This window comes from Pan troglodytes, chromosome 7 (genome assembly GCF_028858775.2).
Source record: "Pan troglodytes isolate AG18354 chromosome 7, NHGRI_mPanTro3-v2.0_pri, whole genome shotgun sequence".
NCBI lineage: Eukaryota > Metazoa > Chordata > Mammalia > Primates > Hominidae > Pan > Pan troglodytes.
This window is the reverse complement of record NC_072405.2, coordinates 53,601,537-53,889,894: the sequence shown is the minus strand read 5'-3', so window position 1 is coordinate 53,889,894 and position 288,358 is coordinate 53,601,537.

The window sequence follows — 288,358 nt, the reverse complement described above, 5'->3', positions numbered from 1 at the left end:
TTGAAATCTCCACTTGTAAAATCCACAAAAAGAGTGTTTCAAATCTACTCTGTCTAAAGAAAGGTTCTACTCTGTGAGTTGAATACACACAACACAAAGAAGTTACTGAGAATTCATCTGCTAGCTTTATATGAAGAAATCCCGTTTCAAACGAAGGCCTCTAGCAGGTCTAAATATCCGCTCGCAGACTTAAGAAACAGAGTGTTTCCAAACTGCTCTATGAAAAGAAAGGTTAAACTCTGTGAGTTGAACGCACACATCACAAAGTGGTTTCTGAGAATGATTCTGTCTAGTTTTTATACAAAGATATTTCGATTTCTAAGATTGGCCTCAAATCGCTTGAAATCTCCACTTGCAAATTCCACAAAAAGAGTGTTTCAAAACTGCTCTGTCTAAAGGAAGGTTCAACTCTGTGAGTTGAATACACACAACACAAAGAAGTTACTGGGAATTCATCTGTCTAGCATTTAACTGAGAAATCCCGTTTCCAACGAAGGCCTCAAAGGGGTCCAAATCTCCTCTTGCAAACATAACAAACAGAGTGTTTCCAAACTGCTCTATGAAAAGAAAGATGAAACTCTGTGAGTTGAACGCACACAGCACAAAGTAGTTTCTGAGAATGATTCTGTCTAGTTTTTAAACGAAGATATTTCCTTTAATACAATTGGCCTCAAATCGCTTGAAATCTCCACTTGTAAAATCCACAAAAAGAGTGTTTCAAATCTGCTCTGCCTAAAGAAAGGTTCAACTCTGTGAGTTGAATACACACAACAGAAAGAAGTTACTGAGAATTTATCTGTCTAGCTTTATATGAAGAAATCCCGTTTCCAACGAAGGCCTCAAAGAGGTCTAAATATCCCCTAGCAGAATTAAGAAACAGAGTGTTTCCAAACTGCTCTATGAAAAGAAAGGTTAAGCTCTTTGAGTTGAACACACACATCACAAAGTGGTTTCTGAGAATGATTCTGTCTAGTTTTTATACAAAGATATTTCGATTTCTAAGATTGGCCTAAAATCGCTTGAAATCTCCACTTGCAAATTCCACAAAAAGAGTGTTTCAAAACTGCTCTGTCTAAAGGAAAGTTCAACTCTGTGAGTTGAATACACACAACAGAAAGAAGTTAGTGGGAATTCATCTGTCTAGCATTTAACTGGGAAATCCCGTTTCCAACGAAGTCCTCTAAGGGGTCCAAATATCCTCTTGCAAACTTAACAAACAAAGTGTTTCCAAACTGCTCTATGAAAGGAAAGGTGAAACTCTGTGAGTTGAACGCACACATCACAAAGTAGTTTCTGAGAATGGTTCTGTCTAGTTTTTAAACGATGATATTTCCTTTAATACAATTGGCCCCAAATCGCTTGAAATTTCCACTTGTAAAATCCACAAAAAGAATGTTTCAAATCTGCTCTGTCTAAAGAAAGGTTCCACTCTGTGACTTGAATACACACAACACAAAGAAGTTACTGAGAATTCATCTGTCTAGCTTTATATGAAGAAATCCCGTTTCCAACGAAGGCCTCAAGGAGGTCAAAATATCCCCTTGCAGACTTAAGAAACAGAGTGTTTCCAAACTGCTCTATGAAAAGAAAGGTTCACCTCTGTGAGTTGAATACACACAACACAAAGCAGCTACTGAGAATTCATCTGCTAGCTTTATAGGAAGAAATCCCGTTTCCAACGAAGGCCTCTAGGAGGTCTAAATATCCGCTCGCAGACTTAAGAAACAGAGTGTTTCCAAACTGCTCTATGAAAAGAAAGGTTAAACTCTGTGAGTTGAACGCACACATCACAAGGTGGTTTCTGAGAATGATTCTGTCTAGTTTTTATACAAAGATATTTCGATTTCTAAGTTTGGCCTCAAATCGCTGGAAATCTCCATGTGTAAATTCCACAAAAAGAGTGTTTCAAAACTGCTCTGTCTAAAGAAAGGTTCAACTCTGTGAGTTGAATACACACAACACAAAGAAGTTACAGGGAATTCATCTGTCTAGCATTTAACTGAGAAAACCCGTTTCCAAGGAAGGCCTCAAAGTGGTCCAAATATCCTCTTGCAAACTTAACAAACAAAGTGTTTCCAAACTGCTCTATGAAAGGAAAGGTGAAACTCTCTTAGTTGAAAGCACACATCACAAAGTAGTTTCTGAGAATGCTTCTGTCTAGTTTTAAAACGAAGATATTTGCTTTAATACAATTGGCCTCAAATCGCTTGAAATCTCCACTTGTAAAATCCACAAAAAGAGTGTTTAAAATCTGCTCTGTCTAAAGAAAGGTTCAACTCTGTGAGTTGAATACACACAACGCAAAGAAGTTACTGAGAATTAATCTGCTAGCTTTATATGAAGAAATCCCGTTTCCAAGGAAGGCCTCTAGGAGGTCTAAATATCCCCTTGCAGAATTAAGAAACAGAGTGTTTCCAAACTGCTCTATGAAAAGAAAGGTTAATCTATTTGAGTTGAACACACACATCACAAAGTGGTTTCTGAGAATGATTCTGTCTGGTTTTTATACAAAGATATTTCGATTTCTAACATTGGCCTCAAATCGCTTGAAATCTCCACTTGCAAATTCCACAAAAAGAGTGTTTCTAAACTGCTGTGTCTAAAGGAAGGTTCAACTCTGTGAGTTGAATACACACAACACAAAGAAGTTACTGGGAATTCATCTGTCTAGCATTTAACTGAGAAATCCCGTTTCCAACGAAGGCCTCAAAGGGGTCCAAATATCCTCTTGCAAACTTAACAAACAGAGTGTTTCCAAACTGCTCTATGAAAGGAAAGGTGAAACTCTATGAGTTGAACGCACACATCACAATGTAGTTTCTGAGAATGATTCTGTCTAGTTTTAAAACGAAGATATTTGCTTTAATACAATTGGCCTCAAATCGCTTGAAATCTCCACTTGTAAAATCCACAAAAAGAGTGTTTCAAATCTGCTCTGTCTAAAGAAAGGTTCAACTCTGTGAGTTGAATACACACAACACAAAGAAGTTACTGAGAATTAATCTGCTAGCTTTATATGAAGAAATCCCGTTTCCAACGAAGGCCTCTAGGAGGTCTAAATATCCCCTTGCAGAATTAAGAAACAGAGTGTTTCCAAACTGCTCTATGAAGAGAAAGATTAAACTCTGTGAGTTGAACGCACACATCACAAAGTGGTTTCTGAGAATGATTCTGTCTAGTTTTCATACAAAGATATTTCGATTTCTAAGATTGGCCTCAAATCGCTTGAAATCTCCAATTGCAAATTCCACAAAAAGAGTGTTTCAAAACTGCTCTGTCTAAAGGAAGGTTCAACTCTGTGAGTTGAATACACACAACACAAAGAAGTTACTGGGAATTCATCTGTCTAGCGTTTAACTGAGAAATCCCGTTTCCAACGAAGGCCTCAAAGGGGTCCAAATATCCTCTTGCAAACATAACAAACAGAGTGTTTCCAAACTGCTCTATGAAAAGAAAGATGAAACTCTGTGAGTTGAACGCACACAGCACAAAGTAGTTTCTGAGAATGATTCTGTCTAGTTTTTAAACGAAGATATTTCCTTTAATACAATTGGCCTCAAATCGCTTGAAATCTCCACTTGTAAAATCCACAAAAAGAGTGTTTCAAATCTGCTCTGTCTAAAGAAAGGTTCCATTCTGTGCGATGAATACACACAACACAAAGAAGTTACTGAGAATTCATCTGTCTAGCTTTATATGAAGAAATCCCGTTTCCAACGAAGGCCTCAAGGAGGTCTAAATATCCCCTTGCAGACTTAAGAAACAGAGTGTTTCCAAACTGCTCTATGAAAAGAAAGGTTAAACTCTTTGAGTTAAACACACACATCACAAAGTGGTTTCTGAGAATGATTCTGTCTAGTTTTTATACAAAGATATTTCGATTTCTAAGATTGGCCTCAAATCGCTTGAAATCTCCACTTGCAAATTCCACAAAAAGAGTGTTTCAAAACTGCTCTGTCTAAAGGAAGGTTCAACTCTGTGAGTTGAATACACACAACACGAAGAAGTTACTGGGAATTCATCTGTCTAGCATTTAACTGAGAAATCCCGTTTCCAACGAAGGCCTCATAGGGGTCCAAATATACTCTTGCAAACTTAACAAACAGAGTGTTTCCAAACTGCTCTATGAAAGGAAAGGTGAAACTCTGTGAGTTGAACGCACACATCACAAAGTAGTTTCTGAGAATGGTTCTGTCTAGTTTTTAAACGAAGATATTTGCTTTAATACAATTGGCCTCAAATCGCTTGAAATCTCCACTTGTAAAATCCACAAAAAGAGTGTTTCAAATCTACTCTGTCTAAAGAAAGGTTCAACTCTGTGAGTTGAATACACACAACACAAAGAAGTTACTGAGAATTCATCTGCTAGCTTTATATGAAGAAATCCCGTTTCAAACGAAGGCCTCTAGCAGGTCTAAATATCCGCTCGCAGACTTAAGAAACAGAGTGTTTCCAAACTGCTCTATGAAAAGAAAGGTTAAACTCTGTGAGTTGAACGCACACATCACAAAGTGGTTTCTGAGAATGATTCTGTCTAGTTTTTATACAAAGATATTTCGATTTCTAAGATTGGCCTCAAATCGCTTGAAATCTCCACTTGCAAATTCCACAAAAAGAGTGTTTCAAAACTGCTCTGTCTAAAGGAAGGTTCAACTCTGTGAGTTGAATACACACAACACAAAGAAGTTACTGGGAATTCATCTGTCTAGCGTTTAACTGAGAAATCCCGTTTCCAACGAAGGCCTCAAAGGGGTCCAAATATCCTCTTGCAAACATAACAAACAGAGTGTTTACAAACTGCTCTATGAAAAGAAAGATGAAACTCTGTGAGTTGAACGCACACAGCACAAAGTAGTTTCTGAGAATGATTCTGTCTAGTTTTTAAACGAAGATATTTCCTTTAATACAATTGGCCTCAAATCGCTTGAAATCTCCACTTGTAAAATCCACAAAAAGAGTGTTTCAAATCTGCTCTGTCTAAAGAAAGGTTCCACTCTGTGAGATGAATACACACAACGCAAAGAAGTTACTGAGAATTCATCTGTCTAGCTTTATATGAAGAAATCCCGTTTCCAACGAAGGCCTCAAGGAGGTCTAAATATCCCCTTGCAGACTTATGAAACAGAGTGTTTCCAAACTGCTCTATGAAAAGAAAGGTTAATCTATTTGAGTTGAACACACACATCACAAAGTGGTTTCTGAGAATGATTCTGTCTGGTTTTTATACAAAGATATTTCGATTTCTAACATTGGCCTCAAATCGCTTGAAATCTCCACTTGCAAATTCCACAAAAAGAGTGTTTCAAATCTGCTGTGTCTAAAGGAAGGTTAAACTCTGTGAGATGAATACACGCAACACAAAGAAGTTACTGGGAATTCATCTGTCTAGCATTAAACTGAGAAATCCCATTTCCAACGAAGGCCTCAAAGGGGTCCAAATATCCTCTTGCAAACTTAACAGAGTGTTTCCAAACTTCTCTATGAAAAGAAAGATGAAACTCTGTGAGTTGAACGCACACATCACAAAGCAGTTTCTGAGAATGATTCTGTCTAGTTTTAAAACGAAAATATATCCTTTACTGCAATTGGCCTCAAATCGCTTGAAATCTCCACTTGTAAAATCCACAAAAAGAGTGTTTCAAATCTGCTCTGTCTAAAGAAAGGTTCAACTCTGTGAGTTGAATACACACAACACAAAGAAGTTACTGAGAATTCATCTGCTAGCTTTATATGAAGAAATCCCGTTTCCAACGAAGGCCTCTAGGAGGTCTAAATATCCCCTTGCAGAATTAAGAAACAGAGTGTTTCCAAACTGCTCTATGAAGAGAAAGATTAAACTCTGTGAGTTGAACGCACACATCACAAAGTGGTTTCTGGGAATGATTCTGTCTAGTTTTTATACAAAGATATTTCGATTTCTAAGATTGGCCTAAAATCGCTTGAAATCTCCACTTGCAAATTCCACAAAAAGAGTGTTTCAAAACTGCTCTCTCTAAAGGAAGGTTCAACTCTGTGAGTTGAATACACACAACAGAAAGAAGTTACTGGGAATTCATCTGTCTAGCATTTAACTGGGAAATCCCGTTTCCAACGAAGTCCTCTAAGGGGTCCAGATATCCTCTTGCAAACTTAACAAACAAAGTGTTTCCAAAATGCTCTATGAAAGGAAAGGTGAAACTCTCTTAGTTGAATGCACACATCACAAAGTAGTTTCTGAGAATGGTTCTGTCTAGTTTTTAAACGATGATATTTCCTTTAATACAATTGGCCCCAAATCGCTTGAAATTTCCACTTGTAAAATCCACAAAAAGAATGTTTCAAATCTCCTCTGTCTAAAGAAAGGTTCAACTCTGTGACTTGAATACACACAACACAAAGAAGTTACTGAGAATTCATCTGTCTAGCTTTATATGAAGAAATCCCGTTTCCAACGAAGTCCTCTAAGGGGTCCAAATATCCTCTTGCAAACTTAACAAACAAAGTGTTTCCAAACTGCTCTATGAAAGGAAAGGTGAAACTCTGTGAGTTGAACGCACACATCACAAAGTAGTTTCTGAGAATGGTTCTGTCTAGTTTTTAAACGATGATATTTCCTTTAATACAATTGGCCCCAAATCGCTTGAAATTTCCACTTGTAAAATCCACAAAAAGAATGTTTCAAATCTGCTCTGTCTAAAGAAAGGTTCCACTCTGTGACTTGAATACACACAACACAAAGAAGTTACTGAGAATTCATCTGTCTAGCTTTATATGAAGAAATCCCGTTTCCAACGAAGGCCTCAAGGAGGTCAAAATATCCCCTTGCAGACTTAAGAAACAGAGTGTTTCCAAACTGCTCTATGAAAAGAAAGGTTCACCTCTGTGAGTTGAATACACACAACACAAAGCAGCTACTGAGAATTCATCTGCTAGCTTTATAGGAAGAAATCCCGTTTCCAACGAAGGCCTCTAGGAGTTCTAAATATCCGCTCGCAGACTTAAGAAACAGAGTGTTTCCAAACTGCTCTATGAAAAGAAAGGTTAAACTCTGTGAGTTGAACGCACACATCACAAGGTGGTTTCTGAGAATGATTCTGTCTAGTTTTTATACAAAGATATTTCGATTTCTAAGTTTGGCCTCAAATCGCTGGAAATCTCCACGTGCAAATTCCACAAAAAGAGTGTTTCAAAACTGCTCTGTCTAAAGAAAGGTTCAACTCTGTGAGTTGAATACACACAACACAAAGAAGTTACAGGGAATTCATCTGTCTAGCATTTAACTGAGAAAACCCGTTTCCAAGGAAGGCCTCAAAGTGGTCCAAATATCCTCTTGCAAACTTAACAAACAAAGTGTTTCCAAACTGCTCTATGAAAGGAAAGGTGAAACTCTCTTAGTTGAAAGCACACATCACAAAGTAGTTTCTGAGAATGCTTCTGTCTAGTTTTAAAACGAAGATATTTGCTTTAATACAATTGGCCTCAAATCGCTTGAAATCTCCACTTGTAAAATCCACAAAAAGAGTGTTTAAAATCTGCTCTGTCTAAAGAAAGGTTCAACTCTGTGAATAGAATACACACAACGCAAAGAAGTTACTGAGAATTAATCTGCTAGCTTTATATGAAGAAATCCCGTTTCCAACGAAGGCCTCTAGGAGGTCTAAATATCCCCTTGCAGAATTAAGAAACAGAGTGTTTCCAAACTGCTCTATGAAAAGAAAGGTTAATCTATTTGAGTTGAACACACACATCACAAAGTGGTTTCTGAGAATGATTCTGTCTGGTTTTTATACAAAGATATTTCGATTTCTAACATTGGCCTCAAATCGCTTGAAATCTCCACTTGCAAATTCCACAAAAAGAGTGTTTCTAAACTGCTGTGTCTAAAGGAAGGTTCAACTCTGTGAGTTGAATACACACAACACAAAGAAGTTACTGGGAATTCATCTGTCTAGCATTTAACTGAGAAATCCCGTTTCCAACGAAGGCCTCAAAGGGGTCCAAATATCCTCTTGCAAACTTAACAAACAGAGTGTTTCCAAACTGCTCTATGAAAGGAAAGGTGAAACTCTCTTAGTTGAACGCACACATCACAATGTAGTTTCTGAGAATGGTTCTGTCTAGTTTTAAAACGAAGATATTTGCTTTAATACAATTGGCCTCAAATCGCTTGAAATCTCCACTTGTAAAATCCACAAAAAGAGTGTTTCAAATCTGCTCTGTCTAAAGAAAGGTTCAACTCTGTGAGTTGAATACACACAACACAAAGAAGTTACTGAGAATTAATCTGCTAGCTTTATATGAAGAAATCCCGTTTCCAACGAAGGCCTCTAGGAGGTCTAAATATCCCCTTGCAGAATTAAGAAACAGAGTGTTTCCAAACTGCTCTATGAAGAGAAAGATTAAACTCTGTGAGTTGAACGCACACATCACAAAGTGGTTTCTGAGAATGATTCTGTCTAGTTTTCATACAAAGATATTTCGATTTCTAAGATTGGCCTCAAATCGCTTGAAATCTCCAATTGCAAATTCCACAAAAAGAGTGTTTCAAAACTGCTCTGTCTAAAGGAAGGTTCAACTCTGTGAGTTGAATACACACAACACAAAGAAGTTACTGGGAATTCATCTGTCTAGCGTTTAACTGAGAAATCCCGTTTCCAACGAAGGCCTCAAAGGGGTCCAAATATCCTCTTGCAAACATAACAAACAGAGTGTTTCCAAACTGCTCTATGAAAAGAAAGATGAAACTCTGTGAGTTGAACGCACACAGCACAAAGTAGTTTCTGAGAATGATTCTGCCTAGTTTTTAAACGAAGATATTTCCTTTAATACAATTGGCCTCAAATCGCTTGAAATCTCCACTTGTAAAATCCACAAAAAGAGTGTTTCAAATCTGCTCTGTCTAAAGAAAGGTTCCACTCTGTGAGATGAATACACACAACACAAAGAAGTTACTGAGAATTCATCTGTCTAGCTTTATATGAAGAAATCCCGTTTCCAACGAAGGCCTCAAGGAGGTCTAAATATCCCCTTGCAGACTTAAGAAACAGAGTGTTTCCAAACTGCTCTATGAAAAGAAAGGTTAAACTCTTTGAGTTAAACACACACATCACAAAGTGGTTTCTGAGAATGATTCTGTCTAGTTTTTATACAAAGATATTTCGATTTCTAAGATTGGCCTCAAATCGCTTGAAATCTCCACTTGCAAATTCCACAAAAAGAGTGTTTCAAAACTGCTCTGTCTAAAGGAAGGTTCAACTCTGTGAGTTGAATACACACAACACGAAGAAGTTACTGGGAATTCATCTGTCTAGCATTTAACTGAGAAATCCCGTTTCCAACGAAGGCCTCATAGGGGTCCAAATATACTCTTGCAAACTTAACAAACAGAGTGTTTCCAAACTGCTCTTTGAAAGGAAAGGTGAAACTCTGTGAGTTGAACGCACACATCACAAAGTAGTTTCTCAGAATGGTTCTGTCTAGTTTTTAAACGAAGATATTTGCTTTAATACAATTGGCCTCAAATCGCTTGAAATCTCCACTTGTAAAATCCACAAAAAGAGTGTTTCAAATCTACTCTGTCTAAAGAAAGGTTCAACTCTGTGAGTTGAATACACACAACACAAAGAAGTTACTGAGAATTCATCTGCTAGCTTTATATGAAGAAATCCCGTTTCAAACGAAGGCCTCTAGCAGGTCTAAATATCCGCTCGCAGACTTAAGAAACAGAGTGTTTCCAAACTGCTCTATGAAAAGAAAGGTTAAACTCTGTGAGTTGAACGCACACATCACAAAGTGGTTTCTGAGAATGATTCTGTCTAGTTTTTATACAAAGATATTTCGATTTCTAAGATTGGCCTCAAATCGCTTGAAATCTCCACTTGCAAATTCCACAAAAAGAGTGTTTCAAAACTGCTCTGTCTAAAGGAAGGTTCAACTCTGTGAGTTGAATACACACAACACAAAGAAGTTACTGGGAATTCATCTGTCTAGCGTTTAACTGAGAAATCCCGTTTCCAACGAAGGCCTCAAAGGGGTCCAAATATCCTCTTGCAAACATAACAAACAGAGTGTTTACAAACTGCTCTATGAAAAGAAAGATGAAACTCTGTGAGTTGAACGCACACAGCACAAAGTAGTTTCTGAGAATGATTCTGTCTAGTTTTTAAACGAAGATATTTCCTTTAATACAATTGGCCTCAAATCGCTTGAAATCTCCACTTGTAAAATCCACAAAAAGAGTGTTTCAAATCTGCTCTGTCTAAAGAAAGGTTCCACTCTGTGAGATGAATACACACAACGCAAAGAAGTTACTGAGAATTCATCTGTCTAGCTTTATATGAAGAAATCCCGTTTCCAACGAAGGCCTCAAGGAGGTCTAAATATCCCCTTGCAGACTTATGAAACAGAGTGTTTCCAAACTGCTCTATGAAAAGAAAGGTTAATCTATTTGAGTTGAACACACACATCACAAAGTGGTTTCTGAGAATGATTCTGTCTGGTTTTTATACAAAGATATTTCGATTTCTAACATTGGCCTCAAATCGCTTGAAATCTCCACTTGCAAATTCCACAAAAAGAGTGTTTCAAATCTGCTGTGTCTAAAGGAAGGTTAAACTCTGTGAGATGAATACACGCAACACAAAGAAGTTACTGGGAATTCATCTGTCTAGCATTAAACTGAGAAATCCCATTTCCAACGAAGGCCTCAAAGGGGTCCAAATATCCTCCTGCAAACTTAACAGAGTGTTTCCAAACTGCTCTATGAAAGGAAAGGTGAAACTCTGTGAGTTGAACGCACACATCACAAAGTAGTTTCTGAGAATGGTTCTGTCTAGTTTTTAAACGATGATATTTCCTTTAATACAATTGGCCCCAAATCGCTTGAAATTTCCACTTGTAAAATCCACAAAAAGAATGTTTCAAATCTGCTCTGTCTAAAGAAAGGTTCCACTCTGTGACTTGAATACACACAACACAAAGAAGTTACTGAGAATTCATCTGTCTAGCTTTATATGAAGAAATCCCGTTTCCAACGAAGGCCTCAAGGAGGTCAAAATATCCCCTTGCAGACTTAAGAAACAGAGTGTTTCCAAACTGCTCTATGAATAGAAAGGTTAAACTCTTTGAGTTAAACACACACATCACAAAGTGGTTTCTGAGAATGATTCTGTCTAGTTTTTATACAAAGATATTTCGATTTCTAAGATTGGCCTCAAATCGCTTGAAATCTCCACTTGCAAATTCCACAAAAAGAGTGTTTCAAAACTGCTCTGTCTAAAGGAAGGTTCAACTCTGTGAGTTGAATACACACAACACGAAGAAGTTACTGGGAATTCATCTGTCTAGCATTTAACTGAGAAATCCTGTTTCCAACGAAGGCCTCAAAGGGGTCCAAATATACTCTTGCAAACTTAACAAACAGAGTGTTTCCAAACTGCTCTATGAAAGGAAAGGTGAAACTCTGTGAGTTGAACGCACACATCACAAAGTAGTTTCTGAGAATGGTTCTGTCTAGTTTTTAAACGAAGATATTTGCTTTAATACAATTGGCCTCAAATCGCTTGAAATCTCCACTTGTAAAATCCACAAAAAGAGTGTTTCAAATCTACTCTGTCTAAAGAAAGGTTCAACTCTGTGAGTTGAATACACACAACACAAAGAAGTTACTGAGAATTAATCTGCTAGCTTTATATGAAGAAATCCCGTTTCAAACGAAGGCCTCTAGCAGGTCTAAATATCCGCTCGCAGACTTAAGAAACAGAGTGTTTCCAAACTGCTCTATGAAAAGAAAGGTTAAACTCTGTGAGTTGAACGCACACATCACAAAGTGGTTTCTGAGAATGATTCTGTCTAGTTTTTATACAAAGATATTTCGATTTCTAAGATTGGCCTCAAATCGCTTGAAATCTCCACTTGCAAATTCCACAAAAAGAGTGTTTGAAAACTGCTCTGTCTAAAGGAAGGTTCAACTCTGTGAGTTGAATACACACAACACAAAGAAGTTACTGGGAATTCATCTGTCTAGCATTTAACTGAGAAATCCCGTTTCCAACGAAGGCCTCAAAGGGGTCCAAATATCCTCTTGCAAACATAACAAACAGAGTGTTTACAAACTGCTCTATGAAAAGAAAGATGAAACTCTGTGAGTTGAACGCACACAGCACAAAGTAGTTTCTGAGAATGATTCTGTCTAGTTTTTAAACGAAGATATTTCCTTTAATACAATTGGCCTCAAATCGTTTGAAATCTCCACTTGTAAAATCCACAAAAAGAGTGTTTCAAATCTGCTCTGCCTAAAGAAAGGTTCAACTCTGTGAGTTGAATACACACAACACAAAGAAGTTAGTGAGAATTTATCTGTCTAGCTTTATATGAAGAAATCCCGTTTCCAACGAAGGCCTTAAAGAGGTCTAAATATCCCCTAGCAGAATTAAGAAACAGAGTGGTTCCAAACTGCTCTATGAAAAGAAAGGTTAAGCTCTTTGAGTTGAACACACACATCACAAAGTGGTTGCTGAGAATGATTCTGTCTAGTTTTTATACAAAGATATTTCGATTTCTAAGATTGGCCTAAAATCGCTTGAAATCTCCACTTGCAAATTCCACAAAAAGAGTGTTTCAAAACTGCTCTGTCTAAAGGAAGGTTCAACTCTGTGAGGTGAATACACACAACAGAAAGAAGTTACTGGGAATTCATCTGTCTAGCATTTAACTGGGAAATCCCGTTTCCAACGAAGTCCTCTAAGGGGTCCAGATATCCTCTTGCAAACTTAACAAACAAAGTGTTTCCAAACTGCTCTATGAAAGGAAAGGTGAAACTCTCTTAGTTGAATGCACACATCACAAAGTAGTTTCTGAGAATGGTTCTGTCTAGTTTTTAAACGATGATATTTCCTTTAATACAATTGGCCCCAAATCGCTTGAAATTTCCACTTGTAAAATCCACAAAAAGAATGTTTCAAATCTGCTCTGTCTAAAGAAAGGTTCAACTCTGTGACTTGAATACACACAACACAAAGAAGTTACTGAGAATTCATCTGTCTAGCTTAATATGAAGAAATCCCGTTTCCAACGAAGTCCTCTAAGGGGTCCAAATATCCTCTTGCAAACTTAACAAACAAAGTGTTTCCAAACTGCTCTATGAAAGGAAAGGTGAAACTCTGTGAGTTGAACGGACACATCACAAAGTAGTTTCTGAGAATGGTTCTGTCTAGTTTTTAAACGATGATATTTCCTTTAATACAATTGGCCCCAAATCGCTTGAAATTTCCACTTGTAAAACCCACAAAAAGAATGTTTCAAATCTGCTCTGTCTAAAGAAAGGTTCCACTCTGTGACTTGAATACACACAACACAAAGAAGTTACTGAGAATTCATCTGTCTAGCTTTATATGAAGAAATCCCGTTTCCAACGAAGGCCTCAAGGAGGTCAAAATATCCCCTTGCAGACTTAAGAAACAGAGTGTTTCCAAACTGCTCTATGAAAAGAAAGGTTCACCTCTGTGAGTTGAATACACACAACACAAAGCAGCTACTGAGAATTCATCTGCTAGCTTTATAGGAAGAAATCCCGTTTCCAACGAAGGCCTCTAGGAGTTCTAAATATCCGCTCGCAGACTTAAGAAACAGAGTGTTTCCAAACTGCTCTATGAAAAGAAAGGTTAAACTCTGTGAGTTGAACGCACACATCACAAGGTGGTTTCTGAGAATGATTCTGTCTAGTTTTTATACAAAGATATTTCGATTTCTAAGTTTGGCCTCAAATCGCTGGAAATCTCCACGTGCAAATTCCACAAAAAGAGTGTTTCAAAACTGCTCTGTCTAAAGAAAGGTTCAACTCTGTGAGTTGAATACACACAACACAAAGAAGTTACAGGGAATTCATCTGTCTAGCATTTAACTGAGAAAACCCGTTTCCAAGGAAGGCCTCAAAGTGGTCCAAATATCCTCTTGCAAACTTAACAAACAAAGTGTTTCCAAACTGCTCTATGAAAGGAAAGGTGAAACTCTCTTAGTTGAAAGCACACATCACAAAGTAGTTTCTGAGAATGCTTCTGTCTAGTTTTAAAACGAAGATATTTGCTTTAATACAATTGGCCTCAAATCGCTTGAAATCTCCACTTGTAAAATCCACAAAAAGAGTGTTTAAAATCTGCTCTGTCTAAAGAAAGGTTCAACTCTGTGAATAGAATACACACAACGCAAAGAAGTTACTGAGAATTAATCTGCTAGCTTTATATGAAGAAATCCCGTTTCCAACGAAGGCCTCTAGGAGGTCTAAATATCCCCTTGCAGAATTAAGAAACAGAGTGTTTCCAAACTGCTCTATGAAAAGAAAGGTTAATCTATTTGAGTTGAACACACACATCACAAAGTGGTTTCTGAGAATGATTCTGTCTGGTTTTTATACAAAGATATTTCGATTTCTAACATTGGCCTCAAATCGCTTGAAATCTCCACTTGCAAATTCCACAAAAAGAGTGTTTCTAAACTGCTGTGTCTAAAGGAAGGTTCAACTCTGTGAGTTGAATACACACAACACAAAGAAGTTACTGGGAATTCATCTGTCTATCATTTAACTGAGAAATCCCGTTTCCAACGAAGGCCTCAAAGGGGTCCAAATATCCTCTTGCAAACTTAAAAAACAGAGTGTTTCCAAACTGCTCTATGAAAGGAAAGGTGAAACTCTCTTAGTTGAACGCACACATCACAATGTAGTTTCTGAGAATGGTTCTGTCTAGTTTTAAAACGAAGATATTTGCTTTAATACAATTGGCCTCAAATCGCTTGAAATCTCCACTTGTAAAATCCACAAAAAGAGTATTTCAAATCTGCTCTGTCTAAAGAAAGGTTCAACTCTGTGAGTTGAATACACACAACACAAAGAAGTTACTGAGAATTAATCTGCTAGCTTTATATGAAGAAATCCCGTTTCCAACGAAGGCCTCTAGGAGGTCTAAATATCCCCTTGCAGAATTAAGAAACAGAGTGTTTCCAAACTGCTCTATGAAGAGAAAGATTAAACTCTGTGAGTTGAACGCACACATCACAAAGTGGTTTCTGAGAATGATTCTGTCTAGTTTTCATACAAAGATATTTCGATTTCTAAGATTGGCCTCAAATCGCTTGAAATCTCCAATTGCAAATTCCACAAAAAGAGTGTTTCAAAACTGCTCTGTCTAAAGGAAGGTTCAACTCTGTGAGTTGAATACACACAACACAAAGAAGTTACTGGGAATTCATCTGTCTAGCGTTTAACTGAGAAATCCCGTTTCCAACGAAGGCCTCAAAGGGGTCCAAATATCCTCTTGCAAACATAACAAACAGAGTGTTTCCAAACTGCTCTATGAAAAGAAAGATGAAACTCTGTGAGTTGAACGCACACAGCACAAAGTAGTTTCTGAGAATGATTCTGCCTAGTTTTTAAACGAAGATATTTCCTTTAATACAATTGGCCTCAAATCGCTTGAAATCTCCACTTGTAAAATCCACAAAAAGAGTGTTTCAAATCTGCTCTGTCTAAAGAAAGGTTCCACTCTGTGAGATGAATACACACAACACAAAGAAGTTACTGAGAATTCATCTGTCTAGCTTTATATGAAGAAATCCCGTTTCCAACGAAGGCCTCAAGGAGGTCTAAATATCCCCTTGCAGACTTAAGAAACAGAGTGTTTCCAAACTGCTCTATGAAAAGAAAGGTTAAACTCTTTGAGTTAAACACACACATCACAAAGTGGTTTCTGAGAATGATTCTGTCTAGTTTTTATACAAAGATATTTCGATTTCTAAGATTGGCCTCAAATCGCTTGAAATCTCCACTTGCAAATTCCACAAAAAGAGTGTTTCAAAACTGCTCTGTCTAAAGGAAGGTTCAACTCTGTGAGTTGAATACACACAACACGAAGAAGTTACTGGGAATTCATCTGTCTAGCATTTAACTGAGAAATCCCGTTTCCAACGAAGGCCTCATAGGGGTCCAAATATACTCTTGCAAACTTAACAAACAGAGTGTTTCCAAACTGCTCTATGAAAGGAAAGGTGAAACTCTGTGAGTTGAACGCACACATCACAAAGTAGTTTCTGAGAATGGTTCTGTCTAGTTTTTAAACGAAGATATTTGCTTTAATACAATTGGCCTCAAATCGCTTGAAATCTCCACTTGTAAAATCCACAAAAAGAGTGTTTCAAATCTACTCTGTCTAAAGAAAGGTTCAACTCTGTGAGTTGAATACACACAACACAAAGAAGTTACTGAGAATTCATCTGCTAGCTTTATATGAAGAAATCCCGTTTCAAACGAAGGCCTCTAGCAGGTCTAAATATCCGCTCGCAGACTTAAGAAACAGAGTGTTTCCAAACTGCTCTATGAAAAGAAAGGTTAAACTCTGTGAGTTGAACGCACACATCACAAAGTGGTTTCTGAGAATGATTCTGTCTAGTTTTTATACAAAGATATTTCGATTTCTAAGATTGGCCTCAAATCGCTTGAAATCTCCACTTGCAAATTCCACAAAAAGAGTGTTTCAAAACTGCTCTGTCTAAAGGAAGGTTCAACTCTGTGAGTTGAATACACACAACACAAAGAAGTTACTGGGAATTCATCTGTCTAGCGTTTAACTGAGAAATCCCGTTTCCAACGAAGGCCTCAAAGGGGTCCAAATATCCTCTTGCAAACATAACAAACAGAGTGTTTACAAACTGCTCTATGAAAAGAAAGATGAAACTCTGTGAGTTGAACGCACACAGCACAAAGTAGTTTCTGAGAATGATTCTGTCTAGTTTTTAAACGAAGATATTTCCTTTAATACAATTGGCCTCAAATCGCTTGAAATCTCCACTTGTAAAATCCACAAAAAGAGTGTTTCAAATCTGCTCTGTCTAAAGAAAGGTTCCACTCTGTGAGATGAATACACACAACGCAAAGAAGTTACTGAGAATTCATCTGTCTAGCTTTATATGAAGAAATCCCGTTTCCAACGAAGGCCTCAAGGAGGTCTAAATATCCCCTTGCAGACTTATGAAACAGAGTGTTTCCAAACTGCTCTATGAAAAGAAAGGTTAATCTATTTGAGTTGAACACACACATCACAAAGTGGTTTCTGAGAATGATTCTGTCTGGTTTTTATACAAAGATATTTCGATTTCTAACATTGGCCTCAAATCGCTTGAAATCTCCACTTGCAAATTCCACAAAAAGAGTGTTTCAAATCTGCTGTGTCTAAAGGAAGGTTAAACTCTGTGAGATGAATACACGCAACACAAAGAAGTTACTGGGAATTCATCTGTCTAGCATTAAACTGAGAAATCCCATTTCCAACGAAGGCCTCAAAGGGGTCCAAATATCCTCCTGCAAACTTAACAGAGTGTTTCCAAACTGCTCTATGAAAGGAAAGGTGAAACTCTGTGAGTTGAACGCACACATCACAAAGTAGTTTCTGAGAATGGTTCTGTCTAGTTTTTAAACGATGATATTTCCTTTAATACAATTGGCCCCAAATCGCTTGAAATTTCCACTTGTAAAATCCACAAAAAGAATGTTTCAAATCTGCTCTGTCTAAAGAAAGGTTCCACTCTGTGACTTGAATACACACAACACAAAGAAGTTACTGAGAATTCATCTGTCTAGCTTTATATGAAGAAATCCCGTTTCCAACGAAGGCCTCAAGGAGGTCAAAATATCCCCTTGCAGACTTAAGAAACAGAGTGTTTCCAAACTGCTCTATGAATAGAAAGGTTAAACTCTTTGAGTTAAACACACACATCACAAAGTGGTTTCTGAGAATGATTCTGTCTAGTTTTTATACAAAGATATTTCGATTTCTAAGATTGGCCTCAAATCGCTTGAAATCTCCACTTGCAAATTCCACAAAAAGAGTGTTTCAAAACTCCTCTGTCTAAAGGAAGGTTCAACTCTGTGAGTTGAATACACACAACACGAAGAAGTTACTGGGAATTCATCTGTCTAGCATTTAACTGAGAAATCCCGTTTCCAACGAAGGCCTCAAAGGGGTCCAAATATACTCTTGCAAACTTAACAAACAGAGTGTTTCCAAACTGCTCTATGAAAGGAAAGGTGAAACTCTGTGAGTTGAACGCACACATCACAAAGTAGTTTCTGAGAATGGTTCTGTCTAGTTTTTAAACGAAGATATTTGCTTTAATACAATTGGCCTCAAATCGCTTGAAATCTCCACTTGTAAAATCCACAAAAAGAGTGTTTCAAATCTACTCTGTCTAAAGAAAGGTTCAACTCTGTGAGTTGAATACACACAACACAAAGAAGTTACTGAGAATTCATCTGCTAGCTTTATATGAAGAAATCCCGTTTCAAACGAAGGCCTCTAGCAGGTCTAAATATCCGCTCGCAGACTTAAGAAACAGAGTGTTTCCAAACTGCTCTATGAAAAGAAAGGTTAAACTCTGTGAGTTGAACGCACACATCACAAAGTGGTTTCTGAGAATGATTCTGTCTAGTTTTTATACAAAGATATTTCGATTTCTAAGATTGGCCTCAAATCGCTTGAAATCTCCACTTGCAAATTCCACAAAAAGAGTGTTTGAAAACTGCTCTGTCTAAAGGAAGGTTCAACTCTGTGAGTTGAATACACACAACACAAAGAAGTTACTGGGAATTCATCTGTCTAGCATTTAACTGAGAAATCCCGTTTCCAACGAAGGCCTCAAAGGGGTCCAAATATCCTCTTGCAAACATAACAAACAGAGTGTTTCCAAACTGCTCTATGAAAAGAAAGATGAAACTCTGTGAGTTGAACGCACACAGCACAAAGTAGTTTCTGAGAATGATTCTGTCTAGTTTTTAAACGAAGATATTTCCTTTAATACAATTGGCCTCAAATCGTTTGAAATCTCCACTTGTAAAATCCACAAAAAGAGTGTTTCAAATCTGCTCTGCCTAAAGAAAGGTTCAACTCTGTGAGTTGAATACACACAACACAAAGAAGTTAGTGAGAATTTATCTGTCTAGCTTTATATGAAGAAATCCCGTTTCCAACGAAGGCCTTAAAGAGGTCTAAATATCCCCTAGCAGAATTAAGAAACAGAGTGGTTCCAAACTGCTCTATGAAAAGAAAGGTTAAGCTCTTTGAGTTGAACACACACATCACAAAGTGGTTGCTGAGAATGATTCTGTCTAGTTTTTATACAAAGATATTTCGATTTCTAAGATTGGCCTCAAATCGCTTGAAATCTCCACTTGCAAATTCCACAAAAAGAGTGTTTCAAAACTGCTCTGTCTAAAGGAAGGTTCAACTCTGTGAGGTGAATACACACAACAGAAAGAAGTTACTGGGAATTCATCTGTCTAGCATTTAACTGGGAAATCCCGTTTCCAACGAAGTCCTCTAAGGGGTCCAGATATCCTCTTGCAAACTTAACAAACAAAGTGTTTCCAAACTGCTCTATGAAAGGAAAGGTGAAACTCTCTTAGTTGAATGCACACATCACAAAGTAGTTTCTGAGAATGGTTCTGTCTAGTTTTTAAACGATGATATTTCCTTTAATACAATTGGCCCCAAATCGCTTGAAATTTCCACTTGTAAAACCCACAAAAAGAATGTTTCAAATCTGCTCTGTCTAAAGAAAGGTTCCACTCTGTGACTTGAATACACACAACACAAAGAAGTTACTGAGAATTCATCTGTCTAGCTTTATATGAAGAAATCCCGTTTCCAACGAAGGCCTCAAGGAGGTCAAAATATCCCCTTGCAGACTTAAGAAACAGAGTGTTTCCAAACTGCTCTATGAAAAGAAAGGTTCACCTCTGTGAGTTGAATACACACAACACAAAGCAGCTACTGAGAATTCATCTGCTAGCTTTATAGGAAGAAATACCTTTTCCAACGAAGGCCTCTAGGAGTTCTAAATATCCGCTCGCAGACTTAAGAAACAGAGTGTTTCCAAACTGCTCTATGAAAAGAAAGGTTAAACTCTGTGAGTTGAACGCACACATCACAAGGTGGTTTCTGAGAATGATTCTGTATAGTTTTTATACAAAGATATTTCGATTTCTAAGTTTGGCCTCAAATCGCTGGAAATCTCCACGTGTAAATTCCACAAAAAGAGTGTTTCAAAACTGCTCTGTCTAAAGAAAGGTTCAACTCTGTGAGCTGAATACACACAACACAAAGAAGTTACAGGGAATTCATCTGTCTAGCATTTAACTGAGAAAACCCGTTTCCAAGGAAGGCCTCAAAGTGGTCCAAATATCCTCTTGCAAACTTAACAAACAAAGTGTTTCCAAACTGCTCTATGAAAGGAAAGGTGAAACTCTCTTAGTTGAAAGCACACATCACAAAGTAGTTTCTGAGAATGCTTCTGTCTAGTTTTAAAACGAAGATATTTGCTTTAATACAATTGGCCTCAAATCGCTTGAAATCTCCACTTCTAAAATTCACAAAAAGAGTGTTTCAAATCTGCTCTGTCTAAAGAAAGGTTCAACTCTGTGAGTTGAATACACACAACACAAAGAAGTTACTGAGAATTAATCTGCTAGCTTTATATGAAGAAATCCCGTTTCCAACGAAGGCCTCTAGGAGGTCTAAATATCCCCTTGCAGAATTAAGAAACAGAGTGTTTCCAAACTGCTCTATGAAGAGAAAGATTAAACTCTGTGAGTTGAACGCACACATCACAAAGTGGTTTCTGAGAATGATTCTGTCTAGTTTTCATACAAAGATATTTCGATTTCTAAGATTGGCCTCAAATCGCTTGAAATCTCCAATTGCAAATTCCACAAAAAGAGTGTTTCAAAACTGCTCTGTCTAAAGGAAGGTTCAACTCTGTGAGTTGAATACACACAACACAAAGAAGTTACTGGGAATTCATCTGTCTAGCGTTTAACTGAGAAATCCCGTTTCCAACGAAGGCCTCAAAGGGGTCCAAATATCCTCTTGCAAACATAACAAACAGAGTGTTTCCAAACTGCTCTATGAAAAGAAAGATGAAACTCTGTGAGTTGAACGCACACAGCACAAAGTAGTTTCTGAGAATGATTCTGTCTAGTTTTTAAACGAAGATATTTCCTTTAATACAATTGGCCTCAAATCGTTTGAAATCTCCACTTGTAAAATCCACAAAAAGAGTGTTTCAAATCTGCTCTGCCTAAAGAAAGGTTCAACTCTGTGAGTTGAATACACACAACACAAAGAAGTTAGTGAGAATTTATCTGTCTAGCTTTATATGAAGAAATCCCGTTTCCAACGAAGGCCTTAAAGAGGTCTAAATATCCCCTAGCAGAATTAAGAAACAGAGTGGTTCCAAACTGCTCTATGAAAAGAAAGGTTAAGCTCTTTGAGTTGAACACACACATCACAAAGTGGTTGCTGAGAATGATTCTGTCTAGTTTTTATACAAAGATATTTCGATTTCTAAGATTGGCCTCAAATCGCTTGAAATCTCCACTTGCAAATTCCACAAAAAGAGTGTTTCAAAACTGCTCTGTCTAAAGGAAGGTTCAACTCTGTGAGGTGAATACACACAACAGAAAGAAGTTACTGGGAATTCATCTGTCTAGCATTTAACTGGGAAATCCCGTTTCCAACGAAGTCCTCTAAGGGGTCCAGATATCCTCTTGCAAACTTAACAAACAAAGTGTTTCCAAACTGCTCTATGAAAGGAAAGGTGAAACTCTCTTAGTTGAATGCACACATCACAAAGTAGTTTCTGAGAATGGTTCTGTCTAGTTTTTAAACGATGATATTTCCTTTAATACAATTGGCCCCAAATCGCTTGAAATTTCCACTTGTAAAACCCACAAAAAGAATGTTTCAAATCTGCTCTGTCTAAAGAAAGGTTCCACTCTGTGACTTGAATACACACAACACAAAGAAGTTACTGAGAATTCATCTGTCTAGCTTTATATGAAGAAATCCCGTTTCCAACGAAGGCCTCAAGGAGGTCAAAATATCCCCTTGCAGACTTAAGAAACAGAGTGTTTCCAAACTGCTCTATGAAAAGAAAGGTTCACCTCTGTGAGTTGAATACACACAACACAAAGCAGCTACTGAGAATTCATCTGCTAGCTTTATAGGAAGAAATACCTTTTCCAACGAAGGCCTCTAGGAGTTCTAAATATCCGCTCGCAGACTTAAGAAACAGAGTGTTTCCAAACTGCTCTATGAAAAGAAAGGTTAAACTCTGTGAGTTGAACGCACACATCACAAGGTGGTTTCTGAGAATGATTCTGTATAGTTTTTATACAAAGATATTTCGATTTCTAAGTTTGGCCTCAAATCGCTGGAAATCTCCACGTGTAAATTCCACAAAAAGAGTGTTTCAAAACTGCTCTGTCTAAAGAAAGGTTCAACTCTGTGAGCTGAATACACACAACACAAAGAAGTTACAGGGAATTCATCTGTCTAGCATTTAACTGAGAAAACCCGTTTCCAAGGAAGGCCTCAAAGTGGTCCAAATATCCTCTTGCAAACTTAACAAACAAAGTGTTTCCAAACTGCTCTATGAAAGGAAAGGTGAAACTCTCTTAGTTGAAAGCACACATCACAAAGTAGTTTCTGAGAATGCTTCTGTCTAGTTTTAAAACGAAGATATTTGCTTTAATACAATTGGCCTCAAATCGCTTGAAATCTCCACTTCTAAAATTCACAAAAAGAGTGTTTCAAATCTGCTCTGTCTAAAGAAAGGTTCAACTCTGTGAGTTGAATACACACAACACAAAGAAGTTACTGAGAATTAATCTGCTAGCTTTATATGAAGAAATCCCGTTTCCAACGAAGGCCTCTAGGAGGTCTAAATATCCCCTTGCAGAATTAAGAAACAGAGTGTTTCCAAACTGCTCTATGAAGAGAAAGATTAAACTCTGTGAGTTGAACGCACACATCACAAAGTGGTTTCTGAGAATGATTCTGTCTAGTTTTCATACAAAGATATTTCGATTTCTAAGATTGGCCTCAAATCGCTTGAAATCTCCAATTGCAAATTCCACAAAAAGAGTGTTTCAAAACTGCTCTGTCTAAAGGAAGGTTCAACTCTGTGAGTTGAATACACACAACACAAAGAAGTTACTGGGAATTCATCTGTCTAGCGTTTAACTGAGAAATCCCGTTTCCAACGAAGGCCTCAAAGGGGTCCAAATATCCTCTTGCAAACATAACAAACAGAGTGTTTCCAAACTGCTCTATGAAAAGAAAGATGAAACTCTGTGAGTTGAACGCACACAGCACAAAGTAGTTTCTGAGAATGATTCTGTCTAGTTTTTAAACGAAGATATTTCCTTTAATACAATTGGCCTCAAATCGCTTGAAATCTCCACTTGTAAAATCCACAAAAAGAGTGTTTCAAATCTGCTCTGTCTAAAGAAAGGTTCCACTCTGTGAGATGAATACACACAACACAAAGAAGTTACTGAGAATTCATCTGTCTAGCTTTATATGAAGAAATCCCGTTTCCAACGAAGGCCTCAAGGAGGTCTAAATATCCCCTTGCAGACTTAAGAAACAGAGTGTTTCCAAACTGCTCTATGAAAAGAAAGGTTAAACTCTTTGAGTTAAACACACACATCACAAAGTGGTTTCTGAGAATGATTCTGTCTAGTTTTTATACAAAGATATTTCGATTTCTAAGATTGGCCTCAAATCGCTTGAAATCTCCACTTGCAAATTCCACAAAAAGAGTGTTTCAAAACTGCTCTGTCTAAAGGAAGGTTCAACTCTGTGAGTTGAATACACACAACACGAAGAAGTTACTGGGAATTCATCTGTCTAGCATTTAACTGAGAAATCCCGTTTCCAACGAAGGCCTCATAGGGGTCCAAATATACTCTTGCAAACTTAACAAACAGAGTGTTTCCAAACTGCTCTATGAAAGGAAAGGTGAAACTCTGTGAGTTGAACGCACACATCACAAAGTAGTTTCTGAGAATGGTTCTGTCTAGTTTTTAAACGAAGATATTTGCTTTAATACAATTGGCCTCAAATCGCTTGAAATCTCCACTTGTAAAATCCACAAAAAGAGTGTTTCAAATCTACTCTGTCTAAAGAAAGGTTCAACTCTGTGAGTTGAATACACACAACACAAAGAAGTTACTGAGAATTCATCTGCTAGCTTTATATGAAGAAATCCCGTTTCAAACGAAGGCCTCTAGCAGGTCTAAATATCCGCTCGCAGACTTAAGAAACAGAGTGTTTCCAAACTGCTCTATGAAAAGAAAGGTTAAACTCTGTGAGTTGAACGCACACATCACAAAGTGGTTTCTGAGAATGATTCTGTCTAGTTTTTATACAAAGATATTTCGATTTCTAAGATTGGCCTCAAATCGCTTGAAATCTCCACTTGCAAATTCCACAAAAAGAGTGTTTGAAAACTGCTCTGTCTAAAGGAAGGTTCAACTCTGTGAGTTGAATACACACAACACAAAGAAGTTACTGGGAATTCATCTGTCTAGCATTTAACTGAGAAATCCCGTTTCCAACGAAGGCCTCAAAGGGGTCCAAATATCCTCTTGCAAACATAACAAACAGAGTGTTTCCAAACTGCTCTATGAAAAGAAAGATGAAACTCTGTGAGTTGAACGCACACAGCACAAAGTAGTTTCTGAGAATGATTCTGTCTAGTTTTTAAACGAAGATATTTCCTTTAATACAATTGGCCTCAAATCGTTTGAAATCTCCACTTGTAAAATCCACAAAAAGAGTGTTTCAAATCTGCTCTGCCTAAAGAAAGGTTCAACTCTGTGAGTTGAATACACACAACAGAAAGAAGTTAGTGAGAATTTATCTGTCTAGCTTTATATGAAGAAATCCCGTTTCCAACGAAGGCCTTAAAGAGGTCTAAATATCCCCTAGCAGAATTAAGAAACAGAGTGGTTCCAAACTGCTCTATGAAAAGAAAGGTTAAGCTCTTTGAGTTGAACACACACATCACAAAGTGGTTGCTGAGAATGATTCTGTCTAGTTTTTATACAAAGATATTTCGATTTCTAAGATTGGCCTAAAATCGCTTGAAATCTCCACTTGCAAATTCCACAAAAAGAGTGTTTCAAAACTGCTCTGTCTAAAGGAAGGTTCAACTCTGTGAGTTGAATACACACAACAGAAAGAAGTTACTGGGAATTCATCTGTCTAGCATTTAACTGGGAAATCCCGTTTCCAACGAAGTCCTCTAAGGGGTCCAGATATCCTCTTGCAAACTTAACAAACAAAGTGTTTCCAAACTGCTCTATGAAAGGAAAGGTGAAACTCTCTTAGTTGAATGCACACATCACAAAGTAGTTTCTGAGAATGGTTCTGTCTAGTTTTTAAACGATGATATTTCCTTTAATACAATTGGCCCCAAATCGCTTGAAATTTCCACTTGTAAAATCCACAAAAAGAATGTTTCAAATCTGCTCTGTCTAAAGAAAGGTTCAACTCTGTGACTTGAATACACACAACACAAAGAAGTTACTGAGAATTCATCTGTCTAGCTTAATATGAAGAAATCCCGTTTCCAACGAAGTCCTCTAAGGGGTCCAAATATCCTCTTGCAAACTTAACAAACAAAGTGTTTCCAAACTGCTCTATGAAAGGAAAGGTGAAACTCTGTGAGTTGAACGCACACATCACAAAGTAGTTTCTGAGAATGGTTCTGTCTAGTTTTTAAACGATGATATTTCCTTTAATACAATTGGCCCCAAATCGCTTGAAATTTCCACTTGTAAAATCCACAAAAAGAATGTTTCAAATCTGCTCTGTCTAAAGAAAGGTTCCACTCTGTGACTTGAATACACACAACACAAAGAAGTTACTGAGAATTCATCTGTCTAGCTTTATATGAAGAAATCCCGTTTCCAACGAAGGCCTCAAGGAGGTCAAAATATCCCCTTGCAGACTTAAGAAACAGAGTGTTTCCAAACTGCTCTATGAAAAGAAAGGTTCACCTCTGTGAGTTGAATACACACAACACAAAGCAGCTACTGAGAATTCATCTGCTAGCTTTATAGGAAGAAATCCCGTTTCCAACGAAGGCCTCTAGGAGTTCTAAATATCCGCTCGCAGACTTAAGAAACAGAGTGTTTCCAAACTGCTCTATGAAAAGAAAAGTTAAACTCTGTGAGTTGAACGCACACATCACAAAGTGGTTTCTGAGAATGATTCTGTCTAGTTTTTATACAAAGATATTTCGATTTCTAAGATTGGCCTCAAATCGCTGGAAATCTCCACTTGCAAATTCCACAAAAAGAGTGTTTCTAAACTGCTGTGTCTAAAGGAAGGTTCAACTCTGTGAGTTGAATACACACAACACAAAGAAGTTACTGGGAATTCACCTGTCTAGCATTTAACTGAGAAATCCCGTTTCCAACGAAGGCCTCAAAGGGGTCCAAATATCCTCTTGCAAACATAACAAACAGAGTGTTTCCAAACTGCTCTATGAAAGGAAAGGTGAAACTCTATGAGTTGAACGCACACATCACAATGTAGTTTCTGAGAATGGTTCTGTCTAGTTTTAAAACGAAGATATTTGCTTTAATACAATTGGCCTCAAATCGCTTGAAATCTCCACTTGTAAAATCCACAAAAAGAGTGTTTCAAATCTGCTCTGTCTAAAGAAAGGTTCAACTCTGTGAGTTGAATACACACAACACAAAGAAGTTACTGAGAATTCATCTGCTAGCTTTATATGAAGAAATCCCGTTTCCAACGAAGGCCTCTAGGAGGTCTAAATATCCCCTTGCAGAATTAAGAAACAGAGTGTTTCCAAACTGCTCTATGAAAAGAAAGATTAAACTCTGTGAGTTGAACGCACACATCACAAAGTGGTTTCTGAGAATGATTCTGTCTAGTTTTCATACAAAGATATTTCGATTTCTAAGGTTGGCCTCAAATCGCTTGAAATCTCCAATTGCAAATTCCACAAAAAGAGTGTTTCAAAACTGCTCTGTCTAAAGGAAGGTTCAACTCTGTGAGTTGAATACACACAACACAAAGAAGTTACTGGGAATTCATCTGTCTAGCGTTTAACTGAGAAATCCCGTTTCCAACGAAGGCCTCAAAGGGGTCCAAATATCCTCTTGCAAACATAACAAACAGAGTGTTTACAAACTGCTCTATGAAAAGAAAGATGAAACTCTGTGAGTTGAACGCACACAGCACAAAGTAGTTTCTGAGAATGATTCTGTCTAGTTTTTAAACGAAGATATTTCCTTTAATACAATTGGCCTCAAATCGCTTGAAATCTCCACTTGTAAAATCCACAAAAAGAGTGTTTCAAATCTGCTCTGTCTAAAGAAAGGTTCCACTCTGTGAGATGAATACACACAACGCAAAGAAGTTACTGAGAATTCATCTGTCTAGCTTTATATGAAGAAATCCCGTTTCCAACGAAGGCCTCAAGGAGGTCTAAATATCCCCTTGCAGACTTATGAAACAGAGTGTTTCCAAACTGCTCTATGAAAAGAAAGGTTAATCTATTTGAGTTGAACACACACATCACAAAGTGGTTTCTGAGAATGATTCTGTCTGGTTTTTATACAAAGATATTTCGATTTCTAACATTGGCCTCAAATCGCTTGAAATCTCCACTTGCAAATTCCACAAAAAGAGTGTTTCAAATCTGCTGTGTCTAAAGGAAGGTTAAACTCTGTGAGATGAATACACGCAACACAAAGAAGTTACTGGGAATTCATCTGTCTAGCATTAAACTGAGAAATCCCATTTCCAACGAAGGCCTCAAAGGGGTCCAAATATCCTCTTGCAAACTTAACAAACAGAGTGTTTCCAAACTTCTCTATGAAAAGAAAGATGAAACTCTGTGAGTTGAACGCACACATCACAAAGCAGTTTCTGAGAATGATTCTGTCTAGTTTTAAAACGAAAATATATCCTTTACTGCAATTGGCCTCAAATCGCTTGAAATCTCCACTTGTAAAATCCACAAAAAGAGTGTTTCAAATCTGCTCTGTCTAAAGAAAGGTTCAACTCTGTGAGTTGAATACACACAACACAAAGAAGTTACTGAGAATTCATCTGCTAGCTTTATATGAAGAAATCCCGTTTCCAACGAAGGCCTCTAGGAGGTCTAAATATCCGCTCGCAGACTTAAGAAACAGAGTGTTTCCAAACTGCTCTATGAAAAGAAAAGTTAAACTCTGTGAGTTGAACGCACACATCACAAAGTGGTTTCTGAGAATGATTCTGTCTAGTTTTTATACAAAGATATTTCGATTTCTAAGTTTGGCCTCAAATCGCTGGAAATCTCCACGTGTAAATTCCACAAAAAGAGTGTTTCAAAACTCCTCTGTCTAAAGAAAGGTTCAACTCTGTGAGTTGAATACACACAACACAAAGAAGTTACAGGGAATTCATCTGTCTAGCATTTAACTGAGAAAACCCGTTTCCAAGGAAGGCCTCAAAGTGGTCCAAATATCCTCTTGCAAACTTAACAAACAAAGTGTTTCCAAACTGCTCTATGAAAGGAAAGGTGAAACTCTCTTAGTTGAAAGCACACATCACAAAGTAGTTTCTGAGAATGCTTCTGTCTAGTTTTAAAACGAAGATATCTGCTTTAATACAATTGGCCTCAAATCGCTTGAAATCTCCACTTGTAAAATCCACAAAAAGAGTGTTTCAAATCTGCTCTGTCTAAAGAAAGGTTCAACTCTGTGAGTTGAATACACACAACACAAAGAAGTTACTGAGAATTAATCTGCTAGCTTTATATGAAGAAATCCCGTTTCCAACGAAGGCCTCTAGGAGGTCTAAATATCCCCTTGCAGAATTAAGAAACAGAGTGTTTCCAAACTGCTCTATGAAAAGAAAGATTAAACTCTGTGAGTTGAACGCACACATCACAAAGTGGTTTCTGAGAATGATTCTGTCTAGTTTTCATACAAAGATATTTCGATTTCTAAGATTGGCCTCAAATCGCTTGAAATCTCCAATTGCAAATTCCACAAACAGAGTGTTTCAAAACTGCTCTGTCTAAAGGAAGGTTCAACTCTGTGAGTTGAATACACACAACACAAAGAAGTTACTGGGAATTCATCTGTCTAGCGTTTAACTGAGAAATCCCGTTTCCAACGAAGGCCTCAAAGGGGTCCAAATATCCTCTTGCAAACATAACAAACAGAGTGTTTACAAACTGCTCTATGAAAAGAAAGATGAAACTCTGTGAGTTGAACGCACACAGCACAAAGTAGTTTCTGAGAATGATTCTGTCTAGTTTTTAAACGAAGATATTTCCTTTAATACAATTGGCCTCAAATCGCTTGAAATCTCCACTTGTAAAATCCACAAAAAGAGTGTTTCAAATCTGCTCTGTCTAAAGAAAGGTTCCACTCTGTGAGATGAATACACACAACGCAAAGAAGTTACTGAGAATTCATCTGTCTAGCTTTATATGAAGAAATCCCGTTTCCAACGAAGGCCTCAAGGAGGTCTAAATATCCCCTTGCAGACTTATGAAACAGAGTGTTTCCAAACTGCTCTATGAAAAGAAAGGTTAATCTATTTGAGTTGAACACACACATCACAAAGTGGTTTCTGAGAATGATTCTGTCTGGTTTTTATACAAAGATATTTCGATTTCTAACATTGGCCTCAAATCGCTTGAAATCTCCACTTGCAAATTCCACAAAAAGAGTGTTTCAAATCTGCTGTGTCTAAAGGAAGGTTAAACTCTGTGAGATGAATACACGCAACACAAAGAAGTTACTGGGAATTCATCTGTCTAGCATTAAACTGAGAAATCCCATTTCCAACGAAGGCCTCAAAGGGGTCCAAATATCCTCTTGCAAACTTAACAAACAGAGTGTTTCCAAACTTCTCTATGAAAAGAAAGATGAAACTCTGTGAGTTGAACGCACACATCACAAAGCAGTTTCTGAGAATGATTCTGTCTAGTTTTAAAACGAAAATATATCCTTTACTGCAATTGGCCTCAAATCGCTTGAAGTCTCCACTTGTAAAATCCACAAAAAGAGTGTTTCAAATCTGCTCTGTCTAAAGAAAGGTTCAACTCTGTGAGTTGAATACACACAACACAAAGAAGTTACTGAGAATTCATCTGCTAGCTTTATATGAAGAAATCCCGTTTCCAACGAAGGCCTCAAGGAGGTCTAAATATCCGCTCGCAGACTTAAGAAACAGAGTGTTTCCAAACTGCTCTATGAAAAGAAAAGTTAAACTCTGTGAGTTGAACGCACACATCACAAAGTGGTTTCTGAGAATGATTCTGTCTAGTTTTTATACAAAGATATTTCGATTTCTAAGATTGGCCTCAAATCGCTGGAAATCTCCACTTGCAAATTCCACAAAAAGAGTGTTTCTAAACTGCTGTGTCTAAAGGAAGGTTCAACTCTGTGAGTTGAATACACACAACACAAAGAAGTTACTGGGAATTCACCTGTCTAGCATTTAACTGAGAAATCCCGTTTCCAACGAAGGCCTCAAAGGGGTCCAAATATCCTCTTGCAAACATAACAAACAGAGTGTTTCCAAACTGCTCTATGAAAGGAAAGGTGAAACTCTATGAGTTGAACGCACACATCACAATGTAGTTTCTGAGAATGGTTCTGTCTAGTTTTAAAACGAAGATATTTGCTTTAATACAATTGGCCTCAAATCGCTTGAAATCTCCACTTGTAAAATCCACAAAAAGAGTGTTTCAAATCTGCTCTGTCTAAAGAAAGGTTCAACTCTGTGAGTTGAATACACACAACACAAAGAAGTTACTGAGAATTCATCTGCTAGCTTTATATGAAGAAATCCCGTTTCCAACGAAGGCCTCTAGGAGGTCTAAATATCCCCTTGCAGAATTAAGAAACAGAGTGTTTCCAAACTGCTCTATGAAAAGAAAGATTAAACTCTGTGAGTTGAACGCACACATCACAAAGTGGTTTCTGAGAATGATTCTGTCTAGTTTTCATACAAAGATATTTCGATTTCTAAGGTTGGCCTCAAATCGCTTGAAATCTCCAATTGCAAATTCCACAAAAAGAGTGTTTCAAAACTGCTCTGTCTAAAGGAAGGTTCAACTCTGTGAGTTGAATACACACAACACAAAGAAGTTACTGGGAATTCATCTGTCTAGCGTTTAACTGAGAAATCCCGTTTCCAACGAAGGCCTCAAAGGGGTCCAAATATCCTCTTGCAAACATAACAAACAGAGTGTTTACAAACTGCTCTATGAAAAGAAAGATGAAACTCTGTGAGTTGAACGCACACAGCACAAAGTAGTTTCTGAGAATGATTCTGTCTAGTTTTTAAACGAAGATATTTCCTTTAATACAATTGGCCTCAAATCGCTTGAAATCTCCACTTGTAAAATCCACAAAAAGAGTGTTTCAAATCTGCTCTGTCTAAAGAAAGGTTCCACTCTGTGAGATGAATACACACAACGCAAAGAAGTTACTGAGAATTCATCTGTCTAGCTTTATATGAAGAAATCCCGTTTCCAACGAAGGCCTCAAGGAGGTCTAAATATCCCCTTGCAGACTTATGAAACAGAGTGTTTCCAAACTGCTCTATGAAAAGAAAGGTTAATCTATTTGAGTTGAACACACACATCACAAAGTGGTTTCTGAGAATGATTCTGTCTGGTTTTTATACAAAGATATTTCGATTTCTAACATTGGCCTCAAATCGCTTGAAATCTCCACTTGCAAATTCCACAAAAAGAGTGTTTCAAATCTGCTGTGTCTAAAGGAAGGTTAAACTCTGTGAGATGAATACACGCAACACAAAGAAGTTACTGGGAATTCATCTGTCTAGCATTAAACTGAGAAATCCCATTTCCAACGAAGGCCTCAAAGGGGTCCAAATATCCTCTTGCAAACTTAACAAACAGAGTGTTTCCAAACTTCTCTATGAAAAGAAAGATGAAACTCTGTGAGTTGAACGCACACATCACAAAGCAGTTTCTGAGAATGATTCTGTCTAGTTTTAAAACGAAAATATATCCTTTACTGCAATTGGCCTCAAATCGCTTGAAATCTCCACTTGTAAAATCCACAAAAAGAGTGTTTCAAATCTGCTCTGTCTAAAGAAAGGTTCAACTCTGTGAGTTGAATACACACAACACAAAGAAGTTACTGAGAATTCATCTGCTAGCTTTATATGAAGAAATCCCGTTTCCAACGAAGGCCTCTAGGAGGTCTAAATATCCGCTCGCAGACTTAAGAAACAGAGTGTTTCCAAACTGCTCTATGAAAAGAAAGGTTAAACTCTTTGAGTTAAACACACACATCACAAAGTGGTTTCTGAGAATGATTCTGTCTAGTTTTTATACAAAGATATTTCGATTTCTAAGATTGGCCTCAAATCGCTTGAAATCTCCACTTGCAAATTCCACAAAAAGAGTGTTTCAAAACTGCTCTGTCTAAAGGAAGGTTCAACTCTGTGAGTTGAATACACACAACACGAAGAAGTTACTGGGAATTCATCTGTCTAGCATTTAACTGAGAAATCCCGTTTCCAACGAAGGCCTCAAAGGGGTCCAAATATACTCTTGCAAACTTAACAAACAGAGTGTTTCCAAACTGCTCTATGAAAGGAAAGGTGAAACTCTGTGAGTTGAACGCACACATCACAAAGTAGTTTCTGAGAATGGTTCTGTCTAGTTTTTAAACGAAGATATTTGCTTTAATACAATTGGCCTCAAATCGCTTGAAATCTCCACTTGTAAAATCCACAAAAAGAGTGTTTCAAATCTACTCTGTCTAAAGAAAGGTTCAACTCTGTGAGTTGAATACACACAACACAAAGAAGTTACTGAGAATTAATCTGCTAGCTTTATATGAAGAAATCCCGTTTCAAACGAAGGCCTCTAGCAGGTCTAAATATCCGCTCGCAGACTTAAGAAACAGAGTGTTTCCAAACTGCTCTATGAAAAGAAAGGTTAAACTCTGTGAGTTGAACGCACACATCACAAAGTGGTTTCTGAGAATGATTCTGTCTAGTTTTTATACAAAGATATTTCGATTTCTAAGATTGGCCTCAAATCGCTTGAAATCTCCACTTGCAAATTCCACAAAAAGAGTGTTTGAAAACTGCTCTGTCTAAAGGAAGGTTCAACTCTGTGAGTTGAATACACACAACACAAAGAAGTTACTGGGAATTCATCTGTCTAGCATTTAACTGAGAAATCCCGTTTCCAACGAAGGCCTCAAAGGGGTCCAAATATCCTCTTGCAAACATAACAAACAGAGTGTTTCCAAACTGCTCTATGAAAAGAAAGATGAAACTCTGTGAGTTGAACGCACACAGCACAAAGTAGTTTCTGAGAATGATTCTGTCTAGTTTTTAAACGAAGATATTTCCTTTAATACAATTGGCCTCAAATCGTTTGAAATCTCCACTTGTAAAATCCACAAAAAGAGTGTTTCAAATCTGCTCTGCCTAAAGAAAGGTTCAACTCTGTGAGTTGAATACACACAACAGAAAGAAGTTAGTGAGAATTTATCTGTCTAGCTTTATATGAAGAAATCCCGTTTCCAACGAAGGCCTTAAAGAGGTCTAAATATCCCCTAGCAGAATTAAGAAACAGAGTGGTTCCAAACTGCTCTATGAAAAGAAAGGTTAAGCTCTTTGAGTTGAACACACACATCACAAAGTGGTTGCTGAGAATGATTCTGTCTAGTTTTTATACAAAGATATTTCGATTTCTAAGATTGGCCTAAAATCGCTTGAAATCTCCACTTGCAAATTCCACAAAAAGAGTGTTTCAAAACTGCTCTGTCTAAAGGAAGGTTCAACTCTGTGAGGTGAATACACACAACAGAAAGAAGTTACTGGGAATTCATCTGTCTAGCATTTAACTGGGAAATCCCGTTTCCAACGAAGTCCTCTAAGGGGTCCAGATATCCTCTTGCAAACTTAACAAACAAAGTGTTTCCAAACTGCTCTATGAAAGGAAAGGTGAAACTCTCTTAGTTGAATGCACACATCACAAAGTAGTTTCTGAGAATGGTTCTGTCTAGTTTTTAAACGATGATATTTCCTTTAATACAATTGGCCCCAAATCGCTTGAAATTTCCACTTGTAAAATCCACAAAAAGAATGTTTCAAATCTGCTCTGTCTAAAGAAAGGTTCAACTCTGTGACTTGAATACACACAACACAAAGAAGTTACTGAGAATTCATCTGTCTAGCTTAATATGAAGAAATCCCGTTTCCAACGAAGTCCTCTAAGGGGTCCAAATATCCTCTTGCAAACTTAACAAACAAAGTGTTTCCAAACTGCTCTATGAAAGGAAAGGTGAAACTCTGTGAGTTGAACGGACACATCACAAAGTAGTTTCTGAGAATGGTTCTGTCTAGTTTTTAAACGATGATATTTCCTTTAATACAATTGGCCCCAAATCGCTTGAAATTTCCACTTGTAAAACCCACAAAAAGAATGTTTCAAATCTGCTCTGTCTAAAGAAAGGTTCCACTCTGTGACTTGAATACACACAACACAAAGAAGTTACTGAGAATTCATCTGTCTAGCTTTATATGAAGAAATCCCGTTTCCAACGAAGGCCTCAAGGAGGTCAAAATATCCCCTTGCAGACTTAAGAAACAGAGTGTTTCCAAACTGCTCTATGAAAAGAAAGGTTCACCTCTGTGAGTTGAATACACACAACACAAAGCAGCTACTGAGAATTCATCTGCTAGCTTTATAGGAAGAAATCCCGTTTCCAACGAAGGCCTCTAGGAGTTCTAAATATCCGCTCGCAGACTTAAGAAACAGAGTGTTTCCAAACTGCTCTATGAAAAGAAAGGTTAAACTCTGTGAGTTGAACGCACACATCACAAGGTGGTTTCTGAGAATGATTCTGTCTAGTTTTTATACAAAGATATTTCGATTTCTAAGTTTGGCCTCAAATCGCTGGAAATCTCCACGTGCAAATTCCACAAAAAGAGTGTTTCAAAACTGCTCTGTCTAAAGAAAGGTTCAACTCTGTGAGTTGAATACACACAACACAAAGAAGTTACAGGGAATTCATCTGTCTAGCATTTAACTGAGAAAACCCGTTTCCAAGGAAGGCCTCAAAGTGGTCCAAATATCCTCTTGCAAACTTAACAAACAAAGTGTTTCCAAACTGCTCTATGAAAGGAAAGGTGAAACTCTCTTAGTTGAAAGCACACATCACAAAGTAGTTTCTGAGAATGCTTCTGTCTAGTTTTAAAACGAAGATATTTGCTTTAATACAATTGGCCTCAAATCGCTTGAAATCTCCACTTGTAAAATCCACAAAAAGAGTGTTTAAAATCTGCTCTGTCTAAAGAAAGGTTCAACTCTGTGAATAGAATACACACAACGCAAAGAAGTTACTGAGAATTAATCTGCTAGCTTTATATGAAGAAATCCCGTTTCCAACGAAGGCCTCTAGGAGGTCTAAATATCCCCTTGCAGAATTAAGAAACAGAGTGTTTCCAAACTGCTCTATGAAAAGAAAGGTTAATCTATTTGAGTTGAACACACACATCACAAAGTGGTTTCTGAGAATGATTCTGTCTGGTTTTTATACAAAGATATTTCGATTTCTAACATTGGCCTCAAATCGCTTGAAATCTCCACTTGCAAATTCCACAAAAAGAGTGTTTCTAAACTGCTGTGTCTAAAGGAAGGTTCAACTCTGTGAGTTGAATACACACAACACAAAGAAGTTACTGGGAATTCATCTGTCTATCATTTAACTGAGAAATCCCGTTTCCAACGAAGGCCTCAAAGGGGTCCAAATATCCTCTTGCAAACTTAAAAAACAGAGTGTTTCCAAACTGCTCTATGAAAGGAAAGGTGAAACTCTCTTAGTTGAACGCACACATCACAATGTAGTTTCTGAGAATGGTTCTGTCTAGTTTTAAAACGAAGATATTTGCTTTAATACAATTGGCCTCAAATCGCTTGAAATCTCCACTTGTAAAATCCACAAAAAGAGTATTTCAAATCTGCTCTGTCTAAAGAAAGGTTCAACTCTGTGAGTTGAATACACACAACACAAAGAAGTTACTGAGAATTAATCTGCTAGCTTTATATGAAGAAATCCCGTTTCCAACGAAGGCCTCTAGGAGGTCTAAATATCCCCTTGCAGAATTAAGAAACAGAGTGTTTCCAAACTGCTCTATGAAGAGAAAGATTAAACTCTGTGAGTTGAACGCACACATCACAAAGTGGTTTCTGAGAATGATTCTGTCTAGTTTTCATACAAAGATATTTCGATTTCTAAGATTGGCCTCAAATCGCTTGAAATCTCCAATTGCAAATTCCACAAAAAGAGTGTTTCAAAACTGCTCTGTCTAAAGGAAGGTTCAACTCTGTGAGTTGAATACACACAACACAAAGAAGTTACTGGGAATTCATCTGTCTAGCGTTTAACTGAGAAATCCCGTTTCCAACGAAGGCCTCAAAGGGGTCCAAATATCCTCTTGCAAACATAACAAACAGAGTGTTTCCAAACTGCTCTATGAAAAGAAAGATGAAACTCTGTGAGTTGAACGCACACAGCACAAAGTAGTTTCTGAGAATGATTCTGCCTAGTTTTTAAACGAAGATATTTCCTTTAATACAATTGGCCTCAAATCGCTTGAAATCTCCACTTGTAAAATCCACAAAAAGAGTGTTTCAAATCTGCTCTGTCTAAAGAAAGGTTCCACTCTGTGAGATGAATACACACAACACAAAGAAGTTACTGAGAATTCATCTGTCTAGCTTTATATGAAGAAATCCCGTTTCCAACGAAGGCCTCAAGGAGGTCTAAATATCCCCTTGCAGACTTAAGAAACAGAGTGTTTCCAAACTGCTCTATGAAAAGAAAGGTTAAACTCTTTGAGTTAAACACACACATCACAAAGTGGTTTCTGAGAATGATTCTGTCTAGTTTTTATACAAAGATATTTCGATTTCTAAGATTGGCCTCAAATCGCTTGAAATCTCCACTTGCAAATTCCACAAAAAGAGTGTTTCAAAACTGCTCTGTCTAAAGGAAGGTTCAACTCTGTGAGTTGAATACACACAACACGAAGAAGTTACTGGGAATTCATCTGTCTAGCATTTAACTGAGAAATCCCGTTTCCAACGAAGGCCTCATAGGGGTCCAAATATACTCTTGCAAACTTAACAAACAGAGTGTTTCCAAACTGCTCTATGAAAGGAAAGGTGAAACTCTGTGAGTTGAACGCACACATCACAAAGTAGTTTCTGAGAATGGTTCTGTCTAGTTTTTAAACGAAGATATTTGCTTTAATACAATTGGCCTCAAATCGCTTGAAATCTCCACTTGTAAAATCCACAAAAAGAGTGTTTCAAATCTACTCTGTCTAAAGAAAGGTTCAACTCTGTGAGTTGAATACACACAACACAAAGAAGTTACTGAGAATTCATCTGCTAGCTTTATATGAAGAAATCCCGTTTCAAACGAAGGCCTCTAGCAGGTCTAAATATCCGCTCGCAGACTTAAGAAACAGAGTGTTTCCAAACTGCTCTATGAAAAGAAAGGTTAAACTCTGTGAGTTGAACGCACACATCACAAAGTGGTTTCTGAGAATGATTCTGTCTAGTTTTTATACAAAGATATTTCGATTTCTAAGATTGGCCTCAAATCGCTTGAAATCTCCACTTGCAAATTCCACAAAAAGAGTGTTTCAAAACTGCTCTGTCTAAAGGAAGGTTCAACTCTGTGAGTTGAATACACACAACACAAAGAAGTTACTGGGAATTCATCTGTCTAGCGTTTAACTGAGAAATCCCGTTTCCAACGAAGGCCTCAAAGGGGTCCAAATATCCTCTTGCAAACATAACAAACAGAGTGTTTACAAACTGCTCTATGAAAAGAAAGATGAAACTCTGTGAGTTGAACGCACACAGCACAAAGTAGTTTCTGAGAATGATTCTGTCTAGTTTTTAAACGAAGATATTTCCTTTAATACAATTGGCCTCAAATCGCTTGAAATCTCCACTTGTAAAATCCACAAAAAGAGTGTTTCAAATCTGCTCTGTCTAAAGAAAGGTTCCACTCTGTGAGATGAATACACACAACGCAAAGAAGTTACTGAGAATTCATCTGTCTAGCTTTATATGAAGAAATCCCGTTTCCAACGAAGGCCTCAAGGAGGTCTAAATATCCCCTTGCAGACTTATGAAACAGAGTGTTTCCAAACTGCTCTATGAAAAGAAAGGTTAATCTATTTGAGTTGAACACACACATCACAAAGTGGTTTCTGAGAATGATTCTGTCTGGTTTTTATACAAAGATATTTCGATTTCTAACATTGGCCTCAAATCGCTTGAAATCTCCACTTGCAAATTCCACAAAAAGAGTGTTTCAAATCTGCTCTGTCTAAAGGAAGGTTAAACTCTGTGAGATGAATACACGCAACACAAAGAAGTTACTGGGAATTCATCTGTCTAGCATTAAACTGAGAAATCCCATTTCCAACGAAGGCCTCAAAGGGGTCCAAATATCCTCCTGCAAACTTAACAGAGTGTTTCCAAACTGCTCTATGAAAGGAAAGGTGAAACTCTGTGAGTTGAACGCACACATCACAAAGTAGTTTCTGAGAATGGTTCTGTCTAGTTTTTAAACGATGATATTTCCTTTAATACAATTGGCCCCAAATCGCTTGAAATTTCCACTTGTAAAATCCACAAAAAGAATGTTTCAAATCTGCTCTGTCTAAAGAAAGGTTCCACTCTGTGACTTGAATACACACAACACAAAGAAGTTACTGAGAATTCATCTGTCTAGCTTTATATGAAGAAATCCCGTTTCCAACGAAGGCCTCAAGGAGGTCAAAATATCCCCTTGCAGACTTAAGAAACAGAGTGTTTCCAAACTGCTCTATGAATAGAAAGGTTAAACTCTTTGAGTTAAACACACACATCACAAAGTGGTTTCTGAGAATGATTCTGTCTAGTTTTTATACAAAGATATTTCGATTTCTAAGATTGGCCTCAAATCGCTTGAAATCTCCACTTGCAAATTCCACAAAAAGAGTGTTTCAAAACTCCTCTGTCTAAAGGAAGGTTCAACTCTGTGAGTTGAATACACACAACACGAAGAAGTTACTGGGAATTCATCTGTCTAGCATTTAACTGAGAAATCCCGTTTCCAACGAAGGCCTCAAAGGGGTCCAAATATACTCTTGCAAACTTAACAAACAGAGTGTTTCCAAACTGCTCTATGAAAGGAAAGGTGAAACTCTGTGAGTTGAACGCACACATCACAAAGTAGTTTCTGAGAATGGTTCTGTCTAGTTTTTAAACGAAGATATTTGCTTTAATACAATTGGCCTCAAATCGCTTGAAATCTCCACTTGTAAAATCCACAAAAAGAGTGTTTCAAATCTACTCTGTCTAAAGAAAGGTTCAACTCTGTGAGTTGAATACACACAACACAAAGAAGTTACTGAGAATTCATCTGCTAGCTTTATATGAAGAAATCCCGTTTCAAACGAAGGCCTCTAGCAGGTCTAAATATCCGCTCGCAGACTTAAGAAACAGAGTGTTTCCAAACTGCTCTATGAAAAGAAAGGTTAAACTCTGTGAGTTGAACGCACACATCACAAAGTGGTTTCTGAGAATGATTCTGTCTAGTTTTTATACAAAGATATTTCGATTTCTAAGATTGGCCTCAAATCGCTTGAAATCTCCACTTGCAAATTCCACAAAAAGAGTGTTTGAAAACTGCTCTGTCTAAAGGAAGGTTCAACTCTGTGAGTTGAATACACACAACACAAAGAAGTTACTGGGAATTCATCTGTCTAGCATTTAACTGAGAAATCCCGTTTCCAACGAAGGCCTCAAAGGGGTCCAAATATCCTCTTGCAAACATAACAAACAGAGTGTTTCCAAACTGCTCTATGAAAAGAAAGATGAAACTCTGTGAGTTGAACGCACACAGCACAAAGTAGTTTCTGAGAATGATTCTGTCTAGTTTTTAAACGAAGATATTTCCTTTAATACAATTGGCCTCAAATCGTTTGAAATCTCCACTTGTAAAATCCACAAAAAGAGTGTTTCAAATCTGCTCTGCCTAAAGAAAGGTTCAACTCTGTGAGTTGAATACACACAACACAAAGAAGTTAGTGAGAATTTATCTGTCTAGCTTTATATGAAGAAATCCCGTTTCCAACGAAGGCCTTAAAGAGGTCTAAATATCCCCTAGCAGAATTAAGAAACAGAGTGGTTCCAAACTGCTCTATGAAAAGAAAGGTTAAGCTCTTTGAGTTGAACACACACATCACAAAGTGGTTGCTGAGAATGATTCTGTCTAGTTTTTATACAAAGATATTTCGATTTCTAAGATTGGCCTCAAATCGCTTGAAATCTCCACTTGCAAATTCCACAAAAAGAGTGTTTCAAAACTGCTCTGTCTAAAGGAAGGTTCAACTCTGTGAGGTGAATACACACAACAGAAAGAAGTTACTGGGAATTCATCTGTCTAGCATTTAACTGGGAAATCCCGTTTCCAACGAAGTCCTCTAAGGGGTCCAGATATCCTCTTGCAAACTTAACAAACAAAGTGTTTCCAAACTGCTCTATGAAAGGAAAGGTGAAACTCTCTTAGTTGAATGCACACATCACAAAGTAGTTTCTGAGAATGGTTCTGTCTAGTTTTTAAACGATGATATTTCCTTTAATACAATTGGCCCCAAATCGCTTGAAATTTCCACTTGTAAAACCCACAAAAAGAATGTTTCAAATCTGCTCTGTCTAAAGAAAGGTTCCACTCTGTGACTTGAATACACACAACACAAAGAAGTTACTGAGAATTCATCTGTCTAGCTTTATATGAAGAAATCCCGTTTCCAACGAAGGCCTCAAGGAGGTCAAAATATCCCCTTGCAGACTTAAGAAACAGAGTGTTTCCAAACTGCTCTATGAAAAGAAAGGTTCACCTCTGTGAGTTGAATACACACAACACAAAGCAGCTACTGAGAATTCATCTGCTAGCTTTATAGGAAGAAATACCTTTTCCAACGAAGGCCTCTAGGAGTTCTAAATATCCGCTCGCAGACTTAAGAAACAGAGTGTTTCCAAACTGCTCTATGAAAAGAAAGGTTAAACTCTGTGAGTTGAACGCACACATCACAAGGTGGTTTCTGAGAATGATTCTGTATAGTTTTTATACAAAGATATTTCGATTTCTAAGTTTGGCCTCAAATCGCTGGAAATCTCCACGTGTAAATTCCACAAAAAGAGTGTTTCAAAACTGCTCTGTCTAAAGAAAGGTTCAACTCTGTGAGCTGAATACACACAACACAAAGAAGTTACAGGGAATTCATCTGTCTAGCATTTAACTGAGAAAACCCGTTTCCAAGGAAGGCCTCAAAGTGGTCCAAATATCCTCTTGCAAACTTAACAAACAAAGTGTTTCCAAACTGCTCTATGAAAGGAAAGGTGAAACTCTCTTAGTTGAAAGCACACATCACAAAGTAGTTTCTGAGAATGCTTCTGTCTAGTTTTAAAACGAAGATATTTGCTTTAATACAATTGGCCTCAAATCGCTTGAAATCTCCACTTCTAAAATTCACAAAAAGAGTGTTTCAAATCTGCTCTGTCTAAAGAAAGGTTCAACTCTGTGAGTTGAATACACACAACACAAAGAAGTTACTGAGAATTAATCTGCTAGCTTTATATGAAGAAATCCCGTTTCCAACGAAGGCCTCTAGGAGGTCTAAATATCCCCTTGCAGAATTAAGAAACAGAGTGTTTCCAAACTGCTCTATGAAGAGAAAGATTAAACTCTGTGAGTTGAACGCACACATCACAAAGTGGTTTCTGAGAATGATTCTGTCTAGTTTTCATACAAAGATATTTCGATTTCTAAGATTGGCCTCAAATCGCTTGAAATCTCCAATTGCAAATTCCACAAAAAGAGTGTTTCAAAACTGCTCTGTCTAAAGGAAGGTTCAACTCTGTGAGTTGAATACACACAACACAAAGAAGTTACTGGGAATTCATCTGTCTAGCGTTTAACTGAGAAATCCCGTTTCCAACGAAGGCCTCAAAGGGGTCCAAATATCCTCTTGCAAACATAACAAACAGAGTGTTTCCAAACTGCTCTATGAAAAGAAAGATGAAACTCTGTGAGTTGAACGCACACAGCACAAAGTAGTTTCTGAGAATGATTCTGTCTAGTTTTTAAACGAAGATATTTCCTTTAATACAATTGGCCTCAAATCGCTTGAAATCTCCACTTGTAAAATCCACAAAAAGAGTGTTTCAAATCTGCTCTGTCTAAAGAAAGGTTCCACTCTGTGAGATGAATACACACAACACAAAGAAGTTACTGAGAATTCATCTGTCTAGCTTTATATGAAGAAATCCCGTTTCCAACGAAGGCCTCAAGGAGGTCTAAATATCCCCTTGCAGACTTAAGAAACAGAGTGTTTCCAAACTGCTCTATGAAAAGAAAGGTTAAACTCTTTGAGTTAAACACACACATCACAAAGTGGTTTCTGAGAATGATTCTGTCTAGTTTTTATACAAAGATATTTCGATTTCTAAGATTGGCCTCAAATCGCTTGAAATCTCCACTTGCAAATTCCACAAAAAGAGTGTTTCAAAACTGCTCTGTCTAAAGGAAGGTTCAACTCTGTGAGTTGAATACACACAACACGAAGAAGTTACTGGGAATTCATCTGTCTAGCATTTAACTGAGAAATCCCGTTTCCAACGAAGGCCTCATAGGGGTCCAAATATACTCTTGCAAACTTAACAAACAGAGTGTTTCCAAACTGCTCTATGAAAGGAAAGGTGAAACTCTGTGAGTTGAACGCACACATCACAAAGTAGTTTCTGAGAATGGTTCTGTCTAGTTTTTAAACGAAGATATTTGCTTTAATACAATTGGCCTCAAATCGCTTGAAATCTCCACTTGTAAAATCCACAAAAAGAGTGTTTCAAATCTACTCTGTCTAAAGAAAGGTTCAACTCTGTGAGTTGAATACACACAACACAAAGAAGTTACTGAGAATTCATCTGCTAGCTTTATATGAAGAAATCCCGTTTCAAACGAAGGCCTCTAGCAGGTCTAAATATCCGCTCGCAGACTTAAGAAACAGAGTGTTTCCAAACTGCTCTATGAAAAGAAAGGTTAAACTCTGTGAGTTGAACGCACACATCACAAAGTGGTTTCTGAGAATGATTCTGTCTAGTTTTTATACAAAGATATTTCGATTTCTAAGATTGGCCTCAAATCGCTTGAAATCTCCACTTGCAAATTCCACAAAAAGAGTGTTTGAAAACTGCTCTGTCTAAAGGAAGGTTCAACTCTGTGAGTTGAATACACACAACACAAAGAAGTTACTGGGAATTCATCTGTCTAGCATTTAACTGAGAAATCCCGTTTCCAACGAAGGCCTCAAAGGGGTCCAAATATCCTCTTGCAAACATAACAAACAGAGTGTTTCCAAACTGCTCTATGAAAAGAAAGATGAAACTCTGTGAGTTGAACGCACACAGCACAAAGTAGTTTCTGAGAATGATTCTGTCTAGTTTTTAAACGAAGATATTTCCTTTAATACAATTGGCCTCAAATCGTTTGAAATCTCCACTTGTAAAATCCACAAAAAGAGTGTTTCAAATCTGCTCTGCCTAAAGAAAGGTTCAACTCTGTGAGTTGAATACACACAACAGAAAGAAGTTAGTGAGAATTTATCTGTCTAGCTTTATATGAAGAAATCCCGTTTCCAACGAAGGCCTTAAAGAGGTCTAAATATCCCCTAGCAGAATTAAGAAACAGAGTGGTTCCAAACTGCTCTATGAAAAGAAAGGTTAAGCTCTTTGAGTTGAACACACACATCACAAAGTGGTTGCTGAGAATGATTCTGTCTAGTTTTTATACAAAGATATTTCGATTTCTAAGATTGGCCTAAAATCGCTTGAAATCTCCACTTGCAAATTCCACAAAAAGAGTGTTTCAAAACTGCTCTGTCTAAAGGAAGGTTCAACTCTGTGAGTTGAATACACACAACAGAAAGAAGTTACTGGGAATTCATCTGTCTAGCATTTAACTGGGAAATCCCGTTTCCAACGAAGTCCTCTAAGGGGTCCAGATATCCTCTTGCAAACTTAACAAACAAAGTGTTTCCAAACTGCTCTATGAAAGGAAAGGTGAAACTCTCTTAGTTGAATGCACACATCACAAAGTAGTTTCTGAGAATGGTTCTGTCTAGTTTTTAAACGATGATATTTCCTTTAATACAATTGGCCCCAAATCGCTTGAAATTTCCACTTGTAAAATCCACAAAAAGAATGTTTCAAATCTGCTCTGTCTAAAGAAAGGTTCAACTCTGTGACTTGAATACACACAACACAAAGAAGTTACTGAGAATTCATCTGTCTAGCTTAATATGAAGAAATCCCGTTTCCAACGAAGTCCTCTAAGGGGTCCAAATATCCTCTTGCAAACTTAACAAACAAAGTGTTTCCAAACTGCTCTATGAAAGGAAAGGTGAAACTCTGTGAGTTGAACGCACACATCACAAAGTAGTTTCTGAGAATGGTTCTGTCTAGTTTTTAAACGATGATATTTCCTTTAATACAATTGGCCCCAAATCGCTTGAAATTTCCACTTGTAAAATCCACAAAAAGAATGTTTCAAATCTGCTCTGTCTAAAGAAAGGTTCCACTCTGTGACTTGAATACACACAACACAAAGAAGTTACTGAGAATTCATCTGTCTAGCTTTATATGAAGAAATCCCGTTTCCAACGAAGGCCTCAAGGAGGTCAAAATATCCCCTTGCAGACTTAAGAAACAGAGTGTTTCCAAACTGCTCTATGAAAAGAAAGGTTCACCTCTGTGAGTTGAATACACACAACACAAAGCAGCTACTGAGAATTCATCTGCTAGCTTTATAGGAAGAAATCCCGTTTCCAACGAAGGCCTCTAGGAGTTCTAAATATCCGCTCGCAGACTTAAGAAACAGAGTGTTTCCAAACTGCTCTATGAAAAGAAAGGTTAAACTCTGTGAGTTGAACGCACACATCACAAGGTGGTTTCTGAGAATGATTCTGTATAGTTTTTATACAAAGATATTTCGATTTCTAAGTTTGGCCTCAAATCGCTGGAAATCTCCACGTGTAAATTCCACAAAAAGAGTGTTTCAAAACTGCTCTGTCTAAAGAAAGGTTCAACTCTGTGAGCTGAATACACACAACACAAAGAAGTTACTGGGAATTCATCTGTCTAGCATTTAACTGAGAAATCCCGTTTCCAACGAAGGCCTCAAAGGGGTCCAAATATCCTCTTGCAAACATAACAAACAGAGTGTTTCCAAACTGCTCTATGAAAAGAAAGATGAAACTCTGTGAGTTGAACGCACACAGCACAAAGTAGTTTCTGAGAATGATTCTGTCTAGTTTTTAAACGAAGATATTTCCTTTAATACAATTGGCCTCAAATCGTTTGAAATCTCCACTTGTAAAATCCACAAAAAGAGTGTTTCAAATCTGCTCTGCCTAAAGAAAGGTTCAACTCTGTGAGTTGAATACACACAACAGAAAGAAGTTAGTGAGAATTTATCTGTCTAGCTTTATATGAAGAAATCCCGTTTCCAACGAAGGCCTTAAAGAGGTCTAAATATCCCCTAGCAGAATTAAGAAACAGAGTGGTTCCAAACTGCTCTATGAAAAGAAAGGTTAAGCTCTTTGAGTTGAACACACACATCACAAAGTGGTTGCTGAGAATGATTCTGTCTAGTTTTTATACAAAGATATTTCGATTTCTAAGATTGGCCTAAAATCGCTTGAAATCTCCACTTGCAAATTCCACAAAAAGAGTGTTTCAAAACTGCTCTGTCTAAAGGAAGGTTCAACTCTGTGAGTTGAATACACACAACAGAAAGAAGTTACTGGGAATTCATCTGTCTAGCATTTAACTGGGAAATCCCGTTTCCAACGAAGTCCTCTAAGGGGTCCAGATATCCTCTTGCAAACTTAACAAACAAAGTGTTTCCAAACTGCTCTATGAAAGGAAAGGTGAAACTCTCTTAGTTGAATGCACACATCACAAAGTAGTTTCTGAGAATGGTTCTGTCTAGTTTTTAAACGATGATATTTCCTTTAATACAATTGGCCCCAAATCGCTTGAAATTTCCACTTGTAAAATCCACAAAAAGAATGTTTCAAATCTGCTCTGTCTAAAGAAAGGTTCAACTCTGTGACTTGAATACACACAACACAAAGAAGTTACTGAGAATTCATCTGTCTAGCTTAATATGAAGAAATCCCGTTTCCAACGAAGTCCTCTAAGGGGTCCAAATATCCTCTTGCAAACTTAACAAACAAAGTGTTTCCAAACTGCTCTATGAAAGGAAAGGTGAAACTCTGTGAGTTGAACGCACACATCACAAAGTAGTTTCTGAGAATGGTTCTGTCTAGTTTTTAAACGATGATATTTCCTTTAATACAATTGGCCCCAAATCGCTTGAAATTTCCACTTGTAAAATCCACAAAAAGAATGTTTCAAATCTGCTCTGTCTAAAGAAAGGTTCCACTCTGTGACTTGAATACACACAACACAAAGAAGTTACTGAGAATTCATCTGTCTAGCTTTATATGAAGAAATCCCGTTTCCAACGAAGGCCTCAAGGAGGTCAAAATATCCCCTTGCAGACTTAAGAAACAGAGTGTTTCCAAACTGCTCTATGAAAAGAAAGGTTCACCTCTGTGAGTTGAATACACACAACACAAAGCAGCTACTGAGAATTCATCTGCTAGCTTTATATGAAGAAATCCCGTTTCCAACGAAGGCCTCTAGGAGGTCTAAATATCCGCTCGCAGACTTAAGAAACAGAGTGTTTCCAAACTGCTCTATGAAAAGAAAAGTTAAACTCTGTGAGTTGAACGCACACATCACAAAGTGGTTTCTGAGAATGATTCTGTCTAGTTTTTATACAAAGATATTTCGATTTCTAAGATTGGCCTCAAATCGCTGGAAATCTCCACTTGCAAATTCCACAAAAAGAGTGTTTCTAAACTGCTGTGTCTAAAGGAAGGTTCAACTCTGTGAGTTGAATACACACAACACAAAGAAGTTACTGGGAATTCACCTGTCTAGCATTTAACTGAGAAATCCCGTTTCCAACGAAGGCCTCAAAGGGGTCCAAATATCCTCTTGCAAACATAACAAACAGAGTGTTTCCAAACTGCTCTATGAAAGGAAAGGTGAAACTCTATGAGTTGAACGCACACATCACAATGTAGTTTCTGAGAATGGTTCTGTCTAGTTTTAAAACGAAGATATTTGCTTTAATACAATTGGCCTCAAATCGCTTGAAATCTCCACTTGTAAAATCCACAAAAAGAGTGTTTCAAATCTGCTCTGTCTAAAGAAAGGTTCAACTCTGTGAGTTGAATACACACAACACAAAGAAGTTACTGAGAATTCATCTGCTAGCTTTATATGAAGAAATCCCGTTTCCAACGAAGGCCTCTAGGAGGTCTAAATATCCCCTTGCAGAATTAAGAAACAGAGTGTTTCCAAACTGCTCTATGAAAAGAAAGATTAAACTCTGTGAGTTGAACGCACACATCACAAAGTGGTTTCTGAGAATGATTCTGTCTAGTTTTCATACAAAGATATTTCGATTTCTAAGGTTGGCCTCAAATCGCTTGAAATCTCCAATTGCAAATTCCACAAAAAGAGTGTTTCAAAACTGCTCTGTCTAAAGGAAGGTTCAACTCTGTGAGTTGAATACACACAACACAAAGAAGTTACTGGGAATTCATCTGTCTAGCGTTTAACTGAGAAATCCCGTTTCCAACGAAGGCCTCAAAGGGGTCCAAATATCCTCTTGCAAACATAACAAACAGAGTGTTTACAAACTGCTCTATGAAAAGAAAGATGAAACTCTGTGAGTTGAACGCACACAGCACAAAGTAGTTTCTGAGAATGATTCTGTCTAGTTTTTAAACGAAGATATTTCCTTTAATACAATTGGCCTCAAATCGCTTGAAATCTCCACTTGTAAAATCCACAAAAAGAGTGTTTCAAATCTGCTCTGTCTAAAGAAAGGTTCCACTCTGTGAGATGAATACACACAACGCAAAGAAGTTACTGAGAATTCATCTGTCTAGCTTTATATGAAGAAATCCCGTTTCCAACGAAGGCCTCAAGGAGGTCTAAATATCCCCTTGCAGACTTATGAAACAGAGTGTTTCCAAACTGCTCTATGAAAAGAAAGGTTAATCTATTTGAGTTGAACACACACATCACAAAGTGGTTTCTGAGAATGATTCTGTCTGGTTTTTATACAAAGATATTTCGATTTCTAACATTGGCCTCAAATCGCTTGAAATCTCCACTTGCAAATTCCACAAAAAGAGTGTTTCAAATCTGCTGTGTCTAAAGGAAGGTTAAACTCTGTGAGATGAATACACGCAACACAAAGAAGTTACTGGGAATTCATCTGTCTAGCATTAAACTGAGAAATCCCATTTCCAACGAAGGCCTCAAAGGGGTCCAAATATCCTCTTGCAAACTTAACAAACAGAGTGTTTCCAAACTTCTCTATGAAAAGAAAGATGAAACTCTGTGAGTTGAACGCACACATCACAAAGCAGTTTCTGAGAATGATTCTGTCTAGTTTTAAAACGAAAATATATCCTTTACTGCAATTGGCCTCAAATCGCTTGAAATCTCCACTTGTAAAATCCACAAAAAGAGTGTTTCAAATCTGCTCTGTCTAAAGAAAGGTTCAACTCTGTGAGTTGAATACACACAACACAAAGAAGTTACTGAGAATTCATCTGCTAGCTTTATATGAAGAAATCCCGTTTCCAACGAAGGCCTCTAGGAGGTCTAAATATCCGCTCGCAGACTTAAGAAACAGAGTGTTTCCAAACTGCTCTATGAAAAGAAAAGTTAAACTCTGTGAGTTGAACGCACACATCACAAAGTGGTTTCTGAGAATGATTCTGTCTAGTTTTTATACAAAGATATTTCGATTTCTAAGTTTGGCCTCAAATCGCTGGAAATCTCCACGTGTAAATTCCACAAAAAGAGTGTTTCAAAACTGCTCTGTCTAAAGAAAGGTTCAACTCTGTGAGTTGAATACACACAACACAAAGAAGTTACAGGGAATTCATCTGTCTAGCATTTAACTGAGAAAACCCGTTTCCAAGGAAGGCCTCAAAGTGGTCCAAATATCCTCTTGCAAACTTAACAAACAAAGTGTTTCCAAACTGCTCTATGAAAGGAAAGGTGAAACTCTCTTAGTTGAAAGCACACATCACAAAGTAGTTTCTGAGAATGCTTCTGTCTAGTTTTAAAACGAAGATATCTGCTTTAATACAATTGGCCTCAAATCGCTTGAAATCTCCACTTGTAAAATCCACAAAAAGAGTGTTTCAAATCTGCTCTGTCTAAAGAAAGGTTCAACTCTGTGAGTTGAATACACACAACACAAAGAAGTTACTGAGAATTAATCTGCTAGCTTTATATGAAGAAATCCCGTTTCCAACGAAGGCCTCTAGGAGGTCTAAATATCCCCTTGCAGAATTAAGAAACAGAGTGTTTCCAAACTGCTCTATGAAAAGAAAGATTAAACTCTGTGAGTTGAACGCACACATCACAAAGTGGTTTCTGAGAATGATTCTGTCTAGTTTTCATACAAAGATATTTCGATTTCTAAGATTGGCCTCAAATCGCTTGAAATCTCCAATTGCAAATTCCACAAAAAGAGTGTTTCAAAACTGCTCTGTCTAAAGGAAGGTTCAACTCTGTGAGTTGAATACACACAACACAAAGAAGTTACTGGGAATTCATCTGTCTAGCGTTTAACTGAGAAATCCCGTTTCCAACGAAGGCCTCAAAGGGGTCCAAATATCCTCTTGCAAACATAACAAACAGAGTGTTTACAAACTGCTCTATGAAAAGAAAGATGAAACTCTGTGAGTTGAACGCACACAGCACAAAGTAGTTTCTGAGAATGATTCTGTCTAGTTTTTAAACGAAGATATTTCCTTTAATACAATTGGCCTCAAATCGCTTGAAATCTCCACTTGTAAAATCCACAAAAAGAGTGTTTCAAATCTGCTCTGTCTAAAGAAAGGTTCCACTCTGTGAGATGAATACACACAACGCAAAGAAGTTACTGAGAATTCATCTGTCTAGCTTTATATGAAGAAATCCCGTTTCCAACGAAGGCCTCAAGGAGGTCTAAATATCCCCTTGCAGACTTATGAAACAGAGTGTTTCCAAACTGCTCTATGAAAAGAAAGGTTAATCTATTTGAGTTGAACACACACATCACAAAGTGGTTTCTGAGAATGATTCTGTCTGGTTTTTATACAAAGATATTTCGATTTCTAACATTGGCCTCAAATCGCTTGAAATCTCCACTTGCAAATTCCACAAAAAGAGTGTTTCAAATCTGCTGTGTCTAAAGGAAGGTTAAACTCTGTGAGATGAATACACGCAACACAAAGAAGTTACTGGGAATTCATCTGTCTAGCATTAAACTGAGAAATCCCATTTCCAACGAAGGCCTCAAAGGGGTCCAAATATCCTCTTGCAAACTTAACAAACAGAGTGTTTCCAAACTTCTCTATGAAAAGAAAGATGAAACTCTGTGAGTTGAACGCACACATCACAAAGCAGTTTCTGAGAATGATTCTGTCTAGTTTTAAAACGAAAATATATCCTTTACTGCAATTGGCCTCAAATCGCTTGAAGTCTCCACTTGTAAAATCCACAAAAAGAGTGTTTCAAATCTGCTCTGTCTAAAGAAAGGTTCAACTCTGTGAGTTGAATACACACAACACAAAGAAGTTACTGAGAATTCATCTGCTAGCTTTATATGAAGAAATCCCGTTTCCAACGAAGGCCTCAAGGAGGACTAAATATCCGCTCGCAGACTTAAGAAACAGAGTGTTTCCAAACTGCTCTATGAAAAGAAAAGTTAAACTCTGTGAGTTGAACGCACACATCACAAAGTGGTTTCTGAGAATGATTCTGTCTAGTTTTTATACAAAGATATTTCGATTTCTAAGATTGGCCTCAAATCGCTGGAAATCTCCACTTGCAAATTCCACAAAAAGAGTGTTTCTAAACTGCTGTGTCTAAAGGAAGGTTCAACTCTGTGAGTTGAATACACACAACACAAAGAAGTTACTGGGAATTCACCTGTCTAGCATTTAACTGAGAAATCCCGTTTCCAACGAAGGCCTCAAAGGGGTCCAAATATCCTCTTGCAAACATAACAAACAGAGTGTTTCCAAACTGCTCTATGAAAGGAAAGGTGAAACTCTATGAGTTGAACGCACACATCACAATGTAGTTTCTGAGAATGGTTCTGTCTAGTTTTAAAACGAAGATATTTGCTTTAATACAATTGGCCTCAAATCGCTTGAAATCTCCACTTGTAAAATCCACAAAAAGAGTGTTTCAAATCTGCTCTGTCTAAAGAAAGGTTCAACTCTGTGAGTTGAATACACACAACACAAAGAAGTTACTGAGAATTCATCTGCTAGCTTTATATGAAGAAATCCCGTTTCCAACGAAGGCCTCTAGGAGGTCTAAATATCCCCTTGCAGAATTAAGAAACAGAGTGTTTCCAAACTGCTCTATGAAAAGAAAGATTAAACTCTGTGAGTTGAACGCACACATCACAAAGTGGTTTCTGAGAATGATTCTGTCTAGTTTTCATACAAAGATATTTCGATTTCTAAGGTTGGCCTCAAATCGCTTGAAATCTCCAATTGCAAATTCCACAAAAAGAGTGTTTCAAAACTGCTCTGTCTAAAGGAAGGTTCAACTCTGTGAGTTGAATACACACAACACAAAGAAGTTACTGGGAATTCATCTGTCTAGCGTTTAACTGAGAAATCCCGTTTCCAACGAAGGCCTCAAAGGGGTCCAAATATCCTCTTGCAAACATAACAAACAGAGTGTTTACAAACTGCTCTATGAAAAGAAAGATGAAACTCTGTGAGTTGAACGCACACAGCACAAAGTAGTTTCTGAGAATGATTCTGTCTAGTTTTTAAACGAAGATATTTCCTTTAATACAATTGGCCTCAAATCGCTTGAAATCTCCACTTGTAAAATCCACAAAAAGAGTGTTTCAAATCTGCTCTGTCTAAAGAAAGGTTCCACTCTGTGAGATGAATACACACAACGCAAAGAAGTTACTGAGAATTCATCTGTCTAGCTTTATATGAAGAAATCCCGTTTCCAACGAAGGCCTCAAGGAGGTCTAAATATCCCCTTGCAGACTTATGAAACAGAGTGTTTCCAAACTGCTCTATGAAAAGAAAGGTTAATCTATTTGAGTTGAACACACACATCACAAAGTGGTTTCTGAGAATGATTCTGTCTGGTTTTTATACAAAGATATTTCGATTTCTAACATTGGCCTCAAATCGCTTGAAATCTCCACTTGCAAATTCCACAAAAAGAGTGTTTCAAATCTGCTGTGTCTAAAGGAAGGTTAAACTCTGTGAGATGAATACACGCAACACAAAGAAGTTACTGGGAATTCATCTGTCTAGCATTAAACTGAGAAATCCCATTTCCAACGAAGGCCTCAAAGGGGTCCAAATATCCTCTTGCAAACTTAACAAACAGAGTGTTTCCAAACTTCTCTATGAAAAGAAAGATGAAACTCTGTGAGTTGAACGCACACATCACAAAGCAGTTTCTGAGAATGATTCTGTCTAGTTTTAAAACGAAAATATATCCTTTACTGCAATTGGCCTCAAATCGCTTGAAATCTCCACTTGTAAAATCCACAAAAAGAGTGTTTCAAATCTGCTCTGTCTAAAGAAAGGTTCAACTCTGTGAGTTGAATACACACAACACAAAGAAGTTACTGAGAATTCATCTGCTAGCTTTATATGAAGAAATCCCGTTTCCAACGAAGGCCTCTAGGAGGTCTAAATATCCGCTCGCAGACTTAAGAAACAGAGTGTTTCCAAACTGCTCTATGAAAAGAAAAGTTAAACTCTGTGAGTTGAACGCACACATCACAAAGTGGTTTCTGAGAATGATTCTGTCTAGTTTTTATACAAAGATATTTCGATTTCTAAGTTTGGCCTCAAATCGCTGGAAATCTCCACGTGTAAATTCCACAAAAAGAGTGTTTCAAAACTGCTCTGTCTAAAGAAAGGTTCAACTCTGTGAGTTGAATACACACAACACAAAGAAGTTACAGGGAATTCATCTGTCTAGCATTTAACTGAGAAAACCCGTTTCCAAGGAAGGCCTCAAAGTGGTCCAAATATCCTCTTGCAAACTTAACAAACAAAGTGTTTCCAAACTGCTCTATGAAAGGAAAGGTGAAACTCTCTTAGTTGAAAGCACACATCACAAAGTAGTTTCTGAGAATGCTTCTGTCTAGTTTTAAAACGAAGATATCTGCTTTAATACAATTGGCCTCAAATCGCTTGAAATCTCCACTTGTAAAATCCACAAAAAGAGTGTTTCAAATCTGCTCTGTCTAAAGAAAGGTTCAACTCTGTGAGTTGAATACACACAACACAAAGAAGTTACTGAGAATTAATCTGCTAGCTTTATATGAAGAAATCCCGTTTCCAACGAAGGCCTCTAGGAGGTCTAAATATCCCCTTGCAGAATTAAGAAACAGAGTGTTTCCAAACTGCTCTATGAAAAGAAAGATTAAACTCTGTGAGTTGAACGCACACATCACAAAGTGGTTTCTGAGAATGATTCTGTCTAGTTTTCATACAAAGATATTTCGATTTCTAAGATTGGCCTCAAATCGCTTGAAATCTCCAATTGCAAATTCCACAAAAAGAGTGTTTCAAAACTGCTCTGTCTAAAGGAAGGTTCAACTCTGTGAGTTGAATACACACAACACAAAGAAGTTACTGGGAATTCATCTGTCTAGCGTTTAACTGAGAAATCCCGTTTCCAACGAAGGCCTCAAAGGGGTCCAAATATCCTCTTGCAAACATAACAAACAGAGTGTTTACAAACTGCTCTATGAAAAGAAAGATGAAACTCTGTGAGTTGAACGCACACAGCACAAAGTAGTTTCTGAGAATGATTCTGTCTAGTTTTTAAACGAAGATATTTCCTTTAATACAATTGGCCTCAAATCGCTTGAAATCTCCACTTGTAAAATCCACAAAAAGAGTGTTTCAAATCTGCTCTGTCTAAAGAAAGGTTCCACTCTGTGAGATGAATACACACAACGCAAAGAAGTTACTGAGAATTCATCTGTCTAGCTTTATATGAAGAAATCCCGTTTCCAACGAAGGCCTCAAGGAGGTCTAAATATCCCCTTGCAGACTTATGAAACAGAGTGTTTCCAAACTGCTCTATGAAAAGAAAGGTTAATCTATTTGAGTTGAACACACACATCACAAAGTGGTTTCTGAGAATGATTCTGTCTGGTTTTTATACAAAGATATTTCGATTTCTAACATTGGCCTCAAATCGCTTGAAATCTCCACTTGCAAATTCCACAAAAAGAGTGTTTCAAATCTGCTGTGTCTAAAGGAAGGTTAAACTCTGTGAGATGAATACACGCAACACAAAGAAGTTACTGGGAATTCATCTGTCTAGCATTAAACTGAGAAATCCCATTTCCAACGAAGGCCTCAAAGGGGTCCAAATATCCTCTTGCAAACTTAACAAACAGAGTGTTTCCAAACTTCTCTATGAAAAGAAAGATGAAACTCTGTGAGTTGAACGCACACATCACAAAGCAGTTTCTGAGAATGATTCTGTCTAGTTTTAAAACGAAAATATATCCTTTACTGCAATTGGCCTCAAATCGCTTGAAATCTCCACTTGTAAAATCCACAAAAAGAGTGTTTCAAATCTGCTCTGTCTAAAGAAAGGTTCAACTCTGTGAGTTGAATACACACAACACAAAGAAGTTACTGAGAATTCATCTGCTAGCTTTATATGAAGAAATCCCGTTTCCAACGAAGGCCTCTAGGAGGTCTAAATATCCGCTCGCAGACTTAAGAAACAGAGTGTTTCCAAACTGCTCTATGAAAAGAAAAGTTAAACTCTGTGAGTTGAACGCACACATCACAAAGTGGTTTCTGAGAATGATTCTGTCTAGTTTTTATACAAAGATATTTCGATTTCTAAGATTGGCCTCAAATCGCTGGAAATCTCCACGTGTAAATTCCACAAAAAGAGTGTTTCAAAACTGCTCTGTCTAAAGAAAGGTTCAACTCTGTGAGTTGAATACACACAACACAAAGAAGTTACAGGGAATTCATCTGTCTAGCATTTAACTGAGAAAACCCGTTTCCAAGGAAGGCCTCAAAGTGGTCTAAATATCCTCTTGCAAACTTAACAAACAAAGTGTTTCCAAACTGCTCTATGAAAGGAAAGGTGAAACTCTCTTAGTTGAAAGCACACATCACAAAGTAGTTTCTGAGAATGCTTCTGTCTAGTTTTAAAACGAAGATATTTGCTTTAATACAATTGGCCTCAAATCGCTTGAAATCTCCACTTGTAAAATCCACAAAAAGAGTGTTTCAAATCTGCTCTGTCTAAAGAAAGGTTCAACTCTGTGAGTTGAATACACACAACACAAAGAAGTTACTGAGAATTCATCTGCTAGCTTTATATGAAGAAATCCCGTTTCCAACGAAGGCCTCTAGGAGGTCTAAATATCCCCTTGCAGAATTAAGAAACAGAGTGTTTCCAAACTGCTCTATGAAGAGAAAGATTAAACTCTGTGAGTTGAACGCACACATCACAAAGTGGTTTCTGAGAATGATTCTGTCTAGTTTTCATACAAAGATATTTCGATTTCTAAGATTGGCCTCAAATCGCTTGAAATCTCCAATTGCAAATTCCACAAAAAGAGTGTTTCAAAACTGCTCTGTCTAAAGGAAGGTTCAACTCTGTGAGTTGAATACACACAACACAAAGAAGTTACTGGGAATTCATCTGTCTAGCGTTTAACTGAGAAATCCCGTTTCCAACGAAGGCCTCAAAGGGGTCCAAATATCCTCTTGCAAACATAACAAACAGAGTGTTTCCAAACTGCTCTATGAAAAGAAAGATGAAACTCTGTGAGTTGAACGCACACAGCACAAAGTAGTTTCTGAGAATGATTCTGTCTAGTTTTTAAACGAAGATATTTCCTTTAATACAATTGGCCTCAAATCGCTTGAAATCTCCACTTGTAAAATCCACAAAAAGAGTGTTTCAAATCTGCTCTGTCTAAAGAAAGGTTCCACTCTGTGAGTTGAATACACACAACACAAAGCAGCTACTGAGAATTCATCTGTCTAGCTTTATATGAAGAAATCCCGTTTCCAACGAAGGCCTCAAGAGTTCTAAATATCCGCTCGCAGACTTAAGAAACAGAGTGTTTCCAAACTGCTCTATGAAAAGAAAGGTTAAACTCTGTGAGTTGAACGCACACATCACAAGGTGGTTTCTGAGAATGATTCTGTCTAGTTTTTATACAAAGATATTTCGATTTCTAAGTTTGGCCTCAAATCGCTGGAAATCTCCACGTGTAAATTCCACAAAAAGAGTGTTTCAAAACTGCTCTGTCTAAAGAAAGGTTCAACTCTGTGAGTTGAATACACACAACACAAAGAAGTTACAGGGAATTCATCTGTCTAGCATTTAACTGAGAAAACCCGTTTCCAAGGAAGGCCTCAAAGTGGTCCAAATATCCTCTTGCAAACTTAACAAACAAAGTGTTTCCAAACTGCTCTATGAAAGGAAAGGTGAAACTCTCTTAGTTGAAAGCACACATCACAAAGTAGTTTCTGAGAATGCTTCTGTCTAGTTTTAAAACGAAGATATTTGCTTTAATACAATTGGCCTCAAATCGCTTGAAATCTCCACTTGTAAAATCCACAAAAAGAGTGTTTCAAATCTGCTCTGTCTAAAGAAAGGTTCAACTCTGTGAGTTGAATACACACAACACAAAGAAGTTACTGAGAATTCATCTGCTAGCTTTATATGAAGAAATCCCGTTTCCAACGAAGGCCTCTAGGAGGTCTAAATATCCCCTTGCAGAATTAAGAAACAGAGTGTTTCCAAACTGCTCTATGAAGAGAAAGATTAAACTCTGTGAGTTGAACGCACACATCACAAAGTGGTTTCTGAGAATGATTCTGTCTAGTTTTCATACAAAGATATTTCGATTTCTAAGATTGGCCTCAAATCGCTTGAAATCTCCACTTGCAAATTCCACAAAAAGAGTGTTTCAAAACTGCTCTGTCTAAAGGAAGGTTCAACTCTGTGAGTTGAATACACACAACACAAAGAAGTTACTGAGAATTCATCTGTCTAGCTTTATATGAAGAAATCCCGTTTCCAACGAAGTCCTCTAAGGGGTCCAAATATCCTCTTGCAAACTTAACAAACAAAGTGTTTCCAAACTGCTCTATGAAAGGAAAGGTGAAACTCTGTGAGTTGAACGCACACATCACAAAGTAGTTTCTGAGAATGGTTCTGTCTAGTTTTTAAACGATGATATTTCCTTTAATACAATTGGCCCCAAATCGCTTGAAATTTCCCCTTGTAAAATCCACAAAAAGAATGTTTCAAATCTGCTCTGTCTAAAGAAAGGTTCCACTCTGTGACTTGAATACACACAACACAAAGAAGTTACTGAGAATTCATCTGTCTAGCTTTATATGAAGAAATCCCGTTTCCAACGAAGGCCTCAAGGAGGTCAAAATATCCCCTTGCAGACTTAAGAAACAGAGTGTTTCCAAACTGCTCTATGAAAAGAAAGGTTAAACTCTGTGAGTTGAACGCACACATCACAAGGTGGTTTCTGAGAATGATTCTGTCTAGTTTTTATACAAAGATATTTCGATTTCTAAGTTTGGCCTCAAATCGCTGGAAATCTCCACGTGTAAATTCCACAAAAAGAGTGTTTCAAAACTGCTCTGTCTAAAGAAAGGTTCAACTCTGTGAGTTGAATACACACAACACAAAGAAGTTACAGGGAATTCATCTGTCTAACATTTAACTGAGAAAACCCGTTTCCAAGGAAGGCCTCAAAGTGGTCCAAATATCCTCTTGCAAACTTAACAAACAAAGTGTTTCCAAACTGCTCTATGAAAGGAAAGGTGAAACTCTCTTAGTTGAAAGCACACATCACAAAGTAGTTTCTGAGAATGCTTCTGTCTAGTTTTAAAACGAAGATATTTGCTTTAATACAATTGGCCTCAAATCGCTTGAAATCTCCACTTGTAAAATCCACAAAAAGAGTGTTTCAAATCTGCTCTGTCTAAAGAAAGGTTCAACTCTGTGAGTTGAATACACACAACACAAAGAAGTTACTGAGAATTCATCTGCTAGCTTTATATGAAGAAATCCCGTTTCCAACGAAGGCCTCTAGGAGGTCTAAATATCCCCTTGCAGAATTAAGAAACAGAGTGTTTCCAAACTGCTCTATGAAAAGAAAGATTAAACTCTGTGAGTTGAACGCACACATCACAAAGTGGTTTCTGAGAATGATTCTGTCTGGTTTTTATACAAAGATATTTCGATTTCTAACATTGGCCTCAAATCGCTTGAAATCTCCACTTGCAAATTCCACAAAAAGAGTGTTTCAAATCTGCTGTGTCTAAAGGAAGGTTAAACTCTGTGAGATGAATACACGCAACACAAAGAAGTTACTGGGAATTCATCTGTCTAGCATTAAACTGAGAAATCCCATTTCCAACGAAGGCCTCAAAGGGGTCCAAATATCCTCTTGCAAACTTAACAAACAGAGTGTTTCCAAACTTCTCTATGAAAAGAAAGATGAAACTCTGTGAGTTGAACGCACACATCACAAAGCAGTTTCTGAGAATGATTCTGTCTAGTTTTAAAACGAAAATATATCCTTTACTGCAATTGGCCTCAAATCGCTTGAAATCTCCACTTGTAAAATCCACAAAAAGAGTGTTTCAAATCTGCTCTGTCTAAAGAAAGGTTCAACTCTGTGAGATGAATACACACAACACAAAGAAGTTACTGAGAATTCATCTGCTACCTTTATATGAAGAAATCCCGTTTCCAACGAAGGCCTCTAGGAGGTCTAAATATCCCCTTGCAGAATTAAGAAACAGAGTGTTTCCAAACTGCTCTATGAAGAGAAAGATTAAACTCTGTGAGTTGAACGCACACATCACAAAGTGGTTTCTGAGAATGATTCTGTCTAGTTTTCATACAAAGATATTTCGATTTCTAAGATTGGCCTCAAATCGCTTGAAATCTCCACTTGCAAATTCCACAAAAAGAGTGTTTCAAAACTGCTCTGTCTAAAGGAAGGTTCAACTCTGTGAGTTGAATACACACAACACAAAGAAGTTACTGAGAATTCATCTGTCTAGCTTTATATGAAGAAATCCCGTTTCCAACGAAGTCCTCTAAGGGGTCCAAATATCCTCTTGCAAACTTAACAAACAAAGTGTTTCCAAACTGCTCTATGAAAGGAAAGGTGAAACTCTGTGAGTTGAACGCACACATCACAAAGTAGTTTCTGAGAATGGTTCTGTCTAGTTTTTAAACGATGATATTTCCTTTAATACAATTGGCCCCAAATCGGTTGAAATTTCCACTTGTAAAATCCACAAAAAGAATGTTTCAAATCTGCTCTGTCTAAAGAAAGGTTCCACTCTGTGACTTGAATACACACAACACAAAGAAGTTACTGAGAATTCATCTGTCTAGCTTTATATGAAGAAATCCCGTTTCCAACGAAGGCCTCAAGGAGGTCAAAATATCCGCTCGCAGACTTAAGAAACAGAGTGTTTCCAAACTGCTCTATGAAAAGAAAGGTTAAACTCTGTGAGTTGAACGCACACATCACAAGGTGGTTTCTGAGAATGATTCTGTCTAGTTTTTATACAAAGATATTTCGATTTCTAAGTTTGGCCTCAAATCGCTGGAAATCTCCACGTGTAAATTCCACAAAAAGAGTGTTTCAAAACTGCTCTGTCTAAAGAAAGGTTCAACTCTGTGAGTTGAATACACACAACACAAAGAAGTTACAGGGAATTCATCTGTCTAGCATTTAACTGAGAAAACCCGTTTCCAAGGAAGGCCTCAAAGTGGTCCAAATATCCTCTTGCAAACTTAACAAACAAAGTGTTTCCAAACTGCTCTATGAAAGGAAAGGTGAAACTCTCTTAGTTGAAAGCACACATCAGAAAGTAGTTTCTGAGAATGCTTCTGTCTAGTTTTAAAACGAAGATATTTGCTTTAATACAATTGGCCTCAAATCGCTTGAAATCTCCACTTGTAAAATCCACAAAAAGAGTGTTTCAAATCTGCTCTGTCTAAAGAAAGGTTCAACTCTGTGAGTTGAATACACACAACACAAAGAAGTTACTGAGAATTAATCTGCTAGCTTTATATGAAGAAATCCCGTTTCCAACGAAGGCCTCTAGGAGGTCTAAATATCCCCTTGCAGAATTAAGAAACAGAGTGTTTCGAAACTCCTCTATGAAAAGAAAGATTAAACTCTGTGAGTTGAACGCACACATCACAAAGTGGTTTCTGAGAATGATTCTGTCTAGTTTTCATACAAAGATATTTCGATTTCTAAGATTGGCCTCAAATCGCTTGAAATCTCCAATTGCAAATTCCACAAAAAGAGTGTTTCAAAACTGCTCTGTCTAAAGGAAGGTTCAACTCTGTGAGTTGAATACACACAACACAAAGAAGTTACTGGGAATTCATCTGTCTAGCGTTTAACTGAGAAATCCCGTTTCCAACGAAGGCCTCAAAGGGGTCCAAATATCCTCTTGCAAACATAACAAACAGAGTGTTTCCAAACTGCTCTATGAAAAGAAAGATGAAACTCTGTGAGTTGAACGCACACAGCACAAAGTAGTTTCTGAGAATGATTCTGTCTAGTTTTTAAACGAAGATATTTCCTTTAATACAATTGGCCTCAAATCGCTTGAAATCTCCACTTGTAAAATCCACAAAAAGAGTGTTTCAAATCTGCTCTGTCTAAAGAAAGGTTCCACTCTGTGAGTTGAATACACACAACACAAAGCAGCTACTGAGAATTCATCTGCTAGCTTTATATGAAGAAATCCCTTTTCCAACGAAGGCCTCTAGGAGTTCTAAATATCCGCTCGCAGACTTAAGAAACAGAGTGTTTCCAAACTGCTCTATGAAAAGAAAGGTTAAACTCTGTGAGTTGAACGCACACATCACAAGGTGGTTTCTGAGAATGATTCTGTCTAGTTTTTATACAAAGATATTTCGATTTCTAAGTTTGGCCTCAAATCGCTGGAAATCTCCACGTGTAAATTCCACAAAAAGAGTGTTTCAAAACTGCTCTGTCTAAAGAAAGGTTCAACTCTGTGAGTTGAATACACACAACACAAAGAAGTTACAGGGAATTCATCTGTCTAGCATTTAACTGAGAAAACCCGTTTCCAAGGAAGGCCTCAAAGTGGTCCAAATATCCTCTTGCAAACTTAACAAACAAAGTGTTTCCAAACTGCTCTATGAAAGGAAAGGTGAAACTCTCTTAGTTGAAAGCACACATCACAAAGTAGTTTCTGAGAATGCTTCTGTCTAGTTTTAAAACGAAGATATTTGCTTTAATACAATTGGCCTCAAATCGCTTGAAATCTCCACTTGTAAAATCCACAAAAAGAGTGTTTCAAATCTGCTCTGTCTAAAGAAAGGTTCAACTCTGTGAGTTGAATACACACAACACAAAGAAGTTACTGAGAATTCATCTGCTAGCTTTATATGAAGAAATCCCGTTTCCAACGAAGGCCTCTAGGAGGTCTAAATATCCCCTTGCAGAATTAAGAAACAGAGTGTTTCCAAACTGCTCTATGAAGAGAAAGATTAAACTCTGTGAGTTGAACGCACACATCACAAAGTGGTTTCTGAGAATGATTCTGTCTAGTTTTCATACAAAGATATTTCGATTTCTAAGATTGGCCTCAAATCGCTTGAAATCTCCACTTGCAAATTCCACAAAAAGAGTGTTTCAAAACTGCTCTGTCTAAAGGAAGGTTCAACTCTGTGAGTTGAATACACACAACACAAAGAAGTTACTGAGAATTCATCTGTCTAGCTTTATATGAAGAAATCCCGTTTCCAACGAAGTCCTCTAAGGGGTCCAAATATCCTCTTGCAAACTTAACAAACAAAGTGTTTCCAAACTGCTCTATGAAAGGAAAGGTGAAACTCTGTGAGTTGAACGCACACATCACAAAGTAGTTTCTGAGAATGGTTCTGTCTAGTTTTTAAACGATGATATTTCCTTTAATACAATTGGCCCCAAATCGCTTGAAATTTCCACTTGTAAAATCCACAAAAAGAATGTTTCAAATCTGCTCTGTCTAAAGAAAGGTTCCACTCTGTGACTTGAATAAACACAACACAAAGAAGTTACTGAGAATTCATCTGTCTAGCTTTATATGAAGAAATCCCGTTTCCAACGAAGGCCTCAAGGAGGTCAAAATATCCCCTTGCAGACTTAAGAAACAGAGTGTTTCCAAACTGCTCTATGAAAAGAAAGGTTAAACTCTGTGAGTTGAACGCACACATCACAAGGTGGTTTCTGAGAATGATTCTGTCTAGTTTTTATACAAAGATATTTCGATTTCTAAGTTTGGCCTCAAATCGCTGGAAATCTCCACGTGTAAATTCCACAAAAAGAGTGTTTCAAAACTGCTCTGTCTAAAGAAAGGTTCAACTCTGTGAGTTGAATACACACAACACAAAGAAGTTACAGGGAATTCATCTGTCTAGCATTTAACTGAGAAAACCCGTTTCCAAGGAAGGCCTCAAAGTGGTCCAAATATCCTCTTGCAAACTTAACAAACAAAGTGTTTCCAAACTGCTCTATGAAAGGAAAGGTGAAACTCTCTTAGTTGAAAGCACACATCACAAAGTAGTTTCTGAGAATGCTTCTGTCTAGTTTTAAAACGAAGATATTTGCTTTAATACAATTGGCCTCAAATCGCTTGAAATCTCCACTTGTAAAATCCACAAAAAGAGTGTTTCAAATCTGCTCTGTCTAAAGAAAGGTTCAACTCTGTGAGTTGAATACACACAACACAAAGAAGTTACTGAGAATTAATCTGCTAGCTTTATATGAAGAAATCCCGTTTCCAACGAAGGCCTCTAGGAGGTCTAAATATCCCCTTGCAGAATTAAGAAACAGAGTGTTTCCAAACTGCTCTATGAAAAGAAAGATTAAACTCTGTGAGTTGAACGCACACATCACAAAGTGGTTTCTGAGAATGATTCTGTCTAGTTTTCATACAAAGATATTTCGATTTCTAAGATTGGCCTCAAATCGCTTGAAATCTCCAATTGCAAATTCCACAAAAAGAGTGTTTCAAAACTGCTCTGTCTAAAGGAAGGTTCAACTCTGTGAGTTGAATACACACAACACAAAGAAGTTACTGGGAATTCATCTGTCTAGCGTTTAACTGAGAAATCCCGTTTCCAACGAAGGCCTCAAAGGGGTCCAAATATCCTCTTGCAAACATAACAAACAGAGTGTTTACAAACTGCTCTATGAAAAGAAAGATGAAACTCTGTGAGTTGAACGCACACAGCACAAAGTAGTTTCTGAGAATGATTCTGTCTAGTTTTTAAACGAAGATATTTCCTTTAATACAATTGGCCTCAAATCGCTTGAAATCTCCACTTGTAAAATCCACAAAAAGAGTGTTTCAAATCTGCTCTGTCTAAAGAAAGGTTCCACTCTGTGAGATGAATACACACAACGCAAAGAAGTTACTGAGAATTCATCTGTCTAGCTTTATATGAAGAAATCCCGTTTCCAACGAAGGCCTCAAGGAGGTCTAAATATCCCCTTGCAGACTTATGAAACAGAGTGTTTCCAAACTGCTCTATGAAAAGAAAGGTTAATCTATTTGAGTTGAACACACACATCACAAAGTGGTTTCTGAGAATGATTCTGTCTGGTTTTTATACAAAGATATTTCGATTTCTAACATTGGCCTCAAATCGCTTGAAATCTCCACTTGCAAATTCCACAAAAAGAGTGTTTCAAATCTGCTGTGTCTAAAGGAAGGTTAAACTCTGTGAGATGAATACACGCAACACAAAGAAGTTACTGGGAATTCATCTGTCTAGCATTAAACTGAGAAATCCCGTTTCCAAGGAAGGCCTCAAAGGGGTCCAAATATCCTCTTGCAAACATAACAAACAGAGTGTTTACAAACTGCTCTATGAAAAGAAAGATGAAACTCTGTGAGTTGAACGCACACATCACAAAGCAGTTTCTGAGAATGATTCTGTCTAGTTTTTAAACGAAGATATTTCCTTTAATACAATTGGCCTCAAATCGCTTGAAATCTCCACTTGTAAAATCCACAAAAAGAGTGTTTCAAATCTGCTCTGTCTAAAGAAAGGTTCCACTCTGTGAGATGAATACACACAACGCAAAGAAGTTACTGAGAATTCATCTGTCTAGCTTTATATGAAGAAATCCCGTTTCCAACGAAGGCCTCAAGGAGGTCTAAATATCCCCTTGCAGACTTATGAAACAGAGTGTTTCCAAACTGCTCTATGAAAAGAAAGGTTAATCTATTTGAGTTGAACACACACATCACAAAGTGGTTTCTGAGAATGATTCTGTCTAGTTTTTATACAAAGATATTTCGATTTCTAAGATTGGCCTCAAATCGCTTGAAATCTCCACTTGCAAATTCCACAAAAAGAGTGTTTCAAAACTGCTCTGTCTAAAGGAAGGTTCAACTCTGTGAGTTGAATACACACAACACGAAGAAGTTACTGGGAATTCATCTGTCTAGAATTTAACTGAGAAATCCCGTTTCCAACGAAGGCCTCAAAGGGGTCCAAATATACTCTTGCAAACTTAACAAACAGAGTGTTTCCAAACTGCTCTATGAAAGGAAAGGTGAAACTCTGTGAGTTGAACGCACACATCACAAAGTAGTTTCTGAGAATGGTTCCGTATAGTTTTTAAACGAAGATATTTGCTTTAATACAATTGGCCTCAAATCGCTTGAAATCTCCACTTGTAAAATCCACAAAAAGAGTGTTTCAAATCTACTCTGTCTAAAGAAAGGTTCAACTCTGTGAGTTGAATACACACAACAGAAAGAAGTTACTGGGAATTCATCTGTCTAGCATTTAACTGGGAAATCCCGTTTCCAACGAAGTCCTCTAAGGGGTCCAGATATCCTCTTGCAAACTTAACAAACAAAGTGTTTCCAAACTGCTCTATGAAAGGAAAGGTGAAACTCTCTTAGTTGAATGCACACATCACAAAGTAGTTTCTGAGAATGGTTCTGTCTAGTTTTTAAACGATGATATTTCCTTTAATACAATTGGCCCCAAATCGCTTGAAATTTCCACTTGTAAAATCCACAAAAAGAATGTTTCAAATCTGCTCTGTCTAAAGAAAGGTTCAACTCTGTGACTTGAATACACACAACACAAAGAAGTTACTGAGAATTCATCTGTCTAGCTTTATATGAAGAAATCCCGTTTCCAAAGAAGTCCTCTAAGGGGTCCAAATATCCTCTTGCAAACTTAACAAACAAAGTGTTTCCAAACTGCTCTATGAAAGGAAAGGTGAAACTCTGTGACTTGAACGCACACATCACAAAGTAGTTTCTGAGAATGGTTCTGTCTAGTTTTTAAACGATGATATTTCCTTTAATACAATTGGCCCCAAATCGCTTGAAATTTCCACTTGTAAAATCCACAAAAAGAATGTTTCAAATCTGCTCTGTCTAAAGAAAGGTTCCACTCTGTGACTTGAATACACACAACACAAAGAAGTTACTGAGAATTCATCTGTCTAGCTTTATATGAAGAAATCCCGTTTCCAACGAAGGCCTCAAGGAGGTCAAAATATCCCCTTGCAGACTTAAGAAACAGAGTGTTTCCAAACTGCTCTATGAAAAGAAAGGTTCACCTCTGTGAGTTGAATACACACAACACAAAGCAGCTACTGAGAATTCATCTGCTAGCTTTATATGAAGAAATCCCGTTTCCAACGAAGGCCTCTAGGAGTTCTAAATATCCGCTCGCAGACTAAAGAAACAGAGTGTTTCCAAACTGCTCTATGAAAAGAAAGGTTAAACTCTGTGAGTTGAACGCACACATCACAAGGTGGTTTCTGAGAATGATTCTGTCTAGTTTTTATACAAAGATATTTCGATTTCTAAGTTTGGCCTCAAATCGATGGAAATCTCCACGTGTAAATTCCACAAAAAGAGTGTTTCAAAACTGCTCTGTCTAAAGAAAGGTTCAACTCTGTGAGTTGAATACACACAACACAAAGAAGTTACAGGGAATTCATCTGTCTAGCATTTAACTGAGAAAACCCGTTTCCAAGGAAGGCCTCAAAGTGGTCCAAATATCCTCTTGCAAACTTAACAAACAAAGTGTTTCCAAACTGCTCTATGAAAGGAAAGGTGAAACTCTCTTAGTTGAAAGCACACATCACAAAGTAGTTTCTGAGAATGCTTCTGTCTAGTTTTAAAACGAAGATATTTGCTTTAATACAATTGGCCTCAAATCGCTTGAAATCTCCACTTGTAAAATCCACAAAAAGAGTGTTTCAAATCTGCTCTGTCTAAAGAAAGGTTCAACTCTGTGAGTTGAATACACACAACACAAAGAAGTTACTGAGAATTCATCTGCTAGCTTTATATGAAGAAATCCCGTTTCCAACGAAGGCCTCTAGGAGGTCTAAATATCCCCTTGCAGAATTAAGAAACAGAGTGTTTCCAAACTGCTCTATGAAGAGATAGATTAAACTCTGTGAGTTGAACGCACACATCACAAAGTGGTTTCTGAGAATGATTCTGTCTAGTTTTCATACAAAGATATTTCGATTTCTAAGATTGGCCTCAAATCGCTTGAAATCTCCAATTGCAAATTCCACAAAAAGAGTGTTTCAAAACTGCTCTGTCTAAAGGAAGGTTCAACTCTGTGAGTTGAATACACACAACACAAAGAAGTTACTGGGAATTCATCTGTCTAGCGTTTAACTGAGAAATCCCGTTTCCAACGAAGGCCTCAAAGGGGTCCAAATATCCTCTTGCAAACATAACAAACAGAGTGTTTCCAAACTGCTCTATGAAAAGAAAGATGAAACTCTGTGAGTTGAACGCACACAGCACAAAGTAGTTTCTGAGAATGATTCTGTCTAGTTTTTAAACGAAGATATTTCCTTTAATACAATTGGCCTCAAATCGCTTGAAATCTCCACTTGTAAAATCCACAAAAAGAGTGTTTCAAATCTGCTCTGTCTAAAGAAAGGTTCCACTCTGTGAGATGAATACACACAACACAAAGAAGTTACTGAGAATTCATCTGTCTAGCTTTATATGAAGAAATCCCGTTTCCAACGAAGGCCTCAAGGAGGTCTAAATATCCCCTTGCAGACTTAAGAAACAGAGTGTTTCCAAACTGCTCTATGAAAGGAAAGGTGAAACTCTCTTAGTTGAATGCACACATCACAAAGTAGTTTCTGAGAATGGTTCTGTCTAGTTTTTAAACGAAGATATTTGCTTTAATACAATTGGCCTCAAATCGCTTGAAATCTCCACTTGTAAAATCCACAAAAAGAGTTTTTCAAATCTACTCTGTCTAAAGAAAGGTTCAACTCTGTGAGTTGAATACACACAACACAAAGAAGTTACTGAGAATTCATCTGCTAGCTTTATATGAAGAAATCCCGTTTCAAACGAAGGCCTCTAGCAGGTCTAAATATCCGCTCGCAGACTTCAGAAACAGAGTGTTTCCAAACTGCTCTATGAAAAGAAAGGTTAAACTCTGTGAGTTGAACGCACACATCACAAAGTGGTTTCTGAGAATGATTCTGTCTAGTTTTTATACAAAGATATTTCGATTTCTAAGATTGGCCTCAAATCGCTTGAAATCTCCACTTGCAAATTCCACAAAAAGAGTGTTTGAAAACTGCTCTGTCTAAAGGAAGGTTCAACTCTGTGAGTTGAATACACACAACACAAAGAAGTTACTGGGAATTCATCTGTCTAGCTTTATATGAAGAAATCCCGTTTCCAACGAAGGCCTCAAAGAGGTCTAAATATCCCCTAGCAGAAATAAGAAACAGAGTGTTTCCAAACTGCTCTATGAAAAGAAAGGTTAAGCTCTTTGAGTTGAACACACACATCACAAAGTGGTTTCTGAGAATGATTCTGTCTAGTTTTTATACAAAGATATTTCGATTTCTAAGATTGGCCTAAAATCGCTTGAAATCTCCACTTGCAAATTCCTCAAAAAGAGTGTTTCAAAACTGCTCTGCCTAAAGGAAGGTTCAACTCTGTGAGTTGAATACACACAACAGAAAGAAGTTACTGGGAATTCATCTGTCTTGCATTTAACTGGGAAATCCCGTTTCCAACGAAGTCCTCTAAGGGGTCCAGATATCCTCTTGCAAACTTAACAAACAAAGTGTTTCCAAACTGCTCTATGAAAGGAAAGGTGAAACTCTCTTAGTTGAATGCACACATCACAAAGTAGTTTCTGAGAATGGTTCTGTCTAGTTTTTAAACGATGATATTTCCTTTAATACAATTGGCCTCAAATCGCTTGAAATTTCCACTTGTAAAATCCACAAAAAGAATGTTTCAAATCTGCTCTGTCTAAAGAAAGGTTCAACTCTGTGACTTGAATACACACAACACAAAGAAGTTACTGAGAATTCATCTGTCTAGCTTTATATGAAGAAATCCCGTTTCCAACGAAGTCCTCTAAGGGGTCCAAATATCCTCTTGCAAACTTAACAAACAAAGTGTTTCCAAACTGCTCTATGAAAGGAAAGGTGAAACTCTGTGAGTTGAACGCACACATCACAAAGTAGTTTCTGAGAATGGTTCTGTCTAGTTTTTAAACGATGATATTTCCTTTAATACAATTGGCCCCAAATCGCTTGAAATTTCCACTTGTAAAATCCACAAAAAGAATGTTTCAAATCTGCTCTGTCTAAAGAAAGGTTCCACTCTGTGACTTGAATACATACAACACAAAGAAGTTACTGAGAATTCATCTGTCTAGCTTTATATGAAGAAATCCCGTTTCCAACGGAGGCCTCAAGGAGGTCAAAATATCCCCTTGCAGACTTAAGAAACAGAGTGTTTCCAAACTGCTCTATGAAAAGAAAGGTTCACCTCTGTGAGTTGAATACACACAACACAAAGCAGCTACTGAGAATTCATCTGCTAGCTTTATATGAAGAAATCCCGTTTCCAACGAAGGCCTCTAGGAGTTCTAAATATCCGCTCGCAGACTTAAGAAACAGAGTGTTTCCAAACTGCTCTATGAAAAGAAAGGTTAAACTCTGTGAGTTGAACGCACACATCACAAGGTGGTTTCTGAGAATGATTCTGTCTGGTTTTTATACAAAGATATTTCGATTTCTAAGTTTGGCCTCAAATCGCTGGAAATCTCCACGTGTAAATTCCACAAAAAGAGTGTTTCAAAACTGCTCTGTCTAAAGAAAGGTTCAACTCTGTGAGTTGAATACACACAACACAAAGAAGTTACAGGGAATTCATCTGTCTAGCATTTAACTGAGAAAACCCGTTTCCAAGGAAGGCCTCAAAGTGGTCCAAATATCCTCTTGCAAACTTAACAAACAAAGTGTTTCCAAACTGCTCTATGAAAGGAAAGGTGAAACTCTCTTAGTTGAAAGCACACATCACAAAGTAGTTTCTGAGAATGCTTCTGTCTAGTTTTAAAACGAAGATATTTGCTTTAATACAATTGGCCTCAAATCGCTTGAAATCTCCACTTGTAACATCCACAAAAAGAGTGTTTCAAATCTGCTCTGTCTAAAGAAAGGTTCAACTCTGTGAGTTGAATACACACAACACAAAGAAGTTACTGAGAATTCATCTGCTAGCTTTATATGAAGAAATCCCGTTTCCAACGAAGGCCTCTAGGAGGTCTAAATATCCCCTTGCAGAATTAAGAAACAGAGTGTTTCCAAACTGCTCTATGAAAAGAAAGATTAAACTCTGTGAGTTGAACGCACACATCACAAAGTGGTTTCTGAGAATGATTCTGTCTAGTTTTCATACAAAGATATTTCGATTTCTAAGATTGGCCTCAAATCGCTTGAAATCTCCAATTGCAAATTCCACAAAAAGAGTGTTTCAAAACTGCTCTGTCTAAAGGAAGGTTCAACTCTGTGAGTTGAATACACACAACACAAAGAAGTTACTGGGAATTCATCTGTCTAGCGTTTAACTGAGAAATCCCGTTTCCAACGAAGGCCTCAAAGGGGTCCAAATATCCTCTTGCAAACATAACAAACAGAGTGTTTACAAACTGCTCTATGAAAAGAAAGATGAAACTCTGTGAGTTGAACGCACACAGCACAAAGTAGTTTCTGAGAATGATTCTGTCTAGTTTTTAAACGAAGATATTTCCTTTAATACAATTGGCCTCAAATCGCTTGAAATCTCCACTTGTAAAATCCACAAAAAGAGTGTTTCAAATCTGCTCTGTCTAAAGAAAGGTTCCACTCTGTGAGATGAATACACACAACGCAAAGAAGTTACTGAGAATTCATCTGTCTAGCTTTATATGAAGAAATCCCGTTTCCAACGAAGGCCTCAAGGAGGTCTAAATATCCCCTTGCAGACTTATGAAACAGAGTGTTTCCAAACTGCTCTATGAAAAGAAAGGTTAATCTATTTGAGTTGAACACACACATCACAAAGTGGTTTCTGAGAATGATTCTGTCTGGTTTTTATACAAAGATATTTCGATTTCTAACATTGGCCTCAAATCGCTTGAAATCTCCACTTGCAAATTCCACAAAAAGAGTGTTTCAAATCTGCTGTGTCTAAAGGAAGGTTAAACTCTGTGAGATGAATACACGCAACACAAAGAAGTTACTGGGAATTCATCTGTCTAGCATTAAACTGAGAAATCCCATTTCCAACGAAGGCCTCAAAGGGGTCCAAATATCCTCTTGCAAACTTAACAAACAGAGTGTTTCCAAACTTCTCTATGAAAAGAAAGATGAAACTCTGTGAGTTGAACGCACACATCACAAAGCAGTTTCTGAGAATGATTCTGTCTAGTTTTAAAACGAAAATATATCCTTTACTGCAATTGGCCTCAAATCGCTTGAAATCTCCACTTGTAAAATCCACAAAAAGAGTGTTTCAAATCTGCTCTGTCTAAAGAAAGGTTCAACTCTGTGAGTTGAATACACACAACACAAAGAAGTTACTGAGAATTCATCTGCTAGCTTTATATGAAGAAATCCCGTTTCCAACGAAGGCCTCTAGGAGGTCTAAATATCCGCTCGCAGACTTAAGAAACAGAGTGTTTGCAAACGGCTCTATGAAAAGAAAAGTTAAACTCTGTGAGTTGAACGCACACATCACAAAGTGGTTTCTGAGAATGATTCTGTCTAGTTTTTATACAAAGATATTTCGATTTCTAAGATTGGCCTCAAATCGCTGGAAATCTCCACTTGCAAATTCCACAAAAAGAGTGTTTCTAAACTGCTGTGTCTAAAGGAAGGTTCAACTCTGTGAGTTGAATACACACAACACAAAGAAGTTACTGGGAATTCATCTGTCTAGCATTTAACTGAGAAATCCCGTTTCCAACGAAGGCCTCAAAGGGGTCCAAATATCCTCTTGCAAACTTAACAAACAGAGTGCTTCCAAACTGCTCTATGAAAGGAAAGGTGAAACTCTATGAGTTGAACGCACACATCACAATGTAGTTTCTGAGAATGGTTCTGTCTAGTTTTAAAACGAAGATATTTGCTTTAATACAATTGGCCTCAAATCGCTTGAAATCTCCACTTGTAAAATCCACAAAAAGAGTGTTTCAAATCTGCTCTGTCTAAAGAAAGGTTCAACTCTGTGAGTTGAATACACACAACACAAAGAAGTTACTGAGAATTCATCTGCTAGCTTTATATGAAGAAATCCCGTTTCCAACGAAGGCCTCTAGGAGGTCTAAATATCCCCTTGCAGAATTAAGAAACAGAGTGTTTCCAAACTGCTCTATTAAAAGAAAGATTAAACTCTGTGAGTTGAACGCACACATCACAAAGTGGTTTCTGAGAATGATTCTGTCTAGTTTTCATACAAAGATATTTCGATTTCTAAGATTGGCCTCAAATCGCTTGAAATCTCCAATTGCAAATTCCACAAAAAGAGTGTTTCAAAACTGCTCTGTCTAAAGGAAGGTTCAACTCTGTGAGTTGAATACACACAACACAAAGAAGTTACTGGGAATTCATCTGTCTAGCGTTTAACTGAGAAATCCCGTTTCCAACGAAGGCCTCAAAGGGGTCCAAATATCCTCTTGCAAACATAACAAACAGAGTGTTTACAAACTGCTCTATGAAAAGAAAGATGAAACTCTGTGAGTTGAACGCACACAGCACAAAGTAGTTTCTGAGAATGATTCTGTCTAGTTTTTAAACGAAGATATTTGCTTTAATACAATTGGCCTCAAATCGCTTGAAATCTCCACTTGTAAAATCCACAAAAAGAGTGTTTCAAATCTGCTCTGTCTAAAGAAAGGTTCCACTCTGTGAGATGAATACACACAACGCAAAGAAGTTACTGAGAATTCATCTGTCTAGCTTTATATGAAGAAATCCCGTTTCCAACGAAGGCCTCAAGGAGGTCTAAATATCCCCTTGCAGACTTATGAAACAGAGTGTTTCCAAACTGCTCTATGAAAAGAAAGGTTAATCTATTTGAGTTGAACACACACATCACAAAGTGGTTTCTGAGAATGATTCTGTCTGGTTTTTATACAAAGATATTTCGATTTCTAACATTGGCCTCAAATCGCTTGAAATCTCCACTTGCAAATTCCACAAAAAGAGTGTTTCAAATCTGCTGTGTCTAAAGGAAGGTTAAACTCTGTGAGATGAATACACGCAACACAAAGAAGTTACTGGGAATTCATCTGTCTAGCATTAAACTGAGAAATCCCATTTCCAACGAAGGCCTCAAAGGGGTCCAAATATCCTCTTGCAAACTTAACAAACAGAGTGTTTCCAAACTTCTCTATGAAAAGAAAGATGAAACTCTGTGAGTTGAATGCACACATCACAAAGCAGTTTCTGAGAATGATTCTGTCTAGTTTTAAAACGAAAATATATCCTTTACTGCAATTGGCCTCAAATCGCTTGAAATCTCCACTTGTAAAATCCACAAAAAGAGTGTTTCAAATCTGCTCTGTCTAAAGAAAGGTTCAACTCTGTGAGTTGAATACACACAACACAAAGAAGTTACTGAGAATTCATCTGCTAGCTTTATATGAAGAAATCCCGTTTCCAACGAAGGCCTCTAGGAGGTCTAAATATCCGCTCGCAGACTTAAGAAACAGAGTGTTTCCAAACTGCTCTATGAAAAGAAAAGTTAAACTCTGTGAGTTGAACGCACACATCACAAAGTGGTTTCTGAGAATGATTCTGTCTAGTTTTTATACAAAGATATTTCGATTTCTAAGATTGGCCTCAAATCGCTGGAAATCTCCACTTGCAAATTCCACAAAAAGAGTGTTTCTAAACTGCTGTGTCTAAAGGAAGGTTCAACTCTGTGAGTTGAATACACACAACACAAAGAAGTTACTGGGAATTCATCTGTCTAGCATTTAACTGAGAAATCCCGTTTCCAACGAAGGCCTCAAAGGGGTCCAAATATCCTCTTGCAAACTTAACAAACAGAGTGTTTCCAAACTGCTCTATGAAAGGAAAGGTGAAACTCTATGAGTTGAACGCACACATCACAATGTAGTTTCTGAGAATGGTTCTGTCTAGTTTTAAAACGAAGATATTTGCTTTAATACAATTGGCCTCAAATCGCTTGAAATCTCCACTTGTAAAATCCACAAAAAGAGTGTTTCAAATCTGCTCTGTCTAAAGAAAGGTTCAACTCTGTGAGTTGAATACACACAACACAAAGAAGTTACTGAGAATTCATCTGCTAGCTTTATATGAAGAAATCCCGTTTCCAACGAAGGCCTATAGGAGGTCTAAATATCCCCTTGCAGAATTAAGAAACAGAGTGTTTCCAAACTGCTCTATGAAAAGAAAGATTAAACTCTGTGAGTTGAACGCACACATCACAAAGTGGTTTCTGAGAATGATTCTGTCTAGTTTTCATACAAAGATATTTCGATTTCTAAGATTGGCCTCAAATCGCTTGAAATCTCCACTTGCAAATTCCACAAAAAGAGTGTTTCAAAACTGCTCTGTCTAAAGGAAGGTTCAACTCTGTGAGTTGAATACACACAACACAAAGAAGTTACTGGGAATTCATCTGTCTAGCGTTTAACTGAGAAATCCCGTTTCCAACGAAGGCCTCAAAGGGGTCCAAATATCCTCTTGCAAACATAACAAACAGAGTGTTTACAAACTGCTCTATGAAAAGAAAGATGAAAGTCTGTGAGTTGAACGCACACAGCACAAAGTAGTTTCTGAGAATGATTCTGTCTAGTTTTTAAACGAAGATATTTCCTTTAATACAATTGGCCTCAAATCGCTTGAAATCTCCACTTGTAAAATCCACAAAAAGAGTGTTTCAAATCTGCTCTGTCTAAAGAAAGGTTCCACTCTGTGAGATGAATACACACAACGCAAAGAAGTTACTGAGAATTCATCTGTCTAGCTTTATATGAAGAAATCCCGTTTCCAACGAAGGCCTCAAGGAGGTCTAAATATCCCCTTGCAGACTTATGAAACAGAGTGTTTCCAAACTGCTCTATGAAAAGAAAGGTTAATCTATTTGAGTTGAACACACACATCACAAAGTGGTTTCTGAGAATGATTCTGTCTGGTTTTTATACAAAGATATTTCGATTTCTAACATTGGCCTCAAATCGCTTGAAATCTCCACTTGCAAATTCCACAAAAAGAGTGTTTCAAATCTGCTGTGTCTAAAGGAAGGTTAAACTCTGTGAGATGAATACACGCAACACAAAGAAGTTACTGGGAATTCATCTGTCTAGCATTAAACTGAGAAATCCCATTTCCAACGAAGGCCTCAAAGGGGTCCAAATATCCTCTTGCAAACTTAACAAACAGAGTGTTTCCAAACTTCTCTATGAAAAGAAAGATGAAACTCTGTGAGTTGAACGCACACAGCACAAAGCAGTTTCTGAGAATGATTCTGTCTAGTTTTAAAACGAAAATATATCCTTTACTGCAATTGGCCTCAAATCGCTTGAAATCTCCACTTGTAAAATCCACAAAAAGAGTGTTTCAAATCTGCTCTGTCTAAAGAAAGGTTCAACTCTGTGAGTTGAATACACACAACACAAAGAAGTTACTGAGAATTCATCTGCTAGCTTTATATGAAGAAATCCCGTTTCCAACGAAGGCCTCTAGGAGGTCTAAATATCCGCTCGCAGACTTAAGAAACAGAGTGTTTCCAAACTGCTCTATGAAAAGAAAAGTTAAACTCTGTGAGTTGAACGCACACATCACAAAGTGGTTTCTGAGAATGATTCTGTCTAGTTTTTATACAAAGATATTTCGATTTCTAAGATTGGCCTCAAATCGCTGGAAATCTCCACTTGCAAATTCCACAAAAAGAGTGTTTCTAAACTGCTGTGTCTAAAGGAAGGTTCAACTCTGTGAGTTGAATACACACAACACAAAGAAGTTACTGGGAATTCATCTGTCTAGCATTTAACTGAGAAATCCCGTTTCCAACGAAGGCCTCAAAGGGGTCCAAATATCCTCTTGCAAACTTGACAAACAGAGTGTTTCCAAACTGCTCTATGAAAGGAAAGGTGAAACTCTATGAGTTGAACGCACACATCACAATGTAGTTTCTGAGAATGGTTCTGTCTAGTTTTAAAACGAAGATATTTGCTTTAATACAATTGGCCTCAAATCGCTTGAAATCTCCACTTGTAAAATCCACAAAAAGAGTGTTTCAAATCTGCTGTGTCTAAAGAAAGGTTCAACTCTGTGAGTTGAATACACACAACACAAAGAAGTTACTGAGAATTCATCTGCTAGCTTTATATGAAGAAATCCCGTTTCCAACGAAGGCCTCTAGGAGGTCTAAATATCCCCTTGCAGAATTAAGAAACAGAGTGTTTCCAAACTGCTCTATGAAGAGAAAGATTAAACTCTGTGAGTTGAACGCACACATCACAAAGTGGTTTCTGAGAATGATTCTGTCTAGTTTTCATACAAAGATATTTCGATTTCTAAGATTGGCCTCAAATCGCTTGAAATCTCCAATTGCAAATTCCACAAAAAGAGTGTTTCAAAACTGCTCTGTCTAAAGGAAGGTTCAACTCTGTGAGTTGAATACACACAACACAAAGAAGTTACTGGGAATTCATCTGTCTAGCGTTTAACTGAGAAATCCCGTTTCCAACGAAGGCCTCAAAGGGGTCCAAATATCCTCTTGCAAACTTAACAAACAGAGTGTTTCCAAACTGCTCTATGAAAGGAAAGGTGAAACTCTCTTAGTTGAATGCACACATCACAAAGTAGTTTCTGAGAATGGTTCTGTCTAGTTTTTAAACGAAGATATTTGCTTTAATACAATTGGCCTCAAATCGCTTGAAATCTCCACTTGTAAAATCCACAAAAAGAGTTTTTCAAATCTACTCTGTCTAAAGAAAGGTTCAACTCTGTGAGTTGAATACACACAACACAAAGAAGTTACTGAGAATTCATCTGCTAGCTTTATATGAAGAAATCCCGTTTCAAACGAAGGCCTCTAGCAGGTCTAAATATCCGCTCACAGACTTCAGAAACAGAGTGTTTCCAAACTGCTCTATGAAAAGAAAGGTTAAACTCTGTGAGTTGAACGCACACATCACAAAGTGGTTTCTGAGAATGATTCTGTCTAGTTTTTATACAAAGATATTTCTATTTCTAAGATTGGCCTCAAATCGCTTGAAATCTCCACTTGCAAATTCCACAAAAAGAGTGTTTGAAAACTGCTCTGTCTAAAGGAAGGTTCAACTCTGTGAGTTGAATACACACAACACAAAGAAGTTACTGGGAATTCATCTGTCTAGCTTTATATGAAGAAATCCCGTTTCCAACGAAGGCCTCAAAGAGGTCTAAATATCCCCTAGCAGAAATAAGAAACAGAGTGTTTCCAAACTGCTCTATGAAAAGAAAGGTTAAGCTCTTTGAGTTGAACACACACATCACAAAGTGGTTTCTGAGAATGATTCTGTCTAGTTTTTATACAAAGATATTTCGATTTCTAAGATTGGCCTAAAATCGCTTGAAATCTCCACTTGCAAATTCCTCAAAAAGAGTGTTTCAAAACTGCTCTACCTAAAGGAAGGTTCAACTCTGTGAGTTGAATACACACAACAGAAAGAAGTTACTGGGAATTCATCTGTCTTGCATTTAACTGGGAAATCCCGTTTCCAACGAAGTCCTCTAAGGGGTCCAGATATCCTCTTGCAAACTTAACAAACAAAGTGTTTCCAAACTGCTCTATGAAAGGAAAGGTGAAACTCTCTTAGTTGAATGCACACATCACAAAGTAGTTTCTGAGAATGGTTCTGTCTAGTTTTTAAACGATGATATTTCCTTTAATACAATTGGCCTCAAATCGCTTGAAATTTCCACTTGTAAAATCCAGAAAAAGAATGTTTCAAATCTGCTCTGTCTAAAGAAAGGTTCAACTCTGTGACTTGAATACACACAACACAAAGAAGTTACTGAGAATTCATCTGTCTAGCTTAATATGAAGAAATCCCGTTTCCAACGAAGTCCTCTAAGGGGTCCAAATATCCTCTTGCAAACTTAACAAACAAAGTGTTTCCAAACTGCTCTATGAAAGGAAAGGTGAAACTCTGTGAGTTGAACGCACACATCACAAAGTAGTTTCTGAGAATGGTTCTGTCTAGTTTTTAAACGATGATATTTCCTTTAATACAATTGGCCCCAAATCGCTTGAAATTTCCACTTGTAAAATCCACAAAAAGAATGTTTCAAATCTGCTCTGTCTAAAGAAAGGTTCCACTCTGTGACTTGAATACACACAACACAAAGAAGTTACTGAGAATTCATCTGTCTAGCTTTATATGAAGAAATCCCGTTTCCAACGAAGGCCTCAAGGAGGTCAAAATATCCCCTTGCAGACTTAAGAAACAGAGTGTTTCCAAACTGCTCTATGAAAAGAAAGGTTCACCTCTGTGAGTTGAATACACACAACACAAAGCAGCTACTGAGAATTCATCTGCTAGCTTTATAGGAAGAAATCCCGTTTCCAACGAAGGCCTCTAGGAGTTCTAAATATCCGCTCGCAGACTTAAGAAACAGAGTGTTTCCAAACTGCTCTATGAAAAGAAAGGTTAAACTCTGTGAGTTGAACGCACACATCACAAGGTGGTTTCTGAGAATGATTCTGTCTAGTTTTTATACAAAGATATTTCGATTTCTAAGTTTGGCCTCAAATCGCTGGAAATCTCCACGTGTAAATTCCACAAAAAGAGTGTTTCAAAACTGCTCTGTCTAAAGAAAGGTTCAACTCTGTGAGTTGAATACACACAACACAAAGAAGTTACAGGGAATTCATCTGTCTAGCATTTAACTGAGAAAACCCGTTTCCAAGGAAGGCCTCAAAGTGGTCCAAATATCCTCTTGCAAACTTAACAAACAAAGTGTCTCCAAACTGCTCTATGAAAGGAAAGGTGAAACTCTCTTAGTTGAAAGCACACATCACAAAGTAGTTTCTGAGAATGCTTCTGTCTAGTTTTAAAACGAAGATATTTGCTTTAATACAATTGGCCTCAAATCGCTTGAAATCTCCACTTGTAAAATCCACAAAAAGAGTGTTTCAAATCTGCTCTGTCTAAAGAAAGGTTCCACTCTGTGAGATGAATACACACAACGCAAAGAAGTTACTGAGAATTCATCTGTCTAGCTTTATATGAAGAAATCCCGTTTCCAACGAAGGCCTCAAGGAGGTCTAAATATCCCCTTGCAGACTTATGAAACAGAGTGTTTCCAAACTGCTCTATGAAAAGAAAGGTTAATCTATTTGAGTTGAACACACACATCACAAAGTGGTTTCTGAGAATGATTCTGTCTGGTTTTTATACAAAGATATTTCGATTTCTAACATTGGCCTCAAATCGCTTGAAATCTCCACTTGCAAATTCCACAAAAAGAGTGTTTCAAATCTGCTGTGTCTAAAGGAAGGTTAAACTCTGTGAGATGAATACACGCAACACAAAGAAGTTACTGGGAATTCATCTGTCTAGCATTAAACTGAGAAATCCCATTTCCAACGAAGGCCTCAAAGGGGTCCAAATATCCTCTTGCAAACTTAACAAACAGAGTGTTTCCAAACTTCTCTATGAAAAGAAAGATGAAACTCTGTGAGTTGAACGCACACATCACAAAGCAGTTTCTGAGAATGATTCTGTCTAGTTTTAAAACGAAAATATATCCTTTACTGCAATTGGCCTCAAATCGCTTGAAATCTCCACTTGTAAAATCCACAAAAAGAGTGTTTCAAATCTGCTCTGTCTAAAGAAAGGTTCAACTCTGTGAGTTGAATACACACAACACAAAGAAGTTACTGAGAATTCATCTGCTAGCTTTATATGAAGAAATCCCGTTTCCAACGAAGGCCTCTAGGAGGTCTAAATATCCGCTCGCAGACTTAAGAAACAGAGTGTTTCCAAACTGCTCTATGAAAAGAAAAGTTAAACTCTGTGAGTTGAACGCACACATCACAAAGTGGTTTCTGAGAATGATTCTGTCTAGTTTTTATACAAAGATATTTCGATTTCTAAGATTGGCCTCAAATCGCTGGAAATCTCCACTTGCAAATTCCACAAAAAGAGTGTTTCTAAACTGCTGTGTCTAAAGGAAGGTTCAACTCTGTGAGTTGAATACACACAACACAAAGAAGTTACTGGGAATTCATCTGTCTAGCATTTAACTGAGAAATCCCGTTTCCAACGAAGGCCTCAAAGGGGTCCAAATATCCTCTTGCAAACATAACAAACAGAGTGTTTCCAAACTGCTCTATGAAAGGAAAGGTGAAACTCTATGAGTTGAACGCACACATCACAATGTAGTTTCTGAGAATGGTTCTGTCTAGTTTTAAAACGAAGATATTTGCTTTAATACAATTGGCCTCAAATCGCTTGAAATCTCCACTTGTAAAATCCACAAAAAGAGTGTTTCAAATCTGCTCTGTCTAAAGAAAGGTTCAACTCTGTGAGTTGAATACACACAACACAAAGAAGTTACTGAGAATTCATCTGCTAGCTTTATATGAAGAAATCCCGTTTCCAACGAAGGCCTCTAGGAGGTCTAAATATCCCCTTGCAGAATTAAGAAACAGAGTGTTTCCAAACTGCTCTAGGAAAAGAAAGATTAAACTCTGTGAGTTGAACGCACACATCACAAAGTGGTTTCTGAGAATGATTCTGTCTAGTTTTCATACAAAGATATTTCGATTTCTAAGATTGGCCTCAAATCGCTTGAAATCTCCAATTGCAAATTCCACAAAAAGAGTGTTTCAAAACTGCTCTGTCTAAAGGAAGGTTCAACTCTGTGAGTTGAATACACACAACACAAAGAAGTTACTGGGAATTCATCTGTCTAGCGTTTAACTGAGAAATCCCGTTTCCAACGAAGGCCTCAAAGGGGTCCAAATATCCTCTTGCAAACATAACAAACAGAGTGTTTACAAACTGCTCTATGAAAAGAAAGATGAAACTCTGTGAGTTGAACGCACACAGCACAAAGTAGTTTCTGAGAATGATTCTGTCTAGTTTTTAAACGAAGATATTTCCTTTAATACAATTGGCCTCAAATCGCTTGAAATCTCCACTTGTAAAATCCACAAAAAGAGTGTTTCAAATCTGCTCTGTCTAAAGAAAGGTTCCACTCTGTGAGATGAATACACACAACGCAAAGAAGTTACTGAGAATTCATCTGTCTAGCTTTATATGAAGAAATCCCGTTTCCAACGAAGGCCTCAAGGAGGTCTAAATATCCCCTTGCAGACTTATGAAACAGAGTGTTTCCAAACTGCTCTATGAAAAGAAAGGTTAATCTATTTGAGTTGAACACACACATCACAAAGTGGTTTCTGAGAATGATTCTGTCTGGTTTTTATACAAAGATATTTCGATTTCTAACATTGGCCTCAAATCGCTTGAAATCTCCACTTGCAAATTCCACAAAAAGAGTGTTTCAAATCTGCTGTGTCTAAAGGAAGGTTAAACTCTGTGAGATGAATACACGCAACACAAAGAAGTTACTGGGAATTCATCTGTCTAGCATTAAACTGAGAAATCCCATTTCCAACGAAGGCCTCAAAGGGGTCCAAATATCCTCTTGCAAACTTAACAAACAGAGTGTTTCCAAACTTCTCTATGAAAAGAAAGATGAAACTCTGTGAGTTGAATGCACACATCGCAAAGCAGTTTCTGAGAATGATTCTGTCTAGTTTTAAAACGAAAATATATCCTTTACTGCAATTGGCCTCAAATCGCTTGAAATCTCCACTTGTAAAATCCACAAAAAGAGTGTTTCAAATCTGCTCTGTCTAAAGAAAGGTTCAACTCTGTGAGTTGAATACACACAACACAAAGAAGTTACTGAGAATTCATCTGCTAGCTTTATATGAAGAAATCCCGTTTCCAACGAAGGCCTCTAGGAGGTCTAAATATCCGCTCGCAGACTTAAGAAACAGAGTGTTTCCAAACTGCTCTATGAAAAGAAAAGTTAAACTCTGTGAGTTGAACGCACACATCACAAAGTGGTTTGTGAGAATGATTCTGTCTAGTTTTTATACAAAGATATTTCGATTTCTAAGATTGGCCTAAAATCGCTGGAAATCTCCACTTGCAAATTCCACAAAAAGAGTGTTTCTAAACTGCTGTGTCTAAAGGAAGGTTCAACTCTGTGAGTTGAATACACACAACACAAAGAAGTTACTGGGAATTCATCTGTCTAGCATTTAACTGAGAAATCCAGTTTCCAACGAAGGCCTCAAAGGGGTCCAAATATCCTCTTGCAAACTTAACAAACAGAGTGTTTCCAAACTGCTCTATGAAAGGAAAGGTGAAACTCTATGAGTTGAACGCACACATCACAATGTAGTTTCTGAGAATGGTTCTGTCTAGTTTTAAAACGAAGATATTTGCTTTAATACAATTGGCCTCAAATCGCTTGAAATCTCCACTTGTAAAATCCACAAAAAGAGTGTTTCAAATCTGCTCTGTCTAAAGAAAGGTTCAACTCTGTGAGTTGAATACACACAACACAAAGAAGTTACTGAGAATTAATCTGCTAGCTTTATATGAAGAAACCCCGTTTCCAACGAAGGCCTCTAGGAGGTCTAAATATCCCCTTGCAGAATTAAGAAACAGAGTGTTTCCAAACTGCTCTATGAAAAGAAAGATTAAACTCTGTGAGTTGAACGCACACATCACAAAGTGGTTTCTGAGAATGATTCTGTCTAGTTTTCATACAAAGATATTTCGATTTCTAAGATTGGCCTCAAATCGCTTGAAATCTCCAATTGCAAATTCCACAAAAAGAGTGTTTCAAAACTGCTCTGTCTAAAGGAAGGTTCAACTCTGTGAGTTGAATACACACAACACAAAGAAGTTACTGGGAATTCATCTGTCTAGCGTTTAACTGAGAAATCCCGTTTCCAACGAAGGCCTCAAAGGGGTCCAAATATCCTCTTGCAAACATAACAAACAGAGTGTTTCCAAACTGCTCTATGAAAAGAAAGATGAAACTCTGTGAGTTGAACGCACACAGCACAAAGTAGTTTCTGAGAATGATTCTGTCTAGTTTTTAAACGAAGATATTTCCTTTAATACAATTGGCCTCAAATCGCTTGAAATCTCCACTTGCAAAATCCACAAAAAGAGTGTTTCAAATCTGCTCTGTCTAAAGAAAGGTTCCACTCTGTGAGATGAATACACACAACGCAAAGAAGTTACTGAGAATTCATCTGTCTAGCTTTATATGAAGAAATCCCGTTTCCAACGAAGGCCTCAAGGAGGTCTAAATATCCCCTTGCAGACTTATGAAACAGAGTGTTTCCAAACTGCTCTATGAAAAGAAAGGTTAATCTATTTGAGTTGAAAACACACATCACAAAGTGGTTTCTGAGAATGATTCTGTCTAGTTTTTATACAAAGATATTTCGATTTCTAAGATTGGCCTCAAATCGCTTGAAATCTCCACTTGCAAATTCCACAAAAAGAGTGTTTCAAAACTGCTCTGTCTAAAGGAAGGTTCAACTCTGTGAGTTGAATACACACAACACGAAGAAGTTACTGGGAATTCATCTGTCTGGAATTTAACTGAGAAATCCCGTTTCCAACGAAGGCCTCAAAGGGGTCCAAATATACTCTTGCAAACTTAACAAACAGAGTGTTTCCAAACTGCTCTATGAAAGGAAAGGTGAAACTCTGTGAGTTGAACGCACACATCACAAAGTAGTTTCTGAGAATGGTTCCGTATAGTTTTTAAACGAAGATATTTGCTTTAATACAATTGGCCTCAAATCGCTTGAAATCTCCACTTGTAAAATCCACAAAAAGAGTGTTTCAAATCTACTCTGTCTAAAGAAAGGTTCAACTCTGTGAGTTGAATACACACAACAGAAAGAAGTTACTGGGAATTCATCTGTCTAGCATTTAACTGGGAAATCCCGTTTCCAACGAAGTCCTCTAAGGGGTCCAGATATCCTCTTGCAAACTTAACAAACAAAGTGTTTCCAAACTGCTCTATGAAAGGAAAGGTGAAACTCTCTTAGTTGAATGCACACATCACAAAGTAGTTTCTGAGAATGGTTCTGTCTAGTTTTTAAACGATGATATTTCCTTTAATACAATTGGCCCCAAATCGCATGAAATTTCCACTTGTAAAATCCACAAAAAGAATGTTTCAAATCTGCTCTGTCTAAAGAAAGGTTCAACTCTGTGACTTGAATACACACAACACAAAGAAGTTACTGAGAATTCATCTGTCTAGCTTTATATGAAGAAATCCCGTTTCCAACGAAGTCCTCTAAGGGGTCCAAATATCCTCTTGCAAACTTAACAAACAAAGTGTTTCCAAACTGCTCTATGAAAGGAAAGGTGAAACTCTGTGAGTTGAACGCACACATCACAAAGTAGTTTCTGAGAATGGTTCTGTCTAGTTTTTAAACGATGATATTTCCTTTAATACAATTGGCCCCAAATCGCTTGAAATTTCCACTTGTAAAATCCACAAAAAGAATGTTTCAAATCTGCTCTGTCTAAAGAAAGGTTCCACTCTGTGACTTGAATACACACAACACAAAGAAGTTACTGAGAATTCATCTGTCAGCTTTATATGAAGAAATCCCGTTTCCAACGAAGGCCTCAAGGAGGTCAAAATATCCCCTTGCAGACTTAAGAAACAGAGTGTTTCCAAACTGCTCTATGAAAAGAAAGGTTCACCTCGGTGAGTTGAATACACACAACACAAAGCAGCTACTGAGAATTCATCTGCTAGCTTTATAGGAAGAAATCCCTTTTCCAACGAAGGCCTCTAGGAGTTCTAAATATCCGCTCGCAGACTTAAGAAACAGAGTGTTTCCAAACTGCTCTATGAAAAGAAAGGTTAAACTCTGTGAGTTGAACGCACACATCACAAGGTGGTTTCTGAGAATGATTCTGTCTAGTTTTTATACAAAGATATTTCGATTTCTAAGTTTGGCCTCAAATCGATGGAAATCTCCACGTGTAAATTCCACAAAAAGAGTGTTTCAAAACTGCTCTGTCTAAAGAAAGGTTCAACTCTGTGAGTTGAATACACACAACACAAAGAAGTTACAGGGAATTCATCTGTCTAGCATTTAACTGAGAAAACCCGTTTCCAAGGAAGGCCTCAAAGTGGTCCAAATATCCTCTTGCAAACTTAACAAACAAAGTGTTTCCAAACTGCTCTATGAAAGGAAAGGTGAAACTCTCTTAGTTGAAAGCACACATCACAAAGTAGTTTCTGAGAATGCTTCTGTCTAGTTTTAAAACGAAGATATTTGCTTTAATACAATTGGCCTCAAATCGCTTGAAATCTCCACTTGTAAAATCCACAAAAAGAGTGTTTCAAATCTGCTCTGTCTAAAGAAAGGTTCAACTCTGTGAGTTGAATACACACAACACAAAGAAGTTACTGAGAATTCATCTGCTAGCTTTATATGAAGAAATCCCGTTTCCAACGAAGGCCTCTAGGAGGTCTAAATATCCGCTCGCAGACTTAAGAAACAGAGTGTTTCCAAACTGCTCTATGAAAAGAAAAGTTAAACTCTGTGAGTTGAACGCACACATCACAAAGTGGTTTCTGAGAATGATTCTGTCTAGTTTTTATACAAAGATATTTCGATTTCTAAGATTGGCCTCAAATCGCTGGAAATCTCCACTTGCAAATTCCACAAAAAGAGTGTTTCTAAACTGCTGTGTCTAAAGGAAGGTTCAACTCTGTGAGTTGAATACACACAACACAAAGAAGTTACTGGGAATTCATCTGTCTAGCATTTAACTGAGAAATCCCGTTTCCAACGAAGGCCTCAAAGGGGTCCAAATATCCTCTTGCAAACTTAACAAACAGAGTGTTTCCAAACTGCTCTATGAAAGGAAAGGTGAAACTCTATGAGTTGAACGCACACATCACAATGTAGTTTCTGAGAATGGTTCTGTCTAGTTTTAAAACGAAGATATTTGCTTTAATACAATTGGCCTCAAATCGCTTGAAATCTCCACTTGTAAAATCCACAAAAAGAGTGTTTCAAATCTGCTCTGTCTAAAGAAAGGTTCAACTCTGTGAGTTGAATACACACAACACAAAGAAGTTACTGAGAATTCATCTGCTAGCTTTATATGAAGAAATCCCGTTTCCAACGAAGGCCTCTAGGAGGTCTAAATATCCCCTTGCAGAATTAAGAAACAGAGTGTTTCCAAACTGCTCTAGGAAAAGAAAGATTAAACTCTGTGAGTTGAACGCACACATCACAAAGTGGTTTCTGAGAATGATTCTGTCTAGTTTTCATACAAAGATATTTCGATTTCTAAGATTGGCCTCAAATCGCTTGAAATCTCCAATTGCAAATTCCACAAAAAGAGTGTTTCAAAACTGCTCTGTCTAAAGGAAGGTTCAACTCTGTGAGTTGAATACACACAACACAAAGAAGTTACTGGGAATTCATCTGTCTAGCGTTTAACTGAGAAATCCCGTTTCCAACGAAGGCCTCAAAGGGGTCCAAATATCCTCTTGCAAACATAACAAACAGAGTGTTTCCAAACTGCTCTATGAAAAGAAAGATGAAACTCTGTGAGTTGAACGCACACAGCACAAAGTAGTTTCTGAGAATGATTCTGTCTAGTTTTTAAACGAAGATATTTCCTTTAATACAATTGGCCTCAAATCGCTTGAAATCTCCACTTGTAAAATCCACAAAAAGAGTGTTTCAAATCTGCTCTGTCTAAAGAAAGGTTCCACTCTGTGAGATGAATACACACAACGCAAAGAAGTTACTGAGAATTCATCTGTCTAGCTTTATATGAAGAAATCCCGTTTCCAACGAAGGCCTCAAGGAGGTCTAAATATCCCCTTGCAGACTTATGAAACAGAGTGTTTCCAAACTGCTCTATGAAAAGAAAGGTTAATCTATTTGAGTTGAACACACACATCACAAAGTGGTTTCTGAGAATGATTCTGTCTGGTTTTTATACAAAGATATTTCGATTTCTAACATTGGCCTCAAATCGCTTGAAATCTCCACTTGCAAATTCCACAAAAAGAGTGTTTCAAATCTGCTGTGTCTAAAGGAAGGTTAAACTCTGTGAGATGAATACACGCAACACAAAGAAGTTACTGGGAATTCATCTGTCTAGCATTAAACTGAGAAATCCCATTTCCAACGAAGGCCTCAAAGGGGTCCAAATATCCTCTTGCAAACTTAACAAACAGAGTGTTTCCAAACTTCTCTATGAAAAGAAAGATGAAACTCTGTGAGTTGAACGCACACATCACAAAGCAGTTTCTGAGAATGATTCTGTCTAGTTTTAAAACGAAAATATATCCTTTACTGCAATTGGCCTCAAATCGCTTGAAATCTCCACTTGTAAAATCCACAAAAAGAGTGTTTCAAATCTGCTCTGTCTAAAGAAAGGTTCAACTCTGTGAGTTGAATACACACAACAGAAAGAAGTTACTGAGAATTCATCTGCTAGCTTTATATGAAGAAATCCCGTTTCCAACGAAGGCCTCTAGGAGGTCTAAATATCCGCTCGCAGACTTAAGAAACAGAGTGTTTCCAAACTGCTCTATGAAAAGAAAAGTTAAACTCTGTGAGTTGAACGCACACATCACAAAGTGGTTTCTGAGAATGATTCTGTCTAGTTTTTATACAAAGATATTTCGATTTCTAAGATTGGCCTCAAATCGCTGGAAATCTCCACTTGCAAATTCCACAAAAAGAGTGTTTCTAAACTGCTGTGTCTAAAGGAAGGTTCAACTCTGTGAGTTGAATACACACAACACAAAGAAGTTACTGGGAATTCATCTGTCTAGCATTTAACTGAGAAATCCCGTTTCCAACGAAGGCCTCAAAGGGGTCCAAATATCCTCTTGCAAACTTAACAAACAGAGTGCTTCCAAACTGCTCTATGAAAGGAAAGGTGAAACTCTATGAGTTGAACGCACACATCACAATGTAGTTTCTGAGAATGGTTCTGTCTAGTTTTAAAACGACGATATTTGCTTTAATACAATTGGCCTCAAATCGCTTGAAATCTCCACTTGTAAAATCCACAAAAAGAGTGTTTCAAATCTGCTCTGTCTAAAGAAAGGTTCAACTCTGTGAGTTGAATACACACAACACAAAGAAGTTACTGAGAATTCATCTGCTAGCTTTATATGAAGAAATCCCGTTTCCAACGAAGTCCTCTAGGAGGTCTAAATATCCCCTTGCAGAATTAAGAAACAGAGTGTTTCCAAACTGCTCTATGAAGAGAAAGATTAAACTCTGTGAGTTGAACGCACACATCACAAAGTGGTTTCTGAGAATGATTCTGTCTAGTTTTCATACAAAGATATTTCGATTTCTAAGATTGGCCTCAAATCGCTTGAAATCTCCAATTGCAAATTCCACAAAAAGAGTGTTTCAAAACTGCTCTGTCTAAAGGAAGGTTCAACTCTGTGAGTTGAATACACACAACACAAAGAAGTTACTGGGAATTCATCTGTCTAGCGTTTAACTGAGAAATCCCGTTTCCAACGAAGGCCTCAAAGGGGTCCAAATATCCTCTTGCAAACATAACAAACAGAGTGTTTCCAACCTGCTCTATGAAAAGAAAGATGAAACTCTGTGAGTTGAACGCACACAGCACAAAGTAGTTTCTGAGAATGATTCTGTCTAGTTTTTAAACGAAGATATTTCCTTTAATACAATTGGCCTCAAATCGCTTGAAATCTCCACTTGTAAAATCCACAAAAAGAGTGTTTCAAATCTGCTCTGTCTAAAGAAAGGTTCCACTCTGTGAGATGAATACACACAACACAAAGAAGTTACTGAGAATTCATCTGCTAGCTTTATATGAAGAAATCCCGTTTCAAACGAAGGCCTCTAGCAGGTCTAAATATCCGCTCGCAGACTTAAGAAACAGAGTGTTTCCAAACTGCTCTATGAAAAGAAAGGTTAAACTCTGTGAGTTGAACGCACACATCACAAAGTGGTTTCTGAGAATGATTCTGTCTAGTTTTTATACAAAGATATTTCGATTTCTAAGATTGGCCTCAAATCGCTTGAAATCTCCACTTGCAAATTCCACAAAAAGAGTGTTTGAAAACTGCTCTGTCTAAAGGAAGGTTCAACTCTGTGAGTTGAATACACACAACACAAAGAAGTTACTGGGAATTCATCTGTCTAGCTTTATATGAAGAAATCCCGTTTCCAACGAAGGCCTCAAAGAGGTCTAAATATCCCCTAGCAGAATTAAGAAAGAGAGTGTTTCCAAACTGCTCTATGAAAAGAAAGGTTAAGCTCTTTGAGTTGAACACACACATCACAAAGTGGTTTCTGAGAATGATTCTGTCTAGTTTTTATACAAAGATATTTCGATTTCTAAGATTGGCCTAAAATCGCTTGAAATCTCCACTTGCAAATTCCTCAAAAAGAGTGTTTCAAAACTGCTCTGTCTAAAGGAAGGTTCAACTCTGTGAGTTGAATACACACAACAGAAAGAAGTTACTGGGAATTCATCTGTCTAGCATTTAACTGGGAAATCCCGTTTCCAACGAAGTCCTCTAAGGGGTCCAGATATCCTCTTGCAAACTTAACAAACAAAGTGTTTCCAAACTGCTCTATGAAAGGAAAGGTGAAACTCTCTTAGTTGAATGCACACATCACAAAGTAGTTTCTGAGAATGGTTCTGTCTAGTTTTTAAACGATGATATTTCCTTTAATACAATTGGCCCCAAATCGCATGAAATTTCCACTTGTAAAATCCACAAAAAGAATGTTTCAAATCTGCTCTGTCTAAAGAAAGGTTCAACTCTGTGACTTGAATACACACAACACAAAGAAGTTACTGAGAATTCATCTGTCTAGCTTTATATGAAGAAATCCCGTTTCCAACGAAGTCCTCTAAGGGGTCCAAATATCCTCTTGCAAACTTAACAAACAAAGTGTTTCCAAACTGCTCTATGAAAGGAAAGGTGAAACTCTGTGAGTTGAACGCACACATCACAAAGTAGTTTCTGAGAATGGTTCTGTCTAGTTTTTAAACGATGATATTTCCTTTAATACAATTGGCCCCAAATCGCTTGAAATTTCCACTTGTAAAATCCACAAAAAGAATGTTTCAAATCTGCTCTGTCTAAAGAAAGGTTCCACTCTGTGACTTGAATACACACAACACAAAGAAGTTACTGAGAATTCATCTGTCAGCTTTATATGAAGAAATCCCGTTTCCAACGAAGGCCTCAAGGAGGTCAAAATATCCCCTTGCAGACTTAAGAAACAGAGTGTTTCCAAACTGCTCTATGAAAAGAAAGGTTCACCTCGGTGAGTTGAATACACACAACACAAAGCAGCTACTGAGAATTCATCTGCTAGCTTTATAGGAAGAAATCCCTTTTCCAACGAAGGCCTCTAGGAGTTCTAAATATCCGCTCGCAGACTTAAGAAACAGAGTGTTTCCAAACTGCTCTATGAAAAGAAAGGTTAAACTCTGTGAGTTGAACGCACACATCACAAGGTGGTTTCTGAGAATGATTCTGTCTAGTTTTTATACAAAGATATTTCGATTTCTAAGTTTGGCCTCAAATCGCTGGAAATCTCCACGTGTAAATTCCACAAAAAGAGTGTTTCAAAACTGCTCTGTCTAAAGAAAGGTTCAACTCTGTGAGTTGAATACACACAACACAAAGAAGTTACAGGGAATTCATCTGTCTAGCATTTAACTGAGAAAACCCGTTTCCAAGGAAGGCCTCAAAGTGGTCCAAATATCCTCTTGCAAACTTAACAAACAAAGTGTTTCCAAACTGCTCTATGAAAGGAAAGGTGAAACTCTCTTAGTTGAAAGCACACATCACAAAGTAGTTTCTGAGAATGCTTCTGTCTAGTTTTAAAACGAAGATATTTGCTTTAATACAATTGGCCTCAAATCGCTTGAAATCTCCACTTGTAAAATCCACAAAAAGAGTGTTTCAAATCTGCTCTGTCTAAAGAAAGGTTCAACTCTGTGAGTTGAATACACACAACACAAAGAAGTTACTGAGAATTAATCTGCTAGCTTTATATGAAGAAATCCCGTTTCCAACGAAGGCCTCTAGGAGGTCTAAATATCCCCTTGCAGAATTAAGAAACAGAGTGTTTCCAAACTGCTCTATTAAAAGAAAGATTAAACTCTGTGAGTTGAACGCACACATCACAAAGTGGTTTCTGAGAATGATTCTGTCTAGTTTTCATACAAAGATATTTCGATTTCTAAGATTGGCCTCAAATCGCTTGAAATCTCCAATTGCAAATTCCACAAAAAGAGTGTTTCAAAACTGCTCTGTCTAAAGGAAGGTTCAACTCTGTGAGTTGAATACACACAACACAAAGAAGTTACTGGGAATTCATCTGTCTAGCGTTTAACTGAGAAATCCCGTTTCCAACGAAGGCCTCAAAGGGGTCCAAATATCCTCTTGCAAACATAACAAACAGAGTGTTTACAAACTGCTCTATGAAAAGAAAGATGAAACTCTGTGAGTTGAACGCACACAGCACAAAGTAGTTTCTGAGAATGATTCTGTCTAGTTTTTAAACGAAGATATTTCCTTTAATACAATTGGCCTCAAATCGCTTGAAATCTCCACTTGTAAAATCCACAAAAAGAGTGTTTCAAATCTGCTCTGTCTAAAGAAAGGTTCCACTCTGTGAGATGAATACACACAACGCAAAGAAGTTACTGAGAATTCATCTGTCTAGCTTTATATGAAGAAATCCCGTTTCCAACGAAGGCCTCAAGGAGGTCTAAATATCCCCTTGCAGACTTATGAAACAGAGTGTTTCCAAACTGCTCTATGAAAAGAAAGGTTAATCTATTTGAGTTGAACACACACATCACAAAGTGGTTTCTGAGAATGATTCTGTCTGGTTTTTATACAAAGATATTTCGATTTCTAACATTGGCCTCAAATCGCTTGAAATCTCCACTTGCAAATTCCACAAAAAGAGTGTTTCAAATCTGCTGTGTCTAAAGGAAGGTTAAACTCTGTGAGATGAATACACGCAACACAAAGAAGTTACTGGGAATTCATCTGTCTAGCATTAAACTGAGAAATCCCATTTCCAACGAAGGCCTCAAAGGGGTCCAAATATCCTCTTGCAAACTTAACAAACAGAGTGTTTCCAAACTTCTCTATGAAAAGAAAGATGAAACTCTGTGAGTTGAACGCACACATCACAAAGCAGTTTCTGAGAATGATTCTGTCTAGTTTTAAAACGAAAATATATCCTTTACTGCAATTGGCCTCAAATCGCTTGAAATCTCCACTTGTAAAATCCACAAAAAGAGTGTTTCAAATCTGCTCTGTCTAAAGAAAGGTTCAACTCTGTGAGTTGAATACACACAACAGAAAGAAGTTACTGAGAATTCATCTGCTAGCTTTATATGAAGAAATCCCGTTTCCAACGAAGGCCTCTAGGAGGTCTAAATATCCGCTCGCAGACTTAAGAAACAGAGTGTTTCCAAACTGCTCTATGAAAAGAAAAGTTAAACTCTGTGAGTTGAACGCACACATCACAAAGTGGTTTCTGAGAATGATTCTGTCTAGTTTTTATACAAAGATATTTCGATTTCTAAGATTGGCCTCAAATCGCTGGAAATCTCCACTTGCAAATTCCACAAAAAGAGTGTTTCTAAACTGCTGTGTCTAAAGGAAGGTTCAACTCTGTGAGTTGAATACACACAACACAAAGAAGTTACTGGGAATTCATCTGTCTAGCATTTAACTGAGAAATCCCGTTTCCAACGAAGGCCTCAAAGGGGTCCAAATATCCTCTTGCAAACTTAACAAACAGAGTGCTTCCAAACTGCTCTATGAAAGGAAAGGTGAAACTCTATGAGTTGAACGCACACATCACAATGTAGTTTCTGAGAATGGTTCTGTCTAGTTTTAAAACGACGATATTTGCTTTAATACAATTGGCCTCAAATCGCTTGAAATCTCCACTTGTAAAATCCACAAAAAGAGTGTTTCAAATCTGCTCTGTCTAAAGAAAGGTTCAACTCTGTGAGTTGAATACACACAACACAAAGAAGTTACTGAGAATTCATCTGCTAGCTTTATATGAAGAAATCCCGTTTCCAACGAAGTCCTCTAGGAGGTCTAAATATCCCCTTGCAGAATTAAGAAACAGAGTGTTTCCAAACTGCTCTATGAAGAGAAAGATTAAACTCTGTGAGTTGAACGCACACATCACAAAGTGGTTTCTGAGAATGATTCTGTCTAGTTTTCATACAAAGATATTTCGATTTCTAAGATTGGCCTCAAATCGCTTGAAATCTCCAATTGCAAATTCCACAAAAAGAGTGTTTCAAAACTGCTCTGTCTAAAGGAAGGTTCAACTCTGTGAGTTGAATACACACAACACAAAGAAGTTACTGGGAATTCATCTGTCTAGCGTTTAACTGAGAAATCCCGTTTCCAACGAAGGCCTCAAAGGGGTCCAAATATCCTCTTGCAAACATAACAAACAGAGTGTTTCCAACCTGCTCTATGAAAAGAAAGATGAAACTCTGTGAGTTGAACGCACACAGCACAAAGTAGTTTCTGAGAATGATTCTGTCTAGTTTTTAAACGAAGATATTTCCTTTAATACAATTGGCCTCAAATCGCTTGAAATCTCCACTTGTAAAATCCACAAAAAGAGTGTTTCAAATCTGCTCTGTCTAAAGAAAGGTTCCACTCTGTGAGATGAATACACACAACACAAAGAAGTTACTGAGAATTCATCTGCTAGCTTTATATGAAGAAATCCCGTTTCAAACGAAGGCCTCTAGCAGGTCTAAATATCCGCTCGCAGACTTAAGAAACAGAGTGTTTCCAAACTGCTCTATGAAAAGAAAGGTTAAACTCTGTGAGTTGAACGCACACATCACAAAGTGGTTTCTGAGAATGATTCTGTCTAGTTTTTATACAAAGATATTTCGATTTCTAAGATTGGCCTCAAATCGCTTGAAATCTCCACTTGCAAATTCCACAAAAAGAGTGTTTGAAAACTGCTCTGTCTAAAGGAAGGTTCAACTCTGTGAGTTGAATACACACAACACAAAGAAGTTACTGGGAATTCATCTGTCTAGCTTTATATGAAGAAATCCCGTTTCCAACGAAGGCCTCAAAGAGGTCTAAATATCCCCTAGCAGAATTAAGAAAGAGAGTGTTTCCAAACTGCTCTATGAAAAGAAAGGTTAAGCTCTTTGAGTTGAACACACACATCACAAAGTGGTTTCTGAGAATGATTCTGTCTAGTTTTTATACAAAGATATTTCGATTTCTAAGATTGGCCTAAAATCGCTTGAAATCTCCACTTGCAAATTCCTCAAAAAGAGTGTTTCAAAACTGCTCTGTCTAAAGGAAGGTTCAACTCTGTGAGTTGAATACACACAACAGAAAGAAGTTACTGGGAATTCATCTGTCTTGCATTTAACTGGGAAATCCCGTTTCCAACGAAGTCCTCTAAGGGGTCCAGATATCCTCTTGCAAACTTAACAAACAAAATGTTTCCAAACTGCTCTATGAAAGGAAAGGTGACACTCTCTTAGTTGAATGCACACATCACAAAGTAGTTTCTGAGAATGGTTCTGTCTAGTTTTTAAACGATGATATTTCCTTTAATACAATTGGCCCCAAATCGCTTGAAATTTCCACTTGTAAAATCCACAAAAAGAATGTTTCAAATCTGCTCTGTCTAAAGAAAGGTTCAACTCTGTGACTTGAATACACACAACACAAAGAAGTTACTGAGAATTCATCTGTCTAGCTTTATATGAAGAAATCCCGTTTCCAACGAAGTCCTCTAAGGGGTCCAAATATCCTCTTGCAAACTTAACAAACAAAGTGTTTCCAAACTGCCCTATGAAAGGAAAGGTGAAACTCTGTGAGTTGAACGCACACATCACAAAGTAGTTTCTGAGAATGGTTCTGTCTAGTTTTTAAACGATGATATTTCCTTTAATACAATTGGCCCCAAATCGCTTGAAATTTCCACTTGTAAAATCCACAAAAAGAATGTTTCAAATCTGCTCTGTCTAAAGAAAGGTTCCACTCTGTGACTTGAATACACACAACACAAAGAAGTTACTGAGAATTCATCTGTCTAGCTTTATATGAAGAAATCCCGTTTCCAACGAAGGCCTCAAGGAGGTCAAAATATCCCCTTGCAGACTTAAGAAACAGAGTGTTTCCAAACTGCTCTATGAAAAGAAAGGTTCACCTCGGTGAGTTGAATACACACAACACAAAGCAGCTACTGAGAATTCATCTGCTAGCTTTATAGGAAGAAATCCCGTTTCCAACGAAGGCCTCTAGGAGTTCTAAATATCCGCTCGCAGACTTAAGAAACAGAGTGTTTCCAAACTGCTCTATGAAAAGAAAGGTTAAACTCTGTGAGTTGAACGCACACATCACAAGGTGGTTTCTGAGAATGATTCTGTCTAGTTTTTATACAAAGATATTTCGATTTCTAAGTTTGGCCTCAAATCGCTGGAAATCTCCACGTGTAAATTCCACAAAAAGAGTGTTTCAAAACTGCTCTGTCTAAAGAAAGGTTCAACTCTGTGAGTTGAATACACACAACACAAAGAAGTTACAGGGAATTCATCTGTCTAGCATTTAACTGAGAAAACCCGTTTCCAAGGAAGGCCTCAAAGTGGTCCAAATATCCTCTTGCAAACTTAACAAACAAAGTGTTTCCAAACTGCTCTATGAAAGGAAAGGTGAAACTCTCTTAGTTGAAAGCACACATCACAAAGTAGTTTCTGAGAATGCTTCTGTCTAGTTTTAAAACGAAGATATTTGCTTTAATACAATTGGCCTCAAATCGCTTGAAATCTCCACTTGTAAAATCCACAAAAAGAGTGTTTCAAATCTGCTCTGTCTAAAGAAAGGTTCAACTCTGTGAGTTGAATACACACAACACAAAGAAGTTACTGAGAATTAATCTGCTAGCTTTATATGAAGAAATCCCGTTTCCAACGAAGGCCTCTAGGAGGTCTAAATATCCCCTTGCAGAATTAAGAAACAGAGTGTTTCCAAACTGCTCTATGAAAAGAAAGATTAAACTCTGTGAGTTGAACGCACACATCACAAAGTGGTTTCTGAGAATGATTCTGTCTAGTTTTCATACAAAGATATTTCGATTTCTAAGATTGGCCTCAAATCGCTTGAAATCTCCAATTGCAAATTCCACAAAAAGAGTGTTTCAAAACTGCTCTGTCTAAAGGAAGGTTCAACTCTGTGAGTTGAATACACACAACACAAAGAAGTTACTGGGAATTCATCTGTCTAGCGTTTAACTGAGAAATCCCGTTTCCAACGAAGGCCTCAAAGGGGTCCTAATATCCTCTTGCAAACATAACAAACAGAGTGTTTCCAAACTGCTCTATGAAAAGAAAGATGAAACTCTGTGAGTTGAACGCACACAGCACAAAGTAGTTTCTGAGAATGATTCTGTCTAGTTTTTAAACGAAGATATTTCCTTTAATACAATTGGCCTCAAATCGCTTGAAATCTCCACTTGTAAAATCCACAAAAAGAGTGTTTCAAATCTGCTCTGTCTAAAGAAAGGTTCCACTCTGTGAGATGAATACACACAACGCAAAGAAGTTACTGAGAATTCATCTGTCTAGCTTTATATGAAGAAATCCCGTTTCCAACGAAGGCCTCAAGGAGGTCTAAATATCCCCTTGCAGACTTATGAAACAGAGTGTTTCCAAACTGCTCTATGAAAAGAAAGGTTAATCTATTTGAGTTGAACACACACATCACAAAGTGGTTTCTGAGAATGATTCTGTCTGGTTTTTATACAAAGATATTTCGATTTCTAACATTGGCCTCAAATCGCTTGAAATCTCCACTTGCAAATTCCACAAAAAGAGTGTTTCAAATCTGCTGTGTCTAAAGGAAGGTTAAACTCTGTGAGATGAATACACGCAACACAAAGAAGTTACTGGGAATTCATCTGTCTAGCATTAAACTGAGAAATCCCATTTCCAACGAAGGCCTCAAAGGGGTCCAAATATCCTCTTGCAAACTTAACAAACAGAGTGTTTCCAAACTTCTCTATGAAAATAAAGATGAAACTCTGTGAGTTGAACGCACACATCACAAAGCAGTTTCTGAGAATGATTCTGTCTAGTTTTAAAACGAAAATATATCCTTTACTGCAATTGGCCTCAAATCGCTTGAAATCTCCACTTGTAAAATCCACAAAAAGAGTGTTTCAAATCTGCTCTGTCTAAAGAAAGGTTCAACTCTGTGAGTTGAATACACACAACAGAAAGAAGTTACTGAGAATTCATCTGCTAGCTTTATATGAAGAAATCCCGTTTCCAACGAAGGCCTCTAGGAGGTCTAAATATCCGCTCGCAGACTTAAGAAACAGAGTGTTTCCAAACTGCTCTATGAAAAGAAAAGTTAAACTCTGTGAGTTGAACGCACACATCACAAAGTGGTTTCTGAGAATGATTCTGTCTAGTTTTTATACAAAGATATTTCGATTTCTAAGATTGGCCTCAAATCGCTGGAAATCTCCACTTGCAAATTCCACAAAAAGAGTGTTTCTAAACTGCTGTGTCTAAAGGAAGGTTCAACTCTGTGAGTTGAATACACACAACACAAAGAAGTTACTGGGAATTCATCTGTCTAGCATTTAACTGAGAAATCCCGTTTCCAACGAAGGCCTCAAAGGGGTCCAAATATCCTCTTGCAAACTTAACAAACAGAGTGCTTCCAAACTGCTCTATGAAAGGAAAGGTGAAACTCTATGAGTTGAACGCACACATCACAATGTAGTTTCTGAGAATGGTTCTGTCTAGTTTTAAAACGACGATATTTGCTTTAATACAATTGGCCTCAAATCGCTTGAAATCTCCACTTGTAAAATCCACAAAAAGAGTGTTTCAAATCTGCTCTGTCTAAAGAAAGGTTCAACTCTGTGAGTTGAATACACACAACACAAAGAAGTTACTGAGAATTCATCTGCTAGCTTTATATGAAGAAATCCCGTTTCCAACGAAGTCCTCTAGGAGGTCTAAATATCCCCTTGCAGAATTAAGAAACAGAGTGTTTCCAAACTGCTCTATGAAGAGAAAGATTAAACTCTGTGAGTTGAACGCACACATCACAAAGTGGTTTCTGAGAATGATTCTGTCTAGTTTTCATACAAAGATATTTCGATTTCTAAGATTGGCCTCAAATCGCTTGAAATCTCCAATTGCAAATTCCACAAAAAGAGTGTTTCAAAACTGCTCTGTCTAAAGGAAGGTTCAACTCTGTGAGTTGAATACACACAACACAAAGAAGTTACTGGGAATTCATCTGTCTAGCGTTTAACTGAGAAATCCCGTTTCCAACGAAGGCCTCAAAGGGGTCCAAATATCCTCTTGCAAACATAACAAACAGAGTGTTTCCAACCTGCTCTATGAAAAGAAAGATGAAACTCTGTGAGTTGAACGCACACAGCACAAAGTAGTTTCTGAGAATGATTCTGTCTAGTTTTTAAACGAAGATATTTCCTTTAATACAATTGGCCTCAAATCGCTTGAAATCTCCACTTGTAAAATCCACAAAAAGAGTGTTTCAAATCTGCTCTGTCTAAAGAAAGGTTCCACTCTGTGAGATGAATACACACAACACAAAGAAGTTACTGAGAATTCATCTGCTAGCTTTATATGAAGAAATCCCGTTTCAAACGAAGGCCTCTAGCAGGTCTAAATATCCGCTCGCAGACTTAAGAAACAGAGTGTTTCCAAACTGCTCTATGAAAAGAAAGGTTAAACTCTGTGAGTTGAACGCACACATCACAAAGTGGTTTCTGAGAATGATTCTGTCTAGTTTTTATACAAAGATATTTCGATTTCTAAGATTGGCCTCAAATCGCTTGAAATCTCCACTTGCAAATTCCACAAAAAGAGTGTTTGAAAACTGCTCTGTCTAAAGGAAGGTTCAACTCTGTGAGTTGAATACACACAACACAAAGAAGTTACTGGGAATTCATCTGTCTAGCTTTATATGAAGAAATCCCGTTTCCAACGAAGGCCTCAAAGAGGTCTAAATATCCCCTAGCAGAATTAAGAAAGAGAGTGTTTCCAAACTGCTCTATGAAAAGAAAGGTTAAGCTCTTTGAGTTGAACACACACATCACAAAGTGGTTTCTGAGAATGATTCTGTCTAGTTTTTATACAAAGATATTTCGATTTCTAAGATTGGCCTAAAATCGCTTGAAATCTCCACTTGCAAATTCCTCAAAAAGAGTGTTTCAAAACTGCTCTGTCTAAAGGAAGGTTCAACTCTGTGAGTTGAATACACACAACAGAAAGAAGTTACTGGGAATTCATCTGTCTTGCATTTAACTGGGAAATCCCGTTTCCAACGAAGTCCTCTAAGGGGTCCAGATATCCTCTTGCAAACTTAACAAACAAAATGTTTCCAAACTGCTCTATGAAAGGAAAGGTGACACTCTCTTAGTTGAATGCACACATCACAAAGTAGTTTCTGAGAATGGTTCTGTCTAGTTTTTAAACGATGATATTTCCTTTAATACAATTGGCCCCAAATCGCTTGAAATTTCCACTTGTAAAATCCACAAAAAGAATGTTTCAAATCTGCTCTGTCTAAAGAAAGGTTCAACTCTGTGACTTGAATACACACAACACAAAGAAGTTACTGAGAATTCATCTGTCTAGCTTTATATGAAGAAATCCCGTTTCCAACGAAGTCCTCTAAGGGGTCCAAATATCCTCTTGCAAACTTAACAAACAAAGTGTTTCCAAACTGCCCTATGAAAGGAAAGGTGAAACTCTGTGAGTTGAACGCACACATCACAAAGTAGTTTCTGAGAATGGTTCTGTCTAGTTTTTAAACGATGATATTTCCTTTAATACAATTGGCCCCAAATCGCTTGAAATTTCCACTTGTAAAATCCACAAAAAGAATGTTTCAAATCTGCTCTGTCTAAAGAAAGGTTCCACTCTGTGACTTGAATACACACAACACAAAGAAGTTACTGAGAATTCATCTGTCTAGCTTTATATGAAGAAATCCCGTTTCCAACGAAGGCCTCAAGGAGGTCAAAATATCCCCTTGCAGACTTAAGAAACAGAGTGTTTCCAAACTGCTCTATGAAAAGAAAGGTTCACCTCGGTGAGTTGAATACACACAACACAAAGCAGCTACTGAGAATTCATCTGCTAGCTTTATAGGAAGAAATCCCGTTTCCAACGAAGGCCTCTAGGAGTTCTAAATATCCGCTCGCAGACTTAAGAAACAGAGTGTTTCCAAACTGCTCTATGAAAAGAAAGGTTAAACTCTGTGAGTTGAACGCACACATCACAAGGTGGTTTCTGAGAATGATTCTGTCTAGTTTTTATACAAAGATATTTCGATTTCTAAGTTTGGCCTCAAATCGCTGGAAATCTCCACGTGTAAATTCCACAAAAAGAGTGTTTCAAAACTGCTCTGTCTAAAGAAAGGTTCAACTCTGTGAGTTGAATACACACAACACAAAGAAGTTACAGGGAATTCATCTGTCTAGCATTTAACTGAGAAAACCCGTTTCCAAGGAAGGCCTCAAAGTGGTCCAAATATCCTCTTGCAAACTTAACAAACAAAGTGTTTCCAAACTGCTCTATGAAAGGAAAGGTGAAACTCTCTTAGTTGAAAGCACACATCACAAAGTAGTTTCTGAGAATGCTTCTGTCTAGTTTTAAAACGAAGATATTTGCTTTAATACAATTGGCCTCAAATCGCTTGAAATCTCCACTTGTAAAATCCACAAAAAGAGTGTTTCAAATCTGCTCTGTCTAAAGAAAGGTTCAACTCTGTGAGTTGAATACACACAACACAAAGAAGTTACTGAGAATTAATCTGCTAGCTTTATATGAAGAAATCCCGTTTCCAACGAAGGCCTCTAGGAGGTCTAAATATCCCCTTGCAGAATTAAGAAACAGAGTGTTTCCAAACTGCTCTATGAAAAGAAAGATTAAACTCTGTGAGTTGAACGCACACATCACAAAGTGGTTTCTGAGAATGATTCTGTCTAGTTTTCATACAAAGATATTTCGATTTCTAAGATTGGCCTCAAATCGCTTGAAATCTCCAATTGCAAATTCCACAAAAAGAGTGTTTCAAAACTGCTCTGTCTAAAGGAAGGTTCAACTCTGTGAGTTGAATACACACAACACAAAGAAGTTACTGGGAATTCATCTGTCTAGCGTTTAACTGAGAAATCCCGTTTCCAACGAAGGCCTCAAAGGGGTCCTAATATCCTCTTGCAAACATAACAAACAGAGTGTTTCCAAACTGCTCTATGAAAAGAAAGATGAAACTCTGTGAGTTGAACGCACACAGCACAAAGTAGTTTCTGAGAATGATTCTGTCTAGTTTTTAAACGAAGATATTTCCTTTAATACAATTGGCCTCAAATCGCTTGAAATCTCCACTTGTAAAATCCACAAAAAGAGTGTTTCAAATCTGCTCTGTCTAAAGAAAGGTTCCACTCTGTGAGATGAATACACACAACGCAAAGAAGTTACTGAGAATTCATCTGTCTAGCTTTATATGAAGAAATCCCGTTTCCAACGAAGGCCTCAAGGAGGTCTAAATATCCCCTTGCAGACTTATGAAACAGAGTGTTTCCAAACTGCTCTATGAAAAGAAAGGTTAATCTATTTGAGTTGAACACACACATCACAAAGTGGTTTCTGAGAATGATTCTGTCTGGTTTTTATACAAAGATATTTCGATTTCTAACATTGGCCTCAAATCGCTTGAAATCTCCACTTGCAAATTCCACAAAAAGAGTGTTTCAAATCTGCTGTGTCTAAAGGAAGGTTAAACTCTGTGAGATGAATACACGCAACACAAAGAAGTTACTGGGAATTCATCTGTCTAGCATTAAACTGAGAAATCCCATTTCCAACGAAGGCCTCAAAGGGGTCCAAATATCCTCTTGCAAACTTAACAAACAGAGTGTTTCCAAACTTCTCTATGAAAATAAAGATGAAACTCTGTGAGTTGAACGCACACATCACAAAGCAGTTTCTGAGAATGATTCTGTCTAGTTTTAAAACGAAAATATATCCTTTACTGCAATTGGCCTCAAATCGCTTGAAATCTCCACTTGTAAAATCCACAAAAAGAGTGTTTCAAATCTGCTCTGTCTAAAGAAAGGTTCAACTCTGTGAGTTGAATACACACAACACAAAGAAGTTACTGAGAATTCATCTGCTAGCTTTATATGAAGAAATCCCGTTTCCAACGAAGGCCTCTAGGAGGTCTAAATATCCGCTCGCAGACTTAAGAAACAGAGTGTTTCCAAACTGCTCTATGAAAAGAAAAGTTAAACTCTGTGAGTTGAACGCACACATCACAAAGTGGTTTCTGAGAATGATTCTGTCTAGTTTTTATACAAAGATATTTCGATTTCTAAGATTGGCCTCAAATCGCTGGAAATCTCCACTTGCAAATTCCACAAAAAGAGTGTTTCTAAACTGCTGTGTCTAAAGGAAGGTTCAACTCTGTGAGTTGAATACACACAACACAAAGAAGTTACTGGGAATTCATCTGTCTAGCATTTAACTGAGAAATCCCGTTTCCAACGAAGGCCTCAAAGGGGTCCAAATATCCTCTTGCAAACTTAACAAACAGAGTGTTTCCAAACTGCTCTATGAAAGGAAAGGTGAAACTCTATGAGTTGAACGCACACATCACAATGTAGTTTCTGAGAATGGTTCTGTCTAGTTTTAAAACGAAGATATTTGCTTTAATACAATTGGCCTCAAATCGCTTGAAATCTCCACTTGTAAAATCCACAAAAAGAGTGTTTCAAATCTGCTCTGTCTAAAGAAAGGTTCAACTCTGTGAGTTGAATACACACAACACAAAGAAGTTACTGAGAATTCATCTGCTAGCTTTATATGAAGAAATCCCGTTTCCAACGAAGTCCTCTAGGAGGTCTAAATATCCCCTTGCAGAATTAAGAAACAGAGTGTTTCCAAACTGCTCTAGGAAAAGAAAGATTAAACTCTGTGAGTTGAACGCACACATCACAAAGTGGTTTCTGAGAATGATTCTGTCTAGTTTTCATACAAAGATATTTCGATTTCTAAGATTGGCCTCAAATCGCTTGAAATCTCCAATTGCAAATTCCACAAAAAGAGTGTTTCAAAACTGCTCTGTCTAAAGGAAGGTTCAACTCTGTGAGTTGAATACACACAACACAAAGAAGTTACTGGGAATTCATCTGTCTAGCGTTTAACTGAGAAATCCCGTTTCCAACGAAGGCCTCAAAGGGGTCCAAATATCCTCTTGCAAACATAACAAACAGAGTGTTTACAAACTGCTCTATGAAAAGAAAGATGAAACTCTGTGAGTTGAACGCACACAGCACAAAGTAGTTTCTGAGAATGATTCTGTCTAGTTTTTAAACGAAGATATTTCCTTTAATACAATTGGCCTCAAATCGCTTGAAATCTCCACTTGTAAAATCCACAAAAAGAGTGTTTCAAATCTGCTCTGTCTAAAGAAAGGTTCCACTCTGTGAGATGAATACACACAACACAAAGAAGTTACTGAGAATTCATCTGTCTAGCTTTATATGAAGAAATCCCGTTTCCAACGAAGGCCTCAAGGAGGTCTAAATATCCCCTTGCAGACATAAGAAACAGAGTGTTTCCAAACTCCTCTATGAAAAGAAAGGTTAAACTCTTTGAGTTAAACACACACATCACAAAGTGGTTTCTGAGAATGATTCTGTCTAGTTTTTATACAAAGATATTTCGATTTCTAAGATTGGCCTCAAATCGCTTGAAATCTCCACTTGCAAATTCCACAAAAAGAGTGTTTCAAAACTGCTCTGTCTAAAGGAAGGTTCAACTCTGTGAGTTGAATACACACAACACGAAGAAGTTACTGGGAATTCATCTGTCTAGCATTTAACTGAGAAATCCCGTTTCCAACGAAGGCCTCAAAGGGGTCCAAATATACTCTTGCAAACTTAACAAACAGAGTGTTTCCAAACTGCTCTATGAAAGGAAAGGTGAAACTCTGTGAGTTGAACGCACACATCACAAAGTAGTTTCTGAGAATGGTTCTGTCTAGTTTTTAAACGAAGATATTTGCTTTAATACAATTGGCCTCAAATCGCTTGAAATCTCCACTTGTAAAATCCACAAAAAGAGTGTTTCAAATCTACTCTGTCTAAAGAAAGGTTCAACTCTGTGAGTTGAATACACACAACACAAAGAAGTTACTGAGAATTCATCTGCTAGCTTTATATGAAGAAATCCCGTTTCAAACGAAGGCCTCTAGCAGGTCTAAATATCCGCTCGCAGACTTAAGAAACAGAGTGTTTCCAAACTGCTCTATGAAAAGAAAGGTTAAACTCTGTGAGTTGAACGCACACATCACAAAGTGGTTTCTGAGAATGATTCTGTCTAGTTTTTATACAAAGATATTTCGATTTGTAAGATTGGCCTCAAATCGCTTGAAATCTCCACTTGCAAATTCCACAAAAAGAGTGTTTGAAAACTGCTCTGTCTAAAGGAAGGTTCAACTCTGTGAGTTGAATACACACAACACAAAGAAGTTACTGGGAATTCATCTGTCTAGCTTTATATGAAGAAATCCCGTTTCCAACGAAGGCCTCAAAGAGGTCTAAATATCCCCTAGCAGAATTAAGAAACAGAGTGTTTCCAAACTGCTCTATGAAAAGAAAGGTTAAGCTCTTTGAGTTGAACACACACATCACAAAGTGGTTTCTGAGAATGATTCTGTCTAGTTTTTATACAAAGATATTTCGATTTCTAAGATTGGCCTAAAATCGCTTGAAATCTCCACTTGCAAATTCCTCAAAAAGAGTGTTTCAAAACTGCTCTGTCTAAAGGAAGGTTCAACTCTGTGAGTTGAATACACACAACACAAAGAAGTTACTGGGAATTCATCTGTCTAGCGTTTAACTGAGAAATCCCGTTTCCAACGAAGGCCTCAAAGGGGTCCAAATATCCTCTTGCAAACATAACAAACAGAGTGTTTCCAAACTGCTCTATGAAAAGAAAGATGAAACTCTGTGAGTTGAACGCACACAGCACAAAGTAGTTTCTGAGAATGATTCTGTCTAGTTTTTAAACGAAGATATTTCCTTTAATACAATTGGCCTCAAATCGCTTGAAATCTCCACTTGTAAAATCCACAAAAAGAGTGTTTCAAATCTGCTCTGTCTAAAGAAAGGTTCCACTCTGTGAGATGAATACACACAACGCAAAGAAGTTACTGAGAATTCATCTGTCTAGCTTTATATGAAGAAATCCCGTTTCCAACGAAGGCCTCAAGGAGGTCTAAATATCCCCTTGCAGACTTATGAAACAGAGTGTTTCCAAACTGCTCTATGAAAAGAAAGGTTAATCTATTTGAGTTGAACACACACATCACAAAGTGGTTTCTGAGAATGATTCTGTCTGGTTTTTATACAAAGATATTTCGATTTCTAACATTGGCCTCAAATCGCTTGAAATCTCCACTTGCAAATTCCACAAAAAGAGTGTTTCAAATCTGCTGTGTCTAAAGGAAGGTTAAACTCTGTGAGATGAATACACGCAACACAAAGAAGTTACTGGGAATTCATCTGTCTAGCATTAAACTGAGAAATCCCATTTCCAACGAAGGCCTCAAAGGGGTCCAAATATCCTCTTGCAAACTTAACAAACAGAGTGTTTCCAAACTTCTCTATGAAAAGAAAGATGAAACTCTGTGAGTTGAACGCACACATCACAAAGCAGTTTCTGAGAATGATTCTGTCTAGTTTTAAAACGAAAATATATCCTTTACTGCAATTGGCCTCAAATCGCTTGAAATCTCCACTTGTAAAATCCACAAAAAGAGTGTTTCAAATCTGCTCTGTCTAAAGAAAGGTTCAACTCTGTGAGTTGAATACACACAACACAAAGAAGTTACTGAGAATTCATCTGCTAGCTTTATATGAAGAAATCCCGTTTCCAACGAAGGCCTCTAGGAGGTCTAAATATCCGCTCGCAGACTTAAGAAACAGAGTGTTTCCAAACTGCTCTATGAAAAGAAAAGTTAAACTCTGAGTTGAACGCACACATCACAAAGTGGTTTCTGAGAATGATTCTGTCTAGTTTTTATACAAAGATATTTCGATTTCTAAGATTGGCCTCAAATCGCTGGAAATCTCCACTTGCAAATTCCACAAAAAGAGTGTTTCTAAACTGCTGTGTCTAAAGGAAGGTTCAACTCTGTGAGTTGAATACACACAACACAAAGAAGTTACTGGGAATTCATCTGTCTAGCATTTAACTGAGAAATCCCGTTTCCAACGAAGGCCTCAAAGGGGTCCAAATATCCTCTTGCAAACTTAACAAACAGAGTGTTTCCAAACTGCTCTATGAAAGGAAAGGTGAAACTCTATGAGTTGAACGCACACATCACAATGTAGTTTCTGAGAATGGTTCTGTCTAGTTTTAAAACGAAGATATTTGCTTTAATACAATTGGCCTCAAATCGCTTGAAATCTCCACTTGTAAAATCCACAAAAAGAGTGTTTCAAATCTGCTCTGTCTAAAGAAAGGTTCAACTCTGTGAGTTGAATACACACAACACAAAGAAGTTACTGAGAATTCATCTGCTAGCTTTATATGAAGAAATCCCGTTTCCAACGAAGGCCTATAGGAGGTCTAAATATCCCCTTGCAGAATTAAGAAACAGAGTGTTTCCAAACTGCTCTATGAAAAGAAAGATTAAACTCTGTGAGTTGAACGCACACATCACAAAGTGGTTTCTGAGAATGATTCTGTCTAGTTTTCATACAAAGATATTTCGATTTCTAAGATTGGCCTCAAATCGCTTGAAATCTCCAATTGCAAATTCCACAAAAAGAGTGTTTCAAAACTGCTCTGTCTAAAGGAAGGTTCAACTCTGTGAGTTGAATACACACAACACAAAGAAGTTACTGGGAATTCATCTGTCTAGCGTTTAACTGAGAAATCCCGTTTCCAACGAAGGCCTCAAAGGGGTCCAAATATACTCTTGCAAACATAACAAACAGAGTGTTTACAAACTGCTCTATGAAAAGAAAGATGAAACTCTGTGAGTTGAACGCACACAGCACAAAGTAGTTTCTGAGAATGATTCTGTCTAGTTTTTAAACGAAGATATTTCCTTTAATACAATTGGCCTCAAATCGCTTGAAATCTCCACTTGTAAAATCCACAAAAAGAGTGTTTCAAATCTGCTCTGTCTAAAGAAAGGTTCCACTCTGTGAGATGAATACACACAACACAAAGAAGTTACTGAGAATTCATCTGTCTAGCTTTATATGAAGAAATCCCGTTTCCAACGAAGGCCTCAAGGAGGTCTAAATATCCCCTTGCAGACATAAGAAACAGAGTGTTTCCAAACTCCTCTATGAAAAGAAAGGTTAAACTCTTTGAGTTAAACACACACATCACAAAGTGGTTTCTGAGAATGATTCTGTCTAGTTTTTATACAAAGATATTTCGATTTCTAAGATTGGCCTCAAATCGCTTGAAATCTCCACTTGCAAATTCCACAAAAAGAGTGTTTCAAAACTGCTCTGTCTAAAGGAAGGTTCAACTCTGTGAGTTGAATACACACAACACGAAGAAGTTACTGGGAATTCATCTGTCTAGCATTTAACTGAGAAATACCGTTTCCAACGAAGGCCTCAAAGGGGTCCAAATATACTCTTGCAAACTTAACAAACAGAGTGTTTCCAAACTGCTCTATGAAAGGAAAGGTGAAACTCTGTGAGTTGAACGCACACATCACAAAGTAGTTTCTGAGAATGGTTCTGTCTAGTTTTTAAACGAAGATATTTGCTTTAATACAATTGGCCTCAAATCGCTTGAAATCTCCACTTGTAAAATCCACAAAAAGAGTGTTTCAAATCTACTCTGTCTAAAGAAAGGTTCAACTCTGTGAGTTGAATACACACAACACAAAGAAGTTACTGAGAATTCATCTGCTAGCTTTATATGAAGAAATCCCGTTTCAAACGAAGGCCTCTAGCAGGTCTAAATATCCGCTCGCAGACTTAAGAAACAGAGTGTTTCCAAACTGCTCTATGAAAAGAAAGGTTAAACTCTGTGAGTTGAACGCACACATCACAAAGTGGTTTCTGAGAATGATTCTGTCTAGTTTTTATACAAAGATATTTCGATTTCTAAGATTGGCCTCAAATCGCTTGAAATCTCCACTTGCAAATTCCACAAAAAGAGTGTTTGAAAACTGCTCTGTCTAAAGGAAGGTTCAACTCTGTGAGTTGAATACACACAACACAAAGAAGTTACTGGGAATTCATCTGTCTAGCTTTATATGAAGAAATCCCGTTTCCAACGAAGGCCTCAAAGAGGTCTAAATATCCCCTAGCAGAATTAAGAAACAGAGTGTTTCCAAACTGCTCTATGAAAAGAAAGGTTAAGCTCTTTGAGTTGAACACACACATCACAAAGTGGTTTCTGAGAATGATTCTGTCTAGTTTTTATACAAAGATATTTCGATTTCTAAGATTGGCCTAAAATCGCTTGAAATCTCCACTTGCAAATTCCTCAAAAAGAGTGTTTCAAAACTGCTCTGTCTAAAGGAAGGTTCAACTCTGTGAGTTGAATACACACAACACAAAGAAGTTACTGGGAATTCATCTGTCTAGCGTTTAACTGAGAAATCCCGTTTCCAACGAAGGCCTCAAAGGGGTCCAAATATCCTCTTGCAAACATAACAAACAGAGTGTTTACAAACTGCTCTATGAAAAGAAAGATGAAACTCTGTGAGTTGAACGCACACAGCACAAAGTAGTTTCTGAGAATGATTCTGTCTAGTTTTTAAACGAAGATATTTCCTTTAATACAATTGGCCTCAAATCGCTTGAAATCTCCACTTGTAAAATCCACAAAAAGAGTGTTTCAAATCTGCTCTGTCTAAAGAAAGGTTCCACTCTGTGAGATGAATACACACAACGCAAAGAAGTTACTGAGAATTCATCTGTCTAGCTTTATATGAAGAAATCCCGTTTCCAACGAAGGCCTCAAGGAGGGCTAAATATCCCCTTGCAGACTTAAGAAACAGAGTGTTTCCAAACTGCTCTATGAAAAGAAAGGTTAATCTATTTGAGTTGAACACACACATCACAAAGTGGTTTCTGAGAATGATTCTGTCTGGTTTTTATACAAAGATATTTCGATTTCTAACATTGGCCTCAAATCGCTTGAAATCTCCACTTGCAAATTCCACAAAAAGAGTGTTTCAAATCTGCTGTGTCTAAAGGAAGGTTAAACTCTGTGAGATGAATACACGCAACACAAAGAAGTTACTGGGAATTCATCTGTCTAGCATTAAACTGAGAAATCCCATTTCCAACGAAGGCCTCAAAGGGGTCCAAATATCCTCTTGCAAACTTAACAAACAGAGTGTTTCCAAACTTCTCTATGAAAATAAAGATGAAACTCTGTGAGTTGAACGCACACATCACAAAGCAGTTTCTGAGAATGATTCTGTCTAGTTTTAAAACGAAAATATATCCTTTACTGCAATTGGCCTCAAATCGCTTGAAATCTCCACTTGTAAAATCCACAAAAAGAGTGTTTCAAATCTGCTCTGTCTAAAGAAAGGTTCAACTCTGTGAGTTGAATACACACAACACAAAGAAGTTACTGAGAATTCATCTGCTAGCTTTATATGAAGAAATCCCGTTTCCAACGAAGGCCTCTAGGAGGTCTAAATATCCGCTCGCAGACTTAAGAAACAGAGTGTTTCCAAACTGCTCTATGAAAAGAAAAGTTAAACTCTGTGAGTTGAACGCACACATCACAAAGTGGTTTCTGAGAATGATTCTGTCTAGTTTTTATACAAAGATATTTCGATTTCTAAGATTGGCCTCAAATCGCTGGAAATCTCCACTTGCAAATTCCACAAAAAGAGTGTTTCTAAACTGCTGTGTCTAAAGGAAGGTTCAACTCTGTGAGTTGAATACACACAACACAAAGAAGTTACTGGGAATTCATCTGTCTAGCATTTAACTGAGAAATCCCGTTTCCAACGAAGGCCTCAAAGGGGTCCAAATATCCTCTTGCAAACTTAACAAACAGAGTGTTTCCAAACTGCTCTATGAAAGGAAAGGTGAAACTCTATGAGTTGAACGCACACATCACAATGTAGTTTCTGAGAATGGTTCTGTCTAGTTTTAAAACGAAGATATTTGCTTTAATACAATTGGCCTCAAATCGCTTGAAATCTCCACTTGTAAAATCCACAAAAAGAGTGTTTCAAATCTGCTCTGTCTAAAGAAAGGTTCCACTCTGTGAGTTGAATACACACAACACAAAGAAGTTACTGAGAATTAATCTGCTAGCTTTATATGAAGAAATCCCGTTTCCAACGAAGGCCTCTAGGAGGTCTAAATATCCCCTTGCAGAATGAAGAAACAGAGTGTTTCCAAACTGCTCTATGAAGAGAAAGATTAAACTCCGTGAGTTGAACGCACACATCACAAAGTGGTTTCTGAGAATGATTCTGTCTAGTTTTTATACAAAGATATTTCGATTTCTAAGATTGGCCTCAAATCGCTTGAAATCTCCAATTGCAAATTCCACAAAAAGAGTGTTTCAAAACTGCTCTGTCTAAAGGAAGGTTCAACTCTGTGAGTTGAATACACACAACACAAAGAAGTTACTGGGAATTCATCTGTCTAGCTTTATATGAAGAAATCCCGTTTCCAACGAAGGCCTCAAAGAGGTCTAAATATCCCCTAGCAGAATTAAGAAACAGAGTGTTTCCAAACTGCTCTATGAAAAGAAAGGTTAAGCTCTTTGAGTTGAACACACACATCACAAAGTGGTTTCTGAGAATGATTCTGTCTAGTTTTTATACAAAGATATTTCGATTTCTAAGATTGGCCTAAAATCGCTTGAAATCTCCACTTGCAAATTCCTCAAAAAGAGTGTTTCAAAACTGCTCTGTCTAAAGGAAGGTTCAACTCTGTGAGTTGAATACACACAACAGAAAGAAGTTACTGGGAATTCATCTGTCTTGCATTTAACTGGGAAATCCCGTTTCCAACGAAGTCCCCTAAGGGGTCCAGATATCCTCTTGCAAACTTAACAAACAAAGTGTTTCCAAACTGCTCTATGAAAGGAAAGGTGAAACTCTCTTAGTTGAATGCACACATCACAAAGTAGTTTCTGAGAATGGTTCTGTCTAGTTTTTAAACGATGACATTTCCTTTAATACAATTGGCCCCAAATCGCTTGAAATTTCCACTTGTAAAATCCACAAAAAGAATGTTTCAAATCTGCTCTGTCTAAAGAAAGGTTCAACTCTGTGACTTGAATACACACAACACAAAGAAGTTACTGAGAATTCATCTGTCTAGCTTTATATGAAGAAATCCCGTTTCCAACGAAGTCCTCTAAGGGGTCCAAATATCCTCTTGCAAACTTAACAAACAAAGTGTTTCCAAACTGCTCTATGAAAGGAAAGGTGAAACTCTGTGAGTTGAACGCACACATCACAAAGTAGTTTCTGAGAATGGTTCTGTCTAGTTTTTAAACGATGATATTTCCTTTAATACAATTGGCCCCAAATCGCTTGAAATTTCCACTTGTAAAATCCACAAAAAGAATGTTTCAAATCTGCTCTGTCTAAAGAAAGGTTCCACTCTGTGACTTGAATACACACAACACAAAGAAGTTACTGAGAATTCATCTGTCTAGCTTTATATGAAGAAATCCCGTTTCCAACGAAGGCCTCAAGGAGGTCAAAATATCCCCTTGCAGACTTAAGAAACAGAGTGTTTCCAAACTGCTCTATGAAAAGAAAGGTTCACCTCTGTGAGTTGAATACACACAACACAAAGCAGCTACTGAGAATTCATCTGCTAGCTTTATAGGAAGAAATCCCGTTTCCAACGAAGGCCTCTAGGAGTTCTAAATATCCGCTCGCAGACTTAAGAAACAGAGTGTTTTCAAACTGCTCTATGAAAAGAAAGGTTAAACTCTTTGAGTTAAACACACACATCACAAAGTGGTTTCTGAGAATGATTCTGTCTAGTTTTTATACAAAGATATTTCGTTTTCTAAGATTGGCCTCAAATCGCTTGAAATCTCCACTTGCAAATTCCACAAAAAGAGTGTTTCAAAACTGCTCTGTCTAAAGGAAGGTTCAACTCTGTGAGTTGAATACACACAACACGAAGAAGTTACTGGGAATTCATCTGTCTAGCATTTAACTGAGAAATCCCGTTTCCAACGAAGGCCTCAAAGGGGTCCAAATATACTCTTGCAAACTTAACAAACAGAGTGTTTCCAAACTGCTCTATGAAAGGAAAGGTGAAACTCTGTGAGTTGAACGCACACATCACAAAGTAGTTTCTGAGAATGGTTCCGTATAGTTTTTAAACGAAGATATTTGCTTTAATACAATTGGCCTCAAATCGCTTGAAATCTCCACTTGTAAAATCCACAAAAAGAGTGTTTCAAATCTACTCTGTCTAAAGAAAGGTTCAACTCTGTGAGTTGAATACACACAACACAAAGAAGTTACTGAGAATTCATCTGCTAGCTTTATATGAAGAAATCCCGTTTCAAACGAAGGCCTCTAGCAGGTCTAAATATCCGCTCGCAGACTTAAAAAACAGAGTGTTTCCAAACTGCTCTATGAAAAGAAAGGTTAAACTCTGTGAGTTGAACGCACACATCACAAAGTGGTTTCTGAGAATGATTCTGTCTAGTTTTTATACAAAGATATTTCGATTTCTAAGATTGGCCTCAAATCGCTTGAAATCTCCACTTGCAAATTCCACAAAAAGAGTGTTTCAAAACTGCTCTGTCTAAAGGAAGGTTCAACTCTGTGAGTTGAATACACACAACACAAAGAAGTTACTGGGAATTCATCTGTCTAGCATTTAACTGAGAAATCCCGTTTCCAACGAAGGCCTCAAAGGGGTCCAAATATCCTCTTGCAAACATAACAAACAGAGTGTTTCCAAACTGCTCTATGAAAAGAAAGATGAAACTCTGTGAGTTGAACGCACACAGCACAAAGTAGTTTCTGAGAATGATTCTGTCTAGTTTTTCAACGAAGATATTTCCTTTAATACAATTGGCCTCAAATCGCTTGAAATCTCCACTTGTAAAATCCACAAAAAGAGTGTTTCAAATCTGCTATGCCTAAAGAAAGGTTCAACTCTGTGAGTTGAATACACACAACAAAAAGAAGTTACTGAGAATTTATCTGTCTAGCAATGAAGAAATCCCGTTTCCAACGAAGGCCTCAAAGAGGTCTAAATATCCCCTAGCAGAATTAAGAAACAGAGTGTTTCCAAACTGCTCTATGAAAAGAAAGGTTAAGCTCTTTGAGTTGAACACACACATCACAAAGTGGTTTCTGAGAATGATTCTGTCTAGTTTTTATACAAAGATATTTCGATTTCTAAGATTGGCCTAAAATCGCTTGAAATCTCCACTTGCAAATTCCTCAAAAAGAGTGTTTCAAAACAGCTCTGTCTAAAGGAAGGTTCAACTCTGTGAGTTGAATACACACAACACAAAGCAGCTACTGAGAATTCATCTGCTAGCTTTATAGGAAGAAATCCCGTTTCCAACGAAGGCCTCTAGGAGTTCTAAATATCCGCTCGCAGACTTAAGAAACAGAGTGTTTCCAAACTGCTGTATGAAAAGAAAGGTTAAACTCTGTGAGTTAAACGCACACATCACAAGGTGGTTTCTGAGAATGATTCTGTCTAGTTTTTATACAAAGATATTTCGATTTCTAAGTTTGGCCTCAAATCGCTGGAAATCTCCACGTGCAAATTCCACAAAAAGAGTGTTTCAAAACTGCTCTGTCTAAAGAAAGGTTCAACTCTGTGAGTTGAATACACACAACACAAAGAAGTTACAGGGAATTCATCTGTCTAGCATTTAACTGAGAAAACCCGTTTCCAAGGAAGGCCTCAAAGTGGTCCAAATATCCTCTTGCAAACTTAACAAACAAAGTGTTTCCAAACTGCTCTATGAAAGGAAAGGTGAAACTCTCTTAGTTGAAAGCACACATCACAAAGTAGTTTCTGAGAATGCTTCTGTCTAGTTTTAAAACGAAGATATTTCGATTTCTAAGATTGGCCTCAAATCGCTTGAAATCTCCACTTGTAAAATCCACAAAAAGAGTGTTTCAAATCTGCTCTGTCTAAAGAAAGGTTCAACTCTGTGAGTTGAATACACACAACACAAAGAAGTTACTGAGAATTAATCTGCTAGCTTTATATGAAGAAATCCCGTTTCCAACGAAGGCCTCTAGGTGGTCTAAATATCCCCTTGCAGAATTAAGAAACAGAGTGTTTCCAAACTGCTCTATGAAAAGAAAGATTAAACTCTGTGAGTTGAACGCACACATCACAAAGTGGTTTCTGAGAATGATTCTGTCTAGTTTTCATACAAAGATATTTCGATTTCTAAGATTGGCCTCAAATCGCTTGAAATCTCCAATTGCAAATTCCACAAAAAGAGTGTTTCAAAACTGCTCTGTCTAAAGGAAGGTTCAACTCTGTGAGTTGAATACACACAACACAAAGAAGTTACTGGGAATTCATCTGTCTAGCGTTTAACTGAGAAATCCCGTTTCCAACGAAGGCCTCAAAGGGGTCCAAATATCCTCTTGCAAACATAACAAACAGAGTGTTTACAAACTGCTCTATGAAAAGAAAGATGAAACTCTGTGAGTTGAACGCACACAGCACAAAGTAGTTTCTGAGAATGATTCTGTCTAGTTTTTAAACGAAGATATTTCCTTTAATACAATTGGCCTCAAATCGCTTGAAATCTCCACTTGTAAAATCCACAAAAAGAGTGTTTCAAATCTGCTCTGTCTAAAGAAAGGTTCCACTCTGTGAGATGAATACACACAACGCAAAGAAGTTACTGAGAATTCATCTGTCTAGCTTTATATGAAGAAATCCCGTTTCCAACGAAGGCCTCAAGGAGGTCTAAATATCCCCTTGCAGACTTAAGAAACAGAGTGTTTCCAAACTGCTCTATGAAAAGAAAGGTTAATCTATTTGAGTTGAACACACACATCACAAAGTGGTTTCTGAGAATGATTCTGTCTGGTTTTTATACAAAGATATTTCGATTTCTAACATTGGCCTCAAATCGCTTGAAATCTCCACTTGCAAATTCCACAAAAAGAGTGTTTCAAATCTGCTGTGTCTAAAGGAAGGTTAAACTCTGTGAGATGAATACACGCAACACAAAGAAGTTACTGGGAATTCATCTGTCTAGCATTAAACTGAGAAATCCCATTTCCAACGAAGGCCTCAAAGGGGTCCAAATATCCTCTTGCAAACTTAACAAACAGAGTGTTTCCAAACTTCTCTATGAAAAGAAAGATGAAACTCTGTGAGTTGAACGCACACATCACAAAGCAGTTTCTGAGAATGATTCTGTCTAGTTTTAAAACGAAAATATATCCTTTACTGCAATTGGCCTCAAATCGCTTGAAATCTCCACTTGTAAAATCCACAAAAAGAGTGTTTCAAATCTGCTCTGTCTAAAGAAAGGTTCAACTCTGTGAGTTGAATACACACAACACAAAGAAGTTACTGAGAATTCATCTGCTAGCTTTATATGAAGAAATCCCGTTTCCAACGAAGGCCTCTAGGAGGTCTAAATATCCGCTCGCAGACTTAAGAAACAGAGTGTTTCCAAACTGCTCTATGAAAAGAAAAGTTAAACTCTGTGAGTTGAACGCACACATCACAAAGTGGTTTCTGAGAATGATTCTGTCTAGTTTTTATACAAAGATATTTCGATTTCTAAGATTGGCCTCAAATCGCTGGAAATCTCCACTTGCAAATTCCACAAAAAGAGTGTTTCTAAACTGCTGTGTCTAAAGGAAGGTTCAACTCTGTGAGTTGAATACACACAACACAAAGAAGTTACTGGGAATTCATCTGTCTAGCATTTAACTGAGAAATCCCGTTTCCAACGAAGGCCTCAAAGGGGTCCAAATATCCTCTTGCAAACTTAACAAACAGAGTGTTTCCAAACTGCTCTATGAAAGGAAAGGTGAAACTCTATGAGTTGAACGCACACATCACAATGTAGTTTCTGAGAATGGTTCTGTCTAGTTTTAAAACGAAGATATTTGCTTTAATACAATTGGCCTCAAATCGCTTGAAATCTCCACTTGTAAAATCCACAAAAAGAGTGTTTCAAATCTGCTCTGTCTAAAGAAAGGTTCAACTCTGTGAGTTGAATACACACAACACAAAGAAGTTACTGAGAATTCATCTGCTAGCTTTATATGAAGAAATCCCGTTTCCAACGAAGGCCTCTAGGAGGTCTAAATATCCCCTTGCAGAATTAAGAAACAGAGTGTTTCCAAACTGCTCTAGGAAAAGAAAGATTAAACTCTGTGAGTTGAACGCACACATCACAAAGTGGTCTCTGAGAATGATTCTGTCTAGTTTTCATACAAAGATATTTCGATTTCTAAGATTGGCCTCAAATCGCTTGAAATCTCCAATTGCAAATTCCACAAAAAGAGTGTTTCAAAACTGCTCTGTCTAAAGGAAGGTTCAACTCTGTGAGTTGAATACACACAACACAAAGAAGTTACTGGGAATTCATCTGTCTAGCGTTTAACTGAGAAATCCCGTTTCCAACGAAGGCCTCAAAGGGGTCCAAATATCCTCTTGCAAACATAACAAACAGAGTGTTTCCAAACTGCTCTATGAAAAGAAAGATGAAACTCTGTGAGTTGAACGCACACATCACAAAGTAGTTTCTGAGAATGATTCTGTCTAGTTTTTAAACGAAGATATTTCCTTTAATACAATTGGCCTCAAATCGCTTGAAATCTCCACTTGTAAAATCCACAAAAAGAGTGTTTCAAATCTGCTCTGTCTAAAGAAAGGTTCCACTCTGTGAGATGAATACACACAACGCAAAGAAGTTACTGAGAATTCATCTGTCTAGCTTTATATGAAGAAATCCCGTTTCCAACGAAGGCCTCAAGGAGGTCTAAATATCCCCTTGCAGACTTATGAAACAGAGTGTTTCCAAACTGCTCTATGAAAAGAAAGGTTAATCTATTTGAGTTGAACACACACATCACAAAGTGGTTTCTGAGAATGATTCTGTCTGGTTTTTATACAAAGATATTTCGATTTCTAACATTGGCCTCAAATCGCTTGAAATCTCCACTTGCAAATTCCACAAAAAGAGTGTTTCAAATCTGCTGTGTCTAAAGGAAGGTTAAACTCTGTGAGATGAATACACGCAACACAAAGAAGTTACTGGGAATTCATCTGTCTAGCATTAAACTGAGAAATCCCATTTCCAACGAAGGCCTCAAAGGGGTCCAAATATCCTCTTGCAAACTTAACAAACAGAGTGTTTCCAAACTTCTCTATGAAAAGAAAGATGAAACTCTGTGAGTTGAACGCACACATCACAAAGCAGTTTCTGAGAATGATTCTGTCTAGTTTTAAAACGAAAATATATCCTTTACTGCAATTGGCCTCAAATCGCTTGAAATCTCCACTTGTAAAATCCACAAAAAGAGTGTTTCAAATCTGCTCTGTCTAAAGAAAGGTTCAACTCTGTGAGTTGAATACACACAACACAAAGAAGTTACTGAGAATTCATCTGCTAGCTTTATATGAAGAAATCCCGTTTCCAACGAAGGCCTCTAGGAGGTCTAAATATCCGCTCGCAGACTTAAGAAACAGAGTGTTTCCAAACTGCTCTATGAAAAGAAAAGTTAAACTCTGTGAGTTGAACGCACACATCACAAAGTGGTTTCTGAGAATGATTCTGTCTAGTTTTTATACAAAGATATTTCGATTTCTAAGATTGGCCTCAAATCGCTGGAAATCTCCACTTGCAAATTCCACAAAAAGAGTGTTTCTAAACTGCTGTGTCTAAAGGAAGGTTCAACTCTGTGAGTTGAATACACACAACACAAAGAAGTTACTGGGAATTCATCTGTCTAGCATTTAACTGAGAAATCCCGTTTCCAACGAAGGCCTCAAAGGGGTCCAAATATCCTCTTGCAAACTTAACAAACAGAGTGTTTCCAAACTGCTCTATGAAAGGAAAGGTGAAACTCTATGAGTTGAACGCACACATCACAATGTAGTTTCTGAGAATGGTTCTGTCTAGTTTTAAAACGAAGATATTTGCTTTAATACAATTGGCCTCAAATCGCTTGAAATCTCCACTTGTAAAATCCACAAAAAGAGTGTTTCAAATCTGCTCTGTCTAAAGAAAGGTTCAACTCTGTGAGTTGAATACACACAACACAAAGAAGTTACTGAGAATTCATCTGCTAGCTTTATATGAAGAAATCCCGTTTCCAACGAAGGCCTCTAGGAGGTCTAAATATCCCCTTGCAGAATTAAGAAACAGAGTGTTTCCAAACTGCTCTAGGAAAAGAAAGATTAAACTCTGTGAGTTGAACGCACACATCACAAAGTGGTTTCTGAGAATGATTCTGTCTAGTTTTCATACAAAGATATTTCGATTTCTAAGATTGGCCTCAAATCGCTTGAAATCTCCAATTGCAAATTCCACAAAAAGAGTGTTTCAAAACTGCTCTGTCTAAAGGAAGGTTCAACTCTGTGAGTTGAATACACACAACACAAAGAAGTTACTGGGAATTCATCTGTCTAGCGTTTAACTGAGAAATCCCGTTTCCAACGAAGGCCTCAAAGGGGTCCAAATATCCTCTTGCAAACATAACAAACAGAGTGTTTACAAACTGCTCTATGAAAAGAAAGATGAAACTCTGTGAGTTGAACGCACACAGCACAAAGTAGTTTCTGAGAATGATTCTGTCTAGTTTTTAAACGAAGATATTTCCTTTAATACAATTGGCCTCAAATCGCTTGAAATCTCCACTTGTAAAATCCACAAAAAGAGTGTTTCAAATCTGCTCTGTCTAAAGAAAGGTTCCACTCTGTGAGATGAATACACACAACACAAAGAAGTTACTGAGAATTCATCTGTCTAGCTTTATATGAAGAAATCCCGTTTCCAACGAAGGCCTCAAGGAGGTCTAAATATCCCCTTGCAGACATAAGAAACAGAGTGTTTCCAAACTCCTCTATGAAAAGAAAGGTTAAACTCTTTGAGTTAAACACACACATCACAAAGTGGTTTCTGAGAATGATTCTGTCTGGTTTTTATACAAAGATATTTCGATTTCTAAGATTGGCCTCAAATCGCTTGAAATCTCCACTTGCAAATTCGACAAAAAGAGTGTTTCAAAACTGCTCTGTCTAAAGGAAGGTTCAACTCTGTGAGTTGAATACACACAACACGAAGAAGTTACTGGGAATTCATCTGTCTAGCATTTAACTGAGAAATCCCGTTTCCAACGAAGGCCTCAAAGGGGTCCAAATATACTCTTGCAAACTTAACAAACAGAGTGTTTCCAAACTGCTCTATGAAAGGAAAGGTGAAACTCTGTGAGTTGAACGCACACATCACAAAGTAGTTTCTGAGAATGGTTCTGTCTAGTTTTTAAACGAAGATATTTGCTTTAATACAATTGGCCTCAAATCGCTTGAAATCTCCACTTGTAAAATCCACAAAAAGAGTGTTTCAAATCTACTCTGTCTAAAGAAAGGTTCAACTCTGTGAGTTGAATACACACAACACAAAGAAGTTACTGAGAATTCATCTGCTAGCTTTATATGAAGAAATCCCGTTTCAAACGAAGGCCTCTAGCAGGTCTAAATATCCGCTCGCAGACTTAAGAAACAGAGTGTTTCCAAACTGCTCTATGAAAAGAAAGGTTAAACTCTGTGAGTTGAACGCACACATCACAAAGTGGTTTCTGAGAATGATTCTGTCTAGTTTTTATACAAAGATATTTCGATTTCTAAGATTGGCCTCAAATCGCTTGAAATCTCCACTTGCAAATTCCACAGAAAGAGTGTTTGAAAACTGCTCTGTCTAAAGGAAGGTTCAACTCTGTGAGTTGAATACACACAACACAAAGAAGTTACTGGGAATTCATCTGTCTAGCTTTATATGAAGAAATCCCGTTTCCAACGAAGGCCTCAAAGAGGTCTAAATATCCCCTAGCAGAATTAAGAAACAGAGTGTTTCCAAACTGCTCTATGAAAAGAAAGGTTAAGCTCTTTGAGTTGAACACACACATCACAAAGTGGTTTCTGAGAATGATTCTGTCTAGTTTTTATACAAAGATATTTCGATTTCTAAGATTGGCCTAAAATCGCTTGAAATCTCCACTTGCAAATTCCTCAAAAAGAGTGTTTCAAAACTGCTCTGTCTAAAGGAAGGTTCAACTCTGTGAGTTGAATACACACAACAGAAAGAAGTTACTGGGAATTCATCTGTCTTGCATTTAACTGGGAAATCCCGTTTCCAACGAAGTCCTCTAAGGGGTCCAGATATCCTCTTGCAAACTTAACAAACAAAGTGTTTCCAAACTGCTCTATGAAAGGAAAGGTGAAACTCTCTTAGTTGAATGCACACATCACAAAGTAGTTTCTGAGAATGGTTCTGTCTAGTTTTTAAACGATGATATTTCCTTTAATACAATTGGCCCCAAATCGCTTGAAATTTCCACTTGTAAAATCCACAAAAAGAATGTTTCAAATCTGCTCTGTCTAAAGAAAGGTTCAACTCTGTGACTTGAATACACACAACACAAAGAAGTAACTGAGAATTCATCTGTCTAGCTTTATATGAAGAAATCCCGTTTCCAACGAAGTCCTCTAAGGGGTCCAAATATCCTCTTGCAAACTTAACAAACAAAGTGTTTCCAAACTGCTCTATGAAAGGAAAGGTGAAACTCTGTGAGTTGAACGCACACATCACAAAGTAGTTTCTGAGAATGGTTCTGTCTAGTTTTTAAACGATGATATTTCCTTTAATACAATTGGCCCCAAATCGCTTGAAATTTCCACTTGTAAAATCCACAAAAAGAATGTTTCAAATCTGCTCTGTCTAAAGAAAGGTTCCACTCTGTGACTTGAATACACACAACACAAAGAAGTTACTGAGAATTCATCTGTCTAGCTTTATATGAAGAAATCCCGTTTCCAACGAAGGCTTCAAGGAGGTCAAAATATCCCCTTGCAGACTTAAGAAACAGAGTGTTTCCAAACTGCTCTATGAAAAGAAAGGTTCACCTCTGTGAGTTGAATACACACAACACAAAGCAGCTACTGAGAATTCATCTGCTAGCTTTATATGAAGAAATCCCGTTTCCAACGAAGGCCTCTAGGAGTTCTAAATATCCGCTCGCAGACTTAAGAAACAGAGTGTTTTCAAACTGCTCTATGAAAAGAAAGGTTAAACTCTGTGAGTTGAACGCACACATCACAAGGTGGTTTCTGAGAATGATTCTGTCTAGTTTTTATACAAAGATAATTCGATTTCTAAGTTTGGCCTCAAATCGCTGGAAATCTCCACGTGTAAATTCCACAAAAAGAGTGTTTCAAAACTGCTCTGTCTAAAGAAAGGTTCAACTCTGTGAGTTGAATACACACAACACAAAGAAGTTACAGGGAATTCATCTGTCTAGCATTTAACTGAGAAAACCCGTTTCCAAGGAAGGCCTCAAAGTGGTCCAAATATCCTCTTGCAAACTTAACAAACAAAGTGTTTCCAAACTGCTCTATGAAAGGAAAGGTGAAACTCTCTTAGTTGAAAGCACACATCACAAAGTAGTTTCTGAGAATGCTTCTGTCTAGTTTTAAAACGAAGATATTTGCTTTAATACAATTGGCCTCAAATCGCTTGAAATCTCCACTTGTAAAATCCACAAAAAGAGTGTTTCAAATCTGCTCTGTCTAAAGAAAGGTTCAACTCTGTGAGTTGAATACACACAACACAAAGAAGTTACTGAGAATTCATCTGCTAGCTTTATATGAAGAAATCCCTTTTCCAACTAAGGCCTCTAGGACGTCTAAATATCCCCTTGCAGAATTAAGAAACAGAGTGTTTCCAAAATGCTCTATGAAAAGAAAGATTAAACTCTGTGAGTTGAACGCACACATCACAAAGTGGTTTCTGAGAATGATTCTGTCTAGTTTTCATACAAAGATATTTCGATTTCTAAGATTGGCCTCAAATCGCTTGAAATCTCCAATTGCAAATTCCACAAAAAGAGTGTTTCAAAACTGCTCTGTCTAAAGGAAGGTTCAACTCTGTGAGTTGAATACACACAACACAAAGAAGTTACTGGGAATTCATCTGTCTAGCGTTTAACTGAGAAATCCCGTTTCCAACGAAGGCCTCAAAGGGGTCCAAATATCCTCTTGCAAACATAACAAACAGAGTGTTTACAAACTGCTCTATGAAAAGAAAGATGAAACTCTGTGAGTTGAACGCACACAGCACAAAGTAGTTCCTGAGAATGATTCTGTCTAGTTTTTAAACGAAGATATTTCCTTTAATACAATTGGCCTCAAATCGCTTGAAATCTCCACTTGTAAAATCCACAAAAAGAGTGTTTCAAATCTGCTCTGTCTAAAGAAAGGTTCCACTCTGTGAGATGAATACACACAACGCAAAGAAGTTACTGAGAATTCATCTGTCTAGCTTTATATGAAGAAATCCCGTTTCCAACGAAGGCCTCAAGGAGGTCTAAATATCCCCTTGCAGACTTATGAAACAGAGTGTTTCCAAACTGCTCTATGAAAAGAAAGGTTAATCTATTTGAGTTGAACACACACATCACAAAGTGGTTTCTGAGAATGATTCTGTCTGGTTTTTATACAAAGATATTTCGATTTCTAACATTGGCCTCAAATCGCTTGAAATCTCCACTTGCAAATTCCACAAAAAGAGTGTTTCAAATCTGCTGTGTCTAAAGGAAGGTTAAACTCTGTGAGATGAATACACGCAACACAAAGAAGTTACTGGGAATTCATCTGTCTAGCATTAAACTGAGAAATCCCATTTCCAACGAAGGCCTCAAAGGGGTCCAAATATCCTCTTGCAAACTTAACAAACAGAGTGTTTCCAAACTTCTCTATGAAAAGAAAGATGAAACTCTGTGAGTTGAACGCACACATCACAAAGCAGTTTCTGAGAATGATTCTGTCTAGTTTTAAAACGAAAATATATCCTTTACTGCAATTGGCCTCAAATCGCTTGAAATCTCCACTTGTAAAATCCACAAAAAGAGTGTTTCAAATCTGCTCTGTCTAAAGAAAGGTTCAACTCTGTGAGTTGAATACACACAACACAAAGAAGTTACTGAGAATTCATCTGCTAGCTTTATATGAAGAAATCCCGTTTCCAACGAAGGCCTCTAGGAGTTCTAAATATCCGCTCGCAGACTTAAGAAACAGAGTGTTTCCAAACTGCTCTATGAAAAGAAAAGTTAAACTCTGTGAGCTGAACGCACACATCACAAAGTGGTTTCTGAGAATGATTCTGTCTAGTTATTATACAAAGATATTTCGATTTCTAAGATTGGCCTCAAATCGCTGGAAATCTCCACTTGCAAATTCCACAAAAAGAGTGTTTCTAAACTGCTGTGTCTAAAGGAAGGTTCAACTCTGTGAGTTGAATACACACAACACAAAGAAGTTACTGGGAATTCATCTGTCTAGCATTTAACTGAGAAATCCCGTTTCCAACGAAGGCCTCAAAGGGGTCCAAATATCCTCTTGCAAACTTAACAAACAGAGTGTTTCCAAACTTCTCTATGAAAAGAAAGATGAAACTCTGTGAGTTGAACGCACACATCACAAAGCAGTTTCTGAGAATGATTCTGTCTAGTTTTAAAACGAAAATATATCCTTTACTGCAATTGGCCTCAAATCGCTTGAAATCTCCACTTGTAAAATCCACAAAAAGAGTGTTTCAAATCTGCTCTGTCTAAAGAAAGGTTCAACTCTGTGAGTTGAATACACACAACACAAAGAAGTTACTGAGAATTCATCTGCTAGCTTTATATGAAGAAATCCCGTTTCCAACGAAGGCCTCTAGGTGGTCTAAATATCCCCTTGCAGAATTAAGAAACAGAGTGTTTCCAAACTGCTCTATGAAAAGAAAGATTAAACTCTGTAAGTTGAACGCACACATCACAAAGTGGTTTCTGAGAATGATTCTGTCTAGTTTTCATACAAAGATATTTCGATTTCTAAGATTGGCCTCAAATCGCTTGAAATCTCCAATTGCAAATTCCACAAAAAGAGTGTTTCAAAACTGCTCTGTCTAAAGGAAGGTTCAACTCTGTGAGTTGAACACACACAACACAAAGAAGTTACTGGGAATTCATCTGTCTAGCGTTTAACTGAGAAATCCCGTTTCCAACGAAGGCCTCAGAGGGGTCCAAATATCCTCTTGCAAACATAACAAACAGAGTGTTTCCAAACTGCTCTATGAAAAGAAAGATGAAACTCTGTGAGTTGAACGCACACAGCACAAAGTAGTTTCTGAGAATGATTCTGTCTAGTTTTTAAACGAAGATATTTCCTTTAATACAATTGGCCTCAAATCGCTTGAAATCTCCACTTATAAAATCCACAAAAAGAGTGTTTCAAATCTGCTCTGTCTAAAGAAAGGTTCCACTCTGTGAGATGAATACACACAACACAAAGAAGTTACTGAGAATTCATCTGTCTAGCTTTATATGAAGAAATCCCGTTTCCAACGAAGGCCTCAAGGAGGTCTAAATATCCCCTTGCAGACTTAAGAAACAGAGTGTTTCCAAACAGCTCTATGAAAAGAAAGGTTAAACTCTTTGAGTTAAACACACACATCACAAAGTGGTTTCTGAGAATGATTCTGTCTAGTTTTTATACAAAGATATTTCGTTTTCTAAGATTGGCCTCAAATCGCTTGAAATCTCCACTTGCAAATTCCACAAAAAGAGTGTTTCAAAACTGCTCTGTCTAAAGGAAGGTTCAACTCTGTGAGTTGAATACACACAACACGAAGAAGTTACTGGGAATTCATCTGTCTAGCATTTAACTGAGAAATCCCGTTTCCAACGAAGGCCTCAAAGGGGTCCAAATATACTCTTGCAAACTTAACAAACAGAGTGTTTCCAAACTGCTCTATGAAAGGAAAGGTGAAACTCTGTGAGTTGAACGCACACATCACAAAGTAGTTTCTGAGAATGGTTCCGTATAGTTTTTAAACGAAGATATTTGCTTTAATACAATTGGCCTCAAATCGCTTGAAATCTCCACTTGTAAAATCCACAAAAAGAGTGTTTCAAATCTACTCTGTCTAAAGAAAGGTTCAACTCTGTGAGTTGAATACACACAACACAAAGAAGTTACTGAGAATTCATCTGCTAGCTTTATATGAAGAAATCCCGTTTCAAACGAAGGCCTCTAGCAGGTCTAAATATCCGCTCGCAGACTTAAAAAACAGAGTGTTTCCAAACTGCTCTATGAAAAGAAAGGTTAAACTCTGTGAGTTGAACGCACACATCACAAAGTGGTTTCTGAGAATGATTCTGTCTAGTTTTTATACAAAGATATTTCGATTTCTAAGATTGGCCTCAAATCGCTTGAAATCTCCACTTGCAAATTCCACAAAAAGAGTGTTTCAAAACTGCTCTGTCTTAAGGAAGGTTCAACTCTGTGAGTTGAATACACACAACACAAAGAAGTTACTGGGAATTCATCTGTCTAGCATTTAACTGAGAAATCCCGTTTCCAACGAAGGCCTCAAAGGGGTCCAAATATCCTCTTGCAAACATAACAAACAGTGTTTCCAAACTGCTCTATGAAAAGAAAGATGAAACTCTGTGAGTTGAACGCACACAGCACAACGTAGTTTCTGAGAATGATTCTGTCTAGTTTTTCAACGAAGATATTTCCTTTAATACAATTGGCCTCAAATCGCTTGAAATCTCCACTTGTAAAATCCACAAAAAGAGTGTTTCAAATCTGCTATGCCTAAAGAAAGGTTCAACTCTGTGAGTTGAATACACACAACAAAAAGAAGTTACTGAGAATTTATCTGTCTAGCAATGAAGAAATCCCGTTTCCAACGAAGGCCTCAAAGAGGTCTAAATATCCCCTAGCAGAATTAAGAAACAGAGTGTTTCCAAACTGCTCTATGAAAAGAAAGGTTAAGCTCTTTGAGTTGAACACACACATCACAAAGTGGTTTCTGAGAATGATTCTGTCTAGTTTTTATACAAAGATATTTCGATTTCTAAGATTGGCCTAAAATCGCTTGAAATCTCCACTTGCAAATTCCTCAAAAAGAGTGTTTCAAAACAGCTCTGTCTAAAGGAAGGTTCAACTCTGTGAGTTGAATACACACAACACAAAGCAGCTACTGAGAATTCATCTGCTAGCTTTATAGGAAGAAATCCCGTTTCCAACGAAGGCCTCTAGGAGTTCTAAATATCCGCTCGCAGACTTAAGAAACAGAGTGTTTCCAAACTGCTCTATGAAAAGAAAGGTTAAACTCTGTGAGTTAAACGCACACATCACAAGGTGGTTTCTGAGAATGATTCTGTCTAGTTTTTATACAAAGATATTTCGATTTCTAAGTTTGGCCTCAAATCGCTGGAAATCTCCACGTGCAAATTCCACAAAAAGAGTGTTTCAAAACTGCTCTGTCTAAAGAAAGGTTCAACTCTGTGAGTTGAATACACACAACACAAAGAAGTTACAGGGAATTCATCTGTCTAGCATTTAACTGAGAAAACCCGTTTCCAAGGAAGGCCTCAAAGTGGTCCAAATATCCTCTTGCAAACTTAACAAACAAAGTGTTTCCAAACTGCTCTATGAAAGGAAAGGTGAAACTCTCTTAGTTGAAAGCACACATCACAAAGTAGTTTCTGAGAATGCTTCTGTCTAGTTTTAAAACGAAGATATTTCGATTTCTAAGATTGGCCTCAAATCGCTTGAAATCTCCACTTGTAAAATCCACAAAAAGAGTGTTTCAAATCTGCTCTGTCTAAAGAAAGGTTCAACTCTGTGAGTTGAATACACACAACACAAAGAAGTTACTGAGAATTAATCTGCTAGCTTTATATGAAGAAATCCCGTTTCCAACGAAGGCCTCTAGGTGGTCTAAATATCCCCTTGCAGAATTAAGAAACAGAGTGTTTCCAAACTGCTCTATGAAAAGAAAGATTAAACTCTGTGAGTTGAACGCACACATCACAAAGTGGTTTCTGAGAATGATTCTGTCTAGTTTTCATACAAAGATATTTCGATTTCTAAGATTGGCCTCAAATCGCTTGAAATCTCCAATTGCAAATTCCACAAAAAGAGTGTTTCAAAACTGCTCTGTCTAAAGGAAGGTTCAACTCTGTGAGTTGAATACACACAACACAAAGAAGTTACTGGGAATTCATCTGTCTAGCGTTTAACTGAGAAATCCCGTTTCCAACGAAGGCCTCAAAGGGGTCCAAATATCCTCTTGCAAACATAACAAACAGAGTGTTTACAAACTGCTCTATGAAAAGAAAGATGAAACTCTGTGAGTTGAACGCACACAGCACAAAGTAGTTTCTGAGAATGATTCTGTCTAGTTTTTAAACGAAGATATTTCCTTTAATACAATTGGCCTCAAATCGCTTGAAATCTCCACTTGTAAAATCCACAAAAAGAGTGTTTCAAATCTGCTCTGTCTAAAGAAAGGTTCCACTCTGTGAGATGAATACACACAACGCAAAGAAGTTACTGAGAATTCATCTGTCTAGCTTTATATGAAGAAATCCCGTTTCCAACGAAGGCCTCAAGGAGGTCTAAATATCCCCTTGCAGACTTATGAAACAGAGTGTTTCCAAACTGCTCTATGAAAAGAAAGGTTAATCTATTTGAGTTGAACACACACATCACAAAGTGGTTTCTGAGAATGATTCTGTCTGGTTTTTATACAAAGATATTTCGATTTCTAACATTGGCCTCAAATCGCTTGAAATCTCCACTTGCAAATTCCACAAAAAGAGTGTTTCAAATCTGCTGTGTCTAAAGGAAGGTTAAACTCTGTGAGATGAATACACGCAACACAAAGAAGTTACTGGGAATTCATCTGTCTAGCATTAAACTGAGAAATCCCATTTCCAACGAAGGCCTCAAAGGGGTCCAAATATCCTCTTGCAAACTTAACAAACAGAGTGTTTCCAAACTTCTCTATGAAAAGAAAGATGAAACTCTGTGAGTTGAACGCACACATCACAAAGCAGTTTCTGAGAATGATTCTGTCTAGTTTTAAAACGAAAATATATCCTTTACTGCAATTGGCCTCAAATCGCTTGAAATCTCCACTTGTAAAATCCACAAAAAGAGTGTTTCAAATCTGCTCTGTCTAAAGAAAGGTTCAACTCTGTGAGTTGAATACACACAACACAAAGAAGTTACTGAGAATTCATCTGCTAGCTTTATATGAAGAAATCCCGTTTCCAACGAAGGCCTCTAGGAGGTCTAAATATCCGCTCGCAGACTTAAGAAACAGAGTGTTTCCAAACTGCTCTATGAAAAGAAAAGTTAAACTCTGTGAGTTGAACGCAGACATCACAAAGTGGTTTCTGAGAATGATTCTGTCTAGTTTTTATACAAAGATATTTCGATTTCTAAGATTGGCCTCAAATCGCTGGAAATCTCCACTTGCAAATTCCACAAAAAGAGTGTTTCTAAACTGCTGTGTCTAAAGGAAGGTTCAACTCTGTGAGTTGAATACACACAACACAAAGAAGTTACTGGGAATTCATCTGTCTAGCATTTAACTGAGAAATCCCGTTTCCAACGAAGGCCTCAAAGGGGTCCAAATATCCTCTTGCAAACTTAACAAACAGAGTGTTTCCAAACTGCTCTATGAAAGGAAAGGTGAAACTCTATGAGTTGAACGCACACATCACAATGTAGTTTCTGAGAATGGTTCTGTCTAGTTTTAAAACGAAGATATTTGCTTTAATACAATTGGCCTCAAATCGCTTGAAATCTCCACTTGTAAAATCCACAAAAAGAGTGTTTCAAATCTGCTCTGTCTAAAGAAAGGTTCCACTCTGTGAGTTGAATACACACAACACAAAGAAGTTACTGAGAATTAATCTGCTAGCTTTATATGAAGAAATCCCGTTTCCAACGAAGGCCTCTAGGAGGTCTAAATATCCCCTTGCAGAATTAAGAAACAGAGTGTTTCCAAACTGCTCTATGAAGAGAAAGATTAAACTCCGTGAGTTGAACGCACACATCACAAAGTGGTTTCTGAGAATGATTCTGTCTAGTTTTTATACAAAGATATTTCGATTTCTAAGATTGGCCTCAAATCGCTTGAAATCTCCAATTGCAAATTCCACAAAAAGAGTGTTTCAAAACTGCTCTGTCTAAAGGAAGGTTCAACTCTGTGAGTTGAATACACACAACACAAAGAAGTTACTGGGAATTCATCTGTCTAGCGTTTAACTGAGAAATCCCGTTTCCAACGAAGGCCTCAAAGGGGTCCAAATATCCTCTTGCAAACATAACAAACAGAGTGTTTCCAAACTGCTCTATGAAAGGAAAGGTGAAACTCTCTGAGTTGAACGCACACATCACAAAGTAGTTTCTGAGAATGGTTCTGTCTAGTTTTTAAACGAAGATATTTGCTTTAATACAATTGGCCTCAAATCGCTTGAAATCTCCACTTGTAAAATCCACAAAAAGAGTGTTTCAAATCTACTCTGTCTAAAGAAAGGTTCAACTCTGTGAGTTGAATACACACAACACAAAGAAGTTACTGTGAATTCATCTGCTAGCTTTATATGAAGAAATCCCGTTTCAAACGAAGGCCTCTAGCAGGTCTAAATATCCGCTCGCAGACTTAAGAAACAGAGTGTTTCCAAACTGCTCTATGAAAAGAAAGGTTAAACTCTGTGAGTTGAACGCACACATCACAAAGTGGTTTCTGAGAATGATTCTGTCTAGTTTTTATACAAAGATATTTCGATTTCTAAGATTGGCCTCAAATCGCTTGAAATCTCCACTTGCAAATTCCACAAAAAGAGTGTTTCAAAACTGCTCTGTCTAAAGGAAGGTTCAACTCTGTGAGTTGAATACACACAACACAAAGAAGTTACTGGGAATTCATCTGTCTAGCATTTAACTGAGAAATCCCGTTTCCAACGAAGGCCTCAAAGGGGTCCAAATATCCTCTTGCAAACATAACAAACAGAGTGTTTCCAAACTGCTCTATGAAAAGAAAGATGAAACTCTGTGAGTTGAACGCACACAGCACAAAGTAGTTTCTGAGAATGATTCTGTCTAGTTTTTAAACGAAGATATTTCCTTTAATACAATTGGCCTCAAATCGCTTGAAATCTCCACTTGTAAAATCCACAAAAAGAGTGTTTCAAATCTGCTCTGCCTAAAGAAAGGTTCAACTCTGTGAGTTGAATACACACAACAGAAAGAAGTTACTGAGAATTTATCTGTCTAGCTTTATATGAAGAAATCCCGTTTCCAACGAAGGCCTCAAAGAGGTCTAAATATCCCCTAGCAGAATTAAGAAACAGAGTGTTTCCAAACTGCTCTATGAAAAGAAAGGTTAAGCTCTTTGAGTTGAACACACACATCACAAAGTGGTTTCTGAGAATGATTCTGTCTAGTTTTTATACAAAGATATTTCGATTTCTAAGATTGGCCTAAAATCGCTTGAAATCTCCACTTGCAAATTCCACAAAAAGAGTGTTTCAAAACTGCTCTGTCTAAAGGAAGGTTCAACTCTGTGAGTTGAATACACACAACAGAAAGAAGTTACTGGGAATTCATCTGTCTAGCATTTAACTGGGAAATCCCGTTTCCAACGAAGTCCTCTAAGGGGTCCAGATATCCTCTTGCAAACTTAACAAACAAAGTGTTTCCAAACTGCTCTATGAAAGGAAAGGTGAAACTCTCTTAGTTGAATGCACACATCACAAAGTAGTTTCTGAGAATGGTTCTGTCTAGTTTTTAAACGATGATATTTCCTTTAATACAATTGGCCCCAAATCGCTTGAAATTTCCACTTGTAAAATCCACAAAAAGAATGTTTCAAATCTGCTCTGTCTAAAGAAAGGTTCAACTCTGTGACTTGAATACACACAACACAAAGAAGTTACTGAGAATTCATCTGTCTAGCTTTATATGAAGAAATCCCGTTTCCAACGAAGTCCTCTAAGGGGTCCAAATATCCTCTTGCAAACTTAACAAACAGTTTCCAAACTGCTCTATGAAAGGAAAGGTGAAACTCTGTGAGTTGAACGCACACATCACAAAGTAGTTTCTGAGAATGGTTCTGTCTAGTTTTTAAACGATGATATTTCCTTTAATACAATTGGCCTCAAATCGATTGAAATTTCCACTTGTAAAATCCACAAAAAGAATGTTTCAAATCTGCTCTGTCTAAAGAAAGGTTCCACTCTGTGACTTGAATACACACAACACAAAGAAGTTACTGAGAATTCATCTGTCTAGCTTTATATGAAGAAATCCCGTTTCCAACGAAGGCCTCAAGGAGGTCAAAATATCCCCTTGCAGACTTAAGAAACAGAGTGTTTCCAAACTGCTCTATGAAAAGAAAGGTTCACCTCTGTGAGTTGAATACACACAACACAAAGCAGCTACTGAGAATTCATCTGCTAGCTTTATATGAAGAAATCCCGTTTCCAACGAAGGCCTCTAGGAGATCTAAATATCCGCTCGCAGACTTAAGAAACAGAGTGTTTCCAAACTGCTCTATGAAAAGAAAGGTTAAACTCTGTGAGTTGAACGCACACATCACAAGGTGGTTTCTGAGAATGATTCTGTCTAGTTTTTATACAAAGATATTTCGATTTCTAAGTTTGGCCTCAAATCGCTGGAAATCTCCACGTGTAAATTCCACAAAAAGAGTGTTTCAAAACTGCTCTCTCTAAAGAAAGGTTCAACTCTGTGAGTTGAATACACACAACACAAAGAAGTTACAGGGAATTCATCTGTCTAGCATTTAACTGAGAAAACCCGTTTCCAAGGAAGGCCTCAAAGTGGTCCAAATATCCTCTTGCAAACTTAACAAACAAAGTGTTTCCAAACTGCTCTATGAAAGGAAAGGTGAAACTCTCTTAGTTGAAAGCACACATCACAAAGTAGTTTCTGAGAATGCTTCTGTCTAGTTTTAAAACGAAGATATTTGCTTTAATACAATTGGCCTCAAATCGCTTGAAATCTCCACTTGTAAAATCCACAAAAAGAGTGTTTCAAATCTGCTCTGTCTAAAGAAAGGTTCAACTCTGTGAGTTGAATACACACAACACAAAGAAGTTACTGAGAATTAATCTGCTAGCTTTATATGAAGAAATCCCGTTTCCAACGAAGGCCTCTAGGAGGTCTAAATATCCCCTTGCAGAATTAAGAAACAGAGTGTTTCCAAACTGCTCTAGGAAAAGAAAGATTAAACTCTGTGAGTTGAACGCACACATCACAAAGTGGTTTCTGAGAATGATTCTGTCTAGTTTTCATACAAAGATATTTCGATTTCTAAGATTGGCCTCAAATCGCTTGAAATCTCCAATTGCAAATTCCACAAAAAGAGTGTTTCAAAACTGCTCTGTCTAAAGGAAGGTTCAACTCTGTGAGTTGAATACACACAACACAAAGAAGTTACTGGGAATTCATCTGTCTAGCGTTTAACTGAGAAATCCCGTTTCCAACGAAGGCCTCAAAGGGGTCCAAATATCCTCTTGCAAACATAACAAACAGAGTGTTTACAAACTGCTCTATGAAAAGAAAGATGAAACTCTGTGAGTTGAACGCACACAGCACAAAGTAGTTTCTGAGAATGATTCTGTCTAGTTTTTAAACGAAGATATTTCCTTTAATACAATTGGCCTCAAATCGCTTGAAATCTCCACTTGTAAAATCCACAAAAAGAGTGTTTCAAATCTGCTCTGTCTAAAGAAAGGTTCCACTCTGTGAGATGAATACACACAACGCAAAGAAGTTACTGAGAATTCATCTGTCTAGCTTTATATGAAGAAATCCCGTTTCCAACGAAGGCCTCAAGGAGGTCTAAATATCCCCTTGCAGACTTATGAAACAGAGTGTTTCCAAACTGCTCTATGAAAAGAAAGGTTAATCTATTTGAGTTGAACACACACATCACAAAGTGGTTTCTGAGAATGATTCTGTCTGGTTTTTATACAAAGATATTTCGATTTCTAACATTGGCCTCAAATCGCTTGAAATCTCCACTTGCAAATTCCACAAAAAGAGTGTTTCAAATCTGCTGTGTCTAAAGGAAGGTTAAACTCTGTGAGATGAATACACGCAACACAAAGAAGTTACTGGGAATTCATCTGTCTAGCATTAAACTGAGAAATCCCATTTCCAACGAAGGCCTCAAAGGGGTCCAAATATCCTCTTGCAAACTTAACAAACAGAGTGTTTCCAAACTTCTCTATGAAAAGAAAGATGAAACTCTGTGAGTTGAACGCACACATCACAAAGCAGTTTCTGAGAATGATTCTGTCTAGTTTTAAAACGAAAATATATCCTTTACTGCAATTGGCCTCAAATCGCTTGAAATCTCCACTTGTAAAATCCACAAAAAGAGTGTTTCAAATCTGCTCTGTCTAAAGAAAGGTTCAACTCTGTGAGTTGAATACACACAACACAAAGAAGTTACTGAGAATTCATCTGCTAGCTTTATATGAAGAAATCCCGTTTCCAACGAAGGCCTCTAGGAGGTCTAAATATCCGCTCGCAGACTTAAGAAACAGAGTGTTTCCAAACTGCTCTATGAAAAGAAAAGTTAAACTCTGTGAGTTGAACGCACACATCACAAAGTGGTTTCTGAGAATGATTCTGTCTAGTTTTTATACAAAGATATTTCGATTTCTAAGATTGGCCTCAAATCGCTGGAAATCTCCACTTGCAAATTCCACAAAAAGAGTGTTTCTAAACTGCTGTGTCTAAAGGAAGGTTCAACTCTGTGAGTTGAATACACACAACACAAAGAAGTTACTGGGAATTCATCTGTCTAGCGTTTAACTGAGAAATCCCGTTTCCAACAAAGGCCTCAAAGGGGTCCAAATATCCTCTTGCAAACATAACAAACAGAGTGTTTCCAAACTGCTCTATGAAAAGAAAGATGAAACTCTGTGAGTTGAACGCACACAGCACAAAGTAGTTTCTGAGAATGATTCTGTCTAGTTTTTAAACGAAGATATTTCCTTTAATACAATTGGCCTCAAATCGCTTGAAATCTCCACTTGTAAAATCCACAAAAAGAGTGTTTCAAATCTGCTCTGTCTAAAGAAAGGTTCCACTCTGTGAGATGAATACACACAACACAAAGAAGTTACTGAGAATTCATCTGTCTAGCTTTATATGAAGAAATCCCGTTTCCAACGAAGGCCTCAAGGAGGTCTAAATATCCCCTTGCAGACTTAAGAAACAGAGTGTTTCCAAACTGCTCTATGAAAAGAAAGGTTAAACTCTTTGAGTTAAACACACACATCACAAAGTGGTTTCTGAGAATGATTCTGTCTAGTTTTTATACAAAGATATTTCGATTTCTAAGATTGGCCTCAAATCGCTTGAAATCTCCACTTGCAAATTCCACAAAAAGAGTGTTTCAAAACTGCTCTGTCTAAAGGAAGGTTCAACTCTGTGAGTTGAATACACACAACACGAAGAAGTTACTGGGAATTCATCTGTCTAGCATTTAACTGAGAAATCCCGTTTCCAACGAAGGCCTCAAAGGGGTCCAAATATACTCTTGCAAACTTAACAAACAGAGTGTTTCCAAACTGCTCTATGAAAGGAAAGGTGAAACTCTGTGAGTTGAACGCACACATCACAAAGTAGTTTCTGAGAATGGTTCTGTCTAGTTTTTAAACGAAGATATTTGCTTTAATACAATTGGCCTCAAATCGCTTGAAATCTCCACTTGTAAAATCCACAAAAAGAGTGTTTCAAATCTACTCTGTCTAAAGAAAGGTTCAACTCTGTGAGTTGAATACACACAACACAAAGAAGTTACTGTGAATTCATCTGCTAGCTTTATATGAAGAAATCCCGTTTCAAACGAAGGCCTCTAGCAGGTCTAAATATCCGCTCGCAGACTTAAGAAACAGAGTGTTTCCAAACTGCTCTATGAAAAGAAAGGTTAAACTCTGTGAGTTGAACGCACACATCACAAAGTGGTTTCTGAGAATGATTCTGTCTAGTTTTTATACAAAGATATTTCGATTTCTAAGATTGGCCTCAAATCGCTTGAAATCTCCACTTGCAAATTCCACAAAAAGAGTGTTTCAAAACTGCTCTGTCTAAAGGAAGGTTCAACTCTGTGAGTTGAATACACACAACACAAAGAAGTTACTGGGAATTCATCTGTCTAGCATTTAACTGAGAAATCCCGTTTCCAACGAAGGCCTCAAAGGGGTCCAAATATCCTCTTGCAAACATAACAAACAGAGTGTTTCCAAACTGCTCTATGAAAAGAAAGATGAAACTCTGTGAGTTGAACGCACACAGCACAAAGTAGTTTCTGAGAATGATTCTGTCTAGTTTTTAAACGAAGATATTTCCTTTAATACAATTGGCCTCAAATCGCTTGAAATCTCCACTTGTAATATCCACAAAAAGAGTGTTTCAAATCTGCTCTGCCTAAAGAAAGGTTCAGCTCTGTGAGTTGAATACACACAACAGAAAGAAGTTACTGAGAATTTATCTGTCTAGCTTTATATGAAGAAATCCCGTTTCCAACGAAGGCCTCAAAGAGGTCTAAATATCCCCTAGCAGAATTAAGAAACAGAGTGTTTCCAAACTGCTCTATGAAAAGAAAGGTTAAGCTCTTTGAGTTGAACACACACATCACAAAGTGGTTTCTGAGAATGATTCTGTCTAGTTTTTATACAAAGATATTTCGATTTCTAAGATTGGCCTAAAATCGCTTGAAATCTCCACTTGCAAATTCCACAAAAAGAGTGTTTCAAAACTGCTCTGTCTAAAGGAAGGTTCAACTCTGTGAGTTGAATACACACAACAGAAAGAAGTTACTGGGAATTCATCTGTCTAGCATTTAACTGGGAAATCCCGTTTCCAACGAAGGCCTCTAAGGGGTCCAGATATCCTCTTGCAAACTTAACAAACAAAGTGTTTCCAAACTGCTCTATGAAAGGAAAGGTGAAACTCTCTTAGTTGAATGCACACATCACAAAGTAGTTTCTGAGAATGGTTCTGTCTAGTTTTTAAACGATGATATTTCCTTTAATACAATTGGCCCCAAATCGCTTGAAATTTCCACTTGTAAAATCCACAAAAAGAATGTTTCAAATCTGCTCTGTCTAAAGAAAGGTTCAACTCTGTGACTTGAATACACACAACACAAAGAAGTTACTGAGAATTCATCTGTCTAGCTTTATATGAAGAAATCCCTTTTCCAACGAAGTCCTCTAAGGGGTCCAAATATCCTCTTGCAACACAAACAAAGTGTTTCCAAACTGCTCTATGAAAGGAAAGGTGAAACTCTGTGAGTTGTACGCACACATCACAAAGTAGTTTCTGAGAATGGTTCTGTCTAGTTTTTAAACGATGATATTTCCTTTAATACAATTGGCCTCAAATCGCTTGAAATTTCCACTTGTAAAATCCACAAAAAGAATGTTTCAAATCTGCTCTGTCTAAAGAAAGGTTCCACTCTGTGACTTGAATACACACAACACAAAGAAGTTACTGAGAATTCATCTGTCTAGCTTTATATGAAGAAATCCCGTTTCCAACGAAGGCCTCAAGGAGGTCAAAATATCCCCTTGCAGACTTAAGAAACAGAGTGTTTCCAAACTGCTCTATGAAAAGAAAGGTTCACCTCTGTGAGTTGAATACACACAACACAAAGCAGCTACTGAGAATTCATCTGCTAGCTTTATATGAAGAAATCCCGTTTCCAACGAAGGCCTCTAGGAGTTCTAAATATCCGCTCGCAGACTTAAGAAACAGAGTGTTTCCAAACTGCTCTATGAAAAGAAAGGTTAAACTCTGTGAGTTGAACGCGCACATCACAAGGTGGTTTCTGAGAATGATTCTGTCTAGTTTTTATACAAAGATATTTCGATTTCTAAGTTTGGCCTCAAATCGCTGGAAATCTCCACGTGTAAATTCCACAAAAAGAGTGTTTCAAAACTGCTCTCTCTAAAGAAAGGTTCAACTCTGTGAGTTGAATACACACAACACAAAGAAGTTACAGGGAATTCATCTGTCTAGCATTTAACTGAGAAAACCCGTTTCCAAGGAAGGCCTCAAAGTGGTCCAAATATCCTCTTGCAAACTTAACAAACAAAGTGTTTCCAAACTGCTCTATGAAAGGAAAGGTGAAACTCTCTTAGTTGAAAGCACACATCACAAAGTAGTTTCTGAGAATGCTTCTGTCTAGTTTTAAAACGAAGATATTTGCTTTAATACAATTGGCCTCAAATCGCTTGAAATCTCCACTTGTAAAATCCACAAAAAGAGTGTTTCAAATCTGCTCTGTCTAAAGAAAGGTTCCACTCTGTGAGTTGAATACACACAACACAAAGAAGTTACTGAGAATTAATCTGCTAGCTTTATATGAAGAAATCCCGTTTCCAACGAAGGCCTCTAGGAGGTCTAAATATCCCCTTGCAGAATTAAGAAACAGAGTGTTTCCAAACTGCTCTATGAAGAGAAAGATTAAACTCCGTGAGTTGAACGCACACATCACAAAGTGGTTTCTGAGAATGATTCTGTCTAGTTTTTATACAAAGATATTTCGATTTCTAAGATTGGCCTCAAATCGCTTGAAATCTCCAATTGCAAATTCCACAAAAAGAGTGTTTCAAAACTGCTCTGTCTAAAGGAAGGTTCAACTCTGTGAGTTGAATACACACAACACAAAGAAGTTACTGGGAATTCATCTGTCTAGCGTTTAACTGAGAAATCCCGTTTCCAACGAAGGCCTCAAAGGGGTCCAAATATCCTCTTGCAAACATAACAAACAGAGTGTTTCCAAACTGCTCTATGAAAGGAAAGGTGAAACTCTCTGAGTTGAACGCACACATCACAAAGTAGTTTCTGAGAATGGTTCTGTCTAGTTTTTAAACGAAGATATTTGCTTTAATACAATTGGCCTCAAATCGCTTGAAATCTCCACTTGTAAAATCCACAAAAAGAGTGTTTCAAATCTACTCTGTCTAAAGAAAGGTTCAACTCTGTGAGTTGAATACACACAACACAAAGAAGTTACTGTGAATTCATCTGCTAGCTTTATATGAAGAAATCCCGTTTCAAACGAAGGCCTCTAGCAGGTCTAAATATCCGCTCGCAGACTTAAGAAACAGAGTGTTTCCAAACAGCTCTATGAAAAGAAAGGTTAAACTCTGTGAGTTGAACGCACACATCACAAAGTGGTTTCTGAGAATGATTCTGTCTAGTTTTTATACAAAGATATTTCGATTTCTAAGATTGGCCTCAAATCGCTTGAAATCTCCACTTGCAAATTCCACAAAAAGAGTGTTTCAAAACTGCTCTGTCTAAAGGAAGGTTCAACTCTGTGAGTTGAATACACACAACACAAAGAAGTTACTGGGAATTCATCTGTCTAGCATTTAACTGAGAAATCCCGTTTCCAACGAAGGCCTCAAAGGGGTCCAAATATCCTCTTGCAAACATAACAAACAGAGTGTTTCCAAACTGCTCTATGAAAAGAAAGATGAAACTCTGTGAGTTGAACGCACACAGCACAAAGTAGTTTCTGAGAATGATTCTGTCTAGTTTTTAAACGAAGATATTTCCTTTAATACAATTGGCCTCAAATCGCTTGAAATCTCCACTTGTAAAATCCACAAAAAGAGTGTTTCAAATCTGCTCTGCCTAAAGAAAGGTTCAACTCTGTGAGTTGAATACACACAACAGAAAGAAGTTACTGAGAATTTATCTGTCTAGCTTTATATGAAGAAATCCCGTTTCCAACGAAGGCCTCAAAGAGGTCTAAATATCCCCTAGCAGAATTAAGAAACAGAGTGTTTCCAAACTGCTCTATGAAAAGAAAGGTTAAGCTCTTTGAGTTGAACACACACATCACAAAGTGGTTTCTGAGAATGATTCTGTCTAGTTTTTATACAAAGATATTTCGATTTCTAAGATTGGCCTAAAATCGCTTGAAATCTCCACTTGCAAATTCCACAAAAAGAGTGTTTCAAAACTGCTCTGTCTAAAGGAAGGTTCAACTCTGTGAGTTGAATACACACAACAGAAAGAAGTTACTGGGAATTCATCTGTCTAGCATTTAACTGGGAAATCCCGTTTCCAACGAAGTCCTCTAAGGGGTCCAGATATCCTCTTGCAAACTTAACAAACAAAGTGTTTCCAAACTGCTCTATGAAAGGAAAGGTGAAACTCTCTTAGTTGAATGCACACATCACAAAGTAGTTTCTGAGAATGGTTCTGTCTAGTTTTTAAACGATGATATTTCCTTTAATACAATTGGCCCCAAATCGCTTGAAATTTCCACTTGTAAAATCCACAAAAAGAATGTTTCAAATCTGCTCTGTCTAAAGAAAGGTTCAACTCTGTGACTTGAATACACACAACACAAAGAAGTTACTGAGAATTCATCTGTCTAGCTTTATATGAAGAAATCCCGTTTCCAACGAAGTCCTCTAAGGGGTCCAAATATCCTCTTGCAAACTTAACAAACAGTTTCCAAACTGCTCTATGAAAGGAAAGGTGAAACTCTGTGAGTTGAACGCACACATCACAAAGTAGTTTCTGAGAATGGTTCTGTCTAGTTTTTAAACGATGATATTTCCTTTAATACAATTGGCCTCAAATCGATTGAAATTTCCACTTGTAAAATCCACAAAAAGAATGTTTCAAATCTGCTCTGTCTAAAGAAAGGTTCCACTCTGTGACTTGAATACACACAACACAAAGAAGTTACTGAGAATTCATCTGTCTAGCTTTATATGAAGAAATCCCGTTTCCAACGAAGGCCTCAAGGAGGTCAAAATATCCCCTTGCAGACTTAAGAAACAGAGTGTTTCCAAACTGCTCTATGAAAAGAAAGGTTCACCTCTGTGAGTTGAATACACACAACACAAAGCAGCTACTGAGAATTCATCTGCTAGCTTTATATGAAGAAATCCCGTTTCCAACGAAGGCCTCTAGGAGATCTAAATATCCGCTCGCAGACTTAAGAAACAGAGTGTTTCCAAACTGCTCTATGAAAAGAAAGGTTAAACTCTGTGAGTTGAACGCACACATCACAAGGTGGTTTCTGAGAATGATTCTGTCTAGTTTTTATACAAAGATATTTCGATTTCTAAGTTTGGCCTCAAATCGCTGGAAATCTCCACGTGTAAATTCCACAAAAAGAGTGTTTCAAAACTGCTCTCTCTAAAGAAAGGTTCAACTCTGTGAGTTGAATACACACAACACAAAGAAGTTACAGGGAATTCATCTGTCTAGCATTTAACTGAGAAAACCCGTTTCCAAGGAAGGCCTCAAAGTGGTCCAAATATCCTCTTGCAAACTTAACAAACAAAGTGTTTCCAAACTGCTCTATGAAAGGAAAGGTGAAACTCTCTTAGTTGAAAGCACACATCACAAAGTAGTTTCTGAGAATGCTTCTGTCTAGTTTTAAAACGAAGATATTTGCTTTAATACAATTGGCCTCAAATCGCTTGAAATCTCCACTTGTAAAATCCACAAAAAGAGTGTTTCAAATCTGCTCTGTCTAAAGAAAGGTTCAACTCTGTGAGTTGAATACACACAACACAAAGAAGTTACTGAGAATTAATCTGCTAGCTTTATATGAAGGAATCCCGTTTCCAACGAAGGCCTCTAGGAGGTCTAAATATCCCCTTGCAGAATTAAGAAACAGAGTGTTTCCAAACTGCTCTATGAAAAGAAAGATTAAACTCTGTGAGTTGAACGCACACATCACAAAGTGGTTTCTGAGAATGATTCTGTCTAGTTTTCATACAAAGATATTTCGATTTCTAAGATTGGCCTCAAATCGCTTGAAATCTCCAATTGCAAATTCCACAAAAAGAGTGTTTCAAAACTGCTCTGTCTAAAGGAAGGTTCAACTCTGTGAGTTGAATACACACAACACAAAGAAGTTACTGGGAATTCATCTGTCTAGCGTTTAACTGAGAAATCCCGTTTCCAACGAAGGCCTCAAAGGGGTCCAAATATCCTCTTGCAAACATAACAAACAGAGTGTTTACAAACTGCTCTATGAAAAGAAAGATGAAACTCTGTGAGTTGAACGCACACAGCACAAAGTAGTTTCTGAGAATGATTCTGTCTAGTTTTTAAACGAAGATATTTCCTTTAATACAATTGGCCTCAAATCGCTTGAAATCTCCACTTGTAAAATCCACAAAAAGAGTGTTTCAAATCTGCTCTGTCTAAAGAAAGGTTCCACTCTGTGAGATGAATACACACAACGCAAAGAAGTTACTGAGAATTCATCTGTCTAGCTTTATATGAAGAAATCCCGTTTCCAACGAAGGCCTCAAGGAGGTCTAAATATCCCCTTGCAGACTTATGAAACAGAGTGTTTCCAAACTGCTCTATGAAAAGAAAGGTTAATCTATTTGAGTTGAACACACACATCACAAAGTGGTTTCTGAGAATGATTCTGTCTGGTTTTTATACAAAGATATTTCGATTTCTAACATTGGCCTCAAATCGCTTGAAATCTCCACTTGCAAATTCCACAAAAAGAGTGTTTCAAATCTGCTGTGTCTAAAGGAAGGTTAAACTCTGTGAGATGAATACACGCAACACAAAGAAGTTACTGGGAATTCATCTGTCTAGCATTAAACTGAGAAATCCCATTTCCAACGAAGGCCTCAAAGGGGTCCAAATATCCTCTTGCAAACTTAACAAACAGAGTGTTTCCAAACTTCTCTATGAAAAGAAAGATGAAACTCTGTGAGTTGAACGCACACATCACAAAGCAGTTTCTGAGAATGATTCTGTCTAGTTTTAAAACGAAAATATATCCTTTACTGCAATTGGCCTCAAATCGCTTGAAATCTCCACTTGTAAAATCCACAAAAAGAGTGTTTCAAATCTGCTCTGTCTAAAGAAAGGTTCCACTCTGTGAGTTGAATACACACAACACAAAGAAGTTACTGAGAATTAATCTGCTAGCTTTATATGAAGAAATCCCGTTTCCAACGAAGGCCTCTAGGAGGTCTAAATATCCCCTTGCAGAATTAAGAAACAGAGTGTTTCCAAACTGCTCTATGAAGAGAAAGATTAAACTCCGTGAGTTGAACGCACACATCACAAAGTGGTTTCTGAGAATGATTCTGTCTAGTTTTTATACAAAGATATTTCGATTTCTAAGATTGGCCTCAAATCGCTTGAAATCTCCAATTGCAAATTCCACAAAAAGAGTGTTTCAAAACTGCTCTGTCTAAAGGAAGGTTCAACTCTGTGAGTTGAATACACACAACACAAAGAAGTTACTGGGAATTCATCTGTCTAGCGTTTAACTGAGAAATCCCGTTTCCAACGAAGGCCTCAAAGGGGTCCAAATATCCTCTTGCAAACATAACAAACAGAGTGTTTCCAAACTGCTCTATGAAAGGAAAGGTGAAACTCTCTGAGTTGAACGCACACATCACAAAGTAGTTTCTGAGAATGGTTCTGTCTAGTTTTTAAACGAAGATATTTGCTTTAATACAATTGGCCTCAAATCGCTTGAAATCTCCACTTGTAAAATCCACAAAAAGAGTGTTTCAAATCTACTCTGTCTAAAGAAAGGTTCAACTCTGTGAGTTGAATACACACAACACAAAGAAGTTACTGTGAATTCATCTGCTAGCTTTATATGAAGAAATCCCGTTTCAAACGAAGGCCTCTAGCAGGTCTAAATATCCGCTCGCAGACTTAAGAAACAGAGTGTTTCCAAACAGCTCTATGAAAAGAAAGGTTAAACTCTGTGAGTTGAACGCACACATCACAAAGTGGTTTCTGAGAATGATTCTGTCTAGTTTTTATACAAAGATATTTCGATTTCTAAGATTGGCCTCAAATCGCTTGAAATCTCCACTTGCAAATTCCACAAAAAGAGTGTTTCAAAACTGCTCTGTCTAAAGGAAGGTTCAACTCTGTGAGTTGAATACACACAACACAAAGAAGTTACTGGGAATTCATCTGTCTAGCATTTAACTGAGAAATCCCGTTTCCAACGAAGGCCTCAAAGGGGTCCAAATATCCTCTTGCAAACATAACAAACAGAGTGTTTCCAAACTGCTCTATGAAAAGAAAGATGAAACTCTGTGAGTTGAACGCACACAGCACAAAGTAGTTTCTGAGAATGATTCTGTCTAGTTTTTAAACGAAGATATTTCCTTTAATACAATTGGCCTCAAATCGCTTGAAATCTCCACTTGTAAAATCCACAAAAAGAGTGTTTCAAATCTGCTCTGCCTAAAGAAAGGTTCAACTCTGTGAGTTGAATACACACAACAGAAAGAAGTTACTGAGAATTTATCTGTCTAGCTTTATATGAAGAAATCCCGTTTCCAACGAAGGCCTCAAAGAGGTCTAAATATCCCCTAGCAGAATTAAGAAACAGAGTGTTTCCAAACTGCTCTATGAAAAGAAAGGTTAAGCTCTTTGAGTTGAACACACACATCACAAAGTGGTTTCTGAGAATGATTCTGTCTAGTTTTTATACAAAGATATTTCGATTTCTAAGATTGGCCTAAAATCGCTTGAAATCTCCACTTGCAAATTCCACAAAAAGAGTGTTTCAAAACTGCTCTGTCTAAAGGAAGGTTCAACTCTGTGAGTTGAATACACACAACAGAAAGAAGTTACTGGGAATTCATCTGTCTAGCATTTAACTGGGAAATCCCGTTTCCAACGAAGTCCTCTAAGGGGTCCAGATATCCTCTTGCAAACTTAACAAACAAAGTGTTTCCAAACTGCTCTATGAAAGGAAAGGTGAAACTCTCTTAGTTGAATGCACACATCACAAAGTAGTTTCTGAGAATGGTTCTGTCTAGTTTTTAAACGATGATATTTCCTTTAATACAATTGGCCCCAAATCGCTTGAAATTTCCACTTGTAAAATCCACAAAAAGAATGTTTCAAATCTGCTCTGTCTAAAGAAAGGTTCAACTCTGTGACTTGAATACACACAACACAAAGAAGTTACTGAGAATTCATCTGTCTAGCTTTATATGAAGAAATCCCGTTTCCAACGAAGTCCTCTAAGGGGTCCAAATATCCTCTTGCAAACTTAACAAACAGTTTCCAAACTGCTCTATGAAAGGAAAGGTGAAACTCTGTGAGTTGAACGCACACATCACAAAGTAGTTTCTGAGAATGGTTCTGTCTAGTTTTTAAACGAAGATATTTGCTTTAATACAATTGGACTCAAATCGCTTGAAATCTCCACTTGTAAAATCCACAAAAAGAGTGTTTCAAATCTACTCTGTCTAAAGAAAGGTTCAACTCTGTGAGTTGAATACACACAACACAAAGAAGTTACTGTGAATTCATCTGCTAGCTTTATATGAAGAAATCCCGTTTCAAACGAAGGCCTCTAGCAGGTCTAAATATCCGCTCGCAGACTTAAGAAACAGAGTGTTTCCAAACTGCTCTATGAAAAGAAAGGTTAAACTCTGTGAGTTGAACGCACACATCACAAAGTGGTTTCTGAGAATGATTCTGTCTAGTTTTTATACAAAGATATTTCGATTTCTAAGATTGGCCTCAAATCGCTTGAAATCTCCACTTGCAAATTCCACAAAAAGAGTGTTTCAAAACTGCTCTGTCTAAAGGAAGGTTCAACTCTGTGAGTTGAATACACACAACACAAAGAAGTTACTGGGAATTCATCTGTCTAGCATTTAACTGAGAAATCCCGTTTCCAACGAAGGCCTCAAAGGGGTCCAAATATCCTCTTGCAAACATAACAAACAGAGTGTTTCCAAACTGCTCTATGAAAAGAAAGATGAAACTCTGTGAGTTGAACGCACACAGCACAAAGTAGTTTCTGAGAATGATTCTGTCTAGTTTTTAAACGAAGATATTTCCTTTAATACAATTGGCCTCAAATCGCTTGAAATCTCCACTTGTAATATCCACAAAAAGAGTGTTTCAAATCTGCTCTGCCTAAAGAAAGGTTCAGCTCTGTGAGTTGAATACACACAACAGAAAGAAGTTACTGAGAATTTATCTGTCTAGCTTTATATGAAGAAATCCCGTTTCCAACGAAGGCCTCAAAGAGGTCTAAATATCCCCTAGCAGAATTAAGAAACAGAGTGTTTCCAAACTGCTCTATGAAAAGAAAGGTTAAGCTCTTTGAGTTGAACACACACATCACAAAGTGGTTTCTGAGAATGATTCTGTCTAGTTTTTATACAAAGATATTTCGATTTCTAAGATTGGCCTAAAATCGCTTGAAATCTCCACTTGCAAATTCCACAAAAAGAGTGTTTCAAAACTGCTCTGTCTAAAGGAAGGTTCAACTCTGTGAGTTGAATACACACAACAGAAAGAAGTTACTGGGAATTCATCTGTCTAGCATTTAACTGGGAAATCCCATTTCCAACGAAGGCCTCTAAGGGGTCCAGATATCCTCTTGCAAACTTAACAAACAAAGTGTTTCCAAACTGCTCTATGAAAGGAAAGGTGAAACTCTCTTAGTTGAATGCACACATCACAAAGTAGTTTCTGAGAATGGTTCTGTCTAGTTTTTAAACGATGATATTTCCTTTAATACAATTGGCCCCAAATCGCTTGAAATTTCCACTTGTAAAATCCACAAAAAGAATGTTTCAAATCTGCTCTGTCTAAAGAAAGGTTCAACTCTGTGACTTGAATACACACAACACAAAGAAGTTACTGAGAATTCATCTGTCTAGCTTTATATGAAGAAATCCCTTTTCCAACGAAGTCCTCTAAGGGGTCCAAATATCCTCTTGCAACACAAACAAAGTGTTTCCAAACTGCTCTATGAAAGGAAAGGTGAAACTCTGTGAGTTGTACGCACACATCACAAAGTAGTTTCTGAGAATGGTTCTGTCTAGTTTTTAAACGATGATATTTCCTTTAATACAATTGGCCTCAAATCGCTTGAAATTTCCACTTGTAAAATCCACAAAAAGAATGTTTCAAATCTGCTCTGTCTAAAGAAAGGTTCCACTCTGTGACTTGAATACACACAACACAAAGAAGTTACTGAGAATTCATCTGTCTAGCTTTATATGAAGAAATCCCGTTTCCAACGAAGGCCTCAAGGAGGTCAAAATATCCCCTTGCAGACTTAAGAAACAGAGTGTTTCCAAACTGCTCTATGAAAAGAAAGGTTCACCTCTGTGAGTTGAATACACACAACACAAAGCAGCTACTGAGAATTCATCTGCTAGCTTTATATGAAGAAATCCCGTTTCCAACGAAGGCCTCTAGGAGTTCTAAATATCCGCTCGCAGACTTAAGAAACAGAGTGTTTCCAAACTGCTCTATGAAAAGAAAGGTTAAACTCTGTGAGTTGAACGCGCACATCGCAAGGTGGTTTCTGAGAATGATTCTGTCTAGTTTTTATACAAAGATATTTCGATTTCTAAGTTTGGCCTCAAATCGCTGGAAATCTCCACGTGTAAATTCCACAAAAAGAGTGTTTCAAAACTGCTCTCTCTAAAGAAAGGTTCAACTCTGTGAGTTGAATACACACAACACAAAGAAGTTACAGGGAATTCATCTGTCTAGCATTTAACTGAGAAAACCCGTTTCCAAGGAAGGCCTCAAAGTGGTCCAAATATCCTCTTGCAAACTTAACAAACAAAGTGTTTCCAAACTGCTCTATGAAAGGAAAGGTGAAACTCTCTTAGTTGAAAGCACACATCACAAAGTAGTTTCTGAGAATGCTTCTGTCTAGTTTTAAAACGAAGATATTTGCTTTAATACAATTGGCCTCAAATCGCTTGAAATCTCCACTTGTAAAATCCACAAAAAGAGTGTTTCAAATCTGCTCTGTCTAAAGAAAGGTTCAACTCTGTGAGTTGAATACACACAACACAAAGAAGTTACTGAGAATTAATCTGCTAGCTTTATATGAAGAAATCCCGTTTCCAACGAAGGCCTCTAGGAGGTCTAAATATCCCCTTGCAGAATTAAGAAACAGAGTGTTTCCAAACTGCTCTATGAAAAGAAAGATTAAACTCTGTGAGTTGAACGCACACATCACAAAGTGGTTTCTGAGAATGATTCTGTCTAGTTTTCATACAAAGATATTTCGATTTCTAAGATTGGCCTCAAATCGCTTGAAATCTCCAATTGCAAATTCCACAAAAAGAGTGTTTCAAAACTGCTCTGTCTAAAGGAAGATTCAACTCTGTGAGTTGAATACACACAACACAAAGAAGTTACTGGGAATTCATCTGTCTAGCGTTTAACTGAGAAATCCCGTTTCCAACGAAGGCCTCAAAGGGGTCCAAATATCCTCTTGCAAACATAACAAACAGAGTGTTTACAAACTGCTCTATGAAAAGAAAGATGAAACTCTGTGAGTTGAACGCACACAGCACAAAGTAGTTTCTGAGAATGATTCTGTCTAGTTTTTAAACGAAGATATTTCCTTTAATACAATTGGCCTCAAATCGCTTGAAATCTCCACTTGTAAAATCCACAAAAAGAGTGTTTCAAATCTGCTCTGTCTAAAGAAAGGTTCCACTCTGTGAGATGAATACACACAACGCAAAGAAGTTACTGAGAATTCATCTGTCTAGCTTTATATGAAGAAATCCCGTTTCCAACGAAGGCCTCAAGGAGGTCTAAATATCCCCTTGCAGACTTATGAAACAGAGTGTTTCCAAACTGCTCTATGAAAAGAAAGGTTAATCTATTTGAGTTGAACACACACATCACAAAGTGGTTTCTGAGAATGATTCTGTCTGGTTTTTATACAAAGATATTTCGATTTCTAACATTGGCCTCAAATCGCTTGAAATCTCCACTTGCAAATTCCACAAAAAGAGTGTTTCAAATCTGCTGTGTCTAAAGGAAGGTTAAACTCTGTGAGATGAATACACGCAACACAAAGAAGTTACTGGGAATTCATCTGTCTAGCATTTAACTGAGAAATCCCATTTCCAACGAAGGCCTCAAAGGGGTCCAAATATCCTCTTGCAAACTTAACAAACAGAGTGTTTCCAAACTTCTCTATGAAAAGAAAGATGAAACTCTGTGAGTTGAACGCACACATCACAAAGCAGTTTCTGAGAATGATTCTGTCTAGTTTTAAAACGAAAATATATCCTTTACTGCAATTGGCCTCAAATCGCTTGAAATCTCCACTTGTAAAATCCACAAAAAGAGTGTTTCAAATCTGCTCTGTCTAAAGAAAGGTTCAACTCTGTGAGTTGAATACACACAACACAAAGAAGTTACTGAGAATTCATCTGCTAGCTTTATATGAAGAAATCCCGTTTCCAACGAAGGCCTCTAGGAGGTCTAAATATCCGCTCGCAGACTTAAGAAACAGAGTGTTTCCAAACTGCTCTATGAAAAGAAAAGTTAAACTCTGTGAGTTGAACGCACACATCACAAGGTGGTTTCTGAGAATGATTCTGTCTAGTTTTTATACAAAGATATTTCGATTTCTAAGTTTGGCCTCAAATCGCTGGAAATCTCCACGTGTAAATTCCACAAAAAGAGTGTTTCAAAACTGCTCTGTCTAAAGAAAGGTTCAACTCTGTGAGTTGAATACACACAACACAAAGAAGTTACAGGGAATTCATCTGTCTAGCATTTAACTGAGAAAACCCGTTTCCAAGGAAGGCCTCAAAGTGGTCCAAATATCCTCTTGCAAACTTAACAAACAAAGTGTTTCCAAACTGCTCTATGAAAGGAAAGGTGAAACTCTCTTAGTTGAAAGCACACATCACAAAGTAGTTTCTGAGAATGCTTCTGTCTAGTTTTAAAACGAAGATATTTGCTTTAATACAATTGGCCTCAAATCGCTTGAAATCTCCACTTGTAAAATCCACAAAAAGAGTGTTTCAAATCTGCTCTGTCTAAAGAAAGGTTCCACTCTGTGAGTTGAATACACACAACACAAAGAAGTTACTGAGAATTAATCTGCTAGCTTTATATGAAGAAATCCCGTTTCCAACGAAGGCCTCTAGGAGGTCTAAATATCCCCTTGCAGAATTAAGAAACAGAGTGTTTCCAAACTGCTCTATGAAGAGAAAGATTAAACTCCGTGAGTTGAACGCACACATCACAAAGTGGTTTCTGAGAATGATTCTGTCTAGTTTTTATACAAAGATATTTCGATTTCTAAGATTGGCCTCAAATCGCTTGAAATCTCCAATTGCAAATTCCACAAAAAGAGTGTTTCAAAACTGCTCTGTCTAAAGGAAGGTTCAACTCTGTGAGTTGAATACACACAACACAAAGAAGTTACTGGGAATTCATCTGTCTAGCGTTTAACTGAGAAATCCCGTTTCCAACGAAGGCCTCAAAGGGGTCCAAATATCCTCTTGCAAACATAACAAACAGAGTGTTTCCAAACTGCTCTATGAAAGGAAAGGTGAAACTCTCTGAGTTGAACGCACACATCACAAAGTAGTTTCTGAGAATGGTTCTGTCTAGTTTTTAAACGAAGATATTTGCTTTAATACAATTGGCCTCAAATCGCTTGAAATCTCCACTTGTAAAATCCACAAAAAGAGTGTTTCAAATCTACTCTGTCTAAAGAAAGGTTCAACTCTGTGAGTTGAATACACACAACACAAAGAAGTTACTGTGAATTCATCTGCTAGCTTTATATGAAGAAATCCCGTTTCAAACGAAGGCCTCTAGCAGGTCTAAATATCCGCTCGCAGACTTAAGAAACAGAGTGTTTCCAAACAGCTCTATGAAAAGAAAGGTTAAACTCTGTGAGTTGAACGCACACATCACAAAGTGGTTTCTGAGAATGATTCTGTCTAGTTTTTATACAAAGATATTTCGATTTCTAAGATTGGCCTCAAATCGCTTGAAATCTCCACTTGCAAATTCCACAAAAAGAGTGTTTCAAAACTGCTCTGTCTAAAGGAAGGTTCAACTCTGTGAGTTGAATACACACAACACAAAGAAGTTACTGGGAATTCATCTGTCTAGCATTTAACTGAGAAATCCCGTTTCCAACGAAGGCCTCAAAGGGGTCCAAATATCCTCTTGCAAACATAACAAACAGAGTGTTTCCAAACTGCTCTATGAAAAGAAAGATGAAACTCTGTGAGTTGAACGCACACAGCACAAAGTAGTTTCTGAGAATGATTCTGTCTAGTTTTTAAACGAAGATATTTCCTTTAATACAATTGGCCTCAAATCGCTTGAAATCTCCACTTGTAAAATCCACAAAAAGAGTGTTTCAAATCTGCTCTGCCTAAAGAAAGGTTCAACTCTGTGAGTTGAATACACACAACAGAAAGAAGTTACTGAGAATTTATCTGTCTAGCTTTATATGAAGAAATCCCGTTTCCAACGAAGGCCTCAAAGAGGTCTAAATATCCCCTAGCAGAATTAAGAAACAGAGTGTTTCCAAACTGCTCTATGAAAAGAAAGGTTAAGCTCTTTGAGTTGAACACACACATCACAAAGTGGTTTCTGAGAATGATTCTGTCTAGTTTTTATACAAAGATATTTCGATTTCTAAGATTGGCCTAAAATCGCTTGAAATCTCCACTTGCAAATTCCACAAAAAGAGTGTTTCAAAACTGCTCTGTCTAAAGGAAGGTTCAACTCTGTGAGTTGAATACACACAACAGAAAGAAGTTACTGGGAATTCATCTGTCTAGCATTTAACTGGGAAATCCCGTTTCCAACGAAGTCCTCTAAGGGGTCCAGATATCCTCTTGCAAACTTAACAAACAAAGTGTTTCCAAACTGCTCTATGAAAGGAAAGGTGAAACTCTCTTAGTTGAATGCACACATCACAAAGTAGTTTCTGAGAATGGTTCTGTCTAGTTTTTAAACGATGATATTTCCTTTAATACAATTGGCCCCAAATCGCTTGAAATTTCCACTTGTAAAATCCACAAAAAGAATGTTTCAAATCTGCTCTGTCTAAAGAAAGGTTCAACTCTGTGACTTGAATACACACAACACAAAGAAGTTACTGAGAATTCATCTGTCTAGCTTTATATGAAGAAATCCCGTTTCCAACGAAGTCCTCTAAGGGGTCCAAATATCCTCTTGCAAACTTAACAAACAGTTTCCAAACTGCTCTATGAAAGGAAAGGTGAAACTCTGTGAGTTGAACGCACACATCACAAAGTAGTTTCTGAGAATGGTTCTGTCTAGTTTTTAAACGATGATATTTCCTTTAATACAATTGGCCTCAAATCGATTGAAATTTCCACTTGTAAAATCCACAAAAAGAATGTTTCAAATCTGCTCTGTCTAAAGAAAGGTTCCACTCTGTGACTTGAATACACACAACACAAAGAAGTTACTGAGAATTCATCTGTCTAGCTTTATATGAAGAAATCCCGTTTCCAACGAAGGCCTCAAGGAGGTCAAAATATCCCCTTGCAGACTTAAGAAACAGAGTGTTTCCAAACTGCTCTATGAAAAGAAAGGTTCACCTCTGTGAGTTGAATACACACAACACAAAGCAGCTACTGAGAATTCATCTGCTAGCTTTATATGAAGAAATCCCGTTTCCAACGAAGGCCTCTAGGAGATCTAAATATCCGCTCGCAGACTTAAGAAACAGAGTGTTTCCAAACTGCTCTATGAAAAGAAAGGTTAAACTCTGTGAGTTGAACGCACACATCACAAGGTGGTTTCTGAGAATGATTCTGTCTAGTTTTTATACAAAGATATTTCGATTTCTAAGTTTGGCCTCAAATCGCTGGAAATCTCCACGTGTAAATTCCACAAAAAGAGTGTTTCAAAACTGCTCTCTCTAAAGAAAGGTTCAACTCTGTGAGTTGAATACACACAACACAAAGAAGTTACAGGGAATTCATCTGTCTAGCATTTAACTGAGAAAACCCGTTTCCAAGGAAGGCCTCAAAGTGGTCCAAATATCCTCTTGCAAACTTAACAAACAAAGTGTTTCCAAACTGCTCTATGAAAGGAAAGGTGAAACTCTCTTAGTTGAAAGCACACATCACAAAGTAGTTTCTGAGAATGCTTCTGTCTAGTTTTAAAACGAAGATATTTGCTTTAATACAATTGGCCTCAAATCGCTTGAAATCTCCACTTGTAAAATCCACAAAAAGAGTGTTTCAAATCTGCTCTGTCTAAAGAAAGGTTCAACTCTGTGAGTTGAATACACACAACACAAAGAAGTTACTGAGAATTAATCTGCTAGCTTTATATGAAGGAATCCCGTTTCCAACGAAGGCCTCTAGGAGGTCTAAATATCCCCTTGCAGAATTAAGAAACAGAGTGTTTCCAAACTGCTCTATGAAAAGAAAGATTAAACTCTGTGAGTTGAACGCACACATCACAAAGTGGTTTCTGAGAATGATTCTGTCTAGTTTTCATACAAAGATATTTCGATTTCTAAGATTGGCCTCAAATCGCTTGAAATCTCCAATTGCAAATTCCACAAAAAGAGTGTTTCAAAACTGCTCTGTCTAAAGGAAGGTTCAACTCTGTGAGTTGAATACACACAACACAAAGAAGTTACTGGGAATTCATCTGTCTAGCGTTTAACTGAGAAATCCCGTTTCCAACGAAGGCCTCAAAGGGGTCCAAATATCCTCTTGCAAACATAACAAACAGAGTGTTTACAAACTGCTCTATGAAAAGAAAGATGAAACTCTGTGAGTTGAACGCACACAGCACAAAGTAGTTTCTGAGAATGATTCTGTCTAGTTTTTAAACGAAGATATTTCCTTTAATACAATTGGCCTCAAATCGCTTGAAATCTCCACTTGTAAAATCCACAAAAAGAGTGTTTCAAATCTGCTCTGTCTAAAGAAAGGTTCCACTCTGTGAGATGAATACACACAACGCAAAGAAGTTACTGAGAATTCATCTGTCTAGCTTTATATGAAGAAATCCCGTTTCCAACGAAGGCCTCAAGGAGGTCTAAATATCCCCTTGCAGACTTATGAAACAGAGTGTTTCCAAACTGCTCTATGAAAAGAAAGGTTAATCTATTTGAGTTGAACACACACATCACAAAGTGGTTTCTGAGAATGATTCTGTCTGGTTTTTATACAAAGATATTTCGATTTCTAACATTGGCCTCAAATCGCTTGAAATCTCCACTTGCAAATTCCACAAAAAGAGTGTTTCAAATCTGCTGTGTCTAAAGGAAGGTTAAACTCTGTGAGATGAATACACGCAACACAAAGAAGTTACTGGGAATTCATCTGTCTAGCATTAAACTGAGAAATCCCATTTCCAACGAAGGCCTCAAAGGGGTCCAAATATCCTCTTGCAAACTTAACAAACAGAGTGTTTCCAAACTTCTCTATGAAAAGAAAGATGAAACTCTGTGAGTTGAACGCACACATCACAAAGCAGTTTCTGAGAATGATTCTGTCTAGTTTTAAAACGAAAATATATCCTTTACTGCAATTGGCCTCAAATCGCTTGAAATCTCCACTTGTAAAATCCACAAAAAGAGTGTTTCAAATCTGCTCTGTCTAAAGAAAGGTTCAACTCTGTGAGTTGAATACACACAACACAAAGAAGTTACTGAGAATTCATCTGCTAGCTTTATATGAAGAAATCCCGTTTCCAACGAAGGCCTCTAGGAGGTCTAAATATCCGCTCGCAGACTTAAGAAACAGAGTGTTTCCAAACTGCTCTATGAAAAGAAAAGTTAAACTCTGTGAGTTGAACGCACACATCACAAAGTGGTTTCTGAGAATGATTCTGTCTAGTTTTTATACAAAGATATTTCGATTTCTAAGATTGGCCTCAAATCGCTGGAAATCTCCACTTGCAAATTCCACAAAAAGAGTGTTTCTAAACTGCTGTGTCTAAAGGAAGGTTCAACTCTGTGAGTTGAATACACACAACACAAAGAAGTTACTGGGAATTCATCTGTCTAGCGTTTAACTGAGAAATCCCGTTTCCAACAAAGGCCTCAAAGGGGTCCAAATATCCTCTTGCAAACATAACAAACAGAGTGTTTCCAAACTGCTCTATGAAAAGAAAGATGAAACTCTGTGAGTTGAACGCACACAGCACAAAGTAGTTTCTGAGAATGATTCTGTCTAGTTTTTAAACGAAGATATTTCCTTTAATACAATTGGCCTCAAATCGCTTGAAATCTCCACTTGTAAAATCCACAAAAAGAGTGTTTCAAATCTGCTCTGTCTAAAGAAAGGTTCCACTCTGTGAGATGAATACACACAACACAAAGAAGTTACTGAGAATTCATCTGTCTAGCTTTATATGAAGAAATCCCGTTTCCAACGAAGGCCTCAAGGAGGTCTAAATATCCCCTTGCAGACTTAAGAAACAGAGTGTTTCCAAACTGCTCTATGAAAAGAAAGGTTAAACTCTTTGAGTTAAACACACACATCACAAAGTGGTTTCTGAGAATGATTCTGTCTAGTTTTTATACAAAGATATTTCGATTTCTAAGATTGGCCTCAAATCGCTTGAAATCTCCACTTGCAAATTCCACAAAAAGAGTGTTTCAAAACTGCTCTGTCTAAAGGAAGGTTCAACTCTGTGAGTTGAATACACACAACACGAAGAAGTTACTGGGAATTCATCTGTCTAGCATTTAACTGAGAAATCCCGTTTCCAACGAAGGCCTCAAAGGGGTCCAAATATACTCTTGCAAACTTAACAAACAGAGTGTTTCCAAACTGCTCTATGAAAGGAAAGGTGAAACTCTGTGAGTTGAACGCACACATCACAAAGTAGTTTCTGAGAATGGTTCTGTCTAGTTTTTAAACGAAGATATTTGCTTTAATACAATTGGCCTCAAATCGCTTGAAATCTCCACTTGTAAAATCCACAAAAAGAGTGTTTCAAATCTACTCTGTCTAAAGAAAGGTTCAACTCTGTGAGTTGAATACACACAACACAAAGAAGTTACTGTGAATTCATCTGCTAGCTTTATATGAAGAAATCCCGTTTCAAACGAAGGCCTCTAGCAGGTCTAAATATCCGCTCGCAGACTTAAGAAACAGAGTGTTTCCAAACTGCTCTATGAAAAGAAAGGTTAAACTCTGTGAGTTGAACGCACACATCACAAAGTGGTTTCTGAGAATGATTCTGTCTAGTTTTTATACAAAGATATTTCGATTTCTAAGATTGGCCTCAAATCGCTTGAAATCTCCACTTGCAAATTCCACAAAAAGAGTGTTTCAAAACTGCTCTGTCTAAAGGAAGGTTCAACTCTGTGAGTTGAATACACACAACACAAAGAAGTTACTGGGAATTCATCTGTCTAGCATTTAACTGAGAAATCCCGTTTCCAACGAAGGCCTCAAAGGGGTCCAAATATCCTCTTGCAAACATAACAAACAGAGTGTTTCCAAACTGCTCTATGAAAAGAAAGATGAAACTCTGTGAGTTGAACGCACACAGCACAAAGTAGTTTCTGAGAATGATTCTGTCTAGTTTTTAAACGAAGATATTTCCTTTAATACAATTGGCCTCAAATCGCTTGAAATCTCCACTTGTAATATCCACAAAAAGAGTGTTTCAAATCTGCTCTGCCTAAAGAAAGGTTCAGCTCTGTGAGTTGAATACACACAACAGAAAGAAGTTACTGAGAATTTATCTGTCTAGCTTTATATGAAGAAATCCCGTTTCCAACGAAGGCCTCAAAGAGGTCTAAATATCCCCTAGCAGAATTAAGAAACAGAGTGTTTCCAAACTGCTCTATGAAAAGAAAGGTTAAGCTCTTTGAGTTGAACACACACATCACAAAGTGGTTTCTGAGAATGATTCTGTCTAGTTTTTATACAAAGATATTTCGATTTCTAAGATTGGCCTAAAATCGCTTGAAATCTCCACTTGCAAATTCCACAAAAAGAGTGTTTCAAAACTGCTCTGTCTAAAGGAAGGTTCAACTCTGTGAGTTGAATACACACAACAGAAAGAAGTTACTGGGAATTCATCTGTCTAGCATTTAACTGGGAAATCCCGTTTCCAACGAAGGCCTCTAAGGGGTCCAGATATCCTCTTGCAAACTTAACAAACAAAGTGTTTCCAAACTGCTCTATGAAAGGAAAGGTGAAACTCTCTTAGTTGAATGCACACATCACAAAGTAGTTTCTGAGAATGGTTCTGTCTAGTTTTTAAACGATGATATTTCCTTTAATACAATTGGCCCCAAATCGCTTGAAATTTCCACTTGTAAAATCCACAAAAAGAATGTTTCAAATCTGCTCTGTCTAAAGAAAGGTTCAACTCTGTGACTTGAATACACACAACACAAAGAAGTTACTGAGAATTCATCTGTCTAGCTTTATATGAAGAAATCCCTTTTCCAACGAAGTCCTCTAAGGGGTCCAAATATCCTCTTGCAACACAAACAAAGTGTTTCCAAACTGCTCTATGAAAGGAAAGGTGAAACTCTGTGAGTTGTACGCACACATCACAAAGTAGTTTCTGAGAATGGTTCTGTCTAGTTTTTAAACGATGATATTTCCTTTAATACAATTGGCCTCAAATCGCTTGAAATTTCCACTTGTAAAATCCACAAAAAGAATGTTTCAAATCTGCTCTGTCTAAAGAAAGGTTCCACTCTGTGACTTGAATACACACAACACAAAGAAGTTACTGAGAATTCATCTGTCTAGCTTTATATGAAGAAATCCCGTTTCCAACGAAGGCCTCAAGGAGGTCAAAATATCCCCTTGCAGACTTAAGAAACAGAGTGTTTCCAAACTGCTCTATGAAAAGAAAGGTTCACCTCTGTGAGTTGAATACACACAACACAAAGCAGCTACTGAGAATTCATCTGCTAGCTTTATATGAAGAAATCCCGTTTCCAACGAAGGCCTCTAGGAGTTCTAAATATCCGCTCGCAGACTTAAGAAACAGAGTGTTTCCAAACTGCTCTATGAAAAGAAAGGTTAAACTCTGTGAGTTGAACGCACACATCACAAGGTGGTTTCTGAGAATGATTCTGTCTAGTTTTTATACAAAGATATTTCGATTTCTAAGTTTGGCCTCAAATCGCTGGAAATCTCCACGTGTAAATTCCACAAAAAGAGTGTTTCAAAACTGCTCTCTCTAAAGAAAGGTTCAACTCTGTGAGTTGAATACACACAACACAAAGAAGTTACAGGGAATTCATCTGTCTAGCATTTAACTGAGAAAACCCGTTTCCAAGGAAGGCCTCAAAGTGGTCCAAATATCCTCTTGCAAACTTAACAAACAAAGTGTTTCCAAACTGCTCTATGAAAGGAAAGGTGAAACTCTCTTAGTTGAAAGCACACATCACAAAGTAGTTTCTGAGAATGCTTCTGTCTAGTTTTAAAACGAAGATATTTGCTTTAATACAATTGGCCTCAAATCGCTTGAAATCTCCACTTGTAAAATCCACAAAAAGAGTGTTTCAAATCTGCTCTGTCTAAAGAAAGGTTCAACTCTGTGAGTTGAATACACACAACACAAAGAAGTTACTGAGAATTAATCTGCTAGCTTTATATGAAGAAATCCCGTTTCCAACGAAGGCCTCTAGGAGGTCTAAATATCCCCTTGCAGAATTAAGAAACAGAGTGTTTCCAAACTGCTCTATGAAAAGAAAGATTAAACTCTGTGAGTTGAACGCACACATCACAAAGTGGTTTCTGAGAATGATTCTGTCTAGTTTTCATACAAAGATATTTCGATTTCTAAGATTGGCCTCAAATCGCTTGAAATCTCCAATTGCAAATTCCACAAAAAGAGTGTTTCAAAACTGCTCTGTCTAAAGGAAGATTCAACTCTGTGAGTTGAATACACACAACACAAAGAAGTTACTGGGAATTCATCTGTCTAGCGTTTAACTGAGAAATCCCGTTTCCAACGAAGGCCTCAAAGGGGTCCAAATATCCTCTTGCAAACATAACAAACAGAGTGTTTACAAACTGCTCTATGAAAAGAAAGATGAAACTCTGTGAGTTGAACGCACACAGCACAAAGTAGTTTCTGAGAATGATTCTGTCTAGTTTTTAAACGAAGATATTTCCTTTAATACAATTGGCCTCAAATCGCTTGAAATCTCCACTTGTAAAATCCACAAAAAGAGTGTTTCAAATCTGCTCTGTCTAAAGAAAGGTTCCACTCTGTGAGATGAATACACACAACGCAAAGAAGTTACTGAGAATTCATCTGTCTAGCTTTATATGAAGAAATCCCGTTTCCAACGAAGGCCTCAAGGAGGTCTAAATATCCCCTTGCAGACTTATGAAACAGAGTGTTTCCAAACTGCTCTATGAAAAGAAAGGTTAATCTATTTGAGTTGAACACACACATCACAAAGTGGTTTCTGAGAATGATTCTGTCTGGTTTTTATACAAAGATATTTCGATTTCTAACATTGGCCTCAAATCGCTTGAAATCTCCACTTGCAAATTCCACAAAAAGAGTGTTTCAAATCTGCTGTGTCTAAAGGAAGGTTAAACTCTGTGAGATGAATACACGCAACACAAAGAAGTTACTGGGAATTCATCTGTCTAGCATTAAACTGAGAAATCCCATTTCCAACGAAGGCCTCAAAGGGGTCCAAATATCCTCTTGCAAACTTAACAAACAGAGTGTTTCCAAACTTCTCTATGAAAAGAAAGATGAAACTCTGTGAGTTGAACGCACACATCACAAAGCAGTTTCTGAGAATGATTCTGTCTAGTTTTAAAACGAAAATATATCCTTTACTGCAATTGGCCTCAAATCGCTTGAAATCTCCACTTGTAAAATCCACAAAAAGAGTGTTTCAAATCTGCTCTGTCTAAAGAAAGGTTCAACTCTGTGAGTTGAATACACACAACACAAAGAAGTTACTGAGAATTCATCTGCTAGCTTTATATGAAGAAATCCCGTTTCCAACGAAGGCCTCTAGGAGGTCTAAATATCCGCTCGCAGACTTAAGAAACAGAGTGTTTCCAAACTGCTCTATGAAAAGAAAAGTTAAACTCTGTGAGTTGAACGCACACATCACAAGGTGGTTTCTGAGAATGATTCTGTCTAGTTTTTATACAAAGATATTTCGATTTCTAAGTTTGGCCTCAAATCGCTGGAAATCTCCACGTGTAAATTCCACAAAAAGAGTGTTTCAAAACTGCTCTGTCTAAAGAAAGGTTCAACTCTGTGAGTTGAATACACACAACACAAAGAAGTTACAGGGAATTCATCTGTCTAGCATTTAACTGAGAAAACCCGTTTCCAAGGAAGGCCTCAAAGTGGTCCAAATATCCTCTTGCAAACTTAACAAACAAAGTGTTTCCAAACTGCTCTATGAAAGGAAAGGTGAAACTCTCTTAGTTGAAAGCACACATCACAAAGTAGTTTCTGAGAATGCTTCTGTCTAGTTTTAAAACGAAGATATTTGCTTTAATACAATTGGCCTCAAATCGCTTGAAATCTCCACTTGTAAAATCCACAAAAAGAGTGTTTCAAATCTGCTCTGTCTAAAGAAAGGTTCAACTCTGTGAGTTGAATACACACAACACAAAGAAGTTACTGAGAATTAATCTGCTAGCTTTATATGAAGAAATCCCGTTTCCAACGAAGGCCTATAGGAGGTCTAAATATCCCCTTGCAGAATTAAGAAACAGAGTGTTTCCAAACTGCTCTATGAAAAGAAAGATTAAACTCTGTGAGTTGAACGCACACATCACAAAGTGGTTTCTGAGAATGATTCTGTCTAGTTTTCATACAAAGATATTTCGATTTCTAAGATTGGCCTCAAATCGCTTGAAATCTCCAATTGCAAATTCCACAAAAAGAGTGTTTCAAAACTGCTCTGTCTAAAGGAAGGTTCAACTCTGTGAGTTGAATACACACAACACAAAGAAGTTACTGGGAATTCATCTGTCTAGCGTTTAACTGAGAAATCCCGTTTCCAACGAAGGCCTCAAAGGGGTCCAAATATCCTCTTGCAAACATAACAAACAGAGTGTTTACAAACTGCTCTATGAAAAGAAAGATGAAACTCTGTGAGTTGAACGCACACAGCACAAAGTAGTTTCTGAGAATGATTCTGTCTAGTTTTTAAACGAAGATATTTCCTTTAATACAATTGGCCTCAAATCGCTTGAAATCTCCACTTGTAAAATCCACAAAAAGAGTGTTTCAAATCTGCTCTGTCTAAAGAAAGGTTCCACTCTGTGAGATGAATACACACAACGCAAAGAAGTTACTGAGAATTCATCTGTCTAGCTTTATATGAAGAAATCCCGTTTCCAACGAAGGCCTCAAGGAGGTCTAAATATCCCCTTGCAGACTTATGAAACAGAGTGTTTCCAAACTGCTCTATGAAAAGAAAGGTTAATCTATTTGAGTTGAACACACACATCACAAAGTGGTTTCTGAGAATGATTCTGTCTGGTTTTTATACAAAGATATTTCGATTTCTAACATTGGCCTCAAATCGCTTGAAATCTCCACTTGCAAATTCCACAAAAAGAGTGTTTCAAATCTGCTGTGTCTAAAGGAAGGTTAAACTCTGTGAGATGAATACACGCAACACAAAGAAGTTACTGGGAATTCATCTGTCTAGCATTAAACTGAGAAATCCCATTTCCAACGAAGGCCTCAAAGGGGTCCAAATATCCTCTTGCAAACTTAACAAACAGAGTGTTTCCAAACTTCTCTATGAAAAGAAAGATGAAACTCTGTGAGTTGAACGCACACATCACAAAGCAGTTTCTGAGAATGATTCTGTCTAGTTTTAAAACGAAAATATATCCTTTACTGCAATTGGCCTCAAATCGCTTGAAATCTCCACTTGTAAAATCCACAAAAAGAGTGTTTCAAATCTGCTCTGTCTAAAGAAAGGTTCAACTCTGTGAGTTGAATACACACAACACAAAGAAGTTACTGAGAATTCATCTGCTAGCTTTATATGAAGAAATCCCGTTTCCAACGAAGGCCTCTAGGAGGTCTAAATATCCGCTCGCAGACTTAAGAAACAGAGTGTTTCCAAACTGCTCTATGAAAAGAAAAGTTAAACTCTGTGAGTTGAACGCACACATCACAAGGTGGTTTCTGAGAATGATTCTGTCTAGTTTTTATACAAAGATATTTCGATTTCTAAGTTTGGCCTCAAATCGCTGGAAATCTCCACGTGTAAATTCCACAAAAAGAGTGTTTCAAAACTGCTCTGTCTAAAGAAAGGTTCAACTCTGTGAGTTGAATACACACAACACAAAGAAGTTACAGGGAATTCATCTGTCTAGCATTTAACTGAGAAAACCCGTTTCCAAGGAAGGCCTCAAAGTGGTCCAAATATCCTCTTGCAAACTTAACAAACAAAGTGTTTCCAAACTGCTCTATGAAAGGAAAGGAGAAACTCTCTTAGTTGGAAGCACACATCACAAAGTAGTTTCTGAGAATGCTTCTGTCTAGTTTTAAAACGAAGATATTTGCTTTAATACAATTGGCCTCAAATCGCTTGAAATCTCCACTTGTAAAATCCACAAAAAGAGTGTTTCAAATCTGCTCTGTCTAAAGAAAGGTTCAACTCTGTGAGTTGAATACACACAACACAAAGAAGTTACTGAGAATTCATCTGCTAGCTTTATATGAAGAAATCCCGTTTCCAACGAAGGCCTCTAGGAGGTCTAAATATCCGCTCGCAGACTTAAGAAACAGAGTGTTTCCAAACTGCTCTATGAAAAGAAAAGTTAAACTCTGTGAGTTGAACGCACACATCACAAAGTGGTTTCTGAGAATGATTCTGTCTAGTTTTTATACAAAGATATTTCGATTTCTAAGATTGGCCTCAAATCGCTTGAAATCTCCACTTGCAAATTCCACAAAAAGAGTGTTTCTAAACTGCTGTGTCTAAAGGAAGGTTCAACTCTGTGAGTTGAATACACACAACACAAAGAAGTTACTGGGAATTCATCTGTCTAGCATTTAACTGAGAAATCCCGTTTCCAACGAAGGCCTCAAAGGGGTCCAAATATCCTCTTGCAAACTTAACAAACAGAGTGTTTCCAAACTGCTCTATGAAAGGAAAGGTGAAACTCTATGAGTTGAACGCACACATCACAATGTAGTTTCTGAGAATGGTTCTGTCTAGTTTTAAAACGAAGATATTTGCTTTAATACAATTGGCCTCAAATCGCTTGAAATCTCCACTTGTAAAATCCACAAAAAGAGTGTTTCAAATCTGCTCTGTCTAAAGAAAGGTTCCACTCTGTGAGTTGAATACACACAACACAAAGAAGTTACTGAGAATTAATCTGCTAGCTTTATATGAAGAAATCCCGTTTCCAACGAAGGCCTCTAGGAGGTCTAAATATCCCCTTGCAGAATGAAGAAACAGAGTGTTTCCAAACTGCTCTATGAAGAGAAAGATTAAACTCCGTGAGTTGAACGCACACATCACAAAGTGGTTTCTGAGAATGATTCTGTCTAGTTTTTATACAAAGATATTTCGATTTCTAAGATTGGCCTCAAATCGCTTGAAATCTCCAATTGCAAATTCCACAAAAAGAGTGTTTCAAAACTGCTCTGTCTAAAGGAAGGTTCAACTCTGTGAGTTGAATACACACAACACAAAGAAGTTACTGGGAATTCATCTGTCTAGCGTTTAACTGAGAAATCCCGTTTCCAACAAAGGCCTCAGAGGGGTCCAAATATCCTCTTGCAAACATAACAAACAGAGTGTTTCCAAACTGCTCTATTAAAAGAAAGATGAAACTCTGTGAGTTGAACGCACACAGCACAAAGTAGTTTCTGAGAATGATTCTGTCTAGTTTTTAAACGAAGATATTTCCTTTAATACAATTGGCCTCAAATCGCTTGAAATCTCCACTTGTAAAATCCACAAAAAGAGTGTTTCAAATCTGCTCTGTCTAAAGAAAGGTTCCACTCTGTGAGATGAATACACACAACACAAAGAAGTTACTGAGAATTCATCTGTCTAGCTTTATATGAAGAAATCCCGTTTCCAACGAAGGCCTCAAGGAGGTCTAAATATCCCCTTGCAGACTTAAGAAACAGAGTGTTTCCAAACTGCTCTATGAAAAGAAAGGTTAAACTCTTTGAGTTAAACACACACATCACAAAGTGGTTTCTGAGAATGATTCTGTCTAGTTTTTATACAAAGATATTTCGATTTCTAAGATTGGCCTCAAATCGCTTGAAATCTCCACTTGCAAATTCCACAAAAAGAGTGTTTCAAAACTGCTCTGTCTAAAGGAAGGTTCAACTCTGTGAGTTGAATACACACAACACGAAGAAGTTACTGGGAATTCATCTGTCTAGCATTTAACTGAGAAATCCCGTTTCCAACGAAGGCCTCAAAGGGGTCCAAATATACTCTTGCAAACTTAACAAACAGCGTGTTTCCAAACTGCTCTATGAAAGGAAAGGTGAAACTCTGTGAGTTGAACGCACACATCACAAAGTAGTTTCTGAGAATGGTTCTGTCTAGTTTTTAAACGAAGATATTTGCTTTAATACAATTGGACTCAAATCGCTTGAAATCTCCACTTGTAAAATCCACAAAAAGAGTGTTTCAAATCTACTCTGTCTAAAGAAAGGTTCAACTCTGTGAGTTGAATACACACAACACAAAGAAGTTACTGAGAATTCATCTGCTAGCTTTATATGAAGAAATCCCGTTTCAAACGAAGGCCTCTAGCAGGTCTAAATATCCGCTCGCAGACTTAAGAAACAGAGTGTTTCCAAACTGCTCTATGAAAAGAAAGGTTAAACTCTGTGAGTTGAACGCACACATCACAAAGTGGTTTCTGAGAATGATTCTGTCTAGTTTTTATACAAAGATATTTCGATTTCTAAGATTGGCCTCAAATCGCTTGAAATCTCCACTTGCAAATTCCACAAAAAGAGTGTTTCAAAACTGCTCTGTCTAAAGGAAGGTTCAACTCTGTGAGTTGAATACACACAACACAAAGAAGTTACTGGGAATTCATCTGTCTAGCATTTAACTGAGAAATCCCGTTTCCAACGAAGGCCTCAAAGGGGTCTAAATATCCTCTTGCAAACATAACAAACAGAGTGTTTCCAAACTGCTCTATGAAAAGAAAGATGAAACTCTGTGAGTTGAACGCACACAGCACAAAGTAGTTTCTGAGAATGATTCTGTCTAGTTTTTAAACGAAGATATTTCCTTTAATACAATTGGCCTCAAATCGCTTGAAATCTCCACTTGTAAAATCCACAAAAAGAGTGTTTCAAATCTGCTCTGCCTAAAGAAAGGTTCAACTCTGTGAGTTGAATACACACAACAGAAAGAAGTTACTGAGAATTTATCTGTCTAGCTTTATATGAAGAAATCCCGTTTCCAACGAAGGCCTCAAAGAGGTCTAAATATCCCCTAGCAGAATTAAGAAACAGAGTGTTTCCAAACTGCTCTATGAAAAGAAAGGTTAAGCTCTTTGAGTTGAACACACACATCACAAAGTGGTTTCTGAGAATGATTCTGTCTAGTTTTTATACAAAGATATTTCGATTTCTAAGATTGGCCTAAAATCGCTTGAAATCTCCGCTTGCAAATTCCACAAAAAGAGTGTTTCAAAACTGCTCTGTCTAAAGGAAGGTTCAACTCTGTGAGTTGAATACACACAACAGAAAGAAGTTACTGGGAATTCATCTGTCTAGCATTTAACTGGGAAATCCCGTTTCCAACGAAGTCCTCTAAGGGGTCCAGATATCCTCTTGCAAACTTAACAAACAAAGTGTTTCCAAACTGCTCTATGAAAGGAAAGGTGAAACTCTCTTAGTTGAATGCACACATCACAAAGTAGTTTCTGAGAATGGTTCTGTCTAGTTTTTAAACGATGATATTTCCTTTAATACAATTGGCCCCAAATCGCTTGAAATTTCCACTTGTAAAATCCACAAAAAGAATGTTTCAAATCTGCTCTGTCTAAAGAAAGGTTCAACTCTGTGACTTGAATACACACAACACAAAGAAGTTACTGAGAATTCATCTGTCTAGCTTTATATGAAGAAATCCCGTTTCCAACGAAGTCCTCTAAGGGGTCCAAATATCCTCTTGCAAACTTAACAAACAAAGTGTTTCCAAACTGCTCTATGAAAGGAAAGGTGAAACTCTGTGAGTTGAACGCACACATCACAAAGTAGTTTCTGAGAATGGTTCTGTCTAGTTTTTAAACGATGATATTTCCTTTAATACAATTGGCCTCAAATCGCTTGAAATTTCCACTTGTAAAATCCACAAAAAGAATGTTTCAAATCTGCTCTGTCTAAAGAAAGGTTCCACTCTGTGACTTGAATACACACAACACAAAGAAGTTACTGAGAATTCATCTGTCTAGCTTTATATGAAGAAATCCCGTTTCCAACGAAGGCCTCAAGGAGGTCAAAATATCCCCTTGCAGACTTAAGAAACAGAGTGTTTCCAAACTGCTCTATGAAAAGAAAGGTTCACCTCTGTGAGTTGAATACACACAACACAAAGCAGCTACTGAGAATTCATCTGCTAGCTTTATATGAAGAAATCCCGTTTCCAACGAAGGCCTCTAGGAGTTCTAAATATCCGCTCGCAGACTTAAGAAACAGAGTGTTTCCAAACTGCTCTATGAAAAGAAAGGTTAAACTCTGTGAGTTGAACGCACACATCACAAGGTGGTTTCTGAGAATGATTCTGTCTAGTTTTTATACAAAGATATTTCGATTTCTAAGTTTGGCCTCAAATCGCTGGAAATCTCCACGTGTAAATTCCACAAAAAGAGTGTTTCAAAACTGCTCTGTCTAAAGAAAGGTTCAACTCTGTGAGTTGAATACACACAACACAAAGAAGTTACAGGGAATTCATCTGTCTAGCATTTAACTGAGAAAACCCGTTTCCAAGGAAGGCCTCAAAGTGGTCCAAATATCCTCTTGCAAACTTAACAAACAAAGTGTTTCCAAACTGCTCTATGAAAGGAAAGGTGAAACTCTCTTAGTTGAAAGCACACATCACAAAATAGTTTCTGAGAATGGTTCTGTCTAGTTTTAAAACGAAGATATTTGCTTTAATACAATTGGCCTCAAATCGCTTGAAATCTCCACTTGTAAAATCCACAAAAAGAGTGTTTCAAATCTGCTCTGTCTAAAGAAAGGTTCAACTCTGTGAGTTGAATACACACAACACAAAGAAGTTACTGAGAATTCATCTGCTAGCTTTATATGAAGAAATCCCGTTTCCAACGAAGGCCTCTAGGAGGTCTAAATATCCCCTTGCAGAATTAAGAAACAGAGTGTTTCCAAACTGCTCTATGAAAAGAAAGATTAAACTCTGTGAGTTGAACGCACACATCACAAAGTGGTTTCTGAGAATGATTCTGTCTAGTTTTCATACAAAGATATTTCGATTTCTAAGATTGGCCTCAAATCGCTTGAAATCTCCAATTGCAAATTCCACAACAAGAGTGTTTCAAAACTGCTCTGTCTAAAGGAAGGTTCAACTCTGTGAGTTGAATACACACAACACAAAGAAGTTACTGGGAATTCATCTGTCTAGCGTTTAACTGAGAAATCCCGTTTCCAACAAAGGCCTCAAAGGGGTCCAAATATCCTCTTGCAAACATAACAAACAGAGTGTTTCCAAACTGCTCTATGAAAAGAAAGATGAAACTGTGAGTTGAACGCACACAGCACAAAGTAGTTTCTGAGAATGATTCTGTCTAGTTTTTAAACGAAGATATTTCCTTTAATACAATTGGCCTCAAATCGCTTGAAATCTCCACTTGTAAAATCCACAAAAAGAGTGTTTCAAATCTGCTCTGTCTAAAGAAAGGTTCCACTCTGTGAGATGAATACACACAACGCAAAGAAGTTACTGAGAATTCATCTGTCTAGCTTTATATGAAGAAATCCCGTTTCCAACGAAGGCCTCAAGGAGGTCTAAATATCCCCTTGCAGACTTATGAAACAGAGTGTTTCCAAACTGCTCTATGAAAAGAAAGGTTAATCTATTTGAGTTGAACACACACATCACAAAGTGGTTTCTGAGAATGATTCTGTCTGGTTTTTATACAAAGATATTTCGATTTCTAACATTGGCCTCAAATCGCTTGAAATCTCCACTTGCAAATTCCACAAAAAGAGTGTTTCAAATCTGCTGTGTCTAAAGGAAGGTTAAACTCTGTGAGATGAATACACACAACACAAAGAAGTTACTGGGAATTCATCTGTCTAGCATTAAACTGAGAAATCCCATTTCCAACGAAGGCCTCAAAGGGGTCCAAATATCCTCTTGCAAACTTAACAAACAGAGTGTTTCCAAACTTCTCTATGAAAAGAAAGATGAAACTCTGTGAGTTGAACGCACACATCACAAAGCAGTTTCTGAGAATGATTCTGTCTAGTTTTAAAACGAAAATATATCCTTTACTGCAATTGGCCTCAAATCGCTTGAAATCTCCACTTGTAAAATCCACAAAAAGAGTGTTTCAAATCTGCTCTGTCTAAAGAAAGGTTCAACTCTGTGAGTTGAATACACACAACACAAAGAAGTTACTGAGAATTCATCTGCTAGCTTTATATGAAGAAATCCCGTTTCCAACGAAGGCCTCTAGGAGGTCTAAATATCCGCTCGCAGACTTAAGAAACAGAGTGTTTCCAAACTGCTCTATGAAAAGAAAAGTTAAACTCTGTGAGTTGAACGCACACATCACAAAGTGGTTTCTGAGAATGATTCTGTCTAGTTTTTATACAAAGATATTTCGATTTCTAAGATTGGCCTCAAATCGCTGGAAATCTCCACTTGCAAATTCCACAAAAAGAGTGTTTCTAAACTGCTGTGTCTAAAGGAAGGTTCAACTCTGTGAGTTGAATACACACAACACAAAGAAGTTACTGGGAATTCATCTGTCTAGCATTTAACTGAGAAATCCCGTTTCCAACGAAGGCCTCAAAGGGGTCCAAATATCCTCTTGCAAACTTAACAAACAGAGTGTTTCCAAACTGCTCTATGAAAGGAAAGGTGAAACTCTATGAGTTGAACGCACACATCACAATGTAGTTTCTGAGAATGGTTCTGTCTAGTTTTAAAACGAAGATATTTGCTTTAATACAATTGGCCTCAAATCGCTTGAAATCTCCACTTGTAAAATCCACAAAAAGAGTGTTTCAAATCTGCTCTGTCTAAAGAAAGGTTCCACTCTGTGAGTTGAATACACACAACACAAAGAAGTTACTGAGAATTAATCTGCTAGCTTTATATGAAGAAATCCCGTTTCCAACGAAGGCCTCTAGGAGGTCTAAATATCCCCTTGCAGAATTAAGAAACAGAGTGTTTCCAAACTGCTCTATGAAGAGAAAGATTAAACTCCGTGAGTTGAACGCACACATCACAAAGTGGTTTCTGAGAATGATTCTGTCTAGTTTTTATACAAAGATATTTCGATTTCTAAGATTGGCCTCAAATCGCTTGAAATCTCCAATTGCAAATTCCACAAAAAGAGTGTTTCAAAACTGCTCTGTCTAAAGGAAGGTTCAACTCTGTGAGTTGAATACACACAACACAAAGAAGTTACTGGGAATTCATCTGTCTAGCGTTTAACTGAGAAATCCCGTTTCCAACGAAGGCCTCAAAGGGGTCCAAATATCCTCTTGCAAACATAACAAACAGAGTGTTTCCAAACTGCTCTATGAAAAGAAAGATGAAACTCTGTGAGTTGAACGCACACAGCACAAAGTAGTTTCTGAGAATGATTCTGTCTAGTTTTTAAACGAAGATATTTCCTTTAATACAATTGGCCTCAAATCGCTTGAAATCTCCACTTGTAAAATCCACAAAAAGAGTGTTTCAAATCTGCTCTGTCTAAAGAAAGGTTCCACTCTGAGAGATGAATACACACAACAGAAAGAAGTTACTGAGAATTTATCTGTCTAGCTTTATATGAAGAAATCCCGTTTCCAACGAAGGCCTCAAAGAGGTCTAAATATCCCCTAGCAGAATTAAGAAACAGAGTGTTTCCAAACTGCTCTATGAAAAGAAAGGTTAAGCTCTTTGAGTTGAACACACACATCACAAAGTGGTTTCTGAGAATGATTCTGTCTAGTTTTTATACAAAGATATTTCGATTTCTAAGATTGGCCTAAAATCGCTTGAAATCTCCACTTGCAAATTCCACAAAAAGAGTGTTTCAAAACTGCTCTGTCTAAAGGAAGGTTCAACTCTGTGAGTTGAATACACACAACAGAAAGAAGTTACTGGGAATTCATCTGTCTAGCATTTAACTGGGAAATCCCGTTTCCAACGAAGTCCTCTAAGGGGTCCAGATATCCTCTTGCAAACTTAACAAACAAAGTGTTTCCAAACTGCTCTATGAAAGGAAAGGTGAAACTCTCTTAGTTGAATGCACACATCACAAAGTAGTTTCTGAGAATGGTTCTGTCTAGTTTTTAAACGATGATATTTCCTTTAATACAATTGGCCCCAAATCGCTTGAAATTTCCACTTGTAAAATCCACAAAAAGAATGTTTCAAATCTGCTCTGTCTAAAGAAAGGTTCAACTCTGTGACTTGAATACACACAACACAAAGAAGTTACTGAGAATTCATCTGTCAAGCTTTATATGAAGAAATCCCGTTTCCAACGAAGTCCTCTAAGGGGTCCAAATATCCCCTTGCAGACTTAAGAAACAGAGTGTTTCCAAACTGCTCTATGAAAAGAAAGGTTCACCTCTGTGAGTTGAATACACACAACACAAAGCAGCTACTGAGAATTCATCTGCTAGCTTTATAGGAAGAAATCCCGTTTCCAACGAAGGCCTCTAGGAGTTCTAAATATCCGCTCGCAGACTTAAGAAACAGAGTGTTTCCAAACTGCTCTATGAAAAGAAAGGTTAAACTCTGTGAGTTGAACGCACACATCACAAGGTGGTTTCTGAGAATGATTCTGTCTAGTTTTTATACAAAGATATTTCGATTTCTAAGTTTGGCCTCAAATCGCTGGAAATCTCGACGTGTAAATTCCACAAAAAGAGTGTTTCAAAACTGCTCTGTCTAAAGAAAGGTTCAACTCTGTGAGTTGAATACACACAACACAAAGAAGTTACAGGGAATTCATCTGTCTAGCATTTAACTGAGAAAACCCGTTTCCAAGGAAGGCCTCAAAGTGGTCCAAATATCCTCTTGCAAACTTAACAAACAAAGTGTTTCCAAACTGCTCTATGAAAGGAAAGGTGAAACTCTCTTAGTTGAAAGCACACATCACAAAGTAGTTTCTGAGAATGGTTCTGTCTAGTTTTAAAACGAAGATATTTGCTTTAATACAATTGGCCTCAAATCGCTTGAAATCTCCACTTGTAAAATCCACAAAAAGAGTGTTTCAAATCTGCTCTGTCTAAAGAAAGGTTCAACTCTGTGAGTTGAATACACACAACACAAAGAAGTTACTGAGAATTCATCTGCTAGCTTTATATGAAGAAATCCCGTTTCCAACGAAGGCCTCAAGGAGGTCTAAATATCCCCTTGCAGAATTAAGAAACAGAGTGTTTCCAAACTGCTCTATGAAAAGAAAGATTAAACTCTGTGAGTTGAACGCACACATCACAAAGTGGTTTCTGAGAATGATTCTGTCTAGTTTTCATACAAAGATATTTCGATTTCTAAGATTGGCCTCAAATCGCTTGAAATCTCCAATTGCAAATTCCACAAAAAGAGTGTTTCAAAACTGCTCTGTCTAAAGGAAGGTTCAACTCTGTGAGTTGAATACACACAACACAAAGAAGTTACTGGGAATTCATCTGTCTAGCGTTTAACTGAGAAATCCCGTTTCCAACGAAGGCCTCAAAGGGGTCCAAATATCCTCTTGCAAACATAACAAACAGAGTGTTTACAAACTGCTCTATGAAAAGAAAGATGAAACTCTGTGAGTTGAACGCACACAGCACAAAGTAGTTTCTGAGAATGATTCTGTCTAGTTTTTAAACGAAGATATTTCCTTTAATACAATTGGCCTCAAATCGCTTGAAATCTCCACTTGTAAAATCCACAAAAAGAGTGTTTCAAATCTGCTCTGTCTAAAGAAAGGTTCCACTCTGTGAGATGAATACACACAACGCAAAGAAGTTACTGAGAATTCATCTGTCTAGCTTTATATGAAGAAATCCCGTTTCCAACGAAGGCCTCAAGGAGGTCTAAATATCCCCTTGCAGACTTATGAAACAGAGTGTTTCCAAACTGCTCTATGAAAAGAAAGGTTAATCTATTTGAGTTGAACACACACATCACAAAGTGGTTTCTGAGAATGATTCTGTCTGGTTTTTATACAAAGATATTTCGATTTCTAACATTGGCCTCAAATCGCTTGAAATCTCCACTTGCAAATTCCACAAAAAGAGTGTTTCAAAACTGCTCTGTCTAAAGGAAGGTTCAACTCTGTGAGTTGAATACACACAACAGAAAGAAGTTACTGGGAATTCATCTGTCTAGCATTTAACTGGGAAATCCCGTTTCCAACGAAGTCCTCTAAGGGGTCCAGATATCCTCTTGCAAACTTAACAAACAAAGTGTTTCCAAACTGCTCTATGAAAGGAAAGGTGAAACTCTCTTAGTTGAATGCACACATCACAAAGTAGTTTCTGAGAATGGTTCTGTCTAGTTTTTAAACGATGATATTTCCTTTAATACAATTGGCCCCAAATCGCTTGAAATTTCCACTTGTAAAATCCACAAAAAGAATGTTTCAAATCTGCTCTGTCTAAAGAAAGGTTCAACTCTGTGACTTGAATACACACAACACAAAGAAGTTACTGAGAATTCATCTGTCTAGCTTTATATGAAGAAATCCCGTTTCCAACGAAGTCCTCTAAGGGGTCCAAATATCCTCTTGCAAACTTAACAAACAAAGTGTTTCCAAACTGCTCTATGAAAGGAAAGGTGAAACTCTGTGAGTTGAACGCACACATCACAAAGTAGTTTCTGAGAATGGTTCTGTCTAGTTTTTAAACGATGATATTTCCTTTAATACAATTGGCCCCAAATCGCTTGAAATTTCCACTTGTAAAATCCACAAAAAGAATGTTTCAAATCTGCTCTGTCTAAAGAAAGGTTCCACTCTGTGACTTGAATACACACAACACAAAGAAGTTACTGAGAATTCATCTGTCTAGCTTTATATGAAGAAATCCCGTTTCCAACGAAGGCCTCAAGGAGGTCAAAATATCCCCTTGCAGACTTAAGAAACAGAGTGTTTCCAAACTGCTCTATGAAAAGAAAGGTTCACCTCTGTGAGTTGAATACACACAACACAAAGCAGCTACTGAGAATTCATCTGCTAGCTTTATATGAAGAAATCCCGTTTCCAACGAAGGCCTCTAGGAGTTCTAAATATCCGCTCGCAGACTTAAGAAACAGAGTGTTTCCAAACTGCTCTATGAAAAGAAAGGTTAAACTCTGTGAGTTGAACGCACACATCACAAGGTGGTTTCTGAGAATGATTCTGTCTAGTTTTTATACAAAGATATTTCGATTTCTAAGTTTGGCCTCAAATCGCTGGAAATCTCCACGTGTAAATTCCACAAAAAGAGTGTTTCAAAACTGCTCTGTCTAAAGAAAGGTTCAACTCTGTGAGTTGAATACACACAACACAAAGAAGTTACAGGGAATTCATCTGTCTAGCATTTAACTGAGAAAACCCGTTTCCAAGGAAGGCCTCAAAGTGGTCCAAATATCCTCTTGCAAACTTAACAAACAAAGTGTTTCCAAACTGCTCTATGAAAGGAAAGGTGAAACTCTCTTAGTTGAAAGCACACATCACAAAGCAGTTTCTGAGAATGGTTCTGTCTAGTTTTAAAACGAAGATATTTGCTTTAATACAATTGGCCTCAAATCGCTTGAAATCTCCACTTGTAAAATCCACAAAAAGAGTGTTTCAAATCTGCTCTGTCTAAAGAAAGGTTCAACTCTGTGAGTTGAATACACACAACACAAAGAAGTTACTGAGAATTCATCTGCTAGCTTTATATGAAGAAATCCCGTTTCCAACGAAGGCCTCTAGGAGGTCTAAATATCCCCTTGCAGAATTAAGAAACAGAGTGTTTCCAAACTGCTCTATGAAAAGAAAGATTAAACTCTGTGAGTTGAACGCACACATCACAAAGTGGTTTCTGAGAATGATTCTGTCTAGTTTTCATACAAAGATATTTCGATTTCTAAGATTGGCCTCAAATCGCTTGAAATCTCCAATTGCAAATTCCACAAAAAGAGTGTTTCAAAACTGCTCTGTCTAAAGGAAGGTTCAACTCTGTGAGTTGAATACACACAACACAAAGAAGTTACTGGGAATTCATCTGTCTAGCGTTTAACTGAGAAATCCCGTTTCCAACGAAGGCCTCAAAGGGGTCCAAATATCCTCTTGCAAACATAACAAACAGAGTGTTTACAAACTGCTCTATGAAAAGAAAGATGAAACTCTGTGAGTTGAACGCACACAGCACAAAGTAGTTCCTGAGAATGATTCTGTCTAGTTTTTAAACGAAGATATTTCCTTTAATACAATTGGCCTCAAATCGCTTGAAATCTCCACTTGTAAAATCCACAAAAAGAGTGTTTCAAATCTGCTCTGTCTAAAGAAAGGTTCCACTCTGTGAGATGAATACACACAACGCAAAGAAGTTACTGAGAATTCATCTGTCTAGCTTTATATGAAGAAATCCCGTTTCCAACGAAGGCCTCAAGGAGGTCTAAATATCCCCTTGCAGACTTATGAAACAGAGTGTTTCCAAACTGCTCTATGAAAAGAAAGGTTAATTTATTTGAGTTGAACACACACATCACAAAGTGGTTTCTGAGAATGATTCTGTCTGGTTTTTATACAAAGATATTTCGATTTCTAACATTGGCCTCAAATCGCTTGAAATCTCCACTTGCAAATTCCACAAAAAGAGTGTTTCAAATCTGCTGTGTCTAAAGGAAGGTTAAACTCTGTGAGATGAATACACGCAACACAAAGAAGTTACTGGGAATTCATCTGTCTAGCATTAAACTGAGAAATCCCATTTCCAACGAAGGCCTCAAAGGGGTCCAAATATCCTCTTGCAAACTTAACAAACAGAGTGTTTCCAAACTTCTCTATGAAAAGAAAGATGAAACTCTGTGAGTTGAACGCACACATCACAAAGCAGTTTCTGAGAATGATTCTGTCTAGTTTTAAAACGAAAATATATCCTTTACTGCAATTGGCCTCAAATCGCTTGAAATCTCCACTTGTAAAATCCACAAAAAGAGTGTTTCAAATCTGCTCTGTCTAAAGAAAGGTTCAACTCTGTGAGTTGAATACACACAACACAAAGAAGTTACTGAGAATTCATCTGCTAGCTTTATATGAAGAAATCCCGTTTCCAACGAAGGCCTCTAGGAGGTCTAAATATCCGCTCGCAGACTTAAGAAACAGAGTGTTTCCAAACTGCTCTATGAAAAGAAAAGTTAAACTCTGTGAGTTGAACGCACACATCACAAAGTGGTTTCTGAGAATGATTCTGTCTAGTTTTTATACAAAGATATTTCGATTTCTAAGATTGGCCTCAAATCGCTGGAAATCTCCACTTGCAAATTCCACAAAAAGAGTGTTTCTAAACTGCTGTGTCTAAAGGAAGGTTCAACTCTGTGAGTTGAATACACACAACACAAAGAAGTTACTGGGAATTCATCTGTCTAGCGTTTAACTGAGAAATCCCGTTTCCAACAAAGGCCTCAAAGGGGTCCAAATATCCTCTTGCAAACATAACAAACAGAGTGTTTCCAAACTGCTCTATGAAAGGAAAGGTGAAACTCTATGAGTTGAACGCACACATCACAATGTAGTTTCTGAGAATGGTTCTGTCTAGTTTTAAAACGAAGATATTTGCTTTAATACAATTGGCCTCAAATCGCTTGAAATCTCCACTTGTAAAATCCACAAAAAGAGTGTTTCAAATCTGCTCTGTCTAAAGAAAGGTTCAACTCTGTGAGTTGAATACACACAACACAAAGAAGTTACTGAGAATTCATCTGCTAGCTTTATATGAAGAAATCCCGTTTCCAACGAAGGCCTCTAGGAGGTCTAAATATCCCCTTGCAGAATTAAGAAACAGAGTGTTTCCAAACTGCTCTAGGAAAAGAAAGATTAAACTCTGTGAGTTGAACGCACACATCACAAAGTGGTTTCTGAGAATGATTCTGTCTAGTTTTCATACAAAGATATTTCGATTTCTAAGATTGGCCTCAAATCGCTTGAAATCTCCAATTGCAAATTCCACAAAAAGAGTGTTTCAAAACTGCTCTGTCTAAAGGAAGGTTCAACTCTGTGAGTTGAATACACACAACACAAAGAAGTTACTGGGAATTCATCTGTCTAGCGTTTAACTGAGAAATCCCGTTTCCAACGAAGGCCTCAAAGGGGTCCAAATATCCTCTTGCAAACATAACAAACAGAGTGTTTCCAAACTGCTCTATGAAAAGAAAGATGAAACTCTGTGAGTTGAACGCACACAGCACAAAGTAGTTTCTGAGAATGATTCTGTCTAGTTTTTAAACGAAGATATTTCCTTTAATACAATTGGCCTCAAATCGCTTGAAATCTCCACTTGTAAAATCCACAAAAAGAGTGTTTCAAATCTGCTCTGTCTAAAGAAAGGTTCCACTCTGTGAGATGAATACACACAACACAAAGAAGTTACTGAGAATTCATCTGTCTAGCTTTATATGAAGAAATCCCGTTTCCAACGAAGGCCTCAAGGAGGTCTAAATATCCCCTTGCAGACTTAAGAAACAGAGTGTTTCCAAACTGCTCTATGAAAAGAAAGGTTAAACTCTTTGAGTTGAACACACACATCACAAAGTGGTTTCTGAGAATGATTCTGTCTAGTTTTTATACAAAGATATTTCGATTTCTAAGATTGGCCTCAAATCGCTTGAAATCTCCACCTGCAAATTCCACAAAAAGAGTGTTTCAAAACTGCTCTGTCTAAAGGAAGGTTCAACTCTGTGAGTTGAATACACACAACACGAAGAAGTTACTGGGAATTCATCTGTCTAGCATTTAACTGAGAAATCCCGTTTCCAACGAAGGCCTCAAAGGGGTCCAAATATACTCTTGCAAACTTAACAAACAGAGTGTTTCCAAACTGCTCTATGAAAGGAAAGGTGAAACTCTGTGAGTTGAACGCACACATCACAAAGTAGTTTCTGAGAATGGTTCTGTCTAGTTTTTAAACGAAGATATTTGCTTTAATACAATTGGCCTCAAATCGCTTGAAATCTCCACTTGTAAAATCCACAAAAAGAGTGTTTCAAATCTACTCTGTCTAAAGAAAGGTTCAACTCTGTGAGTTGAATACACACAACACAAAGAAGTTACTGAGAATTCATCTGCTAGCTTTATATGAAGAAATCCCGTTTCAAACGAAGGCCTCTAGCAGGTCTAAATATCCGCTCGCAGACTTAAGAAACAGAGTGTTTCCAAACTGCTCTATGAAAAGAAAGGTTAAACTCTGTGAGTTGAACGCACACATCACAAAGTGGTTTCTGAGAATGATTCTGTCTAGTTTTTATACAGATATTTCGATTTCTAAGATTGGCCTCAAATCGCTTGAAATCTCCACTTGCAAATTCCACAAAAAGAGTGTTTCAAAACTTCTCTGTCTAAAGGAAGGTTCAACTCTGTGAGTTGAATACACACAACACAAAGAAGTTACTGGGAATTCATCTGTCTAGCATTTAACTGAGAAATCCAGTTTCCAACGAAGGCCTCAAAGGGGTCCAAATATCCTCTTGCAAACATAACAAACAGAGTGTTTCCAAACTGCTCTATGAAAAGAAAGATGAAACTCTGTGAGTTGAACGCACACAGCACAAAGTAGTTTCTGAGAATGATTCTGTCTAGTTTTTAAACGAAGATATTTCCTTTAATACAATTGGCCTCAAATCGCTTGAAATCTCCACTTGTAAAATCCACAAAAAGAGTGTTTCAAATCTGCTATGCCTAAAGAAAGGTTCAACTCTGTGAGTTGAATACACACAACAAAAAGAAGTTACTGAGAATTTATCTGTCTAGCTTTATATGAAGAAATCCCGTTTCCAACGAAGGCCTCAAAGAGGTCTAAATATCCCCTAGCAGAATTAAGAAACAGAGTGTTTCCAAACTGCTCTATGAAAAGAAAGGTTAAGCTCTTTGAGTTGAACACACACATCACAAAGTGGTTTCTGAGAATGATTCTGTCTAGTTTTTATACAAAGATATTTCGATTTCTAAGATAGGCCTAAAATCGCTTGAAATCTCCACTTGCAAATTCCACAAAAAGAGTGTTTCAAAACTGCTCTGTCTAAAGGAAGGTTCAACTCTGTGAGTTGAATACACACAACAGAAAGAAGTTACTGGGAATTCATCTGTCTAGCATTTAACTGGGAAATCCCGTTTCCAACGAAGTCCTCTAAGGGGTCCAGATATCCTCTTGCAAACTTAACAAACAAAGTGTTTCCAAACTGCTCTATGAAAGGAAAGGTGAAACTCTCTTAGTTGAATGCACACATCACAAAGTAGTTTCTGAGAATGGTTCTGTCTAGTTTTTAAACGATGATATTTCCTTTAATACAATTGGCCCCAAATCGCTTGAAATTTCCACTTGTAAAATCCACAAAAAGAATGTTTCAAATCTCCTCTGTCTAAAGAAAGGTTCAACTCTGTGACTTGAATACACACAACACAAAGAAGTTACTGAGAATTCATCTGTCTAGCTTTATATGAAGAAATCCCGTTTCCAACGAAGTCCTCTAAGGGGTCCAAATATCCTCTTGCAAACTTAACAAACAAAGTGTTTCCAAACTGCTCTATGAAAGGAAAGGTGAAACTCTGTGAGTTGAACGCACACATCACAAAGTAGTTTCTGAGAATGGTTCTGTCTAGTTTTTAAACGATGATATTTCCTTTAATACAATTGGCCCCAAATCGCTTGAAATTTCCACTTGTAAAATCCACAAAAAGAATGTTTCAAATCTGGTCTGTCTAAAGAAAGGTTCCACTCTGTGACTTGAATACACACAACACAAAGAAGTTACTGAGAATTCATCTGTCTAGCTTTATATGAAGAAATCCCGTTTCCAACGAAGGCCTCAAGGAGGTCCAAATATCCCCTTGCAGACTTAAGAAACAGAGTGTTTCCAAACTGCTCTATGAAAAGAAAGGTTCACCTCTGTGAGTTGAATACACACAACACAAAGCAGCTACTGAGAATTCATCTGCTACCTTTATAGGAAGAAATCCCGTTTCCAACGAAGGCCTCTAGGAGTTCTAAATATCCGCTCGCAGACTTAAGAAACAGAGTGTTTCCAAACTGCTCTATGAAAAGAAAGGTTAAACTCTGTGAGTTGAACGCACACATCACAAGGTGGTTTCTGAGAATGATTCTGTCTAGTTTTTATACAAAGATATTTCGATTTCTAAGTTTGGCCTCAAATCGCTGGAAATCTCCACGTGCAAATTCCACAAAAAGAGTGTTTCAAAACTGCTCTGTCTAAAGAAAGGTTCAACTCTGTGAGTTGAATACACACAACACAAAGAAGTTACAGGGAATTCATCTGTCTAGCATTTAACTGAGAAAACCCGTTTCCAAGGAAGGCCTCAAAGTGGTCCAAATATCCTCTTGCAAACTTAACAAACAAAGTGTTTCCAAACTGCTCTATGAAAGGAAAGGTGAAACTCTCTTAGTTGAAAGCACACATCACAAAGTAGTTTCTGAGAATGGTTCTGTCTAGTTTTAAAACGAAGATATTTGCTTTAATACAATTGGCCTCAAATCGCTTGAAATCTCCACTTGTAAAATCCACAAAAAGAGTGTTTCAAATCTGCTCTGTCTAAAGAAAGGTTCAACTCTGTGAGTTGAATACACACAACACAAAGAAGTTACTGAGAATTTATCTGCTAGCTTTATATGAAGAAATCCCGTTTCCAACGAAGGCCTCTAGGTGGTCTAAATATCCCCTTGCAGAATTAAGAAACAGAGTGTTTCCAAACTGCTCTAAGAAAAGAAAGATTAAACTCTGTGAGTTGAACGCACACATCACAAAGTGGTTTCTGAGAATGATTCTGTCTAGTTTTCATACAAAGATATTTCGATTTCTAAGATTGGCCTCAAATCGCTTGAAATCTCCACTTGTAAAATCCACAAAAAGAGTGTTTCAAATCTGCTCTGTCTAAAGAAAGGTTCCACTCTGTGAGATGAATACACACAACGCAAAGAAGTTACTGAGAATTCATCTGTCTAGCTTTATATGAAGAAATCCCGTTTCCAACGAAGGCCTCAAGGAGGTCTAAATATCCCCTTGCAGACTTATGAAACAGAGTGTTTCCAAACTGCTCTATGAAAAGAAAGGTTAATCTATTTGAGTTGAACACACACATCACAAAGTGGTTTCTGAGAATGATTCTGTCTGGTTTTTATACAAAGATATTTCGATTTCTAACATTGGCCTCAAATCGCTTGAAATCTCCACTTGCAAATTCCACAAAAAGAGTGTTTCAAATCTGCTGTGTCTAAAGGAAGGTTAAACTCTGTGAGATGAATACACGCAACACAAAGAAGTTACTGGGAATTCATCTGTCTAGCATTAAACTGAGAAATCCCATTTCCAACGAAGGCCTCAAAGGGGTCCAAATATCCTCTTGCAAACTTAACAAACAGAGTGTTTCCAAACTTCTCTATGAAAAGAAAGATGAAACTCTGTGAGTTGAACGCACACATCACAAAGCAGTTTCTGAGAATGATTCTGTCTAGTTTTAAAACGAAAATATATCCTTTACTGCAATTGGCCTCAAATCGCTTGAAATCTCCACTTGTAAAATCCACAAAAAGAGTGTTTCAAATCTGCTCTGTCTAAAGAAAGGTTCAACTCTGTGAGTTGAATACACACAACACAAAGAAGTTACTGAGAATTCATCTGCTAGCTTTATATGAAGAAATCCCGTTTCCAACGAAGGCCTCTAGGAGGTCTAAATATCCGCTCGCAGACTTAAGAAACAGAGTGTTTCCAAACTGCTCTATGAAAAGAAAAGTTAAACTCTGTGAGTTGAACGCACACATCACAAAGTGGTTTCTGAGAATGATTCTGTCTAGTTTTTATACAAAGATATTTCGATTTCTAAGATTGGCCTCAAATCGCTGGAAATCTCCACTTGCAAATTCCACAAAAAGAGTGTTTCTAAACTGCTGTGTCTAAAGGAAGGTTCAACTCTGTGAGTTGAATACACACAACACAAAGAAGTTACTGGGAATTCATCTGTCTAGCATTTAACTGAGAAATCCCGTTTCCAACGAAGGCCTCAAAGGGGTCCAAATATCCTCTTGCAAACTTAACAAACAGAGTGTTTCCAAACTGCTCTATGAAAGGAAAGGTGAAACTCTATGAGTTGAACGCACACATCACAATGTAGTTTCTGAGAATGGTTCTGTCTAGTTTTAAAACGAAGATATTTGCTTTAATACAATTGGCCTCAAATCGCTTGAAATCTCCACTTGTAAAATCCACAAAAAGAGTGTTTCAAATCTGCTCTGTCTAAAGAAAGGTTCCACTCTGTGAGTTGAATACACACAACACAAAGAAGTTACTGAGAATTAATCTGCTAGCTTTATATGAAGAAATCCCGTTTCCAACGAAGGCCTCTAGGAGGTCTAAATATCCCCTTGCAGAATTAAGAAACAGAGTGTTTCCAAACTGCTCTATGAAGAGAAAGATTAAACTCCGTGAGTTGAACGCACACATCACAAAGTGGTTTCTGAGAATGATTCTGTCTAGTTTTTATACAAAGATATTTCGATTTCTAAGATTGGCCTCAAATCGCTTGAAATCTCCAATTGCAAATTCCACAAAAAGAGTGTTTCAAAACTGCTCTGTCTAAAGGAAGGTTCAACTCTGTGAGTTGAATACACACAACAGAAAGAAGTTACTGGGAATTCATCTGTCTAGCGTTTAACTGAGAAATCCCGTTTCCAACGAAGGCCTCAAAGGGGTCCAAATATCCTCTTGCAAACATAACAAACAGAGTGTTTCCAAACTGCTCTATGAAAAGAAAGATGAAACTCTGTGAGTTGAACGCACACAGCACAAAGTAGTTTCTGAGAATGATTCTGTCTAGTTTTTAAACGAAGATATTTCCTTTAATACAATTGGCCTCAAATCGCTTGAAATCTCCACTTGTAAAATCCACAAAAAGAGTGTTTCAAATCTGCTCTGTCTAAAGAAAGGTTCCACTCTGTGAGATGAATACACACAACACAAAGAAGTTACTGGGAATTCATCTGTCTAGCTTTATATGAAGAAATCCCGTTTCCAACGAAGGCCTCAAGGAGGTCTAAATATCCCCTTGCAGACTTAAGAAACAGAGTGTTTCCAAACTGCTCTATGAAAAGAAAGGTTCACCTCTGTGAGTTGAATACACACAACACAAAGCAGCTACTGAGAATTCATCTGCTAGCTTTATATGAAGAAATCCCGTTTCCAACGAAGGCCTCTAGGAGTTCTAAATATCCGCTCGCAGACTTAAGAAACAGAGTGTTTCCAAACTGCTCTATGAAAAGAAAGGTTAAACTCTGTGAGTTGAACGCACACATCACAAGGTGGTTTCTGAGAATGATTCTGTCTAGTTTTTATACAAAGATATTTCGATTTCTAAGTTTGGCCTCAAATCGCTGGAAATCTCCACGTGTAAATTCCACAAAAAGAGTGTTTCAAAACTGCTCTGTCTAAAGAAAGGTTCAACTCTGTGAGTTGAATACACACAACACAAAGAAGTTACAGGGAATTCATCTGTCTAGCATTTAACTGAGAAAACCCGTTTCCAAGGAAGGCCTCAAAGTGGTCCAAATATCCTCTTGCAAACTTAACAAACAAAGTGTTTCCAAACTGCTCTATGAAAGGAAAGGAGAAACTCTCTTAGTTGGAAGCACACATCACAAAGTAGTTTCTGAGAATGCTTCTGTCTAGTTTTAAAACGAAGATATTTGCTTTAATACAATTGGCCTCAAATCGCTTGAAATCTCCACTTGTAAAATCCACAAAAAGAGTGTTTCAAATCTGCTCTGTCTAAAGAAAGGTTCAACTCTGTGAGTTGAATACACACAACACAAAGAAGTTACTGAGAATTCATCTGCTAGCTTTATATGAAGAAATCCCGTTTCCAACGAAGGCCTCTAGGAGGTCTAAATATCCGCTCGCAGACTTAAGAAACAGAGTGTTTCCAAACTGCTCTATGAAAAGAAAAGTTAAACTCTGTGAGTTGAACGCACACATCACAAAGTGGTTTCTGAGAATGATTCTGTCTAGTTTTTATACAAAGATATTTCGATTTCTAAGATTGGCCTCAAATCGCTTGAAATCTCCACTTGCAAATTCCACAAAAAGAGTGTTTCTAAACTGCTGTGTCTAAAGGAAGGTTCAACTCTGTGAGTTGAATACACACAACACAAAGAAGTTACTGGGAATTCATCTGTCTAGCATTTAACTGAGAAATCCCGTTTCCAACGAAGGCCTCAAAGGGGTCCAAATATCCTCTTGCAAACTTAACAAACAGAGTGTTTCCAAACTGCTCTATGAAAGGAAAGGTGAAACTCTATGAGTTGAACGCACACATCACAATGTAGTTTCTGAGAATGGTTCTGTCTAGTTTTAAAACGAAGATATTTGCTTTAATACAATTGGACTCAAATCGCTTGAAATCTCCACTTGTAAAATCCACAAAAAGAGTGTTTCAAATCTGCTCTGTCTAAAGAAAGGTTCCACTCTGTGAGTTGAATACACACAACACAAAGAAGTTACTGAGAATTAATCTGCTAGCTTTATATGAAGAAATCCCGTTTCCAACGAAGGCCTCTAGGAGGTCTAAATATCCCCTTGCAGAATGAAGAAACAGAGTGTTTCCAAACTGCTCTATGTAGAGAAAGATTAAACTCCGTGAGTTGAACGCACACATCACAAAGTGGTTTCTGAGAATGATTCTGTCTAGTTTTTATACAAAGATATTTCGATTTCTAAGATTGGCCTCAAATCGCTTGAAATCTCCAATTGCAAATTCCACAAAAAGAGTGTTTCAAAACTGCTCTGTCTAAAGGAAGGTTCAACTCTGTGAGTTGAATACACACAACACAAAGAAGTTACTGGGAATTCATCTGTCTAGCGTTTAACTGAGAAATCCCGTTTCCAACAAAGGCCTCAAAGGGGTCCAAATATCCTCTTGCAAACATAACAAACAGAGTGTTTCCAAACTGCTCTATTAAAAGAAAGATGAAACTCTGTGAGTTGAACGCACACAGCACAAAGTAGTTTCTGAGAATGATTCTGTCTAGTTTTTAAACGAAGATATTTCCTTTAATACAATTGGCCTCAAATCGCTTGAAATCTCCACTTGTAAAATCCACAAAAAGAGTGTTTCAAATCTGCTCTGTCTAAAGAAAGGTTCCACTCTGTGAGATGAATACACACAACACAAAGAAGTTACTGAGAATTCATCTGTCTAGCTTTATATGAAGAAATCCCGTTTCCAACGAAGGCCTCAAGGAGGTCTAAATATCCCCTTGCAGACTTAAGAAACAGAGTGTTTCCAAACTGCTCTATGAAAAGAAAGGTTAAACTCTTTGAGTTAAACACACACATCACAAAGTGGTTTCTGAGAATGATTCTGTCTAGTTTTTATACAAAGATATTTCGATTTCTAAGATTGGCCTCAAATCGCTTGAAATCTCCACTTGCAAATTCCACAAAAAGAGTGTTTCAAAACTGCTCTGTCTAAAGGAAGGTTCAACTCTGTGAGTTGAATACACACAACACGAAGAAGTTACTGGGAATTCATCTGTCTAGCATTTAACTGAGAAATCCCGTTTCCAACGAAGGCCTCAAAGGGGTCCAAATATACTCTTGCAAACTTAACAAACAGCGTGTTTCCAAACTGCTCTATGAAAGGAAAGGTGAAACTCTGTGAGTTGAACGCACACATCACAAAGTAGTTTCTGAGAATGGTTCTGTCTAGTTTTTAAACGAAGATATTTGCTTTAATACAATTGGACTCAAATCGCTTGAAATCTCCACTTGTAAAATCCACAAAAAGAGTGTTTCAAATCTACTCTGTCTAAAGAAAGGTTCAACTCTGTGAGTTGAATACACACAACACAAAGAATTTACTGAGAATTCATCTGCTAGCTTTATATGAAGAAATCCCGTTTCAAACGAAGGCCTCTAGCAGGTCTAAATATCCGCTCGCAGACTTAAGAAACAGAGTGTTTCCAAACTGCTCTATGAAAAGAAAGGTTAAACTCTGTGAGTTGAACGCACACATCACAAAGTGGTTTCTGAGAATGATTCTGTCTAGTTTTTATACAAAGATATTTCGATTTCTAAGATTGGCCTCAAATCGCTTGAAATCTCCACTTGCAAATTCCACAAAAAGAGTGTTTCAAAACTGCTCTGTCTAAAGGAAGGTTCAACTCTGTGAGTTGAATACACACAACACAAAGAAGTTACTGGGAATTCATCTGTCTAGCATTTAACTGAGAAATCCCGTTTCCAACGAAGGCCTCAAAGGGGTCTAAATATCCTCTTGCAAACATAACAAACAGAGTGTTTCCAAACTGCTCTATGAAAAGAAAGATGAAACTCTGTGAGTTGAACGCACACAGCACAAAGTAGTTTCTGAGAATGATTCTGTCTAGTTTTTAAACGAAGATATTTCCTTTAATACAATTGGCCTCAAATCGCTTGAAATCTCCACTTGTAAAATCCACAAAAAGAGTGTTTCAAATCTGCTCTGCCTAAAGAAAGGTTCAACTCTGTGAGTTGAATACACACAACAGAAAGAAGTTACTGAGAATTTATCTGTCTAGCTTTATATGAAGAAATCCCGTTTCCAACGAAGGCCTCAAAGAGGTCTAAATATCCCCTAGCAGAATTAAGAAACAGAGTGTTTCCAAACTGCTCTATGAAAAGAAAGGTTAAGCTCTTTGAGTTGAACACACACATCACAAAGTGGTTTCTGAGAATGATTCTGTCTAGTTTTTATACAAAGATATTTCGATTTCTAAGTTTGGCCTCAAATCGCTGGAAATCTCCACGTGTAAATTCCACAAAAAGAGTGTTTCAAAACTGCTCTGTCTAAAGAAAGGTTCAACTCTGTGAGTTGAATACACACAACACAAAGAAGTTACAGGGAATTCATCTGTCTAGCATTTAACTGAGAAAACCCGTTTCCAAGGAAGGCCTCAAAGTGGTCCAAATATCCTCTTGCAAACTTAACAAACAAAGTGTTTCCAAACTGCTCTATGAAAGGAAAGGAGAAACTCTCTTAGTTGGAAGCACACATCACAAAGTAGTTTCTGAGAATGCTTCTGTCTAGTTTTAAAACGAAGATATTTGCTTTAATACAATTGGCCTCAAATCGCTTGAAATCTCCACTTGTAAAATCCACAAAAAGAGTGTTTCAAATCTGCTCTGTCTAAAGAAAGGTTCAACTCTGTGAGTTGAATACACACAACACAAAGAAGTTACTGAGAATTCATCTGCTAGCTTTATATGAAGAAATCCCGTTTCCAACGAAGGCCTCTAGGAGGTCTAAATATCCGCTCGCAGACTTAAGAAACAGAGTGTTTCCAAACTGCTCTATGAAAAGAAAAGTTAAACTCTGTGAGTTGAACGCACACATCACAAAGTGGTTTCTGAGAATGATTCTGTCTAGTTTTTATACAAAGATATTTCGATTTCTAAGATTGGCCTCAAATCGCTTGAAATCTCCACTTGCAAATTCCACAAAAAGAGTGTTTCTAAACTGCTGTGTCTAAAGGAAGGTTCAACTCTGTGAGTTGAATACACACAACACAAAGAAGTTACTGGGAATTCATCTGTCTAGCATTTAACTGAGAAATCCCGTTTCCAACGAAGGCCTCAAAGGGGTCCAAATATCCTCTTGCAAACTTAACAAACAGAGTGTTTCCAAACTGCTCTATGAAAGGAAAGGTGAAACTCTATGAGTTGAACGCACACATCACAATGTAGTTTCTGAGAATGGTTCTGTCTAGTTTTAAAACGAAGATATTTGCTTTAATACAATTGGACTCAAATCGCTTGAAATCTCCACTTGTAAAATCCACAAAAAGAGTGTTTCAAATCTGCTCTGTCTAAAGAAAGGTTCCACTCTGTGAGTTGAATACACACAACACAAAGAAGTTACTGAGAATTAATCTGCTAGCTTTATATGAAGAAATCCCGTTTCCAACGAAGGCCTCTAGGAGGTCTAAATATCCCCTTGCAGAATGAAGAAACAGAGTGTTTCCAAACTGCTCTATGAAGAGAAAGATTAAACTCCGTGAGTTGAACGCACACATCACAAAGTGGTTTCTGAGAATGATTCTGTCTAGTTTTTATACAAAGATATTTCGATTTCTAAGATTGGCCTCAAATCGCTTGAAATCTCCAATTGCAAATTCCACAAAAAGAGTGTTTCAAAACTGCTCTGTCTAAAGGAAGGTTCAACTCTGTGAGTTGAATACACACAACACAAAGAAGTTACTGGGAATTCATCTGTCTAGCGTTTAACTGAGAAATCCCGTTTCCAACAAAGGCCTCAAAGGGGTCCAAATATCCTCTTGCAAACATAACAAACAGAGTGTTTCCAAACTGCTCTATTAAAAGAAAGATGAAACTCTGTGAGTTGAACGCACACAGCACAAAGTAGTTTCTGAGAATGATTCTGTCTAGTTTTTAAACGAAGATATTTCCTTTAATACAATTGGCCTCAAATCGCTTGAAATCTCCACTTGTAAAATCCACAAAAAGAGTGTTTCAAATCTGCTCTGTCTAAAGAAAGGTTCCACTCTGTGAGATGAATACACACAACACAAAGAAGTTACTGAGAATTCATCTGTCTAGCTTTATATGAAGAAATCCCGTTTCCAACGAAGGCCTCAAGGAGGTCTAAATATCCCCTTGCAGACTTAAGAAACAGAGTGTTTCCAAACTGCTCTATGAAAAGAAAGGTTAAACTCTTTGAGTTAAACACACACATCACAAAGTGGTTTCTGAGAATGATTCTGTCTAGTTTTTATACAAAGATATTTCGATTTCTAAGATTGGCCTCAAATCGCTTGAAATCTCCACTTGCAAATTCCACAAAAAGAGTGTTTCAAAACTGCTCTGTCTAAAGGAAGGTTCAACTCTGTGAGTTGAATACACACAACACGAAGAAGTTACTGGGAATTCATCTGTCTAGCATTTAACTGAGAAATCCCGTTTCCAACGAAGGCCTCAAAGGGGTCCAAATATACTCTTGCAAACTTAACAAACAGCGTGTTTCCAAACTGCTCTATGAAAGGAAAGGTGAAACTCTGTGAGTTGAACGCACACATCACAAAGTAGTTTCTGAGAATGGTTCTGTCTAGTTTTTAAACGAAGATATTTGCTTTAATACAATTGGACTCAAATCGCTTGAAATCTCCACTTGTAAAATCCACAAAAAGAGTGTTTCAAATCTACTCTGTCTAAAGAAAGGTTCAACTCTGTGAGTTGAATACACACAACACAAAGAAGTTACTGAGAATTCATCTGCTAGCTTTATATGAAGAAATCCCGTTTCAAACGAAGGCCTCTAGCAGGTCTAAATATCCGCTCGCAGACTTAAGAAACAGAGTGTTTCCAAACTGCTCTATGAAAAGAAAGGTTAAACTCTGTGAGTTGAACGCACACATCACAAAGTGGTTTCTGAGAATGATTCTGTCTAGTTTTTATACAAAGATATTTCGATTTCTAAGATTGGCCTCAAATCGCTTGAAATCTCCACTTGCAAATTCCACAAAAAGAGTGTTTCAAAACTGCTCTGTCTAAAGGAAGGTTCAACTCTGTGAGTTGAATACACACAACACAAAGAAGTTACTGGGAATTCATCTGTCTAGCATTTAACTGAGAAATCCCGTTTCCAACGAAGGCCTCAAAGGGGTCTAAATATCCTCTTGCAAACATAACAAACAGAGTGTTTCCAAACTGCTCTATGAAAAGAAAGATGAAACTCTGTGAGTTGAACGCACACAGCACAAAGTAGTTTCTGAGAATGATTCTGTCTAGTTTTTAAACGAAGATATTTCCTTTAATACAATTGGCCTCAAATCGCTTGAAATCTCCACTTGTAAAATCCACAAAAAGAGTGTTTCAAATCTGCTCTGCCTAAAGAAAGGTTCAACTCTGTGAGTTGAATACACACAACAGAAAGAAGTTACTGAGAATTTATCTGTCTAGCTTTATATGAAGAAATCCCGTTTCCAACGAAGGCCTCAAAGAGGTCTAAATATCCCCTAGCAGAATTAAGAAACAGAGTGTTTCCAAACTGCTCTATGAAAAGAAAGGTTAAGCTCTTTGAGTTGAACACACACATCACAAAGTGGTTTCTGAGAATGATTCTGTCTAGTTTTTATACAAAGATATTTCGATTTCTAAGATTGGCCTAAAATCGCTTGAAATCTCCGCTTGCAAATTCCACAAAAAGAGTGTTTCAAAACTGCTCTGTCTAAAGGAAGGTTCAACTCTGTGAGTTGAATACACACAACAGAAAGAAGTTACTGGGAATTCATCTGTCTAGCATTTAACTGGGAAATCCCGTTTCCAACGAAGTCCTCTAAGGGGTCCAGATATCCTCTTGCAAACTTAACAAACAAAGTGTTTCCAAACTGCTCTATGAAAGGAAAGGTGAAACTCTCTTAGTTGAATGCACACATCACAAAGTAGTTTCTGAGAATGGTTCTGTCTAGTTTTTAAACGATGATATTTCCTTTAATACAATTGGCCCCAAATCGCTTGAAATTTCCACTTGTAAAATCCACAAAAAGAGTGTTTCAAAACTGCTCTGTCTAAAGGAAGGTTCAACTCTGTGACTTGAATACACACAACACAAAGAAGTTACTGAGAATTCATCTGTCTAGCTTTATATGAAGAAATCCCGTTTCCAACGAAGTCCTCTAAGGGGTCCAAATATCCTCTTGCAAACTTAACAAACAAAGTGTTTCCAAACTGCTCTATGAAAGGAAAGGTGAAACTCTGTGAGTTGAACGCACACATCACAAAGTAGTTTCTGAGAATGGTTCTGTCTAGTTTTTAAACGATGATATTTCCTTTAATACAATTGGCCTCAAATCGCTTGAAATTTCCACTTGTAAAATCCACAAAAAGAATGTTTCAAATCTGCTCTGTCTAAAGAAAGGTTCCACTCTGTGACTTGAATACACACAACACAAAGAAGTTACTGAGAATTCATCTGTCTAGCTTTATATGAAGAAATCCCGTTTCCAACGAAGGCCTCAAGGAGGTCAAAATATCCCCTTGCAGACTTAAGAAACAGAGTGTTTCCAAAGTGCTCTATGAAAAGAAAGGTTCACCTCTGTGAGTTGAATACACACAACACAAAGCAGCTACTGAGAATTCATCTGCTAGCTTTATATGAAGAAATCCCGTTTCCAACGAAGGCCTCTAGGAGTTCTAAATATCCGCTCGCAGACTTAAGAAACAGAGTGTTTCCAAACTGCTCTATGAAAAGAAAGGTTAAACTCTGTGAGTTGAACGCACACATCACAAGGTGGTTTCTGAGAATGATTCTGTCTAGTTTTTATACAAAGATATTTCGATTTCTAAGTTTGGCCTCAAATCGCTGGAAATCTCCACGTGTAAATTCCACAAAAAGAGTGTTTCAAAACTGCTCTGTCTAAAGAAAGGTTCAACTCTGTGAGTTGAATACACACAACACAAAGAAGTTACAGGGAATTCATCTGTCTAGCATTTAACTGAGAAAACCCGTTTCCAAGGAAGGCCTCAAAGTGGTCCAAATATCCTCTTGCAAACTTAACAAACAAAGTGTTTCCAAACTGCTCTATGAAAGGAAAGGTGAAACTCTCTTAGTTGAAAGCACACATCACAAAATAGTTTCTGAGAATGGTTCTGTCTAGTTTTAAAACGAAGATATTTGCTTTAATACAATTGGCCTCAAATCGCTTGAAATCTCCACTTGTAAAATCCACAAAAAGAGTGTTTCAAATCTGCTCTGTCTAAAGAAAGGTTCAACTCTGTGAGTTGAATACACACAACACAAAGAAGTTACTGAGAATTCATCTGCTAGCTTTATATGAAGAAATCCCGTTTCCAACGAAGGCCTCTAGGAGGTCTAAATATCCCCTTGCAGAATTAAGAAACAGAGTGTTTCCAAACTGCTCTATGAAAAGAAAGATTAAACTCTGTGAGTTGAACGCACACATCACAAAGTGGTTTCTGAGAATGATTCTGTCTAGTTTTCATACAAAGATATTTCGATTTCTAAGATTGGCCTCAAATCGCTTGAAATCTCCAATTGCAAATTCCACAAAAAGAGTGTTTCAAAACTGCTCTGTCTAAAGGAAGGTTCAACTCTGTGAGTTGAATACACACAACACAAAGAAGTTACTGGGAATTCATCTGTCTAGCGTTTAACTGAGAAATCCCGTTTCCAACAAAGGCCTCAAAGGGGTCCAAATATCCTCTTGCAAACATAACAAACAGAGTGTTTCCAAACTGCTCTATGAAAAGAAAGATGAAACTGTGAGTTGAACGCACACAGCACAAAGTAGTTTCTGAGAATGATTCTGTCTAGTTTTTAAACGAAGATATTTCCTTTAATACAATTGGCCTCAAATCGCTTGAAATCTCCACTTGTAAAATCCACAAAAAGAGTGTTTCAAATCTGCTCTGTCTAAAGAAAGGTTCCACTCTGTGAGATGAATACACACAACGCAAAGAAGTTACTGAGAATTCATCTGTCTAGCTTTATATGAAGAAATCCCGTTTCCAACGAAGGCCTCAAGGAGGTCTAAATATCCCCTTGCAGACTTATGAAACAGAGTGTTTCCAAACTGCTCTATGAAAAGAAAGGTTAATCTATTTGAGTTGAACACACACATCACAAAGTGGTTTCTGAGAATGATTCTGTCTGGTTTTTATACAAAGATATTTCGATTTCTAACATTGGCCTCAAATCGCTTGAAATATCCACTTGCAAATTCCACAAAAAGAGTGTTTCAAATCTGCTGTGTCTAAAGGAAGGTTAAACTCTGTGAGATGAATACACACAACACAAAGAAGTTACTGGGAATTCATCTGTCTAGCATTTAACTGGGAAATCCCATTTCCAACGAAGGCCTCAAAGGGGTCCAAATATCCTCTTGCAAACTTAACAAACAGAGTGTTTCCAAACTTCTCTATGAAAAGAAAGATGAAACTCTGTGAGTTGAACGCACACATCACAAAGCAGTTTCTGAGAATGATTCTGTCTAGTTTTAAAACGAAAATATATCCTTTACTGCAATTGGCCTCAAATCGCTTGAAATCTCCACTTGTAAAATCCACAAAAAGAGTGTTTCAAATCTGCTCTGTCTAAAGAAAGGTTCAACTCTGTGAGTTGAATACACACAACACAAAGAAGTTACTGAGAATTCATCTGCTAGCTTTATATGAAGAAATCCCGTTTCCAACGAAGGCCTCTAGGAGGTCTAAATATCCGCTCGCAGACTTAAGAAACAGAGTGTTTCCAAACTGCTCTATGAAAAGAAAAGTTAAACTCTGTGAGTTGAACGCACACATCACAAAGTGGTTTCTGAGAATGATTCTGTCTAGTTTTTATACAAAGATATTTCGATTTCTAAGATTGGCCTCAAATCGCTGGAAATCTCCACTTGCAAATTCCACAAAAAGAGTGTTTCTAAACTGCTGTGTCTAAAGGAAGGTTCAACTCTGTGAGTTGAATACACACAACACAAAGAAGTTACTGGGAATTCATCTGTCTAGCATTTAACTGAGAAATCCCGTTTCCAACGAAGGCCTCAAAGGGGTCCAAATATCCTCTTGCAAACTTAACAAACAGAGTGTTTCCAAACTGCTCTATGAAAGGAAAGGTGAAACTCTATGAGTTGAACGCACACATCACAATGTAGTTTCTGAGAATGGTTCTGTCTAGTTTTAAAACGAAGATATTTGCTTTAATACAATTGGCCTCAAATCGCTTGAAATCTCCACTTGTAAAATCCACAAAAAGAGTGTTTCAAATCTGCTCTGTCTAAAGAAAGGTTCCACTCTGTGAGTTGAATACACACAACACAAAGAAGTTACTGAGAATTAATCTGCTAGCTTTATATGAAGAAATCCCGTTTCCAACGAAGGCCTCTAGGAGGTCTAAATATCCCCTTGCAGAATTAAGAAACAGAGTGTTTCCAAACTGCTCTATGAAGAGAAAGATTAAACTCCGTGAGTTGAACGCACACATCACAAAGTGGTTTCTGAGAATGATTCTGTCTAGTTTTTATACAAAGATATTTCGATTTCTAAGATTGGCCTCAAATCGCTTGAAATCTCCAATTGCAAATTCCACAAAAAGAGTGTTTCAAAACTGCTCTGTCTAAAGGAAGGTTCAACTCTGTGAGTTGAATACACACAACACAAAGAAGTTACTGGGAATTCATCTGTCTAGCGTTTAACTGAGAAATCCCGTTTCCAACGAAGGCCTCAAAGGGGTCCAAATATCCTCTTGCAAACATAACAAACAGAGTGTTTCCAAACTGCTCTATGAAAAGAAAGATGAAACTCTGTGAGTTGAACGCACACAGCACAAAGTAGTTTCTGAGAATGATTCTGTCTAGTTTTTAAACGAAGATATTTCCTTTAATACAATTGGCCTCAAATCGCTTGAAATCTCCACTTGTAAAATCCACAAAAAGAGTGTTTCAAATCTGCTCTGTCTAAAGAAAGGTTCCACTCTGAGAGATGAATACACACAACAGAAAGAAGTTACTGAGAATTTATCTGTCTAGCTTTATATGAAGAAATCCCGTTTCCAACGAAGGCCTCAAGGAGGTCTAAATATCCCCTTGCAGACTTATGAAACAGAGTGTTTCCAAACTGCTCTATGAAAAGAAAGGTTAATCTATTTGAGTTGAACACACACATCACAAAGTGGTTTCTGAGAATGATTCTGTCTGGTTTTTATACAAAGATATTTCGATTTCTAACATTGGCCTCAAATCGCTTGAAATCTCCACTTGCAAATTCCACAAAAAGAGTGTTTCAAAACTGCTCTGTCTAAAGGAAGGTTCAACTCTGTGAGTTGAATACACACAACAGAAAGAAGTTACTGGGAATTCATCTGTCTAGCATTTAACTGGGAAATCCCGTTTCCAACGAAGTCCTCTAAGGGGTCCAGATATCCTCTTGCAAACTTAACAAACAAAGTGTTTCCAAACTGCTCTATGAAAGGAAAGGTGAAACTCTCTTAGTTGAATGCACACATCACAAAGTAGTTTCTGAGAATGGTTCTGTCTAGTTTTTAAACGATGATATTTCCTTTAATACAATTGGCCCCAAATCGCTTGAAATTTCCACTTGTAAAATCCACAAAAAGAATGTTTCAAATCTGCTCTGTCTAAAGAAAGGTTCAACTCTGTGACTTGAATACACACAACACAAAGAAGTTACTGAGAATTCATCTGTCTAGCTTTATATGAAGAAATCCCGTTTCCAACGAAGTCCTCTAAGGGGTCCAAATATCCTCTTGCAAACTTAACAAACAAAGTGTTTCCAAACTGCTCTATGAAAGGAAAGGTGAAACTCTGTGAGTTGAACGCACACATCACAAAGTAGTTTCTGAGAATGGTTCTGTCTAGTTTTTAAACGATGATATTTCCTTTAATACAATTGGCCCCAAATCGCTTGAAATTTCCACTTGTAAAATCCACAAAAAGAATGTTTCAAATCTGCTCTGTCTAAAGAAAGGTTCCACTCTGTGACTTGAATACACACAACACAAAGAAGTTACTGAGAATTCATCTGTCTAGCTTTATATGAAGAAATCCCGTTTCCAACGAAGGCCTCAAGGAGGTCAAAATATCCCCTTGCAGACTTAAGAAACAGAGTGTTTCCAAACTGCTCTATGAAAAGAAAGGTTCACCTCTGTGAGTTGAATACACACAACACAAAGCAGCTACTGAGAATTCATCTGCTAGCTTTATATGAAGAAATCCCGTTTCCAACGAAGGCCTCTAGGAGTTCTAAATATCCGCTCGCAGACTTAAGAAACAGAGTGTTTCCAAACTGCTCTATGAAAAGAAAGGTTAAACTCTGTGAGTTGAACGCACACATCACAAGGTGGTTTCTGAGAATGATTCTGTCTAGTTTTTATACAAAGATATTTCGATTTCTAAGTTTGGCCTCAAATCGCTGGAAATCTCCACGTGTAAATTCCACAAAAAGAGTGTTTCAAAACTGCTCTGTCTAAAGAAAGGTTCAACTCTGTGAGTTGAATACACACAACACAAAGAAGTTACAGGGAATTCATCTGTCTAGCATTTAACTGAGAAAACCCGTTTCCAAGGAAGGCCTCAAAGTGGTCCAAATATCCTCTTGCAAACTTAACAAACAAAGTGTTTCCAAACTGCTCTATGAAAGGAAAGGTGAAACTCTCTTAGTTGAAAGCACACATCACAAAGCAGTTTCTGAGAATGGTTCTGTCTAGTTTTAAAACGAAGATATTTGCTTTAATACAATTGGCCTCAAATCGCTTGAAATCTCCACTTGTAAAATCCACAAAAAGAGTGTTTCAAATCTGCTCTGTCTAAAGAAAGGTTCAACTCTGTGAGTTGAATACACACAACACAAAGAAGTTACTGAGAATTCATCTGCTAGCTTTATATGAAGAAATCCCGTTTCCAACGAAGGCCTCTAGGAGGTCTAAATATCCCCTTGCAGAATTAAGAAACAGAGTGTTTCCAAACTGCTCTATGAAAAGAAAGATTAAACTCTGTGAGTTGAACGCACACATCACAAAGTGGTTTCTGAGAATGATTCTGTCTAGTTTTCATACAAAGATATTTCGATTTCTAAGATTGGCCTCAAATCGCTTGAAATCTCCAATTGCAAATTCCACAAAAAGAGTGTTTCAAAACTGCTCTGTCTAAAGGAAGGTTCAACTCTGTGAGTTGAATACACACAACACAAAGAAGTTACTGGGAATTCATCTGTCTAGCGTTTAACTGAGAAATCCCGTTTCCAACGAAGGCCTCAAAGGGGTCCAAATATCCTCTTGCAAACATAACAAACAGAGTGTTTACAAACTGCTCTATGAAAAGAAAGATGAAACTCTGTGAGTTGAACGCACACAGCACAAAGTAGTTCCTGAGAATGATTCTGTCTAGTTTTTAAACGAAGATATTTCCTTTAATACAATTGGCCTCAAATCGCTTGAAATCTCCACTTGTAAAATCCACAAAAAGAGTGTTTCAAATCTGCTCTGTCTAAAGAAAGGTTCCACTCTGTGAGATGAATACACACAACGCAAAGAAGTTACTGAGAATTCATCTGTCTAGCTTTATATGAAGAAATCCCGTTTCCAACGAAGGCCTCAAGGAGGTCTAAATATCCCCTTGCAGACTTATGAAACAGAGTGTTTCCAAACTGCTCTATGAAAAGAAAGGTTAATTTATTTGAGTTGAACACACACATCACAAAGTGGTTTCTGAGAATGATTCTGTCTGGTTTTTATACAAAGATATTTCGATTTCTAACATTGGCCTCAAATCGCTTGAAATCTCCACTTGCAAATTCCACAAAAAGAGTGTTTCAAATCTGCTGTGTCTAAAGGAAGGTTAAACTCTGTGAGATGAATACACGCAACACAAAGAAGTTACTGGGAATTCATCTGTCTAGCATTAAACTGAGAAATCCCATTTCCAACGAAGGCCTCAAAGGGGTCCAAATATCCTCTTGCAAACTTAACAAACAGAGTGTTTCCAAACTTCTCTATGAAAAGAAAGATGAAACTCTGTGAGTTGAACGCACACATCACAAAGCAGTTTCTGAGAATGATTCTGTCTAGTTTTAAAACGAAAATATATCCTTTACTGCAATTGGCCTCAAATCGCTTGAAATCTCCACTTGTAAAATCCACAAAAAGAGTGTTTCAAATCTGCTCTGTCTAAAGAAAGGTTCAACTCTGTGAGTTGAATACACACAACACAAAGAAGTTACTGAGAATTCATCTGCTAGCTTTATATGAAGAAATCCCGTTTCCAACGAAGGCCTCTAGGAGGTCTAAATATCCGCTCGCAGACTTAAGAAACAGAGTGTTTCCAAACTGCTCTATGAAAAGAAAAGTTAAACTCTGTGAGTTGAACGCACACATCACAAAGTGGTTTCTGAGAATGATTCTGTCTAGTTTTTATACAAAGATATTTCGATTTCTAAGATTGGCCTCAAATCGCTGGAAATCTCCACTTGCAAATTCCACAAAAAGAGTGTTTCTAAACTGCTGTGTCTAAAGGAAGGTTCAACTCTGTGAGTTGAATACACACAACACAAAGAAGTTACTGGGAATTCATCTGTCTAGCGTTTAACTGAGAAATCCCGTTTCCAACAAAGGCCTCAAAGGGGTCCAAATATCCTCTTGCAAACATAACAAACAGAGTGTTTCCAAACTGCTCTATGAAAGGAAAGGTGAAACTCTATGAGTTGAACGCACACATCACAATGTAGTTTCTGAGAATGGTTCTGTCTAGTTTTAAAACGAAGATATTTGCTTTAATACAATTGGCCTCAAATCGCTTGAAATCTCCACTTGTAAAATCCACAAAAAGAGTGTTTCAAATCTGCTCTGTCTAAAGAAAGGTTCCACTCTGTGAGTTGAATACACACAACACAAAGAAGTTACTGAGAATTCATCTGCTAGCTTTATATGAAGAAATCCCGTTTCCAACGAAGGCCTCTAGGAGGTCTAAATATCCCCTTGCAGAATTAAGAAACAGAGTGTTTCCAAACTGCTCTAGGAAAAGAAAGATTAAACTCTGTGAGTTGAACGCACACATCACAAAGTGGTTTCTGAGAATGATTCTGTCTAGTTTTCATACAAAGATATTTCGATTTCTAAGATTGGCCTCAAATCGCTTGAAATCTCCAATTGCAAATTCCACAAAAAGAGTGTTTCAAAACTGCTCTGTCTAAAGGAAGGTTCAACTCTGTGAGTTGAATACACACAACACAAAGAAGTTACTGGGAATTCATCTGTCTAGCGTTTAACTGAGAAATCCCGTTTCCAACGAAGGCCTCAAAGGGGTCCAAATATCCTCTTGCAAACATAACAAACAGAGTGTTTCCAAACTGCTCTATGAAAAGAAAGATGAAACTCTGTGAGTTGAACGCACACAGCACAAAGTAGTTTCTGAGAATGATTCTGTCTAGTTTTTAAACGAAGATATTTCCTTTAATACAATTGGCCTCAAATCGCTTGAAATCTCCACTTGTAAAATCCACAAAAAGAGTGTTTCAAATCTGCTCTGTCTAAAGAAAGGTTCCACTCTGTGAGATGAATACACACAACACAAAGAAGTTACTGAGAATTCATCTGTCTAGCTTTATATGAAGAAATCCCGTTTCCAACGAAGGCCTCAAGGAGGTCTAAATATCCCCTTGCAGACTTAAGAAACAGAGTGTTTCCAAACTGCTCTATGAAAAGAAAGGTTAAACTCTTTGAGTTAAACACACACATCACAAAGTGGTTTCTGAGAATGATTCTGTCTAGTTTTTATACAAAGATATTTCGATTTCTAAGATTGGCCTCAAATCGCTTGAAATCTCCACTTGCAAATTCCACAAAAAGAGTGTTTCAAAACTGCTCTGTCTAAAGGAAGGTTCAACTCTGTGAGTTGAATACACACAACACGAAGAAGTTACTGGGAATTCATCTGTCTAGCATTTAACTGAGAAATCCCGTTTCCAACGAAGGCCTCAAAGGGGTCCAAATATACTCTTGCAAACTTAACAAACAGAGTGTTTCCAAACTGCTCTATGAAAGGAAAGGTGAAACTCTGTGAGTTGAACGCACACATCACAAAGTAGTTTCTGAGAATGGTTCTGTCTAGTTTTTAAACGAAGATATTTGCTTTAATACAATTGGCCTCAAATCGCTTGAAATCTCCACTTGTAAAATCCACAAAAAGAGTGTTTCAAATCTACTCTGTCTAAAGAAAGGTTCAACTCTGTGAGTTGAATACACACAACACAAAGAAGTTACTGTGAATTCATCTGCTAGCTTTATATGAAGAAATCCCGTTTCAAACGAAGGCCTCTAGCAGGTCTAAATATCCGCTCGCAGACTTAAGAAACAGAGTGTTTCCAAACTGCTCTATGAAAAGAAAGGTTAAACTCTGTGAGTTGAACGCACACATCACAAAGTGGTTTCTGAGAATGATTCTGTCTAGTTTTTATACAAAGATATTTCGATTTCTAAGATTGGCCTCAAATCGCTTGAAATCTCCACTTGCAAATTCCACAAAAAGAGTGTTTCAAAACTGCTCTGTCTAAAGGAAGGTTCAACTCTGTGAGTTGAATACACACAACACAAAGAAGTTACTGGGAATTCATCTGTCTAGCATTTAACTGAGAAATCCCGTTTCCAACGAAGGCCTCAAAGGGGTCCAAATATCCTCTTGCAAACATAACAAACAGAGTGTTTCCAAACTGCTCTATGAAAAGAAAGATGAAACTCTGTGAGTTGAACGCACACAGCACAAAGTAGTTTCTGAGAATGATTCTGTCTAGTTTTTAAACGAAGATATTTCCTTTAATACAATTGGCCTCAAATCGCTTGAAATCTCCACTTGTAAAATCCACAAAAAGAGTGTTTCAAATCTGCTCTGCCTAAAGAAAGGTTCAACTCTGTGAGTTGAATACACACAACAGAAAGAAGTTACTGAGAATTTATCTGTCTAGCTTTATATGAAGAAATCCCGTTTCCAACGAAGGCCTCAAAGAGGTCTAAATATCCCCTAGCAGAATTAAGAAACAGAGTGTTTCCAAACTGCTCTATGAAAAGAAAGGTTAAGCTCTTTGAGTTGAACACACACATCACAAAGTGGTTTCTGAGAATGATTCTGTCTAGTTTTTATACAAAGATATTTCGATTTCTAAGATTGGCCTAAAATCGCTTGAAATCTCCACTTGCAAATTCCACAAAAAGAGTGTTTCAAAACTGCTCTGTCTAAAGGAAGGTTCAACTCTGTGAGTTGAATACACACAACAGAAAGAAGTTACTGGGAATTCATCTGTCTAGCATTTAACTGGGAAATCCCGTTTCCAACGAAGTCCTCTAAGGGGTCCAGATATCCTCTTGCAAACTTAACAAACAAAGTGTTTCCAAACTGCTCTATGAAAGGAAAGGTGAAACTCTCTTAGTTGAATGCACACATCACAAAGTAGTTTCTGAGAATGGTTCTGTCTAGTTTTTAAACGATGATATTTCCTTTAATACAATTGGCCCCAAATCGCTTGAAATTTCCACTTGTAAAATCCACAAAAAGAATGTTTCAAATCTGCTCTGTCTAAAGAAAGGTTCAACTCTGTGACTTGAATACACACAACACAAAGAAGTTACTGAGAATTCATCTGTCTAGCTTTATATGAAGAAATCCCTTTTCCAACGAAGTCCTCTAAGGGGTCCAAATATCCTCTTGCAACACAAACAAAGTGTTTCCAAACTGCTCTATGAAAGGAAAGGTGAAACTCTGTGAGTTGAACGCACACATCACAAAGTAGTTTCTGAGAATGGTTCTGTCTAGTTTTTAAACGATGATATTTCCTTTAATACAATTGGCCTCAAATCGCTTGAAATTTCCACTTGTAAAATCCACAAAAAGAATGTTTCAAATCTGCTCTGTCTAAAGAAAAGTTCCACTCTGTGACTTGAATACACACAACACAAAGAAGTTACTGAGAATTCATCTGTCTAGCTTTATATGAAGAAATCCCGTTTCCAACGAAGGCCTCAAGGAGGTCAAAATATCCCCTTGCAGACTTAAGAAACAGAGTGTTTCCAAACTGCTCTATGAAAAGAAAGGTTCACCTCTGTGAGTTGAATACACACAACACAAAGCAGCTACTGAGAATTCATCTGCTAGCTTTATATGAAGAAATCCCGTTTCCAACGAAGGCCTCTAGGAGTTCTAAATATCCGCTCGCAGACTTAAGAAACAGAGTGTTTCCAAACTGCTCTATGAAAAGAAAGGTTAAACTCTGTGAGTTGAACGCACACATCACAAGGTGGTTTCTGAGAATGATTCTGTCTAGTTTTTATACAAAGATATTTCGATTTCTAAGTTTGGCCTCAAATCGCTGGAAATCTCCACGTGTAAATTCCACAAAAAGAGTGTTTCAAAACTGCTCTCTCTAAAGAAAGGTTCAACTCTGTGAGTTGAATACACACAACACAAAGAAGTTACAGGGAATTCATCTGTCTAGCATTTAACTGAGAAAACCCGTTTCCAAGGAAGGCCTCAAAGTGGTCCAAATATCCTCTTGCAAACTTAACAAACAAAGTGTTTCCAAACTGCTCTATGAAAGGAAAGGTGAAACTCTCTTAGTTGAAAGCACACATCACAAAGTAGTTTCTGAGAATGGTTCTGTCTAGTTTTAAAACGAAGATATTTGCTTTAATACAATTGGCCTCAAATCTCTTGAAATCTCCACTTGTAAAATCCACAAAAAGAGTGTTTCAAATCTGCTCTGTCTAAAGAAAGGTTCAACTCTGTGAGTTGAATACACACAACACAAAGAAGTTACTGAGAATTAATCTGCTAGCTTTATATGAAGAAATCCCGTTTCCAACGAAGGCCTCTAGGAGGTCTAAATATCCCCTTGCAGAATTAAGAAACAGAGTGTTTCCAAACTGCTCTATGAAAAGAAAGATTAAACTCTGTGAGTTGAACGCACACATCACAAAGTGGTTTCTGAGAATGATTCTGTCTAGTTTTCATACAAAGATATTTCGATTTCTAAGATTGGCCTCAAATCGCTTGAAATCTCCAATTGCAAATTCCACAAAAAGAGTGTTTCAAAACTGCTCTGTCTAAAGGAAGGTTCAACTCTGTGAGTTGAATACACACAACACAAAGAAGTTACTGGGAATTCATCTGTCTAGCGTTTAACTGAGAAATCCCGTTTCCAACGAAGGCCTCAAAGGGGTCCAAATATCCTCTTGCAAACATAACAAACAGAGTGTTTACAAACTGCTCTATGAAAAGAAAGATGAAACTCTGTGAGTTGAACGCACACAGCACAAAGTAGTTTCTGAGAATGATTCTGTCTAGTTTTTAAACGAAGATATTTCCTTTAATACAATTGGCCTCAAATCGCTTGAAATCTCCACTTGTAAAATCCACAAAAAGAGTGTTTCAAATCTGCTCTGTCTAAAGAAAGGTTCCACTCTGTGAGATGAATACACACAACGCAAAGAAGTTACTGAGAATTCATCTGTCTAGCTTTATATGAAGAAATCCCGTTTCCAACGAAGGCCTCAAGGAGGTCTAAATATCCCCTTGCAGACTTATGAAACAGAGTGTTTCCAAACTGCTCTATGAAAAGAAAGGTTAATCTATTTGAGTTGAACACACACATCACAAAGTGGTTTCTGAGAATGATTCTGTCTGGTTTTTATACAAAGATATTTCGATTTCTAACATTGGCCTCAAATCGCTTGAAATCTCCACTTGCAAATTCCACAAAAAGAGTGTTTCAAATCTGCTGTGTCTAAAGGAAGGTTAAACTCTGTGAGATGAATACACGCAACACAAAGAAGTTACTGGGAATTCATCTGTCTAGCATTAAACTGAGAAATCCCATTTCCAACGAAGGCCTCAAAGGGGTCCAAATATCCTCTTGCAAACTTAACAAACAGAGTGTTTCCAAACTTCTCTATGAAAAGAAAGATGAAACTCTGTGAGTTGAACGCACACATCACAAAGCAGTTTCTGAGAATGATTCTGTCTAGTTTTAAAACGAAAATATATCCTTTACTGCAATTGGCCTCAAATCGCTTGAAATCTCCACTTGTAAAATCCACAAAAAGAGTGTTTCAAATCTGCTCTGTCTAAAGAAAGGTTCAACTCTGTGAGTTGAATACACACAACACAAAGAAGTTACTGAGAATTCATCTGCTAGCTTTATATGAAGAAATCCCGTTTCCAACGAAGGCCTCTAGGAGGTCTAAATATCCGCTCGCAGACTTAAGAAACAGAGTGTTTCCAAACTGCTCTATGAAAAGAAAAGTTAAACTCTGTGAGTTGAACGCACACATCACAAGGTGGTTTCTGAGAATGATTCTGTCTAGTTTTTATACAAAGATATTTCGATTTCTAAGTTTGGCCTCAAATCGCTGGAAATCTCCACGTGTAAATTCCACAAAAAGAGTGTTTCAAAACTGCTCTGTCTAAAGAAAGGTTCAACTCTGTGAGTTGAATACACACAACACAAAGAAGTTACAGGGAATTCATCTGTCTAGCATTTAACTGAGAAAACCCGTTTCCAAGGAAGGCCTCAAAGTGGTCCAAATATCCTCTTGCAAACTTAACAAACAAAGTGTTTCCAAACTGCTCTATGAAAGGAAAGGAGAAACTCTCTTAGTTGGAAGCACACATCACAAAGTAGTTTCTGAGAATGCTTCTGTCTAGTTTTAAAACGAAGATATTTGCTTTAATACAATTGGCCTCAAATCGCTTGAAATCTCCACTTGTAAAATCTACAAAAAGAGTGTTTCAAATCTGCTCTGTCTAAAGAAAGGTTCAACTCTGTGAGTTGAATACACACAACACAAAGAAGTTACTGAGAATTCATCTGCTAGCTTTATATGAAGAAATCCCGTTTCCAACGAAGGCCTCTAGGAGGTCTAAATATCCCCTTGCAGAATTAAGAAACAGAGTGTTTCCAAACTGCTCTATGAAAAGAAAGATTAAACTCTGTGAGTTCAACGCACACATCACAAAGTGGTTTCTGAGAATGATTCTGTCTAGTTTTCATACAAAGATATTTCGATTTCTAAGATTGGCCTCAAATCGCTTGAAATCTCCAATTGCAAATTCCACAACAAGAGTGTTTCAAAACTGCTCTGTCTAAAGGAAGGTTCAACTCTGTGAGTTGAATACACACAACACAAAGAAGTTACTGGGAATTCATCTGTCTAGCGTTTAACTGAGAAATCCCGTTTCCAACAAAGGCCTCAAAGGGGTCCAAATATCCTCTTGCAAACATAACAAACAGAGTGTTTCCAAACTGCTCTATGAAAAGAAAGATGAAACTGTGAGTTGAACGCACACAGCACAAAGTAGTTTCTGAGAATGATTCTGTCTAGTTTTTAAACGAAGATATTTCCTTTAATACAATTGGCCTCAAATCGCTTGAAATCTCCACTTGTAAAATCCACAAAAAGAGTGTTTCAAATCTGCTCTGTCTAAAGAAAGGTTCCACTCTGTGAGATGAATACACACAACGCAAAGAAGTTACTGAGAATTCATCTGTCTAGCTTTATATGAAGAAATCCCGTTTCCAACGAAGGCCTCAAGGAGGTCTAAATATCCCCTTGCAGACTTATGAAACAGAGTGTTTCCAAACTGCTCTATGAAAAGAAAGGTTAATCTATTTGAGTTGAACACACACATCACAAAGTGGTTTCTGAGAATGATTCTGTCTGGTTTTTATACAAAGATATTTCGATTTCTAACATTGGCCTCAAATCGCTTGAAATCTCCACTTGCAAATTCCACAAAAAGAGTGTTTCAAATCTGCTGTGTCTAAAGGAAGGTTAAACTCTGTGAGATGAATACACGCAACACAAAGAAGTTACTGGGAATTCATCTGTCTAGCATTAAACTGAGAAATCCCATTTCCAACGAAGGCCTCAAAGGGGTCCAAATATCCTCTTGCAAACTTAACAAACAGAGTGTTTCCAAACTTCTCTATGAAAAGAAAGATGAAACTCTGTGAGTTGAACGCACACATCACAAAGCAGTTTCTGAGAATGATTCTGTCTAGTTTTAAAACGAAAATATATCCTTTACTGCAATTGGCCTCAAATCGCTTGAAATCTCCACTTGTAAAATCCACAAAAAGAGTGTTTCAAATCTGCTCTGTCTAAAGAAAGGTTCAACTCTGTGAGTTGAATACACACAACACAAAGAAGTTACTGAGAATTCATCTGCTAGCTTTATATGAAGAAATCCCGTTTCCAACGAAGGCCTCTAGGAGGTCTAAATATCCGCTCGCAGACTTAAGAAACAGAGTGTTTCCAAACTGCTCTATGAAAAGAAAAGTTAAACTCTGTGAGTTGAACGCACACATCACAAAGTGGTTTCTGAGAATGATTCTGTCTAGTTTTTATACAAAGATATTTCGATTTCTAAGATTGGCCTCAAATCGCTGGAAATCTCCACTTGCAAATTCCACAAAAAGAGTGTTTCTAAACTGCTGTGTCTAAAGGAAGGTTCAACTCTGTGAGTTGAATACACACAACACAAAGAAGTTACTGGGAATTCATCTGTCTAGCATTTAACTGAGAAATCCCGTTCCCAACGAAGGCCTCAAAGGGGTCCAAATATCCTCTTGCAAACTTAACAAACAGAGTGTTTCCAAACTGCTCTATGAAAGGAAAGGTGAAACTCTATGAGTTGAACGCACACATCACAATGTAGTTTCTGAGAATGGTTCTGTCTAGTTTTAAAACGAAGATATTTGCTTTAATACAATTGGCCTCAAATCGCTTGAAATCTCCACTTGTAAAATCCACAAAAAGAGTGTTTCAAATCTGCTCTGTCTAAAGAAAGGTTCCACTCTGTGAGTTGAATACACACAACACAAAGAAGTTACTGAGAATTAATCTGCTAGCTTTATATGAAGAAATCCCGTTTCCAACGAAGGCCTCTAGGAGGTCTAAATATCCCCTTGCAGAATGAAGAAACAGAGTGTTTCCAAACTGCTCTATGAAGAGAAAGATTAAACTCCGTGAGTTGAACGCACACATCACAAAGTGGTTTCTGAGAATGATTCTGTCTAGTTTTTATACAAAGATATTTCGATTTCTAAGATTGGCCTCAAATCGCTTGAAATCTCCACTTGTAAATTCCACAAAAAGAGTGTTTCAAAACTGCTCTGTCTAAAGGAAGGTTCAACTCTGTGAGTTGAATACACACAACACAAAGAAGTTACTGGGAATTCATCTGTCTAGCGTTTAACTGAGAAATCCCGTTTCCAACAAAGGCCTCAAAGGGGTCCAAATATCCTCTTGCAAACATAACAAACAGAGTGTTTCCAAACTGCTCTATGAAAAGAAAGATGAAACTCTGTGAGTTGAACGCACACAGCACAAAGTAGTTTCTGAGAATGATTCTGTCTAGTTTTTAAACGAAGATATTTCCTTTAATACAATTGGCCTCAAATCGCTTGAAATCTCCACTTGTAAAATCCACAAAAAGAGTGTTTCAAATCTGCTCTGTCTAAAGAAAGGTTCCACTCTGTGAGATGAATACACACAACACAAAGAAGTTATTGAGAATTCATCTGTCTAGCTTTATATGAAGAAATCCCGTTTCCAACGAAGGCCTCAAGGAGGTCTAAATATCCCCTTGCAGACTTAAGAAACAGAGTGTTTCCAAACTGCTCTATGAAAAGAAAGGTTAAACTCTTTGAGTTAAACACACACATCACAAAGTGGTTTCTGAGAATGATTCTGTCTAGTTTTTATACAAAGATATTTCGATTTCTAAGATTGGCCTCAAATCGCTTGAAATCTCCACTTGCAAATTCCACAAAAAGAGTGTTTCAAAACTGCTCTGTCTAAAGGAAGGTTCAACTCTGTGAGTTGAATACACACAACACGAAGAAGTTACTGGGAATTCATCTGTCTAGCATTTAACTGAGAAATCCCGTTTCCAACGAAGGCCTCAAAGGGGTCCAAATATACTCTTGCAAACTTAACAAACAGAGTGTTTCCAAACTGCTCTATGAAAGGAAAGGTGAAACTCTGTGAGTTGAACGCACACATCACAAAGTAGTTTCTGAGAATGGTTCTGTCTAGTTTTTAAACGAAGATATTTGCTTTAATACAATTGGCCTCAAATCGCTTGAAATCTCCACTTGTAAAATCCACAAAAAGAGTGTTTCAAATCTACTCTGTCTAAAGAAAGGTTCAACTCTGTGAGTTGAATACACACAACACAAAGAAGTTACTGTGAATTCATCTGCTAGCTTTATATGAAGAAATCCCGTTTCAAACGAAGGCCTCTAGCAGGTCTAAATATCCGCTCGCAGACTTAAGAAACAGAGTGTTTCCAAACTGCTCTATGAAAAGAAAGGTTAAACTCTGTGAGTTGAACGCACACATCACAAAGTGGTTTCTGAGAATGATTCTGTCTAGTTTTTATACAAAGATATTTCGATTTCTAAGATTGGCCTCAAATCGCTTGAAATCTCCACTTGCAAATTCCACAAAAAGAGTGTTTCAAAACTGCTCTGTCTAAAGGAAGGTTCAACTCTGTGAGTTGAATACACACAACACAAAGAAGTTACTGGGAATTCATCTGTCTAGCATTTAACTGAGAAATCCCGTTTCCAACGAAGGCCTCAAAGGGGTCCAAATATCCTCTTGCAAACATAACAAACAGAGTGTTTCCAAACTGCTCTATGAAAAGAAAGATGAAACTCTGTGAGTTGAACGCACACAGCACAAAGTAGTTTCTGAGAATGATTCTGTCTAGTTTTTAAACGAAGATATTTCCTTTAATACAATTGGCCTCAAATCGCTTGAAATCTCCACTTGTAAAATCCACAAAAAGAGTGTTTCAAATCTGCTCTGCCTAAAGAAAGGTTCAACTCTGTGAGTTGAATACACACAACAGAAAGAAGTTACTGAGAATTTATCTGTCTAGCTTTATATGAAGAAATCCCGTTTCCAACGAAGGCCTCAAAGAGGTCTAAATATCCCCTAGCAGAATTAAGAAACAGAGTGTTTCCAAACTGTTCTATGAAAAGAAAGGTTAAGCTCTTTGAGTTGAACACACACATCACAAAGTGGTTTCTGAGAATGATTCTGTCTAGTTTTTATACAAAGATATTTCGATTTCTAAGATTGGCCTAAAATCGCTTGAAATCTCCACTTGCAAATTCCACAAAAAGAGTGTTTCAAAACTGCTCTGTCTAAAGGAAGGTTCAACTCTGTGAGTTGAATACACACAACAGAAAGAAGTTACTGGGAATTCATCTGTCTAGCATTTAACTGGGAAATCCCGTTTCCAACGAAGTCCTCTAAGGGGTCCAGATATCCTCTTGCAAACTTAACAAACAAAGTGTTTCCAAACTGCTCTATGAAAGGAAAGGTGAAACTCTCTTAGTTGAATGCACACATCACAAAGTAGTTTCTGAGAATGGTTCTGTCTAGTTTTTAAACGATGATATTTCCTTTAATACAATTGGCCCCAAATCGCTTGAAATTTCCACTTGTAAAATCCACAAAAAGAATGTTTCAAATCTGCTCTGTCTAAAGAAAGGTTCAACTCTGTGACTTGAATACACACAACACAAAGAAGTTACTGAGAATTCATCTGTCTAGCTTTATATGAAGAAATCCCTTTTCCAACGAAGTCCTCTAAGGGGTCCAAATATCCTCTTGCAACACAAACAAAGTGTTTCCAAACTGCTCTATGAAAGGAAAGGTGAAACTCTGTGAGTTGAACGCACACATCACAAAGTAGTTTCTGAGAATGGTTCTGTCTAGTTTTTAAACGATGATATTTCCTTTAATACAATTGGCCTCAAATCGCTTGAAATTTCCACTTGTAAAATCCACAAAAAGAATGTTTCAAATCTGCTCTGTCTAAAGAAAAGTTCCACTCTGTGACTTGAATACACACAACACAAAGAAGTTACTGAGAATTCATCTGTCTAGCTTTATATGAAGAAATCCCGTTTCCAACGAAGGCCTCAAGGAGGTCAAAATATCCCCTTGCAGACTTAAGAAACAGAGTGTTTCCAAACTGCTCTATGAAAAGAAAGGTTCACCTCTGTGAGTTGAATACACACAACACAAAGCAGCTACTGAGAATTCATCTGCTAGCTTTATATGAAGAAATCCCGTTTCCAACGAAGGCCTCTAGGAGTTCTAAATATCCGCTCGCAGACTTAAGAAACAGAGTGTTTCCAAACTGCTCTATGAAAAGAAAGGTTAAACTCTGTGAGTTGAACGCACACATCACAAGGTGGTTTCTGAGAATGATTCTGTCTAGTTTTTATACAAAGATATTTCGATTTCTAAGTTTGGCCTCAAATCGCTGGAAATCTCCACGTGTAAATTCCACAAAAAGAGTGTTTCAAAACTGCTCTCTCTAAAGAAAGGTTCAACTCTGTGAGTTGAATACACACAACACAAAGAAGTTACAGGGAATTCATCTGTCTAGCATTTAACTGAGAAAACCCGTTTCCAAGGAAGGCCTCAAAGTGGTCCAAATATCCTCTTGCAAACTTAACAAACAAAGTGTTTCCAAACTGCTCTATGAAAGGAAAGGTGAAACTCTCTTAGTTGAAAGCACACATCACAAAGTAGTTTCTGAGAATGCTTCTGTCTAGTTTTAAAACGAAGATATTTGCTTTAATACAATTGGCCTCAAATCGCTTGAAATCTCCACTTGTAAAATCCACAAAAAGAGTGTTTCAAATCTGCTCTGTCTAAAGAAAGGTTCAACTCTGTGAGTTGAATACACACAACACAAAGAAGTTACTGAGAATTAATCTGCTAGCTTTATATGAAGAAATCCCGTTTCCAACGAAGGCCTCTAGGAGGTCTAAATATCCCCTTGCAGAATTAAGAAACAGAGTGTTTCCAAACTGCTCTATGAAAAGAAAGATTAAACTCTGTGAGTTGAACGCACACATCACAAAGTGGTTTCTGAGAATGATTCTGTCTAGTTTTCATACAAAGATATTTCGATTTCTAAGATTGGCCTCAAATCGCTTGAAATCTCCAATTGCAAATTCCACAAAAAGAGTGTTTCAAAACTGCTCTGTCTAAAGGAAGGTTCAACTCTGTGAGTTGAATACACACAACACAAAGAAGTTACTGGGAATTCATCTGTCTAGCGTTTAACTGAGAAATCCCGTTTCCAACGAAGGCCTCAAAGGGGTCCAAATATCCTCTTGCAAACATAACAAACAGAGTGTTTACAAACTGCTCTATGAAAAGAAAGATGAAACTCTGTGAGTTGAACGCACACAGCACAAAGTAGTTTCTGAGAATGATTCTGTCTAGTTTTTAAACGAAGATATTTCCTTTAATACAATTGGCCTCAAATCGCTTGAAATCTCCACTTGTAAAATCCACAAAAAGAGTGTTTCAAATCTGCTCTGTCTAAAGAAAGGTTCCACTCTGTGAGATGAATACACACAACGCAAAGAAGTTACTGAGAATTCATCTGTCTAGCTTTATATGAAGAAATCCCGTTTCCAACGAAGGCCTCAAGGAGGTCTAAATATCCCCTTGCAGACTTATGAAACAGAGTGTTTCCAAACTGCTCTATGAAAAGAAAGGTTAATCTATTTGAGTTGAACACACACATCACAAAGTGGTTTCTGAGAATGATTCTGTCTGGTTTTTATACAAAGATATTTCGATTTCTAACATTGGCCTCAAATCGCTTGAAATCTCCACTTGCAAATTCCACAAAAAGAGTGTTTCAAATCTGCTGTGTCTAAAGGAAGGTTAAACTCTGTGAGATGAATACACGCAACACAAAGAAGTTACTGGGAATTCATCTGTCTAGCATTAAACTGAGAAATCCCATTTCCAACGAAGGCCTCAAAGGGGTCCAAATATCCTCTTGCAAACTTAACAAACAGAGTGTTTCCAAACTTCTCTATGAAAAGAAAGATGAAACTCTGTGAGTTGAACGCACACATCACAAAGCAGTTTCTGAGAATGATTCTGTCTAGTTTTAAAACGAAAATATATCCTTTACTGCAATTGGCCTCAAATCGCTTGAAATCTCCACTTGTAAAATCCACAAAAAGAGTGTTTCAAATCTGCTCTGTCTAAAGAAAGGTTCAACTCTGTGAGTTGAATACACACAACACAAAGAAGTTACTGAGAATTCATCTGCTAGCTTTATATGAAGAAATCCCGTTTCCAACGAAGGCCTCTAGGAGGTCTAAATATCCGCTCGCAGACTTAAGAAACAGAGTGTTTCCAAACTGCTCTATGAAAAGAAAAGTTAAACTCTGTGAGTTGAACGCACACATCACAAGGTGGTTTCTGAGAATGATTCTGTCTAGTTTTTATACAAAGATATTTCGATTTCTAAGTTTGGCCTCAAATCGCTGGAAATCTCCACGTGTAAATTCCACAAAAAGAGTGTTTCAAAACTGCTCTGTCTAAAGAAAGGTTCAACTCTGTGAGTTGAATACACACAACACAAAGAAGTTACAGGGAATTCATCTGTCTAGCATTTAACTGAGAAAACCCATTTCCAAGGAAGGCCTCAAAGTGGTCCAAATATCCTCTTGCAAACTTAACAAACAAAGTGTTTCCAAACTGCTCTATGAAAGGAAAGGAGAAACTCTCTTAGTTGGAAGCACACATCACAAAGTAGTTTCTGAGAATGCTTCTGTCTAGTTTTAAAACGAAGATATTTGCTTTAATACAATTGGCCTCAAATCGCTTGAAATCTCCACTTGTAAAATCTACAAAAAGAGTGTTTCAAATCTGCTCTGTCTAAAGAAAGGTTCAACTCTGTGAGTTGAATACACACAACACAAAGAAGTTACTGAGAATTCATCTGCTAGCTTTATATGAAGAAATCCCGTTTCCAACGAAGGCCTCTAGGAGGTCTAAATATCCCCTTGCAGAATTAAGAAACAGAGTGTTTCCAAACTGCTCTATGAAAAGAAAGATTAAACTCTGTGAGTTCAACGCACACATCACAAAGTGGTTTCTGAGAATGATTCTGTCTAGTTTTCATACAAAGATATTTCGATTTCTAAGATTGGCCTCAAATCGCTTGAAATCTCCAATTGCAAATTCCACAACAAGAGTGTTTCAAAACTGCTCTGTCTAAAGGAAGGTTCAACTCTGTGAGTTGAATACACACAACACAAAGAAGTTACTGGGAATTCATCTGTCTAGCGTTTAACTGAGAAATCCCGTTTCCAACAAAGGCCTCAAAGGGGTCCAAATATCCTCTTGCAAACATAACAAACAGAGTGTTTCCAAACTGCTCTATGAAAAGAAAGATGAAACTGTGAGTTGAACGCACACAGCACAAAGTAGTTTCTGAGAATGATTCTGTCTAGTTTTTAAACGAAGATATTTCCTTTAATACAATTGGCCTCAAATCGCTTGAAATCTCCACTTGTAAAATCCACAAAAAGAGTGTTTCAAATCTGCTCTGTCTAAAGAAAGGTTCCACTCTGTGAGATGAATACACACAACGCAAAGAAGTTACTGAGAATTCATCTGTCTAGCTTTATATGAAGAAATCCCGTTTCCAACGAAGGCCTCAAGGAGGTCTAAATATCCCCTTGCAGACTTATGAAACAGAGTGTTTCCAAACTGCTCTATGAAAAGAAAGGTTAATCTATTTGAGTTGAACACACACATCACAAAGTGGTTTCTGAGAATGATTCTGTCTGGTTTTTATACAAAGATATTTCGATTTCTAACATTGGCCTCAAATCGCTTGAAATCTCCACTTGCAAATTCCACAAAAAGAGTGTTTCAAATCTGCTGTGTCTAAAGGAAGGTTAAACTCTGTGAGATGAATACACGCAACACAAAGAAGTTACTGGGAATTCATCTGTCTAGCATTAAACTGAGAAATCCCATTTCCAACGAAGGCCTCAAAGGGGTCCAAATATCCTCTTGCAAACTTAACAAACAGAGTGTTTCCAAACTTCTCTATGAAAAGAAAGATGAAACTCTGTGAGTTGAACGCACACATCACAAAGCAGTTTCTGAGAATGATTCTGTCTAGTTTTAAAACGAAAATATATCCTTTACTGCAATTGGCCTCAAATCGCTTGAAATCTCCACTTGTAAAATCCACAAAAAGAGTGTTTCAAATCTGCTCTGTCTAAAGAAAGGTTCAACTCTGTGAGTTGAATACACACAACACAAAGAAGTTACTGAGAATTCATCTGCTAGCTTTATATGAAGAAATCCCGTTTCCAACGAAGGCCTCTAGGAGGTCTAAATATCCGCTCGCAGACTTAAGAAACAGAGTGTTTCCAAACTGCTCTATGAAAAGAAAAGTTAAACTCTGTGAGTTGAACGCACACATCACAAAGTGGTTTCTGAGAATGATTCTGTCTAGTTTTTATACAAAGATATTTCGATTTCTAAGATTGGCCTCAAATCGCTGGAAATCTCCACTTGCAAATTCCACAAAAAGAGTGTTTCTAAACTGCTGTGTCTAAAGGAAGGTTCAACTCTGTGAGTTGAATACACACAACACAAAGAAGTTACTGGGAATTCATCTGTCTAGCATTTAACTGAGAAATCCCGTTCCCAACGAAGGCCTCAAAGGGGTCCAAATATCCTCTTGCAAACTTAACAAACAGAGTGTTTCCAAACTGCTCTATGAAAGGAAAGGTGAAACTCTATGAGTTGAACGCACACATCACAATGTAGTTTCTGAGAATGGTTCTGTCTAGTTTTAAAACGAAGATATTTGCTTTAATACAATTGGCCTCAAATCGCTTGAAATCTCCACTTGTAAAATCCACAAAAAGAGTGTTTCAAATCTGCTCTGTCTAAAGAAAGGTTCCACTCTGTGAGTTGAATACACACAACACAAAGAAGTTACTGAGAATTAATCTGCTAGCTTTATATGAAGAAATCCCGTTTCCAACGAAGGCCTCTAGGAGGTCTAAATATCCCCTTGCAGAATGAAGAAACAGAGTGTTTCCAAACTGCTCTATGAAGAGAAAGATTAAACTCCGTGAGTTGAACGCACACATCACAAAGTGGTTTCTGAGAATGATTCTGTCTAGTTTTTATACAAAGATATTTCGATTTCTAAGATTGGCCTCAAATCGCTTGAAATCTCCACTTGTAAATTCCACAAAAAGAGTGTTTCAAAACTGCTCTGTCTAAAGGAAGGTTCAACTCTGTGAGTTGAATACACACAACACAAAGAAGTTACTGGGAATTCATCTGTCTAGCGTTTAACTGAGAAATCCCGTTTCCAACAAAGGCCTCAAAGGGGTCCAAATATCCTCTTGCAAACATAACAAACAGAGTGTTTCCAAACTGCTCTATGAAAAGAAAGATGAAACTCTGTGAGTTGAACGCACACAGCACAAAGTAGTTTCTGAGAATGATTCTGTCTAGTTTTTAAACGAAGATATTTCCTTTAATACAATTGGCCTCAAATCGCTTGAAATCTCCACTTGTAAAATCCACAAAAAGAGTGTTTCAAATCTGCTCTGTCTAAAGAAAGGTTCCACTCTGTGAGATGAATACACACAACACAAAGAAGTTATTGAGAATTCATCTGTCTAGCTTTATATGAAGAAATCCCGTTTCCAACGAAGGCCTCAAGGAGGTCTAAATATCCCCTTGCAGACTTAAGAAACAGAGTGTTTCCAAACTGCTCTATGAAAAGAAAGGTTAAACTCTTTGAGTTAAACACACACATCACAAAGTGGTTTCTGAGAATGATTCTGTCTAGTTTTTATACAAAGATATTTCGATTTCTAAGATTGGCCTCAAATCGCTTGAAATCTCCACTTGCAAATTCCACAAAAAGAGTGTTTCAAAACTGCTCTGTCTAAAGGAAGGTTCAACTCTGTGAGTTGAATACACACAACACGAAGAAGTTACTGGGAATTCATCTGTCTAGCATTTAACTGAGAAATCCCGTTTCCAACGAAGGCCTCAAAGGGGTCCAAATATACTCTTGCAAACTTAACAAACAGAGTGTTTCCAAACTGCTCTATGAAAGGAAAGGTGAAACTCTGTGAGTTGAACGCACACATCACAAAGTAGTTTCTGAGAATGGTTCTGTCTAGTTTTTAAACGAAGATATTTGCTTTAATACAATTGGCCTCAAATCGCTTGAAATCTCCACTTGTAAAATCCACAAAAAGAGTGTTTCAAATCTACTCTGTCTAAAGAAAGGTTCAACTCTGTGAGTTGAATACACACAACACAAAGAAGTTACTGTGAATTCATCTGCTAGCTTTATATGAAGAAATCCCGTTTCAAACGAAGGCCTCTAGCAGGTCTAAATATCCGCTCGCAGACTTAAGAAACAGAGTGTTTCCAAACTGCTCTATGAAAAGAAAGGTTAAACTCTGTGAGTTGAACGCACACATCACAAAGTGGTTTCTGAGAATGATTCTGTCTAGTTTTTATACAAAGATATTTCGATTTCTAAGATTGGCCTCAAATCGCTTGAAATCTCCACTTGCAAATTCCACAAAAAGAGTGTTTCAAAACTGCTCTGTCTAAAGGAAGGTTCAACTCTGTGAGTTGAATACACACAACACAAAGAAGTTACTGGGAATTCATCTGTCTAGCATTTAACTGAGAAATCCCGTTTCCAACGAAGGCCTCAAAGGGGTCCAAATATCCTCTTGCAAACATAACAAACAGAGTGTTTCCAAACTGCTCTATGAAAAGAAAGATGAAACTCTGTGAGTTGAACGCACACAGCACAAAGTAGTTTCTGAGAATGATTCTGTCTAGTTTTTAAACGAAGATATTTCCTTTAATACAATTGGCCTCAAATCGCTTGAAATCTCCACTTGTAAAATCCACAAAAAGAGTGTTTCAAATCTGCTCTGCCTAAAGAAAGGTTCAACTCTGTGAGTTGAATACACACAACAGAAAGAAGTTACTGAGAATTTATCTGTCTAGCTTTATATGAAGAAATCCCGTTTCCAACGAAGGCCTCAAAGAGGTCTAAATATCCCCTAGCAGAATTAAGAAACAGAGTGTTTCCAAACTGCTCTATGAAAAGAAAGGTTAAGCTCTTTGAGTTGAACACACACATCACAAAGTGGTTTCTGAGAATGATTCTGTCTAGTTTTTATACAAAGATATTTCGATTTCTAAGATTGGCCTAAAATCGCTTGAAATCTCCACTTGCAAATTCCACAAAAAGAGTGTTTCAAAACTGCTCTGTCTAAAGGAAGGTTCAACTCTGTGAGTTGAATACACACAACAGAAAGAAGTTACTGGGAATTCATCTGTCTAGCATTTAACTGGGAAATCCCGTTTCCAACGAAGTCCTCTAAGGGGTCCAGATATCCTCTTGCAAACTTAACAAACAAAGTGTTTCCAAACTGCTCTATGAAAGGAAAGGTGAAACTCTCTTAGTTGAATGCACACATCACAAAGTAGTTTCTGAGAATGGTTCTGTCTAGTTTTTAAACGATGATATTTCCTTTAATACAATTGGCCCCAAATCGCTTGAAATTTCCACTTGTAAAATCCACAAAAAGAATGTTTCAAATCTGCTCTGTCTAAAGAAAGGTTCAACTCTGTGACTTGAATACACACAACACAAAGAAGTTACTGAGAATTCATCTGTCTAGCTTTATATGAAGAAATCCCTTTTCCAACGAAGTCCTCTAAGGGGTCCAAATATCCTCTTGCAACACAAACAAAGTGTTTCCAAACTGCTCTATGAAAGGAAAGGTGAAACTCTGTGAGTTGAACGCACACATCACAAAGTAGTTTCTGAGAATGGTTCTGTCTAGTTTTTAAACGATGATATTTCCTTTAATACAATTGGCCTCAAATCGCTTGAAATTTCCACTTGTAAAATCCACAAAAAGAATGTTTCAAATCTGCTCTGTCTAAAGAAAAGTTCCACTCTGTGACTTGAATACACACAACACAAAGAAGTTACTGAGAATTCATCTGTCTAGCTTTATATGAAGAAATCCCGTTTCCAACGAAGGCCTCAAGGAGGTCAAAATATCCCCTTGCAGACTTAAGAAACAGAGTGTTTCCAAACTGCTCTATGAAAAGAAAGGTTCACCTCTGTGAGTTGAATACACACAACACAAAGCAGCTACTGAGAATTCATCTGCTAGCTTTATATGAAGAAATCCCGTTTCCAACGAAGGCCTCTAGGAGTTCTAAATATCCGCTCGCAGACTTAAGAAACAGAGTGTTTCCAAACTGCTCTATGAAAAGAAAGGTTAAACTCTGTGAGTTGAACGCACACATCACAAGGTGGTTTCTGAGAATGATTCTGTCTAGTTTTTATACAAAGATATTTCGATTTCTAAGTTTGGCCTCAAATCGCTGGAAATCTCCACGTGTAAATTCCACAAAAAGAGTGTTTCAAAACTGCTCTCTCTAAAGAAAGGTTCAACTCTGTGAGTTGAATACACACAACACAAAGAAGTTACAGGGAATTCATCTGTCTAGCATTTAACTGAGAAAACCCGTTTCCAAGGAAGGCCTCAAAGTGGTCCAAATATCCTCTTGCAAACTTAACAAACAAAGTGTTTCCAAACTGCTCTATGAAAGGAAAGGTGAAACTCTCTTAGTTGAAAGCACACATCACAAAGTAGTTTCTGAGAATGCTTCTGTCTAGTTTTAAAACGAAGATATTTGCTTTAATACAATTGGCCTCAAATCGCTTGAAATCTCCACTTGTAAAATCCACAAAAAGAGTGTTTCAAATCTGCTCTGTCTAAAGAAAGGTTCAACTCTGTGAGTTGAATACACACAACACAAAGAAGTTACTGAGAATTAATCTGCTAGCTTTATATGAAGAAATCCCGTTTCCAACGAAGGCCTCTAGGAGGTCTAAATATCCCCTTGCAGAATTAAGAAACAGAGTGTTTCCAAACTGCTCTATGAAAAGAAAGATTAAACTCTGTGAGTTGAACGCACACATCACAAAGTGGTTTCTGAGAATGATTCTGTCTAGTTTTCATACAAAGATATTTCGATTTCTAAGATTGGCCTCAAATCGCTTGAAATCTCCAATTGCAAATTCCACAAAAAGAGTGTTTCAAAACTGCTCTGTCTAAAGGAAGGTTCAACTCTGTGAGTTGAATACACACAACACAAAGAAGTTACTGGGAATTCATCTGTCTAGCGTTTAACTGAGAAATCCCGTTTCCAACGAAGGCCTCAAAGGGGTCCAAATATCCTCTTGCAAACATAACAAACAGAGTGTTTACAAACTGCTCTATGAAAAGAAAGATGAAACTCTGTGAGTTGAACGCACACAGCACAAAGTAGTTTCTGAGAATGATTCTGTCTAGTTTTTAAACGAAGATATTTCCTTTAATACAATTGGCCTCAAATCGCTTGAAATCTCCACTTGTAAAATCCACAAAAAGAGTGTTTCAAATCTGCTCTGTCTAAAGAAAGGTTCCACTCTGTGAGATGAATACACACAACGCAAAGAAGTTACTGAGAATTCATCTGTCTAGCTTTATATGAAGAAATCCCGTTTCCAACGAAGGCCTCAAGGAGGTCTAAATATCCCCTTGCAGACTTATGAAACAGAGTGTTTCCAAACTGCTCTATGAAAAGAAAGGTTAATCTATTTGAGTTGAACACACACATCACAAAGTGGTTTCTGAGAATGATTCTGTCTGGTTTTTATACAAAGATATTTCGATTTCTAACATTGGCCTCAAATCGCTTGAAATCTCCACTTGCAAATTCCACAAAAAGAGTGTTTCAAATCTGCTGTGTCTAAAGGAAGGTTAAACTCTGTGAGATGAATACACGCAACACAAAGAAGTTACTGGGAATTCATCTGTCTAGCATTAAACTGAGAAATCCCATTTCCAACGAAGGCCTCAAAGGGGTCCAAATATCCTCTTGCAAACTTAACAAACAGAGTGTTTCCAAACTTCTCTATGAAAAGAAAGATGAAACTCTGTGAGTTGAACGCACACATCACAAAGCAGTTTCTGAGAATGATTCTGTCTAGTTTTAAAACGAAAATATATCCTTTACTGCAATTGGCCTCAAATCGCTTGAAATCTCCACTTGTAAAATCCACAAAAAGAGTGTTTCAAATCTGCTCTGTCTAAAGAAAGGTTCAACTCTGTGAGTTGAATACACACAACACAAAGAAGTTACTGAGAATTCATCTGCTAGCTTTATATGAAGAAATCCCGTTTCCAACGAAGGCCTCTAGGAGGTCTAAATATCCGCTCGCAGACTTAAGAAACAGAGTGTTTCCAAACTGCTCTATGAAAAGAAAAGTTAAACTCTGTGAGTTGAACGCACACATCACAAGGTGGTTTCTGAGAATGATTCTGTCTAGTTTTTATACAAAGATATTTCGATTTCTAAGTTTGGCCTCAAATCGCTGGAAATCTCCACGTGTAAATTCCACAAAAAGAGTGTTTCAAAACTGCTCTGTCTAAAGAAAGGTTCAACTCTGTGAGTTGAATACACACAACACAAAGAAGTTACAGGGAATTCATCTGTCTAGCATTTAACTGAGAAAACCCGTTTCCAAGGAAGGCCTCAAAGTGGTCCAAATATCCTCTTGCAAACTTAACAAACAAAGTGTTTCCAAACTGCTCTATGAAAGGAAAGGAGAAACTCTCTTTGTTGGAAGCACACATCACAAAGTAGTTTCTGAGAATGCTTCTGTCTAGTTTTAAAACGAAGATATTTGCTTTAATACAATTGGCCTCAAATCGCTTGAAATCTCCACTTGTAAAATCTACAAAAAGAGTGTTTCAAATCTGCTCTGTCTAAAGAAAGGTTCAACTCTGTGAGTTGAATACACACAACACAAAGAAGTTACTGAGAATTCATCTGCTAGCTTTATATGAAGAAATCCCGTTTCCAACGAAGGCCTCTAGGAGGTCTAAATATCCCCTTGCAGAATTAAGAAACAGAGTGTTTCCAAACTGCTCTATGAAAAGAAAGATTAAACTCTGTGAGTTCAACGCACACATCACAAAGTGGTTTCTGAGAATGATTCTGTCTAGTTTTCATACAAAGATATTTCGATTTCTAAGATTGGCCTCAAATCGCTTGAAATCTCCAATTGCAAATTCCACAACAAGAGTGTTTCAAAACTGCTCTGTCTAAAGGAAGGTTCAACTCTGTGAGTTGAATACACACAACACAAAGAAGTTACTGGGAATTCATCTGTCTAGCGTTTAACTGAGAAATCCCGTTTCCAACAAAGGCCTCAAAGGGGTCCAAATATCCTCTTGCAAACATAACAAACAGAGTGTTTCCAAACTGCTCTATGAAAAGAAAGATGAAACTGTGAGTTGAACGCACACAGCACAAAGTAGTTTCTGAGAATGATTCTGTCTAGTTTTTAAACGAAGATATTTCCTTTAATACAATTGGCCTCAAATCGCTTGAAATCTCCACTTGTAAAATCCACAAAAAGAGTGTTTCAAATCTGCTCTGTCTAAAGAAAGGTTCCACTCTGTGAGATGAATACACACAACGCAAAGAAGTTACTGAGAATTCATCTGTCTAGCTTTATATGAAGAAATCCCGTTTCCAACGAAGGCCTCAAGGAGGTCTAAATATCCCCTTGCAGACTTATGAAACAGAGTGTTTCCAAACTGCTCTATGAAAAGAAAGGTTAATCTATTTGAGTTGAACACACACATCACAAAGTGGTTTCTGAGAATGATTCTGTCTGGTTTTTATACAAAGATATTTCGATTTCTAACATTGGCCTCAAATCGCTTGAAATCTCCACTTGCAAATTCCACAAAAAGAGTGTTTCAAATCTGCTGTGTCTAAAGGAAGGTTAAACTCTGTGAGATGAATACACGCAACACAAAGAAGTTACTGGGAATTCATCTGTCTAGCATTAAACTGAGAAATCCCATTTCCAACGAAGGCCTCAAAGGGGTCCAAATATCCTCTTGCAAACTTAACAAACAGAGTGTTTCCAAACTTCTCTATGAAAAGAAAGATGAAACTCTGTGAGTTGAACGCACACATCACAAAGCAGTTTCTGAGAATGATTCTGTCTAGTTTTAAAACGAAAATATATCCTTTACTGCAATTGGCCTCAAATCGCTTGAAATCTCCACTTGTAAAATCCACAAAAAGAGTGTTTCAAATCTGCTCTGTCTAAAGAAAGGTTCAACTCTGTGAGTTGAATACACACAACACAAAGAAGTTACTGAGAATTCATCTGCTAGCTTTATATGAAGAAATCCCGTTTCCAAAGAAGGCCTCTAGGAGGTCTAAATATCCGCTCGCAGACTTAAGAAACAGAGTGTTTCCAAACTGCTCTATGAAAAGAAAAGTTAAACTCTGTGAGTTGAACGCACACATCACAAAGTGGTTTCTGAGAATGATTCTGTCTAGTTTTTATACAAAGATATTTCGATTTCTAAGATTGGCCTCAAATCGCTGGAAATCTCCACTTGCAAATTCCACAAAAAGAGTGTTTCTAAACTGCTGTGTCTAAAGGAAGGTTCAACTCTGTGAGTTGAATACACACAACACAAAGAAGTTACTGGGAATTCATCTGTCTAGCATTTAACTGAGAAATCCCGTTTCAAACGAAGGCCTCAAAGGGGTCCAAATATCCTCTTGCAAACTTAACAAACAGAGTGTTTCCAAACTGCTCTATGAAAGGAAAGGTGAAACTCTATGAGTTGAACGCACACATCACAATGTAGTTTCTGAGAATGGTTCTGTCTAGTTTTAAAACGAAGATATTTGCTTTAATACAATTGGCCTCAAATCGCTTGAAATCTCCACTTGTAAAATCCACAAAAAGAGTGTTTCAAATCTGCTCTGTCTAAAGAAAGGTTCCACTCTGTGAGTTGAATACACACAACACAAAGAAGTTACTGAGAATTAATCTGCTAGCTTTATATGAAGAAATCCCGTTTCCAACGAAGGCCTCTAGGAGGTCTAAATATCCCCTTGCAGAATGAAGAAACAGAGTGTTTCCAAACTGCTCTATGAAGAGAAAGATTAAACTCCGTGAGTTGAACGCACACATCACAAAGTGGTTTCTGAGAATGATTCTGTCTAGTTTTTATACAAAGATATTTCGATTTCTAAGATTGGCCTCAAATCGCTTGAAATCTCCACTTGTAAAATCCACAAAAAGAGTGTTTCAAATCTGCTCTGTCTAAAGAAAGGTTCCACTCTGTGAGATGAATACACACAACACAAAGAAGTTACTGGGAATTCATCTGTCTAGCGTTTAACTGAGAAATCCCGTTTCCAACAAAGGCCTCAAGGAGGTCTAAATATCCCCTTGCAGACTTAAGAAACAGAGTGTTTCCAAACTGCTCTATGAAAAGAAAGGTTAAACTCTTTGAGTTAAACACACACATCACAAAGTGGTTTCTGAGAATGATTCTGTCTAGTTTTTATACAAAGATATTTCGATTTCTAAGATTGGCCTCAAATCGCTTGAAATCTCCACTTGCAAATTCCACAAAAAGAGTGTTTCAAAACTGCTCTGTCTAAAGGAAGGTTCAACTCTGTGAGTTGAATACACACAACACGAAGAAGTTACTGGGAATTCATCTGTCTAGCATTTAACTGAGAAATCCCGTTTCCAACGAAGGCCTCAAAGGGGTCCAAATATACTCTTGCAAACTTAACAAACAGCGTGTTTCCAAACTGCTCTATGAAAGGAAAGGTGAAACTCTGTGAGTTGAACGCACACATCACAAAGTAGTTTCTGAGAATGGTTCTGTCTAGTTTTTAAACGAAGATATTTGCTTTAATACAATTGGACTCAAATCGCTTGAAATCTCCACTTGTAAAATCCACAAAAAGAGTGTTTCAAATCTACTCTGTCTAAAGAAAGGTTCAACTCTGTGAGTTGAATACACACAACACAAAGAAGTTACTGAGAATTCATCTGCTAGCTTTATATGAAGAAATCCCGTTTCAAACGAAGGCCTCTAGCAGGTCTAAATATCCGCTCGCAGACTTAAGAAACAGAGTGTTTCCAAACTGCTCTATGAAAAGAAAGGTTAAACTCTGTGAGTTGAACGCACACATCACAAAGTGGTTTCTGAGAATGATTCTGTCTAGTTTTTATACAAAGATATTTCGATTTCTAAGATTGGCCTCAAATCGCTTGAAATCTCCACTTGCAAATTCCACAAAAAGAGTGTTTCAAAACTGCTCTGTCTAAAGGAAGGTTCAACTCTGTGAGTTGAATACACACAACACAAAGAAGTTACTGGGAATTCATCTGTCTAGCATTTAACTGAGAAATCCCGTTTCCAACGAAGGCCTCAAAGGGGTCTAAATATCCTCTTGCAAACATAACAAACAGAGTGTTTCCAAACTGCTCTATGAAAAGAAAGATGAAACTCTGTGAGTTGAACGCACACAGCACAAAGTAGTTTCTGAGAATGATTCTGTCTAGTTTTTAAACGAAGATATTTCCTTTAATACAATTGGCCTCAAATCGCTTGAAATCTCCACTTGTAAAATCCACAAAAAGAGTGTTTCAAATCTGCTCTGCCTAAAGAAAGGTTCAACTCTGTGAGTTGAATACACACAACAGAAAGAAGTTACTGAGAATTTATCTGTCTAGCTTTATATGAAGAAATCCCGTTTCCAACGAAGGCCTCAAAGAGGTCTAAATATCCCCTAGCAGAATTAAGAAACAGAGTGTTTCCAAACTGCTCTATGAAAAGAAAGGTTAAGCTCTTTGAGTTGAACACACACATCACAAAGTGGTTTCTGAGAATGATTCTGTCTAGTTTTTATACAAAGATATTTCGATTTCTAAGATTGGCCTAAAATCGCTTGAAATCTCCACTTGCAAATTCCACAAAAAGAGTGTTTCAAAACTGCTCTGTCTAAAGGAAGGTTCAACTCTGTGAGTTGAATACACACAACAGAAAGAAGTTACTGGGAATTCATCTGTCTAGCATTTAACTGGGAAATCCCGTTTCCAACGAAGTCCTCTAAGGGGTCCAGATATCCTCTTGCAAACTTAACAAACAAAGTGTTTCCAAACTGCTCTATGAAAGGAAAGGTGAAACTCTCTTAGTTGAATGCACACATCACAAAGTAGTTTCTGAGAATGGTTCTGTCTAGTTTTTAAACGATGATATTTCCTTTAATACAATTGGCCCCAAATCGCTTGAAATTTCCACTTGTAAAATCCACAAAAAGAATGTTTCAAATCTGCTCTGTCTAAAGAAAGGTTCAACTCTGTGACTTGAATACACACAACACAAAGAAGTTACTGAGAATTCATCTGTCTAGCTTTATATGAAGAAATCCCGTTTCCAACGAAGTCCTCTAAGGGGTCCAAATATCCTCTTGCAAACTTAACAAACAAAGTGTTTCCAAACTGCTCTATGAAAGGAAAGGTGAAACTCTGTGAGTTGAACGCACACATCACAAAGTAGTTTCTGAGAATGGTTCTGTCTAGTTTTTAAACGATGATATTTCCTTTAATACAATTGGCCTCAAATCGCTTGAAATTTCCACTTGTAAAATCCACAAAAAGAATGTTTCAAATCTGCTCTGTCTAAAGAAAGGTTCCACTCTGTGACTTGAATACACACAACACAAAGAAGTTACTGAGAATTCATCTGTCTAGCTTTATATGAAGAAATCCCGTTTCCAACGAAGGCCTCAAGGAGGTCAAAATATCCCCTTGCAGACTTAAGAAACAGAGTGTTTCCAAACTGCTCTATGAAAAGAAAGGTTCACCTCTGTGAGTTGAATACACACAACACAAAGCAGCTACTGAGAATTCATCTGCTAGCTTTATATGAAGAAATCCCGTTTCCAACGAAGGCCTCTAGGAGTTCTAAATATCCGCTCGCAGACTTAAGAAACAGAGTGTTTCCAAACTGCTCTATGAAAAGAAAGGTTAAACTCTGTGAGTTGAACGCACACATCACAAGGTGGTTTCTGAGAATGATTCTGTCTAGTTTTTATACAAAGATATTTCGATTTCTAAGTTTGGCCTCAAATCGCTGGAAATCTCCACGTGTAAATTCCACAAAAAGAGTGTTTCAAAACTGCTCTGTCTAAAGAAAGGTTCAACTCTGTGAGTTGAATACACACAACACAAAGAAGTTACAGGGAATTCATCTGTCTAGCATTTAACTGAGAAAACCCGTTTCCAAGGAAGGCCTCAAAGTGGTCCAAATATCCTCTTGCAAACTTAACAAACAAAGTGTTTCCAAACTGCTCTATGAAAGGAAAGGTGAAACTCTCTTAGTTGAAAGCACACATCACAAAGTAGTTTCTGAGAATGGTTCTGTCTAGTTTTAAAACGAAGATATTTGCTTTAATACAATTGGCCTCAAATCGCTTGAAATCTCCACTTGTAAAATCCACAAAAAGAGTGTTTCAAATCTGCTCTGTCTAAAGAAAGGTTCAACTCTGTGAGTTGAATACACACAACACAAAGAAGTTACTGAGAATTCATCTGCTAGCTTTATATGAAGAAATCCCGTTTCCAACGAAGGCCTCTAGGAGGTCTAAATATCCCCTTGCAGAATTAAGAAACAGAGTGTTTCCAAACTGCTCTATGAAAAGAAAGATTAAACTCTGTGAGTTCAACGCACACATCACAAAGTGGTTTCTGAGAATGATTCTGTCTAGTTTTCATACAAAGATATTTCGATTTCTAAGATTGGCCTCAAATCGCTTGAAATCTCCAATTGCAAATTCCACAAAAAGAGTGTTTCAAAACTGCTCTGTCTAAAGGAAGGTTCAACTCTGTGAGTTGAATACACACAACACAAAGAAGTTACTGGGAATTCATCTGTCTAGCGTTTAACTGAGAAATCCCGTTTCCAACAAAGGCCTCAAAGGGGTCCAAATATCCTCTTGCAAACATAACAAACAGAGTGTTTCCAAACTGCTCTATGAAAAGAAAGATGAAACTGTGAGTTGAACGCACACAGCACAAAGTAGTTTCTGAGAATGATTCTGTCTAGTTTTTAAACGAAGATATTTCCTTTAATACAATTGGCCTCAAATCGCTTGAAATCTCCACTTGTAAAATCCACAAAAAGAGTGTTTCAAATCTGCTCTGTCTAAAGAAAGGTTCCACTCTGTGAGATGAATACACACAACGCAAAGAAGTTACTGAGAATTCATCTGTCTAGCTTTATATGAAGAAATCCCGTTTCCAACGAAGGCCTCAAGGAGGTCTAAATATCCCCTTGCAGACTTATGAAACAGAGTGTTTCCAAACTGCTCTATGAAAAGAAAGGTTAATCTATTTGAGTTGAACACACACATCACAAAGTGGTTTCTGAGAATGATTCTGTCTGGTTTTTATACAAAGATATTTCGATTTCTAACATTGGCCTCAAATCGCTTGAAATCTCCACTTGCAAATTCCACAAAAAGAGTGTTTCAAATCTGCTGTGTCTAAAGGAAGGTTAAACTCTGTGAGATGAATACACGCAACACAAAGAAGTTACTGGGAATTCATCTGTCTAGCATTAAACTGAGAAATCCCATTTCCAACGAAGGCCTCAAAGGGGTCCAAATATCCTCTTGCAAACTTAACAAACAGAGTGTTTCCAAACTTCTCTATGAAAAGAAAGATGAAACTCTGTGAGTTGAACGCACACATCACAAAGCAGTTTCTGAGAATGATTCTGTCTAGTTTTAAAACGAAAATATATCCTTTACTGCAATTGGCCTCAAATCGCTTGAAATCTCCACTTGTAAAATCCACAAAAAGAGTGTTTCAAATCTGCTCTGTCTAAAGAAAGGTTCAACTCTGTGAGTTGAATACACACAACACAAAGAAGTTACTGAGAATTCATCTGCTAGCTTTATATGAAGAAATCCCGTTTCCAACGAAGGCCTCTAGGAGGTCTAAATATCCCCTTGCAGAATTAAGAAACAGAGTGTTTCCAAACTGCTCTATGAAGAGAAAGATTAAACTCCGTGAGTTGAACGCACACATCACAAAGTGGTTTCTGAGAATGATTCTGTCTAGTTTTTATACAAAGATATTTCGATTTCTAAGATTGGCCTCAAATCGCTTGAAATCTCCAATTGCAAATTCCACAAAAAGAGTGTTTCAAAACTGCTCTGTCTAAAGGAAGGTTCAACTCTGTGAGTTGAATACACACAACACAAAGAAGTTACTGGGAATTCATCTGTCTAGCGTTTAACTGAGAAATCCCGTTTCAAACGAAGGCCTCAAAGGGGTCCAAATATCCTCTTGCAAACATAACAAACAGAGTGTTTCCAAACTGCTCTATGAAAAGAAAGATGAAACTCTGTGAGTTGAACGCACACAGCACAAAGTAGTTTCTGAGAATGATTCTGTCTAGTTTTTAAACGAAGATATTTCCTTTAATACAATTGGCCTCAAATCGCTTGAAATCTCCACTTGTAAAATCCACAAAAAGAGTGTTTCAAATCTGCTCTGTCTAAAGAAAGGTTCCACTCTGTGAGATGAATACACACAACAGAAAGAAGTTACTGAGAATTTATCTGTCTAGCTTTATATGAAGAAATCCCGTTTCCAACGAAGGCCTCAAAGAGGTCTAAATATCCCCTAGCAGAATTAAGAAACAGAGTGTTTCCAAACTGCTCTATGAAAAGAAAGGTTAAGCTCTTTGAGTTGAACACACACATCACAAAGTGGTTTCTGAGAATGATTCTGTCTAGTTTTTATACAAAGATATTTCGATTTCTAAGATTGGCCTAAAATCGCTTGAAATCTCCACTTGCAAATTCCACAAAAAGAGTGTTTCAAAACTGCTCTGTCTAAAGGAAGGTTCAACTCTGTGAGTTGAATACACACAACAGAAAGAAGTTACTGGGAATTCATCTGTCTAGCATTTAACTGGGAAATCCCGTTTCCAACGAAGTCCTCTAAGGGGTCCAGATATCCTCTTGCAAACTTAACAAACAAAGTGTTTCCAAACTGCTCTATGAAAGGAAAGGTGAAACTCTCTTAGTTGAATGCACACATCACAAAGTAGTTTCTGAGAATGGTTCTGTCTAGTTTTTAAACGATGATATTTCCTTTAATACAATTGGCCCCAAATCGCTTGAAATTTCCACTTGTAAAATCCACAAAAAGAATGTTTCAAATCTGCTCTGTCTAAAGAAAGGTTCAACTCTGTGACTTGAATACACACAACACAAAGAAGTTACTGAGAATTCATCTGTCTAGCTTTATATGAAGAAATCCCGTTTCCAACGAAGTCCTCTAAGGGGTCCAAATATCCTCTTGCAAACTTAACAAACAAAGTGTTTCCAAACTGCTCTATGAAAGGAAAGGTGAAACTCTGTGAGTTGAACGCACACATCACAAAGTAGTTTCTGAGAATGGTTCTGTCTAGTTTTTAAACGATGATATTTCCTTTAATACAATTGGCCTCAAATCGCTTGAAATTTCCACTTGTAAAATCCACAAAAAGAATGTTTCAAATCTGCTCTGTCTAAAGAAAGGTTCCACTCTGTGACTTGAATACACACAACACAAAGAAGTTACTGAGAATTCATCTGTCTAGCTTTATATGAAGAAATCCCGTTTCCAACGAAGGCCTCAAGGAGGTCAAAATATCCCCTTGCAGACTTAAGAAACAGAGTGTTTCCAAACTGCTCTATGAAAAGAAAGGTTCACCTCTGTGAGTTGAATACACACAACACAAAGCAGCTACTGAGAATTCATCTGCTAGCTTTATAGGAAGAAATCCCGTTTCCAACGAAGGCCTCTAGGAGTTCTAAATATCCGCTCGCAGACTTAAGAAACAGAGTGTTTCCAAACTGCTCTATGAAAAGAAAGGTTAAACTCTGTGAGTTGAACGCACACATCACAAGGTGGTTTCTGAGAATGATTCTGTCTAGTTTTTATACAAAGATATTTCGATTTCTAAGTTTGGCCTCAAATCGCTGGAAATCTCGACGTGTAAATTCCACAAAAAGAGTGTTTCAAAACTGCTCTGTCTAAAGAAAGGTTCAACTCTGTGAGTTGAATACACACAACACAAAGAAGTTACAGGGAATTCATCTGTCTAGCATTTAACTGAGAAAACCCGTTTCCAAGGAAGGCCTCAAAGTGGTCCAAATATCCTCTTGCAAACTTAACAAACAAAGTGTTTCCAAACTGCTCTATGAAAGGAAAGGTGAAACTCTCTTAGTTGAAAGCACACATCACAAAGTAGTTTCTGAGAATGGTTCTGTCTAGTTTTAAAACGAAGATATTTGCTTTAATACAATTGGCCTCAAATCGCTTGAAATCTCCAATTGTAAAATCCACAAAAAGAGTGTTTCAAATCTGCTCTGTCTAAAGAAAGGTTCAACTCTGTGAGTTGAATACACACAACACAAAGAAGTTACTGAGAATTCATCTGCTAGCTTTATATGAAGAAATCCCGTTTCCAACGAAGGCCTCTAGGAGGTCTAAATATCCCCTTGCAGAATTAAGAAACAGAGTGTTTCCAAACTGCTCTATGAAAAGAAAGATTAAACTCTGTGAGTTGAACGCACACATCACAAAGTGGTTTCTGAGAATGATTCTGTCTAGTTTTCATACAAAGATATTTCGATTTCTAAGATTGGCCTCAAATCGCTTGAAATCTCCAATTGCAAATTCCACAAAAAGAGTGTTTCAAAACTGCTCTGTCTAAAGGAAGGTTCAACTCTGTGAGTTGAATACACACAACACAAAGAAGTTACTGGGAATTCATCTGTCTAGCGTTTAACTGAGAAATCCCGTTTCCAACGAAGGCCTCAAAGGGGTCCAAATATCCTCTTGCAAACATAACAAACAGAGTGTTTACAAACTGCTCTATGAAAAGAAAGATGAAACTCTGTGAGTTGAACGCACACAGCACAAAGTAGTTTCTGAGAATGATTCTGTCTAGTTTTTAAACGAAGATATTTCCTTTAATACAATTGGCCTCAAATCGCTTGAAATCTCCACTTGTAAAATCCACAAAAAGAGTGTTTCAAATCTGCTCTGTCTAAAGAAAGGTTCCACTCTGTGAGATGAATACACACAACGCAAAGAAGTTACTGAGAATTCATCTGTCTAGCTTTATATGAAGAAATCCCGTTTCCAACGAAGGCCTCAAGGAGGTCTAAATATCCCCTTGCAGACTTATGAAACAGAGTGTTTCCAAACTGCTCTATGAAAAGAAAGGTTAATCTATTTGAGTTGAACACACACATCACAAAGTGGTTTCTGAGAATGATTCTGTCTGGTTTTTATACAAAGATATTTCGATTTCTAACATTGGCCTCAAATCGCTTGAAATCTCCACTTGCAAATTCCACAAAAAGAGTGTTTCAAATCTGCTGTGTCTAAAGGAAGGTTAAACTCTGTGAGATGAATACACGCAACACAAAGAAGTTACTGGGAATTCATCTGTCTAGCATTAAACTGAGAAATCCCATTTCCAACGAAGGCCTCAAAGGGGTCCAAATATCCTCTTGCAAACTTAACAAACAGAGTGTTTCCAAACTTCTCTATGAAAAGAAAGATGAAACTCTGTGAGTTGAACGCACACATCACAAAGCAGTTTCTGAGAATGATTCTGTCTAGTTTTAAAATGAAAATATATCCTTTACTGCAATTGGCCTCAAATCGCTTGAAATCTCCACTTGTAAAATCCACAAAAAGAGTGTTTCAAATCTGCTCTGTCTAAAGAAAGGTTCAACTCTGTGAGTTGAATACACACAACACAAAGAAGTTACTGAGAATTCATCTGCTAGCTTTATATGAAGAAACCCGTTTCCAACGAAGGCCTCTAGGAGGTCTAAATATCCGCTCGCAGACTTAAGAAACAGAGTGTTTCCAAACTGCTCTATGAAAAGAAAAGTTAAACTCTGTGAGTTGAACGCACACATCACAAGGTGGTTTCTGAGAATGATTCTGTCTAGTTTTTATACAAAGATATTTCGATTTCTAAGTTTGGCCTCAAATCGCTGGAAATCTCCACGTGTAAATTCCACAAAAAGAGTGTTTCAAAACTGCTCTGTCTAAAGAAAGGTTCAACTCTGTGAGTTGAATACACACAACACAAAGAAGTTACAGGGAATTCATCTGTCTAGCATTTAACTGAGAAAACCCGTTTCCAAGGAAGGCCTCAAAGTGGTCCAAATATCCTCTTGCAAACTTAACAAACAAAGTGTTTCCAAACTGCTCTATGAAAGGAAAGGAGAAACTCTCTTAGTTGGAAGCACACATCACAAAGTAGTTTCTGAGAATGCTTCTGTCTAGTTTTAAAACGAAGATATTTGCTTTAATACAATTGGCCTCAAATCGCTTGAAATCTCCACTTGTAAAATCTACAAAAAGAGTGTTTCAAATCTGCTCTGTCTAAAGAAAGGTTCAACTCTGTGAGTTGAATACACACAACACAAAGAAGTTACTGAGAATTCATCTGCTAGCTTTATATGAAGAAATCCCGTTTCCAACGAAGGCCTCTAGGAGGTCTAAATATCCCCTTGCAGAATTAAGAAACAGAGTGTTTCCAAACTGCTCTATGAAAAGAAAGATTAAACTCTGTGAGTTCAACGCACACATCACAAAGTGGTTTCTGAGAATGATTCTGTCTAGTTTTCATACAAAGATATTTCGATTTCTAAGATTGGCCTCAAATCGCTTGAAATCTCCAATTGCAAATTCCACAACAAGAGTGTTTCAAAACTGCTCTGTCTAAAGGAAGGTTCAACTCTGTGAGTTGAATACACACAACACAAAGAAGTTACTGGGAATTCATCTGTCTAGCGTTTAACTGAGAAATCCCGTTTCCAACAAAGGCCTCAAAGGGGTCCAAATATCCTCTTGCAAACATAACAAACAGAGTGTTTCCAAACTGCTCTATGAAAAGAAAGATGAAACTGTGAGTTGAACGCACACAGCACAAAGTAGTTTCTGAGAATGATTCTGTCTAGTTTTTAAACGAAGATATTTCCTTTAATACAATTGGCCTCAAATCGCTTGAAATCTCCACTTGTAAAATCCACAAAAAGAGTGTTTCAAATCTGCTCTGTCTAAAGAAAGGTTCCACTCTGTGAGATGAATACACACAACGCAAAGAAGTTACTGAGAATTCATCTGTCTAGCTTTATATGAAGAAATCCCGTTTCCAACGAAGGCCTCAAGGAGGTCTAAATATCCCCTTGCAGACTTATGAAACAGAGTGTTTCCAAACTGCTCTATGAAAAGAAAGGTTAATCTATTTGAGTTGAACACACACATCACAAAGTGGTTTCTGAGAATGATTCTGTCTGGTTTTTATACAAAGATATTTCGATTTCTAACATTGGCCTCAAATCGCTTGAAATCTCCACTTGCAAATTCCACAAAAAGAGTGTTTCAAATCTGCTGTGTCTAAAGGAAGGTTAAACTCTGTGAGATGAATACACGCAACACAAAGAAGTTACTGGGAATTCATCTGTCTAGCATTAAACTGAGAAATCCCATTTCCAACGAAGGCCTCAAAGGGGTCCAAATATCCTCTTGCAAACTTAACAAACAGAGTGTTTCCAAACTTCTCTATGAAAAGAAAGATGAAACTCTGTGAGTTGAACGCACACATCACAAAGCAGTTTCTGAGAATGATTCTGTCTAGTTTTAAAACGAAAATATATCCTTTACTGCAATTGGCCTCAAATCGCTTGAAATCTCCACTTGTAAAATCCACAAAAAGAGTGTTTCAAATCTGCTCTGTCTAAAGAAAGGTTCAACTCTGTGAGTTGAATACACACAACACAAAGAAGTTACTGAGAATTCATCTGCTAGCTTTATATGAAGAAATCCCGTTTCCAACGAAGGCCTCTAGGAGGTCTAAATATCCGCTCGCAGACTTAAGAAACAGAGTGTTTCCAAACTGCTCTATGAAAAGAAAAGTTAAACTCTGTGAGTTGAACGCACACATCACAAAGTGGTTTCTGAGAATGATTCTGTCTAGTTTTTATACAAAGATATTTCGATTTCTAAGATTGGCCTCAAATCGCTGGAAATCTCCACTTGCAAATTCCACAAAAAGAGTGTTTCTAAACTGCTGTGTCTAAAGGAAGGTTCAACTCTGTGAGTTGAATACACACAACACAAAGAAGTTACTGGGAATTCATCTGTCTAGCATTTAACTGAGAAATCCCGTTTCAAACGAAGGCCTCAAAGGGGTCCAAATATCCTCTTGCAAACTTAACAAACAGAGTGTTTCCAAACTGCTCTATGAAAGGAAAGGTGAAACTCTATGAGTTGAACGCACACATCACAATGTAGTTTCTGAGAATGGTTCTGTCTAGTTTTAAAACGAAGATATTTGCTTTAATACAATTGGCCTCAAATCGCTTGAAATCTCCACTTGTAAAATCCACAAAAAGAGTGTTTCAAATCTGCTCTGTCTAAAGAAAGGTTCCACTCTGTGAGTTGAATACACACAACACAAAGAAGTTACTGAGAATTAATCTGCTAGCTTTATATGAAGAAATCCCGTTTCCAACGAAGGCCTCTAGGAGGTCTAAATATCCCCTTGCAGAATGAAGAAACAGAGTGTTTCCAAACTGCTCTATGAAGAGAAAGATTAAACTCCGTGAGTTGAACGCACACATCACAAAGTGGTTTCTGAGAATGATTCTGTCTAGTTTTTATACAAAGATATTTCGATTTCTAAGATTGGCCTGAAATCGCTTGAAATCTCCACTTGTAAAATCCACAAAAAGAGTGTTTCAAATCTGCTCTGTCTAAAGAAAGGTTCCACTCTGTGAGATGAATACACACAACACAAAGAAGTTACTGGGAATTCATCTGTCTAGCGTTTAACTGAGAAATCCCGTTTCCAACAAAGGCCTCAAGGAGGTCTAAATATCCCCTTGCAGACTTAAGAAACAGAGTGTTTCCAAACTGCTCTATGAAAAGAAAGGTTAAACTCTTTGAGTTAAACACACACATCACAAAGTGGTTTCTGAGAATGATTCTGTCTAGTTTTTATACAAAGATATTTCGATTTCTAAGATTGGCCTCAAATCGCTTGAAATCTCCACTTGCAAATTCCACAAAAAGAGTGTTTCAAAACTGCTCTGTCTAAAGGAAGGTTCAACTCTGTGAGTTGAATACACACAACACGAAGAAGTTACTGGGAATTCATCTGTCTAGCATTTAACTGAGAAATCCCGTTTCCAACGAAGGCCTCAAAGGGGTCCAAATATACTCTTGCAAACTTAACAAACAGCGTGTTTCCAAACTGCTCTATGAAAGGAAAGGTGAAACTCTGTGAGTTGAACGCACACATCACAAAGTAGTTTCTGAGAATGGTTCTGTCTAGTTTTTAAACGAAGATATTTGCTTTAATACAATTGGCCTGAAATCGCTTGAAATCTCCACTTGTAAAATCCACAAAAAGAGTGTTTCAAATCTGCTCTGCCTAAAGAAAGGTTCAACTCTGTGAGTTGAATACACACAACAGAAAGAAGTTACTGAGAATTTATCTGTCTAGCTTTATATGAAGAAATCCCGTTTCAAACGAAGGCCTCTAGCAGGTCTAAATATCCGCTCGCAGACTTAAGAAACAGAGTGTTTCCAAACTGCTCTATGAAAAGAAAGGTTAAGCTCTTTGAGTTGAACACACACATCACAAAGTGGTTTCTGAGAATGATTCTGTCTAGTTTTTATACAAAGATATTTCGATTTCTAAGATTGGCCTAAAATCGCTTGAAATCTCCACTTGCAAATTCCACAAAAAGAGTGTTTCAAAACTGCTCTGTCTAAAGGAAGGTTCAACTCTGTGAGTTGAATACACACAACACAAAGAAGTTACTGGGAATTCATCTGTCTAGCATTTAACTGGGAAATCCCGTTTCCAACGAAGTCCTCTAAGGGGTCCAGATATCCTCTTGCAAACTTAACAAACAAAGTGTTTCCAAACTGCTCTATGAAAGGAAAGGTGAAACTCTCTTAGTTGAATGCACACATCACAAAGTAGTTTCTGAGAATGGTTCTGTCTAGTTTTTAAACGATGATATTTCCTTTAATACAATTGGCCCCAAGTCGCTTGAAATTTCCACTTGTAAAATCCACAAAAAGAATGTTTCAAATCTGCTCTGTCTAAAGAAAGGTTCAACTCTGTGACTTGAATACACACAACACAAAGAAGTTACTGAGAATTCATCTGTCTAGCTTTATATGAAGAAATCCCGTTTCCAACGAAGTCCTCTAAGGGGTCCAAATATCCTCTTGCAAACTTAACAAACAAAGTGTTTCCAAACTGCTCTATGAAAGGAAAGGTGAAACTCTGTGAGTTGAACGCACACATCACAAAGTAGTTTCTGAGAATGGTTCTGTCTAGTTTTTAAACGATGATATTTCCTTTAATACAATTGGCCTCAAATCGCTTGAAATTTCCACTTGTAAAATCCACAAAAAGAATGTTTCAAATCTGGTCTGTCTAAAGAAAGGTTCCACTCTGTGACTTGAATACACACAACACAAAGAAGTTACTGAGAATTCATCTGTCTAGCTTTATATGAAGAAATCCCGTTTCCAACGAAGGCCTCAAGGAGGTCAAAATATCCCCTTGCAGACTTAAGAAACAGAGTGTTTCCAAACTGCTCTATGAAAAGAAAGGTTCACCTCTGTGAGTTGAATACACACAACACAAAGCAGCTACTGAGAATTCATCTGCTAGCTTTATATGAAGAAATCCCGTTTCCAACGAAGGCCTCTAGGAGTTCTAAATATCCGCTCGCAGACTTAAGAAACAGAGTGTTTCCAAACTGCTCTATGAAAAGAAAGGTTAAACTCTGTGAGTTGAACGCACACATCACAAGGTGGTTTCTGAGAATGATTCTGTCTAGTTTTTATACAAAGATATTTCGATTTCTAAGTTTGGCCTCAAATCGCTGGAAATCTCCACGTGTAAATTCCACAAAAAGAGTGTTTCAAAACTGCTCTGTCTAAAGAAAGGTTCAACTCTGTGAGTTGAATACACACAACACAAAGAAGTTACAGGGAATTCATCTGTCTAGCATTTAACTGAGAAAACCCGTTTCCAAGGAAGGCCTCAAAGTGGTCCAAATATCCTCTTGCAAACTTAACAAACAAAGTGTTTCCAAACTGCTCTATGAAAGGAAAGGTGAAACTCTCTTAGTTGAAAGCACACATCACAAAGTAGTTTCTGAGAATGGTTCTGTCTAGTTTTAAAACGAAGATATTTGCTTTAATACAATTGGCCTCAAATCGCTTGAAATCTCCACTTGTAAAATCCACAAAAAGAGTGTTTCAAATCTGCTCTGTCTAAAGAAAGGTTCAACTCTGTGAGTTGAATACACACAACACAAAGAAGTTACTGAGAATTCATCTGCTAGCTTTATATGAAGAAATCCCGTTTCCAACGAAGGCCTCTAGGAGGTCTAAATATCCCCTTGCAGAATTAAGAAACAGAGTGTTTCCAAACTGCTCTATGAAAAGAAAGATTAAACTCTGTGAGTTGAACGCACACATCACAAAGTGGTTTCTGAGAATGATTCTGTCTAGTTTTCATACAAAGATATTTCGATTTCTAAGATTGGCCTCAAATCGCTTGAAATCTCCAATTGCAAATTCCACAACAAGAGTGTTTCCAAACTGCTCTGTCTAAAGGAAGGTTCAACTCTGTGAGTTGAATACACACAACACAAAGAAGTTACTGGGAATTCATCTGTCTAGCGTTTAACTGAGAAATCCCGTTTCCAACAAAGGCCTCAAAGGGGTCCAAATATCCTCTTGCAAACATAACAAACAGAGTGTTTCCAAACTGCTCTATGAAAAGAAAGATGAAACTGTGAGTTGAACGCACACAGCACAAAGTAGTTTCTGAGAATGATTCTGTCTAGTTTTTAAACGAAGATATTTCCTTTAATACAATTGGCCTCAAATCGCTTGAAATCTCCACTTGTAAAATCCACAAAAAGAGTGTTTCAAATCTGCTCTGTCTAAAGAAAGGTTCCACTCTGTGAGATGAATACACACAACGCAAAGAAGTTACTGAGAATTCATCTGTCTAGCTTTATATGAAGAAATCCCGTTTCCAACGAAGGCCTCAAGGAGGTCTAAATATCCCCTTGCAGACTTATGAAACAGAGTGTTTCCAAACTGCTCTATGAAAAGAAAGGTTAATCTATTTGAGTTGAACACACACATCACAAAGTGGTTTCTGAGAATGATTCTGTCTGGTTTTTATACAAAGATATTTCGATTTCTAACATTGGCCTCAAATCGCTTGAAATCTCCACTTGCAAATTCCACAAAAAGAGTGTTTCAAATCTGCTGTGTCTAAAGGAAGGTTAAACTCTGTGAGATGAATACACGCAACACAAAGAAGTTACTGGGAATTCATCTGTCTAGCATTAAACTGAGAAATCCCATTTCCAACGAAGGCCTCAAAGGGGTCCAAATATCCTCTTGCAAACTTAACAAACAGAGTGTTTCCAAACTTCTCTATGAAAAGAAAGATGAAACTCTGTGAGTTGAACGCACACATCACAAAGCAGTTTCTGAGAATGATTCTGTCTAGTTTTAAAACGAAAATATATCCTTTACTGCAATTGGCCTCAAATCGCTTGAAATCTCCACTTGTAAAATCCACAAAAAGAGTGTTTCAAATCTGCTCTGTCTAAAGAAAGGTTCAACTCTGTGAGTTGAATACACACAACACAAAGAAGTTACTGAGAATTCATCTGCTAGCTTTATATGAAGAAATCCCGTTTCCAACGAAGGCCTCTAGGAGGTCTAAATATCCGCTCGCAGACTTAAGAAACAGAGTGTTTCCAAACTGCTCTATGAAAAGAAAAGTTAAACTCTGTGAGTTGAACGCACACATCACAAAGTGGTTTCTGAGAATGATTCTGTCTAGTTTTTATACAAAGATATTTCGATTTCTAAGATTGGCCTCAAATCGCTGGAAATCTCCACTTGCAAATTCCACAAAAAGAGTGTTTCTAAACTGCTGTGTCTAAAGGAAGGTTCAACTCTGTGAGTTGAATACACACAACACAAAGAAGTTACTGGGAATTCATCTGTCTAGCATTTAACTGAGAAATCCCGTTTCAAACGAAGGCCTCAAAGGGGTCCAAATATCCTCTTGCAAACTTAACAAACAGAGTGTTTCCAAACTGCTCTATGAAAGGAAAGGTGAAACTCTATGAGTTGAACGCACACATCACAATGTAGTTTCTGAGAATGGTTCTGTCTAGTTTTAAAACGAAGATATTTGCTTTAATACAATTGGCCTCAAATCGCTTGAAATCTCCACTTGTAAAATCCACAAAAAGAGTGTTTCAAATCTGCTCTGTCTAAAGAAAGGTTCCACTCTGTGAGTTGAATACACACAACACAAAGAAGTTACTGAGAATTAATCTGCTAGCTTTATATGAAGAAATCCCGTTTCCAACGAAGGCCTCTAGGAGGTCTAAATATCCCCTTGCAGAATGAAGAAACAGAGTGTTTCCAAACTGCTCTATGAAGAGAAAGATTAAACTCCGTGAGTTGAACGCACACATCACAAAGTGGTTTCTGAGAATGATTCTGTCTAGTTTTTATACAAAGATATTTCGATTTCTAAGATTGGCCTGAAATCGCTTGAAATCTCCACTTGTAAAATCCACAAAAAGAGTGTTTCAAATCTGCTCTGTCTAAAGAAAGGTTCCACTCTGTGAGATGAATACACACAACACAAAGAAGTTACTGGGAATTCATCTGTCTAGCGTTTAACTGAGAAATCCCGTTTCCAACAAAGGCCTCAAGGAGGTCTAAATATCCCCTTGCAGACTTAAGAAACAGAGTGTTTCCAAACTGCTCTATGAAAAGAAAGGTTAAACTCTTTGAGTTAAACACACACATCACAAAGTGGTTTCTGAGAATGATTCTGTCTAGTTTTTATACAAAGATATTTCGATTTCTAAGATTGGCCTCAAATCGCTTGAAATCTCCACTTGCAAATTCCACAAAAAGAGTGTTTCAAAACTGCTCTGTCTAAAGGAAGGTTCAACTCTGTGAGTTGAATACACACAACACGAAGAAGTTACTGGGAATTCATCTGTCTAGCATTTAACTGAGAAATCCCGTTTCCAACGAAGGCCTCAAAGGGGTCCAAATATACTCTTGCAAACTTAACAAACAGCGTGTTTCCAAACTGCTCTATGAAAGGAAAGGTGAAACTCTGTGAGTTGAACGCACACATCACAAAGTAGTTTCTGAGAATGGTTCTGTCTAGTTTTTAAACGAAGATATTTGCTTTAATACAATTGGACTCAAATCGCTTGAAATCTCCACTTGTAAAATCCACAAAAAGAGTGTTTCAAATCTGCTCTGCCTAAAGAAAGGTTCAACTCTGTGAGTTGAATACACACAACAGAAAGAAGTTACTGAGAATTTATCTGTCTAGCTTTATATGAAGAAATCCCGTTTCAAACGAAGGCCTCTAGCAGGTCTAAATATCCGCTCGCAGACTTAAGAAACAGAGTGTTTCCAAACTGCTCTATGAAAAGAAAGGTTAAGCTCTTTGAGTTGAACACACACATCACAAAGTGGTTTCTGAGAATGATTCTGTCTAGTTTTTATACAAAGATATTTCGATTTCTAAGATTGGCCTAAAATCGCTTGAAATCTCCACTTGCAAATTCCACAAAAAGAGTGTTTCAAAACTGCTCTGTCTAAAGGAAGGTTCAACTCTGTGAGTTGAATACACACAACACAAAGAAGTTACTGGGAATTCATCTGTCTAGCATTTAACTGGGAAATCCCGTTTCCAACGAAGTCCTCTAAGGGGTCCAGATATCCTCTTGCAAACTTAACAAACAAAGTGTTTCCAAACTGCTCTATGAAAGGAAAGGTGAAACTCTCTTAGTTGAATGCACACATCACAAAGTAGTTTCTGAGAATGGTTCTGTCTAGTTTTTAAACGATGATATTTCCTTTAATACAATTGGCCCCAAGTCGCTTGAAATTTCCACTTGTAAAATCCACAAAAAGAATGTTTCAAATCTGCTCTGTCTAAAGAAAGGTTCAACTCTGTGACTTGAATACACACAACACAAAGAAGTTACTGAGAATTCATCTGTCTAGCTTTATATGAAGAAATCCCGTTTCCAACGAAGTCCTCTAAGGGGTCCAAATATCCTCTTGCAAACTTAACAAACAAAGTGTTTCCAAACTGCTCTATGAAAGGAAAGGTGAAACTCTGTGAGTTGAACGCACACATCACAAAGTAGTTTCTGAGAATGGTTCTGTCTAGTTTTTAAACGATGATATTTCCTTTAATACAATTGGCCTCAAATCGCTTGAAATTTCCACTTGTAAAATCCACAAAAAGAATGTTTCAAATCTGGTCTGTCTAAAGAAAGGTTCCACTCTGTGACTTGAATACACACAACACAAAGAAGTTACTGAGAATTCATCTGTCTAGCTTTATATGAAGAAATCCCGTTTCCAACGAAGGCCTCAAGGAGGTCAAAATATCCCCTTGCAGACTTAAGAAACAGAGTGTTTCCAAACTGCTCTATGAAAAGAAAGGTTCACCTCTGTGAGTTGAATACACACAACACAAAGCAGCTACTGAGAATTCATCTGCTAGCTTTATATGAAGAAATCCCGTTTCCAACGAAGGCCTCTAGGAGTTCTAAATATCCGCTCGCAGACTTAAGAAACAGAGTGTTTCCAAACTGCTCTATGAAAAGAAAGGTTAAACTCTGTGAGTTGAACGCACACATCACAAGGTGGTTTCTGAGAATGATTCTGTCTAGTTTTTATACAAAGATATTTCGATTTCTAAGTTTGGCCTCAAATCGCTGGAAATCTCCACGTGTAAATTCCACAAAAAGAGTGTTTCAAAACTGCTCTGTCTAAAGAAAGGTTCAACTCTGTGAGTTGAATACACACAACACAAAGAAGTTACAGGGAATTCATCTGTCTAGCATTTAACTGAGAAAACCCGTTTCCAAGGAAGGCCTCAAAGTGGTCCAAATATCCTCTTGCAAACTTAACAAACAAAGTGTTTCCAAACTGCTCTATGAAAGGAAAGGTGAAACTCTCTTAGTTGAAAGCACACATCACAAAGTAGTTTCTGAGAATGGTTCTGTCTAGTTTTAAAACGAAGATATTTGCTTTAATACAATTGGCCTCAAATCGCTTGAAATCTCCACTTGTAAAATCCACAAAAAGAGTGTTTCAAATCTGCTCTGTCTAAAGAAAGGTTCAACTCTGTGAGTTGAATACACACAACACAAAGAAGTTACTGAGAATTCATCTGCTAGCTTTATATGAAGAAATCCCGTTTCCAACGAAGGCCTCTAGGAGGTCTAAATATCCCCTTGCAGAATTAAGAAACAGAGTGTTTCCAAACTGCTCTATGAAAAGAAAGATTAAACTCTGTGAGTTGAACGCACACATCACAAAGTGGTTTCTGAGAATGATTCTGTCTAGTTTTCATACAAAGATATTTCGATTTCTAAGATTGGCCTCAAATCGCTTGAAATCTCCAATTGCAAATTCCACAACAAGAGTGTTTCCAAACTGCTCTGTCTAAAGGAAGGTTCAACTCTGTGAGTTGAATACACACAACACAAAGAAGTTACTGGGAATTCATCTGTCTAGCGTTTAACTGAGAAATCCCGTTTCCAACAAAGGCCTCAAAGGGGTCCAAATATCCTCTTGCAAACATAACAAACAGAGTGTTTCCAAACTGCTCTATGAAAAGAAAGATGAAACTGTGAGTTGAACGCACACAGCACAAAGTAGTTTCTGAGAATGATTCTGTCTAGTTTTTAAACGAAGATATTTCCTTTAATACAATTGGCCTCAAATCGCTTGAAATCTCCACTTGTAAAATCCACAAAAAGAGTGTTTCAAATCTGCTCTGTCTAAAGAAAGGTTCCACTCTGTGAGATGAATACACACAACGCAAAGAAGTTACTGAGAATTCATCTGTCTAGCTTTATATGAAGAAATCCCGTTTCCAACGAAGGCCTCAAGGAGGTCTAAATATCCCCTTGCAGACTTATGAAACAGAGTGTTTCCAAACTGCTCTATGAAAAGAAAGGTTAATCTATTTGAGTTGAACACACACATCACAAAGTGGTTTCTGAGAATGATTCTGTCTGGTTTTTATACAAAGATATTTCGATTTCTAACATTGGCCTCAAATCGCTTGAAATCTCCACTTGCAAATTCCACAAAAAGAGTGTTTCAAATCTGCTGTGTCTAAAGGAAGGTTAAACTCTGTGAGATGAATACACGCAACACAAAGAAGTTACTGGGAATTCATCTGTCTAGCATTAAACTGAGAAATCCCATTTCCAACGAAGGCCTCAAAGGGGTCCAAATATCCTCTTGCAAACTTAACAAACAGAGTGTTTCCAAACTTCTCTATGAAAAGAAAGATGAAACTCTGTGAGTTGAACGCACACATCACAAAGCAGTTTCTGAGAATGATTCTGTCTAGTTTTAAAACGAAAATATATCCTTTACTGCAATTGGCCTCAAATCGCTTGAAATCTCCACTTGTAAAATCCACAAAAAGAGTGTTTCAAATCTGCTCTGTCTAAAGAAAGGTTCAACTCTGTGAGTTGAATACACACAACACAAAGAAGTTACTGAGAATTCATCTGCTAGCTTTATATGAAGAAATCCCGTTTCCAACGAAGGCCTCTAGGAGGTCTAAATATCCGCTCGCAGACTTAAGAAACAGAGTGTTTCCAAACTGCTCTATGAAAAGAAAAGTTAAACTCTGTGAGTTGAACGCACACATCACAAAGTGGTTTCTGAGAATGATTCTGTCTAGTTTTTATACAAAGATATTTCGATTTCTAAGATTGGCCTCAAATCGCTGGAAATCTCCACTTGCAAATTCCACAAAAAGAGTGTTTCTAAACTGCTGTGTCTAAAGGAAGGTTCAACTCTGTGAGTTGAATACACACAACACAAAGAAGTTACTGGGAATTCATCTGTCTAGCATTTAACTGAGAAATCCCGTTTCAAACGAAGGCCTCAAAGGGGTCCAAATATCCTCTTGCAAACTTAACAAACAGAGTGTTTCCAAACTGCTCTATGAAAGGAAAGGTGAAACTCTATGAGTTGAACGCACACATCACAATGTAGTTTCTGAGAATGGTTCTGTCTAGTTTTAAAACGAAGATATTTGCTTTAATACAATTGGCCTCAAATCGCTTGAAATCTCCACTTGTAAAATCCACAAAAAGAGTGTTTCAAATCTGCTCTGTCTAAAGAAAGGTTCCACTCTGTGAGTTGAATACACACAACACAAAGAAGTTACTGAGAATTAATCTGCTAGCTTTATATGAAGAAATCCCGTTTCCAACGAAGGCCTCTAGGAGGTCTAAATATCCCCTTGCAGAATGAAGAAACAGAGTGTTTCCAAACTGCTCTATGAAGAGAAAGATTAAACTCCGTGAGTTGAACGCACACATCACAAAGTGGTTTCTGAGAATGATTCTGTCTAGTTTTTATACAAAGATATTTCGATTTCTAAGATTGGCCTGAAATCGCTTGAAATCTCCACTTGTAAAATCCACAAAAAGAGTGTTTCAAATCTGCTCTGTCTAAAGAAAGGTTCCACTCTGTGAGATGAATACACACAACACAAAGAAGTTACTGGGAATTCATCTGTCTAGCGTTTAACTGAGAAATCCCGTTTCCAACAAAGGCCTCAAGGAGGTCTAAATATCCCCTTGCAGACTTAAGAAACAGAGTGTTTCCAAACTGCTCTATGAAAAGAAAGGTTAAACTCTTTGAGTTAAACACACACATCACAAAGTGGTTTCTGAGAATGATTCTGTCTAGTTTTTATACAAAGATATTTCGATTTCTAAGATTGGCCTCAAATCGCTTGAAATCTCCACTTGCAAATTCCACAAAAAGAGTGTTTCAAAACTGCTCTGTCTAAAGGAAGGTTCAACTCTGTGAGTTGAATACACACAACACGAAGAAGTTACTGGGAATTCATCTGTCTAGCATTTAACTGAGAAATCCCGTTTCCAACGAAGGCCTCAAAGGGGTCCAAATATACTCTTGCAAACTTAACAAACAGCGTGTTTCCAAACTGCTCTATGAAAGGAAAGGTGAAACTCTGTGAGTTGAACGCACACATCACAAAGTAGTTTCTGAGAATGGTTCTGTCTAGTTTTTAAACGAAGATATTTGCTTTAATACAATTGGACTCAAATCGCTTGAAATCTCCACTTGTAAAATCCACAAAAAGAGTGTTTCAAATCTACTCTGTCTAAAGAAAGGTTCAACTCTGTGAGTTGAATACACACAACACAAAGAAGTTACTGAGAATTCATCTGCTAGCTTTATATGAAGAAATCCCGTTTCAAACGAAGGCCTCTAGCAGGTCTAAATATCCGCTCGCAGACTTAAGAAACAGAGTGTTTCCAAACTGCTCTATGAAAAGAAAGGTTAAACTCTGTGAGTTGAACGCACACATCACAAAGTGGTTTCTGAGAATGATTCTGTCTAGTTTTTATACAAAGATATTTCGATTTCTAAGATTGGCCTCAAATCGCTTGAAATCTCCACTTGCAAATTCCACAAAAAGAGTGTTTCAAAACTGCTCTGTCTAAAGGAAGGTTCAACTCTGTGAGTTGAATACACACAACACAAAGAAGTTACTGGGAATTCATCTGTCTAGCATTTAACTGAGAAATCCCGTTTCCAACGAAGGCCTCAAAGGGGTCTAAATATCCTCTTGCAAACATAACAAACAGAGTGTTTCCAAACTGCTCTATGAAAAGAAAGATGAAACTCTGTGAGTTGAACGCACACAGCACAAAGTAGTTTCTGAGAATGATTCTGTCTAGTTTTTAAACGAAGATATTTCCTTTAATACAATTGGCCTCAAATCGCTTGAAATCTCCACTTGTAAAATCCACAAAAAGAGTGTTTCAAATCTGCTCTGCCTAAAGAAAGGTTCAACTCTGTGAGTTGAATACACACAACAGAAAGAAGTTACTGAGAATTTATCTGTCTAGCTTTATATGAAGAAATCCCGTTTCCAACGAAGGCCTCAAAGAGGTCTAAATATCCCCTAGCAGAATTAAGAAACAGAGTGTTTCCAAACTGCTCTATGAAAAGAAAGGTTAAGCTCTTTGAGTTGAACACACACATCACAAAGTGGTTTCTGAGAATGATTCTGTCTAGTTTTTATACAAAGATATTTCGATTTCTAAGATTGGCCTAAAATCGCTTGAAATCTCCACTTGCAAATTCCACAAAAAGAGTGTTTCAAAACTGCTCTGTCTAAAGGAAGGTTCAACTCTGTGAGTTGAATACACACAACAGAAAGAAGTTACTGGGAATTCATCTGTCTAGCATTTAACTGGGAAATCCCGTTTCCAACGAAGTCCTCTAAGGGGTCCAGATATCCTCTTGCAAACTTAACAAACAAAGTGTTTCCAAACTGCTCTATGAAAGGAAAGGTGAAACTCTCTTAGTTGAATGCACACATCACAAAGTAGTTTCTGAGAATGGTTCTGTCTAGTTTTTAAACGATGATATTTCCTTTAATACAATTGGCCCCAAATCGCTTGAAATTTCCACTTGTAAAATCCACAAAAAGAATGTTTCAAATCTGCTCTGTCTAAAGAAAGGTTCAACTCTGTGACTTGAATACACACAACACAAAGAAGTTACTGAGAATTCATCTGTCTAGCTTTATATGAAGAAATCCCGTTTCCAACGAAGTCCTCTAAGGGGTCCAAATATCCTCTTGCAAACTTAACAAACAAAGTGTTTCCAAACTGCTCTATGAAAGGAAAGGTGAAACTCTGTGAGTTGAACGCACACATCACAAAGTAGTTTCTGAGAATGGTTCTGTCTAGTTTTTAAACGATGATATTTCCTTTAATACAATTGGCCTCAAATCGCTTGAAATTTCCACTTGTAAAATCCACAAAAAGAATGTTTCAAATCTGCTCTGTCTAAAGAAAGGTTCCACTCTGTGACTTGAATACACACAACACAAAGAAGTTACTGAGAATTCATCTGTCTAGCTTTATATGAAGAAATCCCGTTTCCAACGAAGGCCTCAAGGAGGTCAAAATATCCCCTTGCAGACTTAAGAAACAGAGTGTTTCCAAACTGCTCTATGAAAAGAAAGGTTCACCTCTGTGAGTTGAATACACACAACACAAAGCAGCTACTGAGAATTCATCTGCTAGCTTTATATGAAGAAATCCCGTTTCCAACGAAGGCCTCTAGGAGTTCTAAATATCCGCTCGCAGACTTAAGAAACAGAGTGTTTCCAAACTGCTCTATGAAAAGAAAGGTTAAACTCTGTGAGTTGAACGCACACATCACAAGGTGGTTTCTGAGAATGATTCTGTCTAGTTTTTATACAAAGATATTTCGATTTCTAAGTTTGGCCTCAAATCGCTGGAAATCTCCACGTGTAAATTCCACAAAAAGAGTGTTTCAAAACTGCTCTGTCTAAAGAAAGGTTCAACTCTGTGAGTTGAATACACACAACACAAAGAAGTTACAGGGAATTCATCTGTCTAGCATTTAACTGAGAAAACCCGTTTCCAAGGAAGGCCTCAAAGTGGTCCAAATATCCTCTTGCAAACTTAACAAACAAAGTGTTTCCAAACTGCTCTATGAAAGGAAAGGTGAAACTCTCTTAGTTGAAAGCACACATCACAAAGTAGTTTCTGAGAATGGTTCTGTCTAGTTTTAAAACGAAGATATTTGCTTTAATACAATTGGCCTCAAATCGCTTGAAATCTCCACTTGTAAAATCCACAAAAAGAGTGTTTCAAATCTGCTCTGTCTAAAGAAAGGTTCAACTCTGTGAGTTGAATACACACAACACAAAGAAGTTACTGAGAATTCATCTGCTAGCTTTATATGAAGAAATCCCGTTTCCAACGAAGGCCTCTAGGAGGTCTAAATATCCCCTTGCAGAATTAAGAAACAGAGTGTTTCCAAACTGCTCTATGAAAAGAAAGATTAAACTCTGTGAGTTGAACGCACACATCACAAAGTGGTTTCTGAGAATGATTCTGTCTAGTTTTCATACAAAGATATTTCGATTTCTAAGATTGGCCTCAAATCGCTTGAAATCTCCAATTGCAAATTCCACAAAAAGAGTGTTTCAAAACTGCTCTGTCTAAAGGAAGGTTCAACTCTGTGAGTTGAATACACACAACACAAAGAAGTTACTGGGAATTCATCTGTCTAGCGTTTAACTGAGAAATCCCGTTTCCAACAAAGGCCTCAAAGGGGTCCAAATATCCTCTTGCAAACATAACAAACAGAGTGTTTCCAAACTGCTCTATGAAAAGAAAGATGAAACTGTGAGTTGAACGCACACAGCACAAAGTAGTTTCTGAGAATGATTCTGTCTAGTTTTTAAACGAAGATATTTCCTTTAATACAATTGGCCTCAAATCGCTTGAAATCTCCACTTGTAAAATCCACAAAAAGAGTGTTTCAAATCTGCTCTGTCTAAAGAAAGGTTCCACTCTGTGAGATGAATACACACAACGCAAAGAAGTTACTGAGAATTCATCTGTCTAGCTTTATATGAAGAAATCCCGTTTCCAACGAAGGCCTCAAGGAGGTCTAAATATCCCCTTGCAGACTTATGAAACAGAGTGTTTCCAAACTGCTCTATGAAAAGAAAGGTTAATCTATTTGAGTTGAACACACACATCACAAAGTGGTTTCTGAGAATGATTCTGTCTGGTTTTTATACAAAGATATTTCGATTTCTAACATTGGCCTCAAATCGCTTGAAATCTCCACTTGCAAATTCCACAAAAAGAGTGTTTCAAATCTGCTGTGTCTAAAGGAAGGTTAAACTCTGTGAGATGAATACACGCAACACAAAGAAGTTACTGGGAATTCATCTGTCTAGCATTAAACTGAGAAATCCCATTTCCAACGAAGGCCTCAAAGGGGTCCAAATATCCTCTTGCAAACTTAACAAACAGAGTGTTTCCAAACTTCTCTATGAAAAGAAAGATGAAACTCTGTGAGTTGAACGCACACATCACAAAGCAGTTTCTGAGAATGATTCTGTCTAGTTTTAAAACGAAAATATATCCTTTACTGCAATTGGCCTCAAATCGCTTGAAATCTCCACTTGTAAAATCCACAAAAAGAGTGTTTCAAATCTGCTCTGTCTAAAGAAAGGTTCAACTCTGTGAGTTGAATACACACAACACAAAGAAGTTACTGAGAATTCATCTGCTAGCTTTATATGAAGAAATCCCGTTTCCAACGAAGGCCTCTAGGAGGTCTAAATATCCCCTTGCAGAATTAAGAAACAGAGTGTTTCCAAACTGCTCTATGAAGAGAAAGATTAAACTCCGTGAGTTGAACGCACACATCACAAAGTGGTTTCTGAGAATGATTCTGTCTAGTTTTTATACAAAGATATTTCGATTTCTAAGATTGGCCTCAAATCGCTTGAAATCTCCAATTGCAAATTCCACAAAAAGAGTGTTTCAAAACTGCTCTGTCTAAAGGAAGGTTCAACTCTGTGAGTTGAATACACACAACACAAAGAAGTTACTGGGAATTCATCTGTCTAGCGTTTAACTGAGAAATCCCGTTTCAAACGAAGGCCTCAAAGGGGTCCAAATATCCTCTTGCAAACATAACAAACAGAGTGTTTCCAAACTGCTCTATGAAAAGAAAGATGAAACTCTGTGAGTTGAACGCACACAGCACAAAGTAGTTTCTGAGAATGATTCTGTCTAGTTTTTAAACGAAGATATTTCCTTTAATACAATTGGCCTCAAATCGCTTGAAATCTCCACTTGTAAAATCCACAAAAAGAGTGTTTCAAATCTGCTCTGTCTAAAGAAAGGTTCCACTCTGTGAGATGAATACACACAACAGAAAGAAGTTACTGAGAATTTATCTGTCTAGCTTTATATGAAGAAATCCCGTTTCCAACGAAGGCCTCAAAGAGGTCTAAATATCCCCTAGCAGAATTAAGAAACAGAGTGTTTCCAAACTGCTCTATGAAAAGAAAGGTTAAGCTCTTTGAGTTGAACACACACATCACAAAGTGGTTTCTGAGAATGATTCTGTCTAGTTTTTATACAAAGATATTTCGATTTCTAAGATTGGCCTAAAATCGCTTGAAATCTCCACTTGCAAATTCCACAAAAAGAGTGTTTCAAAACTGCTCTGTCTAAAGGAAGGTTCAACTCTGTGAGTTGAATACACACAACAGAAAGAAGTTACTGGGAATTCATCTGTCTAGCATTTAACTGGGAAATCCCGTTTCCAACGAAGTCCTCTAAGGGGTCCAGATATCCTCTTGCAAACTTAACAAACAAAGTGTTTCCAAACTGCTCTATGAAAGGAAAGGTGAAACTCTCTTAGTTGAATGCACACATCACAAAGTAGTTTCTGAGAATGGTTCTGTCTAGTTTTTAAACGATGATATTTCCTTTAATACAATTGGCCCCAAATCGCTTGAAATTTCCACTTGTAAAATCCACAAAAAGAATGTTTCAAATCTGCTCTGTCTAAAGAAAGGTTCAACTCTGTGACTTGAATACACACAACACAAAGAAGTTACTGAGAATTCATCTGTCTAGCTTTATATGAAGAAATCCCGTTTCCAACGAAGTCCTCTAAGGGGTCCAAATATCCTCTTGCAAACTTAACAAACAAAGTGTTTCCAAACTGCTCTATGAAAGGAAAGGTGAAACTCTGTGAGTTGAACGCACACATCACAAAGTAGTTTCTGAGAATGGTTCTGTCTAGTTTTTAAACGATGATATTTCCTTTAATACAATTGGCCTCAAATCGCTTGAAATTTCCACTTGTAAAATCCACAAAAAGAATGTTTCAAATCTGCTCTGTCTAAAGAAAGGTTCCACTCTGTGACTTGAATACACACAACACAAAGAAGTTACTGAGAATTCATCTGTCTAGCTTTATATGAAGAAATCCCGTTTCCAACGAAGGCCTCAAGGAGGTCAAAATATCCCCTTGCAGACTTAAGAAACAGAGTGTTTCCAAACTGCTCTATGAAAAGAAAGGTTCACCTCTGTGAGTTGAATACACACAACACAAAGCAGCTACTGAGAATTCATCTGCTAGCTTTATATGAAGAAATCCCGTTTCCAACGAAGGCCTCTAGGAGTTCTAAATATCCGCTCGCAGACTTAAGAAACAGAGTGTTTCCAAACTGCTCTATGAAAAGAAAGGTTAAACTCTGTGAGTTGAACGCACACATCACAAGGTGGTTTCTGAGAATGATTCTGTCTAGTTTTTATACAAAGATATTTCGATTTCTAAGTTTGGCCTCAAATCGCTGGAAATCTCCACGTGTAAATTCCACAAAAAGAGTGTTTCAAAACTGCTCTGTCTAAAGAAAGGTTCAACTCTGTGAGTTGAATACACACAACACAAAGAAGTTACAGGGAATTCATCTGTCTAGCATTTAACTGAGAAAACCCGTTTCCAAGGAAGGCCTCAAAGTGGTCCAAATATCCTCTTGCAAACTTAACAAACAAAGTGTTTCCAAACTGCTCTATGAAAGGAAAGGTGAAACTCTCTTAGTTGAAAGCACACATCACAAAGTAGTTTCTGAGAATGGTTCTGTCTAGTTTTAAAACGAAGATATTTGCTTTAATACAATTGGCCTCAAATCGCTTGAAATCTCCACTTGTAAAATCCACAAAAAGAGTGTTTCAAATCTGCTCTGTCTAAAGAAAGGTTCAACTCTGTGAGTTGAATACACACAACACAAAGAAGTTACTGAGAATTCATCTGCTAGCTTTATATGAAGAAATCCCGTTTCCAACGAAGGCCTCTAGGAGGTCTAAATATCCCCTTGCAGAATTAAGAAACAGAGTGTTTCCAAACTGCTCTATGAAAAGAAAGATTAAACTCTGTGAGTTGAACGCACACATCACAAAGTGGTTTCTGAGAATGATTCTGTCTAGTTTTCATACAAAGATATTTCGATTTCTAAGATTGGCCTCAAATCGCTTGAAATCTCCAATTGCAAATTCCACAAAAAGAGTGTTTCAAAACTGCTCTGTCTAAAGGAAGGTTCAACTCTGTGAGTTGAATACACACAACACAAAGAAGTTACTGGGAATTCATCTGTCTAGCGTTTAACTGAGAAATCCCGTTTCCAACAAAGGCCTCAAAGGGGTCCAAATATCCTCTTGCAAACATAACAAACAGAGTGTTTCCAAACTGCTCTATGAAAAGAAAGATGAAACTGTGAGTTGAACGCACACAGCACAAAGTAGTTTCTGAGAATGATTCTGTCTAGTTTTTAAACGAAGATATTTCCTTTAATACAATTGGCCTCAAATCGCTTGAAATCTCCACTTGTAAAATCCACAAAAAGAGTGTTTCAAATCTGCTCTGTCTAAAGAAAGGTTCCACTCTGTGAGATGAATACACACAACGCAAAGAAGTTACTGAGAATTCATCTGTCTAGCTTTATATGAAGAAATCCCGTTTCCAACGAAGGCCTCAAGGAGGTCTAAATATCCCCTTGCAGACTTATGAAACAGAGTGTTTCCAAACTGCTCTATGAAAAGAAAGGTTAATCTATTTGAGTTGAACACACACATCACAAAGTGGTTTCTGAGAATGATTCTGTCTGGTTTTTATACAAAGATATTTCGATTTCTAACATTGGCCTCAAATCGCTTGAAATCTCCACTTGCAAATTCCACAAAAAGAGTGTTTCAAATCTGCTGTGTCTAAAGGAAGGTTAAACTCTGTGAGATGAATACACGCAACACAAAGAAGTTACTGGGAATTCATCTGTCTAGCATTAAACTGAGAAATCCCATTTCCAACGAAGGCCTCAAAGGGGTCCAAATATCCTCTTGCAAACTTAACAAACAGAGTGTTTCCAAACTTCTCTATGAAAAGAAAGATGAAACTCTGTGAGTTGAACGCACACATCACAAAGCAGTTTCTGAGAATGATTCTGTCTAGTTTTAAAACGAAAATATATCCTTTACTGCAATTGGCCTCAAATCGCTTGAAATCTCCACTTGTAAAATCCACAAAAAGAGTGTTTCAAATCTGCTCTGTCTAAAGAAAGGTTCAACTCTGTGAGTTGAATACACACAACACAAAGAAGTTACTGAGAATTCATCTGCTAGCTTTATATGAAGAAATCCCGTTTCCAACGAAGGCCTCTAGGAGGTCTAAATATCCCCTTGCAGAATTAAGAAACAGAGTGTTTCCAAACTGCTCTATGAAGAGAAAGATTAAACTCCGTGAGTTGAACGCACACATCACAAAGTGGTTTCTGAGAATGATTCTGTCTAGTTTTTATACAAAGATATTTCGATTTCTAAGATTGGCCTCAAATCGCTTGAAATCTCCAATTGCAAATTCCACAAAAAGAGTGTTTCAAAACTGCTCTGTCTAAAGGAAGGTTCAACTCTGTGAGTTGAATACACACAACACAAAGAAGTTACTGGGAATTCATCTGTCTAGCGTTTAACTGAGAAATCCCGTTTCAAACGAAGGCCTCAAAGGGGTCCAAATATCCTCTTGCAAACATAACAGAGTGTTTCCAAACTGCTCTATGAAAAGAAAGATGAAACTCTGTGAGTTGAACGCACACAGCACAAAGTAGTTTCTGAGAATGATTCTGTCTAGTTTTTAAACGAAGATATTTCCTTTAATACAATTGGCCTCAAATCGCTTGAAATCTCCACTTGTAAAATCCACAAAAAGAGTGTTTCAAATCTGCTCTGTCTAAAGAAAGGTTCCACTCTGTGAGATGAATACACACAACAGAAAGAAGTTACTGAGAATTTATCTGTCTAGCTTTATATGAAGAAATCCCGTTTCCAACGAAGGCCTCAAAGAGGTCTAAATATCCCCTAGCAGAATTAAGAAACAGAGTGTTTCCAAACTGCTCTATGAAAAGAAAGGTTAAGCTCTTTGAGTTGAACACACACATCACAAAGTGGTTTCTGAGAATGATTCTGTCTAGTTTTTATACAAAGATATTTCGATTTCTAAGATTGGCCTAAAATCGCTTGAAATCTCCACTTGCAAATTCCACAAAAAGAGTGTTTCAAAACTGCTCTGTCTAAAGGAAGGTTCAACTCTGTGAGTTGAATACACACAACAGAAAGAAGTTACTGGGAATTCATCTGTCTAGCATTTAACTGGGAAATCCCGTTTCCAACGAAGTCCTCTAAGGGGTCCAGATATCCTCTTGCAAACTTAACAAACAAAGTGTTTCCAAACTGCTCTATGAAAGGAAAGGTGAAACTCTCTTAGTTGAATGCACACATCACAAAGTAGTTTCTGAGAATGGTTCTGTCTAGTTTTTAAACGATGATATTTCCTTTAATACAATTGGCCCCAAATCGCTTGAAATTTCCACTTGTAAAATCCACAAAAAGAATGTTTCAAATCTGCTCTGTCTAAAGAAAGGTTCAACTCTGTGACTTGAATACACACAACACAAAGAAGTTACTGAGAATTCATCTGTCTAGCTTTATATGAAGAAATCCCGTTTCCAACGAAGTCCTCTAAGGGGTCCAAATATCCTCTTGCAAACTTAACAAACAAAGTGTTTCCAAACTGCTCTATGAAAGGAAAGGTGAAACTCTGTGAGTTGAACGCACACATCACAAAGTAGTTTCTGAGAATGGTTCTGTCTAGTTTTTAAACGATGATATTTCCTTTAATACAATTGGCCTCAAATCGCTTGAAATTTCCACTTGTAAAATCCACAAAAAGAATGTTTCAAATCTGCTCTGTCTAAAGAAAGGTTCCACTCTGTGACTTGAATACACACAACACAAAGAAGTTACTGAGAATTCATCTGTCTAGCTTTATATGAAGAAATCCCGTTTCCAACGAAGGCCTCAAGGAGGTCAAAATATCCCCTTGCAGACTTAAGAAACAGAGTGTTTCCAAACTGCTCTATGAAAAGAAAGGTTCACCTCTGTGAGTTGAATACACACAACACAAAGCAGCTACTGAGAATTCATCTGCTAGCTTTATATGAAGAAATCCCGTTTCCAACGAAGGCCTCTAGGAGTTCTAAATATCCGCTCGCAGACTTAAGAAACAGAGTGTTTCCAAACTGCTCTATGAAAAGAAAGGTTAAACTCTGTGAGTTGAACGCACACATCACAAGGTGGTTTCTGAGAATGATTCTGTCTAGTTTTTATACAAAGATATTTCGATTTCTAAGTTTGGCCTCAAATCGCTGGAAATCTCCACGTGTAAATTCCACAAAAAGAGTGTTTCAAAACTGCTCTGTCTAAAGAAAGGTTCAACTCTGTGAGTTGAATACACACAACACAAAGAAGTTACAGGGAATTCATCTGTCTAGCATTTAACTGAGAAAACCCGTTTCCAAGGAAGGCCTCAAAGTGGTCCAAATATCCTCTTGCAAACTTAACAAACAAAGTGTTTCCAAACTGCTCTATGAAAGGAAAGGTGAAACTCTCTTAGTTGAAAGCACACATCACAAAGTAGTTTCTGAGAATGGTTCTGTCTAGTTTTAAAACGAAGATATTTGCTTTAATACAATTGGCCTCAAATCGCTTGAAATCTCCACTTGTAAAATCCACAAAAAGAGTGTTTCAAATCTGCTCTGTCTAAAGAAAGGTTCAACTCTGTGAGTTGAATACACACAACACAAAGAAGTTACTGAGAATTCATCTGCTAGCTTTATATGAAGAAATCCCGTTTCCAACGAAGGCCTCTAGGAGGTCTAAATATCCCCTTGCAGAATTAAGAAACAGAGTGTTTCCAAACTGCTCTATGAAAAGAAAGATTAAACTCTGTGAGTTGAACGCACACATCACAAAGTGGTTTCTGAGAATGATTCTGTCTAGTTTTCATACAAAGATATTTCGATTTCTAAGATTGGCCTCAAATCGCTTGAAATCTCCAATTGCAAATTCCACAAAAAGAGTGTTTCAAAACTGCTCTGTCTAAAGGAAGGTTCAACTCTGTGAGTTGAATACACACAACACAAAGAAGTTACTGGGAATTCATCTGTCTAGCGTTTAACTGAGAAATCCCGTTTCCAACAAAGGCCTCAAAGGGGTCCAAATATCCTCTTGCAAACATAACAAACAGAGTGTTTCCAAACTGCTCTATGAAAAGAAAGATGAAACTGTGAGTTGAACGCACACAGCACAAAGTAGTTTCTGAGAATGATTCTGTCTAGTTTTTAAACGAAGATATTTCCTTTAATACAATTGGCCTCAAATCGCTTGAAATCTCCACTTGTAAAATCCACAAAAAGAGTGTTTCAAATCTGCTCTGTCTAAAGAAAGGTTCCACTCTGTGAGATGAATACACACAACGCAAAGAAGTTACTGAGAATTCATCTGTCTAGCTTTATATGAAGAAATCCCGTTTCCAACGAAGGCCTCAAGGAGGTCTAAATATCCCCTTGCAGACTTATGAAACAGAGTGTTTCCAAACTGCTCTATGAAAAGAAAGGTTAATCTATTTGAGTTGAACACACACATCACAAAGTGGTTTCTGAGAATGATTCTGTCTGGTTTTTATACAAAGATATTTCGATTTCTAACATTGGCCTCAAATCGCTTGAAATCTCCACTTGCAAATTCCACAAAAAGAGTGTTTCAAATCTGCTGTGTCTAAAGGAAGGTTAAACTCTGTGAGATGAATACACGCAACACAAAGAAGTTACTGGGAATTCATCTGTCTAGCATTAAACTGAGAAATCCCATTTCCAACGAAGGCCTCAAAGGGGTCCAAATATCCTCTTGCAAACTTAACAAACAGAGTGTTTCCAAACTTCTCTATGAAAAGAAAGATGAAACTCTGTGAGTTGAACGCACACATCACAAAGCAGTTTCTGAGAATGATTCTGTCTAGTTTTAAAACGAAAATATATCCTTTACTGCAATTGGCCTCAAATCGCTTGAAATCTCCACTTGTAAAATCCACAAAAAGAGTGTTTCAAATCTGCTCTGTCTAAAGAAAGGTTCAACTCTGTGAGTTGAATACACACAACACAAAGAAGTTACTGAGAATTTATCTGTCTAGCTTTATATGAAGAAATCCCGTTTCCAACGAAGGCCTCAAAGAGGTCTAAATATCCCCTAGCAGAATTAAGAAACAGAGTGTTTCCAAACTGCTCTATGAAAAGAAAGGTTAAGCTCTTTGAGTTGAACACACACATCACAAAGTGGTTTCTGAGAATGATTCTGTCTAGTTTTTATACAAAGATATTTCGATTTCTAAGATTGGCCTAAAATCGCTTGAAATCTCCACTTGCAAATTCCACAAAAAGAGTGTTTCAAAACTGCTCTGTCTAAAGGAAGGTTCAACTCTGTGAGTTGAATACACACAACAGAAAGAAGTTACTGGGAATTCATCTGTCTAGCATTTAACTGGGAAATCCCGTTTCCAACGAAGTCCTCTAAGGGGTCCAGATATCCTCTTGCAAACTTAACAAACAAAGTGTTTCCAAACTGCTCTATGAAAGGAAAGGTGAAACTCTCTTAGTTGAATGCACACATCACAAAGTAGTTTCTGAGAATGGTTCTGTCTAGTTTTTAAACGATGATATTTCCTTTAATACAATTGGCCCCAAGTCGCTTGAAATTTCCACTTGTAAAATCCACAAAAAGAATGTTTCAAATCTGCTCTGTCTAAAGAAAGGTTCAACTCTGTGACTTGAATACACACAACACAAAGAAGTTACTGAGAATTCATCTGTCTAGCTTTATATGAAGAAATCCCGTTTCCAACGAAGTCCTCTAAGGGGTCCAAATATCCTCTTGCAAACTTAACAAACAAAGTGTTTCCAAACTGCTCTATGAAAGGAAAGGTGAAACTCTGTGAGTTGAACGCACACATCACAAAGTAGTTTCTGAGAATGGTTCTGTCTAGTTTTTAAACGATGATATTTCCTTTAATACAATTGGCCTCAAATCGCTTGAAATTTCCACTTGTAAAATCCACAAAAAGAATGTTTCAAATCTGCTCTGTCTAAAGAAAGGTTCCACTCTGTGACTTGAATACACACAACACAAAGAAGTTACTGAGAATTCATCTGTCTAGCTTTATATGAAGAAATCCCGTTTCCAACGAAGGCCTCAAGGAGGTCAAAATATCCCCTTGCAGACTTAAGAAACAGAGTGTTTCCAAACTGCTCTATGAAAAGAAAGGTTCACCTCTGTGAGTTGAATACACACAACACAAAGCAGCTACTGAGAATTCATCTGCTAGCTTTATATGAAGAAATCCCGTTTCCAACGAAGGCCTCTAGGAGTTCTAAATATCCGCTCGCAGACTTAAGAAACAGAGTGTTTCCAAACTGCTCTATGAAAAGAAAGGTTAAACTCTGTGAGTTGAACGCACACATCACAAGGTGGTTTCTGAGAATGATTCTGTCTAGTTTTTATACAAAGATATTTCGATTTCTAAGTTTGGCCTCAAATCGCTGGAAATCTCCACGTGTAAATTCCACAAAAAGAGTGTTTCAAAACTGCTCTGTCTAAAGAAAGGTTCAACTCTGTGAGTTGAATACACACAACACAAAGAAGTTACAGGGAATTCATCTGTCTAGCATTTAACTGAGAAAACCCGTTTCCAAGGAAGGCCTCAAAGTGGTCCAAATATCCTCTTGCAAACTTAACAAACAAAGTGTTTCCAAACTGCTCTATGAAAGGAAAGGTGAAACTCTCTTAGTTGAAAGCACACATCACAAAGTAGTTTCTGAGAATGGTTCTGTCTAGTTTTAAAACGAAGATATTTGCTTTAATACAATTGGCCTCAAATCGCTTGAAATCTCCACTTGTAAAATCCACAAAAAGAGTGTTTCAAATCTGCTCTGTCTAAAGAAAGGTTCAACTCTGTGAGTTGAATACACACAACACAAAGAAGTTACTGAGAATTCATCTGCTAGCTTTATATGAAGAAATCCCGTTTCCAACGAAGGCCTCTAGGAGGTCTAAATATCCCCTTGCAGAATTAAGAAACAGAGTGTTTCCAAACTGCTCTATGAAAAGAAAGATTAAACTCTGTGAGTTGAACGCACACATCACAAAGTGGTTTCTGAGAATGATTCTGTCTAGTTTTCATACAAAGATATTTCGATTTCTAAGATTGGCCTCAAATCGCTTGAAATCTCCAATTGCAAATTCCACAAAAAGAGTGTTTCAAAACTGCTCTGTCTAAAGGAAGGTTCAACTCTGTGAGTTGAATACACACAACACAAAGAAGTTACTGGGAATTCATCTGTCTAGCGTTTAACTGAGAAATCCCGTTTCCAACAAAGGCCTCAAAGGGGTCCAAATATCCTCTTGCAAACATAACAAACAGAGTGTTTCCAAACTGCTCTATGAAAAGAAAGATGAAACTGTGAGTTGAACGCACACAGCACAAAGTAGTTTCTGAGAATGATTCTGTCTAGTTTTTAAACGAAGATATTTCCTTTAATACAATTGGCCTCAAATCGCTTGAAATCTCCACTTGTAAAATCCACAAAAAGAGTGTTTCAAATCTGCTCTGTCTAAAGAAAGGTTCCACTCTGTGAGATGAATACACACAACGCAAAGAAGTTACTGAGAATTCATCTGTCTAGCTTTATATGAAGAAATCCCGTTTCTAACGAAGGCCTCAAGGAGGTCTAAATATCCCCTGCAGACTTATGAAACAGAGTGTTTCCAAACTGCTCTATGAAAAGAAAGGTTAATCTATTTGAGTTGAACACACACATCACAAAGTGGTTTCTGAGAATGATTCTGTCTGGTTTTTATACAAAGATATTTCGATTTCTAAGATTGGCCTCAAATCGCTTGAAATCTCCACTTGCAAATTCCACAAAAAGAGTGTTTCAAATCTGCTGTGTCTAAAGGAAGGTTAAACTCTGTGAGATGAATACACGCAACACAAAGAAGTTACTGGGAATTCATCTGTCTAGCATTAAACTGAGAAATCCCATTTCCAACGAAGGCCTCAAAGGGGTCCAAATATCCTCTTGCAAACTTAACAAACAGAGTGTTTCCAAACTTCTCTATGAAAAGAAAGATGAAACTCTGTGAGTTGAACGCACACATCACAAAGCAGTTTCTGAGAATGATTCTGTCTAGTTTTAAAACGAAAATATATCCTTTACTGCAATTGGCCTCAAATCGCTTGAAATCTCCACTTGTAAAATCCACAAAAAGAGTGTTTCAAATCTGCTCTGTCTAAAGAAAGGTTCAACTCTGTGAGTTGAATACACACAACACAAAGAAGTTACTGAGAATTCATCTGCTAGCTTTATATGAAGAAATCCCGTTTCCAACGAAGGCCTCTAGGAGGTCTAAATATCCGCTCGCAGACTTAAGAAACAGAGTGTTTCCAAACTGCTCTATGAAAAGAAAAGTTAAACTCTGTGAGTTGAACGCACACATCACAAAGTGGTTTCTGAGAATGATTCTGTCTAGTTTTTATACAAAGATATTTCGATTTCTAAGATTGGCCTCAAATCGCTGGAAATCTCCACTTGCAAATTCCACAAAAAGAGTGTTTCTAAACTGCTGTGTCTAAAGGAAGGTTCAACTCTGTGAGTTGAATACACACAACACAAAGAAGTTACTGGGAATTCATCTGTCTAGCATTTAACTGAGAAATCCCGTTTCCAACGAAGGCCTCAAAGGGGTCCAAATATCCTCTTGCAAACTTAACAAACAGAGTGTTTCCAAACTGCTCTATGAAAGGAAAGGTGAAACTCTATGAGTTGAACGCACACATCACAATGTAGTTTCTGAGAATGGTTCTGTCTAGTTTTAAAACGAAGATATTTGCTTTAATACAATTGGCCTCAAATCGCTTGAAATCTCCACTTGTAAAATCCACAAAAAGAGTGTTTCAAATCTGCTCTGTCTAAAGAAAGGTTCCACTCTGTGAGTTGAATACACACAACACAAAGAAGTTACTGAGAATTAATCTGCTAGCTTTATATGAAGAAATCCCGTTTCCAACGAAGGCCTCTAGGAGGTCTAAATATCCCCTTGCAGAATTAAGAAACAGAGTGTTTCCAAACTGCTCTATGAAGAGAAAGATTAAACTCCGTGAGTTGAACGCACACATCACAAAGTGGTTTCTGAGAATGATTCTGTCTAGTTTTTATACAAAGCTATTTCGATTTCTAAGATTGGCCTCAAATCGCTTGAAATCTCCAATTGCAAATTCCACAAAAAGAGTGTTTCAAAACTGCTCTGTCTAAAGGAAGGTTCAACTCTGTGAGTTGAATACACACAACACAAAGAAGTTACTGGGAATTCATCTGTCTAGCGTTTAACTGAGAAATCCCGTTTCAAACGAAGGCCTCAAAGGGGTCCAAATATCCTCTTGCAAACATAACAAACAGAGTGTTTCCAAACTGCTCTATGAAAAGAAAGATGAAACTCTGTGAGTTGAACGCAAACAGCACAAAGTAGTTTCTGAGAATGATTCTGTCTAGTTTTTAAACGAAGATATTTCCTTTAATACAATTGGCCTCAAATCGCTTGAAATCTCCACTTGTAAAATCCACAAAAAGAGTGTTTCAAATCTGCTCTGTCTAAAGAAAGGTTCCACTCTGTGAGATGAATACACACAACAGAAAGAAGTTACTGAGAATTTATCTGTCTAGCTTTATATGAAGAAATCCCGTTTCCAACGAAGGCCTCAAAGAGGTCTAAATATCCCCTAGCAGAATTAAGAAACAGAGTGTTTCCAAACTGCTCTATGAAAAGAAAGGTTAAGCTCTTTGAGTTGAACACACACATCACAAAGTGGTTTCTGAGAATGATTCTGTCTAGTTTTTATACAAAGATATTTCGATTTCTAAGATTGGCCTAAAATCGCTTGAAATCTCCACTTGCAAATTCCACAAAAAGAGTGTTTCAAAACTGCTCTGTCTAAAGGAAGGTTCAACTCTGTGAGTTGAATACACACAACAGAAAGAAGTTACTGGGAATTCATCTGTCTAGCATTTAACTGGGAAATCCCGTTTCCAACGAAGTCCTCTAAGGGGTCCAGATATCCTCTTGCAAACTTAACAAACAAAGTGTTTCCAAACTGCTCTATGAAAGGAAAGGTGAAACTCTCTTAGTTGAATGCACACATCACAAAGTAGTTTCTGAGAATGGTTCTGTCTAGTTTTTAAACGATGATATTTCCTTTAATACAATTGGCCCCAAGTCGCTTGAAATTTCCACTTGTAAAATCCACAAAAAGAATGTTTCAAATCTGCTCTGTCTAAAGAAAGGTTCAACTCTGTGACTTGAATACACACAACACAAAGAAGTTACTGAGAATTCATCTGTCTAGCTTTATATGAAGAAATCCCGTTTCCAACGAAGTCCTCTAAGGGGTCCAAATATCCTCTTGCAAACTTAACAAACAAAGTGTTTCCAAACTGCTCTATGAAAGGAAAGGTGAAACTCTGTGAGTTGAACGCACACATCACAAAGTAGTTTCTGAGAACGGTTCTGTCTAGTTTTTAAACGATGATATTTCCTTTAATACAATTGGCCTCAAATCGCTTGAAATTTCCACTTGTAAAATCCACAAAAAGAATGTTTCAAATCTGCTCTGTCTAAAGAAAGGTTCCACTCTGTGACTTGAATACACACAACACAAAGAAGTTACTGAGAATTCATCTGTCTAGCTTTATATGAAGAAATCCCGTTTCCAACGAAGGCCTCAAGGAGGTCAAAATATCCCCTTGCAGACTTAAGAAACAGAGTGTTTCCAAACTGCTCTATGAAAAGAAAGGTTCACCTCTGTGAGTTGAATACACACAACACAAAGCAGCTACTGAGAATTCATCTGCTAGCTTTATAGGAAGAAATCCCGTTTCCAACGAAGGCCTCTAGGAGTTCTAAATATCCGCTCGCAGACTTAAGAAACAGAGTGTTTCCAAACTGCTCTATGAAAAGAAAGGTTAAACTCTGTGAGTTGAACGCACACATCACAAGGTGGTTTCTGAGAATGATTCTGTCTAGTTTTTATACAAAGATATTTCGATTTCTAAGTTTGGCCTCAAATCGCTGGAAATCTCGACGTGTAAATTCCACAAAAAGAGTGTTTCAAAACTGCTCTGTCTAAAGAAAGGTTCAACTCTGTGAGTTGAATACACACAACACAAAGAAGTTACAGGGAATTCATCTGTCTAGCATTTAACTGAGAAAACCCGTTTCCAAGGAAGGCCTCAAAGTGGTCCAAATATCCTCTTGCAAACTTAACAAACAAAGTGTTTCCAAACTGCTCTATGAAAGGAAAGGTGAAACTCTCTTAGTTGAAAGCACACATCACAAAGTAGTTTCTGAGAATGGTTCTGTCTAGTTTTAAAACGAAGATATTTGCTTTAATACAATTGGCCTCAAATCGCTTGAAATCTCCACTTGTAAAATCCACAAAAAGAGTGTTTCAAATCTGCTCTGTCTAAAGAAAGGTTCAACTCTGTGAGTTGAATACACACAACACAAAGAAGTTACTGAGAATTCATCTGCTAGCTTTATATGAAGAAATCCCGTTTCCAACGAAGGCCTCTAGGAGGTCTAAATATCCCCTTGCAGAATTAAGAAACAGAGTGTTTCCAAACTGCTCTATGAAAAGAAAGATTAAACTCTGTGAGTTGAACGCACACATCACAAAGTGGTTTCTGAGAATGATTCTGTCTAGTTTTCATACAAAGATATTTCGATTTCTAAGATTGGCCTCAAATCGCTTGAAATCTCCAATTGCAAATTCCACAAAAAGAGTGTTTCAAAACTGCTCTGTCTAAAGGAAGGTTCAACTCTGTGAGTTGAATACACACAACACAAAGAAGTTACTGGGAATTCATCTGTCTAGCGTTTAACTGAGAAATCCCGTTTCCAACAAAGGCCTCAAAGGGGTCCAAATATCCTCTTGCAAACATAACAAACAGAGTGTTTCCAAACTGCTCTATGAAAAGAAAGATGAAACTGTGAGTTGAACGCACACAGCACAAAGTAGTTTCTGAGAATGATTCTGTCTAGTTTTTAAACGAAGATATTTCCTTTAATACAATTGGCCTCAAATCGCTTGAAATCTCCACTTGTAAAATCCACAAAAAGAGTGTTTCAAATCTGCTCTGTCTAAAGAAAGGTTCCACTCTGTGAGATGAATACACACAACGCAAAGAAGTTACTGAGAATTCATCTGTCTAGCTTTATATGAAGAAATCCCGTTTCTAACGAAGGCCTCAAGGAGGTCTAAATATCCCCTGCAGACTTATGAAACAGAGTGTTTCCAAACTGCTCTATGAAAAGAAAGGTTAATCTATTTGAGTTGAACACACACATCACAAAGTGGTTTCTGAGAATGATTCTGTCTGGTTTTTATACAAAGATATTTCGATTTCTAACATTGGCCTCAAATCGCTTGAAATCTCCACTTGCAAATTCCACAAAAAGAGTGTTTCAAATCTGCTGTGTCTAAAGGAAGGTTAAACTCTGTGAGATGAATACACGCAACACAAAGAAGTTACTGGGAATTCATCTGTCTAGCATTAAACTGAGAAATCCCATTTCCAACGAAGGCCTCAAAGGGGTCCAAATATCCTCTTGCAAACTTAACAAACAGAGTGTTTCCAAACTGCTCTATGAAAAGAAAGATGAAACTCTGTGAGTTGAACGCACACATCACAAAGCAGTTTCTGAGAATGATTCTGTCTAGTTTTAAAACGAAAATATATCCTTTACTGCAATTGGCCTCAAATCGCTTGAAATCTCCACTTGTAAAATCCACAAAAAGAGTGTTTCAAATCTGCTCTGTCTAAAGAAAGGTTCAACTCTGTGAGTTGAATACACACAACACAAAGAAGTTACTGAGAATTCATCTGCTAGCTTTATATGAAGAAATCCCGTTTCCAACGAAGGCCTCTAGGAGGTCTAAATATCCGCTCGCAGACTTAAGAAACAGAGTGTTTCCAAACTGCTCTATGAAAAGAAAAGTTAAACTCTGTGAGTTGAACGCACACATCACAAAGTGGTTTCTGAGAATGATTCTGTCTAGTTTTTATACAAAGATATTTCGATTTCTAAGATTGGCCTCAAATCGCTGGAAATCTCCACTTGCAAATTCCACAAAAAGAGTGTTTCTAAACTGCTGTGTCTAAAGGAAGGTTCAACTCTGTGAGTTGAATACACACAACACAAAGAAGTTACTGGGAATTCATCTGTCTAGCATTTAACTGAGAAATCCCGTTTCCAACGAAGGCCTCAAAGGGGTCCAAATATCCTCTGGCAAACTTAACAAACAGAGTGTTTCCAAACTGCTCTATGAAAGGAAAGGTGAAACTCTATGAGTTGAACGCACACATCACAATGTAGTTTCTGAGAATGGTTCTGTCTAGTTTTAAAACGAAGATATTTGCTTTAATACAATTGGCCTCAAATCGCTTGAAATCTCCACTTGTAAAATCCACAAAAAGAGTGTTTCAAATCTGCTCTGTCTAAAGAAAGGTTCCACTCTGTGAGTTGAATACACACAACACAAAGAAGTTACTGAGAATTAATCTGCTAGCTTTATATGAAGAAATCCCGTTTCCAACGAAGGCCTCTAGGAGGTCTAAATATCCCCTTGCAGAATTAAGAAACAGAGTGTTTCCAAACTGCTCTATGAAGAGAAAGATTAAACTCCGTGAGTTGAACGCACACATCACAAAGTGGTTTCTGAGAATGATTCTGTCTAGTTTTTATACAAAGCTATTTCGATTTCTAAGATTGGCCTCAAATCGCTTGAAATCTCCAATTGCAAATTCCACAAAAAGAGTGTTTCAAAACTGCTCTGTCTAAAGGAAGGTTCAACTCTGTGAGTTGAATACACACAACACAAAGAAGTTACTGGGAATTCATCTGTCTAGCGTTTAACTGAGAAATCCCGTTTCAAACGAAGGCCTCAAAGGGGTCCAAATATCCTCTTGCAAACATAACAAACAGAGTGTTTCCAAACTGCTCTATGAAAAGAAAGATGAAACTCTGTGAGTTGAACGCAAACAGCACAAAGTAGTTTCTGAGAATGATTCTGTCTAGTTTTTAAACGAAGATATTTCCTTTAATACAATTGGCCTCAAATCGCTTGAAATCTCCACTTGTAAAATCCACAAAAAGAGTGTTTCAAATCTGCTCTGTCTAAAGAAAGGTTCCACTCTGTGAGATGAATACACACAACAGAAAGAAGTTACTGAGAATTTATCTGTCTAGCTTTATATGAAGAAATCCCGTTTCCAACGAAGGCCTCAAAGAGGTCTAAATATCCCCTAGCAGAATTAAGAAACAGAGTGTTTCCAAACTGCTCTATGAAAAGAAAGGTTAAGCTCTTTGAGTTGAACACACACATCACAAAGTGGTTTCTGAGAATGATTCTGTCTAGTTTTTATACAAAGATATTTCGATTTCTAAGATTGGCCTAAAATCGCTTGAAATCTCCACTTGCAAATTCCACAAAAAGAGTGTTTCAAAACTGCTCTGTCTAAAGGAAGGTTCAACTCTGTGAGTTGAATACACACAACAGAAAGAAGTTACTGGGAATTCATCTGTCTAGCATTTAACTGGGAAATCCCGTTTCCAACGAAGTCCTCTAAGGGGTCCAGATATCCTCTTGCAAACTTAACAAACAAAGTGTTTCCAAACTGCTCTATGAAAGGAAAGGTGAAACTCTCTTAGTTGAATGCACACATCACAAAGTAGTTTCTGAGAATGGTTCTGTCTAGTTTTTAAACGATGATATTTCCTTTAATACAATTGGCCCCAAATCGCTTGAAATTTCCACTTGTAAAATCCACAAAAAGAATGTTTCAAATCTGCTCTGTCTAAAGAAAGGTTCAACTCTGTGACTTGAATACACACAACACAAAGAAGTTACTGAGAATTCATCTGTCTAGCTTTATATGAAGAAATCCCGTTTCCAACGAAGTCCTCTAAGGGGTCCAAATATCCTCTTGCAAACTTAACAAACAAAGTGTTTCCAAACTGCTCTATGAAAGGAAAGGTGAAACTCTGTGAGTTGAACGCACACATCACAAAGTAGTTTCTGAGAATGGTTCTGTCTAGTTTTTAAACGATGATATTTCCTTTAATACAATTGGCCTCAAATCGCTTGAAATTTCCACTTGTAAAATCCACAAAAAGAATGTTTCAAATCTGCTCTGTCTAAAGAAAGGTTCCACTCTGTGACTTGAATACACACAACACAAAGAAGTTACTGAGAATTCATCTGTCTAGCTTTATATGAAGAAATCCCGTTTCCAACGAAGGCCTCAAGGAGGTCAAAATATCCCCTTGCAGACTTAAGAAACAGAGTGTTTCCAAACTGCTCTATGAAAAGAAAGGTTCACCTCTGTGAGTTGAATACACACAACACAAAGCAGCTACTGAGAATTCATCTGCTAGCTTTATAGGAAGAAATCCCGTTTCCAACGAAGGCCTCTAGGAGTTCTAAATATCCGCTCGCAGACTTAAGAAACAGAGTGTTTCCAAACTGCTCTATGAAAAGAAAGGTTAAACTCTGTGAGTTGAACGCACACATCACAAGGTGGTTTCTGAGAATGATTCTGTCTAGTTTTTATACAAAGATATTTCGATTTCTAAGTTTGGCCTCAAATCGCTGGAAATCTCCACGTGTAAATTCCACAAAAAGAGTGTTTCAAAACTGCTCTGTCTAAAGAAAGGTTCAACTCTGTGAGTTGAATACACACAACACAAAGAAGTTACAGGGAATTCATCTGTCTAGCATTTAACTGAGAAAACCCGTTTCCAAGGAAGGCCTCAAAGTGGTCCAAATATCCTCTTGCAAACTTAACAAACAAAGTGTTTCCAAACTGCTCTATGAAAGGAAAGGTGAAACTCTCTTAGTTGAAAGCACACATCACAAAGTAGTTTCTGAGAATGGTTCTGTCTAGTTTTAAAACGAAGATATTTGCTTTAATACAATTGGCCTCAAATCGCTTGAAATCTCCACTTGTAAAATCCACAAAAAGAGTGTTTCAAATCTGCTCTGTCTAAAGAAAGGTTCAACTCTGTGAGTTGAATACACACAACACAAAGAAGTTACTGAGAATTCATCTGCTAGCTTTATATGAAGAAATCCCGTTTCCAACGAAGGCCTCTAGGAGGTCTAAATATCCCCTTGCAGAATTAAGAAACAGAGTGTTTCCAAACTGCTCTATGAAAAGAAAGATTAAACTCTGTGAGTTGAACGCACACATCACCAAGTGGTTTCTGAGAATGATTCTGTCTAGTTTTCATACAAAGATATTTCGATTTCTAAGATTGGCCTCAAATCGCTTGAAATCTCCAATTGCAAATTCCACAAAAAGAGTGTTTCAAAACTGCTCTGTCTAAAGGAAGGTTCAACTCTGTGAGTTGAATACACACAACACAAAGAAGTTACTGGGAATTCATCTGTCTAGCGTTTAACTGAGAAATCCCGTTTCCAACGAAGGCCTCAAAGGGGTCCAAATATCCTCTTGCAAACATAACAAACAGAGTGTTTACAAACTGCTCTATGAAAAGAAAGATGAAACTCTGTGAGTTGAACGCACACAGCACAAAGTAGTTTCTGAGAATGATTCTGTCTAGTTTTTAAACGAAGATATTTCCTTTAATACAATTGGCCTCAAATCGCTTGAAATCTCCACTTGTAAAATCCACAAAAAGAGTGTTTCAAATCTGCTCTGTCTAAAGAAAGGTTCCACTCTGTGAGATGAATACACACAACGCAAAGAAGTTACTGAGAATTCATCTGTCTAGCTTTATATGAAGAAATCCCGTTTCCAACGAAGGCCTCAAGGAGGTCTAAATATCCCCTTGCAGACTTATGAAACAGAGTGTTTCCAAACTGCTCTATGAAAAGAAAGGTTAATCTATTTGAGTTGAACACACACATCACAAAGTGGTTTCTGAGAATGATTCTGTCTGGTTTTTATACAAAGATATTTCGATTTCTAACATTGGCCTCAAATCGCTTGAAATCTCCACTTGCAAATTCCACAAAAAGAGTGTTTCAAATCTGCTGTGTCTAAAGGAAGGTTAAACTCTGTGAGATGAATACACGCAACACAAAGAAGTTACTGGGAATTCATCTGTCTAGCATTAAACTGAGAAATCCCATTTCCAACGAAGGCCTCAAAGGGGTCCAAATATCCTCTTGCAAACTTAACAAACAGAGTGTTTCCAAACTTCTCTATGAAAAGAAAGATGAAACTCTGTGAGTTGAACGCACACATCACAAAGCAGTTTCTGAGAATGATTCTGTCTAGTTTTAAAACGAAAATATATCCTTTACTGCAATTGGCCTCAAATCGCTTGAAATCTCCACTTGTAAAATCCACAAAAAGAGTGTTTCAAATCTGCTCTGTCTAAAGAAAGGTTCAACTCTGTGAGTTGAATACACACAACACAAAGAAGTTACTGAGAATTCATCTGCTAGCTTTATATGAAGAAATCCCGTTTCCAACGAAGGCCTCTAGGAGGTCTAAATATCCGCTCGCAGACTTAAGAAACAGAGTGTTTCCAAACTGCTCTATGAAAAGAAAAGTTAAACTCTGTGAGTTGAACGCACACATCACAAAGTGGTTTCTGAGAATGATTCTGTCTAGTTTTTATACAAAGATATTTCGATTTCTAAGATTGGCCTCAAATCGCTGGAAATCTCCACTTGCAAATTCCACAAAAAGAGTGTTTCTAAACTGCTGTGTCTAAAGGAAGGTTCAACTCTGTGAGTTGAATACACACAACACAAAGAAGTTACTGGGAATTCATCTGTCTAGCATTAAACTGAGAAATCCCATTTCCAACGAAGGCCTCAAAGGGGTCCAAATATCCTCTTGCAAACTTAACAAACAGAGTGTTTCCAAACTGCTCTATGAAAGGAAAGGTGAAACTCTATGAGTTGAACGCACACATCACAATGTAGTTTCTGAGAATGGTTCTGTCTAGTTTTAAAACGAAGATATTTGCTTTAATACAATTGGCCTCAAATCGCTTGAAATCTCCACTTGTAAAATCCACAAAAAGAGTGTTTCAAATCTGCTCTGTCTAAAGAAAGGTTCAACTCTGTGAGTTGAATACACACAACACAAAGAAGTTACTGAGAATTCATCTGCTAGCTTTATATGAAGAAATCCCGTTTCCAACGAAGGCCTATAGGAGGTCTAAATATCCCCTTGCAGAATTAAGAAACAGAGTGTTTCCAAACTGCTCTATGAAAAGAAAGATTAAACTCTGTGAGTTGAACGCACACATCACAAAGTGGTTTCTGAGAATGATTCTGTCTAGTTTTCATACAAAGATATTTCGATTTCTAAGATTGGCCTCAAATCGCTTGAAATCTCCAATTGCAAATTCCACAAAAAGAGTGTTTCAAAACTGCTCTGTCTAAAGGAAGGTTCAACTCTGTGAGTTGAATACACACAACAGAAAGAAGTTACTGGGAATTCATCTGTCTAGCATTTAACTGGGAAATCCCGTTTCCAACGAAGTCCTCTAAGGGGTCCAGATATCCTCTTGCAAACTTAACAAACAAAGTGTTTCCAAACTGCTCTATGAAAGGAAAGGTGAAACTCTCTTAGTTGAATGCACACATCACAAAGTAGTTTCTGAGAATGGTTCTGTCTAGTTTTTAAACGATGATATTTCCTTTAATACAATTGGCCCCAAATCGCTTGAAATTTCCACTTGTAAAATCCACAAAAAGAATGTTTCAAATCTCCTCTGTCTAAAGAAAGTTTCAACTCTGTGACTTGAATACACACAACACAAAGAAGTTACTGAGAATTCATCTGTCTAGCTTTATATGAAGAAATCCCGTTTCCAACGAAGTCCTCTAAGGGGTCCAAATATCCTCTTGCAAACTTAACAAAGTGTTTCCAAACTGCTCTATGAAAGGAAAGGTGAAACTCTGTGAGTTGAACGCACACATCACAAAGTAGTTTCTGAGAATGGTTCTGTCTAGTTTTTAAACGATGATATTTCCTTTAATACAATTGGCCCCAAATCGCTTGAAATTTCCACTTGTAAAATCCACAAAAAGAATGTTTCAAATCTGCTCTGTCTAAAGAAAGGTTCCACTCTGTGACTTGAATACACACAACACAAAGAAGTTACTGAGAATTCATCTGTCTAGCTTTATATGAAGAAATCCCGTTTCCAACGAAGGCCTCAAGGAGGTCAAAATATCCCCTTGCAGACTTAAGAAACAGAGTGTTTCCAAACTGCTCTATGAAAAGAAAGGTTCACCTCTGTGAGTTGAATACACACAACACAAAGCAGCTACTGAGAATTCATCTGCTAGCTTTATATGAAGAAATCCCGTTTCCAACGAAGGCCTCTAGGAGTTCTAAATATCCGCTCGCAGACTTAAGAAACAGAGTGTTTCCAAACTGCTCTATGAAAAGAAAGGTTAAACTCTGTGAGTTGAACGCACACATCACAAGGTGGTTTCTGAGAATGATTCTGTCTAGTTTTTATACAAAGATATTTCGATTTCTAAGTTTGGCCTCAAATCGCTGGAAACCTCCACGTGCAAATTCCACAAAAAGAGTGTTTCAAAACTGCTCTGTCTAAAGAAAGGTTCAACTCTGTGAGTTGAATACACACAACACAAAGAAGTTACAGGGAATTCATCTGTCTAGCATTTAACTGAGAAAACCCGTTTCCAAGGAAGGCCACAAAGTGGTCCAAATATCCTCTTGCAAACTTAACAAACAAAGTGTTTCCAAACTGCTCTATGAAAGGAAAGGTGAAACTCTCTTAGTTGAAAGCACACATCACAAAGTAGTTTCTGAGAATGCTTCTGTCTAGTTTTAAAACGAAGATATTTGCTTTAATACAATTGGCCTCAAATCGCTTGAAATCTCCACTTGTAAAATCCACAAAAAGAGTGTTTCAAATCTGCTCTGTCTAAAGAAAGGTTCAACTCTGTGAGTTGAATACACACAACACAAAGAAGTTACTGAGAATTAATCTGCTAGCTTTATATGAAGAAATCCCGTTTCCAACGAAGGCCTCTAGGTGGTCTAAATATCCCCTTGCAGAATTAAGAAACAGAGTGTTTCCAAACTGCTCTATGAAAAGAAAGATTAAACTCTGTGAGTTGAACGCACACATCACAAAGTGGTTTCTGAGAATGATTCTGTCTAGTTTTCATACAAAGATATTTCGATTTCTAAGATTGGCCTCAAATCGCTTGAAATCTCCAATTGCAAATTCCACAAAAAGAGTGTTTCAAAACTGCTCTGTCTAAAGGAAGGTTCAACTCTGTGAGTTGAATACACACAACACAAAGAAGTTACTGGGAATTCATCTGTCTAGCGTTTAACTGAGAAATCCCGTTTCCAACGAAGGCCTCAAAGGGGTCCAAATATCCTCTTGCAAACATAACAAACAGAGTGTTTACAAACTGCTCTATGAAAAGAAAGATGAAACTCTGTGAGTTGAACGCACACAGCACAAAGTAGTTTCTGAGAATGATTCTGTCTAGTTTTTAAACGAAGATATTTCCTTTAATACAATTGGCCTCAAATCGCTTGAAATCTCCACTTGTAAAATCCACAAAAAGAGTGTTTCAAATCTGCTCTGTCTAAAGAAAGGTTCCACTCTGTGAGATGAATACACACAACGCAAAGAAGTTACTGAGAATTCATCTGTCTAGCTTTATATGAAGAAATCCCGTTTCTAACGAAGGCCTCAAGGAGGTCTAAATATCCCCTGCAGACTTATGAAACAGAGTGTTTCCAAACTGCTCTATGAAAAGAAAGGTTAATCTATTTGAGTTGAACACACACATCACAAAGTGGTTTCTGAGAATGATTCTGTCTGGTTTTTATACAAAGATATTTCGATTTCTAACATTGGCCTCAAATCGCTTGAAATCTCCACTTGCAAATTCCACAAAAAGAGTGTTTCAAATCTGCTGTGTCTAAAGGAAGGTTAAACTCTGTGAGATGAATACACGCAACACAAAGAAGTTACTGGGAATTCATCTGTCTAGCATTAAACTGAGAAATCCCATTTCCAACGAAGGCCTCAAAGGGGTCCAAATATCCTCTTGCAAACTTAACAAACAGAGTGTTTCCAAACTTCTCTATGAAAAGAAAGATGAAACTCTGTGAGTTGAACGCACACAGCACAAAGCAGTTTCTGAGAATGATTCTGTCTAGTTTTAAAACGAAAATATATCCTTTACTGCAATTGGCCTCAAATCGCTTGAAATCTCCACTTGTAAAATCCACAAAAAGAGTGTTTCAAATCTGCTCTGTCTAAAGAAAGGTTCAACTCTGTGAGTTGAATACACACAACACAAAGAAGTTACTGAGAATTCATCTGCTAGCTTTATATGAAGAAATCCCGTTTCCAACGAAGGCCTCTAGGAGGTCTAAATATCCGCTCGCAGACTTAAGAAACAGAGTGTTTCCAAACTGCTCTATGAAAAGAAAAGTTAAACTCTGTGAGTTGAACGCACACATCACAAAGTGGTTTCTGAGAATGATTCTGTCTAGTTTTTATACAAAGATATTTCGATTTCTAAGATTGGCCTCAAATCGCTGGAAATCTCCACTTGCAAATTCCACAAAAAGAGTGTTTCTAAACTGCTGTGTCTAAAGGAAGGTTCAACTCTGTGAGTTGAATACACACAACACAAAGAAGTTACTGGGAATTCATCTGTCGAGCATTTAACTGAGAAATCCCGTTTCCAACGAAGGCCTCAAAGGGGTCCAAATATCCTCTTGCAAACTTAACAAACAGAGTGTTTCCAAACTGCTCTATGAAAGGAAAGGTGAAACTCTATGAGTTGAATGCACACATCACAATGTAGTTTCTGAGAATGGTTCTGTCTAGTTTTAAAACGAAGATATTTGCTTTAATACAATTGGCCTCAAATCGCTTGAAATCTCCACTTGTAAAATCCACAAAAAGAGTGTTTCAAATCTGCTCTGTCTAAAGAAAGGTTCAACTCTGTGAGTTGAATACACACAACACAAAGAAGTTACTGAGAATTCATCTGCTAGCTTTATATGAAGAAATCCCGTTTCCAACGAAGGCCTCTAGGAGGTCTAAATATCCCCTTGCAGACTTAAGAAACAGAGTGTTTCCAAACTGCTCTATGAAGAGAAAGATTAAACTCTGTGAGTTGAACGCACACATCACAAAGTGGTTTCTGAGAATGATTCTGTCTAGTTTTCATACAAAGATATTTCGATTTCTAAGATTGGCCTCAAATCGCTTGAAATCTCCAATTGCAAATTCCACAAAAAGAGTGTTTCAAAACTGCTCTGTCTAAAGGAAGGTTCAACTCTGTGAGTTGAATACACACAACACAAAGAAGTTACTGGGAATTCATCTGTCTAGCGTTTAACTGAGAAATCCCGTTTCCAACGAAGGCCTCAAAGGGGTCCAAATATCCTCTTGCAAACATAACAGAGTGTTTCCAAACTGCTATATGAAAAGAAAGATGAAACTCTGTGAGTTGAACGCACACAGCACAAAGTAGTTTCTGAGAATGATTCTGTCTAGTTTTTAAACGAAGATATTTCCTTTAATACAATTGGCCTCAAATCGCTTGAAATCTCCACTTGTAAAATCCACAAAAAGAGTGTTTCAAATCTGCTCTGTCTAAAGAAAGGTTCCACTCTGTGAGATGAATACACACAACGCAAAGAAGTTACTGAGAATTCATCTGTCTAGCTTTATATGAAGAAATCCCGTTTCCAACGAAGGCCTCAAGGAGGTCTAAATATCCCCTTGCAGACTTATGAAACAGAGTGTTTCCAAACTGCTCTATGAAAAGAAAGGTTAATCTATTTGAGTTGAACACACACATCACAAAGTGGTTTCTGAGAATGATTCTGTCTGGTTTTTATACAAAGATATTTCGATTTCTAACATTGGCCTCAAATCGCTTGAAATCTCCACTTGCAAATTCCACAAAAAGAGTGTTTCAAATCTGCTGTGTCTAAAGGAAGGTTAAACTCTGTGAGATGAATACACGCAACACAAAGAAGTTACTGGGAATTCATCTGTCTAGCATTAAACTGAGAAATCCCATTTCCAACGAAGGCCTCAAAGGGGTCCAAATATCCTCTTGCAAACTTAACAAACAGAGTGTTTCCAAACTTCTCTATGAAAAGAAAGATGAAACTCTGTGAGTTGAACGCACACATCACAAAGCAGTTTCTGAGAATGATTCTGTCTAGTTTTAAAACGAAAATATATCCTTTACTGCAATTGGCCTCAAATCGCTTGAAATCTCCACTTGTAAAATCCACAAAAAGAGTGTTTCAAATCTGCTCTGTCTAAAGAAAGGTTCAACTCTGTGAGTTGAATACACACAACACAAAGAAGTTACTGAGAATTCATCTGCTAGCTTTATATGAAGAAATCCCGTTTCCAACGAAGGCCTCTAGGAGGTCTAAATATCCGCTCGCAGACTTAAGAAACAGAGTGTTTCCAAACTGCTCTATGAAAAGAAAAGTTAAACTCTGTGAGTTGAACGCACACATCACAAAGTGGTTTCTGAGAATGATTCTGTCTAGTTTTTATACAAAGATATTTCGATTTCTAAGATTGGCCTCAAATCGCTGGAAATCTCCACTTGCAAATTCCACAAAAAGAGTGTTTCTAAACTGCTGTGTCTAAAGGAAGGTTCAACTCTGTGAGTTGAATACACACAACACAAAGAAGTTACTGGGAATTCATCTGTCTAGCATTTAACTGAGAAATCCCGTTTCCAACGAAGGCCTCAAAGGGGTCCAAATATCCTCTTGCAAACTTAACAAACAGAGTGTTTCCAAACTGCTCTATGAAAGGAAAGGTGAAACTCTATGAGTTGAACGCACACATCACAATGTAGTTTCTGAGAATGGTTCTGTCTAGTTTTAAAACGAAGATATTTGCTTTAATACAATTGGCCTCAAATCGCTTGAAATCTCCACTTGTAAAATCCACAAAAAGAGTGTTTCAAATCTGCTCTGTCTAAAGAAAGGTTCCACTCTGTGAGTTGAATACACACAACACAAAGAAGTTACTGAGAATTAATCTGCTAGCTTTATATGAAGAAATCCCGTTTCCAACGAAGGCCTCTAGGAGGTCTAAATATCCCCTTGCAGAATTAAGAAACAGAGTGTTTCCAAACTGCTCTATGAAGAGAAAGATTAAACTCCGTGAGTTGAACGCACACATCACAAAGTGGTTTCTGAGAATGATTCTGTCTAGTTTTTATACAAAGCTATTTCGATTTCTAAGATTGGCCTCAAATCGCTTGAAATCTCCAATTGCAAATTCCACAAAAAGAGTGTTTCAAAACTGCTCTGTCTAAAGGAAGGTTCAACTCTGTGAGTTGAATACACACAACACAAAGAAGTTACTGGGAATTCATCTGTCTAGCGTTTAACTGAGAAATCCCGTTTCAAACGAAGGCCTCAAAGGGGTCCAAATATCCTCTTGCAAACATAACAAACAGAGTGTTTCCAAACTGCTCTATGAAAAGAAAGATGAAACTCTGTGAGTTGAACGCACACAGCACAAAGTACTTTCTGAGAATGATTCTGTCTAGTTTTTAAACGAAGATATTTCCTTTAATACAATTGGCCTCAAATCGCTTGAAATCTCCACTTGTAAAATCCACAAAAAGAGTGTTTCAAATCTGCTCTGTCTAAAGAAAGGTTCCACTCTGTGAGATGAATACACACAACAGAAAGAAGTTACTGAGAATTTATCTGTCTAGCTTTATATGAAGAAATCCCGTTTCCAACGAAGGCCTCAAAGAGGTCTAAATATCCCCTAGCAGAATTAAGAAACAGAGTGTTTCCAAACTGCTCTATGAAAAGAAAGGTTAAGCTCTTTGAGTTGAACACACACATCACAAAGTGGTTTCTGAGAATGATTCTGTCTAGTTTTTATACAAAGATATTTCGATTTCTAAGATTGGCCTAAAATCGCTTGAAATCTCCACTTGCAAATTCCACAAAAAGAGTGTTTCAAAACTGCTCTGTCTAAAGGAAGGTTCAACTCTGTGAGTTGAATACACACAACAGAAAGAAGTTACTGGGAATTCATCTGTCTAGCATTTAACTGGGAAATCCCGTTTCCAACGAAGTCCTCTAAGGGGTCCAGATATCCTCTTGCAAACTTAACAAACAAAGTGTTTCCAAACTGCTCTATGAAAGGAAAGGTGAAACTCTCTTAGTTGAATGCACACATCACAAAGTAGTTTCTGAGAATGGTTCTGTCTAGTTTTTAAACGATGATATTTCCTTTAATACAATTGGCCCCAAATCGCTTGAAATTTCCACTTGTAAAATCCACAAAAAGAATGTTTCAAATCTGCTCTGTCTAAAGAAAGGTTCAACTCTGTGACTTGAATACACACAACACAAAGAAGTTACTGAGAATTCATCTGTCTAGCTTTATATGAAGAAATCCCGTTTCCAACGAAGTCCTCTAAGGGGTCCAAATATCCTCTTGCAAACTTAACAAACAAAGTGTTTCCAAACTGCTCTATGAAAGGAAAGGTGAAACTCTGTGAGTTGAACGCACACATCACAAAGTAGTTTCTGAGAATGGTTCTGTCTAGTTTTTAAACGATGATATTTCCTTTAATACAATTGGCCTCAAATCGCTTGAAATTTCCACTTGTAAAATCCACAAAAAGAATGTTTCAAATCTGCTCTGTCTAAAGAAAGGTTCCACTCTGTGACTTGAATACACACAACACAAAGAAGTTACTGAGAATTCATCTGTCTAGCTTTATATGAAGAAATCCCGTTTCCAACGAAGGCCTCAAGGAGGTCAAAATATCCCCTTGCAGACTTAAGAAACAGAGTGTTTCCAAACTGCTCTATGAAAAGAAAGGTTCACCTCTGTGAGTTGAATACACACAACACAAAGCAGCTACTGAGAATTCATCTGCTAGCTTTATAGGAAGAAATCCCGTTTCCAACGAAGGCCTCTAGGAGTTCTAAATATCCGCTCGCAGACTTAAGAAACAGAGTGTTTCCAAACTGCTCTATGAAAAGAAAGGTTAAACTCTGTGAGTTGAACGCACACATCACAAGGTGGTTTCTGAGAATGATTCTGTCTAGTTTTTATACAAAGATATTTCGATTTCTAAGTTTGGCCTCAAATCGCTGGAAATCTCGACGTGTAAATTCCACAAAAAGAGTGTTTCAAAACTGCTCTGTCTAAAGAAAGGTTCAACTCTGTGAGTTGAATACACACAACACAAAGAAGTTACAGGGAATTCATCTGTCTAGCATTTAACTGAGAAAACCCGTTTCCAAGGAAGGCCTCAAAGTGGTCCAAATATCCTCTTGCAAACTTAACAAACAAAGTGTTTCCAAACTGCTCTATGAAAGGAAAGGTGAAACTCTCTTAGTTGAAAGCACACATCACAAAGTAGTTTCTGAGAATGGTTCTGTCTAGTTTTAAAACGAAGATATTTGCTTTAATACAATTGGCCTCAAATCGCTTGAAATCTCCACTTGTAAAATCCACAAAAAGAGTGTTTCAAATCTGCTCTGTCTAAAGAAAGGTTCAACTCTGTGAGTTGAATACACACAACACAAAGAAGTTACTGAGAATTCATCTGCTAGCTTTATATGAAGAAATCCCGTTTCCAACGAAGGCCTCTAGGAGGTCTAAATATCCCCTTGCAGAATTAAGAAACAGAGTGTTTCCAAACTGCTCTATGAAAAGAAAGATTAAACTCTGTGAGTTGAACGCACACATCACAAAGTGGTTTCTGAGAATGATTCTGTCTAGTTTTCATACAAAGATATTTCGATTTCTAAGATTGGCCTCAAATCGCTTGAAATCTCCAATTGCAAATTCCACAAAAAGAGTGTTTCAAAACTGCTCTGTCTAAAGGAAGGTTCAACTCTGTGAGTTGAATACACACAACACAAAGAAGTTACTGGGAATTCATCTGTCTAGCGTTTAACTGAGAAATCCCGTTTCCAACGAAGGCCTCAAAGGGGTCCAAATATCCTCTTGCAAACATAACAAACAGAGTGTTTACAAACTGCTCTATGAAAAGAAAGATGAAACTCTGTGAGTTGAACGCACACAGCACAAAGTAGTTTCTGAGAATGATTCTGTCTAGTTTTTAAACGAAGATATTTCCTTTAATACAATTGGCCTCAAATCGCTTGAAATCTCCACTTGTAAAATCCACAAAAAGAGTGTTTCAAATCTGCTCTGTCTAAAGAAAGGTTCCACTCTGTGAGATGAATACACACAACGCAAAGAAGTTACTGAGAATTCATCTGTCTAGCTTTATATGAAGAAATCCCGTTTCCAACGAAGGCCTCAAGGAGGTCTAAATATCCCCTTGCAGACTTATGAAACAGAGTGTTTCCAAACTGCTCTATGAAAAGAAAGGTTAATCTATTTGAGTTGAACACACACATCACAAAGTGGTTTCTGAGAATGATTCTGTCTAGTTTTTATACAAAGATATTTCGATTTCTAAGATTGGCCTAAAATCGCTTGAAATCTCCACTTGCAAATTCCACAAAAAGAGTGTTTCAAAACTGCTCTGTCTAAAGGAAGGTTCAACTCTGTGAGTTGAATACACACAACAGAAAGAAGTTACTGGGAATTCATCTGTCTAGCATTTAACTGGGAAATCCCGTTTCCAACGAAGTCCTCTAAGGGGTCCAGATATCCTCTTGCAAACTTAACAAACAAAGTGTTTCCAAACTGCTCTATGAAAGGAAAGGTGAAACTCTCTTAGTTGAATGCACACATCACAAAGTAGTTTCTGAGAATGGTTCTGTCTAGTTTTTAAACGATGATATTTCCTTTAATACAATTGGCCCCAAATCGCTTGAAATTTCCACTTGTAAAATCCACAAAAAGAATGTTTCAAATCTGCTCTGTCTAAAGAAAGGTTCAACTCTGTGACTTGAATACACACAACACAAAGAAGTTACTGAGAATTCATCTGTCTAGCTTTATATGAAGAAATCCCGTTTCCAACGAAGTCCTCTAAGGGGTCCAAATATCCTCTTGCAAACTTAACAAACAAAGTGTTTCCAAACTGCTCTATGAAAGGAAAGGTGAAACTCTGTGAGTTGAACGCACACATCACAAAGTAGTTTCTGAGAATGGTTCTGTCTAGTTTTTAAACGATGATATTTCCTTTAATACAATTGGCCTCAAATCGCTTGAAATTTCCACTTGTAAAATCCACAAAAAGAATGTTTCAAATCTGCTCTGTCTAAAGAAAGGTTCCACTCTGTGACTTGAATACACACAACACAAAGAAGTTACTGAGAATTCATCTGTCTAGCTTTATATGAAGAAATCCCGTTTCCAACGAAGGCCTCAAGGAGGTCAAAATATCCCCTTGCAGACTTAAGAAACAGAGTGTTTCCAAACTGCTCTATGAAAAGAAAGGTTCACCTCTGTGAGTTGAATACACACAACACAAAGCAGCTACTGAGAATTCATCTGCTAGCTTTATAGGAAGAAATCCCGTTTCCAACGAAGGCCTCTAGGAGTTCTAAATATCCGCTCGCAGACTTAAGAAACAGAGTGTTTCCAAACTGCTCTATGAAAAGAAAGGTTAAACTCTGTGAGTTGAACGCACACATCACAAGGTGGTTTCTGAGAATGATTCTGTCTAGTTTTTATACAAAGATATTTCGATTTCTAAGTTTGGCCTCAAATCGCTGGAAATCTCGACGTGTAAATTCCACAAAAAGAGTGTTTCAAAACTGCTCTGTCTAAAGAAAGGTTCAACTCTGTGAGTTGAATACACACAACACAAAGAAGTTACAGGGAATTCATCTGTCTAGCATTTAACTGAGAAAACCCGTTTCCAAGGAAGGCCTCAAAGTGGTCCAAATATCCTCTTGCAAACTTAACAAACAAAGTGTTTCCAAACTGCTCTATGAAAGGAAAGGTGAAACTCTCTTAGTTGAAAGCACACATCACAAAGTAGTTTCTGAGAATGGTTCTGTCTAGTTTTAAAACGAAGATATTTGCTTTAATACAATTGGCCTCAAATCGCTTGAAATCTCCACTTGTAAAATCCACAAAAAGAGTGTTTCAAATCTGCTCTGTCTAAAGAAAGGTTCAACTCTGTGAGTTGAATACACACAACACAAAGAAGTTACTGAGAATTCATCTGCTAGCTTTATATGAAGAAATCCCGTTTCCAACGAAGGCCTCTAGGAGGTCTAAATATCCCCTTGCAGAATTAAGAAACAGAGTGTTTCCAAACTGCTCTATGAAAAGAAAGATTAAACTCTGTGAGTTGAACGCACACATCACCAAGTGGTTTCTGAGAATGATTCTGTCTAGTTTTCATACAAAGATATTTCGATTTCTAAGATTGGCCTCAAATCGCTTGAAATCTCCAATTGCAAATTCCACAAAAAGAGTGTTTCAAAACTGCTCTGTCTAAAGGAAGGTTCAACTCTGTGAGTTGAATACACACAACACAAAGAAGTTACTGGGAATTCATCTGTCTAGCGTTTAACTGAGAAATCCCGTTTCCAACGAAGGCCTCAAAGGGGTCCAAATATCCTCTTGCAAACATAACAAACAGAGTGTTTACAAACTGCTCTATGAAAAGAAAGATGAAACTCTGTGAGTTGAACGCACACAGCACAAAGTAGTTTCTGAGAATGATTCTGTCTAGTTTTTAAACGAAGATATTTCCTTTAATACAATTGGCCTCAAATCGCTTGAAATCTCCACTTGTAAAATCCACAAAAAGAGTGTTTCAAATCTGCTCTGTCTAAAGAAAGGTTCCACTCTGTGAGATGAATACACACAACGCAAAGAAGTTACTGAGAATTCATCTGTCTAGCTTTATATGAAGAAATCCCGTTTCCAACGAAGGCCTCAAGGAGGTCTAAATATCCCCTTGCAGACTTATGAAACAGAGTGTTTCCAAACTGCTCTATGAAAAGAAAGGTTAATCTATTTGAGTTGAACACACACATCACAAAGTGGTTTCTGAGAATGATTCTGTCTGGTTTTTATACAAAGATATTTCGATTTCTAACATTGGCCTAAAATCGCTTGAAATCTCCACTTGCAAATTCCACAAAAAGAGTGTTTCAAAACTGCTCTGTCTAAAGGAAGGTTCAACTCTGTGAGTTGAATACACACAACAGAAAGAAGTTACTGGGAATTCATCTGTCTAGCATTTAACTGGGAAATCCCGTTTCCAACGAAGTCCTCTAAGGGGTCCAGATATCCTCTTGCAAACTTAACAAACAAAGTGTTTCCAAACTGCTCTATGAAAGGAAAGGTGAAACTCTCTTAGTTGAATGCACACATCACAAAGTAGTTTCTGAGAATGGTTCTGTCTAGTTTTTAAACGATGATATTTCCTTTAATACAATTGGCCCCAAATCGCTTGAAATTTCCACTTGTAAAATCCACAAAAAGAATGTTTCAAATCTGCTCTGTCTAAAGAAAGGTTCAACTCTGTGACTTGAATACACACAACACAAAGAAGTTACTGAGAATTCATCTGTCTAGCTTTATATGAAGAAATCCCGTTTCCAACGAAGTCCTCTAAGGGGTCCAAATATCCTCTTGCAAACTTAACAAACAAAGTGTTTCCAAACTGCTCTATGAAAGGAAAGGTGAAACTCTGTGAGTTGAACGCACACATCACAAAGTAGTTTCTGAGAATGGTTCTGTCTAGTTTTTAAACGATGATATTTCCTTTAATACAATTGGCCTCAAATCGCTTGAAATTTCCACTTGTAAAATCCACAAAAAGAATGTTTCAAATCTGCTCTGTCTAAAGAAAGGTTCCACTCTGTGACTTGAATACACACAACACAAAGAAGTTACTGAGAATTCATCTGTCTAGCTTTATATGAAGAAATCCCGTTTCCAACGAAGGCCTCAAGGAGGTCAAAATATCCCCTTGCAGACTTAAGAAACAGAGTGTTTCCAAACTGCTCTATGAAAAGAAAGGTTCACCTCTGTGAGTTGAATACACACAACACAAAGCAGCTACTGAGAATTCATCTGCTAGCTTTATAGGAAGAAATCCCGTTTCCAACGAAGGCCTCTAGGAGTTCTAAATATCCGCTCGCAGACTTAAGAAACAGAGTGTTTCCAAACTGCTCTATGAAAAGAAAGGTTAAACTCTGTGAGTTGAACGCACACATCACAAGGTGGTTTCTGAGAATGATTCTGTCTAGTTTTTATACAAAGATATTTCGATTTCTAAGTTTGGCCTCAAATCGCTGGAAATCTCGACGTGTAAATTCCACAAAAAGAGTGTTTCAAAACTGCTCTGTCTAAAGAAAGGTTCAACTCTGTGAGTTGAATACACACAACACAAAGAAGTTACAGGGAATTCATCTGTCTAGCATTTAACTGAGAAAACCCGTTTCCAAGGAAGGCCTCAAAGTGGTCCAAATATCCTCTTGCAAACTTAACAAACAAAGTGTTTCCAAACTGCTCTATGAAAGGAAAGGTGAAACTCTCTTAGTTGAAAGCACACATCACAAAGTAGTTTCTGAGAATGGTTCTGTCTAGTTTTAAAACGAAGATATTTGCTTTAATACAATTGGCCTCAAATCGCTTGAAATCTCCACTTGTAAAATCCACAAAAAGAGTGTTTCAAATCTGCTCTGTCTAAAGAAAGGTTCAACTCTGTGAGTTGAATACACACAACACAAAGAAGTTACTGAGAATTCATCTGCTAGCTTTATATGAAGAAATCCCGTTTCCAACGAAGGCCTCTAGGAGGTCTAAATATCCCCTTGCAGAATTAAGAAACAGAGTGTTTCCAAACTGCTCTATGAAAAGAAAGATTAAACTCTGTGAGTTGAACGCACACATCACCAAGTGGTTTCTGAGAATGATTCTGTCTAGTTTTCATACAAAGATATTTCGATTTCTAAGATTGGCCTCAAATCGCTTGAAATCTCCAATTGCAAATTCCACAAAAAGAGTGTTTCAAAACTGCTCTGTCTAAAGGAAGGTTCAACTCTGTGAGTTGAATACACACAACACAAAGAAGTTACTGGGAATTCATCTGTCTAGCGTTTAACTGAGAAATCCCGTTTCCAACGAAGGCCTCAAAGGGGTCCAAATATCCTCTTGCAAACATAACAAACAGAGTGTTTACAAACTGCTCTATGAAAAGAAAGATGAAACTCTGTGAGTTGAACGCACACAGCACAAAGTAGTTTCTGAGAATGATTCTGTCTAGTTTTTAAACGAAGATATTTCCTTTAATACAATTGGCCTCAAATCGCTTGAAATCTCCACTTGTAAAATCCACAAAAAGAGTGTTTCAAATCTGCTCTGTCTAAAGAAAGGTTCCACTCTGTGAGATGAATACACACAACGCAAAGAAGTTACTGAGAATTCATCTGTCTAGCTTTATATGAAGAAATCCCGTTTCCAACGAAGGCCTCAAGGAGGTCTAAATATCCCCTTGCAGACTTATGAAACAGAGTGTTTCCAAACTGCTCTATGAAAAGAAAGGTTAATCTATTTGAGTTGAACACACACATCACAAAGTGGTTTCTGAGAATGATTCTGTCTGGTTTTTATACAAAGATATTTCGATTTCTAACATTGGCCTCAAATCGCTTGAAATCTCCACTTGCAAATTCCACAAAAAGAGTGTTTCAAATCTGCTGTGTCTAAAGGAAGGTTAAACTCTGTGAGATGAATACACGCAACACAAAGAAGTTACTGGGAATTCATCTGTCTAGCATTAAACTGAGAAATCCCATTTCCAACGAAGGCCTCAAAGGGGTCCAAATATCCTCTTGCAAACATAACAAACAGAGTGTTTACAAACTGCTCTATGAAAAGAAAGATGAAACTCTGTGAGTTGAACGCACACAGCACAAAGTAGTTTCTGAGAATGATTCTGTCTAGTTTTTAAACGAAGATATTTCCTTTAATACAATTGGCCTCAAATCGCTTGAAATCTCCACTTGTAAAATCCACAAAAAGAGTGTTTCAAATCTGCTCTGTCTAAAGAAAGGTTCCACTCTGTGAGATGAATACACACAACGCAAAGAAGTTACTGAGAATTCATCTGTCTAGCTTTATATGAAGAAATCCCGTTTCCAACGAAGGCCTCAAGGAGGTCTAAATATCCCCTTGCAGACTTATGAAACAGAGTGTTTCCAAACTGCTCTATGAAAAGAAAGGTTAATCTATTTGAGTTGAACACACACATCACAAAGTGGTTTCTGAGAATGATTCTGTCTGGTTTTTATACAAAGATATTTCGATTTCTAACATTGGCCTCAAATCGCTTGAAATCTCCACTTGCAAATTCCACAAAAAGAGTGTTTCAAATCTGCTGTGTCTAAAGGAAGGTTAAACTCTGTGAGATGAATACACGCAACACAAAGAAGTTACTGGGAATTCATCTGTCTAGCATTAAACTGAGAAATCCCATTTCCAACGAAGGCCTCAAAGGGGTCCAAATATCCTCTTGCAAACTTAACAAACAGAGTGTTTCCAAACTTCTCTATGAAAAGAAAGATGAAACTCTGTGAGTTGAACGCACACATCACAAAGCAGTTTCTGAGAATGATTCTGTCTAGTTTTAAAACGAAAATATATCCTTTACTGCAATTGGCCTCAAATCGCTTGAAATCTCCACTTGTAAAATCCACAAAAAGAGTGTTTCAAATCTGCTCTGTCTAAAGAAAGGTTCAACTCTGTGAGTTGAATACACACAACACAAAGAAGTTACTGAGAATTCATCTGCTAGCTTTATATGAAGAAATCCCGTTTCCAACGAAGGCCTCTAGGAGGTCTAAATATCCGCTCGCAGACTTAAGAAACAGAGTGTTTCCAAACTGCTCTATGAAAAGAAAAGTTAAACTCTGTGAGTTGAACGCACACATCACAAAGTGGTTTCTGAGAATGATTCTGTCTAGTTTTTATACAAAGATATTTCGATTTCTAAGATTGGCCTCAAATCGCTGGAAATCTCCACTTGCAAATTCCACAAAAAGAGTGTTTCTAAACTGCTGTGTCTAAAGGAAGGTTCAACTCTGTGAGTTGAATACACACAACACAAAGAAGTTACTGGGAATTCATCTGTCTAGCATTAAACTGAGAAATCCCATTTCCAACGAAGGCCTCAAAGGGGTCCAAATATCCTCTTGCAAACTTAACAAACAGAGTGTTTCCAAACTGCTCTATGAAAGGAAAGGTGAAACTCTATGAGTTGAACGCACACATCACAATGTAGTTTCTGAGAATGGTTCTGTCTAGTTTTAAAACGAAGATATTTGCTTTAATACAATTGGCCTCAAATCGCTTGAAATCTCCACTTGTAAAATCCACAAAAAGAGTGTTTCAAATCTGCTCTGTCTAAAGAAAGGTTCAACTCTGTGAGTTGAATACACACAACACAAAGAAGTTACTGAGAATTCATCTGCTAGCTTTATATGAAGAAATCCCGTTTCCAACGAAGGCCTATAGGAGGTCTAAATATCCCCTTGCAGAATTAAGAAACAGAGTGTTTCCAAACTGCTCTATGAAAAGAAAGATTAAACTCTGTGAGTTGAACGCACACATCACAAAGTGGTTTCTGAGAATGATTCTGTCTAGTTTTCATACAAAGATATTTCGATTTCTAAGATTGGCCTCAAATCGCTTGAAATCTCCAATTGCAAATTCCACAAAAAGAGTGTTTCAAAACTGCTCTGTCTAAAGGAAGGTTCAACTCTGTGAGTTGAATACACACAACAGAAAGAAGTTACTGGGAATTCATCTGTCTAGCATTTAACTGGGAAATCCCGTTTCCAACGAAGTCCTCTAAGGGGTCCAGATATCCTCTTGCAAACTTAACAAACAAAGTGTTTCCAAACTGCTCTATGAAAGGAAAGGTGAAACTCTCTTAGTTGAATGCACACATCACAAAGTAGTTTCTGAGAATGGTTCTGTCTAGTTTTTAAACGATGATATTTCCTTTAATACAATTGGCCCCAAATCGCTTGAAATTTCCACTTGTAAAATCCACAAAAAGAATGTTTCAAATCTCCTCTGTCTAAAGAAAGTTTCAACTCTGTGACTTGAATACACACAACACAAAGAAGTTACTGAGAATTCATCTGTCTAGCTTTATATGAAGAAATCCCGTTTCCAACGAAGTCCTCTAAGGGGTCCAAATATCCTCTTGCAAACTTAACAAAGTGTTTCCAAACTGCTCTATGAAAGGAAAGGTGAAACTCTGTGAGTTGAACGCACACATCACAAAGTAGTTTCTGAGAATGGTTCTGTCTAGTTTTTAAACGATGATATTTCCTTTAATACAATTGGCCCCAAATCGCTTGAAATTTCCACTTGTAAAATCCACAAAAAGAATGTTTCAAATCTGCTCTGTCTAAAGAAAGGTTCCACTCTGTGACTTGAATACACACAACACAAAGAAGTTACTGAGAATTCATCTGTCTAGCTTTATATGAAGAAATCCCGTTTCCAACGAAGGCCTCAAGGAGGTCAAAATATCCCCTTGCAGACTTAAGAAACAGAGTGTTTCCAAACTGCTCTATGAAAAGAAAGGTTCACCTCTGTGAGTTGAATACACACAACACAAAGCAGCTACTGAGAATTCATCTGCTAGCTTTATATGAAGAAATCCCGTTTCCAACGAAGGCCTCTAGGAGTTCTAAATATCCGCTCGCAGACTTAAGAAACAGAGTGTTTCCAAACTGCTCTATGAAAAGAAAGGTTAAACTCTGTGAGTTGAACGCACACATCACAAGGTGGTTTCTGAGAATGATTCTGTCTAGTTTTTATACAAAGATATTTCGATTTCTAAGTTTGGCCTCAAATCGCTGGAAATCTCCACGTGCAAATTCCACAAAAAGAGTGTTTCAAAACTGCTCTGTCTAAAGAAAGGTTCAACTCTGTGAGTTGAATACACACAACACAAAGAAGTTACAGGGAATTCATCTGTCTAGCATTTAACTGAGAAAACCCGTTTCCAAGGAAGGCCACAAAGTGGTCCAAATATCCTCTTGCAAACTTAACAAACAAAGTGTTTCCAAACTGCTCTATGAAAGGAAAGGTGAAACTCTCTTAGTTGAAAGCACACATCACAAAGTAGTTTCTGAGAATGCTTCTGTCTAGTTTTAAAACGAAGATATTTGCTTTAATACAATTGGCCTCAAATCGCTTGAAATCTCCACTTGTAAAATCCACAAAAAGAGTGTTTCAAATCTGCTCTGTCTAAAGAAAGGTTCAACTCTGTGAGTTGAATACACACAACACAAAGAAGTTACTGAGAATTAATCTGCTAGCTTTATATGAAGAAATCCCGTTTCCAACGAAGGCCTCTAGGTGGTCTAAATATCCCCTTGCAGAATTAAGAAACAGAGTGTTTCCAAACTGCTCTATGAAAAGAAAGATTAAACTCTGTGAGTTGAACGCACACATCACAAAGTGGTTTCTGAGAATGATTCTGTCTAGTTTTCATACAAAGATATTTCGATTTCTAAGATTGGCCTCAAATCGCTTGAAATCTCCAATTGCAAATTCCACAAAAAGAGTGTTTCAAAACTGCTCTGTCTAAAGGAAGGTTCAACTCTGTGAGTTGAATACACACAACAGAAAGAAGTTACTGGGAATTCATCTGTCTAGCGTTTAACTGAGAAATCCCGTTTCCAACGAAGGCCTCAAAGGGGTCCAAATATCCTCTTGCAAACATAACAAACAGAGTGTTTCCAAACTGCTCTATGAAAAGAAAGATGAAACTCTGTGAGTTGAACGCACACAGCACAAAGTAGTTTCTGAGAATGATTCTGTCTAGTTTTTAAACGAAGATATTTCCTTTAATACAATTGGCCTCAAATCGCTTGAAATCTCCACTTGTAAAATCCACAAAAAGAGTGTTTCAAATCTGCTCTGTCTAAAGAAAGGTTCCACTCTGTGAGATGAATACACACAACGCAAAGAAGTTACTGAGAATTCATCTGTCTAGCTTTATATGAAGAAATCCCGTTTCTAACGAAGGCCTCAAGGAGGTCTAAATATCCCCTGCAGACTTATGAAACAGAGTGTTTCCAAACTGCTCTATGAAAAGAAAGGTTAATCTATTTGAGTTGAACACACACATCACAAAGTGGTTTCTGAGAATGATTCTGTCTGGTTTTTATACAAAGATATTTCGATTTCTAACATTGGCCTCAAATCGCTTGAAATCTCCACTTGCAAATTCCACAAAAAGAGTGTTTCAAATCTGCTGTGTCTAAAGGAAGGTTAAACTCTGTGAGATGAATACACGCAACACAAAGAAGTTACTGGGAATTCATCTGTCTAGCATTAAACTGAGAAATCCCATTTCCAACGAAGGCCTCAAAGGGGTCCAAATATCCTCTTGCAAACTTAACAAACAGAGTGTTTCCAAACTTCTCTATGAAAAGAAAGATGAAACTCTGTGAGTTGAACGCACACAGCACAAAGCAGTTTCTGAGAATGATTCTGTCTAGTTTTAAAACGAAAATATATCCTTTACTGCAATTGGCCTCAAATCGCTTGAAATCTCCACTTGTAAAATCCACAAAAAGAGTGTTTCAAATCTGCTCTGTCTAAAGAAAGGTTCAACTCTGTGAGTTGAATACACACAACACAAAGAAGTTACTGAGAATTCATCTGCTAGCTTTATATGAAGAAATCCCGTTTCCAACGAAGGCCTCTAGGAGGTCTAAATATCCGCTCGCAGACTTAAGAAACAGAGTGTTTCCAAACTGCTCTATGAAAAGAAAAGTTAAACTCTGTGAGTTGAACGCACACATCACAAAGTGGTTTCTGAGAATGATTCTGTCTAGTTTTTATACAAAGATATTTCGATTTCTAAGATTGGCCTCAAATCGCTGGAAATCTCCACTTGCAAATTCCACAAAAAGAGTGTTTCTAAACTGCTGTGTCTAAAGGAAGGTTCAACTCTGTGAGTTGAATACACACAACACAAAGAAGTTACTGGGAATTCATCTGTCGAGCATTTAACTGAGAAATCCCGTTTCCAACGAAGGCCTCAAAGGGGTCCAAATATCCTCTTGCAAACTTAACAAACAGAGTGTTTCCAAACTGCTCTATGAAAGGAAAGGTGAAACTCTATGAGTTGAATGCACACATCACAATGTAGTTTCTGAGAATGGTTCTGTCTAGTTTTAAAACGAAGATATTTGCTTTAATACAATTGGCCTCAAATCGCTTGAAATCTCCACTTGTAAAATCCACAAAAAGAGTGTTTCAAATCTGCTCTGTCTAAAGAAAGGTTCAACTCTGTGAGTTGAATACACACAACACAAAGAAGTTACTGAGAATTCATCTGCTAGCTTTATATGAAGAAATCCCGTTTCCAACGAAGGCCTCTAGGAGGTCTAAATATCCCCTTGCAGACTTAAGAAACAGAGTGTTTCCAAACTGCTCTATGAAGAGAAAGATTAAACTCTGTGAGTTGAACGCACACATCACAAAGTGGTTTCTGAGAATGATTCTGTCTAGTTTTCATACAAAGATATTTCGATTTCTAAGATTGGCCTCAAATCGCTTGAAATCTCCAATTGCAAATTCCACAAAAAGAGTGTTTCAAAACTGCTCTGTCTAAAGGAAGGTTCAACTCTGTGAGTTGAATACACACAACACAAAGAAGTTACTGGGAATTCATCTGTCTAGCGTTTAACTGAGAAATCCCGTTTCCAACGAAGGCCTCAAAGGGGTCCAAATATCCTCTTGCAAACATAACAGAGTGTTTCCAAACTGCTCTATGAAAAGAAAGATGAAACTCTGTGAGTTGAACGCACACAGCACAAAGTAGTTTCTGAGAATGATTCTGTCTAGTTTTTAAACGAAGATATTTCCTTTAATACAATTGGCCTCAAATCGCTTGAAATCTCCACTTGTAAAATCCACAAAAAGAGTGTTTCAAATCTGCTCTGTCTAAAGAAAGGTTCCACTCTGTGAGATGAATACACACAACGCAAAGAAGTTACTGAGAATTCATCTGTCTAGCTT